This window comes from Emys orbicularis, chromosome 9 (genome assembly GCF_028017835.1).
Source record: "Emys orbicularis isolate rEmyOrb1 chromosome 9, rEmyOrb1.hap1, whole genome shotgun sequence".
NCBI lineage: Eukaryota > Metazoa > Chordata > Testudines > Emydidae > Emys > Emys orbicularis.
The window spans coordinates 24,233,769-24,522,126 of NC_088691.1; the positions used below are offsets into that span (position 1 = coordinate 24,233,769).

The following is a 288,358-nucleotide window of genomic DNA, read 5'->3' on the forward strand; positions in this document are numbered from 1 at the left end:
TCCCTGACAATCGCGGGTGTCACCCGGAATCTGGTGGTCGGTGTAGCTCCCCACCTCACATACCCCGTGATCCTGGGTCGGGACTGGCCAGCCTTCGAGGAAGTCCTCTGTCCCACGCCGGCCCTGGAGGCCGACCGGCTAGGGTCCTCACCCGAGACCACCGAGCAGGTCACGGCGACCGAGGTAGACGGCACGAACGAGGCGGGGCAGCAGCCGGAGCCCGCCCTTCAACCCCGCTTCGACACCGACTTCTGTTGGGACCAGCGAGCAGACCCGACCCTCAGCCGCTTCTACGAGCAGCTCGCAGCAGTGGACGGGAGTATCACGGACCCCCAGCAAGCCACCCAATGGCCCCACTTCGAGCTGCGCCGAGACCGGCTCTACCGCGTGGACCGCGACTCCCGCACCTGGGAACCACAGACCCAACTGTTGGTGCCTCTGTGCCACCGGCGGGCCGTAATGAAACTAGCCCATGATGTGCCGGCCGCCGGGCACCTGGGGCAGGAGAAGACCCTCACCCGGATCCTGGCACGCTTCTTCAGGCCGGGAGTCTACCAGGAGGTGAAGAAGTATTGCGCCTCCTGCCCAGACTGTTAGTTGGTCGCTCCGCCCGGGATACCCAAGGCGCCCCTGGTCCCCATGCCTTTGATGGAGACGCCCTTCGAACGGGTCGCCATGGACCTCGTGGGCCCGCTCCCGAAAAGCGCTGCGGGTTTTCAATACATTTTGGTTCTGGTGGACTATGCCTCCCGATTTCCGGAGGCCATCCCTTTGCGGAGTATTACCGCCCGGACTATCGCGGGGGAGCTGGTGAAGATCTTCGCACGGGTAGGGCTGCCTAGGGAGATCCTAACCGACCAGGGGACGAACTTTACTTCCCGACTGTTACGGCAGGTCTGTGCCCTCTTAGGCGTCAAACAACTCCGCACTTCAGTTTACCACCCGCAGACGGACGGGTTAGTGGAGTGGTTCAACCGCACTCTGAAGGGAATGTTGCGGAAATTCCCAGCAGAGGACCTCCGCCACTGGGACCAGTTCCTTCCGCCCTTGCTGTTAGCCGTCCGAGAGGTTCCGCAAACCTCGACGAAATTTTCCCCGTTCAAACTGCTATAGGGGCGCAGACCGCGGGGCCTCTTGGATCTGATGCGAGAAACCTGGGAATAGTCAGCCTCCCCCGCCCAGGGCCTCTTAAAATACGTCCTCCAGTTGCAGGAGTACCTTACCCAGGCCGGGGCCCTGGCACGCGAGAATTTGAGAACGGCGCAGGAGCGACAGGAGCGGACTTATAACCAGGGGGCCCAAGTCCGGGAGTTTCAACCCGGGGACCGAGTCCTACTCCTCCTACCGTCCAGTGAATCAAAACTGTTAGCCCGAAGGCGAGGCCGCACCAGAACCCCTCCGCCCCTGCTGTTACCCGGAGGAGCTGCCCGAGTGCAATTGGCCGGATTTCCCCACGGAGCTGCCGGACCTGCCACCAAGCCCCGGCCGAGAGGAGCCCATGCTGGTGGACTGGACCGGGCCCGGTGCCACGGACGAGGTAGGCCCTGAGGGGGATCCTGGAAGTAGCCCGGGGGTAGCCGACCCCGGTCAGGCTGCAGACGCATGTGAGCCAATGTCAGTGTGTTTCGGTCAGGATACCCCACTGACCGGCAGTAACCGCTGCTAGGGCCCCGGGCTGGAACGCAGTGGAGTGGGTGGGCCTGCGTTCCCCCCTGCCACCCCCGCTCACGGGTGGCAGGCTTCCCCCTCACCCAACGCTCTGGTGTCGGAGCCAGGGCTTACCCCAACTGAGTGTTGCTCAGCCCCCGCACAAGGGGGCCTGAGCTCCCTAACTGTGTATTGCTCAGCCCCTGCACCGGAGGTCCTGAGCTACCTTACCTGAGCTGTGACTGTTTGTGCCCCGCCCTGATCCAGGGCCTGGGCCTTCCTTACCTGGTTGTTGCTCAGCCCCTGCTCCAGAGGGCCTGGGCTCCTCAACTGCTTGTCTGCCCAGCCCCTGCACCAGAGGGCCTGGGCTCCTCAACTGCTTGTCTGCCCAGCCCCTGCACCAGAGGGCCTGAGCCCTGAACTAACTGGTTGTTTGTTCCACCATGTAGTGAGTCGGCGTGGCTCCCCTCCGCCTCCGGCAGGGTGGAGCAGCTTCCATCCCCAGCGTGGGCGGAGCTACCGGGTCCGGGGCCCGCCCCTCCGAGGTCACGGCCCCGACCCGGAAGTATAAAAGCCCGCCACCAAAGCTCAGTAGCAGCCAGCCCGCCAGAGCGAGCAGACGTCCTGGGCCGAGCTCCCGGTTGGGAGACACCGGCAGACCGCGAACCGCCTGCTAACGCCCCGCGCCGGTCGAGCCTCCCTCTTGCCAGATATCCCGAGGAGGACTGGCCCAGCCTGCCCCGGACCTGCTACACCGAGGAGGAGCCAAGGCTGCCCCCTGTCAGCTGTCCTGGGGAGGAAGAGTCGAACCAGCCCCCCAGCCCCACCACCGAGGAGCCGATGCTGGTGGACTGGCCTGAACCCAGCCCTGCCACAGAGGTAAGCCCCGAGGGGGGAGAAGGAAGTAGCCCGGGGGTAGCCGACCCCGGTCTGTCTGCAGAGGCCTGTGAGCCGATGTCAGTGTGTTTCGGTCAGGATACCCCACTGACCGGCAGCGACAATAATCGCTGCTAGGGCCCCGGGCTGGGACGCAGTGGAGTGGGTGGGCCTGCGTCCCCCCCTGCAACCCACACTCACGGGTGGCAGGCTTCTCCCTCACCCAAGGTTCAGGTAGGAACCTGAGCCCCTTACCTACTTGTTGCTCAACCCCTGCCACAAAGGGCTTGAGCCGTGAGTGCTTGCTGCCCCGCCCTGACCTAGGGCCTGGGCTGCCACTACTGGTGTGCTCACTCCCTGCCTAAGGGCCTGAGCCTTTGAACTATTGTTGTTAGTGCTCAGCTCCTGCTGTAAGGACCTGAGCCCCCCCTGCACTGTTTGCCTGCCCGGCCCCTGCTCCAGAGGGCCTGGGCTCCTGCACTGTTTGCCTGCCCGGCCCCTGCTCCAGAGGGCCTGGGCTCCTGCACTGTTTGCCTGCCCGGCCCCTGCTCCAGAGGGCCTGGGCTCCTGCACTGTTTGCCTGCCCGGCCCCTGCTCCAGAGGGCCTGGGCTCCTGCACTGTTTGCCTGCCCGGCCCCTGCTCCAGAGGGCCTGGGCTCCTGCACTGTTGTTTTTCCTCAGCCCCACCCCAGAGGGCCTGAGTCCTGAGCTAACCGGCTGTAGATTTGGTCTGCAGTGAGTCGGCGTGGCTCCCCTCCGCCTCCGGCAGGGTAGAGCCCCGACACACACTACTACACACCAGTAGTGAGTCGGTGTGGCTCCCCTCCTGCCCAGGAGGATCGAGCCCCGGCACGAACCTTTTACACGTGGTACCAGAAGTGGGGACAATGAGTCCCTGCCCCTGTGAGAAGGGGCTAGAAGGGGAGTGGCCGTTGCCCCCCCCACCCCACCCCGTTTCAGTGAGGAATGGATATGGAGCGTTTGTTCCAGCTACTTACGGAGAGTCAGGAGCGGCAGCAGACGGCCCAATGGCAGCAGCAGCAGCAACAGCAGGCCGCTCAACTCGCGCAGCAGCAGCAGCAAGATGCCGCCCATCTCCAGCTACAACAGGAGCAGCACACGGCCCAGCTTGAGCAACAGCAGCAGTTGGTGCAGCAGTTGGGGAACCAGCTGCAGCAGCTGCTGGTTACGCTCCCTCGCCCCGCGGCGGTGCCAGCAGGGGAGACTGCGGGGATGCCGCGTCTAGCTGCTCCCCTTTGTCTGACCAAGATGGGCCGGGACGATGACCCCGAGGCCTTCCTGGTCACCTTCGAGCGGGTAGCCATCATCGCCGGGTGGACCAGGGACCAGTGGGCTACCCTCTTAGCCCCCTATCTGACGGGGGCGGCCCAGGTGGCCTACCGCGGATTGGCGGCAGAGGAAGCCCGGGACTATGACCGAGTGAAGGCCGCGATACTGGACGCTCTCGATGTCAGTCCCGAGACCTTCCGACAACGGTTCCGGAGCCAGACTTACCCTCCCGGGGCCCGACCTCGGTTGGTGGCCCAGACCCTAAAAGAGGCCTGCCGGCGGTGGTTGCAACCCGACACCCGGACGGCGGAGGAAGTGACCGAACAGGTTATCCTAGAACAGTTCATTCACACTCTACCCTCCCGAGGGCGGGCCTGGGTGCTCCGCCACCGGCCGGCGACGCTGGCCATGGCGGTGTCGCTGATGGAGGATTTCCTCGCTGCCGAAAATGCAGTGGGTCCCACCTTCCGACGCCCCAACGCCGGGTCCGAACCAGCCCGTGGCGAAAGGAAGGGGAACCCCCCGAGCGAGCCACGGCACCCCGAACCCAGACCCGACTCCCGCCGCGAGCTCCGGGTCTGGCACACGGAATCGGCCCCTCGGACAGGGCCAACGGCCCCGGGCCAGGGGCCCCCAAGGGCTTGGCGGAGCCCCCCCCCGGAGCCCGAGCCAAGTGGGCCCCCGGAGCAGGCGGCCTGAACTCGGTCCCTGTTTCGGCTGTGGGAAGATGGGGCACCCCCAGCGAGACTGTCCAGAGATGGATTGTAGTTATGGACAAGTGTGGGCGGGCCACAATCGAGCCCAGCCAGCCCTGAATCCCAAGCTGACAGTCCCGGCAGCCGTTGGGGGGCGGACTACCCAGGCTTTGATCGACTCTGGCTGTGGCCAGATGTTGGTCCGTAAGGAGCTGGTACCGCAGAGCGATACCCGCCTGGGGTGGATCCATTTACAGTGTATTCACGGGGACGTCCGACCCTACCCCAGTGCCCGGGTTTCCCTGACAATCGCGGGTGTCACCCGGAATCTGGTGGTCGGTGTAGCTCCCCACCTCACATACCCCGTGATCCTGGGTCGGGACTGGCCAGCCTTCGAGGAAGTCCTCTGTCCCACGCCGGCCCTGGAGGCCGACCGGCTAGGGTCCTCACCCGAGACCACCGAGCAGGTCACGGCGACCGAGGTAGACGGCACGAACGAGGCGGGGCAGCAGCCGGAGCCCGCCCTTCAACCCCGCTTCGACACCGACTTCTGTTGGGACCAGCGAGCAGACCCGACCCTCAGCCGCTTCTACGAGCAGCTCGCAGCAGTGGACGGGAGTATCACGGACCCCCAGCAAGCCACCCAATGGCCCCACTTCGAGCTGCGCCGAGACCGGCTCTACCGCGTGGACCGCGACTCCCGCACCTGGGAACCACAGACCCAACTGTTGGTGCCTCTGTGCCACCGGCGGGCCGTAATGAAACTAGCCCATGATGTGCCGGCCGCCGGGCACCTGGGGCAGGAGAAGACCCTCACCCGGATCCTGGCACGCTTCTTCAGGCCGGGAGTCTACCAGGAGGTGAAGAAGTATTGCGCCTCCTGCCCAGACTGTTAGTTGGTCGCTCCGCCCGGGATACCCAAGGCGCCCCTGGTCCCCATGCCTTTGATGGAGACGCCCTTCGAACGGGTCGCCATGGACCTCGTGGGCCCGCTCCCGAAAAGCGCTGCGGGTTTTCAATACATTTTGGTTCTGGTGGACTATGCCTCCCGATTTCCGGAGGCCATCCCTTTGCGGAGTATTACCGCCCGGACTATCGCGGGGGAGCTGGTGAAGATCTTCGCACGGGTAGGGCTGCCTAGGGAGATCCTAACCGACCAGGGGACGAACTTTACTTCCCGACTGTTACGGCAGGTCTGTGCCCTCTTAGGCGTCAAACAACTCCGCACTTCAGTTTACCACCCGCAGACGGACGGGTTAGTGGAGTGGTTCAACCGCACTCTGAAGGGAATGTTGCGGAAATTCCCAGCAGAGGACCTCCGCCACTGGGACCAGTTCCTTCCGCCCTTGCTGTTAGCCGTCCGAGAGGTTCCGCAAACCTCGACGAAATTTTCCCCGTTCAAACTGCTATAGGGGCGCAGACCGCGGGGCCTCTTGGATCTGATGTGAGAAACCTGGGAATAGTCAGCCTCCCCCGCCCAGGGCCTCTTAAAATACGTCCTCCAGTTGCAGGAGTACCTTACCCAGGCCGGGGCCCTGGCACGCGAGAATTTGAGAACGGCACAGGAGCGACAGGAGCGGACTTATAACCAGGGGGCCCAAGTCCGGGAGTTTCAACCCGGGGACCGAGTCCTACTCCTCCTACCGTCCAGTGAATCAAAACTGTTAGCCCGAAGGCGAGGCCGCACCAGAACCCCTCCGCCCCTGCTGTTACCCGGAGGAGCTGCCCGAGTGCAATTGGCCGGATTTCCCCACGGAGCTGCCGGACCTGCCACCAAGCCCCGGCCGAGAGGAGCCCATGCTGGTGGACTGGACCGGGCCCGGTGCCACGGACGAGGTAGGCCCTGAGGGGGATCCTGGAAGTAGCCCAGGGGTAGCCGACCCCGGTCAGGCTGCAGACGCATGTGAGCCAATGTCAGTGTGTTTCGGTCAGGATACCCCACTGACCAGCAGCGGCAGTAACCGCTGCTAGGGCCCCGGGCTGGAACGCAGTGGAGTGGGTGGGCCTGCGTTCCCCCCTGCCACCCCCGCTCACGGGTGGCAGGCTTCCCCCTCACCCAACGCTCTGGTGTCGGAGCCAGGGCTTACCCCTACTGAGTGTTGCTCAGCCCCCGCACAAGGGGGCCTGAGCTCCCTAACTGTGTATTGCTCAGCCCCTGCACCGGAGGGCCTGAGCTACCTTACCTGAGCTGTGACTGTTTGTGCCCCGCCCTGATCCAGGGCCTGGGCCTTCCTTACCTGGTTGTTGCTCGGCCCCGGCACCAAAGGGCCTGGGCCCCTTAACTGCTTGTCTGCCCAGCCCCTGCACCAGAGGGCCTGGGCTCCTGGACTGCTTGTTTGCTCAGCCCCTGCACCAGAGGGCCTGGGATCCTCAACTGCTTGTTTGCTCAGCTCCTGCACCAGAGGGCCTGAGCCCTGAACTAACTGTTGGTTGCTCAGCCCCTGCACCAGAGGACCTGATCCCTGAACTATCTGTTGGTTGCTCAGCCCCTGCACCAGAGGACCTGAGCCCTGAACTAACTGTTGGTTGCTCAGCCCCTGCACCAGAGGACCTGAGCCCTGAACTAACTGGTTGTTTGTTCCACCAGTAGTGAGTCGGTGTGGCTCCCCTCCTGCCCAGGAGGGTCGAGCCCCGGCACGAACCTTTTACAGGGGGCAACAGTCCCCTTACATTTGTATCCTTCCATGCATGGTTATATTGCAAAGCCAGGATTTGTTCTTTGTAAAAAGGTTCCTGTGTGATTCCAGAACTACTGCCTTATAAAATCCTGTCCTTTTTTATTTGAGTAGGGGGCAGATGTCTCCAAACACTGTCCCATTTTCTGTTCAGAAGCTTTAAACAGAAAATGATTACACCAAATCAAGTTCAAAAATAATTCCCCCAAAAAACAACAACAGCAGAACCGATAGGATGCAATTACTGCATATTTGGCAGGCACAATCTCCCATATTAATCATTACAAGATTGTCCAGCTCCCCGCTCTTACGATGAATATGGAACGCAGGGACTCTGGATCAAGGCTGTAGGTCCCAAATTTGGCCTACCTTTTATTTTTCCTGTATGGGTTTGAAAAAGCCATGCAATTGTTTATAGGTTTCTCTTTTTTGGTTTTGTATTTTTAAATCGAAGCCAGGAGGCTCAGTTTTGATCAAACCTACAATGACAAACCAATGTGTAGCTTGATACTCACAAGCAACCCAACAATAACAAGTGGCTTTGTTTGTTAAATTCACACAAGCATTTTTCCTGTCAGGGGAGGAATGGAGAAGGTTTAATATGTGATATATGCCATCCACATCACTTAATGCATCTCTGAAAGTGCTCAAATACTAGGGTAATGGGGATACAGTCTAAGCGCTCGCAGGCATCCCTTGAATAACAAACCAATATGTATGTGTACGGTGATTCTGAAACAATGTTAAGTTTTATCTTTCGCAGAAGTGACTGTAAAAAATAAATCTAGAAGAAGAAATACTATGACACAGACTCCTTTTAAAATATAAAAACTTGGAAGGGTAGTAATGTAGTTTCAGAAAGACAGCTTGCCTGCTTTTTGCTCTCTAAAGTTCGCTACAAGATACATTTCCCAATTCTCACTACAATTTACAAGCCACACAGTCTGTGTTTTAAACCTAATGGAAGGAGCCAAAATCAACATTGAAAACAATCAGCCAAGTACTAAGGAGCAGAAGGTTATACTCCCTCAAACCACAGTATGCTGCCTGGACCTTGTTTGAAAAAGGACAGCAACCTCCTGGAGCTTGCAGTTCCGTCCTATCTTGACAAAGGGTGCGTGAAATCTCTGCCTTTCTTCTAGCTCTCCTCAGACTTCAAGGTGTTGTTTTTAGCCAACTCCAAGATGTTCCATGTCAGCACAACAAGAGAACCGAAGAACAAATCTGTGCATAATCTCTGTTATTATTGGTCCTCTGGGGACTATGGGTTACTTTTGTTTGAAGTCTCTGTCATGACTGCTGTGGTCCTGCTGTCCATGCAAGTTGGAAACAATCAGATGTCAGATTCTCCGGGGTTCAGGAGAGCCAAAACAAATGCTGAGAAATATCTTCAGAGGCCACTGTGAGCAACACAGGGATAGAGATCGCTGCAGAATCAAAAAGCAGTTTTCAGAGGGAGAACGTTTCAAGTCGATTGGGCCCAAATCTGAGCATTCTGTAGATAGTTTCCAGACTTTGCTCCTCATATCTGCTAATTATTAGAGAAAAACAAGTCTCCTAATTATTAGCACAGCAACCTATGTTAGCCCTGAGCTTCCACCCCCCTCTGCCTGCCTTCTGATCTTTGATCCTGCCATGAATTTGTGGTTTCTGTAAGCAGTTCCATGGCAGCTGACTGCACTGTCATAAATGGGATCAGAGGCTCAGAGCAGTATCCTGCTGAAGGATAGGCTACACTGGGTAGGAATGAAGCTCTCAAGTAAGGTCTGCCCTCTGCAGAGGGAAGTGAGACCCATTAAAGCCAAGTGCCTTGTTTTTTGCAAATGTTATTGTCTTCACGTTTGCCCTGGAGGGAAATCCCACTTTGTGCAAAACAGGACCCAGATGATATAGAAATAAGCAAAAATTGTTTGAGCAACAGCAATTTCACATCACCAATCTGTATATTTTCCTATTCCATTCCGCTGTGTATTGTGGAGCAAATTCATCTCTGTAACTCTGTGGAGGGCAGTGGAGACGTGGGAAGATCGACCTTGGCAGATCAGACCCATGGCTGATCTGTTCTTGTATTCAGTGTCCAACTGAGACCAATATTACTAGCTACTTCAGTAGAATTTACACAAAAAATATATCCATGATGGACAATTATGCACAAAGTACTTTACAGAAACCAGCAAGCTAAGTGAAGTGTCGCCTGACCTAGACAGTAGGAAATGCTGAGGCAGCCCCAATAAGGTGGGCCCCACCCCTTATGCAACTAGGCACCTGACTGCACAGGTAGGCACCTCCCTCTGCTTGGCATTCTCAACAGTTGCCCTCTCCTGGAGTTTGCAGCCTAAGACAGGCCAGCCTTCATGACAAACCAGATAGTGGGAAATCCGCCCACCCCTAGTAGGCAACAGCCCAGTGCTAGGGCACTTTCCTGGACTGTGGCAGAGCTGGGTTCAAGTACCACCTCCAAACTAGACAGAGCAGGGATTCAGAGATGGGTCTCCCCAATTCCAGGGGAGCAGCTTAGGGCCTGAAGGTTGATAGCACTTTATAAAGGTTTATCCCCATTAGAACAGCAGAGCAGCCTTTTAAAAAAAAATCCTTAAGACTGGCTAATGAGGCCACTCTGGGAATTGAGCCCTGAACTCCCTCCTTGAGCCAACAGACACCACAGACTGTGTGTGTGTCTGGGGGTGGGGGATGGTTCTAGTCCCCTGAAAATGCAAGGCCAGGAGTAGTTATCTCCAATACAATGTGGACTATAAAGGGAAGAGTCAGACTTGTGCCTTCTCTGGGAACTCCACACACCACCTCAGTCAGCCCCAGTTTGGCTCAGAGCTTCAAAGTCACTTGCCAATATTTGTCTTCAAAGCAGCCTGCCCGAGGCTCATAAACCAGAAAATCTTTGCAGCTCCTAAAATGATAATGACTAACTAATGTACAGTTCACTAGTACTTTTCCTGCAACGCTTCCAGGTGCTGCACACATTCACAGAGACAGCTGCTTAGTACAAATTCGAGCTTTATCCAGATTTTGGATTCTAATAATCACCTCAAAGTGTATCATGCACAATCAGATGGCATCAGAAATATCCCAGGTGAGAAATAGCCCACAGTCCCTGCACCCTCTGTAGATTCAGCCCATGCACATGGCTTCAGTCCAGCAGTATAACTACAGTCCATTCAGGCTGCTCAAAGAACTCCAATGTGAGACTGATCAGGGATCATCCCAGGGGAAAAGCATCCACTTCTGAAGTGTCCCCAGATAAATGAGGCGAACTGAGGGATCCCCCTCCCTGTCAGATACGAGCATGGATTCAGTCAGTGAGCTCTGCAGTCCTGGGAAATTCCTACCCCACATAAGACAAGCCCGCTACCCCCTCTCCTCCAAATAGGCACTAGCTTCTCTGGTCAGCAAATGTTTCTAAAATGGGACAGTTACAGGCACATCTGCAACTGACGTTTCTGTTTTGAGGAGTAAGTGGATTCGAGGTGCCCCCTTGTCTGACAGGTGCAGGTCACTTTGGCTAAGTAGCCAATGTATCTTGCTGTGTCCCTGATAGACAGGAAAAGTATTTACAAGCATAGCAGTGGTTTCCAGATAGTATTTCACATACGCACACTTGGACATGCACAAATAAAATTTAAGTGTCACCAAATCTTTGTGCAAGTAAAGTTTTGTTGCTTTGGATGCTCCAGGAGCATGGATATTGGCCTGTAGTTAACATTAATTTACTCACAAAACTAAATTTGTTCTGAGTGGCAGCAGAAATAGTTTATAAAGGTTAGGTCATCCAGTCAAGGAATAGAAAGCCCATGTGACTGAGGTGACCAACCTATCAGGCAGCTTGAATGTCAAACCTATCACACAGCTCAACATGTGACTATTGAATACTCAAAGGGAAGAGTCACAGTGAATAGTTTGGAACCTCCCAGGGACTGGAAGGTGATTGCACAAATATGTGTGTCAAACAATTTCCAGTAGTGAACAGATTGATAAGAACTTGTGACCAGGAAAATGAGTTAAATTCCCCCAAATAAATTGCCTGTTGCAAACTGTCCACTCAGGTTCAGTTCAGAAGTTCCTCCAGTTTGCTGAAGGAAGTGGTCAGAGTTCCTTTCAAGACAAACTGAAGTCATTCCAATACAACCTCTGGAAATCTGGACCCAACCCTGGGAAGGTGTTGTGTACCTACAAGTCCAGTTGACTTCTTTTACAGTGCATGGTGTGTCTTCAGCATTTTCCAAGATTAGACCCCTTATGACGCAATGCTCAAAATGTGCTGATGGGTGCCAAGATAATGTTCTACTTAGAATCCTACTTCTACATCATAGATTTTCAGCAAGTTAAGTTAAGTTTTCAGCAGCTATATTAGCCAGAGGAAATTAAACAATTTAAACCTAAGACTTTGATCCTTTTAAAGTTCTTGCCACACACACCTCAAGACTCCTGGCTGGCTCGCCAACTGTTGACCTGAATTTATGGACTAGTTTATTATGGCTCGCCACTGATCTGATCAGAAGATATTTTAGGTTCTTGTCCCAATTCAGGCTAAAGAGATAGAGAACACAGAGTTCAATATCATGACAGGACTCTCGGGGTGTATGGCAAGGACATTGTACTGAGAACAATACCAACTTGTTAAGAACTTTATTAAAATGAATGAAAGAAGAATAAATGTTACAAAACACAGAGTGGATATATGGAAACAGGTTCCATATTACTTTCCACCTCTCAGGGTGGAGGCAGGATATCATAATGATCTACCTCCTGATATCTCTCTACCATAGGCATTATGAATACATATTCACCAGCCTCGATGTCTGTTGGCTGTACGGGCAATTGCTCTTTTTTCTTTAACTTCTTCCCAGGCAGCATCTATTGCCTGATCTCCCCCATCTAATAGTTGGACAATACCTTGTTTAGCCTTATGCATATAATTCGTAATTTGAATAAGGTGGGTTTCCTTTTGAATTAATAATTGTTTTCATTGTAGTCCCAGAGCAGGAATATATACCAAAAACGTTGGAGTGTTTTGGACAGTCAAGTCCTGATAAAAGGGATCAGATAAAATAACAGTAGTATTTTCAAAGGCAGGAATAGGGGAAATCACTTGGTTTCCAATTGAAGTAAACTACTTTGGAGTAAAACAGAAATTTGGATCTGTAACCTTACCTGACACTCTAAGGAACCATATAGGAACCTTTCCTGGTTAGTCACTATGCAAAATCAGCCATTTCCAGCATAGGTCACCCTCTCCATAGGAGTCCTCCATCTGGTCAGTTGGACCATGCACACTGATGATCGATTCCGGAGCTCTCCCTGCAGTCCACACAAGACAGTATCTGCCTCAAACACATTGCACCTACAGATATACTGAGGCCCCTTTACAGAGCAACAGGCCATCTGCGGAACTTTCCAAGTTTGGGTTGGAGTGTGATAGACTACCACGGAAGGCACGTTCACACATTCCTTATAGAGGCCATCTTTGAGATGACCTATGGACTGGACTGCAGCCAATTGCTTATACACAACCTTGTCTGAGTCAAACACAGGTAAAGAGACCATGAATGAAACATACAAGAATTGTGTTACCACACAACTTTTAGAAAAAGAACAACTGTCTCGCTTGGGATATGGTGTCATAGACCCCTTTTTTCTCATAGTTCCTACGGATACATGCGCACATGTGGATTGCTCCCTTTCAGGCCTTTGAAAACATTTTGGACAGTACTGATTTAATAATTGCTCATCTTTTATTAGATTTGGGATTCTTCCCAATTTTAAGAATTGCAACGCTTCAGTAATAGTATTGATGACATATTCTCCATACATGGATCAGATAATTTCCATTCCCAAAGATAGGTCTTTCTGCTCATCATTATTTCGGGCAATTAGCTGATTAATTTTCAATTGAGTATCATTAAACGATCGGGCTATGTCATGCATGTTATAGATAGTAAAACGTTCTTCCTGTTACTTGATTAGCTTCCTCCTGCGACACATAATTTATGTGTTTGCGGATTTTTCAAACATCTACGTGGTTCCAAATTGACATACCTGAGCCAAATAGTCCTGATAAGGATCTTAGAATCCCAAGGGGATTCAAGCTACGTTTTTACCTGGGGGTAAATAATTTTGTTTTATTATCTACTCCTAACATTGAAAGATCTCGTACTTGTTGTTGATAAGTTGCGATTTTATCCATAAGGAGTACCAAGAAGAAGGAAGCTACTTTGGTGTGTTTGCAGTAACTGAACTCTCCCAGGTGCCAGTTAGACAAGTTTAATGCCACAGGAATATGCATACATCAAGCTTGGTTAATTAATACACCTGACACGGTTGTGTTGTGGTGAGACCACTGGCTGGTCCCAGGTCTGTTACTGGACAAGTCACTACATGACTATTGGAATTTTTGTAGTCATATTCAATTATTGGGTCATGAACCTTAAGCTCAAAAGTCACATTCACTATATACCTCTTATTTCCTAATTTAGTCTGAAAGGTAGCTATAATACATACTTCATACAGCCCTTCATCCTCATATTCCACCTTGTGTAATGTTAAACTACCTCCAGTTATGAAGTTGTCACAATTGGCCTTATTTCTCCAATCCCTATAAGGGATTCTGTATATGAGGGGCGTGGAATGGTTGGCGAGGAGACATAAGTTTTACATCCTCCCCCCTTTGAATTTTCATCCAAGGGCTTAATCCTTTTCCAGCCACTTGATGGCAGTGATATCACCCCTGCCAGTTAGTATTTAAAGGTGACCTCCTCCTCTCTAATTCCCTTAACATATTGGATTGGATGGTGGATGAACTCAGGATTAGGACCTAAATTTACAATTTCTAAGAGATCGTCTGTGTTCAATGGTCAACAATTAACCTAATATATTTCCACCAGATACAATTATCAGGGAATTGACGGGAGGCTGTACATACCCCTGCTCTATACCTGCCAGTTATATGTGGGGGTATATCATGTATTCTCAGTGTTGTTTCATTAGTCCAGGCGGTTAGTTTGGTCCACCATTTTACTGTTCTTACCAATTTTCCCTATTTCGGTATATATCTCCAACTCATAATTACCTCATACCCTTCTAACCTTGGATCAAGTGAAGGTGAAGGTTTGGCTCTTGCCTCTTCTTTCCAACCCCAAACAATATTCACCATCACATTAACACTTAAGGTATTTACAAGATATGGAAATGAGTCCACAGAACCATTTGCCAATGAATTGGCATATAGTGCTAAAGTGAGTTCATTGCCTTGATTGGTGATGATGGTTTGCTCCGATCCTTTTGAAGGTGCATTGCATTTGAAATGTTCGAACACCTGATCCTGTGCAGCTTGGTGTATCCTTTGCAAAATTTGAGTCCAAATTCTTGAGCAGCAAAGATGAGGGAATAGTAGATCAGCAATCTCAATGTCCATTTCATGGTTTTGATCCGCTGGACTCCAATTTTAGCGATTCACCTACTTCCTGGGAAGCAAGCTGCTCCTGGGACCTGGATGATCGATATAGCTTTGACTGATTAGTGAGGTAGATTTTCTCTCTATTTCGCTTGACTCCTGTTACTCTAATCTTGTACACTGCCGAACTGAGTTTATCGATGATTCGGAGGGGTCCAATCCATCGATTACAAAACCCATGCTCTGGCACTTTGACAAAAACCAAAGAGAGAATATTTGGGAGGTTGGAGAGCAAGTGATGTTGTTATCTTACAAAGTAGGCCTTAGCCTCATGCCGGGATTTCCCCAATTTCGCGGCTACCTGCAGATGGACCTGATTTAAATGTTCTTGAAGATTTTGCAGGTAGGTATCCATTTTGATTCCCTCCAATTGAGTGTCACTGGTGTGCCAGATCAGGTGTTCTGGAAATCTCATATTTCTGCTTGTCATAACCTCAAAGGGTGTTTTATCACTGGACGCAGCAGGAGTTGCCCTTAATGCCATAAGAATCAGAGGCATGAGGGAATCCCAATTGCATCAACCGGTTTCCTCAACATCACCTTTATGGTCCAATTAGCTTGTTCACCATCCCAGATGACTGTGGTCTATATGGGATGTGTAGTCTTTGCGGGACTCCCATCAATTTAAGACAGTTTTTGAAGAACTGTCCTGTAAAATGTGATCCCAGGTCTGATTCCACTTTCGCAGGGATCCCCCAATGAGAGAAGACTTGTTCTACCAGAACCTAGGCTGTGGCTTTTGCAGTATTGGCTTTCAGGGGAAAGGCCTTCATCCATTTTGAGAAAGGATCGACAATCACCAAGAGGTATTGGTTGCCTTTTTGGACCTTGGTAAAGGGGCCTATGAAATCAATCTGCAAAGCCATCCATGGTCCTTCATACACCTGAAATTGCAATGGTGCATTCCTTTTGGATGGAGTTGGGTTGGCTTCGGCACAAGCCAAACAATTGTCACAGTACTGTTGTACATCCAATCTAAGGAGCGGCCACCATCCCACAGTTAAGAGACATTGGACCGTTTTGTTCACCCCCTGATATCTTCCTGTTGGAGTATCATGGACCATATATATCATTTCCCTTCTCAAGAGAATTGGAACCACCCACACAGGAAAAGGACCTCCTGCGTACATGAGGGTTCCATCCACCAACTTAGATACTGTCTATATCTCCCACATAAAGGGTTTAATGCGGGTGGTCATTTTCCTTCTGCTTTAGAAAGTTCTTGGGTTATGTCCACTATATCCTTGTCTAATGTTGGCATCTCCTTTACATCAGGAATGTCAGTTCCTACCACTTTGGTGGCAGCAACGGGGCACTTTGGACCAAGGGTTATGAGAGAATGTGCTAGGACCTTCTCCCTCCGGAACTCCCCTCATCAGGCTCCCTCTTGGGCTAATCTATCAGCCTTTCCATCCTCAATAGCATAGGGTTCTGATTTCAATTGGGACTTGACCTTTTTCACTGTAACTGGCCATCCTGGGGCAGTGATTTTTAATGCCAGGTCATGGATGTACCTCTACCGTGATGCATATTTGATTGGCGACTGTAGCGGGATGGTCACCCGCTCCAGCCTTAAAGGGCTTAAAACAGCCCAGGAGAGGGTTATAGCTGGGAGCAAGCAGTTCCCAGGCTGATTGGGGAAGCAGACTCAGCTGTGGCCACACCCCAATCAGGGCTCAGCTGGCCCTTATAAGAGGGCAGTGGGCCAGGAGCAGAGTCAGTCTCTCTCTGTCTCTAGAGGGAGAAGGGCTTGGCTGCTGGGAAGCTGAACGGGGTACCTGAGTGGGGCAGGGCTGGGGAATAGGGCAAGGGAGCTGGGGAGCTCCTGCCCAGAAAAGTCCCAGGCTGCGGCCTTGTCAAAGGCCAGAAAGGTACTAGGGTGCAAGGGTGCAGCCGATGGTAGGCAGAGGAAGCCCGTCCAAATCCCTCCCTTGCCTATGATGAGTGGCTTTTACACTGCAGTCTGCCCCATGAGCGGGACCTAGATGGTGACTGGCAGTAGCCCAAGACTGAGGTGAGGTGGGGATAGTGGGTGGGAGTTCCCCTGGGTGGGGAGACCCAGAGAGTGGGTGTACGGCCAGGGGGCAGCACCCGAGGACGAGGGGCACCGGGTCCGGGAGAGACATGGGGGCCAGCGACAGTGAGGCACCAGCCTGCAGAGGGCGCTCCGGGTCAAAAGAGCTAATTCCCAGGACAACCAACAGGAGACGCTGCAGGGGTGAGTCTCACCCGTTACAGCGACCCATCAGAGGATGTAAACCCATTGGTTTCCCAACAGGGTAGGAACTTTGTGAGAGAATTGCACACCCATGCTGAGTCTGAAAACAGATCGATGTTTTGGTATGAGGTCTTGATGGAGGCCTGGACACAGTACTCCAATACATAAGCCACCACTGCTAATTCAGCATATTGGGCCAAATGTGGGGTGCATGAGTATGTTTTCTCCCAAGATTTTCCTCTTCCTTCAAGAGGAGTGACATAGATTCTGAACCCTATATATGGTTTCCCCTGATCAAAATAACTAGACACATCCATAAAGAAGTGGTATCCTTTGAAGGAATCTTTCTCCTGAATCAAATGTAGGAAAAACTTCCTCTCTACCACCCCCCTTGGACTCTGTTCGTCCATGTCGGGACAAACATGGGGTTCTCCTTGAAACAATAGGGCAGTTGGTAGCAGATATGGTGTCCTAATAGGTTTCACTGCAATATCCTTCCCTTGTAACAACAAAGCCCAATGGGCCAGGCCGGCATTGGAGACCTGCCCATCTTTGACCTGAATGGATAGTACGAACTGAAGGGATGTGTGTGATGAGTGCAATATGATTGGGCTGAGGCCAATTAGAAAAGCAAAATGTTGTATGACCCAACTAGTGGCCAATAAGTATTTTTCACAGTTGTCATATTTGAGCTCCACTAGAGACATTAAACGTGAGGCATAGGCCACGGGTCTGATTTTTCCATGCCTCTCTTGAGAGGCGACAGCCACTAACACATTGACACTCACTGCCACCTCCAGGATGATAGGGTATCTCAGGATTTGGATTGTTCAACACTGGAGCCTTGACAATGGCCTGTTTCAGCTGGGACATTGTTTCCATGTATTGCTCAGTCCATTCCCATTGAACACTCTTCTTTAGCAGTTGATACAAAGGACCTGCAATGGAAGCAAAATTGGGAATGCAATCCTTGTGGAATCCAGTAAAACCCAAAAAGGATCTTAGCGCAGCTGGGTCCTCTGGTAACGGCAACTTTTGGATTGCCTCCACCTTTTGCTGCAATGGGATTTGACACAATTTTGTCAAGGTGAGACCCAAGAAAGAGACATGGGTGCACATTAGCCGTGCCTTCACAGGATTACACTTTAAGCCTTCTTCTTTAAGAATTTGCAGGAGCTCGTCCAGCTTCTCCAAATGTTCTTCTTTGGTGCGAGTTGCTAGACAAAGATTATCTACATACTAGAACAAATCAAATGGTTTAGAAAATTGTGCCAGTACTTGCCACATCTGGAACAATGCGGGACTGTTTTTGTAGCCCTGGGGCAATTGAACCCAGGAGTATTGGACCCCCTGGAACTAAATACAAATCTGTATTGTGAATTCTGGGCCACTGGTACAGTCCAAAAGCTGTTACAGATGTCTAGAACTGTGAACCACGCAGCGTCCACATCAGAAGACTTAATAAGGTCTGGCATCCTTGCCACCCTGGGGCACAAGTAGTTGTAACTTGATTTAGACGTCTGTAATCAATTGTGAGATGCCAAGAACCATCTGGCTTCTTAACAGGTCAAATTGAGGAATTGGATATGGAAGTACATTTACGTAGGACTCCCTGTGCCAGTAAAGACTTAATAGTCTTGGCTATGTAAAGCATAGCCTGATCTGGATAAGAGTACTGTTTTTGGGCTGGCACATCTCCTCCTTCCATAACAGTGACTGCCATACACCCACAGTCATGTTTATGTTTGGCAAAGACATCAGCATGTTTGCGGATTATGACTTGTAACTCTAAACAATGTGTATGTTCTGCTAGCAGTTTGTCTAGGTTGTATTCATCTGGTTCTGGCCCCTCCACTGGGGAGACCATATCGCATTCAGGCATGATCACCAATGGGGAATCCATTTCCTGTCCCGTAGCAAAACACAACAACTGATTAACCAAATCAATAACACATCCCTGTCTGCACAGGAAATCAGATCCCAACAAGTTATTCTTTGGGTCTGACAATTTCAGTAATGCAAAAGTATGGGTCTTTCGCAGGTGACTGATTTGTACATCAATGGGTTTAGAAAGCATGGCCATAACTTGGTTGTTCGCAAAAGTTGATAGCATCTTTGTACACCCTGATGACAAAGAAGAGGATCTAGAATACTTAACATGGATAATACTGATTGCTGCACCCATATCTATAATAAAATTCCTGTGCGGCTCCCTACCACTATGAATACTGTGGGTCTTCCGCTTGCGTCTCTATCTAGTGGGGTTATGACACTTCTCGGGGCCTGTTGGCCTCATGCAGGGTAATCTGTAGGATATATGGATGGGTAGTCCTTGGGCTCCTCCCCCTCCAACTCCTCGGAGCCAGCCAACCCCTCAGGAGAGTAAGCTGCCCAATTGGGAGAAGGGGTCAAGTCCACAGAGGCCACCAGTCGCTCCGAAGGTGTTGTGTGTTGATCTCCCAACACCAATTCATTCAAGCATGTCAGTAGCTCCTGGATATCCTGGCGTTGGGTCTCCAAGGTTTGTTGTACTGTCTTGAACAGTGCCACCACAGAGTGGTCCTCATCTTGGCGAGGCGGGGGTGATCTGGACTCCTGAGCATACCCTTGTCGATTATTACGTGAGTTAAAATTATTGGGCCAGCACTGGGGCTGAGGGAACCTAGGGGTGTTCCAGTTTTGCCCTTGAGGCATCCCTGTAGGGACCTCAGTCCTCACCATGGGATTAGGCTGTGGCTCCTGAAGGGGATCCACACCGACCTGTTTTAAGGCTTCCCTGGGAATGGGCTTTGGCTAGAAGAGCTAGTGCCTCATTCAGGGACGTCCCATCATGCATATGCATGTTAACCTTTTCCTGCAAATGGGGGAGAAAATTATTAACCAGCAAGCTAACATACTGAGTTCCATCTGTGTCATCTTTCATGTGACTGTGCCAGGCTTCACTTAACCGCAGATTAAATTGGTGTGGAGACGCAGTTGGCTTTTGCTTCAGATTAGACAGGATAGCCACTGCAGCCTGCCCCGGGTGCTGATTACTCTAGCAATGCTACTGTCTCTGGGAAAGACTTTCCACCCATCCTAAACTCCAGGGGCAAGGTGCTCCATAACACTCAATTCACTGTGAGTTGTAAGATTTTAACCCTGTCATCATCTGGCAAACCAAATCTCTTTGCTGTTTCCTGAACACACTGTGCATGCACTGCAACAGAGGAATCCTCCATCATTCCTACTTGTTTGGCCACCAAGTCCAGGGTTCTAATATCTGTGACCACTGCCACGGGCAATTGGAATCTAAATCTGGGGAGTCTGAGCTGCTTCCATTGGAATCAGTGTCTGAAGTCTCTCCTTCTCCTACCCAACTCAGCACTTCCTTCATCAGAACTATCAGATGCTTCCCCGGGTGGAAGCTAGGATATAAATGATTAGTGTAGCATTCCTCAAAGTTCCCATGCCGCCTGTTAAAGGCACTCTCATACTGGAATGAAACATCACTCATACCATGGAAAGGTGTGAGTGGGAGTTCCACTGGCACGTGGGATGACACTAACACATACCAAGGGGCTATAGGAAGTCCCCAAAATTCAAGGGATCTAGGCTGTGCTGGCAATCAACCTGATTGCCATGGTTGCTGGCGACCCTGAAGAGGCTGCACCTCCTGAATTGGATGGTACTACCACATTAGGTGGGGGTGCTGGAATAGCATCTCTGGGTTGCGCTCGCTCTCTCTCCTGAATCCTAGTGATGATTGCATCTGTGACATTCTGTACCTTGGGGGAGCACCCTATAACCCCCATATTCCTCATTAATATATTATTGTGATCTTGCATATAAAGCATGCCTTGTAAGGTATCAGGGGAAAGGTTATGATCTGCTGAAAATCATTTCTCTATCCATATATGTATATCATTAATGCACATGAGAGTTATGAGAATTATGTTGTATGGTTGTCACTAAAACATACTTTAAATTGGGGATTCAGCCAGATATTAGCTCCCCAGAGGCAACAGCAAGGAAAGTAACCAACTCCTGGGCAGGGTGTGAAACAGCCCATCAACAGCCATTGTCCAGCAAGGGAGCTACAATTCAATGACTCACCTGCATGAGGACACACCAGGGGAATTGCTCAACCTTGCCTGGAGACTCAGCAATGCCCACCCAGATGCCTGGACTTGTGCTCCCCAAGAGCACATGGGACTGAGGTTATAAAACAGAACACAATGGCCACATGCTGGGCCTTTCTCCTTCACCCACCTATGCTGCAAGCAACAAGGACACTCTGAAGAGTCCAACTGAGGGGACTGGCCCAGATTTCAAGGGTGAAATCTGTGTACTATGAACTCCAATATCCAGTGGGGTGAGAAAAACTGCTTTATCGAGAAGTTGCCCAGTCTAATAGGGTTGAGAGTTTAGACTGCGTGCTTATATTTTATTTCTTTTGGTAACTAACTCTGACTTTTTGCCTATCACTTCATATCACTTAAAATTTATCTTTTATAGTCAGTACATTTGTTTTACTGTTTATCTTTACCAGTGAGTTTGTATGAAGTGTGTGGCAAATCTGCTTAGGTTTTGCAAAGGCTGGTGTATATCCACTTTCCATTGATGAAGTGGTGAACCAATTAATAAATCTACATTGCTCATCTTGAGCAGTGCAAGACGGTATATTCCTGAGGTACAGTGCTGGGAGCTGGGGGGATTTGGCTCTGGTGCCTTTCTCTGTGTGATTTATGAGTGGCTCTGGGAGCATTCATGCAACCTAGCTGGGTGTTGGATCTCCACATGCGGTTGTGCTGAGTGATAACAGCACCTGGAGGGGTTTGCTGCTGGTCACTAGCAAGAAATTGTGAGAGACAGCCCAGGCTGGAGAGAATTAAGGGGGCACAGTGGTCCCACAGTCCCAGGCTACATCCTGGGGATCCCGTCACAGTATCACAAGCATTAGATGCCCGTACTACTTCCAAAACAGCACACTCCATTTCCCAAGCAATTTGAACCTCCAAAGGCACTCGCCTCCAGCTCCATTGATAGCAGAGGCTGACGGAGAAGGGAGGGGTATCATCACTTCCTCATAATCTCCCTTACACTTTTCCTCTGCATCATTAGATTCCTCCCCTAGGATGACAGTATCAGGCTCACTCAACTCGTCCTCCTTTGGCACCACCACAGTAGGACTTCCTCTTTCTGCTGGCAGACTGGCTGCCGCTGCTCCACTGCCAACTTCTTTTTCTGACTCAACAGGTTATTCCTGAGTCTCTGCCTCTGCATGGACCATATCTGTATGGACTAACCCTCTCATTCTACTTCTAGTAACTGGCCCCACAGGTTGATCAGTTTCTGTTGGTTCCACCAGCCCGACGGGAATGGGGACCAATGCTAACTCATCTCCTATTTCTCCTATCTCTTTTGCAATAATCTGTGGAGTCACCTCTTCATCTGCTCTCTCCATCGGGACCAAGGAGCTCGCCATTACAGGTACTCCTGTGGTATCTCCCCTACATTCCAATACTGTGAGCCTCGCCTTATCTCTCTCTAATAAATCACAACTGCCTTCTAACTCTTTGAGCCAATCCAGCAACCGACTATGGTCTAATTTATAGCAGTCCAGCAATTTTAAGCTAGCAGTTGCTCATTTCTGCCATCTATAAGCTTCCTCACATGCCTGCTGGGCCCGATACTGGCTCCGTTCTAACTTCTTTTCCAAATCCTTTCCCTTATGGAAAAACACTATCCACTCCTCCGAGGCGGTGTCTAACAGATCTTTTAACTCCTTAATTTCCTTTTCCTTTTCCTCCACAGCCTTCTGTGTTTTCCTAAGCAACTCCACTCTTGCATTCAACTTCCGCCCTAGAACGCTACATGCCATTAACAGACACTCCATAGCAATCCCTTTCACCTCTCTAGCCTTTCTTTTCTTCCTCTCTGCTTCGATCTCAAACATCTGTCTCACACAACCCCATGGGTTACAATGCTCAGAGAGAGCCTCTCTGTTTTTCAATTGCTCTAAACCTCCTCCATGTTCCTTAATATACTTCTTGGCAAAGTTCTCTAATGCCATCCTGCAGGCAGCCTCTACAGGCTCTGCCGCCTCTATCTCACTCATTTTTACACTGAATAAAATTACGTAACCTCTAAAATAGAAAAAAGGTAATCCTTAACACTATAACAACAAACTATTTCTTAACTCTAAATCTGAAGGTATCCCTTCATTACAAAATAATACTACCCCAGACTGGTCTCAACAATACTTCAAACAAGTCCCCAAAACAGAGGGGTGGGGGCAAGATCCCTCTCTTTCCTCGATGACTAATGTACATTAGTTGATTGGTAGGTCCCGACAGGGTTTTGCCTCTCTAACAGCGGGGCACTACTGATGATAGACAGATCAGGGCGCAGCCTGGAGGAGCCGAGGGGACAAAAGGGTAACTCAAACCGTATAAGTTCTGAGCTACTATGGCCTCTCAGGGCAAATAAATCAACTCTGCTGCCACCATTTCACGTGGGTCATTGGGCCCAATGCTGCTGCTTTGTCAATAATCAACCCAAAAAGCCCCTTACTGCGTGTATAACCACTAAAATCACTTCTTATCTTGCAAGATTACACTCCCAATATCTGGCCACTAAAACAGACATTTAACAGTTAAACACACACTCAAGCTGCAAGAGAAGAAAAGGAGGAAGCATCACCAGGACTGCTGCCAAGAAACATTCAGTCAAGAGAGAACTAGCATGCTGTGCCCTTTGACTCAGTCACACAGAGTCTTTGCTCTGTGACTTTTATTACTTCAGGTGAGCTTTTTTTAAAGTTCTTGCCACACACACCTCAAGACTCCTGGCTGGCTCGCCAACTGTTGACCTGAATTTACGGGCTAGTTTATTATGGCTTGCCACTGATCTGATCAGAAGACATTTTAGGTTCTTGCCCTAATTCAGGCTACAGGGATAGAGAACACAGACAGTTCAATATCGTGAGAGGACTCTCGGGGTGTATGGCAAGGACATTGTACTGAGGACAATATCAACTTGTTAAGATCTTTATTAAAATGAATGAAAGAAGCATAAACGTTACAAAACACAGAGTGGAGGTGTGGAAACAGGTTCCATATTACTTTCCACCTCTCAGGGTGGAGGCAGGATATAATAATGATCTTCCTCCTGATATCTCTCTACCATAGGCTTTATGGATGCATATTCACCAGCCTCGATGTCTGTTGGCTGTACGGGCAATTGCTCTTTTTTCTTTAACTTCTTCCCAGGCAGCATCTATGACCCCCTGGTGGTAACATTTCTATTCTAAAAGACTACTTAAGATAGCATATTCACACCCTTCCCTGAAGACCTGGTAGTAGAAGACAGAGGACCAGCCTCGTCTCTAGCATGCCCGATGAATTCGATGGTCCAGGCTTCCCAAGTTGATAGGTATTAGGTTTGAGTGTTGAGCAGCCAAGCTGTCTTGCAAAGCTGAGCTGATAGCTTGATAGAAGATAGGAAAAAGCGACCCTCCTGTATGGTTGTTTGCCTTCTTATAAGGTCCCAGTACTGCCCACTGCCAGAATCTAGGCCCAACCTCCCACGCACAAGTCTTATTTCCTCACCCACATAAAGCTTCAGGTACACTTACTCTATAAGTTAACGTATTATGACATACTCATACGTATTAGTATCGATTATCTCATTCCTGAAACCGTTACCCTTGGCCTAACGCATGACTTCCATGTCCTGCAGTGTGCCCTGCAGTTACCGGTCCGCTCCAGACGTAAGATAAACAGATTCAGTTCTTTGTTCAGTTCCCCATTCAGTTCCCCAAAGTAAAGGGGGGTGACCGGTAAGCCATTTACCTATGCCAAAGGTTGCAAACACTCATACTAACTTGCTCTAGCTAATCATACTAGATACAGGCCTGTAGATTACTTGCATTTACAGCCAACTATTATGGATAACTTTTATGAATACCATAAACTGGCATTCAACAAAACCTAAGAAAATACTATGATTCACTAATAATAAGGTATGATAACAAAATAACATGAATCGAACCAAAAGAAAACATATTGTGCAATATAGCAAGCTAGCAAACTGGCCTTATGCGCTACATCCTGCAATGAACTCCGTGTGGATACACCTAATAAACATTCTCTAAACTTAGGCCAATAACTACTGCCTCCCTCCCCAAATACACACACACACACACACACACGCTCACACAGAAAGAAAAAACACAAACAACCCCTACAAGAGTACAAATAATTCAGACAGAAATCTAGCAGCAGAGTGGGGGCTATCCAGTTTATTGCACTGAATGCAACATATCTGATTATCTGGTTTGTAGGCAGGTGGCATATGTGCATTCAGTGCAAGTACCTCCTGGCTCTCAGAGACCGAGAACAAGCTCTTGAGACCAGAGTGGCTGAACTCGAGCAGCTAAGGGAGACAGAGGGGTACACAGATGAGACTTTCCGGGACACAGCAGAGACACTTGCATCTGAAGAAGTGAGGTTCTTACCCACGAAAGCTTATGCTCCCAATACTTCTGTTAGTCTAAAAGGTGCCACAGGACCCTCTGTTGCTTTTAGCAGAGCAGTCCCACTCCCAGTCTGACAGCCTCTGTGCTGTTGAGGAGGATGAAAGTCTCGGGGAAGGAGAACATCTAGCTGGAATGGAGGGAAACACTCCCATACTTGGGACCATCCTTCCAGATGATGTCATGGTATCCTCTGCACTGAAGCCACCTCCCCAGGGATGGGGAACCCTGTTATTAGGAAGAGACAGGTAATAGTAATTATAGAATCAGAGAAGTGTAGGACTGGAAGGGACCTTGAGAGGTATTCTAGTCCAGTCCCCTGCACTCATGGCAGAACTAAGTATTATCTAGACTAGTGGTTCCCAAACTTGTTCCACCACTTGTGCAGGGAAAGCCCCTGGAGGGCCGGGCAGTTTGTTTACCTGCCGCATCCGCAGGTTCGGCCGATCGCGGTTCCCAGTGGCCGCGGTTCGCTGCTCCAGGCCAAAAACATCCCGATGTGTAGAAAGAATAGTAAATATGGCAGGCGACCAGCTTGGCTAAACAGTGAAATCCTTGCTGAACTTAAACGCAAAAAAGAAGCTTACAAGAAGTGGAAGATTGGACAAATGACCAGGGAGGAGTATAAAACTATTGCTCAGGCATGCAGGAATGAAATCAGGAAGGCCAAATCACACTTGGAGTTGCAGCTAGCAAGAGATGTTAAAAGTAACAAGAAAGGTTTCTTCGGGTATGTTAGCAACAAGAAGAAAGTCAAGGAAAGTGTGGGCCCCTTACTGAATGTGGGAGGCAACCTAGTGACCGAGGATGTGGAAAAAGCTAATGTACTCAATGATTTTTTTGCCTCTGTCTTCACAAACAAGGTCAGCTCCCAGACTGCTGCACTGGGCAGCACAATATGGGGAGAAGGTGACCAGCCCTATGTGGAGAAAGCAGTGGTTCGGGACTATTTAGAAAAACTGGATGTGCACAAGTCCATGGGGCCGGATGCGCTGCATCCGAGGGTGCTAAAGGAGTTGGCGGATGAGATTGCAGAGCCATTAGCCATTATTTTTGAAAACTCATGGCGATCGGGGGAGGTCCCGGATGACTGGAAAAAGGCTAATGTAGTGCCCATCTTTAAAAAAGGGAAGAAGGAGGATCCGGGGAACTACAGGCCAGTCAGCCTCACCTCAGTCCCTGGAAAAATCATGGAACAGGTCCTCAAGGAATCAATTATGAAACACTTAGAGGAGAGGAAAGTGATCAGGAACAGTCAGCATGGATTCACCAAAGGGAAGTCGTGCCTGACTAACCTAATTGCCTTCTATGATGAGATAACTGGCTCTGTGGATGAGGGGAAAGCAGTGGATGTGTTATTCCTTGACTTTAGCAAAGCTTTTGACACAGTCTCCCACAGTATTCTTGCCGCCAAGTTAAAGAAATATGGGCTGGATGAATGGACTGTAAGGTGGATAGAAAGCTGGCTAGATCGTCGGGCTCAACGGGTAGTGATCAATGGCTCCATGTCTAGTTGGCAGCCGGTTTCAAGCGGAGTGCCCCAAGGGTCGGTCCTGGGGCCGGTTTTGTTTAATATCTTTATTAATGATCTGGAGGATGGTGTGGACTGCACTCTCAGCAAGTTTGCAGATGACACTAAACTAGGAGGCGTGGTAGATACACTAGAGGGTAGGGATCGGATACAGAGGGACCTAGACAAATTAGAGGATTGGGCCAAAAAAAACCTGATGAGGTTCAACAAGGATAAGTGCAGAGTCCTGCACTTAGGACGGAAGAATCCCATGCACTGCTACAGACTAGGGACCGAATGGCTAGGTAGCAGTTCTGCAGAAAAGGACCTAGGGGTCACAGTGGACGAGAAGCTGGATATGAGTCAACAGTGTGCTCTTGTTGCCAAGAAGGCTAACGGCATTTTGGGCTGTATAAGTAGGGGCATTGCCAGCAGATCGAGGAACGTGATCGTTCCCCTTTATTCGACATTGGTGAGGCCTCATCTGGAATACTGTGTCCAATTTTGGGCCCCACACTACAAGAAGGATGTGGAAAAATTGGAAAGAGTCCAGCAGAGGGCAACAAAAATGATTAGGGGTCTGGAGCACATGACTTATGAGGAGAGGCTGAGGGAACTGGGATTGTTTAGTCTCCAGAAGAGAAGAATGAGGGGGGATTTGATAGCAGCCTTCAACTACCTGAAGGGAGGTTCCAAAGAGGATGGAGTTCGGCTGTTCTCAGTGGTGGCAGATGACAGAACAAGGAGCAATGGTCTCAAGTTGCAGTGGGGGAGGTCCAGGTTGGATATTAGGAAACACTATTTCACTAGGAGGGTGGTGAAGCACTGGAATGCGTTACCTAGGGAGGTGGTGGAGTCTCCTTCCTTGGAGGTTTTTAAGGCCCGGCTTGACAAAGCCCTGGCTGGGATGATTTAGTTGGGAATTGGTCCTGCTTTGAGCAGGGGGTTGGACTAGATGACCTCTTGAGGTCCCTTCCAACCCTGATATTCTATGATTCTATGAATGGGAGCTGCTGGAAGTGGCGCGGGCTGAGGGACGTACTGGCCACCACTTCCAGCAGCTCCCATTGGTCTGGAGCAGCGAACCACGGCCACTAGGAGCCACGATCGGCCAAACCTGCAGATGTGGCAGGTAAACAAACTGGCCCAGCCCGCCAGGGGCTTTCCCTGCACAAGTGGCGGAACAAGTTTGGGAACCACTGATCTAGATCATCCCTGACAGGTGTTTGACTAACCTGTTCTGAAACATTTCCAATGATGGGGATTCCACAACCTCCCTAGGCAATTTATTCCAGTGCTTAACCACCCTGACAGTTTTCTTAATGTCCAACTTAAACCTTCCTTGCTGCAATTTAAGCCCATTGCTTCTTGTTCTATCCTCAGAGGTTAACAAAAACAATGTTTTCCCCTCCTCCTTGTAACAACCTTTTATGTGCTTGAAAACGGTTATCATGTCCCCTATCAGTCTTCTCTTCTTCATACTAAACAATCCAAATTTTTTCAATCTTCCCTCATAGGTCATCTTTTCTAAGCCTTTAATCATTTTTATTGCTCTTCTGTGGACTTTCTCCAATTTGTCCACATCTTTCCTGAAATGTGGCACCCAGAACTGGACACAATACTCCAGATGAGGCCTAATCAGCTCAGAGTAGAGCAGAAGAATTACTTCTCACGTCTTGCTTACAACACTCCTGCTAATACATCCCAGAATGATGTTCGCTTTTTTAGCAACAATGTTGCACTGTTGACTCATATTTAGCTTGTGATCCGCTATGACTCCCAGATCCCTTTCCGCAGTACTCCTTTCTAGGCAGTTATTTCCCATTTTGTATGTGTGCAACTGATTGTTCCTTCCTAAGTGGAGTACTTTGCATTTGTCCTTATTGACTTTCATGGGGATTTGATTATTAGAAATATAGATAGCTGGGTTTGTGATGATCGAAAGAACCGCATGGTGAATTGCCTGCTGGCTGTAAAGATTGCAGACCTCTTGAGACATCTAGACAGGCTTATGTGCAGAGTTGGAAAGGAGCCGGTGGTCATGGTACATGTGGGTACTAATGACTTAGGCAAAGGTAGGAGAGAGGTCCTGGAGGCCAAATTTAGGCTGCTAGGTAAATGATTAAAGTCCAGGACCGCCATGGTAGCATTCTCTGAAATGCTTCCAGTTCCACATGCAGGGTCAGTTAGACAGGCACAACTACAGAGTCTTAATGTGTGGATGAGACAGTGGTGTTGGAAAGAGGGTGTTAGGTTTATTAGGAATAGGGGAGCCTTTGGGGAAAGCAGGAGCCTATACAGGAAGGATGGGCTCCATCCAAACCGAAACAGAACCAGATTGCTAGCATGTAAAGTTTAAAAGGTTATTGAGGAGTTTTTAAACTAAGATCTGGTGGAAAGCCAACAGGTGCAGAACAGGACACTGTCTGGACAGACAAATCCCTTAGGGGATGATTTATTAAAGGAGATCCTCTATATCCTAGTAGAAAGGAGAGGATAGAAGTTGATAAAATACAACTAGGAATTCAAGAGAAACAGTCAAACAAAAAAGAGTTCCATTCAATTACCTCACATGAAGGCAGGCAGCTAAATATTGAAAAATTTTACGTGCTTGTATACAAATGAAAGAAGACTAAATACTAAGGTGGGTGAACTTTAATGCCTGGTATTAAATGAGGCCATTGCTATAATAGGCATCACAGAAACTTGGTGGAGCAACAATAATCAGTGGGATACAGTAACACCAGGGTACAAAATACACAGGAATGACCGAGTCGGGTTGCATTGGTAGGGAAGTGGCACTACAGATGAAAGAAAGCATGGAATTAAATATAGTAAAAATCTTAACTGAATCAAGCAGTTCCATAGAGGCTCTATGGATAGAAGTTCCATGCTCGAATAATAAGAGTATAGGGGTGGGAATATACTACCAGCCACCTGCCCAGGATGCTGATGGTGATTGTGAAATGCTCAGGGAGATTACAAAGGCTATAAAAACAGAAAACACAATAATATGGGGGATTTCAACTATCCCCATACTGACTGGGAACATGTCACCTCAGGGCGTGATGCAGAGATAAAATTTTTATACATTAATTACTTTTTCTTGGAGAAGCTAGCCCTGGAACCCACAAGAAGAGAAGGAATTCTTGATTTAGTCCTAAGCGGCGCACAGGATCTGGTCCAAGAGGTGAATATAGCTGAACTGCTTGGTAATAGCAACTACCATGTAATTAAATTTAACATCCTTGTAGGGGGGAAATACCAAAGAAACCCTCTACAGTAGCATTTAACTTCAAAAAGGGGAACTACACAAAAATGAGGAGGCTAGTTAAACGGAAATTAAAAGGAACAGTCTCTAGTGAAATCCCTGCAAGTTGCATGTAAACTTTTTAAAAACACCATAATAGAGGTCAAACTAAATGTGTACCCCAAATAAAAAAAAAAGAAGTAAGAGGACCAAATAAATGCCACCATGGCTAAACAGCAGAGTAAAGGAAGCAGTTAGATACAAAAAGACATCTTTTAAAAATTGGATGTCAAATCCTGATGAGGAAAATAGAAAGGAGCATACACTCTGGCAAGGCAAGTGTAAAAGTATAAGAAGACAGGCCAAAAAAGACTTTGAAGAACATCTAACAAAAGACACAAAAAGTAACATCAATTTTTTAAGTATATCAGAAGCCACTGGATGATCAAAATGCTAAAGGAGCACTCAAGGAAGACAGGGCCATTGCCGAGAAGCTAAATTAATTCTTTGCATCAGTCTTCACTGCAAATGATGTGAAGGAGATTCCCACACCTGAGCCATTCGTTTTAGGTGACAAATCTGAGGAACTGTCCGAGGCTGAGGTGTCAGTAAGAGGAGGTTTTGGAATAAATTGATAAATTTAACAGTAATAAGTTGCCAGAACCTGATGATATTCAACCAAGTGTTCTTAAGGAACTCAAATATGAAATTGCTGAACTACTACTAACTGTGGGATGTAACCTATTGCTTAAATCAGCCTTTGTACCAGATGACTGGAGGATAGCTAACATGACACCAATTTTTAAAAAAGGCTCCAGAGGTGATCCTGGCAATTACAGGCCAGTAAGTCTAAAATGATACCAGGCAAATTGGTTGAAACTAGGGCTGTCAAGAGATTAAAAAAATTAATTGCGATTAATCGCGTGATTAGTCACACTATTAAAACAATAATAGAATAACATTCATTTAAATATTTTGGATGTTTTCTACATTTTCAAATATATTGATTGCAATTACAATACAGAATACGAAGTGTACAGTGCTCACTTTATATTTATTTTGATTACAAGTATTTGCACTGTAAAAAACCCAAAAGAAATAGCATTTTTCAATTCACCTAATACAAATACTGTAATGCAATCTCTTTCTCATGAAAGTTGATTTTACAAATGTAGAATTATGTACAAAAAAAACCCCTCCATTCAAAATAATGTAAAATTTTAGAGCCTGCAAGTCCACTCTGTCCTACTTCTTGTTCAGCCAATTGCTCAGACAAACAAGTTTGTTTACATTTGCAGGAGATAATGCTGCCCGCTTCTTGTTTACAATGTAACCTGAAAGTGAGAACAGGTGTTCATATGGCACTGTTGTAGCCGGCGTTGCAAGATATGTATGTGTCAGATGCACTAAAGATTCATATGTCCCTTCATGCTTCAACCACCATTCCAGGGGACATGCGTCCATGATGATCAAAGGTTCTGATCAATAACAATCCAAAACAGTGTGGACCAATGCATGTTCATTTGCATAATCTGAGTCAGATGCCACCAGCAGAAGGTTGAATTTTTTTTTGGTGGTCTGGGTTCTGTAGTTTCCGCATCGGAGTGTTGCTTTTTTAAGACTTCTGAAAGCATGCTCCACTCCTTGTCCCTCTCAGATTTTGGAAGGAACTTCAGATTCTTAAACCTTGGGTCCAGTGCTGTAGCTATCTTTAGAAATCTCACATTGGTACCTTCTTTGTGTTTTGTCAAATCTGCAGTGAAAGTGCTCTTAAAAGGAACAACATGTGCTGGGTCATCATCCAAGACTGCTATAACATGAAATATATGGCAGAATGGGGGTAAAACAGAGCAGGGGACATACAATTCTCCCCCAAGGAGTTCAGTCACAAATTTAATTAATGCATTATCTTTTTAATGAGTGTCATCAGCATGGAAGCATGTCCTCTTGAATGGTGGCCAACGTATAAAGGGGCATATGACTGTTTAGCACATCTAGTACATAAATACCTTGCAATGCCGGCTACAAAAGTGCCATGCAAATGCCTGTTCTCACTTTCAGTTGACACTGTAAATAAGAAGCGGGCAGCATTATCTCCTGTAAATGTAAACAAACTTGTTTGTCTTAGTGATTGGGTGAACAAGAAGTAGGACTGAGTGGACTTGTAGGCTCTGAAGTTTTACATTGTTTTGTTTTTGAGTGCAGTTATATAACAAAAAATTTTTACATTTGTAAGTTGCACTTTTACGATAAAGAGATTGCACTACAATACTTGTATGAGGTGAATTGAAAAATACTATTTCTTTTGTTTATCATTTTTACAGTGCAAATATTTATAATCAAAACTAATATACACTTTGATTTCAATTACAACCCAGAATACAATATATATGAAAATGTAGAAAAACATCCAAAATATTTAATAAATTTCAATTGGTATTCTATTGTTTAACAGTGTGATTAAAACTGTGATTAATCGCAATTAATTTTTTTATTGCAGTTAATGTTTTTCAGTTAATCACGTGAGTTAACTGATTAAACGACAGCCCTAGTTGAAACTATAGTAAAGAACAGAATTATCAGACACATAGATGAATATAGTTTGTTGGGGAAGAATCAATGTGGTTTTTGTAAAGGGAAATCATGTCTCACCAATATAATAGAATTCTTTGAGGGGGTCAACAAACATGTGCTTGGACTTTCAGAGAACTTGTAAGTAGGTCCCTCACCAAAGGCTTTTAAGCAAAGTAGACAGTTCTGGAATAAGAAGGCAGATCCTCTCACGGATCAGTAACTGGTTAAAAGATAGGAAACAAAGGGTAGGAATAAATGGTCAGTTTTCCAAATCCAGATAGGTTAATAGTGGTGTCTCCCAAGGGTATGTACTGGAACCAGTACTGTTCAACATATTCATAAATTATCTGGAAAAAAGGGGTAAACAGTGAGGCAGCAAAGTTTGCAGATAATACACAATTACTCAAGATAGTGAAGTCCAAAGCTGACTGTGAAGAGTTACAAAGGCATCTCATTAAACTGGGTGACTGGGTGACAAAATGGGAGATGAAATTCAGTGTTGATAAATGCAAAGTAATGCACACTAGAAAACATAATCCCAACTATACATACAAAATCATGGGGTCTAAATTAGCTATTACCGCTCAAGAAAGAGATTTTGGAGTCATTGTGGATAGTTCTCTGAAAACATCTGCTCAATGTGCAGCAGCAGTTAAAAAAGCCAACAGAACGTTAGGAACCATTAGGAAAGGGATAATAAAACAGAAAATATCACAATGCCACTACATAATCCGTGATATGCCCACATCTTGAATACTGTGTGCAGTTCTGGTCACCCTATCTCAAAAAAAGATATATTAGAATTGGAAAAGGGACAGAGAAGGGCAACAAAAAATGATTAGGGATATGGAACAGCTTACATATGAGGAGATATTTTAAAAGATTTGGATTGTTCCATTTAGAAAAGAGATGGATAAAGGGGGATATGATGGAGGTCTATACAATCATGAATGGTGTGGAGAAAGTGAATAAGGACGTGTTATTTACAACTTCACATAACACAAGAACTAGGTATCACCCAATGAAATTGATAGGTGGCAGGTTAAAAACAAACATAAGGAAGTATTTCTTTACACAACGCACTGTCAACCTGTAGAACTCATTGCCAGGGGATGCTGTGAAGGCCAAAAGTATAACAGAGTTCAAAAAAGGATTAGATAAATTCATGGAGGATAGATCTATCAATGGCTACTAGCCAAGATGGTCAGAGATACAACCCCATGCTCTGGGTGTCCCTATACCACTGACTGCTAGAAGCTGGGAGTGGACGCCAGGGATGGATCATTTGATAAATTGCCCTGTTCTGTTCATTCTCTCTGAAGCATCTGGCATTAGCCAAGGTTAGAAGACAGGGCTAGATGGACCATTGGTCTGACCCAGCATGGCCATTCTGATGTTATGTTCTTATGTTGGTGGATTCTTGTGCCAGTCTTAAACACTGTTGCAGCACATATGTAAACCCCATTTTTAATTATTTATACAGTTATCTTTTTAAATGTCCCTTTGCCTACTCCTGGCTCACTCACTGGATATGCCTCTCTGAGGCCTAGTCACGTGTGAAGCACAAACTTTAAACATTTATCTTTTTAATGAGTTATCTGTGTGTAAATACATAAATAAAATCTCCTTTGTAGTCTGCAAAGCACTTTGCCTACTTGGACACCCAAAAAACAGCTGAACACATTTACCTCAAACTTTTACAAAACAAATACATTCCCCATTGTTTGAGATCCCAGCACTATTGCTAATTATGTACAATGCTGTAGGTGCTACATGGTATGGCTCAGTAGGGAGGCTAGAGGAAAGAAAAAAGTAGGTTTCCTTCCCTGAAACATTTGTGGTCTCAGGGCATAAATGGAAAAATCCCAGCCCAAAAAGAGATTTTTTCAGAACATTATGAACAAGGGAAAATAGAAGGTTAGAATGAAAGCCTTCCTGCATCTTAATGAAAGGCTTTTCTACTTTGGAACCAATAATGCATGTGGCTCATAAAAAGATTATTTTCACATTTTCCACAGATACAAAGGGCTCATAAAAAGTGAAAATGTAAGAACGCTAATGACTGTGAGGCAGGTCTCAGGCTAGTGAAAGTAAAGCAGCTGATTTGTGTCATTCTAAATGCTCCCTCTGCTTGCTGGGAAGTTATGTCTGTCTCTATGTGTACGTGTGTGTGTCTGCATGTTGGTGATAATGCCGCAGAGCCTAGCTGCATTACATCCCCACGTAAACCTAACAGGGTGTGGCTTTGTTTTTCCTGGGGTATTTTTTTGGGTTTTTTTTGTTCAAGAACTTTCATTAGTTCGGAATTCAAACTATTTCTGCTTTACAGACTTCCAGCTGAATCACAAGATGAAATTCACTGCCAAGCTCCAATGTGCAGCCATGGCAGCTGTGGTTACAAATGGCTCGTTTTGTAAAACAAAGATGGTCAAATAGAACGTGATGGGAAACTCAGAGAAATATATCAAGAGCCATTTTAGCTTCTTATCTCACCAGGGAAATTTCATCTGGATAAGTGGCAACATCTGCTCTCTCACTCCTGCACTCTAGGTCAGGCCTGACCACCAGCATTCTCCTGCTGCCTATAGGTTTTTGCCAAAGCACCTTTCTCCTGACCTGCAACATCCCCTTTAAATTCCAGTCCCTAAGTTCCCAGCTGCAATTCCATCTAATCCTGACTGCAGTACCCCTGCTATTGCAGCCCTGGTGACCAGTTTACTCCATCCCCAAACAAACTATTGCCTATAAACCTTCATCTTGAGCTTCAATACTCCCTGTTATTACGGTCCAAAATAGTTCCACCAATGCATTTCAATGATGCCCTGCAGCACCCACTGCTCGTTTAGCCCTAGGCTACTCCATAGCAAATAATGCTAATCTCAACCAGACTGGTAGCATGCCCATTATTTATTTGACTAAGACCGCTTATGACCTAACCAAAGATTTGAACCCTGCGTTCAAAGGGAAGGTTTAGTGCATTGACTAACTGTCTGCTCCATATACACCTTCAGTTATAATCAATGACTCAGTCATTGATTATGGGAGTAGTTTTCTACAATAGTCCCCATAGGGTGTCATTTGCAGCATTTGTTTGTGGCAGGGTACAGTGCACTACTGCATCACGTTACTAAGCCAGGCTGTCTCGACTGGAAAGCAGAAAACCATTTCATTTGAAATGTGTCACGAGCAAAGCAAAGGAAACATTGAACATTACGTGCTGATAGCTGAATACAAGAATTCAGGGATATCAAAGTTATACTATTTGTACGTGCCTACAGGCCATTGCCACATGAAGGAGTTCAGTTGGGAAAAGACCGATGCTTCAGTGCAGACTCAGTAGCTGCACAATCATTTTCCTCTTGTAATAACTCTCTGAGAGGCTGTCACGAGGAGCGCCACAGTAAATCCTACTACTGGCGGAAAAGGCCCAGGCAGACATATTTGAATCATATTTGCGGTCTTGGATGTTGCAGGCTCTTTAAAGGGACCATAGAATTCTGTGGCCATAGGAAAATAGTTGGTGGTTTGTTATATAATAGGGTACAGGAAATATAAAATAGACAGACGCAGACATGCCACTTGAGGCATGAAAAAGAAGCACAGACACATAGTCTGGGGTGGAAAAATGCTCAAACAAGGCATATGTCTTGAACCATCCTTTAGTCCAGGGGTCGGAAACGTTTGGCACGCGGCTCACCAGGGTAAGCACCCTAGCGAGCCGGGCCAGTTTATTTACCTGCTGACGTGGCAGGTTTGGCCGATCGCGGCCCCCACTTGCCGCGGTTCGCCATCCCAGGCCAATGGGGGCGGCGGGAAGCCGCGGCCAGCACATCCCTCGCCCGCGCCGCTTCCCGCCGCCCCCATTGGCTCGGGACGGCGAACCGCGGCCAAATGACATCTGCCTCCAGTCCCTGGTTAGGTGGAAGATCCAAGGGAACATTTCAGAAGAATGTTAGGGATAACTTTGATATCCCAGCCAACAATCCCTACCACAATAAGCAGGTTATAATGTCCCAGGCTGCATGTGAGCTAATGCAGGATGGAGAATAGCTACTATCACCCCAACCACATCTTCACTTGCTGCACTCAACTGTTGTGTAATGTTCCTGCACGCTGTTAAAAAAGACACTGTGTTCTGCCCTAGAAATGGCTGCACTTCAGTGGTGGCTGCATGTATAGCTACACAAAACTTATGAACCATTTGGGGCTCCGTCAAGCTGTCAGGCACAATGGAAATGCCAGATACTATTACAGGAACAAGAGGCAGTGATTTAGAAAGACTGCAAGGAGCTCTGACCAAGCTAATTCTCTGCAGCTGCATGGGGCGCTAAGTCTCATGAAACATGTTTTGGCGAAGCCTTCCCCAGGATGCCGTTTGAAGTTTTCCTGCCGCCGTCTCATTGTGCCCTTTCTGTACACACAGATGAAAGAGGCAGATGGAAATTATTTATAGATTTCCCTAGATAAAAATCAGAGAACTGATTGAACACCCGGGGGCTGTCGGAGACCCGAGCCCCTCCTTTCACACTGGCCTCATATGTATGCTTCCTAATAAGGATGATTAAGAAAGAACATGAATTCGCAAGCCTGAGACAAGTTTGGCCAGAATCTGGCCCTGCTGTCTAACCAGAGGGCATGAGTAAAACTTGCCAATAGGATAGACAGGGCTGGCTGAGCCTTGTTTGTGCCCTGAAGGAGGTCTGCCAGCATGGGAAGGATTCAGATTCAGTGGAGTAACCCTCCTGGCATGTAACACCAAGGTGAGCAGCAAAGGACACCTCCCCAGCATCAACCCCTTGGAGCATGGGCTGAACCTTTCAAAGGAATGACTGCTCCATTCGGCTCCTTGCCAATCACACAGGGGGCTTGTTTTATTAGCTATTTCTACCTCCGTTCTTACCTTCCCAGCACTGAGCCTTCCCAAGCCATCGATAGTGCAGGCTCCATATACTGTTGGGTAAAAGCCTTCACAATCAATGGCCTGTGGGTTTGGGAGACTTTACAGAACCTTAAAGCCAAATGACATTAACAGCAGAGTCAGGAGGCAGAAACAGTTCTAGGCGTTAGTGTTCATGCTAGCTGTAGGATCGAACAGCTCTTGCTGCTCTGTCCATTCTTTCATAAAAGTCCCTCTTCCAGAGACACGCTTCGCCCACTGTCACCTGAGCTTCCTCATTTTAGTAGCTGTTGCGCCCCATCCCTTATTCTCACAACCATTAGGATGGTCTCCTGGCCTTTCAGGCTGCCATCTGCTTTTTCTGCTCCTCAGTCATGGCTCTACAGCCGGTGTCGGGCCTCTCTTTGAACGTGGAGAGGTGCTTTGTCTTCAGGAGGGGCCATTCTAGCAAAATAAACCAAAATTCCCGGAACTGGGGAAAAAAATGTTTGTAATAGTGCAAAATTAGCATCAATCCAAACAGGACAACAGACATGAGAGAAAAGAATTGAACAACAGTTGCAGGCCAGAGGGAAAAAGGAGCTAGAACAAGAATCAGTGGTCTGAGGTTAAACAAGGCAAACTTAGTTTAAATACTAGACAACATAAAGGCTGTCACTCAGTAATACTCCTCCACAAGAGGGTGTGGCTTCACCAGCCCATAGGTACTTGCCTTGAGTGTGCTGGACGCTGGCATTAAGAACCCCAGTGCACGCATGTACTCGCTAACAACTGCACAGACCCAGCTAGACAAATGAGCTCACTGTAAAAATTAACAACTATGGAAGATTTAAGTATTAAAAGGTGAAATCCAGTGAAATCACACAGCTGTGACCAAGAGCAAAATTAGGCTCCAGATATGTATTCAATTGTCATCCAACAAAGGAAATAGTTCTGTTTTCCCTTATTACTAGAGCCACAACTAAAAATTAAAATACTATAAAAACCCAGTCTCCAGAAGTCTTCTTTCTTCTTAGTGTAACAGTGTTGGATCTTATTTAATTTTATTTAATCATTATGTTGGCAAGTACTGGCTGTGGGTCAAATGATGATGATGATAGAGGTTTTATAGCTCTCTATATTTTCAGCTATTGGCCCATTATCACACAACTTTTAAATGCATCCCATGAATCCTGTGGCACTTCCTGCAAATGATGCACCCTTGGGTGGTTACCCCCACTCTTAGCCTTTGCACCAAAAAGGAGAGAGGTTTGGAGATGGGTATTTGGCTGTGGCCCATTTTCTCAGTCTTCCATCTTCCTTCATACAAGTCAGCTTCTTAGAGTCTGCCCACAACTTCCCTGCCTGAGGCATGTGAAGCAATGGTTTCTGGCGATTCTGAGTGAATAAATAAAGGAGAAACGTGCTATAAGTCAGCCCAATGTGGAGCAGTGGGTGGAAACTAGCTCCTCATTGCAATTGGCTAATTCTAATGCCCTAGTGGTTTTCCTTAGCAAGATGAAGCATCACTTGGTGTATCCCCTTGCAGGGCTCAATGGGGCAAATTATGTCTGAAGGACACCACGGCCGACTGCGGCTGCCCACTGTAACCGAAGAAAAAGGAAAACCGAGCACAGCATAAGAAAAAAGCTGCAAGCAGAGAGCAGCGTGCGGCTCCCAGTTAAAAGCAGGATCCAAAGTTCATACACAAGCAGATCTGCGGTTTTTGGTTCAGGACCATCTCTAGTTATAAACTTTCCGGATGAAATGAAAAGCCCTTTGCTAAGGAAAACCTGCCCCTTGCAGTGGATGTTCCACTGGGTGTTAGCTGTGGGAGGGGAGCAGTTTCATACACACACAAAAATCACCCTTGTGTCTTTGCTCCTCTGTTTCCGGAGCTCTTTGAACCTAATGCCCCCTTACCAGTTCACAGCTATTAAAAGGCCTATGGTAGAGCAGAGATTCATTTTTCTGTTTTAGCTTTCGCTGCATGGAGAGTGGCACTGGAATTTGGTCATCTTACAAAATTAACAGTCAATGTTGATCTTGGCTGGGTTCTAGGTGAGTGCTAACACCACTACTCTCTCCTCTCACACACTGTGGTGACCTGTACACCTTCACCTCCCCCCCCCCCGCCCCCCCGGCTTGGTCTGCATGTGAAATGGGAGCACAGAATTCACTAGTGGCTTCTGCCACATTCAGTTAAAGGTCAAACCATTCGGTTGTTTTCATCCAGTTGTATTCTACCCACCCTAGGAGGAAGAGGAATTATTTATAGCTTGATTTAGGAATTATGTCCAATGAAATTAAGGAAAGAATTCATAGGAAATAACAGGGAAAAACCAAACCAAACCCTTCTGAAATGTAGAACGTTTTCCTATTGGACTGGGGAAAAATCAGCATTTGGGACTTCTCTACTAGACTGGACACTGCATTAGCAAAGGGACAAATAGGGACCAACACGGTAGGAAGATGGACTAGATGGGGCTTGTTAGGTCTGCTCCATTTCCACTTTCTGTGATCCACGTCAGAATGTGCAAAGACATTAGGTGTCTGACGGGGCCTGGCTCACATACCATCTGGAGGGCTAACAATGTTTAAATACATTTCATGTAATTAAAAAAAGGGAGAGCACCGACACTTTGAAGGACATGTGTCCTGGGTTTTTACTTCATGGAAACTTGAACATCAGAGCTAATCTAACCTTTTTTACAAGACAAAATAGATCAGATGGTTGATGACACATGGCACCTTAAAATTCAGAACAGCAGTGCTGAATCCCCAGCTTTCTTCCAGTTGCTTTGCTCATGGTCACAGACATGAGGAAATGTCCCTTAAACCCTCATCTACAGGACCTTATATATTAAAGCCACGTCACACTCATCTCAGCATCAACTGTGCTTATGGAGAAAAAGAGCACAGGACAGAGAGAAGTGCGGTTCATTCACTGCTACCCACCATTGTTTAGCATTAAATAGAAATTTGAAAAACAAACCTCTTCTGCTGGGTCGCGTTCTTTTTCCCATTAACAAATAGCAATTCGTCCCCCCAAACCATACCACAGATATCTTCTGCAAGACAATGAATCTGGCTCTGTTTCTTTATTTCCTTCTGCATACAGAAGATTTATCAGTACAGTTGCAGTGCTGGGAAGAATGATTAATAGTACATTTTCAAAAGGGCCTCAGATTCTGGGTGGCTCTGGTTTTGAGTGACTAATATTTAGATACTTGGGGGCTGGGTTTTAATGCTGCTGAGCATTTGCAGCTCTGTTTGACTCCAGGAATTCTGGCCCCCGGTATCTCAAAACTGGGCACCCAAAATTAGAGGGCATGTTTGGAAATATTGTCTGATATCTCATACACACACACACACACTCTCTCTCTCTTTTGAGAGTTGTGGCCAAAATGGTGGCTAAATTCTTGGTGGCAGAATGGTGGTTTTGTGTCCTCCATCCTTGGAGAGAGAGTCCGGGTCAAATTCACACCTGGATTAAAAAGGTGCAGCTCCACTGATACCAGATGAAATTGGTCCATAGACTCAGGAGAAGAATCCCCACAAGATTAGTATAATTCTGATACAGGTGAAAGCACTGTACCACTAGCTCTCAGTTTCCATTATGCACACTTGCAGTTGGGCCATCTTATCTTTGTGCATTTTTAACAACTGCACCTAAAGAGACTGTTACTTTTTTTAATGTTGATAGTTGTTTTCTTCTAATCACAAAAGTGTGTCATGGAGGAACTGGACTGGCTGATCACACACTCTGAAAGCCCAGAGACACTGATGTGCATGATGTAATATCGATGTTTACATCACTTTTTTAAAAGCCACCTTTATCTGCCACTGCTACAATCACACCTCCGGGATTGCCAGCTGTGAGCACAGGACTGCAGTCTAAGGGAACAGGCACACCATTCACACACCACTGTCATTTCCCGCAAAAACCAGAAGTACATTCATTAATAAAGCAGGATTTCACATTAGCTGCACAGAGACAGGCGACGAAGACAGCTCTGAAAGCATCAGCGAATTGCACGCTCTGCAGTGGTCCTTTGGCAAGTCAGTATTTGTGCACTAGGCCCAGCTGGAATACACGGCGTGGAGGTTTGCTTTGGTTTCACACCCACTAACTTTACAGAAGGGTGTTTGTAATACCATGTAACCTCTTCTTCCAAGCAATGGGAAATCAGGGAGCAGCTCCACAAAGGCACCTGACTAACAGCACACTGGCTCCTGGGAATGGCTTGGGGACATTTGCAGCATGCAAGGAAGATCAGAAATGGGCAAGGTGCTGCCTTAGGTCTGTGGGGGAAGGTAGGAAGACTGAACATTGCACAGCTATATGTATGCTGGGCTGAACACTGGCCTGCAGTGGAACCAGGACATGGACCCCTATGGTTAACAGAGTTTTCTTGTAATGCACACTGATGCCTTAACCACTGAAACAACACAATATGGTTTCCTTAGCACTCAAAAACAGTTTTTTTAAAACAACATGTCAATGGCAAGAAGTTTCCAACAGCAAAAGGGTCTGATTCGGATGTCAGCTCGTCACACCCAGGTACCCAAGCTCTGGGTATTGGTCACTTGCATTTTGACTGCACATCCATCCAAGCTCAATGTCTTTCCAGAGTGGAATTTCCAAAGGGTTGGAGGGCAGATTGCTTTCAGTGCTCTTTCCTATTCCTTCCCTGGCCTGCCCTCCGCTCAGTTCTGTAGCTTAGGTCTGCTCTCACCACTCTGTCAGACTCACGGTTTATCACTCTCCTTAGATATGACAAGCGTCCTTTACATGCTGCCCAAGGCAGAAGCTAGGGGAGCTGTGGCAAAATGGCCCAAAACAAACATTTAATTTAACAGGGACATAGCCTGGGTCTTCCTCCTATTTCATCCCCTTCTCTTTTAACCGCACGAACTATTCACAATGGTATGCTCCACAGTCAGTGTCCAACAGGATAGCTGCACTCCAGGATCACATCACACAGATTGAAACAGTCTGGGGAGCAGGGGAGTCCATTTCAGAAGCAGGGAAAATCTCCTGGAGCCAGCCAGGGTTAGCTGGATAAAAGCCTGAAAGAAGAAAACAATCAGGTGAACAGTGTGAGACAGTTAGTGGTGGCAAATGCACATTGATCATTTAACCCTTAGAAACAGGCCTGAACCAAGCACGCCCTATTTCTGGGGTTGTTTGCACCTGGCCATGAACTTTGTGGGTGGCCCCTCACAATAAGGACTCAAACTCACACTTATTTACCTTAAAGCCCAGTAGGACAAAGTAGTAGTGACCATAGCCAGGGTTCACCGAGAACAGGCAGCTGCTGCCAGTGGAATCCATACCATGGAATAACATGGATTACATGGCAACCGTGGAACACTGGTCTACCTTGCCCTGCTACACTGCAACAGGAGAGAGAAAATGGGCCACTTCTGACGACCTCTCCTCCCCAGTCTTCTGCTGGAGAAGGCGAGAGGAGGCCGAAATCAGTCTCTCCTTACAAATTCCCAGCTACCTCCAGTGGCCTCCCTTCCACCCTGTCAGCTGAAGCCAGGTTAAAATTATGCAGCTGGTTGCTTTCTGTGACAGACACGTACCTTTAGCCTCAGCTCTCATCACTCGGGAGTCTGCCTTGCGGTGATGAGGAGCTATGAGTGAGGGGATAGGGGAAGGGAGAGAAAGAAAATCAATTTAATAAACAAGTCTAAAATCAGGGCCATGAATCTACAAGGAGGAATGGGATGGCAGGCAAGGTTAATGTATATTGCTCAGTACACTAGGCAAGGAAATTGTAAGCATCGCTAAGAGAGACCCCCCCCCCCCAGCCCCCATCTGTCATTCTCTCAAAGATCTACACACAGCCATGATTGTGTTTTTGGTACATGCCAAAAAAACAAACAGTGGTGCTGGTGATCTATGAGAATGGGGAGATGAAGCCTGCATGTACAGGTACTGCTCAGAACTAAATTTACAGCAGCAAGAAAGAGTGAACTGCATCTAATTCAAAACACTGCCACCCCATCCTGCCCGGAGGATCTGACGCTGACTTCAAGGCCATCATATTCATTAACAGTGGAGTTCCAACTGAAAACCGATTATGTGTAGTGTCAGTTTAATGTTTAATCTTGTATAAGAAGCAACAGAGGGTCCTGTGGCACCTTTAAGACTAACAGATGTATTGGAGCATAAGCTTTCATAGGTGAACGCCCACTTCGTCAGACGCAAGACGCATGTCACAGGACCCTCTGTTGCTTTTTACAGATCCAGACTAACACGGCTACCCCTCTAATACTTGTATAAGAAGGTTATACTCTGCATTTCCAAGGGGACAGATTCAAGGAAGCAATCAGTCTAATCTTTTTCATGATCCTAAGCTTTTCAGGTACTGGGTATTGTGAAATACAACACAACATCCAATACACTGGCCTAGAGCTGAACTCACATCAACACAGTGATCCAAAGAAATATTTATTACCTAGCAGATGTGAGCTCAAATTACAAAATTCAGATCCAGATCTAGATTGTTATTCAGATCTAGACTGTGAAGGCCCCGAAATCTGGTTTGCTTAGATGCAGTGTTCTGGTTGGAAACCATCTCTGTTACCCAGGATTACTGAAGTCTAGGAAAGAACCAGATGGGGGCCTCCTGCCTGCGCTGCCCACTTGTGATTAGAAGGTCACTTCTGTGCTGAGGTGCAGGCTTGTGTGTGTGTGTGTGTGTGTGTGTGTGTGTGTGTGTGTGTGTGTGTGTGTGTGTGTGTGTTTTTGTGTGAAAGCACCCTAGTTCCTGGCATCTCTTACCTGCTTGTCCTCCGGGAAGCTGTCTCGAAGAACTTTGCTCTGGAGGCCACTCTGCAAACAAAACCAGCAAGGTTCTTTAAGTTCTTCCATGATAAGGCAGTTATTTGATGAGAAACTATTTGTGTCAAAGAGCAATTATTTGGTGAGGGGAGGGAGGCAGGCTGCCATTGGAAAGCACTGAGGATGGTCAACAATAGCCTCCTACCAATATCCTTCTCTGATCTGATCAGAGATGCTACTCCTGCTTTCACACCTCTTGTTTTGCTCTTGCCTGACACAGTTCTGACCGCTTGCTGCTAGAGATGATGTCTTACTGCCTGCAGCCTGGCGGCCTAAACCCCTCCGCACTGGCTTGAGAACCTTTAACCCCTGTATTCTTAATTTTATGACCTATGATCTCCATCAGACTTATCACAGATCTGACTTCAAATTGTAATTGTAACTAAAAAGGAATCACAGCAAACCATTAACAGTAACAGGCCAACGTTTGCTCATCCTTCCTCAGGCATGAGGCCCACTGAAACCAATAGGAGTTTGACCTGAGTAAGGAGTGCAAATTGCAGGATTTGGATCAACTACATAATACTGCTTAACTGAAAGTTATTCACCAAATCAAGCAGGGCTATACCAGAGACACTACATGTCGGGAGCACAACGCACAGGGAACTCAGACTCTGCTCCTCTTCAAAGGACACTGCATTCCCCATGCTGTGCCGTAACAATTGGGTATCGCACCTCTTGTTCCACGGAGGGCATGACACTTCATTGGCTTTTGGGTACTTAAATGGATTAATGTGGTCACAAAGGATGTTTCATCACAGCAAGTCACCTGCAATGGGGTATGTGAGGGCTTGGCGCAGGGAACGGGTAGAAATCTTAACCCTATGACTTTGTGATCTATAGGAGAGTGGGAAGAAATGCCAGCATAGAGGTCCATGATAAAGTATCAGGCACCCAGTGTCAGTGTCAGACCCAGACAAGATGGCAGAGAAATGAAAAATGTAAGCTCGGTTATGGTATTACAGCGCTAGCAGCACAGAGTGAATTCTTTGCTGATAACACTTAGAAGCCCTTCTTCAAGCCAAACGCCCATTGAAGTCAGTGGTGAAATCTTTAGTCATTCTTTACATAAGAACACTCCCATTGACTCAATGGGATTGGTGTCCAGCTATGACTTAAGTGAAATTGGAGTGCAGAGCTCAGTTTAATTAGTGGTCAGCTTCCCCCTCATTTTGCTTAGAACAAATCCAAGCAGCCTCAACTCTTTCTTGGAAAGTTTGTTCTTTTGTGTGGCTTGTTCATCAGGAAGTGATTAGAAGTTTCTCACACCATTGTTACTGGACACAACAGAGAGTCCTGAGGACGAAATGGAGTCCCCATGACTATCCTACAAAAGGCTCATGGTTTCATTAGACTAGTGCCATTGTATGGCTTTTATCACCTCCCCTTTTCCTTCTGCACATTTTGCACATCCCTTGCCTGCTAGGAATTGCCTCCTGTTGGGCTTTTAAGTCAGGGCACACAGCCCTGATAGGGATTGGGGATTTCCTACTTACACAGATGAAGGCATTTCCTCCACTCCTCTTGCTATCGGCTCAGGCTTCTGCTCCAGCTTCTGGGACGCAGGAGCTCTGCACGGAGGGTCTGGAGGTCTCACTGGGGGCCGTGTTATCACTGGCTTATCTCCAGGGGATCGGGCTTTAGCGAAGGTGTCGTATTCACCTGAAAGGTTGAAGATAACAAACACTGTCAACAATCCTTATTGCGGTCACCAGCTGAGCGGCGAACAGCAGAGGCTAACAGAGGGAGTTTGCCTGGGAGCTGTCCGAGAGGAGGTACGCTAAGTGCTGCATTAGGGGGGCTGTGTTGGTGAGTATCTGAGTGTCTGTTGCTGGGACAGTTTGTCAGTTTGACCGTGTGCTTGATTGCTTGCTTGTTTGTTTGAAAAGTGTGAATTGGGAGTGCTTTGTTCCAGGTGGGCCTTGAGTGGGCCTGACTGGTATATAAGGGCAGTCAGCAGCGAACCAGCTGAGCAGCGAACCGCAGAGGCTAACAGAGGGAGTTTGCCTGGGAGTTCGCCTGGGGAGAGCGCACTGAGGCTTTCATCTGTGGGTTTCTCTGACTAGTTACTGGAACAGCTGAGTAAGCTCTTAAGAGGAAGGTGATATGGAAGGTGAGCGTGTGACAGCGTACCCCATAAGGCTTTATGGGGGGGTGTTTATAAATGTATGTATGATATAACTGAAATATGTTTTGTGCTGCCTGTGCCATGTAACATATCTCCGTAAAGGTTATGGTCTACTATATCTATTCATCCTATTTGTACATATATATCATTTTCTACTTGAGGTTAAGAATATGGGCTGTATGCTTGCTTGATTTCTAAGTAAGCTTTGTGAGGCATTTGGTCAGCTTCTTTAGGAAGGAATTCGCCAGGTTAAGTACCTGATCAGGAAACACTTGGGGAACAATGAATCTTGGAATGCTCCAATCCACATGAGAAGTCTTCCTGGAGACATGCAAGATACCATGTCGACAATGGCGTCGGCCTGTAAAGACTGAGTCATGCAGGGGCATGTGACTTGCCCAGGTGACTCCAAAACTCCATCTTGGAGCTGGACTTTGCATAGGAGGGAGGTCTCCACCCACAAGAGAGAGAGTCTATTTAAACCTGTGGGAGACCCCTCCATAGGGGTCTTCAGCTGGCTAAAGAAGGAGCCTCTCCACCCCCCCAGGATACTTGGAGGAAACTGAAACAAAGGACAGTAACTACAGGGGTTGTGAGAGATTGCTGGACCCATGCTAAAAGGAGATTAGCCTGTAAAAGGGAGCATTCTGGAACTGGTGAGGAACTTATCTGTATTTAGTTTGATTAGACATAGATTTGCGCATTTTATTTTATTTTACTGGGTGACTTACTTTGTTCTGTCTGTTACTATTTTGAACTACTTAAATCCTACTGTCTGTATTTAATAAAATCACTTTTTATTTAGTAATTTACTCAGAGTATGTATTAATACCTGGGGGAGCAAACAACTGTGCATATCTCTCTATCAGTGTTATAGAGGGCGAACAATTTATGAGTTTGCCCTGCATAAGCTTTATGCAGGGTAAAACGGATTTATCTGGGTTTAGACCCCATTGGGAGTTGGGCATCTGAGTGCTAAAGACAAGCACACTTCTATGAGCTGTTTTCAGATAAACTTGCAGCTTTGGGACAAGTGATTCAGACCCTGGGTCTGTGCTGAAGTGGACTGGAGTGTCTAATTCAGCAAGACAGGGTGCTGGAGTCCTGAGCTGGCAGGGAAAACAGAAGCAGGAGTAGTCTTGGTACATTGGGTGGCAGCTCCCAAGGGGGTTTCTGTGATCCAACCCGTCACAGTGGCGTAGTCGGCAGGATCTGTGCACAGCTGATTGCTTTGAGATACTGGTAGTGATTTTAAGTGAGTTTAAGTGTGGTGGCTGGAGAACAGACAAAGTGGTTACTGGTTTGTTATTTTCTGTTTGCTTATTTCAGGCAAGGGAAGTAGGGACAGAAAAGGAAGCAAAATAAGTAAGACGGAAGATCAGAAGAAACTAAAACTGCACAGGGTACAAATTGCCCAGAAAAGCTGAACGCTGGGCACTGTGAAAGTCTTTGTTAACTAAGAATCCCCTGAGCTGAATGCATCTCAGTTTCAGTGAACTGCAGAGGGGTTGTGGCCCAGCACAAGAAAGCAGGAAAATGAGTACTAGTGATCTCAGTTTCAGTGAACTGCAGAGAGGTTGTAGCCCAGCACAAGAAAGCAGGACAATGAGTACTAGTGACGCTGCTAATAAACTAAAGCTGGCCAGGCTGGTAGCAAGAGAGAAAGAAAATGAACATAAGAGACAGCTGGAACTAAGACAATTAGAAATTAGTGCCATGGAGGCAGAACATGCAAGGGAAGAGGCTGCCAACAAGAGAGCTATGGAGGTGGAGGCAGCGAGGGAGCAGGCAGAGGCAGCTGCCCACAAGAGGGCTATGGAGGCCCAGAGGGAGGCCCGGAAACATGAACTGACTGTTATGGAGTCGAGGAGACAAAACCCTCCCCCTGCTGGCTCCACTTCCCCAAAAATCCACAAATGGGAGCGACTATGTCCACCGTATGACGAGTCCAGCGATATCGCCAAATATTTCATCACCTTTGAGAGACTGTGCACCCTCCATGCCATCCCTGAAGATCAGAAGATGACCACATTGATAGCAAAATTGACTGGCAGAGCTCTGGACATATTCAATAAGATGCCTATTGAGGATGCTTCAAACTATGGTAAATTTAAGGAACTGGTTTTGAAACAGTTTCAGGTTACACCTGAAACCTACAGGGTTAAATTCAGGAGCCTTAAGAGGGGATCTGGATTAAGTAATGTGGCTTATGCCAATGAAATGAGAGATTTGGTAGATAAGTGGGTGCAGGGGAGAGGCATTACCAGCTTTGAAGGGATGTGTGATCTGGTTACTCAGGAACACTTCCTGAATATGTACAGTGATGAGGTAAAACAGTATTTGTGGGACAAAAAGGTAAATGCAGTGGGTGAATTAGCTGAGTATGCTGACTCTTATGAACAAGCACAAGCTGCGATCAAACATAAACCACTGGCGGAGGGGTATAAGGTTGGGGGGAAGCAGAATCACCGTTTTACCCCTGGGTCTGGGAAAAAGGAGGCTGGGCAGTCACCCCCCCATTCTCCGGTTACTCGTCCCAAATTTCCTGCAGAAGCAGGGGATCCCAGAAGGTGCTTTTACTGCAATTCCCCAGGGCACCTGAGGAGTAGCTGTCCCAAATTGAAGGAGAATAAGCCTCCCTTGTCCCATGTTAGCTCTGTTGCCTTCAGCCCTGGGGCCCCAGAGGGCACCCCCACCTCTTATCACACCAGCTTGGTGGACTTGGGGCCCAGTGAAGTGGACAGGGAACACATCAAGGTTGTCAAGATTGATGGCATGGAGTGTCTGGGATGGAGGGATACGGCGGCTCAGTTCTCTCTGGTTCGACCGAGTGTGGTCCCGGATGCTAGTGTTCTGACGGGGCAGACGACCCACATTAAGGGGGTGGGGCCGCAGAGGTTCCCTGTGCCCCTGGCTAAGGTTCATGTGGAATGGGAAGGTATGGAAAGGGATTTACTGGTGGGGATGCTCGAGGACATCCCTGCGGACATGTTGCTGGGAAATGATTTTTTCAGCAGAACTAGGACTGTTAGTGTGGTAACTCGCAGCATGAAGAAAGGCTGTGAGGGGGAGGCTGTTCCGGCTGATGACTGTAGGTCTGATGCAGCTGAACAGCCAACCTCTCCTGCCCCAGGGAACATGGTGGTGAGTGACTCAGAGGGAGTCCCCAGGGATGGGGCGGGGACCTTGGAACCCATAGAGGAGTTGGGGGAGGGTCTCATTGACAGGACAGTGCAGGGAGGCGGGGTACTTCCAAATATGGGAGAGGCAGAGCCAGGCCTCTGTCTGGCTGAGGACAACAGGCTCCCAGGGGTGGGGGCAGGGGAGATGCAGTCAGTGCCCAGGGATGGGGACGCTATCTCAAGGGTTGTCTGTCAGGAATTTGCAGCTAGACAAAGGGCGGACCCCTCCCTTGAAAGTATAAGAAAGTGTATCTCGGAGGGAACTCCAGGAAGGGAGGGGGGGGAGACGTTTTTTGAAGAGGACGGGAAACTGTACAGGCAGGCCCCTGTAGGGAAAAACCAGGGTCCCGGTCAACCCTATAAGCAGTTTGTTATACCCAGCCAACACCGGGGGGAATTAGTGCTGGTAACGCATGACAGTCCCTTTGCTGGTCACTTGGGGGTACAGAGGACATATGACAGGCTGAGGAGGAATTTCTACTGGCCAGGGATACAGAATGATGTGAGGGATTATTGTAGGACTTGTGCGGTGTGTCAGGAGAGGAAGAAGCCGGGGGGACCCCAGAAGGCTCCGCTGCGTCCCTTGCCCATCATCCAGGAGGCATTCCAAAGAGTGGCAATAGACATAGTGGGTCCTATGCCACGCCCCAACCGGAGAGGGAACAAGTATATCTTGGTGGTAGTAGACTTCGCCACTCGGTACCCTGAGGCAATTGCACTGTCTAACATAGAAGCCGAGACAGTGGCAAGAGCTCTGCTCACCATATTCAGCAGAGTGGGCTTCCCTAAGGAGATTTTGTCTGATCGGGGGGCAAACTTTATGTCGCAGTTGTTCAATGAGCTATGGAAGGTGTGTGGAGTGAAACAGCTTAAGACGGCCCCCTACCACCCCCAGGCCAATGGGCTGGTGGAAAGATTCAATGGGACCCTAAAATCCATGCTGGGGATGTATGCCAAAAAAAGGGGCCAAAGTTGGGATGAACTATTACCGTTCCTGCTGTATGCCTACAGGGAGGTACCCCAAGAGTCCACAGGCTTTTCTCCATTTGACCTTCTGTATGGGAGGAAAGTGAGGGGACCCCTCGATCTCATTAGGGATACCTGGGAAGGATGCAACACGGTAAGGGAGGAACCCGTGACTGAGTATGTCCAGAGGTTCAGGAGGGAGTTGAAAGACATGATGGAGATTGTACAGAACAACCTCCAGAGCAGTCAGGCCAAGCAAAAGGCGTGGTATGATAAAAATACTTGTAAACGCACTTTTGATGTAGGAGATTTGGTCATGGTACTTGGCCCTGCCAAAAAGTTCAAGATGCAAAACTCCTGGGAGGGGCCCTTTGAAGTGGTGGAAGTGGCGAATGAGGACACTTATAAAGTTAAAAAGCCCCTGGATGGTGCGGTACCCCAACTGGTACATGTAAACAGACTCAAGGCCTATCACAGCAGAGTGGCCGAGGTAAACATGATCTGTTGTGTCGAAGGGGAAACTGAGGCACACCCACTCACTGATCTGATGGCTGAATGCCAAGACGGGTCATCCCTTGAAAGTATAGAAATCTGTAGTGAGCTGACACCACTCGAAAGGAGGGAAGCGTTGTCAACACTGCAGAAGTACAGTGAGGTATTTTCCAACAAACCAGGGAGGACGCACTTGCTGTCCCATAGGATCCTCACGAAAGGGGCTCAACCTCCTCCTTCCAGGCCTTATAGGGCCACCGGCAAGGTGAAGGAGCAAATTCAGGCTGAGATACAAAGCATGTTGGACTTGGGGGTGATTAAGGATTCTGACAGTGCATGGGCTTCCCCTGTGGTCTTGGTCCCCAAAAGGGATGGCACCGTTAGATTTTGTGTAGACTATAGAAAACTCAATGCTGTCACTGTAACAGATGCATACCCCATGCCAAGAATTGATGACATGCTGGATGTGCTGAGCCAAGCCAAGTACCTTAGTACCTTTGATCTGACCAAAGGTTACTGGCAGATCCCTCTGGAGGGAGAGGCACAACAAAAATCAGCTTTTATCACGGACATAGGGCTCTATGAATTCACAGTGTTACCTTTTGGTCTGGTAAATGCGGGTGCCACCTTCCAGAGACTGGTCAACAGAGTGTTAAATGGCTTGCAGCATTATGCTAGGGCATATATAGATGACACTGCTGTATTCAGCAACACCTGGGGTGACCACAAAGAGCACCTGGAAGTCGTGCTATCAAAGTTCAAAGAGGCTGGGCTAACTGCGAAGCCCTCCAAGTGCAAGATAGGGGCAGCCAAAGTCCCTTATCTGGGGCACTGGGTAGGGGGGGGTAAAATATCCCCCGACCCTCTTAAGGTGGAAGCCATCGTGAAATGGCCTGTACCCCAGACTAAAAGGCAAGTCCAATCCTTCATAGGCTTGGCAAACTATTACAGGAGGTTTGTGGTGGGGTTCAGTGACGTTGTGTCCCCAATCACGGACTTATGTAAAAAGCATCAACCTAATAAGGTCATTTGGTCAGAGGCATGCCAAAAAGGCTTCAACAAGGTAAAAGCACTCCTGTCTGTGAAGCCTGTGCTGGCCAGCCCTGACTTCGAAAAGCCTTTTGAGTTGTGCACTGACGCGTCAGACACAGGGTTGGGTGCTGTGCTGATGCAGATAGGGGAAGACAGTAAGAAGCACCCCATTGCCTTCCTGAGCAAAAAACTGTCCCCGGCCGAACAGAATTACTCTGTCATAGAGAAGGAATGCTATGCCATTGTGTGGGCCGTCAAACAATTAAGACCTTACCTTTTTAATAGGAGGTTCAGAATTCTAACTGACCATTCACCTTTAGTATGGCTTCACCGAACTAAGGGCACCAACTCCAAACTGCTACGCTGGAGCCTGGTCCTACAGGAGTTTGACATGGAGATTACTCATATTAAAGGAAAGGAGAACTGGGTAGCAGATGTCCTGTCCAGAAAAGAGGAACTTTAGGTATACTGCCTCCGCCATGGACAGTGTCCAAGTCTCTGGCAGTAAGTTCAGGGGGAGGGTGTGACAGCGTACCCCATAAGGCTTTATGGGGGGGTGTTTATAAATGTATGTATGATATAACTGAAATATGTTTTGTGCTGCCTGTGCCATGTAACATATCTCCGTAAAGGTTATGGTCTACTATATCTATTCATCCTATTTGTACATATATATCATTTTCTACTTGAGGTTAAGAATATGGGCTGTATGCTTGCTTGATTTCTAAGTAAGCTTTGTGAGGCATTTGGTCAGCTTCTTTAGGAAGGAATTCGCCAGGTTAAGTACCTGATCAGGAAACACTTGGAGAACAATGCATCTTGGAATGCTCCAATCCACATGAGAAGTCTTCCTGGAGTCATGCAAGATACCATGTGGACAATGGTGTCGGCCTGTAAAGACTGAGTCATGCAGGGGCATGTGACTTGCCCAGGTGACTCCAAAACTCCATCTTGGAGCTGGACTTTGCATAGGAGGGAGGTCTCCACCCACAAGAGAGAGAGTCTATTTAAACCTGTGGGAGACCCCTCCATAGGGGTCTTCAGCTGGCTAAAGAAGGAGCCTCTCCACCCCCCCAGGATACTTGGAGGAAACTGAAACAAAGGACAGTAACTACAGGGGTTGTGAGAGATTGCTGGACCCATGCTAAAAGGAGATTAGCCTGTAAAAGGGAGCATTCTGGAACTGGTGAGGAACTTATCTGTATTTAGTTTGATTAGACATAGATTTGCGCATTTTATTTTATTTTACTGGGTGACTTACTTTGTTCTGTCTGTTACTATTTTGAACTACTTAAATCCTACTGTCTGTATTTAATAAAATCACTTTTTATTTAGTAATTTACTCAGAGTATGTATTAATACCTGGGGGAGCAAACAACTGTGCATATCTCTCTATCAGTGTTATAGAGGGCGAACAATTTATGAGTTTGCCCTGCATAAGCTTTATGCAGGGTAAAACGGATTTATCTGGGTTTAGACCCCATTGGGAGTTGGGCATCTGAGTGCTAAAGACAAGCACACTTCTATGAGCTGTTTTCAGATAAACTTGCAGCTTTGGGACAATTGATTCAGACCCTGGGTCTGTGTTGAAGTGGACTGGAGTGTCTAATTCAGCAAGACAGGGTGCTGGAGTCTTGAGCTGGCAGGGGAAACAGAAGCAGGAGTAGTCTTGGTACATTGGGTGGCAGCTCCCAAGGGGGTTTCTGTGATCCAACCCGTCACAGAGCGATCAGCTGTTGTAACCTGCACAGGTTGTGCCATGTTTGTCTTTCTTCCACAGGACAGAAGCGACTTTGTCTGTACAAAGTGCAAGCTGGTCTCCATATTGGAAGAGAAGGTTCGAGGTCTGGAGAAACGAGTATCGACTCTGCGTTGCATAAGGGAAAATGAAGATTTCCTGGACAGACGTCAGGAGATGCTTCTACAGCCACAATGTTCTGAAGATTCAGAGCAGGCGCAGCAGGGACAGACGGATGATGAAGAAGTTTGGCAGCATGTGACCTCCAGAAGGAGAAAGAGGAGCATCCATGTACCAGCAATGGAGATACAGGTGAGCAATCGTTTCCATGTTCTCTCTACAGGTACTAATGCGGAGAGTGGAGTAGATGACCCATCTGAGGGAAGGGAGCAGAAGGAGACTCCACTGATTGGAAGGCAAAAGATGCACTGTCCTAGGGATGGGGGTTCCACGTCCACCACTCCCAAGAGGAGGAGGAGGGTGGTGGTGGTCGGGGACTCCCTCCTCAGGGGGACTGAGTCATCTATCTGCCGCCCCGACCGGGAAAACCGAGAGGTCTGCTGCTTGCCAGGAGCTAGGATACACGATGTGACGGAGAGACTGCCGAGACTCATCAAGCCCTCGGATCGCTACCCCTTTCTGCTTCTCCACGTGGGCACCAATGATACTGCCAAGAATGACCTTGAGCGGATCACTGCAGACTACGTGGCTCTGGGAAGAAGGATAAAGGAGTTTGAGGCGCAAGTGGTGTTCTCGTTCATCCTCCCTGTGCAAGGAAAAGGCCTGGGTAGAGACCGTCGAATCGTGGAAGTCAACGAATGGCTACGCAGGTGGTGTCGGAGAGAAGGCTTTGGATTCTTCGACCATGGGATGGTGTTCCAAGAAAGAGGAGTGCTGGGCAGGGACGGGCTCCACCTAACGAAGAGAGGGAAGAGCATCTTCGCCAGCAGGCTGGCTAACCTAGTGAGGAGGGCTTTAAACTAGGTTCACCGGGAGAAGGAGACCAAAGCCCTGAGGTAAGTGGGGAAATGGGATCCTGGGAGGAAGCACAAGCAGGAGAGCGCAAGAGGAGAGGACTCCTGTCTCATACTGAAAAAGAGGGACGATCAATGAGTTATCTTAAGTGCCTATACACAAATGCAAGAAGCCTGGGAAACAAGCAGGGAGAACTGGAAGTCCTGGCACAGTCAGGGAACTATGATGCGATTGGAATAACAGAGACTTGGTGGGATAACTCACATGACTGGAGTACTATCATGGATGGATATAAACTGTTCAGGAAAGACAGGCAGGGCAGAAAAGGTGGGGGAGTTGCATTGTATGTAAGAGAGGAGTATGACTGCTCAGAGCTCCGGTAGGAAACTGCAGAAAAACCTGAGTGTCTCTGGATAAAGTTGAGAAGTGTGAGCAACAAGGGTGATGTCGTGGTCGGAGTCTGCTATAGACCACCAGACCAGGGGGATGAGGTGGACGAGGCTTTCTTCTGGCAACTAGCAGAAGTTGCTAGATCGCAGGCCCTGGTTCTCATGGGAGACTTTAATCACCCTGATATCTGCTGGGAGAGCAATACAGCGGTGCACAGACAATCCAGGAAGTTTTTGGAAAGTGTAGGGGACAATTTCCTGGTGCAAGTGCTGGAGGAACCAACTAGGGGCAGAGCTTTTCTTGACCTGCTGCTCACAAACAGGGAAGAATTAGTAGGGGAAGCAAAAGTGGATGGGAACCTGGGAGGCAGTGACCATGAGATGGTCGAGTTCAGGATCCTGACACAAGGAAGAAAGGAGAGCAGCAGAATACGGACCCTGGACTTCAGAAAAGCAGACTTTGACTCCCTCAAGGAACAGATGGGCAGGATCCCCTGGGAGAATAACATGAAGGGCAAAGGGGTGCAGGAGAGCTGGCTGTATTTTAAAGAATCCTTATTGCGGTTGCAGGAACAAACCATCCCGATGTGTAGAAAGAATAGTAAATATGGCAGGCGACCAGCTTGGCTAAACAGTGAAATCCTTGCTGATCTTAAATGCAAAAAAGAAGCTTACAAGAAGTGGAAGATTGGACAAATGACCAGGGAGGAGTATAAAAATATTGCTCAGGCATGCAGGAGTGAAATCAGGAAGGCCAAATCACACTTGGAGTTGCAGCTAGCAAGAGATGTTAAGAGTAACAAGAAGGGTTTCTTCAGGTATGTTAGCAACAAGAAGAAAGTCAAGGAAAGTGTGGGCCCCTTACTGAATGAGGGAGGCAACCTAGTGACCGAGGATGTGGAAAAAGCTAATGTACTCAATGATTTTTTTGCCTCTGTCTTCACAAACAAGGTCAGCTCCCAGACTGCTGCACTGGGCAGCACAATATGGGGAGAAGGTGACCAGCCCTCTGTGGAGAAAGAAGTGGTTCGGGACTATTTAGAAAAACTGGACATGCACAAGTCCATGGGGCCGGATGCGCTGCATCCGAGGGTGCTAAAGGAGTTGGCAGATGAGATTGCAGAGCCATTAGCCATTATTTTTGAAAACTCATGGCGATCGGGGGAGGTCCCGGATGACTGGAAAAAGGCTAATGTAGTGCCCATCTTTAAAAAAGGGAAGAAGGAGGATCCTGGGAACTACAGGCCATTCAGCCTCACCTCAGTCCCTGGAAAAATCATGGAGCAGGTCCTCAAGGAATCAATTATGAAACACTTAGAGGAGAGGAAAGTGGTGGAAAGAATCCAGTCAGCATGGATTCACCAAGGGGAAGTCGTGCCTGACTAACCTAATTGCCTTCTATGATGAGATAACTGGCTCTGTGGATGAGGGGAAAGCAGTGGATGTGTTATTCCTTGACTTTAGCAAAGCTTTTGATACGGTCTCCCACAGTATTCTTGCTGCCAAGTTAAAGAAGTATGGGCTGGATGAATGGACTGTAAGGTGGATAGAAAGCTGGCTAGATCGTCGGGCTCAACGGGTAGTGATCAATGGCTCCATGTCTAGTTGGCAGCCAGTTTCAAGCAGAGTGCCCCAAGGGTCGGTCCTGGGGCCGGTTTTGTTTAATATCTTTATTAATGATCTGGAGGATGGAGTGGACTGCACTCTCAGCAAGTTTGCCGATGACACTAAACTAGGAGGCGTGGTAGATACACTAGAGGGTAGGGATCGGATACAGAGGGACCTAGACAAATTAGAGGATTGGGCCAAAAGAAACCTGATGAGGTTCAACAAGGACAAGTGCAGAGTCCTGCACTTAGGACGGAAGAATCCCATGCACTGCTACAGACTAGGGACCGAATGGCTAGGTAGCAGTTCTGCAGAAAAGGACCTAGGGGTCACAGTGGACGAGAAGCTGGATATGAGTCAACAGTGTGCTCTTGTTGCCAAGAAGGCTAACGGCATTTTGGGCTGTATAAGTAGGGGCATTGCCAGCAGATCGAGGGACGTGATCGTTCCCCTTTATTCGACATTGGTGAGGCCTCATCTGGAGTACTGTGTCCAGTTTTGGGCCCCACACTACAAGAAGGATGTGGAAAAATTGGAAAGAGTCCAGCGGAGGGCAACAAAAATGATTAGGGGTCTGGAGCGCATGACTTATGAGGAGAGGCTGAGGGAACTGGGATTGTTTAGTCTCCAGAAGAGAAGAATGAGGGGGGATTTGATAGCAGCCTTCAACTACCTGAAGGAGGGTTCCAAAGAGGATGGAACTCGGCTGTTCTCAATGGTGGCAGATGACAGAACAGGGAGCAATGGTCTCAAGTTGCAGTGGGGGAGGTCTAGGTTGGATATTAGGAAACACTATTTCACTAGGAGGGTGGTGAAGTACTGGAATGCTTTACCTAGGGAGGTGGTGGAGTCTCCTTCCTTGGAGGTTTTTAAGGCCCGGCTTGACAAAGCCCTGGCTGGGATGATTTAGTTGGGAATTGGTCCTGCTTTGAGCAGGAGGTTGGACTAGATGACCTCCTGAGGTCCCTTCCAACCCTGATATTCTATGATTCTATGATTCTATGATTCTAGGGAGAGCAAAAGATTGTGAAGAGGCAGGCTGGTTGGAGAGGGGGGCAGTATGGGAATCTAACCGCACAAACAGAGGCAGACATTACTGTTTCATGGCAAACTGAGCCTGTTCAATGTCTCTGCGGCTATTATTGCATTATTTGAGATAAAAAACTAACCACAAGCTTTTCCAATGGAAAACATGTTCAGTGCTTCTCTACAGAATCAGGGAGAGATTGATTAAATTCTAATGCTGAGTCATAGCTGAGATTACTGCAGTTCCCTCTTAGGACCTTCCCGAGCCTCTGCTTCACCAAACTTCACACTAGGCCTTTATTCCAGGAAGCTGGACTATATTTACCCTGCCCCATGCATCTTCCTTCCCCTTCCCTGGCTTCCTATCCATTCCCTTCACCAGCTTCCTATCCCTCCGACCCTGAGTTCCTTGGCCTGGCTTCCTATCCATCTCAGAATCCAACCGAACATTGCAATCATACTTCTCCATGGCCCCGCTCCATCCAAACTCTCTGACCTGTTATCGACCTAGGCCCTGCTCAGTCACTGCACTCCACCTACTTTGGCATCCTGCGACCTTTACCTTGTCTTGCCACCACTGGCAGAAGGTTGTGGGGAAAGATGCTCTTTCATTTGTGCCACTCCATCTCTCCAAATCCTTTCTCCCTTCTTCCTCTGAGACACTAAATCATTCTTTCTCTTCCCATCTCACCTTCCCAGCCACTACCCAACTTCTTTAGGAAGCATTTTGACTGATTCATCGATAATGAAACCAGAAGAAACACTGTGATCATCTAGTCTGACCTCCTGCATAACCCAGGCCATAGATTAATTCCTGTTAGAACTTGACTGTATCTATATCTCTTTTAAATCAAAATTGGATTTTTTTCTAAAAGTTTCCAGTGATGGAGAATGCACCACAAACCTTGGTAAGATATTACAATGGTTCATTACCCTCATTGTTAAAAATCGGTGACTTATTTCTAATCTGAATTTCTCTAGTTTCAACTTCCAGCCACTCAATCTTGTTATACCTTTGTATGGTAGACTGAGGAGTCCTCTTTTATCCAATTTCTGTTCTCCATGTAGATACTTATAGATTGTGATCATGTTACCCCACAACCTTCTCTTTGATAAGCTAAGTAGATTGAGCTCCGTGAGTTTCTCATCATAAGGCATATTTTCCAATCCTTTAATCATTCTTGTGAATTTCTTTGAACCCTCTCCAATTTTTCAACACCTTTCTTGAATTATGGACACCAAAACTGGACACAGTATTCCAATAGTGATTGCATCAGTACCAAATACAGATGTCATATAAACTCCCTACTCCTACTTGAGATTCACTGTTTATACATCCCAAAATTGCATTAGCCTATTTTGTCAATGTGAGTACTTCGGACACACTATAGAGATGCAATGTGTTACCTTATAACAACATCATAACTTCAAATGCTAAATAGCAGTTAATGTTCACCCACTTCCATCTGTAAAAACCATCCTATTATACCAAAAGCAGATTTCTGTCTAATACTCATAGGTCAGATTTATAGGAGATCAGTAGTATTATTCAAATTAACTTTATGGTTGTGCTACCAAGCCAAACCTTGTTATTCTTTTTTTTTATTATACCCAGGAGTCAATGTTAAGTGTGCAGCCTACTGTTTCCTTTGTAAATGCGAGACTGTGAAGGCTATTAGGTTATGAAAGCATCTAGCAAGAGGTGAAATGAACACAGGAAGAGCTGTCAATGCACAAAACAATCATCTTTCTTTTTTATAAACAACCTACATCTGTGTCATTGGACTGATCTGTACATCTTGGCAAAGTTCCACACCTTCCTTTACCTATTTTAAATGGGAAATGCCAAGTTAAATTTGGTCCCAAATTGATTCTTTTAAATTACCAAAAGAAAACACGTTTTTTTTATCACATTTGTGCTAAATAGAAATGCTTCTTTGATTTTTTAAAATTCCAGTGGAAACAGATGAAATAAACCTTTCCCTGCCAGTGTGTGCAATCCAGACATTGCAGCATCAAGAACCTAAAAGGGAAACTGACTATAAGCAAAAGTGAAAGTGACTTCATTGATTTTCTTTGTCTGCACTGAGAGAAATACAAAATGCAAGCGCACTGCCTAAATAGCTAAAAGCATTCTGTATTTTTCAAATTACTCACGTTTTCAATATCTAAAGCACTCATCTTAGATCAGACATGGGCAAACTATAGCCCGCAGGCCACATCCGGCCCACGGGACCGTCCTGCCCGGCCCCTGAGCTCCTGGCCGGGATGCCTAGTCCCCGGCCCCTCCCCCGCTGTTTTCCCTCCCCCGCAGCCATGCCACCACGCGGGCCGCGCTCTGGCCCGCCGCTCCCGCTGGGCAGCGTGAGGAGCGCAGCTGGCTCTGGCTTGGTCTCGCGGCTGCCACCTCCTCTGCTGGTAAGGGGGCGGGGAGCGGGGGGGTTGGGTAAGGGAGCGGTGGGTCCTGGGGGGGCAGTCAGGGAGGATGGGGTGGTTGGATGGGGCGGAGGTTCTGGGGGGGTGGTCAGGGGATGGGGAGCAGGGAGGGTTGGGAGTGAGAGTCCCAAGGAGCCTGTTGGGGGGCCTGTCAGGGGGCGGGGATGTGGATGGGGTCAGGAGGGCAGTCAGGGGACAGGTAGAAGGGGGGGTTGGATAAAGGGGCGGGATCCCGGGGGGCAGTTAGGGGCGGGGAGTCCTGGGAGAGGGTCAGGGGACTAGGAGCAGAGGGCGGTTGGATAGGGGGTGGGAATCCCATGGGGGCGGGGGTGTGGATAGGGGGCGAGGCAGTCAGGGGACAGGGAGTAGGGGGGTTGGATAGGGGGCGGGGGTCCCGGGAGGGGGCGGTCAGGGGACAAGGAGCAGGGGGGGTTGGATGGGTTGGAGGTTCTGAGGGGGGTAGTAAGGGGGCGGATAGGGGGTGGGGGCTAGGCTGTTTGGGGAGGCACAGCCTTCTCTATCTGGCCCTCCATACAGTTGCGCAACCCCAATGTGGCCCTCGGGCCAAAAAATTTGTCCACCCCGTCTTAGATGATTCTGAATAATTTCTATTCAGATTTGAATTCTGATTTTACAGAGTCCATTGGGCCACTATGTGATCTCTGAATCTAAAGGCCGAACCCTTGCATTAGTTCCCACCATGTCTTGTGCCCATGCCAACTCTAATGCTTCAGAGGACTAGTCTACCATATCAGCATTGCTACATAAGGCTCTGAAATAGCACAGGCCAATGTATGTCCTTTCCTCCATCAGTAAGCAACAGGCTGAGCTTACAAACCCGTCTGTACTAAAAATGGGCTGAACGCATGATGATTGGATCTGGATCAGAACATCCTCAGAAGGAGGAGGGTCCAGCTCCAGTGGTCCATGTGAGGGTTTTGATCTCAGGTCCCCTATTGTTGAACTGCATGAAAAGAGACACAAGTTGCAAAAATAGCACTTCTCTCTGCAAACCCTCTACCTCTCCAGTCTGGCAAAATGCAAAACATTTGGGGTGCTTGTCACAAAGTTTGTTGTGATTTCTGCAGTGCAACAAGATGGGCGAGAGTTCCATCCATCCAAGGTCAGCTGAGACCTCCCAAAGCAGAAAACTTACCCTCCTTGCTGTATATCATGGGCCTCAGAGTAGGCCTCTTAGCCTGGAGAATGGAGGTCTTTAGAGCAGTGGTGCCAGTCACCACTCCGTTTGCGGCCTTGTTGGCGAGCTTAGCTCCCCCATCCTGCAGCTTGGACACCAGCTTTCCCACAACCACTTCAGAGGACTGTTCATGTTTGCTCTCTGAGCCAGGCCTTCCAGCATCAGCCTCCCCTGCTCTCTGTGTAGGCAGTCTGCTGCGATGTAGCGGCTTGGGGGCTTCTGTGCTATTAAAGATGACGGTGCCATTAGGAGTCTGGTCATGGCTGTCACCTGTGAACCAAAGGAAAAGGGAATAAATACACGTACCAGGTGAAACCCTGAGATGCACAGGGCCTGATTTTCACAAGTGCTAACTCAGCACTCACTGCTCTCAACAACTTTGAAAAATCAGGCTCAGAGTGTCTGTGATAGTAACTAGAAATAAGCAAAACTGCCTGGTCTGCTTTCATGGTCCACATTGAGTGCAGTGCAAAAGGGAAATAGCTTGCACTGGTGGTGAGAAATAAGTGATAGTGAAACGTTATTTCAGTTTCACTAATCTAAGGTGAGAAAAGGAAATCTACTGATGTACTTTTAAAATTATGATTTTAGAGGGACAATGTTGACTTCGATTTCCTAGTCAATTTAAAAAAAATAAAAATAAAAGTAGTTTCTGGTAATACACTTGCCCGTGAATCCCCCTGACAGTTTTTATGGTTTTACTACTATGTTTTCATAGTTTTGCAACTCCCCTCTCCCGCCCCCCTTTGCTGTGTGAAAGATCCACACAGGGAGCACCATAGCGAAACTGACTGCACTACAGCCTCAGGCCTGCCAGGTGCTGAACACCCTGGTCCTCATTCAGCAAACATTTAAGCACAAGTTTAACCTTAAGAACCTGAGTTGGTCCACGAACTTTAAGGGACTACTCTAATGCTTAAAGTTAAGCATGTGCTTAAGTGAATTGGTAGGTTGGGCCAAATGTTCAAACTTGCAAGTTCAAGTCCAAAAGCACAAAGTAAATAAACTGAAAACAAAACAGAGAACTATTTTTTCCTAATCTCTTTCAGCGACAGGAGTAACAAGTAATGATCTTAGGAGTAACTTGCAACCACAACTGGTAAAACATCTGCAGACAGAAACATGATTAGAAGTTGACTGTGCCCCTTCAACATGACAGCAGTGTGCCTTTGTATTAGTAAATACTTACCAACAAAAGTAATTGAACCGGAGAGTTTGGGCAGGGAAACGCTTTAATCAGAGCTTGTTAAGCAATGACTCAATTCCTTGCTCTTATTTTTCTTGCGGTGCCTCACTTGATTCACCCTAAATTGCCAGTGGCTCAGGCTCATCAAGAGCTCCCTCAATATCGAGCTTTGTTCAGTACAAGGTAAGTCAATCCTAGGGCTTAAAGGAAGCACTGATCTGCTTAGCTTGACTGCGCTCAGTGGCTCAGCACTGCTGGGATCTACGCTAGCTCTGCATCTCATATGGTGTGTTAGAGAAGATACTTTTATTTTTCAAATCTATAACATTACTCTGCACTTTTATCTGTGGAACTGTGAGGCCCTTTCCAATGGAAGAGCACTGTGTTTAATTTAGATCTCTGAAGTATCAAGCTATGAGAAAACCCTGCTCCAAAGTAGTTTAGGGGCTGTTAGATCAGAAGCAGCCTAAATGCAGATATTTACTCTCCTTCCACTTTCTACAATGGGAAACAAAACCCTCAAACAACCCCTCTTCCCACCTCACACGTTAATGCCCTTGGAAATGTGATGCTGCTGCTGCTGCAGTTTCAAATCCATCCCTCCCCCAGTGAGTGGGAAGCTGGGATCCAACGTACAGTGCCGACAAGAGAAATGTAAAACCTGGAGACTGAGGCGGTATCAGTGAACAGCTAAACTGACCTTGATTTTCTTCCAGGGAACCACCATAAAAGACAGGTCTTTCCCTCAGCGGGCGCTTGGAAATTGTGATGGGTTTGTGCCTTCGGGCAGCTACCCTGGGAGGAGGCACTGGGGGGGCAGCACTGTCCTCAGGTGGGCTGGAGTAGATCTGTAGGGAAGAGGGATTTAGAAGGACATGATTTCAGTTGATCCTCTGCTCTACTGTTATTTGACACTCACTATACTGGGCCAATCAGGCCAGACTCCTGGGGTTTCCCCTGAGCCCCTTAGTCAAATAGATTTTTAAATAGAAGACATCCTCAAATGGGCTACATTTGACATCAAAGCTCTGAACAGGAAGGAAGAATGGTCTTGGATTAAAAGCACAGATCTAGGAGCCAAGACACTAGGGTTTTATTCTTGACTCTGACCCCGACATGCATCTGTGATGCTGGGAAATTCAGTTGGCTTCTGTGCCTCAGTTTCCCCCTGTAAAATTGGGATTATGTTATTTCCCTCCCTCATGGGGGTATTGTGAGGATCTATTTATTACTATTTGTAAAGGACTGGAAGGTGTTATAGAAGAACAACCTTTTATTACTGTTATCATTGGCTAGGCAATGTTAATCATTTAAATCCAAAAAGAGTCGACTTTGGATTTTTTGCAAAGCTCCTGCTATTTTTTTAAGCTTTGCTGCTCACGATTCATGCATTCCCTTTCCAAAGGGTAGACTCCCACCCCAAAGCCATGTGACTCAAGAGCCCGGTAATAAGGGAAATGCAGCTCACTGAGATAAAGTACACACCTAGAGATCAGTCCTAAACTATGTCCAATAAGCGCTGGGTGCAGCTGACCTGGGGAGCTGCAAAGGAGCCAGGTGCAGCTCAGCAATCCTGGAGTTAAGTTTACCCTTCCCCCAGCTTAGTTTAGCGCTGGTTTAAGGTTGCTCTAAACTATGGTGGCTGAATACTTCTCTCCCCTGTCCCCATGGGGCTGGTAGGAGAGCCGGGGATCACTAGAGTGCAGCAATGCTCTTTCTCCCCAGCACCTGCCAACATCCTCTCTACACCAAGGCTAGGGTGAGGAGATAGCATTAGGACTGCCAACTTGTTAATATTTAAAAACCGGACACTGCAGCAGGAGTGCTGGAACCTCCCCTGCCTCACCTCTTCCCCCTGAGGCCCCACCTGTGCCCTGCTTCTTCCTCCCCGAGGCCCCACCTGTGCCCTGCCTCTTCCCCCCAAAACCCTGCCCCTGCCCCGCCTCTTTCCCCGAGGCCCTGCCCGCCCCTTCCTCTCAAGGCCCCGCACCCATCCACTCCTCTTCCTTGTTGCTTGTTGCTTTTCCCCACCCACCCCACTCCCCCGTCCGGGTCAAGAGAGACTCGCCTGCAGAACCGGGGCTGGGAGCTGCAGTCACCCGACACAGGTAGAAGGCAGCCCCAGCTGAGTAGGGGCTGATGAGGGTGATGACCTGCCACCTCCCCTCCTCCCTTGCCTGCAATAACCAGACTTTGGGTGTCTGGTCAGTAGATCTGACTGGACACTGTCAGGTCCCCTTTTTGACTGGACTTTTCGGTCAAAAACCAGGCACCTGGCCACCCGGCCACCCTAGATAGCATATGAGCTGGCTCTGGACAGTCCTACAGCACCTAGGAATTCTCCTATGCTGGACAAATCCCCAGCTGCCTGCTTGTACCAGCTTTTTGGTCTGTTTGCACCATCAAAGCAGCACAAAGGTGGTGGAGCAGGGCTGAGGATCTGCCAGATGCTGTACTTACGTTCAGTACAACCACTGAGCTTTGGGGAAAGCTGTGCATTACTAACTGTGTTCACTAGGCTGCTACGTCTTTTGGTGTGGGCTTTTTTCTAGACAGATTTCCTGTTATGCAGCTTTGCACGCACCCACTTCAAAAACTGAAATGCTAAACTAGACAATGCTATAAAAAAACACCTAATAAAACATGCCTTTGCACATGATGGCAGGGCATATTAACCAGGCCTCAAAGCAGACAGTTCATGAGAAATGACTAGTTTTGCTGAGAAGAGCAAATTTAATCTTCTGCAGAAATCATTCAAACAACCCCCGCATTAGCATCAAAAGAAACCATCAGATCCATGGCTGCTCAGTAACTAATTTGTCTTAAAAACAATCATTGATTAATAAATCTGGTTCCCCTTACTTCTGACATGGGCTGGTTTTCATTTAGTTGCTCTCATTTATTCAGGTGCTTTCTTCACAGTTGAAGAAGCATCGATTAACCTTTGGACAGGCTTCTGAAAACATAAAATACTACATGAAGGCTACAGAGAGTCCTGTGGCACCTTTAAGACTAACAGATGTATTGGAGCATAAGCTTTCGTGGGTGAATACCCACTTCGTCAGATGCATGCCTCTGACGAAGTGGGCATTCACCCACGAAAGCTTATGATCCAATACATCTGTTAGTCTTAAAGGTGCCACAGGACTCTCTGTTGCTTTTTACAGATCCAGACTAACACGGCTACCCCTCTGATACTTGACTACATGAAGGCTGCAATCCAACTGCTATTGAATTCTTTCCACTGACATTACAGGGGATTAGATTGGGCCTAAATGCTCAGTTATTGTATAGGCCAGGAATGGATGGCCCAGGGAAACTGGAAGGGGATACACAGATGTTCCCTTTTAGATCACTGATCTAAACTTGGCCTGAGTTGATAGAGACCAAAACTCATTACAAGCTGATAATTAGGTGGCCTGTGTGGAATGTATTGCTAGTCACGGACAAGAATCCCAATTGTAAAAAAATTCATAACTGACTCTTTTGCTAGCAGCATTGGCAGAAAGAACAGAAAATGAATGAAGCCTGGAGACTGAACCACGTTGTCACTGGAGAGGGGACTCTCACTGCGTGGGGAAGCATGCTGCCAGTTCTGCACCTGTTTTTGGTTCAGGGATTTTTTGGGGGGGTCATTCATGCATGTTTTAGACGGAATAATCACTTTTTCCCCTGTATAAAACCTTTTCCCCCTGCTCCACCACCTTTATGCTGCTCTGATGGTGCAAACAGACCAAAAAGCTGGTACAAGCAGGCAGCTGGGGATTTGTTAGAAAACTGATTTCCTTCCTCTTTCAAACCAAGAGAAATTCTGTGAGGTCAAGCAAGTGGGATGAGACAGTGTAACACTCTCCAGCTTCTTTTTCCTGAATCTTCTTGGGTCATGAAGACCTGGCAGAATGTATAAAAGTGATGACGGGTCCCAGACATCTCGGCAATCAGACTCCCAAAGGTCTAACTTACAATACCAGCATGTGAGCAGTAGGGAGCATGATCTCTCTCTACTGACCAAGCAAGTAAAGGGATGTAATATTTTCAGTGGCATTAACCATTTCTCAAACTCGCAGTCAGTTTGGTACAAATGCTGTTTTTTAGGATTGGGCGTGTGCCCCTGCTTTTTTCCATCTCTCTTTGTATTCAGCATGAGCGCTATTCCATGCCCTGCAGCTGTATGCACACAGCTGCCTCTCTGAATTCAGGGCAAGAATTCAGGAATCTCTTCCAAACTCCAATCTCTTGGTTTTGGATCTTTTGCCTTCAAGATCCTGTGACATAAAGCAGCTGTTGACGTTTAACAGACTCTGATTCCAGCGGTTCTGTTCTTTGCAGATGGCGATACTTTTTCTCCATCCTAGAATACGAAGGTCCAGAGTGTTCCCTTTGCCTTGATGCCAAGGAGGTTTCTTTGGCAATACTAGCTGCTGAAATATGCACCCGTCCAAAGCTTTCCAAGATGCTGACACAAGCCCTGCTTGCTTTGTGTATTTTGAAATGAAAATCAAATTTAAATAATTCAGAAATATAATGCTATTGACCCAATCTCAGCATTAGACACTAAAGTTCATACAGCAATAGGAGTTATTTCCAGAGGAATCACATTTTTAATTTAGCTGTGGTATGGAAAGTTAAGCTGTTGAAACAATAATTACCCAAACTGACTTAGTGAATTTCCTTGTCCTTAGAGTCTTCATAATGCACTGTATAAATAATATATCTATTCTACTTCAAACTCATTTGAAGTATTTGCTTATATATCAGTTGAAGTTATTTTAGACACTGAAGTTGTGTTTATAAGCTCAGTCTAATAAAACATTACTAGCTTGCCTTATTGCAGAAATTAAAGGCAAGGAAGTGGAGGTCTGTCTTAATTAACATTTCATTCTAGAGCTTGGAGATGGCAGAGTAATCATACATTTTCCCTGGCTCCCCTCTGCAGGCCATTATCTGCGCTGCAGGCTCTATAACACAGAAGAGAGAGAGAGAGAGAGAGGTCATACTGTAGTGCAGAATCTGAGCATTTAACTTATAATCAACTAGCTGTTCAGCTGAAAGAGCTTGCTAGGAAATGGTTTCAATGAACTGTAGCGAGACCAAGGTGTGTTATTTTCACTGGCTTCTTGTCAATTTCTAAATCCAACTAAAATTGTCCTGCGGGTACTCAAATCTCCATGGATTCGTCCATCCTACCCCAACCCCCAGCACCACCATCTACTACTCACTCTTCTCTTCTGATCTCTGCTCTACCTCTGACCATACACCCACCTGCTCAACTACTGTGCTCCTTCACATGTGACCTACTCTCCTCTCCCCAGAAGTGTGTGTGTGGGGGTCACTTTTCACTTGTGCTGATCTGTCTCATGGGAACTCTCTCTCCATCCTCCTCAAAGGCAGGTAACTACCTCTCCTTAAAGCATGCTTCACAGCTTTCCTCTTCTCGTATGGCGGACTTTCTCTGTGAAGTATTCTGTGATCAAGGGTGCTAAGTAAAGATAAAGGGCCAAATTCATCCATAGTAAGTTGTGCTGTTATTCAGGAATGAATCTGACCCTAATACTTTGTACTGCATGCTGCAGCTGATCAGTTTTCACATTTTATTATAAAACACAATTATACTCTTCCAAACCACCCCCCAAAAATACCAAGTGATTAAATTTATACCAGATATTATTAGTGACAAATCACTAACACATTAGGTAGCAGAGTCCTCTACATTCCATCACAAGGGAGAAAGCCATGATCAACATCAGCTTGCTGGTGTGTGTGTGTGTGTGTGTGTGTGTGTGTGTGTGTGTGTGTGTGTGTGTGTGTGTGTGTGTGTGTGTGTGTGTGTGTGTGTGTGTGTAAACACATGTTTTTGTGCAGCACCAGGCATAACGAGGCTCCAGTCCTGATTGAGGCTTCTGACCACTACTGTAATACAAATATTAAATAAAGGTCCCATGAAAATGAAAACCTTGGTGCAACTTTAAATATGGAGCTGCTATCAACACCTCCATAATTAAATAATAATAGTGTGAACTCTTTCGAAACTCTGTATCAGCAGCTGATCCTTTCCGCCAGTTCCACTGTCTAGAGCTTTATGGGCAAAGTATTACTCTATACAGAACTCAAAAATGCCAGGTGTATGCTGAAACTTGCACTAAAGACCCCCCTCCCCTCCAATTGGCAGCTCCTCTCTCAAGAGGTCACTTTGAAGTGCCACCACATGTGGCTTTCTTCAATTTTTAGTTAAAAAGATCCCTATCTAACAGGCTTGTTTTTGTTGATCCTTTAGGAAGTCACTTAAAAGAGACTTCACTTAAGAGTAGTTCTACAGTGACCTAATTTGGACCATGTCAGGTGAGACCTATTGTCCATACAGTTTGGTTTTCTGTCCCCAGTCAACACCAGTTGCTTCAGAGGAAGATGTAGAACTCCCATACCGTACAGTTATATAGCTAGTTTCCCAGTGGGGAGTTTCTTCTGTTAAAGCAGTGACTGCAGCCCCTTAAGAAAACCAAGACTTTATGAAGTAACCAAAGGAAATTGTGAAGAACATGTAATGGTTACAGCTTTTGCTTCCACTTCGTGCATCTCTGAATAGTACAATTAAAACCATAAGGGGAATCCAGCAAAACAAGCGAGTGCTCCAGACCACACAGCGCGATGATCCACAAGAACTTGATAGAGCACTAGTGAGCTTCCGAGGCAAGCTCTTGAGGGCTGGTCCCATACCTTGTCAAAGTGCTCAATGAGGATCTCAACCACAATGTTTTGGAACTTGATATTCATCATGGCAGCGACCGTGTCCTCCTGCGCCCGCATAAGAGTTGGGCCGAATATAACCCCCATGTTGGATGGGGACATCAGATTCTCCCTGCTGTGCTCACACACGCTGTAAGCATGGAAAGAGGAAGATAAAATAAAAAGATGAGATTAGAAGACAATGTGAAAGGCCATTTAAAAATTGCAAGATTAATTAATTCAATTTCCTCCATATTGCTAAAGCAGAACTAGTTTTCCAGTGCCCATGGAGCTGGTCATAAAACATGTATCTGGCTATGACAAGCACATTCTTAGTCTGTGCAGAAAGACTGAGATTGTGATGTACTGGCATTGTGATTTGATCCCTTAGAATGTCTGGCTCCTCTTTTAGAAGGATCATTACCCCAGGAATCATTAGCTGTCCGTGCTACATGCATGTTAAATGAACCATTTATTTTGGAATGATTTATTTAGCCAAGACATGCATTGGGATTTTTTTCCCAAAGAAGAAGAACTGCGTATAAGGATGGAATCTCTGGAAGATTTCAGAGAGATCTCTACGGTATCATTTTTCTGAAAGTGTCATGGCTTTCAAGAAACAGAGTGCTATTTATGTAGCTGTGTTTAGATTTCGGTGCCATACGCAGCCCCACTGAATAGCACCAACTGTGGAATGATTTATAGGCTAATCTAGGAAGAGACCACACCGAATTCAGGTATAGAATTGGAGTCTGAACTTCAAGGGCTGGGAGCAGAGATATTCTGATGCAGAGCTCTGAGTTTTACTTCTGCCACCTACCTTCTATTGGCATTTATAAGATTTTTGCCAGCATAAACAAGGTGGGGAATAGGGCCCTCAATGCAAAACTCTGTGTAGGCAACAACAGAGCTACTATTAATAATGGGTCAGTCTGACTGCAAATCTTGCCCCTTCTGCAGAGAAGTTATTTAAAAAGATCATGTCTGCCAAAGGCTAGCGACAACTCCATGTACCATGACCATGTATCCAGCCTTCTTACCCCTGAAATAGATGGGTTAAGACCAAATAGCACCAAGATCTAAATCCCCCTTTGGAGCTGCAAAATAAATCCCTGCCCAGTGTGGTTTTACCAACCCAAACCAGCCCTGTAAATGTCCCGTTTTGGAAGTGGCTCTTCCAGTTTGGCCAAAGCGCATCCTTTCAATCTGGAGGCCAGTCCCTCCCCAAACCATGTCTGTTACTGAGCAGAACTCCAGCATCGTTCCCTCCCCTAGAGCTTCAGCATGGCTGGCACAATGAACACCGCCAAGAGCTGACGCTCTCTCTGACTCCCATGTGAGATGAGGATACCAGGTTCTGCACCTTGCAGCCTCACATTCACTGTGAAAGGAGGGGAAGAAAACAGCAGCTCCAGTGCCTTCACCATCAATGAACCGATCTTCATTGGTGCTGAGTGCTCATGACAGCAGCTGACGTCAAACAGAGCCACAGCTGCCCAGCACCTCAGAAAAATCAGCTCCTAACTGGACATTAGGGAGGGCTTGAAAGCTAATGTGCCTAGCACCAATGCTGCTCAAAGGACAAAGAACATTGAATCCATAGTACAAGAAGTGCATCCAGTATGTGCTTAATCTCCAGTCCCAGGGAACAGGGGTCTTAAAACTGCTCCAGAATTCCAGACATAATGTTGTTGCTAATTGGGCTGGCCAGACACTAGGTTTACAGCTCTGGTCTGTTAGACCATATTATCATATAAAAATTATTCTCTACCTGGTGCTTCTCATAAAGCAGCCACTGAACGGAAGTGGCAGGTGGACAGGGGAATATCAAATACAGGGATAGCCACACAATTTGGGCAGTATATTCCCAGCTGTACAATAGTTGTCAAGGCTTAATTAATTTGCCAGAGAAACAGGCTGGCTTCTCTGACTCCCTTTTTTTATCTCTCTGGTTTAACAGGAATATTTACTGGATTCTGCTTACTTGACCAGGTGTCGTATGAGAAGTTCCAACATCTCTCTATTCTTCTCAGGTAGTTTATAAACCAAAGAGTGAATGGCTCCCAGCCTGTAATCCAGGTTCTCAGACTCTGGAAAGAAACAAGAGAGAAGTTTTTGCCTACTGCTTAAAAAAAAAAAAAAAACGGTGTTATTCTCTGAGGTATGGGGCCAGCCTGCCAAGAGCAAATGAGAGCAACCTGGAAGGAGTCAGATTACACAGTAGCAAGGTTATCATAATGAAAAATGAAGTGATGTGGAAAGAGGTGAAATCAAACTTAAAAGGGGCTCAGAGTAGGGTTTTTCAACTGAATTTAGTGCTGGTGAAATGTGCTGCATGAACAGAACCAATACAGCATGAGCAGCCGCTTCCCTCGCACACTGACCCTAGGTACCTCAACCCAGATCTAGCAAAAGCAGTTCTAGGGCCAAGCGAGCAATTCAGGCCCCTCTGCTGAGACTGTTATCAGCACTGGTACTTAGTACTGTACATGGGGGTAAAATGCACAGGGTTAATAAGCATCCAGTCAAGAGGCACAAACCAACCTGGAACAATAAAATACACAATGCACGCAGTATAGAGTGTGATCTTTATAGCTGGAAAACTTCATGGAGAAGGTGAGGTTTCTGAAGGAGGGCAAGGGAGGGGGTTAATATTTCCATCTACCCAGCTATAATTGGTATAATAAGATAGAAATCTAGTAACTCTTGGGTTTGAGTACAGTCATCTGGAGGAGGAGAATTTTTCTTTAGCAGAACGAGAAGCAACATTATTAATTTTCTAAGGGCCAAGGAGGTGCCAAGCTGCAGTTCCATGGAGCTGCAGGTGCTCACCACCTCAGGTTTGAGCCCAATGTGTTTTCCCCAGATACAGGACATTTTAAAACACCATCATCTCTTTTATTAAGAAAGTTGCTTAAGTAACTGCATGCCCAGGCTCTCTATCTCTGCACTTCTGCTCTAGCTAGATGTAATTATTAGGGTGCAGTTACTTTAAAATTATGAAAGATAATTTGCAAAGAGACATTTTAGCAGGATTGATGCAGACCCTGGTTTTAAATGAGTCTTAGATATGGCCTGTTAACATACTCATGCTACTTGCCTGACCTTTGTCAGTTTGGTCTGTTACTTAGCACTAAATGCACCACCAGAAAAATGCATTTTGCATACTTGAAGGTACTACGGGGTCAGCATTCCAGGACAAATCTCTGTGACAAAGAGGGACATCTGAGACACTGCATGGCCATTGGGGCCTGTCACTTTATGTCTCTATTTACAATTTAAAAAACATAAATCTGTCAGGAAATGCTCCTGCTAGCACAACTGGTCTAGTTCGCTTTTTATACATCTGATATAGACACACACACACATATTTTAAAAGATCCCCTTACTCCACGCCCCACTGGGAGTGTCTCTGAAGGGATCCAAACCCAGGCACATAGAAGTACACTGTAATGTAAAGGACGATGGGGACGAAATGGAGTCATCCTTTTAGAATGATCCCTTCAAACAAACTAAGAAACCGGAAGCAGGAGTGAGGTTCTATTATAAGTACAATGGGCCAGCTCCTCAGCTAGTAAACATCCGCATAGCTCTATTGAAGCTTTGCCAATTTACTCCCACTGAGTATATGGCCCAAATGGGTAAGGGACATGATCCTGCAAATGCTGAGTACCCTCAAATCTCACGGCAGTACTGAACTCTAGGATGCCATTCAGTGATGCACAGAGACTCTCTTATGATTTAGCATCCCAGCGAGTGAATCATCTGATTTTCCTTCCCTACCAGGTTCCAGATGGATGTGGCTGGCTGCAATGACAGCAGCCCCTGTTGGATCCCATACACTGCAAGGCCTAGATGTTCGTCACCTGGCTACAACATGTCTCACTTGAGCTGGAACTCCACACGTGACACATACTCAGCGTTGTGTTGAGCTAGTGGAGCAATGCCATTCTTACGCAGGAGAGGGGTATGGGGCCTATCAGTAGTGAAGCTGTTGGGACTTACTCGCAGCCGAGACCAGCTCTTTATGGAGTCTGTACGTCATGACAGGTTCAGCTAGATTCCTGAAACAAACAGAAACAACACTGAATTCCTCAAAGAGCAGAGGAGCGGTTACAACTCTGTTCTCAGTTACGTTGGAAGATGAACGGAAAGGAAAGTCATATTTTCCACTCCAATTCCCATGGATTCTTGAGGCTGCCCAATTGGCACTCAATCCTAATTTCTTTTATTTACATAGCTTTCTAAGTGCATGTGAGATTTTTACAACAGACACGTTTTTTCAAACAAGACACCATCTTCGCCCAAAGAGTTCCAGCCCTACCTGGGAGAGTCAAAAATAAGACAATGAGCGGTGAAGTTACCTGAGGTAGAATTTCAATGAGCTGGTAACTGTCTTGATGTCCCAGTCGCTGTTTTGGAGATCTACATCCCCTGGACATTTTGGATCTGGAAAAGGAAAAAAAAAAAAGGCAAATAATACAAAATAAAGTAGCTTTCAAACAAAGCCTGATTTTTTAAAACAAATAACAAAATTTATGCTGGCAGGATATGCCCTACTGGCAGAGGAAGATACAGCAGTGTGTAAGGGACACTGGTGATTCCTCTTGGACAGGTAAAGCATAGTGACAATGCCAACACTGAGGCTTTATCTTCACTGACACAGAGGTGTGCTTGTTTGGTTTTTTACACTGAGACAGCTAACTTGCAATGTTTATTGCACTGTAGAGTCCTAAGTGAAGCACTGACAGTGTTTCCAGAGAAGTAGCAAGGTATGGCCCAGCCCTATACCTCCCACCCATGGTGAACTCGCCTAGTTTACCTTGTAGTAAAACTCAGGGTGGATTTGATTTAAATCAAAATGATTTAAATCATGATTTAAATCACTAGTCAGGTAGACTCGATTTAATCATGGATTTCTATATAAAAGTGCATTCTTGTTGATTGTTATAACCTTAATACATATTCTTCACAACTCAGAGATAGATGTCGGTTTCATTTTTAAAAAGTACACACTATACATTTTTAAAGTGATTTATTTTGAAAACTTTTCAGATGAGTTTTACAGCTATATCAGAAAAGGAATGATTGTTTGGTTATTTCATTTACCAAAGGTAAATGAAGCAGATATTTATGCTTCGAAGGTGAACTATCTCCAATTCAACAGATTAATCATTAATATTTGGAGGATTTTCTTGCCAGGCTGTATTAGGAGGAGAACATCACCAGACAGACATTTAAATTGTTTTAATTAACTAAAACAACAACGTTATGTATTCTGGATTTTTTTCTTCAACGGCAAACATATAATATTTTAACAAAACAAGCATATGAATTTTTGAATTTAGTTAAACATTCAAGTTATTTAAAATCAGGTTTGTTTTTGTTAAAATTGTTTTTAACTAAAATAGTTAAATGAAATATTAAAAAAAAAAAAAAAAACAGCAAAAATTAAATTGACTCTGTCAGCCAGTTCATGAGAAATTTAAAATATTGGCTTCTGCAGCTAACTCAGTCATCTTCGCCTTCATTTTCCTGTTTGTTCATAATCTGGAAAAGAAAAACAAGCTTTCCTGCTTTTTCAGTTCCCAAACGATTTCTCAATTTGGAATGAATTAGTCCAAAGGAAGAAAATATTCTTTCTACACCGGCAGAAGAAGCTACTGCTGTTAAAAGTGAGATTATCACATTAACAGTCTCTGAATACAAGTGCTTAAGTGACTTCCACCAGTTAACTGGTGTGACTTTCTTTAAAACATCATCAGCAAACATATATTTCTTGAATGGTTCACCCTTAGCTCTGAAGTTTATTATAGTTGGCATTATGGAGGGATGATTGCTGGATGTCCACATCATAGCCAACTCCTCTTCTTCTTCAGCAGTTAAGGTTTGACCCTGGTACCGAGTATTGAGAATATTTGCAAGAAAATGAGCTGGAGATAGTGCTTGTCCCATTCGTTTTTTTAAAGCTTCTAATTTAACTCTGTCATTGCATATTTCTCTTTTTAAGATCTCACTCAGTTCCTTCCAAATTTCAACAGCATCAGCAATAGAACAGCTATTTCCCTGCATTTTGTTCAAGGCTACAGAAATAGGCTTCAAGATACTCAGCGAGTGTTCAACATTTCTCTTAAGCCCAATGTTGAGAACTTTGGCTGTGACACTGCCATCTGTTTTTTCACGATTTTGTTCACAAACTATCAACAGATTAGGCTAGTTCTTGATATATTGCTCAAAGCAGTCCACTACTGAGTTCCATCACACGTCTTGTGGGAGAGTTAGCTTGGTTCCTCCCACTTGTTTCAGAGCAGCTGCTGCAAAGTGGTTGTTACGGAAATATTTTGTAATTTCAACAACATTAGCTTTTATTTCTGGAACACTGAAGTCTTTGGCTAGGAAGTGTATCAAATGAGCACTGCAACCATATGTTATTAGCTTGGGACTCTCTTCACTCTCTTCTAAATAATTTCTTCTTGTCTTTGGATACATTTGCAGCATTGTCTGTGACCAAGCTACGTACTAGACATTTGAATTTTTTTTCACAGTTTGTTATATCTTTTACTGCTACTTCTTGTAAGTATTCTGCCGTGTTAGCATTTCCTGATGTATCAGTTGTTTCTGTAAGGAAGACATTCCCTTCTTCTGTTGTCACACAAGCACATACAACAGGATCATTGTGGACATTGCTCCACCCATCAAGACTCAGGTTAACAATTTCACCCTGCACACTGCTCAATTTCTCTTTCATACACTTTATCCAGCAATTTGCCTGCGAAATCTGCTCTGTTGGGTGGATTGTATCCTGGTCTTAATGACTGAACCATGTTAATGAAGTGTGGGTTCTCAATCATTCGGAAAGGAGAGTTTGTTGCATAAACAAACTGGGCAATTTTTTCATCAATTACCTCTTTTTGTAATCTGCTGGTTCTTATCAAAAACTTATCTATGCTTGTTTCTGGATGATGGAGATTTTTTTTCTTTTTGCTACAGGTGATATACTGTGGCTATGTGACATACATGATGTGACTGAAACATTATCATTGGCAGATAACTCTGAAGCTATAGAAAATGATGGTGATCTTAAAGGTGGATAGTCTTCGGAATCCTGTATGTTGAGGATGGATTCTCCTAAACAAAACAAGTCAATGAAGTTATTTAATTATTATCACCATACTGCTCATTTAGTATTACTCATTGCATTCACTGACACTCATTACTACTTTAAAGTTGAAATTGTAAAAGGAAGATCTGCCTATTTCAGCTATTTATTTTTTATCACAACTGCATCTAAAATGATAGTACCATAGAGTAATAACTATATTTTTTGCTTAAGTATGAGAATTCAAGAATAGTCCAGAAGGAAGACAGCAGCCCTTAAGAAAGAAGTATGAAATAAAAAAAGTTTACCAACCTGAAGATCTTGCATGTTCAGACATGTTCCTTTCATCATCTTCAATGCAGCTTCCTCCTGAGAAACAACACTTCTCATGATGTTGTTTCATTCGGGCAACCAGGCCTCGCATTTCTTTGTTGCACTGTTTGCATTTTGTATGCATGCCTGTCTTACCCACAGGTAGAGGAACTTCATTAAAATATTCCCAAACTGGGTCTCTTTTATGGCCTGCTGCCATTATAGGTTTTCCCTTCTAGTGAGAGAATGGTATGGTAGATCTCAAATCAATGAAGGTTACACTCAGAAAGACCTCAAGACTTCTGGAATATGCTGCTCAAACAGTTTCACTTTTGTTTCTATTGCCTGTCCCTCTCTTCTCACATTTATTTCCAGACTTCTTCTCCTTGTGCAGATCTATTCCGCCACCAACAATCTTCTGTTCATTGAGCTTTTTGAAACTTTGCACTTTTAGAGAGAGGTAAGGGATTGACTCTGTGTACAGAAATTTGCAGAGGGACAATAGGGTTGAGGTCTGTTATTTCTCACCTCTATATATTATTTATTTATTTATTTAAAATCATTTTTGCTGTTAACAAGCATGTTATTTCTGGAAACACAAATCCAGTTTGAGAACTGCAAAACTAAGAATCTCTGATGGTATCTTCTAGACTGAGTCCCATTGGGTAGATAGAAAGATTAACCTAAATAATCTATACAGAAGCCCCTGGAGCCCCATAAGATTGGGTCCCAAATCCATGAACTATTGGAACTCATTTACAAAACTTTTCTTAAACATTACATGAATATATTGTCTCATACTATAGAGTTAGAATTTATAATCCCTATTTACATGATGAGATATCTTTGAGCTATAATGTATCTTAATAAAACTATCCTTAGATAGGCTTTTTCCCTCAAAAAGCATTTTATCAAAAAAATCTGATTTAAATAAAAAAATCCGATTTAAATTTTTAAAAAATCGGATTTATTTTATTTTATTTTTTTTAAATCATTGATTTTTATCCACCCTGGTAAAACTACAATGGGATCGCTAATACGCATTAGTTATCTCGTTTCTTGAGTTAAGCAGGAGGATAGTGTACTTAAAATTAGAGGGAGAGGAAGAGGAAGGATAAGAATGTGGTGTTAGAATGGTCAAAACGATCATGCAACTAACAAAGAGAATCACTTCTACTAGGAGACTCCAAGATCAAAGGTGGAAAAGCCTTAACTATTGCATCCTAGGTCCATTCCCCTGGCCAATGAAGGTTTATTCTCTACTGTGTGTTCTCCACAGCTTTGTGGTCTATCCTTTAAAGCAGGGGTTCTCAAACTGGGGGTCAGGACTCCTCAGGGGGTCAGGAGGTTACTACATGGGGGGTCGCGAGCTATCAGCCCACCTCAAACCTCGCTTTGCCTTCAGCATTTATAATGGTGTTAAATATATTTAAAAAGTGTTTTTAATGTATGGGGGGGGGGGAGGGGTTTGCACTCAGACGCTTGCTTTGCGAAAGAGGTCACCAGTACAAAAGTTTGAGAAACACTGCTTTAAAGCAGTGGTGGGCAACCTGCGGCCTGTCAGGGTAATCCGCTGGCAGGCCGCTAGAGCGCTTGTTTACATTTGCATGGCGAGGGCCTGATGCAGGCCACAGGTTGCCCACTACTGCTCTAAAGGGAAGTGGTGGAAGCCCTACTGCTTAAGTCCTCTAAAACTAAACATTCTATCAAACCTCAGTGTTAGGATAAATTTCCTCGCGTTCCACTTAAAATTTCATTTGCTCAGTTTCACCCCATAACTTCTAGTTACTTCCCCTTTAGGCTTCCCTGAAAAATTCCTCTGCGTGGAATCTACATGTAGGCAGAAACATGGAGGGTAATGAAGAGCAGAAAGGACTAAAGTACACTTTGCTCATGTCCAGGTTAACTGGACGCTCACAAAATTTCTATGGCACCATAGGATTACGTATTTGGTTTTGGGGAAGGCAGGGTAGGAGATACAAGTTACATGATTTATGTTAAACAAGAAACAGGGTTGGGTGAGAAATCCAAATGGCTCACCACTATTAGTTATTATTATTTATTGCTGCTGGATTTTCCACTCTGACCAAAATGAGGCTTTCGGTACAAGGAGTGAGGACACCAATCCATTGTAAATTTACAAAGGAGAAACCACCACCAGGGTGTGGAATGGAAAAACACGGAACTATTTATTGGGATGCTGGAAAATACGAGATATTTAAGCTTCCTCCTACTTAATAAATTATCAGGAAAGTGTGACTAGATGTATCTGATGTTCCAACTGTATGGAAATCCAGTACAACCATGTGAGGATATAACAAACAGTCCATTGTTTTAATAAAAATAAATAACAACAACAATCAAAATAATAGCAGCCTTTGAATAGTGCATTTATACTAGGTACCTACTCAGAGGGCAGCGGTCAGAGGCTTACATGCTGGTCAGGTGGATATTCACCAGGAACACTCCTCTTGTCCTGTGTTCCAGCTTTCTGTTGTCTTTCCCGCCAAACAAGCCATCCAGAATGGTTTGGATCTTGGCTATCTTAGCTCCACCTCTGTCCTACAATGCTTGAACTGACTGTCCACCAGTTTGTACATCAGGGTGTGGGACCAGGACATTCCCAGAGCAGAGCCTTTGACTCTGGAGTGCATTCCCCATTTCCGGCCAAACACAGCCCCGTGTTGTTGACTTTCACGGCATGCTGCGAGGATTCTCTGTTTACTCAGATTTGTCTGAGGATGTGGAGGATGTTTTGGGGGTGGAGTTCTGGGGGAGGGGCAGTTATTTTGTTTATGCTAACAATGGTTAGTGGATGCATTTGGTGGCTCTTTTACTGTAAATGCACCTAGAAGTTGACAATTTGTGCCTCTTATAAATGAAAATAACACTGTGCAGTGCTTTGTAAACAGCAAGACCTAGAGAAGCAGAAAAAATTCTTATCACACTTAGGGCCAAATTCTGCCCTCACACTGCTGTAGATTGGGAGCAACTCCAGTGGATTACACAAGTATAAAACTGATGTAAACAGGGGCAGAATCAGCTCTTTGATCTCATTCTCATTTCCTCTAAAGCCCATTTACACTGCCAGAGAGGAATAAAGGAACCTTCATGTAAATGAGAATCAGGACCTATCATCTATGGGGGAAGAGAGTCTGTTTGGCAATTAGCAATGGTCTCTCTGTTTTGGGATCTATTTGCACTCTACAGGGTCATCACATGGGGGGAGGGACAGCTCAGTGGTTTGAGCATTGGCCTGCTAAACCCAGGGTTGTGAGTTCAATCCTTGAGGGGGCCACTTGGGGATCTGGGGCAAAATCAGTACTTGGTCCTGCTAGTGAAGGTAGGGGGCTGGACTCAATGACCTTTCAAGGTCCTTTCCAGTTCTAGGAGATGGGATATCTCCATTAATTTCAATTTCAATTTCATGCTGCACAAGCTACTCCACTTCCACGTTACTGTTACCTCGGTACCCTTTGCTTCTTAGTTTGAAAATGCAGGTAAAATTGGCAACATTTTAGCTTAAAGGGAGAGACAAGAGACTAGGTGGAGAAGAAGTCAGAAAAGAAGGGAAAGAACACATCAGAAAGACTGGTGGAGAAGACCAGCAGCCTGGAAAGAAGGGCAAGAGCGGAGGGAGGTTATACTTAGGTGACCAGACAGCAAGTGTGAAAAATCGGGACAGGGGGTGGGGGGTAATAGGACCCTATATAAGAAAAAGACCCAAAAATTGGGACTGTCCCTATAAAATCGGGACATCTGGTCACCCTATTAACCTGACAGTGTGTAGGGGTTCATTTCACTGTGGAATCCAGTCCTCCTTGTCTTGCCTTACAGTACTAAAAAATTACAGTCCAGTCATCCAAGAACTGGTTATTCTTACCAAAGAAGGCATTCAGCAACTTCTGCACCTGGATATTGCTGCCAACGGTTCGGTACACTCCCTCAGTAGTGATCCCTGCGCAGAAGAACGAAGGAAAGAATTAATCTAGTATCCTTTCATGGTTGTAGATGTTAAACAGCGCCACCTAGTGTAGTAAACACATCACAGGCTGTCCCCAGGCCTGCAATAGATTGACAGCACTTAAGTGAAGAGCCGAGTGGATAATGCAGACAAAATCATTTTTAAAAAATTGCCCATCAATACCTCATGTTAACCTGGACTCTGTTAGGCAAAATGATTCACCAAATAATTTCGGCACACAGTTCTTGTTCAGTAGCTAATAACTGAACAATTGGTTGCAAATATTCAGTATTCGAAATCGGAGCTGTTCTGACTGGACTTAAAAATCACACAGTATATTTCTGTTCTTTGACTAGATCAGTGCCACTGTGAGAATTAGATTTCAGGGATGATTACTCTCAATCACAAATCTGAAATTCTCTTTTAGAAAGTTCTGCAATATTTGCTTAAAATCTGCTATTACTGGAAACATTAAGGACATAAGAACAGCCATACTGAGTCAGGCCAATGGTCCATCTAGCCCAGTATCCTGACTTCCAAAAGTGGCTGGTGCCAGATGCTTCAGAGGGAATGAACAGAACAGGGCAACTTATTGAATGATCCATCCCCTGTTGTCCGGTCCAAGCTTCTGGCAGCCAGAGGTTTAGGGATAACCAAAGCATAGGCTCGCATCCCTTATCATCTTGGCTAACAGCCACTGATGGATCTATCCTCCATGAATTTATCTAACTCTTTTTCTTTAACTCAGTTAGGCTTTTGGCAAAGGAGCTCCTTGCCACATCCCCTGGCAAGGAGCTCCACAAGTTGACTATGTGTTTTATAAAGTATTACTTCCTTATGTTTGTTTTTAACCTGCTGCCTATTAATTTCATTGGGTGACCTTTGGTTCTTGTGTATGTGAAGGTGTAAATAACACCTCCTTATTCACTTTCTCCACACCACTCATGATTTTATAGAGCTCTATCATATTCCTCCCATCTCTTTCCTAAATTGAACAATCCCATTCTTTTTAATCTCTCCTCATATGGAAGCTGTTCCTAATCATTTTTGTGGCCCTTCTCTGTGCTTTTGCCAATTCTAATATATCTTTTTTGAGATGAGGTGACCAGAACTGCACACAGTATTCAAGATGTGGGAATATCACAGATTTATATAACAGCATTATGCTATTATCTGCCATATTATCTAACCCTTTCCTAATAGTTCCTAACATTGTTAGCTTTTTTGACTGCTGCTGCACATTGAGCAGATGTTTTCAGAGAACTACTCATGATGTCTCCAAGATCTCTTTCATGAGTGGTAACAGATAAATTAGACTCCATCATTTTGTATGTACAGTTGGGATTATGTTTTCCAATGTGCATTACTTTACATTTATCAACACTGAATTGCATCTGCCATTTTGTTGCCCAGTCACCCAGTTTTGTGAGATCCCTTTGGAACTCATCTCAGTCAGCTTTGGACTTAACTATCTTGAGTAGTTTTGTATCATCTGCAAACTTTGCCACCTCACTGCTTACCTCTTTTTCCAGATCATTTATGAGTATGTTGAACAGCACCGGTTCCAGTTCAGATCTTAGGGGACCCTGCTATTTACCCCTCAACATTTTTTATCAGTAAACTAGTTTTCTAGAAAAGTCACAGAAAGTGACTACAGTCAAAGCAAGTTCTTTTAAAGTCTGGACTAATATTTGGAAGTGTGTTTATATTATTTGCACAGCTCTACTTACGCTTTTAAGGAAGTTGGTGGTTATTCAGCATGGTTGGAATTTTCAGAGCAGCGTGGAAGATCTATCACACTACTCTCATTCATTTTAGAGGGAGTTGTGTGGTTAAAATCCTGCAGAAAGCTTTGAAAATCTCACCCCACATAGTATGTTTTTCACAAAACAAATCTGAATAATTCTTTAAGATATTCCCCAAACACAAAATTGCCTGAAATATTTTGTAACCTATTCACCTTTGGCCTACTAGCAAGCATGTGATGTTTCAGCCCCAAAGGAAAATTTCTGAGAAATTCACAAGTGAGTGAAAACAAAATGAAAGTGAGGACTCAACCTTAACTAGAGTTTGCTCCTGCAAATGTTGTAATGGGGGGTAAGGTTTCTACTGTTTTGTAGGCACATTCCTTATCCAGTGTCAGGAGTCTTTGATAAAAGGTTTAAAAAATATGACCTATGAGGAAAGGTTAAAAAAACTAGGCATGTTTAGTTTTGAGAAAAGAAGACTGAGGAGGAACTTGATAACAGTCTTCAAATATGTTAGGGGCTGTTACAAAAAGGACTGTGATCAATTGTTCTCCATATCTGCCGAAGGTAGGACAAGAAAAAATGGGCTTTATATGCAGCAAGGGAGATAGAGATTGGATATTAGGAAAAACTTTCTAACTATAAATGTAGTTAAGCTGTGGAATAGGCTTCCAAAGTAGGTTGTGGAATCCCATTCACGGAGGTTTGTAAGAACAGATTGGACAAACATCTGTCAGGGATGGTCTTGCCTCAGCACAGGGGGCTGGACTTGATGACTTTTCAAGGTCTCTTCCAGCCCTACATTTCTATGATTCTCTGATTTTTAGATCCCGTTGCTATATATTAGCGAAATCACAGTGCAATCAAATGCCATTCAAGAAATTAAATATCAAAAAAGCAAATAGTTTCCAGATGCAGTACTGAGATCTTACCTTTGGTCTCTACTGCATTGATGCATTTCCTCACAAACTTGAAGCCAACCTCATTCAACTCCACTATTTCAAAAAAAGGGAAGCAAAGTTAGGTGCCTGAACGTCAACATGTAATTACTGGTGGAAAACCCAAAGAGGTGTCAAGTTACTGCAGGCATTACACCTTGCAACAAGTTTGCTACATTTTAGGGACATTTAAATCCACATATGCACAAGTGCACAGGCACAATTTAGTATGCAAACACCCTGCTGTGTGGGTGCAAGTCAGGGTCTGTGCATGCATGCAGCCCATCTGGTGCACCTACATTAAGGGATTTGCATGCATATGTTGTGAGGGGGCTTGTGCAAAAGCACACCCAGATTTTTAAGAATCTGGCCTGGAATTGTTCATTTCCACTTGTTCTCCTTCCCCCCCCCCCCTCTTGAAATTGCTTTAACAGTTGGCTTTTGAATTTTTTAATAAAACTGTAATTTGGAGAGTTCAACCACACATGAATTTCTGCCTGGCAAGAGCTGATCTGTGGCTTCCGGAGTATAGCAAAATCTGCAGTCCAACCTCTGCCAAATCAAAAGAACACATAAACTTCCACACATTCTTTATCTACTTTGTTAGATTGCAGAAAATGACAGGATTCTACTTAGATACCATATAGGTTAAGGAGAAGGCAGGTTTTTCTCCCCACTGATTAACCAATAGGTTATCACAGTCTTCCTTGGAGGCTTCAAACAGTGGACAGGTGGAAAAGTAGTTTGCTTTGGGCTAATCCAAACCCCATTGAAGTGAACCAGACTCTTTCCATTTACTTCAGTGGGCACTGAATCAGGCCCCTTAGTTCCTTACAGGAGCTAGTCCTGCAACTTTACTCAGATGGATGACCTTTACTCACTAATTCTTCCACTGACTTCAGAAGGATTACTTGTGTAATAAGGGTCACAGGATAAGGCCGCGTACGTGTTTATGTGAGTGATCAATGGCTTCTAACACTGAAACAGCTTTCTGTCTGTTGCAAACAGATATTCTGAACTTCTCTCAAATGTTAGTGTTTAATGTGTTTTTATTAGGCAGAGGGATGGGGCTCTGCATATCACACTTCAGATCAGAAGCAAAATTTGTCCTGAGGAATTCAAATCATGGCTAGAGCTAGTCAGGAAACCAACATTTTTCTGGCAAGAAATACTAATAAAAATAAAATCTGCATTCAATTATTTTTAAAGCTGCAGGAGTTTTTGAACCAAATTCTAACTACAAATTTTGGTTTTGACTCAACACTTAGAAATTAAACAAAAAAATTTGTTTCAACTTAAAAGCAAACATTTGAAATCAAAATGAATACTCTTGTTTCAAATGTTCATGCAGGAAAACCAAACTGTTTCATGAGAAGTGACATTTTGATGTGAAGAAAATTGGTTTTTGACAAATTTGTGTTGTTCTCTGGGAAAAATTTCTACACCCAAAATTTGAACCAGCTCTAATCCTGGCACAAACTCTCTAGGGAGAACTTGGGTGAATCAGTTAACTGCAGACACCCCACGCCTGCCAGCAGGTCAGTTATAAGGAGCCTCCCTGCTCAGAGCATTCTTACTGGAAACTTCAGATAGACCAGCTTCCAGGTAGGGCCAAAACAAATGTTAGCAGAGATTCAGTGCTTAGATTGCAGTGAGCTGTGTAGTATCAATTGATAATATCTCTGATTCCAAATTATTAAAACATAGGGTTTATCTGACTGCATTTGTATTACAGACCTAGAAGGAACGTGCCTCAGCATTGCCCAATGATAACTGATCGGTTTGAAGGAGATTCTTCAATCCTAACTGCACACTAATTAAGATAAAGTAGTGCTCCCCAGCTCAGAGTAAGTGACTGGTCAAGTCAGCCACAACAGGCAGAATGCAGATTTTTCAGTACTCATTGAGGGTACCTGAGTAATAAATCCACATAGCTTTCCAGTCCAATGTACTGAGATATTGGAGGCAGTATGGTTGCAAGGACTTGACATTACTAAGTGAATATGAAATGAAGGGGGAAAAGGTAAGAGGGATAACATTTTAGCAAGATAGAGACAGCTGTCGTGAGCTGTGGGCATGTGCAGATTCAACTTATTAAACATGTGCAGTGTCAGAGACAGCACTCACAACCTAGCTCTGATAAGGAGAGATGGGAGAACCTAATGGGGTGTGGCGTTTCAAGAAACCCCTAAAACTTTTTATTCTTTTGTTTTACATTTATAACACTTTTTCATGTTTTATGAAACTCTTTTCTCTAGTTAACTGAAACCATATTTTAAGTTGAAAATTTAATGTTAATGCTGTGTAGTTTTCACTAAATGGATGCCTGTGCTTTGCAAACAAATATTCTTGTTTGAAAGCTGTTCTTGTCTGACTTCAATCGCAACTAAGGGGATAAAATTAAAGAAGTCGCACAGCAGCCCAGAACTCATGTTTTGGTGACAACCCAACTAGAACTTGAACCTCAAAGATTCAGAGCTCCGTTCTAAATTTGGAACCTGCATTTTTCTAGATAGGTTGAAATTTACTGCAAATTCTTCCTCCACTTAGGGAGCTAAGGGCCTTATCTTGCAAGGTGCTGATCACCCTCAACTCTCACTGAGACCTGAGGGTACTCATCACCCCTCCCCCCGGAGCAGACCCAAGAGATCTTAGGTCCACTTGTTCACTGAGTCGAGGGAACCAAGGAACATGTGAGCGGGTGTGAGATACAGTCCATCCAGCATACAGCAGTGATGTCCACAGTTGCAAACTAATATATCATACAACATCAGTACAAATCAGATCTTTAATATTTCAGCGGAATAGAACCATGAATTACTCACTTTCTTCCTGTTTTGTGATGGGACTGTGGTAGATCTAAAGAAGAGGAGAGGGAAACAAAAGCAAAAGCAGGCACGAGTTGAGAATAACTGTCCAAGGAGAATACAGCCAGGGAAAGCAAGTCACAGACATACAGTTTTGTTTAATACTTTGCTCTCAAAAACAAAGTACTAAACTAAACAATATACCACCCTATATTCAAGAAAGGTGTTGTAGGTGTCCATTAGTTTCACTGGGGCACCTGTTTCTCTTGGACACACCCTCCCACACTAAACACAAAGATCCTTTGTTTGTCTCTTAGTAAAAATTAGGTCTGCAAGCTATGCAGCTTGGCAAAATTATATTTACACAGAATATCAATAAATTGCTTTCTTTACCATTATACTAATAACATGATTTATATACTTTAATAACAATATCATGCACTTCTGTAGCACCTTCCCTCACATAAGACCAAAACCCCTTTACGTACAATAACAAATTACACTGCAGTGGTTGAATACTGGACATTGTTTGAATTCTGAACAGCTGTCCAATATGACCATGGTCATACTCCTTATTATTCAATATTTGCATATATTCACACAAACTGCTTTCTCTTTGTCCACAGGAAAGGTAAAGGAATCGCTATTCTTCACATGGACACCCTGTGACAAGGTGTACTGGGCCCTTTGGGGCCTGACAGTCCTACCACACACACCCCAGAAAAGGAGCAGTAAAGGTGGGTCCTCCAGGCCTGCCTAAAAAGGCTGCAGGGAAGCAGCCAATTAGAGCTCAACAGGCTCAGATAAAAGGAGCTGCAGGGCCTGAGCAGATCAGTTCCTGACAGGGACCAGAGGAGCAAGGAAGGTGCTCTTCGCTGGAGTTCAAGGAAGACCCAGAAGATGGGTTCTGTTGACATTGATATTCCATGAGGAAGAACTTCAGCCCTGAGGTAAGGCTACATGGGAAGTGGCCCAGGAAAAAGCAGCAGCAACTATTACAGGAAGCAGCACGTGGCTGCTATTTATAGGGTCCCTGGGTCGGGATTTGAAGTAATGGGTTGGCCTGGGTCCCCCCACTGGCCACTGGCAGGGTTGCCTAAGCCCCAAGGAGGGGATAAGACTTGATTAGAGGACCAAGTGAAGGGCAGGACTTAAAGAGTCTCCAGGGAGAAAGCCCTGGGGGCACTGCTCTATACCAAAGCAGACGGGGACTTAAAGCTAGCCCACAAGGGGCTGAGGACTGAGCCCAGAGACAGGGCTAAAGAGACTGTCAAAAGGCACAGGGACAGGTCCTCTTGGACCTTTTGCCCTGGAAGGGGTTTGTTTGCTCACAGGTTGACAGCCTGTGCCAGTGGATGAGCCACTGAAGACCCGCCTGACAAGGGCATCAGCCGACGGGGGCACCGCGCAAAGAGAGAGAGTGCAGATTCACACCCATCTGACAGGGGGCGCTCACGAGAGGTGAGTGCACACAGTCACACACCCATATTCACACAGGAAACACAAGCTTTTGCTGCTCACTACTTGTTTCACATTACTTATTATTTGTTATTCTCCTGTTTCAGAAAATTTCAGTCAGCCAGTCATGTAGCACAGTGGTTCTCAACCAGGGTTACGCATACCCTGGGGTATGTAGAGATCTTTCAGGGGGTACGTCAACTCATCTAGATATTTGCCTAGTTTTACAACAGGCTACATAAAAAGCACTAGCGAAGTCAGTACTAAAATTTCATACAGACAATAACTTGTTCATACTGCTCTATATACTATACACTGAAATGTAAGTACAATATTTATATTTCAATTGATTTATTTTATAATTATATATTAAAAATGAGAAAGTGAGCAATTTTTCAGTAATAGTGTGCTGTAGCACTTTCGTGTTTTTATGTCTGATTGTGTGAGCAAGTAGTTTTTAAGTGAGGTGAAATTTGGGCTGCGCAAGACAAATCGGATTCCTGAAAGGGGTACAGTAGTCTGGAAAGGATGAGAACCACTGATGTAGTAGAACCAATATCATGTGACATAGGCGATCAACCACACAGCACAAATAGTTGATGAGACTAGTTTGCAAATAAACAATTGTGTAGATTAAAACTTGTTCATATGAATTATTTTGGGAATAACAACTAAATTCACAAAAATCGGGATTGGTTCATGAGTGATCTATGATCCAGAAAATGTATAAATTCAGAGGATAATTAACGAACAATTAATTATTCAACCACCTCTAGAATTAGGCCTCACAACGTTGCTGGGAGGCAGGTGGGGTGGTATCATCCAGGGCCGGCTCCAGGGTTTCCTGCCAAGCGGCGGGAAAAAAAAAAGGAACAAAAAAAGCCACGATCGCGATTGGCGGCAGCTCTACCATCACTGCTTCATTCTTCGGCGGCAATTCGGTGGCAGGTCCTTCCCTCCGAGAGGGACCGAGGGACCCGTTGCCGAATTGCCGCCGAAGAGCCCGACGTGCCGCCCCTTCCCCTTGGCCGCTCCAAGCACCTGCTTGCTGAGCTGGTGCCTGGAGCCGGCCCTAGTATCATCCCATAGTTTAGAGATGAAAAACAGAAGCACAGAGGAGTAAAGTGACTTGCCCAAATAGTTAATGGCAGAGTCAGGAAGAACCACTTTCTTTCAGCTTCCAGTCGGGTGCTTTAACAATAAGACTAGTCATTTGTTCAGAAGGATGGAAAGAGGCAATGGGCTTTAGAACAGTGCAGGTCTGGGACTCTGGATTATTTTTTAACAAAGCCCTTGATATAACCAGAGATGCTCCTGAATTTGCCAGGACAAAAAGTTCTAATTATTACTGCTAGCTTGTCATTCCTTTGGTTATGTATTTCCAGCCTATGCAATTCAATGTGTGGGATCCGGACAAATGTCATTACAGGCATTTCACATCAAACGCCCACATGCATCACTTCTTTACAGCAGTGAGCAGGTTCTGTAAGGAGCACCTAGCAGCCTATCTGATATGCTCCAATCCCCGCACACTCAGCCCCATCAAGACAGCTCTGAGTTACTTTGTCCAACACAAGGTCTCTGAGCACAGAGTTAGGTGCCAGTCTTTTTACAGAGATATTGGATAACTCCAGGCTGCTTAGGGAAAAGGAGCAGTCAATGGGCATGGGGAAACGGCAAGAAATGTATTTTGCTATATTGCACATAGCATTCTCTGTTTACAGGAAATTCTGTTTAACAGAAACGTTTATACTGGGCTTGGATTAAAGTAAGGAAACCAATGAAGGAACACAAAGTATCGGAAAATCTCTGGTGTGTGTGTCTCACTCTCTCTCTCACACACGCATGGGTTGCCACAACTTCAGACAAGAGATTTACAAGCAGGAATATTATGCAGGCAAAACCAAAATTACTTCAGACAGATCTGAGAGCTATTTGTTTGAGCAACAGAAACACTGGAAGATTCAGCTCTACTTCTCTATGCCTGCAAGTCACATTTTTATGGGGTCCAACTGATGCCAATCTAAACAGCTGAACTGAAACATCAAATATCAAAGGATACAAGTGGACAGGGCAATATGGTAACAGTCCCTGGAATGACCCTGTGAAATCTATTTGTATATACCTACTTGCTAAATTGATACCTGTTATGGACCACACAATAATAGTGATGTTGATCATTACATACCCAATCTCATGAGAACACCCTAAAAGATGAGCTCTCCAAAACCGACTATCAATACACTCTTCATCTGTGTGAAATTACACCACTAAAAAGCACATCTATAAATCAGACAATAATTCTTTGAATACTCACTGGCTCCTTTCCATCCATGGCCTCCATCCATAGCCGTCTATTAGCTTCTGAAAGTGCTTGCAATGTGATAGTCCCGGCCCTGTCCAGAGAATTAAAGCAAAGGATTTTTTTTAAAAAGACACAAAGGAATTTCATCCAAGATTTACAGAGTTTTATGTTTCTGTAGACCACTTAAATACTCAGCAAGAGTGAGTGCAGGTGGCACTTTAAGGAAGTCAGTACACACACATCATTCCAATTATCTATCTATCCATAGTATTTCTAAAGCATATGTCTATCATAAAAAATGGAAGTTACACACGTGCTGATCACACTGGCAAAGCAGGTCCCTAAATCATCTAATTCACACTGTGTCTTTGTACATTTATCTGCAGTGACTTAATCATGCAGCCTAAGGTGTCCCATCTGGTTTTCATAGCTACTAGCCTAGCACATTTTCTGATGTCTTTTCTGATGTTAACACTGTAAAGTCATGTGGTTTCTGAAAAATCATTTCAGTCTGAGTCAGGCTAACTGTTCCTCTCCCCTTATCCAAGCACTTAAGAGAGATCCCTCTCGGCTTCAGGTGAGAAACTCCTATGTCCTTATTCACCACTCATTAGCACCATAATGCAGAAAAAGACACAAGGAAAATGGGCAGGGGAGAGATAGGTACCGGGGGCCTCTGGCACTGTTAGTATGACTGAACATGCTATAGATATAGAGGTCCCTGTGCAGCGTTCACCCAAGTGAAAAATCCAGTGAGCCAAATGGTAAAAGACTTTGGTGCATGACACAGTGGGTCAAATTCTGCCCGGCTACACCCTAGTAGCCCACTGGAGTCAGTGTAACGGAGGGTAGATTTTGGTCCATGTGTTCGTATCTAATTGCCATCTTATTTGTAGAATTCTTAGGCAGGAGACAAATGATTCTAACATGATGAGATGTTACCTGTTTCCTAATAGATCAGCTTCCTAAGAAAAATCCGAGTGTGCAACTTTATTTCATGTCATACTATACTGTCAAATGCAGCACTGCACTGTACAGTCTATCCATTAACATACAGGGCTGGCTCAGTGTCCTGTGCTGGGGGAGACCTCCCCAACACATCTCTCATCACTGTGGTAAGGAACTGGCCAGAGGTTCAAGAAGTGTGGCCGCTACAAACTGCTGAGGATATGACACAGTCTCTAATCATGTCTCTACGTTAACCCTTGGTGCTGTCATTAAATCAAACTATGTATTATTATTAGTGGGCTAAACTCCTTCAGTCTTCCTCCACCTTTATGCAGGTTAGACGCCCTGCCATACCGAGTAAGGACTGAAAGGCTTGGCACGTTGCTATACCCACTGCATAGTTTTACACCCTGCATTCTTCCAATATGCACAAACTATGGAAACACCGGGCTTGCCAAAACCTCCGAAACTCACAATCCCTAAAATTTACTTGAGTCAGTCTCACCCTACTCATGTCACTTCTTTTCAAAGGTCAAGATAATTTGCAACCTACTGCTCCAAATGCCTAAATTAATAACACTCAGCGTTAGTGCAGGCACAAGAGAATTGATTCAGGAAAGGGAGAAATCAGTCTGAATTTTGGAATTAAGTGGGAATGTCAAAGGCTGAAAGAGTGACAAATGTTTGCCTTTTGTTTTATATTTTTGAGCAGGGTGTCCTTCTCTGGTAAAATAGGATCTGATAAAGTAATCTGCAGTTTAGCGCTTTCTCCTTTGTTGTGGCTTAAGCAGAGACCAAGGCTTCCACAGCACATGTGTGACATCCCAGAATTCATTTGTCTATGGGCTGATTCTGCTCCCATGGTAATTAATTAGCACCCCCAGAGAGTTCAGTGCGAACAGGATCAGACTCCCAGTGAGTAAAGTGAAAAATAACCCATGGAGAGAATCTCCAGCTCTACGACTGGCAATATATATATCGGGGGGAAAGATACATGGGAAAATATGAGGGTCTCATGCTGGTTGAAGACAATGGGAGTCCAGGGCCCTCAAGTTCTCAGAGAAGGTGCTCATCCTTTCACAGTATTAGAAGGCCCCATAAAAAGCCCACTGAATTTAACAGAAAGATGTCCATTGATTTCAATGGGCTTCAGATCAGGCATGAAGATTGTAGCAAGGAAGAACAGCACTGCCCCCGGTGCATAATCTTCCTGCCCATACAAAACAGATTTTAGGCTATTCAGAACAAACACACCCTCACCGAACGCCAAGAAAGTGGCATATTATTTTCAAAACGGCAATAACAGAGGAAGTAGCAATCCCTCTGGCTCACCTTTCATTCGTCTCAATATCAAAACAAAACCTCTTGTCTATAGAATCAGTCTTTCTCCTTACGCAGTACTTCAGTGTCAAGTCTGAGGTGCCCTAGAAAGAGAGAGACATTTAAAGCCAAAATTTTAAAAATGCATATAATAGGGATGAGACTTCTCGGGTTCCTTGGATGGAAGGCAATGCCACACGGTCTGTTGAAACATCAGGAGTGACTGTGTAATCCCAATGTCAGCCTTGCTAATCAGATGGCACTTGTAGCATGATAGCAGATGGTTCCTCTCAACATTCCACAAAGCAGATAGATAGCAAGATAGAGATCAACAGCTTCCTAAAACAGGCTTCCTTCATACAATATCAATTAAATTATGGGGTTCATGGGATTACAGTGTGAATTGGTGCTAAAAATCCTAGCAACTATTCTTTCAGTATGCCTTATGGCAGAAAGGTTGCTTAAAATAGACACTCTTAGGGTATGTCTTCACTACCCGCCGGATTGGCAGGTAGTGATCGATCTATTGGGGATCGATTTATTGCATCTAGTGTAGACGCGATAAATCAATCCCCAATTGCTCTGCCGTCGACTCCGGAATTCCATCGCGGCGAGAAGCGGAAACGGAGTCGACGGGGGAGCGGCGGCCGTCGATCCCACGCCGTGAGGACAGGAGGTAAGTCGAACTAAGACACGTCGACTTCAGCTACACTATTCTCATAGCTGAAGTTGCATATCTTAGGTCGATCCCCCCGCCAGTGTAGACCAGGTCTTAGAGGAGGACTGCTGTAGCCATGTTGGTCCCAGGATAGTAGAGAGACAAGGTGGATGAAGTAATATCTTTTATTGGACCAACTTCTGTTGGTGAGAGAGACAAACACAGGGCTCTTCTTCATCACCTGATTGGGGTTCATGGGTGCTACCATCACATAAAGTATCAAATTACTAACAGCAGCAATAATGGCCCAGATAGCTTTTTGAAACACCTTTGAAAACAATTTAAGTGGATAAAACTTCATGGGCAAATTTCACACTCATTTACAGCAATTGTGTTGTAGGGGGCAGGCCTTTTAATTACCAGCTGGCAAAAGTAAATTGCAGCCCGTTTATAGCCCCATTCCGGGGTCTTTATGACTTTACAGAAACCATGAAGTCAAGCTTCAGTAACTTTTGCAAACCCATGAGAAGCTAGCCACTGGTGCACAAACCTGGAATGAATTCTCCATCAACAGTTGGCATCTGTATTAGACAGGCTGGATAAACAGTGAAAAGAACCAAAGCACTATTGATAACCTTCCACAGCCTTTTCCTTCTCCCTGGTTATCACTATGTGTCTACTGTAAGCCTTTTGGTGGGTTTTTAAGAGCGCTCACTATGTGGTTCCCTTTGAAGCTGTCTGTTATGCCAGGGGTTACCAAGGGATACCTGAGAACACGTTACTGACACAATGGGCTGTACAAGTTTGAAAGGGATATTAATTTGTATTATTGCAAGCCCCTACATGCTTTAACATTATTTTGCCGCATATCTTTACATAGGGTATGTCAACAGTTCCATCTAGTCAATGTGTTTGGATGACTTCACTCTCCTAGGGGTTTCCAGAAAAGATTTTATTTTACTGCTGCAACAGGCAATCAGTTGCCAAAGAGCAGGAATTATGAAGTCTCAAACTGGAGAATTTCATGCTATGATTTGAAGTCTCCATGGGCTGCAACCCCATGCAAAGATGAGGATGGATGGGAGCTGTATTGTGGAAGAATTCCATAGATTTTGTTGGACTCATTGGCTGCATTTTGGCCAGCCATTGTCTATCAAGCCTTGCATCCTACACCCTCTATTTCACAGTGAGCAACAGTAGAAGACTGACAGACAGCAGCTGAAGCACCTTCTGAAAAATCTGTGAGAAGGATGAAAAAAGATCCCAAAATTGTTGTTTTATAGCGTGGTGTAAAGATGCTAAACCCCAACCACTGACTGCTCCCACCCACTGTACATCTTCAATTTACTTAGTAACTAATTCCTGAAGAGAGGAATCCATAACCATGAACCAAAGGGTCCTTTAACAGGAGCAGACAGAGAGGGGGCATTATGGAGCCATTCAAATAACCTTGCTAATTCAAGTACTGTCAACCATCATCAGAGGCATCAGTGCAAGTCAGGTTGTCTCTTCAAAAGAAAATGTCACGTGTTCACAACTGGTTTGCCAGAGAAAACATGCAAGCCTGCCTGTGCTGCAAAGCCCGAGGAACTCTAGGTATGACGCACGCACTGCCCAAATTCATAGGTGAGGAACAAAGTGGCTTAAGTTCTATGACCGATCAACATGTAAATTACATGCAGAAGGGAATAGCTAGTAGGATGTGTCGGAAGGTGAGCAATGAATGAGAAAGGCTTGAGACTGGAGCATCAGATCCCTTCTTGATGGGCAGATGTAGTGGCTTTATTAAGTGAACCACCACTGGAATTCATTGGCACTGATGCTGGTGATCTCAGCAGAGGAGCCATGTCCGATCCAGGCCATGGAAAGTGAACTACTTTTCCCTGGCAGGGGTGCTTCCTGCAGATCAGCAGTACTCAAGGAATTGTGTGTGTGTGTGGCTGGGGGAATGTCCGTGGTATATCTGTTCTGTGGCTACAAAGAGGCCTTCCATCTCCAGGGGTGTCAATCCAGCACTTAAATTAACTAGCAATACTTTTTAAGAACTGGAATTGTGTACATCACTGCTTCATACAACGGGGATGGAATGTACCTGTTCTATAGATATTTATACTTGTACTTCCTCATAGAAGAAACAAGTCAGAATAGAAGGAAATGAGGCAGAACCTGCTCACTGTCAATGGTTGCAGAGATATCTCTTATAGGGAATCCACTCACTTGCTTAGCTCCAGACTTCTGCTCCACTGGAGTCATTCTTAGCATCTTTGACTCCTTCTCATACTGGCAATAATATTTCACCCAAGATATGCCCAGTGCCCCTACAAAAACACAAAGATAGTCAAGAGTCAATAGAGAGCATGCATTAGTTTGATTGCCAACTCTTTGGGGTAGGAATTATGTTTTCCTGTGTGTTTATACAGCACCTGGCACAACAGGGCTCTGATCCTGATTGGGGCTCACAGGCATTACCTCAATATAAATAATGAACAGTAATAATAATGGTCAAGTGCATCGTTATATCCTGCAGCCTGATATAGTGATGCACTTGGCCATTATTATTACTGTTTATTATTTATATTGAGGTAATGCCTGTGAGCCCCAATCAGGAACAGAGCCCTGTTGTGCCGGGTGCTGTATAGACACACAGGAAAACATGGAGCTCTATTTGCAGCATTGCCAGTGACAGAAGCAGCAGTAACTAGGGAGGAAAGTAAGCACTGGGTAAAAGTTAGCACCAGCCTCCTCAGAAGGAAAAGCTGATGAAAGGGCATTTGTGTGACTCTGACGTGGCAAACCAAACAGGACTGGGAAATCTAGGCCAAGAAGTACACAGGCAACATCCTGGGGGATGAGGGGTGGGCTTGGGGGGGGGGGGCAGAGGGGGAAGTTAATATGTTTGTTTTTAAATGGACACTACTATTTTTTCCTTACTGACAACTTTTTGACAGAATAAACACAATAGCACATTAAATATCATCTTACATCTACATTTATGTTACCCCACAATTTATTTTCCACTCTTCTTCCATTGTCTTAATTGAAGCACTCTGTTCCTGATGTGCCTCAACTTCCCCCCCCCCAAAAGAACAAAAGAACCAATTGAACTATTTCAAATATCTTGTTTTTTCTTTAACCAATTCATAAGAAACGAATTTAAAGGCAATAAATATAGTTCATTATCATGCAGGAATGTACAAAGTTTCCTTGTGGTCTAAAATGACTGTGTATGCGTATGTGTGGTTTTTTTAAACACAAGACTAGTTGATAGTCTTCTATGAGCAGCCAATATTTGCCCTGTTTACATAAATATATCAAATGAGCCATTTACCGAATTGGCAGCCCCAACCCAATATCCTGCATAGTGGCTACCTTGTAGGAATCTGACCTGAGATTGCAGAGTTGTCAATGTTTGTGCTTATATAACTAACCCACTGCCACATGCACATACAAACAGTGATTATCAGCAGGGGATTGAACCCCAGCCTTCAACACTGGCCCCTGCCAACTACTAGCGGTCAGTAAGTAATAGGTTTTTATCCTAGCAACTAGAGACCAGCTCATATGCAATAGGTGGGAGTATTACAACTCATGCAACAAGTGGAATCACTATATGACCTGTCCAGAAGAAAGGTACGTGAGATGGAAGAGGCCAGAAAAATGTGACACTCGCATTATAAATATTGGTGCATTACTTACATACTTGGAGGCTGTGAATATGAACATCTATAAGAACAAAGGAATGGAATGTGCTTTGGCCAACATGCTATATGTAACAGCTCTTCTGTCTTTCAGAGTACAAGAACTACTATGTTTCAGACACATGAAGTGCCATGTTTCCACAGGAGCAGTGGCTAAATAAAATAACAGCTTATCTGTCTCAGTTATGTCTGGAATTGAATTGTCATTCTCTTTCTCACAATCCCAAAGGCAGAAGATACACCTAGGCCTTTTCATCTGCCCCGGACATCTGCTCTTGCAACCCTTTTAATATATCAGATTGTTAGTATTTGGACTTGTCCAAATAAACACTCACTCAAACCCTCGACACTGCCAAAAGTGGGGTGAAAGAATATCTGGAGGAAATGGGAGGGGTTCAACACCCACAGTGTCTCTACCAAATTAACGTCAGGAGCTTGATACGGGCTTTCTCTGCAAAATATAATTTACAGCCTCAACTGAACTATTAGTGGACGTAGTATAATCTTGATAGAAAAGGAAAGAATAGAATAGATTTGGACTCCAGCACTTCAGACTCAAGCTTTAGACTCCAGCCACTGGATGAAGCAGCAAGTTAGAGACAGGGAGTGGTAGTGCAGCCATTCTGTAGCTCACACTGAGATAGATAGGCACTGAAACCTTTCTTATTAAGCAAGAGAACATTGATCAGGATACCAAGTTTATTCTGGTAAAGAATGGCTAAATCTCAGTCCTCCGAGCCACAGTCTCGTAAAATGGATTATTAAATCTCACCCAGACAGTCACCAGAGAAAAGGCAATTAGCATCTTGAAAACATGTCTCAGACCAAAAATGGAATCTGTAACAGTGCCTGCCACACCCACACCAAGACTGCACTGCATTTACAGCTAGCTCTGGATCCTGATCGGGTATGTAAGGCAGTAGGTACAAGGTGGATGGGAGATATGAACCCACTTGCTTCTGGCTCAGTGACTAGCATACCCAACAGCTAAGGCATACCCATACAAACATCCCCCTGGCTATAACAGCTACACAAATAGACTCTTGGCTGCAAGCTGAACGAAGCTTAGAGTTGGATGCATAACTAGGCAAGCAGTACAACCTACAGCTGGACCCTACACTTGTTTAATGTATACAGATGTGCACACAGGCCATTACATTTCTCCTGAGTGTACAGATAACCCTCTATGGTTGGCTTCCCGGGTAGCTTGCAGGTCAGAGGAGCTTCTTTCATCCTTTTCTTCAGGTCTTCCAACTCCTCTCGCGTGCTGGAAAAGTGATTCCTCGTCTGGTGAGAGAACAAAAGAATGATGCTTGAACATGGGCAAACAAATCTGGTAGCTGGCCCCCAAGTTTCCAATGGGCACTCAAAAATGCATTGTCAGCATGCACAAAATGCCACACACCCACTTTTGTGGGAATGATCAGTGGCACATTGAAAAGACGGCATCAAAAAACCCCAAGCCCTGAAGCTAGCAGAAAAGTTAGCCCATAATGGTGAGTGGCCAGGGTTGAACATCATATGCATGGAGCTGGCGACATGGTGGCTGAGGAACATAATGTGTCACGATCGAGGGTAGCTTTTTGTTCTTTAATATGAAGAGCTGACAACAGAACATTTTAATGCCAGAAGGATGAGGCACCTGAACTCCTGCTTTGAGTTATCATTACAGAGTGAATGTTGGCCATGTAAGGGTACAAATCTTTTTACAGTGTAATTAACCATTGTCACAGCTTACAAGGGCTGTGGTGGATTCTCTGTCACAGGAAATCTTTAAAATCAGGATTGGATACCTTTCTAAAAGATATACCCTACCGCAACCACAAGTCAATGGGTTTGATACAGAAATTACTGAGTGAAATTCTATGGGCTGTGTTATGCAGATGGTCAGAGTACATGATCACAGTAGTCCCTTCTGGCCTTAAATCTATGAAATATGCTGTAGTAGCACCTGTAGGCTGTTCTTGCTAGGAAGAAAGGAATTTATGGACAGAAGGCATTTTTATGAAGGAAAGAGCATTTTTGTGCTCCTCCCAGAAAGCAAACAAGGGTTGTCCATCCTGCATGGGAAAGGTTTTTATGCCAGAGGCATTTAGATGCATGGCAGGACAGAGAGCGTGCATATGAGAGTGTGTGTGCAGCTGGACAGGAACTTACATTCTGTAGGCTGAGCTGAAGCTGCTGTTTATAAGGGAGGAAGTCCTGCGTGAGTTCGACTGTCAGGTTGTTGTATGTAAAGAGGCTGTGAAGAAAGGCCAACACCTGTGCAGGAAGGAAAGATGATGGATTAGCCTTTGCGTTAAAGACAATAGTATTAAATCAGGCAAAAGGTGGTGAGAGAACAGTTTTAATTAAATCAAACCTGTTGTGATCTTTACAGTCAAACAGAATTATTAACAGCCATAAAATAAAATATACATTCAGGTGAGAGGAACCCAATGCAGATTGGATTTGTACCCAGTGCTCTGACAGTGAAAGTATTAGCAATTGCTCAGGTAGTGATTTTTTTAAAAAGTATAATCTATACATATGCCTCATAGTATCACCTGATCATACTATGCTCATATTAGCTCAGACACAGGCCATATCCACATGTCCTACCCAGTTATGCTGTAAGCAGGATCGCAGAAAGAGGGGCATTGGTGGTGTTACACATTTTCATTCTCCCACAGTCCTGGGGGCAGATGGGGACATAGTTCACTGGCCACTACAGCCCCCAGAGCCATGAGAAGTCTGTGCCACCACAAATGACAGCTATGATCCTATGGATGTTGTAGCAAACCCAGGACAAACAGCTACAAAGGGGGGGGGGAGAGGAATCAGTCCCAGGGGGTTAAAAAGGCCTCTCCCAAGCCACTGAGGAGAGAGAACCATGGGGAAATAAGGTTCAGCTGGACAAGGGGTTACCAGGGAACTAATTAGGTTCAGCTGGCTCCAACTGCTTGGGACCTTTTTAAACCCTCCCCGGCGTGGAAGGGGAGGGGAGAGAGAGGGAGAGAACCAGGGAAGCTGCTAGTAAGTTAGGAGCAGCAAGGCTCTGAACCCTTCCTGCAAGGAAGGCTGCACTCTGTCCCCAGAAGGGAAGATAAACAAGCACAAGGGGCTGACTGAGAAAAGGAATAGCCAAACCCTGTGCTACCTGCAAGGTTTTGCCTTGCCCAAGCCTGTGTCTCCAAGGCTAAAAAGGACTGAGCCTGCTGAGGAGAAGAAGGTACTTTGCCACAATGTGTATTGCCTATCTCAGTAAAACACTACCAGTAATGAAAGACTGCACTGGAAGAACAATGAATACACCATCGGCTCTATGGAGAGTCCCTCCTTATGTACACTTACCCAGAGGAGGTCCTGCTCCAGGGTACAGTTATTCATTCAACCAGCACAGTGAACTGTGAACTACAGGCTCCCTGTTAAAGTGACGAGCCTGCACCAGACTGGTCTGTACCACAGCAGGCAGCTGGGCCAGCAGGCATCTCTCCCTTTAGTGTCACTCTTCAAGGGCTACTACTTCTCACCACATGCAAGGTGAATGGGGCAATCCTTAGCAAAATCTGTAGCAATCTCCAGAGTCTGGCTCGTTAGGCACATTTCACTTTTAGGGCTAAAAGAAGACCTCACTGTTCTTTATCTTTGTGAAGCAGCAGCAGAGGTAGCGAAACAACAGATTGCTAACTCTGTACGTTTGGCTTTGCCTCATTATAGGGACCTACGTAGAATCGTTAATAGGACAGGATCCAATTTGACTATTTCCCACCCCTCCTTGCTCACATGGGCAAGTCAATAAATGTGAGAGTGTGATGATAAAAAGGAGGCACTTACTGGCTCCACAATACTGAACTTCTTGCTCTCCTGCACTTCCTGGATCTGGTACACGTACTCCAGGGACGACTCAAAGAAATTGTGTCTTTCTTTATTAACCTGTAAGTCAGCCTGCGTGAGAGGGGGATGGAAAAAAATCACATAAAAGAATAATAATTCTTTAGTGGTGTCTGTATATTTGCCTGCAAGTGATAGCTATTACTTCTCAAGCCATGAAATAATCCAACCCAGGTTTTGAATGCTTTATGGGGACCATATCTGACTGGAACATAGGTCACATTTCCCATTAGAATTTCTCCTAGCTGCATCCCATACGCTCATATGAATTCAGAGCTTAGTGCCACTCTGCAAGGAATAAGGCTTTTTTTTTAAAGTGCATTAGTTTTTGTGAAAGGTGCCAGACTGCAGTTCCATATCTAACCACAGAACCAATACAGCACAGGCACAGACAATGCAAGTGTAAGAGTGTCCCTTGCTCACACACCTGTGGACAGGGCCGGCTCTAACATTTTTGCCGCCCCAGGCAAAAAAGAAGAGCGCTGCCGAAATCCCGGCCCCCCAGCACCACGCCCCCCGAAGCCCCGCCCCCTCCAAGCGCCGCCCGAAGCCCCTGCCTCCCTCCGAGCGCCGCACCGCGCCAGCCCCCGCCCCCCCAAGACCCCGCCCCCCCAAGCACCACGCCGCCCGAAGCCAGAGAGACATCTAGCCACTAGAGCAGGGGCGGGCAAACTTTTTGGCCTGAGGGCCCCATTAGGTTTCGGAAATTGTATAGAGGGCCGGTTAGGGGAGGCTGCGCCTCCCCAAACAGCCAGGCGTGGCCCGGCCCCCACCCCCTGTCCCCTCCTCCTTTTCGCCCCGACGGCTCCCACCCCGGGACTCCTGCCCCATCCAACCCCCCTGTTCACTGACAGCCCCCCCCCGGGACCCCTGCCCCATCCACCCCCCCTGCTCCCTTTCCCCTGACCGCCCCTGGAACCCCCGCCCCTGACTGCCCCCCATCACCCCATTCCAACCCGGGCTCTGTAGCTGCGCTGCCCCAGGAGCTTGCAGCCCCGCCGCCCAGAGCGTTGCGCCAGTGGCGGGGCGAGCTGAGGCTGCGGGGGAGGGGGAACAGCAGGGGAGGGGCCGCGGGCGAGTCTCCCAGGGCAGGAGCTCAGGGGCCGGGCAGGAGGGTCCTGCGGGCCGGATGTGGCCCGCGGTCCATAGTTTGCCCACCTCTGCATTAGAAGGCCAGAGAGACATCTGTGTGAGCATGGATTACACCAGCTTCCCTAGATTGCCTTGTCAATGTGCTTCAAACTTGATCTGAAATGACTACCCCCTGGAATGAGAGAGAAGTTGAGTCTCGATGGACCATTCCCATCAAAAGGAACGTTACGCAGATTTAATCTTTCATTATTGAAAGAGACGTGTATTGGACAGGAGTCCAATGTACCTGCTATTACTTCTTCTAGACTCCAAGAAACAGAAACTTTTAAGGAAAATTTCACACTTGCCTCCTGTAACTGGGACTCTTTCTTCTTAGACGATAAATGCAAATGGCGGTCCAGCATGGAATAAAACTTCTCGCCGTCCTTCTCAAACTTTTTCTTCCTTTCCTAGAGATTGAAGAGTTGACACAGAACTGGATGGTGAGAATTAGTTTGGCCTCTTTAGGTAGGAACAATGCAACAGTGTCAAAATTCATTGTACAATATAATACTACAATGAAAAAAAATGATGGGCCCATCAAAGTCGGGGGCCACCTTATATTTTCCATGTCTATTTCTTCTTTCTCCAGCCAGTTCCATACACTGCTCTCAAATACACACAGTAACCGCTCTGGCAATACTTCACAGTACAGACACATTCAATATTTTCTATTATCATCAGCACAGCATAAGGCAGCCCTGCTGGAGAGGTTTCTTTCAATGAGCTTCCAACTTGTCGACTTCTTTGCTTTTAACTTGAAACTTATTAATGAGAGAAAATAAATATACACTGTTTGCTGATATTTTACTCATCTACAGATCAAACAAAAACTGGCTAAATGCTTTAATACCAAAGACACACCCAGAACAATTAAAGATTTATTAGGATTTCAGTGTTTTCCAGGTTTTGAAGCTTTTTGTAAGTATTTGCATTCTAAGCTGTATCAAAGCTGAAGCAAAAGATTAAATAAAGTTTGGAAAGGGCTAACGCAGGCCTTTGATTTCACTGTATATTTACTGTCTTTGTTGGAATCAGAGATTGTCAGCCTTGCCTTTAATAGCATATGTTAGTTACACTGTCTGAGTAGACCAGTTCAGAAGAGTGTTACAGCAACAACAACAACAACAACAACAAAAAAAATGACATCCATGTTGTCATGGTTATTGTGGGATCCTCAAAATCCTACTGGGAGTTTCATATACGTTGCCCATATCTTCTTATTGATCACTATTATATATTAAACACACACATATTGGTCAAGAAGAAAGAAAGAAAGAAAGAAAGAAAGAAAGAAAGAAAGAAACCTTGACTGTGCATGAACTTAACAAATTTCAGAGTGGTAGCCGTGTTAGTCAGTATCAGCAAAAAAAAAAACAAGTACTTGTGGCACCTTAGAGACTAACAAATTTATTTGGGCATAAGCTTTCGTGGGCTAAAACCCACTTCATTGGATGCATGCAGTGGAAAATACAGTAGGAAGATATATATACACAGAGAACATGAAAAAATGGGTATTGCCATACCAATTAAGGTGGGATAATAGCCCACCTTAATTGATTAGTCTTGTTACAGTTGGTATGGCAACACCCATTTTTTCATGTTCTCTGTGTATATATATCTTCCTACTGTATTTTCCACTGCATGCATCCAAACTTAACAAAGTTACTAATAATTTGACTGGTGCCACCATAGAAAAAAGATCCAGATGAGGCCAGAAAAAAGATACTAGTATCAGGAGGGTGAATGCAGTAACACTCAGAGAGAAGTTCAGCTGAGAAGCTGTGCCTCCACCACACAATGGTTGTGAAATCATTGAAGAGAGTGGTTTCCCCAAGATGCTAGTCTTTTGATTGTCAAACAGGCAAACATTCACTCCAAACTGGAAAATGAACCATTCTGTGGCTGGTGACTGTTGGTAGACCTCATTAGTAAAAATCAATCAAGACAGTAGCCTCAATTATAGCTCCAAGCAGACAAGAGGAGGCTTACGCATATCAAAGGACAGGTCCTCGAATGCCAAAAAAACCTTCTCTCTCTCCCTGTCAAACTGCTTGGTCTATTTGTCAATTCAGGTATTTGAAAACCTAGGCAGGAAAGCAGGGCTGGAAAATCCAAAACCCAGGAGGACTTACTGATCCCCCTACACACATCCACACAAAGCCTTGCCATTCTCAATCTCCTGCTCCTGGTACGCCCAGTCCAAATGCCTGTCCCTCTACTTGTTTTAAAAGATCATATTACACTAGGCCAAGCTTGACAAAAGGGACCATTTATAGAAACAACACAACCCATTGCTGGGCTCCCTTAGCTGCCATTTCAGATATCAGTATCTGGATGAGGGCGTTATCTCTTACAACCCAGCTTCTCCTACTGCTTGATCGTGCAATGAGGTCATAATCCTGCATTGGCGGCAGAATAATATGCTGCTCTGGGAATTACTGGGAGGGCACTAATTCAACATTCTGACTTCGCTATGGGATCACATGATTCTGGGGCTGGGGCTGGGGCTGGTGCTGGCAATGGAAAACTGGGGAGGAGATATCCCTCTTTCTCACAAAAATATTGTGAATGATCAGTAAAAGTAAGAAGGCTGCGGCTATGCCTCCCATAACAAGGAAGAAATGGAAAGGAGATTCTGTTGGTATCCGGCTATGTTCCTCTGACATCACTACTTTAATGCTGCTGGGACTTCTATGATGTAAGGGCACCTAGACACTTGATTGAGCATCTTTTTATATGATTAAATCTGAATAAATAAAAGTAGCAGGGATCTGATAAGCTATCAATGCTTCCGAAACCTCACCGATGCACAGGAACTTCAAAGAGGCCTCAACCTGGCCTCTAATTTTGTGCCCTCTTTCACCTGTGGGCACAAATGAGCAGGCAGCGTCACAGGTGCAATCAGCTAGACATCAACATTCATTGCTTTTCTCCTGAAATTTAATGCCATCTGCAGTTGATCAAAAACACGAACACAAAATTAGAGGTCTCTTTTGAAAATCTGGTCCTCTTTTCCTCCTTTAGTGAGTCCTTGTTCTATGAGGTTCCCCTCCCCATTCTACTTTCACAGGCTGTAAGTCTGTATAGCAGGGCATACTACTACCCATCCGGGACCTTGGGCCTTGGATTGACATGGGCGGCCCCAGCCCAACCTTCTGATTTCCTATTCACTCTGAGAAGCAGAAACAGACAGGGAAGGAATAAGGGATGTGGACCACAGACAGCTAGTCCCAATAATTTATCAGGCCTAGACTTGCCAACTTTCTAATCGCACAAAACTGAACACCCCCGCCCCGCTTGTTCTATCCCCCCTCCCTCCGTCGCTCGCTTTCTCTTACCCTCACTCACTTTCACTGGACTGGGGAAGGGGTTTGGGGTGCGGAAGGGGGGTAAGGTCTCCAGCTGGAGGTGCGGGTTCTGCGGTGGGGCAAGGGATGAAGGGTTTGGGGTGTGGGAGAGGGCTCCGGGCTGGGGGTTGGGGTGTGCGGGCTGTGGGAGGGAGTTTGGGTGCAGGAGGGGACTCTGGGCTGGGGCACAGGGTTTGGGTGCGGGAGAGGGTTCAGGGTCCTCGCAGCGCTTACCACGGCTCCCAGGAAGCGGCCACCAGGTGCCTGCAGCTCCTAGATGCATGGGTGGCCAAGAAGGCTCTGTGCACTGCCCTTGTGCCTTCAGGCGCCACTCCTGCAGCTCCTATTGGTTGCTGTTCCTGGCCAATGGGAGCTGCGGAGCCAGCACTAGGCGCAGGGGCAGAGTGCGAAGCCTCCCTAGCTGCCCATGTGCCTAGGGGCTGCAAGGACCTGGTTGTCACTTCTGGGATCCGTGTGGACCTAGGGCAGGCAGGGAGCCTGCCTTAGCACCGGGCCCCCTCTGCGCCGCCGACCGGAGCAGCCGGGGTCCCTTTTTGACCGGGTGTTCCGGTCAAAAACCGGACACCTGGCAACCCTAATCAGGCCCAGCTGCTGAGTACAAAAGCAGAAGTAAGTAAGTGATGAGACTCTGTTAGGGGAGAGACCAGGCCCAAGAGAAGAGCAAATGGTGCACTCCTGCTTGAGTCCGAGAAGGGAACAGATTTTCTTTTTAATAATCCTGGGAAGAGAAGCACATTTATGGGGACTATTATTGGACTGCTACTGAATCCTGGAAAAAGAAAGGCCATGTTGTGTTAGACAGACAGAAAGACCTGGAGTCTGTTTATTTGCTCAGATGCAGACCGTTCACATTCCTGAGGACAGACAGCCCACACCACTACAGTCTGTTACCAACCTCAGTGCCCATCTCAATCAAGCAAAAGTTAAAAATATAAATTAAACTACCACAGCAGCTACTCTGCCTCCCACTGTAAAAGGCCGTGAATATTCAAGTCTATGTCACAGGGAGCAGAGATAGTACTGGCTACCATTCTGAGAAAAATACTTCTGGCCCCCTACAAGGTTCCATTTCCCACATCTTCTTCCACCACTGTTGTCAACGCAATAACTATGAGAAAATGATGCCATCCTTGTGGAGGCACCAACTGTTGCAATCTTTGAGCTTGGCGACTGTGATAGGCTCTCACCTGCAAAGGTATCTGAATAGACATATAGTTACTGCAGCACAGGGACCCACTGAAGCCAAAAGATCTCTATACTGTACTTCCAAATGTCACCAGTTGCAAGGTCAGGACATAATAATTTGAAGTCAGCAAATTCATGCCTCAAAATAAAGAAAAGCTCAATCGTCAAGTCTAGTGAATGAGAGGAAGAGGAAGATACTAGTAATAGTGAAATCTGAATAGAAAAGCACTTCTGCTGAAGAACTGGCACAAAATACTGGCAAAACAAAAGCAAACCCCGGCTGCTAAAACTCAATCCAAAACCACACAGACTCAGAGATGTTAATCTCAATTATTATTTAAACAAACACGCTCCCAAACCATCCATTCATACCCCGAGGCACCACACCAACAAAGCTAGGAGCCTAAGTGGTATTTTATTTTTAAAACAATGATCCACAAAAATGTGCTAGGCTTTTTGCACCATTTTTCATAGAAGTGTTTTAAAATAAAGCTACATGGAAGTCTGATTACTGCTGAACCACTGGTATTGGATTACAGCTTCCATGCTTCCCTTCTATTTACTATATCAGGCATTAGGGCTTGGCAAAGATATTTTGGTACATGTACAGTACAGTACAAATATGAGGTCATGTACAAACTTACAGTCCACATACAAGCTTTAAAGCAGTTTGGCAAATACCTTTCTCCAAAAACACTGTGCAATACTGAAAATGTGTAAAGAATGGAAAGAAATATCTGTGGGACATTGCTTGTTCTTTCCAGGCTAGAGAACTCCTGCCCTATTTCTAAGAAGTAATAAAAATAAATAGCTGAAAAAAATCAATTTAACCTGTTGATTCCAGCTTGAGTTCTATGCTCAAGAGGCAGTTCCTGGAACATTCACGCCTGTCTATTCTGGCGAGAGTCATATGTAAGAACAACAAATACTCTCTGCTCCACCCACTTGCAATGAAACTGCCAGTTTACTCAGTATTTTTCATGGGTCACTAGGGAGCTAAGAAGTATTAGTAGTGGTCAGAATCAGATTTAACTATGTTTTATGCTTGAAATAAGTAAAAGAAAAAAAATCACAGTCAATATAAAAAAAATGAAGGCACACTACTGTGGTGACACAATACAACTTAAATGCTGCCGACAGACTTCAGTCAATGGAATCTTTGAAGAGGAAGAACATGGGTTGATATGTAAATGGAAGATGTGACAACCAAAGCAGGTCCAGTTTTGCATGACAGGATAGAATGTTCTGGAATACCATGTCCTCCTTTTCCATGACTCCCAGCAAGAAACAGAAGCAGTACATGTTTCTGGATTATTGTAGTGTGCGCAGAGTCAAGTGATACTGTAGCAGATGAGTGAACTCACCAGTCAGTGAAAAACCATTACTATGTATACGCACAATTGAGTTAAGGATTCTCATGACTTGTGGCATTAGCTCAGATTGGGCAGTTCTCTCCAGGCAAATGCAATCTGCCTTTATGGTGGTGGAAGATTACTTCCATATAAAAGCCTGCAGGAGTGAGAGAAGGACCTTTTGTATATCAGGAATGGAAATGCCATTGCCAGCTATAGTCAGTCAATTCTTTCAGAAACTGCTCTTTTCTTCCATAGTTTACCTGCCATCCAGTATAGTGGACACTCCACACCACGACATGCACAGGGAAACAAAACGAGCGGAGGTTTTCCTCATGATTTGAGATTGAGCTGACGCACACAGTGAGTTAAGATCTCTTGTAGAAAGCAATTGCTGCCATGTGAAAACATGAATAGCACAAAACTGAATTTTTGGCAAATAGACAGAGGATGCCAATCATTTTGCACTCAGGCTACTTAACATGGAATTAAAAACCAGGAGGACACACTAAAAACCCCACCCTAATTTGGAGCCAAGGCTTCCAGGAGCTAGCCTGCTTACTCCATTCAGCAGCCAAGAAAAATTATTGAAGCCCAATCTGCAAACACAAGCACAAATTAGTTGCTCATGAATATTCAGTGAGAGGCAGCATTACCTTCCTATTAGTATGTGCCAATATTCAGAGCCAAGGACAACACAAGTTCCATGTACTCGCTTACCAACAGAAAATACTTATTGTAATTGAATGCAAGACAGAGTAGCACAGTCAGCATACAAGTTAACAAAGGAAACTGCTCTTCGAAAGCGCTTTGAAAGCCCAGCTCTCTAAGCTTCAGAGGATGCGTGTTTAATCAGAAACTAATGAGAGTCCTAGAAATAGTATGAGATGCTGGGCTAAGCGGCCTGCCCAACAGCAGCTAGGGATAATGGTACAACGGATGGGTTACAATTCCTTTAGCATTCTCTCTCATATCATCTGCTGCTGATAAACTGTGGCACAAAGGCCTATGCCTCCTGGAAACTGGCTTAGTTCCAAGCTTGAATTGAGGAATAGAGCAGTCAAGGGGAAAAATAAAAAGCCTGACTTGCAAAACTTTCCCTTAACCATTTCAGTGCTAATTAGGATCCTCTGAAACTGCCATCCAGCAGGAGGCAGGGGGAATTTTTGTGTATTATTCTGATTATTTCAGCTCACTGTAAGGACAAAATCTTGCTTGTCTGCAAGGATCACTTTCACCCCCTAAAGCACTTGCATGGGACCCAGCAGAATGCCAGCAGTGTGTGCTATGGATGGGAGGCTAGCACACTTGACAGCACTGCGTGACAAAGTCTGTGTGGCCAGCCAGGTTAGGGTGAGGCCAGAGGCCCTCCTCCCTGCGAGCATCTGTCAGCAGGCTCTGGAGGCAGGGGGGAGACACAGAGCAAGATTCACTAGCAGGTGTAAGGAAAGCTGCTCCGCACATTCCCTGTTGTGGATTTCCTGAAGCCTCCTGCCTGCCCTTATCTTGTACCTCAACTTGGTCACTTCAGGTTTCATCCCCACAGCCTCAGAGGAGCAAGGCCACAACGTAGCTCTAAATAGATTTGGGGAAATACTGCAGAAATAGCCGTGAATATTCACTTGGATTTTTAAATTAACCAGCTTTTGCTGAGTTTATCTCCTAATGTGGCTGGCCTCTTTTGGTGAACATGCAAGTCATGTTTACTGGCCGGCTGGTTTGCAGAGAGTGAATTTCAAACTCAAACTGCAGGTACATGCACATTTATCCAGTCGGGAATCAAAAACAGTGTTATGTGACTTACCTCATTAAACTTAGCTTGACAACACAACTCAAGATATTGTATATCAAATACATCCACTGAATTTTTTAGGCTCAATGAAGAATAAAGATGTGTTGAATAAATTCAGACAATGAATCAACGTGAGGAAATCACAATCCATTGGCAGATAATCTGATAGCAGGACAGGCACTAAATTCACAAGATGAATTCTTTGCAAATTATATATGTGCGCTAGCCCTAGCTATTAATCCTCTGTCTCATTTTCATGTTAACAAAAAGGTTGAGGGAGGAGGAATCAAAGGAAAATAACAAGAAAACTCTGATGCAGAAAAAAAATGTTTAATGGCTGTGTTTTCAAGTGATTTTTATGGTACCATATATCATGAGTTACTTAAAATAAAAGTTGTGTGAAACATAAAAATGTCCAAGCAGTTGAAAGATGCTGTGTGAGCATTTCTGTAAAAATATTCTAGCATAGTTCAGGTTTTTTCCCCCCACTTAGTTCCCCAAAATTCTCCTGATTTGCCTCAAACTGAGATCTAAGAACAAGAAAACTTCTCTTCTTCCTCTTTTTTTTGTTTGTTAATAATCATTTCAGAACTACATGCTAAGTACTGATACCAGCAAGTATGACTGCTGGTCTGGTGCACATTTGAACACTGAAAAAGTGTGTCTGAAGATGACAAACTGTAGGCCAATCCTGCTAACATTTCCTATGGCTTCCGTGGAACAGCTCACAGTAATAGGCAATATACCCACTACTAGGTGTTTGCAGGATTGGGTCCTACGACTTCATAACACACATACACTTCCTACTGGATCTACAGGACTACAGACCATTAAGTGCCCTTTGAATATACACTATCAACCATTTTTTAAATTTCCATGTATAGCATGCACAGAATCCCACGCAGTAGTAAATATTCCTCAGGCTAACCAGAATTATCCAAAATAGATTTTCAAAAAAGTCTGACAAAGAAAACAAAAAATCCCCAGAATTGTGTCTATCCAGTAAACCAGCAATTCTGAGTGGATTTCAAACTCTCATAAGCTGAATGAATTCAGCGAGGCTGTTAACAAAGGTGTCCTGCACCCAACATACAGCTTGTCCACTGCTTATACACCTCTACCTCGATATAACGCTGTCCTCGGGAGCCAAAAAATCTTACCGCGTTATAGGTGAAACCGTGTTATATCGAACTTGCTTTGATCCACCGGAGTGCGCAGCCCCGCCCCGCCGGAGCACTGCTTTACAGCGTTATATCCGAATTCATGTTATATCGGGTCACGTTATATTGGGGTAGAGGCGTATTTAGAAATGACAAAGAGGTTAGCTGGATGGACATGAGAGCAGGGGGAGGGGAAGGGAACAGACAAATTCTTTTAGTGTGAAAAAGCTTTCAGCTTTCCTGTGTCACTAGTGCAGCATCAATCTTTAGAAACGTTCTGAAGTGATTTCTGCTGCTCCAGGAAGATCAGAAGCTTTTCTTCACCCTGGTATAAAGTGGTTTCTGCTACACTGTGCATGTGTTCCTCTGAAGAAAAGACTTGTAGATCAGGAGTAACTTAAGACTTCTAAACAGCATCTTCTCACTTGGCCTGGTTACTGGATGCCATACCCAAATGTTCACTTCCCTTCTTTCAAATCCCATTTGGTATTTGACACCTCCCTCTCTCTCCCCAAAACACTAGTGACTTCCCCAGTCTTCTTCCTTTTCCTTTTAGAAGGCTACTACATTCCAGAAATACCAGGATTTATGGCACAATCTCACTAATTTTCAAATGCCATGGTCATCATATCCAGACACCATGCTTCACCAAGGCATATTCTAAACATAAATGACATGGGGATTGCTCCAAAATCCAGTGAAGTCTGTGGCAATATGCTTAACTCCACTGGGCTTTGGATCAAGCCCATGACCTGACCAGAGTGAGTTTGGTCAGCTATAGACTTAAAAATAAATAAACCATCATGCTTGTTTCTCTCATAGATGGAGTTGATACGGGATTAGAGCTCTGGGTTTTCTCCTCCTAGATCTCACCTGAACCCATCCAATGATCCTCAGCAAGTTCTTTTTGCTTTCTCACTTGAAACTCCAACAAATCAACAACCCAACATCTATAGCTGATCTTTCACTAACTATCTCATTTTAGAGTGGATGATGCTTCCAGGCCAGGGTTGAGAGACCAAAGTCAGCTCAAGAATCCCACTGGGATCCTCTGCCATGGTATGAGCTTGTAGAGAAACACAATGCAGGTGTTCCTTGTATTGCCACTCTCCCAGCATTCACACAAACAAACATTTATCTATAATTCATGAAAATAGCAATAATCCCAGGCCTTGCTGCTGGTGAAGGAGGGTAATTGAAGAAAGACCCCCTGTGCTGTATCCCAGTGAAACCCTGCAGAGGCATCTGTGTCGGAATACACCATTTAACAGAGAGACTCCATTCATCCCCCAGGAAAAGCGGGTTAGTGCAGACTCAGATGTCTTAGACTATCTGGCCGTTTTCCAACCACAGCCGTCACAAAGGCCCAATTCAAATGCCCTTCCTATCTGGCATCAGTGTCCTTGAAAGAGAACGGAAAACATCTTACAGAAGGCGACTGACAAACACAGAAAACAGTAATCAAAGGGTACGAATTATCTCTGCCGTGCCTCTGCTCAGCATGACTAAAGACCTCGTCCTGATCTCACTCACGCTGGTGCAAGACAAGAGGAACTCTACTGAAGTCAATGGAGTTACAGGAGCGAGGGCAGGAATCAGGCCTTTATATCCCTTCATCTTTTAAGGTAGCCCAGTGCTGCGATTTCCAATGGAAAACTCTAATAACCGCGTTGACCCTCATCTGTACTTCACTCTGTCTAATACCAGGGGCACAGACGTTGTGGGGCAATTCTATAAGTAGCACAAAGGATAGACGTTTGTGCTGAGTTAGTGTAGATGGAGCCTCAAAGCACTCTGAGCTAGGGTGTGATTCCAAGGTCACATATGCATACTCATCGAGCTAGCGTGCTAAACACAGCAGTGTAGCCACGGCAACACGGGCTAGCTGCCCCAAGTACAAACCCGCCTGATGCCCTTGGGTATATATTTGGGGTGGCTAGCCCAGGCAGCTACTGCCTGCGCTACCACAGCGACACTACTATTGTTAGCGTACTAGCTGAGATCAGAACTGGCATGAGTATATGCATGCCAGCTGGGAATCAGTCACTCGAAGTGTAGATGTAACCAGAGTTAATGCTCAGAGAACTCTCCCCTGTTTGGTAGTGCTTTGGAGGTGGTGTGATTTCAGGCTCTGATAGGCTCATCTCCACAGGCATGGGGAGAGGGTCTGGAAACTGGGGCAAGGATGGAGAAGGGGACTCATCCATTACCTTCATTTGAGGTCTCCATTTCTTCCTCCACCCGCATGCACTGTGGCACCCAATGGCACCCCACATGGACATCTATCCCCTTCGGAAACTCAGATCCATTGTGCCCTTCCCCACTTCAGGGCATCGCAACAACATTCAGGATAAAGTGAGTCACATTGAACATGTAATTTCCCAGCTTATGTTGATGGTGTGAGGTGCATGAAATACCCTCCTCATCCCAGGTCACCAGGCCACAATGCTTTTCTTCTTCTAGTAGCTCCTAAAGACTATTAGACTGTTCGTTGTGTGGTGCAGTGTAACAGATTGGCAGTGTCTGTCTGAAACACCTTATCCCGACTGCAGGTGTTGATCTTGCTGGGAAAGGGTTAGGTGGGTTTTGTGAACTCCATGAGACAGATGGCTCGTTATCACCCAAATAAAGGAGGTGGGAGTGGTTCTCTGGGAAGAAAGGATCTAGTGTGGGGGCTGAGCAGTCCTGAGGGGACAAGCCCTAGGAAGCAGGACTGGAGTAAACTTTGTTACCTTATTATTATTATTTATTTGTATGGTGGTAGAGCTTAGGCCCCCGTCGTGCTAGGTGCTGTACAAACACAGAATAAAAAGATGTAAGCTCTTTGGGGAGGTACCAATCTAAATAGGAGTTGACTTCCTTGTTAATAAAAACAAACCCCTGAAAGGGGTGAGTTTTATCTCTACACAGCATGTGTGGACTGTTTGTACAGCAGATGTTTGCTCACAGGCAAGGACGCTTTCATTTTGTCTGATATGGAGCCATGCACATTGTCAGTGTCCAGCACATGTAAATCACCGTTGTATGTGTTTGGTTATTTTTGGTGTTTGTTTTTTGGGGGGAGTGTCGCGGGGGGGTTAAGTATCATTTTCTCCAATGTATTATTTATTAAATGTCAAAGGCTCAGATGGGTCGGGCTGAATCCAAGCTCTAAGCATGTCTCCATTTTGGAGCTGGTTCAGCCCCAGCCTCATTTCAAACTGCTGCTGAATAACGTGGAACCTGAGTCCCTGATGGCTGACAAGGAAGAAATAATCTTTTCTGCTCCACATGTGCAGGACTCACTTTTCGTGATGCGTTGCTTTAAAAACTTGGTCCATATGAAAGAGCCATTAGAAGCCTTATTTAAATATTTCTTAAACTGAGTCCTATGGCCACATTCAAGTCCTGATTACTGGTCTCTCTAGTTTTTTTCTCTTTGATCTATTTTGAGGGGGGAAGGAGGGAGGGTTATTTTATTCTACTGAATTTAGAATAAAATCAGGTCCAACATGGACCTTGCAAACAAGGGGGAGGGCAAGTAGTAAGGCAAAAGAGGACTTTCATGATCTCTGGTGAAAGAGGCTGCAACTTTCTCAGGAAGGTCTGTGTTGGGATTATGCCAGAGCTGAGCCCCATGAGTTCAGGAAGTACCCTTGGTACTGCTCATGATAGGAAGTCAGACTAAAGCCTGGGTGTACTTTCTCGTTCAGCATGCCGGCACTGGGGAGGAGAAATGTCTTTAATGCTCCTGCTGCACTTGAACAGTACGCATGAAATCTCTGTCTTTAATCTCTCCAGTACCATACTACTTCTTTAAAAAAAACAACTAATGCATAAACACATGTATAAAACCTACCTTGGTGAAGCCTATTTGTTCCTTACGAAAATTTTCCAGTGGTTTGATCAACAAATCACTAGCATTTTGGACCTGCAGAACAGAGAAGGAAACAACAGCTTAGTTACAGGGCACATATTTGTGTTACACTAAAGAGAGACAGGGGTAGGGGGGCAGACTGAAATGCCCAAATTGTAATCCCAGTTCTAATATTGACTCGCTGAATGTGCTCAGACCACGTCATTTAACCCAGGTGTCTTCTTGGCCCTCTACACAATGTAGGTCAATATTATTCCCATCTCATGGAGCTGTGAAGAAGCTATGACAACAGTAGAGTGTTCAGTATTATTATTAGACTTCCACAGGCCCCAAATCTACTAATATCACAGGAGGGCGAGTTTGCACTCTGCCTCAAGCTATCTGTTACTACCCTCCAGGGTAAATTTCTAACCATTTCTAGTGTGACACTTTCTATTGGATTACAGGAATCAAAGGGGCAGACTTTTGAAAGTAAGAGGATTGGGAGATTATTCTATTGGATCTTTGGTGCAGGGAACCTTGTTATAATTGTCCTATTGTTGCAATCAGGAATATGTAATATGTTTAATATGAGGGGAAGATTTGCTCCAGCACATCTTCTGGATCTTTCTAGCCCAAGTACCAGATAACCCCCATAACAACCTATAACAAAAACAGGACTTTGCAATGAATAGGATCTGAATTGATGTCCAACTACTATAATTCACACTCAGGAGTTGGCACTCAGTCTATAGAAGGGAGAACTCCATCTTTAAAAAGGGGAACAAAGACGACCCGAGGAATTACAGACCGGTCAGCCTAACTCCAATACCTGGAAAGACACTGGAACAAATTATTAAACGATGAATTTGAAAGAACCTGGAGGATAATCGGATAATTAGTAATAGCCAACATGGATTTATCAAGAACAAAATCACACCAAACCAACCTAATTTCCTTTGTTGACTGGGCTATTGGCCTAGTGGATAGGGAGAAAGCAATAGACATGTTATCTTGATTTTAGTAAGGGTTTTGACACAGTCCCACGACAGTCTTATAAGTGAACTAGGGAAATTACTATAAGGTGGGTCCACAACTGGTTGAAAGACTGTACTCAAAGAGTATGTTTAGGTTAGATATTAGAAAAAAATTCTAATGATAAGGATAGTTATGATCTGGAATAGGCTTCCAAAGGAGGTTGTGGAATCCCCATCACTGGAGGTTTTTAAGAACAGGTTGGACAAACACTGGTCAGGGATGGTCTAGGTATACTTGATCCTACCTCAGTGCAGGGGGCTGGACTTGATGACTTCTAATGGTCCCTCCCAGCCCTACATTTCAATGATTCTTTGTTTCCCCTAAACAACCCCTCTCTGATCATTGCTCTGCTAGACACCCAGGCTCCTTGGCTGGAAGGAGAATCCCCTCAATTCAGGGTAGGGTGTCCAGATGTCCTGATATTATTGGGACCATCCCAATATTAGGGGCTTTGTCTTACATACACAACTATCCCCATGCCACTCCCAAAAAAAGTGTCCTGATTTTTCACACTTGCTATCTGGTCACCCTAATTCAGGGTCTTTGAAAAAGTATGGGGCACCTCAAAAAATAATGACATGCCCTCTTGCATATGGCACTAGCTGCTGACCACAACTCACGCAGGATGGGCTGACAGGAATGCCCGCTGCTCTGCAAACACAAACTAGAAACACCCTGAAGAAGGCAAGGCTGTTTGTTTACTTTTCTCAGGGAAATGAAAACACCAAAAGCAGGAAACAGATTATATGTATTTTAAACATGGTGCATGAATCATCCATGCTGGTGTCTGCAACCTCCTTTTAACTCAGATTGCTCACTGTCTGCAGAGTCAGGACAGCTTGGCTCCATCTTTGGAATTATACAATTATATTGTTTCCTGCCCAATCTAATGGAGAAACAGGGTAGAAGAAGCACCTCTCTCTGCAGCGGCTTATCCCCGGCCTCTGCTCTTGGCCAATCTGTTTGGTACCAAGTGAAACCTCTGTCATCCTCACTGCAACACCACTCAGCAAAGCTGTGGCTCCAGCTCTCCTTTTCCATTACAGCATCTATCCCTTTTGCAGTGGAACCATTGAATGATGATCCCTGAATCTGATGGACATGTAAACAGGTGAATACAATCCCTGAGACAAGAACATGGCCTGTTGCCAACATTTCTAAGTGAACAGGAAAGTTGGTGAATGCATTCCTAGGGAGTAACTGCATCAGACCTGAAATGAGCCGTTTTTCAAACCTAGCCACCCACAGCAACTTGTGCCCAAGATCTCACCCCAGGAAGGCCCACATATGTGAGAATTGCTCCCCGCAGACACAGCATTAGCCAGGAGCTCAAAATAATGTGTAGAAAGGGCAGTGGGAAGAGCAGAAGGCTAATGTCATAACCGTGGCATAACAGTTAGTTTCCAGATCCAGCATTTCTGATCGCAAAAAGCACATGTGGGGAGAAGAGCAGATTTAAAATGTGGCTCTCAAAGAAATAAATTAGGGACATTCCTTTTGATGAGGCATAATCCAAAGAAGCATGAAAGCAGGTGACTGTGTAGCAAGGCTACTACCAGTGTCTATCCCAAAGGAATCTGTAACAAAAGGCACGATGATTCTCAAACTTTCCAATCCATTATGTTCATGGAAGGCTGTCTTCTTCAGGCATGCTCTGCCAAAGTGGAACCAGACTGCTGGCACTAAACATTAAAAAGGTTGTAGAGCAGTTTTTAAACTAGGAGATGGGGGAAAGCCGACTGCTGCAGAGGAGCATGTGGATAGGACAGAGACTTCTCTTAGGGGAGAGTCTGATGATAGAGAATCTCCAGGTTATAGTCAGGAGCAGAGGATGGAAGAGGATAAAGTAGGGGCCAGATCAGATGATAAACATTCATATAAAAAAGAATCTGATACATCAGAAAAGGGCAGACAAATAAACAGTGACAAGTTTTTAAAGTGATTGTACACAAATGCTAGAAGCCTAAATAATAAGATGGATGAACTAGAGTGCCTTGTGATAAAGGAGGATATTGATATAATAGGCATCACAGAAACCTGGTGGAGTGAGGACAATCAATGGGACACAATCATTCCGGGGTACAAAATATATCGGAAGGACAGAACAGGTCGTGCAGGGGGTGGGGGGCGGGGGGGGAGTGGCACTATATGTGAAAGAAAATGTACAATCAAATGAAGTAAAAATCTTAAGCAAATCCGCATGTTCCATAGAATCTCTATGGATAGAAAATTCATGCTCTAATAAGAATATAACTTTAGGGATCTATTATCGACCACCTGACCAGGACGGTGATAGTGATGATGAAATGCTAAGGGAAATTAGAGGGGCTATCAAAATTAAGAACTCAATAATAGTGGGGGATTTCAATTATCCCCATATTGACTGGGAACATTTCACTTCAGGACGAAATGCAGAGATAAAATTTCTCGATACTTTAAATGACTGCTTCATGGAGCAGCTGGTACGGGAACCCACAAGGGGAGAGGCAACTCTAGATTTAGTCCTGAGTGGAGCGCAGGAGCTGGTCCAAGAGGTAACTATAGCAGGACCGCTTGGAAATAGTGACCATAATACAATAGCATTCAACATCCCTGTGGTGGGAAGAACATCTCAACAGCCCAACACTGTGGCATTTAATTTCAAAAGGGGGAACTATGCAAAAATGAGGGGGTTAGTTAAACAGAAGTTAAAAGGTACAGTGACTAAAGTGAAATCCCTGCAAGCTGCATGGGCGCTTTTTAAAGACACCATAATAGAGGCCCAACTTCAATGTATACCCCAAATTAAGAAACACAGTAAAAGAACTAAAAAAGAGCCACTGTGGCTTAACAACCATGTAAAAGAAGCAGTGAGAGATAAAAAGACTTCCTTTAAAAAGTGGAAGTCAAATCCTAGTGAGGCAAATAGAAAGGAGCATAAACACTGCCAAATTAAGTGCAAGAATGTAATAAGAAAAGCCAAAGAGGAGTTTGAAGAACGGCTAGCCAAAAACTCCAAAGGTAATAACAAAATGTTTTTTAAGTACATCAGAAGCAGGAAGCCTGCTAAACAACCAGTGGGGCCCCTTGATGATCGAGATACAAAAGGAGCGCTTAAAGACGATAAAGTCATTGCGGAGAAACTAAATGGATTCTTTGCTTCAGTCTTCACGGCTGAGGATGTTAGGGAGATTCCCAAACCTGAGCTGGCTTTTGTAGGTGACAAATCTGAGGAACTGTCACGGATTGAAGTGTCACGAGAGGAGGTTTTGGAATTAATTGATAAACTTAACATTAACAAGTCACCGGGACCAGATGGCATTCACCCAAGAGTTCTGAAAGAACTCAAAAGTGAAGTTGTGGAACTGTTAACTAAGGTTTGTAACCTGTCCTTTAAATCGGCTTCTGTACCCAATGACTGGAAGTTAGCTAATGTAACGCCAATATTTAAAAAGGGCTCTAGAGGTGATCCCGGCAATTACAGACCGGTAAGTCTAACGTCTGTACCGGGCAAATTAGTCGAAACAATAGTTAAGAATAAAATTGTCCGACACATAGAAAAACATAAACTGTTGAGCAACAGTCAACATGGTTTCTGTAAAGGGAAATCGTGTCTTACTAATCTATTAGAATTCTTTGAAGGGGTCAACAAACATGTGGACAAGGGGGATCCAGTGGACATAGTGTACTTAGATTTCCAGAAAGCCTTTGACAAAGTCCCTCACCAAAGGCTCTTATGTAAATTAAGCTGCCATGGGATAAAAGGGAAGGTCCTTTCATGGATTTAGAACTGGTTAAAAGACAGGGAACAAAGGGTAGGAATTAATGGTAAATTCTCAGAATGGAGAGGGGTAAATAGTGGTGTTCCCCAAGGGTCAGTCCTCGGACCGATCCTATTCAACTTATTCATAAATGATCTGGAGAAAGGGGTAAACAGTGAGGTGGCAAAGTTTGCAGATGATACTAAACTGCTAAAGATAGTAAAGTCCAAAGCAGACTGTGAAGAACTTCAAAAAGATCTCACAAAACTAAGTGATTGGGCAACAAAATGGCAAATGAAATTTAATGTGGATAAATGTAAAGTAATGCACATTGGAAAAAATAACCCCAACTATACATACAATATGATGGGGGCTAATTTAGCTACAACAAGTCAGGAAAAAGATCTTGGAGTCATCGTGGATAGTTCTCTGAAAATGTCCACGCAGTGTGCAGAGGTGGTCAAAAAAGCAAACAGGATGTTAGGAATCATTAAAAAGGGGATAGAGAATAAGACTGAGAATATATTATTGCCCTTATATAAATCGATGGTACGCCCTCATCTCGAATACTGCGTACAGATGTGGTCTCCTCATCTCAAAAAAGATATACTGGCACTAGAAAAGGTTCAGAAAAGGGCAACTAAAATGATTAAGGGTTTGGAACGGGTCCCATATGAGGAGAGATTGAAGAGGCTAGGACTCTTCAGCTTGGAAAAGAGGAGACTAAGGGGGGATATGATAGAGGTATATAAAATCGTGAGTGATGTGGAGAAAGTGGATAAGGAAAAGTTATTTACTTATTCCCATAATACAAGAACTAGGGGTCATCAAATGAAATTAATAGGCAGCAGGTTTAAAACAAATAAAAGAAAGTTCTTCTTCACGCAGCGCACAGTCAACTTGTGGAACTCCTTACCTGAGGAGGTTGTGAAGACTAGGACTATAACAGAGTTTAAAAGAGAACTGGATAAATTCATGGTGGTTAAGTCCATTAATGGCTATTAGCCAGGACGGGTAAGGAATGATGTCCCTAGCCTCTGTCTGTCAGAGGGTGGAGATGGATGGCAGGAGAGAGATCACTTGATCATTGCCTGTTAGGTTCACTCCCTCTGGGGCACCTGGCATTGGCCACTGTCGGTAGACAGGATACTGGGCTAGATGGACCTTTGGTCTGACCCGGTACGGCCTTTCTTATGTTCTTATGTTCTTATGCTCTGTGACTCTTCTCTAGCAGTTTTGGAGGGGGAATTATATTCTACCATGTGTCACGGTCCCCAGCTCAATCTAACCATTGAGGGGTACCTCTGTCCCCTGCTGTCAAAGGTGGGAGAGGCAGGGAGGCAGGGAGACACACTCAGAACTGTTAAAGCTTTGCCAGGACACCAGTTAGTTGATAACTGAGAGCACAGAATACAGTATGAGAGGGCAGTGACCTATATAGTTTATAGATTTAAAGTAAATGGGATATTGTAAAAAGGCTGGCCCTAATAAATAATGCACCAAGGGTAGAAAAAGATCAAGAAACCTTCTCAGATGGCATCCCTAAGCCTCTGAAAACCCTCAAGTTAATGGGGTCTTGGCAGTTCTCAGGATCCCACCCCTTCATCCTCCCACATAAGTTAAGGTGGCTGCCATACCTGGGATGCAATGCAAAACATTCTTGTTGCCTTCTTTCAGTCTATTGCTGGTTCTTTCTCATCTGTTACCCAGACCCTTGCCAACCTCTAGAGCCACAGAAAACAGAGTCCTGGCATCCCTTGAGGTATAGCTGTCCCTAACCCTCTAGTTCAGCCAGATGGCATAGGAGGAGTTTTTTCAGCTTTGTATTGGGGCACGGGGGAGCAGAGCCAAACAGTGAATTCCTGGCATGCTGTGAAAGGCTTCCACTGATTCTAAAATTCATGTTTTTCCTGGAATAAGTGTGAAGTAGGTTGCCAACTTTCAATAAATGATCGAGGAGTTCTGGAGACAAAGGGGCACAATGTAATGAAGGAAAGAAAGGAGTGAATCACACTTCTGGAGCTGCATGCCAGGAGAGGCAGGAGCGCAGGGGGACAACTGCTCCCTTACAAAAAAATAGAAATGCATGTTACTTCATATTTTACAACCTATTTGACTAAGTGGAGCGTGAAACAGTTTGTTCCTGGACATGGCCTAGCTGGCCCCATCAGAACTTAACTGCCTTCTGAGTGAAGAGGGAACCCTTCACCAGGGCTGGCTCTGGCTTTTTTGCCGCCCCAGGCAAAAAAGCCTCCCCCTCCTCCCCCCCCGGAGTGCGGCAGGGGAGGGCGCCGAGCCCGGCCGCGGGCCGCTCTCCCCGACCGGCCGGAGCGCCGGGGGGAGGGCGGCAAGCCCGCCGCGGCTCCGCTGGCGGCCGGAGCCCCGGGAGGAGGGCGGAGAGCCTGGCCGGGGCTCCGCTCTCCCCGGCGGCCAGAGCGCCGGGGGGAGGGCGGCGAGCCCGCCGCGGCTCCGTTCTCCCCGGCGGCCAGAGCGCCGGGGGGAGGGCGGCAAGCCCGGCCGCGGCTCCGTTCTCCCCGGCGGCCAGAGCGCCGGGGGGAGGGCGGCGAGCCCGCCGCGGCTCCATTCTCCCCGGCGGCCGGAGCCAGAGCACCGCGACGCCCCCCTCCAGGTGCCGCCCCAAGCACAAGCTTGGTGGGCTGGTGCCTGGAGCCGGCCCTGCCCTTCACAGACCCTTAGGGTTCCTTCAATATGCCCTTGGCTGCTCAATGTCCAAATCTTGCTGGTGGAAGGCTTGCCTGGCACCTGGGTCAGGTGCTGGCAAACTGAAGGGGAACCGTCTCCCTCCCCCCAAACTCTTTTATATTGTAGAAATAGAAAAGTCTCTCCTTCTCCCTCACCCCTGGGTTGGCTTTGGAGCATTCAGAGGGGAAGGTCAATACTCAAGTACGGCTGGTTAAAAGATAGTCCTTGAGGAAGGATATTCCACATCCCTTGTAAGCCCTACAGGGCCTCCAGTTTCCTTTGTCTTTCAAGGCCCAGCCCAGTAGCAATGGTGGAGACTATGGCATCCCACTCAGAGGCCATTGCCTCTCTTTTACAGATCAGAAGATGTCAGGTACCATCCTTTCAGCACTCCCAGCCCATAGCCTCGAGACAATAGGAATCTTAGTATATATGGTCACTTGCTATTTTTCTTGTAGAGTTTGGCAGTTACACATTGTAACTAGACCCACAACTGAGCTAGCTGAGACTAGGCTGTGAAATCAGAAGAAGACTGAGTCACGTGATCACAGAACCTAAAACAGGGAAACCTTCACCTGATACTATACTGCAGGACAGGCAGGATAAACCGGAGACGCATTTAGCACTATTCTGCACTATGCAGTATTGGGGTGCTGTTCCTATCTCTGGTGGAGTTACACTGCCAGAAAAGTGGTGTCATGCAGTGCAGAGTCAGAGCCCAAGAGTGGTAGATTTCTGTCCACAGATTGCAAAAGAGAAGCATCCATGAGATAAGCTTATTATTCCATCAGCCCTCTGGAGCCCTTAGTACGTGCAACAATTGACAATCAAAATCTTTCCAGCCCTGCTTTACTATCAAACGCCAGTGAGGGGCATTTGAGATAGGTAGACTGTCAGGCTAGGTCTGACACACAGTCATGTAAAAGCAAAAGCAGGTCATAGACCCTTCATGTCTGGAATTGTGTGATGACAGCTTTGTCATATCTATACCCTATACAATGTAATGAACCAGCTTGTGTGCACGGATATATAAGATGTACACATTACTCTTTACTGAATGGAATAATAGAGCAGCTGTGTCATAGGCCCTATACTTCAAACAGCTAAGAGAGATCCCCCTTGAGCTCAAGGGTGAAAGGCGGTGCTTTTTTGGAACAGGACGATACAAGTTCTATTCCTCACTACTACCATGAATTTCTGCATGGCCCCAATGTGCAGCATTATGACAATAATGTGGTCCTCCCGGGCCACTGATTTGCTACAGTAATTTCCATCCTTTTGTGTAATACACTTATGCCTAGGGTACAAATAGGCATAATCAGTGTCATACTCCAGGGCCTGAGGAGGGATTTGTTAACAAAATCAAGTTTTGCAGTTAAACAGAGAATACCAAAGAAGCCAAGTGTTTGCTATGAGCAGCTTTGTGACTTCTAGCCCACAGCAGATGTTCGGGGGAGGTCACCTTACCATCATTGATCTCTCAAGTTCTACCTCCTGGAGCAACTCTGCAAATTCCTTAAAGGATTCAGCTATAAAGAGAGAGAGAAATGAAACAATTAATTAGTGCAGATCCTGGTCAGATTAGTGTTGAATTTTAGCCTCCTGATTGCCACATTAAGTACAACACTCCAAGCAGGGCCAGAGAAACAGCTGGGGTTTATTGGTTGACACTCCATCTAGGCAGGCTGTTTACATAACACAGGCTTTCCTTTTCTCTCACAACTGTCCACACCAAAGCCATGCCCAAAATCTGCCTCTTAGGCTTAAGTAGCAGGTTGAAAGCTTTACACTTCAACTTTAATGAAGGCCTTTGAACAAGCTCAAAAATCTTACTGCATCTTTGTCACTTTGAAGGCTCTCCACCCATTCTCTCAGCATTGCCCAATTGTTTAATTACTCATTGTAGGAGAGTGTGATCACAACTGACATAAATGCTGCTCCATGGGTTGGCTGGAAGAGCGGAACAAGTGATGTCCTTTGGCTGACATGCTGCCTGAGGCAGAAAGCACCGACTCCATCAGCCACAGAGGACGCAACAGGACACTGTTCCCTGTTGTCAGACTCTGGTCCATTATGGCAGAAACAACATGGAGGTTTGTCCTTCATGGAGCTGTTTATTTAACCAAAAGGAAGAAAATTCAGTCCAAGAAAGCTCTCTTCCCCTCCCCCTCCCCAATCTTGAGCCTTGAGGAAGAGGAGGTGAAATCTCCCATCATTTCTTGTGGCTAACACTAATGAGGCCACATCCTCATATTGCAGAGAGATCTGATCATTTTAACGTCTGCATTCTGGGGCAAAGACCCGGTGTTTATTCCCTCTACGTGAGAAGTCACGAAGGTGACATAACAGAAGTAATCGGAGCATATTAGCTCTGTCTCAGAGGAACTGGAAAAACTGCTGCTGCAGGTTAGATTTGGTTCATTATAGAATAACGAGGAAACTAAAGAGTGAACAGGGAAATCAAGCAGAAATATTTCATGCCCAGTTGCAGCTGAACATATGGAATAAGTTACCAAGCAAGGCCAGCAAGACAAATAATGCAAGGGAGGGAAAGGGGTGGGAAAAGTGACAGAAAAGTTCAAATGTCCATTTCTACTCTTGAGGGGAGTGGCAGATAGAAGGCAGCCATACTCCACTCCACCAGTTCCTAAGCCTACGCAGCATAACACCCCTGCCTCCCCCCCCGCAGTATGAACACTGCACAGTCAGGACCCAGGACATTTTGGGGAGGGGGATACAGCCAGGTGGAGAGGTTGGAGATCAGCTCCAGAGATGCCAAGCTTCCTCCTTCAACTACTGCAATTGCTTGTAGAAATGACTTTGGAACGTCTGCTCCATGCCTTCTCCCCAAGTCTTTGTCAAAAACCTGGCACTTCTGGAGAGGGGAAGCATCGCAGGAGACCACATGAAGCGCTTTGGCAGCAAAGCTAAGGAGCAAGCCATGCTACTGGGGAAGATTATGACGGTGATTAAAGTAAAGGAATCGGCACTGTGTGCCAATGCCTTGAAATCCCGGTGGTTTGGTCTTATCTGCCCTGCAGCTGGATTCCTTTGTCTAGGGTGCTAGAGCAACACAGTGGAAAGATTTGAGAAAAATCTTACATGCAGACACTGCCTGCAGGAAATAGTCAAGCGCACCATGATAGGTGTGGAGCACTTCACAGAGCCCTGTGGAGCGGACTTCTCCATAAACTCTGCAGGAATTCCTACCGCCCTCTATTTACACTCACCCCTGGTTTGTTTACAGTCCAAGCCCTTTAATTCCAGAAGAGTATATATGTAGCCAATTAGCCCTAGCAGAGGAGACTGGAAAATTAACTCACTAAAGAAATTTTTAGAAAAACTTTGGCTTTTAACAAAACAAAAAGGCAGAGCTCCTAGAAGGGAGAGCTTCAAGGGCAATAGCTCTAAAAACTGATCTATGTTAACAGTGGCTTAGAACATCCTCAGCAATGTGCCAAATAATGAAGAATGGAAGCATCCAGGTGTACAGGGCGACTTGTACACCAGTATCTTGTTTTGCAGGTAATTTGTGCAGAATCCAGTCCTTGCCTTAGCTGCAGGCTAAGTGCTCTACCCAGCATTCAGATGGACATAGATATCTTAGTGGTAGCTCAGGAAGTCTGTCCGGTCTTTTGTTTAAAAAAAACCTAGCTGTAGCAACTACTGCACAGCAAATGAATGGTTGTTAGGTATTGTAGGGGGATTTACTGTTCCCTTGCTGAGACGGGCAAAAAAAGAAAAACCACCAACTTGTGATATGATAATTCCACTGTCGTCATCAAAATAGCACCTTCTCATTATTAGTCAGTGATTCCGAGTTTCCCCCACAAAAGAGAGAACTTTAAATTCCCAAACACCTAGCTTCAAGCTGGCCGTGATGGTCATCGTATTCTACTACTAGCCCACGAGCTGAGGCATGCTAACGTTCAGCATGGTTGCCAATGGCTATATGAAATCTGAAGTATCAACAGGTTCCAAGAGGTTAGGTTCGGGGAAAACGAGCACCAGGGCCAGGGCCAGGGCCAGAGCAGTCATCACTGCAGAAAAATTCCATAAATCCCTAAAGTGGTGGGCACAACAAGAGGGTCTAAAAACCTCAAGGAGTTGTTCTTCCCTTGCTCCACAGGGAGGATTTATGCATACATCTCCTGAGGCAATAACTGGAGTTACCCATATTATTTACTCATGTGTCAGCGGAAGACGAGGCCCACTTAAACTGTTGAAAAGCAACTTGTAAATGATTTTTTAAAACAGATTTGTGCCCTTTTTGCTGCTTTATGGCACGTAAAGAAGGCTTGAAAAGTTTTGTTGGGTTTTTTTTATTGATTTGTTTGCCATTTTCCCTCCCCCTTAAGTTATTTAAGAATTTCAAGTCAGGTCCTCCCCAGTTTTGCTGGAGAACTTCTTGAGGGTTCCAGTGATGTCTCTGTATGAGCTCTCATTCCCTAGCTAAAAGGGCAGAGTGAAGGGTTTCTGAATCTTCAGCAAAGACATCCTTTCTCCCAAATGTTCATTAGGTAGTGCAGTTAATAGGGTTTTTGTTAACTCCTTCTAAGTGATGCCAGTTCTCCTGATTTTATCTTCAGTCTCATAATATGTGATATTTTGACGCTCCAGTTCCTAGAGGCACATGAATGCATGAGAATCTCAGCTTTCATTTTAAAAAAAGTAAATTTTCAGCTCTTAGATTTGGGAGAAAAACTGGAAAACATGAACCCTAAAAAGGTCAAAACAAAACAAAATAGAAGGCAAATAAAAACTCCCAACATGTGTTACTTCAAAAATCTCATGATTTTTAATCCACTCATGATTTTGGGGGGCCTGACTCATGATTTTTGAACACATGTGGCTGGCTAGGCTCCAGTCTCAAAACAGCCTCACTAAAAATTAATCATATTTCAGTGTCTTGTAAAGCTGTACTTTCATTACTTCCCCAATCACCTTGGAGTTTCCCAGAGTTGACAAGACCTAAATGTCTAATGAGGAATAAAAAGAAGCAGGGACGAGAAAAAACAACCCTTCCAATACCTCCGTCCCCCGGTGCCTGGTTCAATGGGACCCCCAATTCATGACTGGGATCTCTACATGCTGCTGGAATATAAATAAAATAAAAAGTGGGGAAACAAAAGGTACAAGCCTAATTTGTTTTTTTTGCAGTTAACCTTTAAGTGACAATAACTCTTGAAAGTTTCCCATGCTCGTTTAGACACAGCAAAACCTGCACATCTGACCAAAGGACCAACCACAATCTGCTATTTAAACAGATGTGGGCCTTCCAATAAGGGTGGGGTCCATTTGTGCTCAATTCATGCGGGGCACTCTCTTAAGATGGGAGGCTGACAATTAAGGGTTGTGTCTTGAGAAAATTCCACACCTACGGTGGTGTTTTCAGCAACAGAGCTGCTTACACTGCTGGGGGGTTTCCAGTGAACTACGCCTATTGCCTCGACTACAGATGTATGTGAAAACCTGGCTCTATATTGCTGAAGCTGTTCAGTAACACAATCATGTAAGTCATACAAAGCTATGTAATAAAGATATGTCAAAAGCAATTAAGTCACCTCGGGGGAAAGCTCCATCTACAAGAGACAACACCAGTGAGGCGTCTTCCTCCTGAGTCACATCTGAAGCATTCAACTTCATTATTTTATAACAATGCGTTTTAGCTTTGTCCAAATCTGCTTGAGTTTGTAAAGAGTACAGGCCTTGCCGTTTGCCTCCATAACAAGTGCAACACTGTTCCCGTTTACAGATCAAACCCACTCCCCTAGAGTTTGATTAAAAAATGTTCTATGGATTTGTATGCTCCACCCCTCGTTCTGCGCAGCACACCTCTGAGCTATCAGCTCCTATGCCCGGGGAGAATCTTGACACTGATTACAAACCACCATCTCATAAGAATTTTAAAAGTAGAATAATTAAAGCCACTTGTGGGATGTCAATGATATGTTCCCATTTTCAGACAAAGGGGAGATTTTCAAGAAGGCTTTTTTGTCTCACCCGTCAGGGAGAGACTGCAGGAACTGGTGTGGAAGAAGAAATACAAACCACATTTCTTCATGCTGAGTGATCAGAGAGGATCGCCTTAAAAGGTAACTTCCTTGGTTCACAACCGAAGAACTATTTGGTGTCGTTTAAGTTTGCGTGGCCCAAGATCTGACCCTGTTATCTTCCTTCTTAGATCTGTTTGCAAACACCTTATACTGAGTCTGTAATGCTTGATAGTCCTCCTCACCCTCCCAAACCACCCAGAACAAATGCTTTACTGTTACAGGGCACCTAATGCTGGGGAGAGGTGCCAGCCTGACAGCTCTGGAGACTGAAGCGCTCTTTATCCACGGAACAGGTGCTCCGTTGAGCAGATGCAGCGGCAGTGCAAACATCCCCAAGCTAACTGATGAAGAGGCTCTATTTTCTTTCCCCCATAGCCACTCCAGAGTGGTGGGCAGACAGGCTACACATTCAGACTGGGCTGATGAACTGGAAATTTCTTTTGGATTAACAGGAAAGAGACACTTGCTTCTTGGATTGCTCTTTGCCTCAGATCCTTCCGTTCCCATCAGGGCTGATTTATATGCACTGTTTTCCTCTCCATTATCCAGCATCACATGAGTTTGGAAATTCAATACCTCTTTTTCCATTATAGTTGGACTCTGACTCTTTTTCAGCAGATTTCACCTATGAGCTTTATGCTGAAGGAAATCAGATTCTGAAGGGCAAATCACAATCTGCTCCAAAGTGCTTACAAAAAGCCAGCCTTTGCTTTCCTTCCTTCCTTCCCCCTCTGATGCAGGCTCATAGAGTCTCTCTCAACATGGACACTGTCACACTTCCAGGCACAGTTAAACAATAATGTGAATCTGGCTTGAATCTGCACTAGTAGGCTATCTATTTTTCTCTCTATGCACCCAACCCTGCAAGTGCTGAACACTCTCAACTGCCCTTGACACCACTGGGAGTGGAGGCTCTCAGTATTTTGCAGGATCAGGCTCTATGACAACGGTGGGCAAACTTTTTGGCCTGAGCGCCGCATCGGGTTTTGTAAATTGTATGGAGGGCCGGTTAGGGGAGGGGGTCGTGGCCCGGCCCCCACCTCCTATCTGCCCCCCCCCCCCCGGGACTCCTGCCCCATCCAACCCGCCCGTTCCCTGACGGCCCCACCGGGACCCCTGCCCCATCCACACCCCCCCGCTCCCTGTCCTCTGACCACCCCCGGATCCCTGCCGCCCCATCCAACCCCTCCTCTCATTCCTGACGCCCCCCCCTCCCCGGGACCCTGCCCCATCCAACCACCCCTTCTCCCTGTCCCCTGACTGCCCCCGGAATCCCTGCCCCTGACTGCCCCCTGCTCCCCCATCCAACCCCCCCTCTGCTCCCATTCAATCCCCTGTTCCCTCCCCCTGACCGCCGCGACCCCTATCCACACCCCCGCCCACCACCCCGAACTCCCCTGCCCTCTATCCAATCCCCCCTGCTCCCTTACCGCACTGCCTGGAGCACCGGTGGCTGACGGCACTACAGCCACGCCACCCGGCTGGAGCCGGGCCACGACGCCGCTGCCACTGCCACTGCCACCACGCAGCACAGAGACCGGGTCAGGCCGGGCTCTGCAGCTGCGCTGCCCCAGGAGCTCACAGCCCCGCTGCCCAGAGCATTGCGCCGGCGGCAGAGCGAGCGAGCTGAGTCTGCAGGGGAGGGGAACAGCGGGAGAGGGGCTGGGGGCTAGCCTCCTGGGCCAGGAGCTCAGGGGCCGGGCAGAACGGTCCCACGGGCCATAGTTTGCCCACCTCTGCTCTATGACATTTCCATGGGATCAGAAACAGTTCTCCTGTATGACTCATGCACATTAGGCACTGATGGTCTATTTCTTGTAGTTTGCTGAGTTTTCCAGCCCAGCTAAGGAATTCCTACACATTTTACGGAGCCCTCACGTATCGATGTCACCACAACAACAGTTCCCAGACTTCAAAACTGCTAGTTCAACAGTGATGGTTAATCCCAGGGCAGATGAATTCTAAAAATGCCTTTTTTAGGAAGTTTAGTCCATTACTTTTAGCTCCCTGGATGCAGCAGATAAATGTTTAACCAACAAAGAATTCACTGGGTTGGCAGGAAAGTAGTAAAATACATGGAAACCAAACCAGAAACGGAGGCGTTGAGCTCAGGGAAGCTTTGCATGCTGCTGGCTGTCCACAACGAAGCTGCAGCTTCAGAGGCACATTGGGCGTCTTTTTCAATGTAATGGAGCATGTTAATTTTCTTCCCGAGGGGTCACAGGCCGGTGCTGATTCTACGTCACCATGGGGATTGCATATAGCATTTCAAACCACAGCAAGTTTAGATCGAGGAATACTGTTAGCCTGGTTCAGAACACACAGCCAAGTGCTCTGAGTAACACTATCTGGCCCAGGTAAAGAGCAGGGTGCTGGGGTAAGACAACATGCAATAACACTCCGAAGAGGTCACCTACAGGGTACTTACTGCAATGGAGAGCCTCACTCTGGATTACTGCAATTCATTTCCAATCTTTGGCAATAAGGAGGAGGATTAGAGCTGTAAAAGCTATCAGGTCAAAATTAACCTACAGCACTGTGAGTCAGATTCTAAACATTAATGCTTGAAGACTTATTAGATGTGCTATAAACTACATTTGTGACTGCAACTATAAGAGACCCATGCACTATGAACCAAATGGCATCTTAGAAACGTGGCTCCTGGTTCTGTGTAAGGACCAGAACACAGTTATCAGTGCTGTAGTCTACTATGCAGTCTCACAGTAAAAAGAAGATAAACTTTTCTAAGTAGCTGCAAATCTACATTGAAAGGAAAAGCACTTACCAATATTAATCTCGTCATCGGTTAGTGTGTCCCCAATAAAGTCAAACTGAAAGGACTGTAGAGTCTGAGAGAATTTCTGCACGGCAGAAGAGTAACCTGGAAAAGGAAGAATTGAAGGTTGAATGTTTATGTAATTGATACATAGGGGTGGTGAGTAAAGTTTTAGGAAATAAATGTTGGAAGAGGAGATTTACAGTGGAGGGTTAAAAAAACCCAGAACAGATCTCTGTGCACTCCATGGATTTCAAGCTCTCTTGAAAAATAAAAAAGGTAAATGTGTATTTTATGTGCTGATATTAGGGAATACATTTTCAAAGGGTCTCTGAAAGTACACCTGCAATATTGGCAGATGCAACAAATTCCACAAGCAATTGATCATATGTGTCTATATATCCTGGTGATGAGTGTAGGAATAGTTTTCATCTGCAGAAACGTGCAATCTCAAATATACTATTCACCATTTTGGAATACAGTCAGAGAATTTGACACTATGAATATTGTTTATGGGGACCAAGAGAGGTTAGCCATTTGTGGATGGCATGTTGGACCTTTTCTCTCCATCCCCTGCAAATAAATAAAACATAAGTTGAGCATTACAGGTCAGATCTTCAGCTAGTGTAGATCAGTGTAGCTCTGTTCAAATCAGTGGAGTTATTCTGATTTACATCAGCTGAGGATTTGCCCATACTAGGAGCCAAATTTGTCATCCAGGGCGTACCTCAAAATAAGCCTCAAGTTTGCTCAAGACATGCTATCAAACACCGAAGCACTACCCATCCTGACGTTTTAAACCAAGACTTTCAAAAATATAACTTAGGATACTTATATAGCTGTGTTATTTTCCAAAGTACTGAGTACCCAACAGCTCCCACTGGAGCGAACAGATACTCAGCACTTTTCAAAATCAGGTAACTTAGGCCATGTCTACTCTACCACTTATGTCGGCAAAACGTATGTTGCTCAGGGGCGAAAAAAACACCCTCGAGCGACATACGTTTCACCAGTATAAGTAGTAGTGTACACAGTGCTGTATCGCCAGGAGAGCTGCTACCACCATTCTCTGGGGATGGTTTAATTATGTTAACAGGAGAGCTCGCTCCCATCAGCATGGAGCGGCTACATGAGAGATCTTACAGCGGCGCAGCTGCATTGGTACAGCTCTGCCGCTGTAAGGTATCTAGTGTAGACATCATGTAGACAAACCCTTAAGCTTGACTAAGGCAAACATTTAGTTTGCAGCAAGCTGGAGAGTGAATCTACTCCACACTAGCCCCATGAATCCTGCTGATATGTATTAACAGTTCATTAATGTACTTTGATCCTAACTACTTGTTAATGAAGATCAGCAGGTGCACACGGACAGTTAGTTCATGACAGGCTAGTGCAGAATAGATTCATACCCCAGTTTGCCATAAACTAACTGTTTGTGTAGACAAGCCCTAAGTTTAGGCTCCTATATGTGAAAATTGTTGCCATATACTTAAGATAGTATTTGCATGTTTTGTATTTGATGAGAAGAAGAAAATGAATAGAACAAATGCTTTGGGGCAGATGGATGCATTATTGTGAGGACATATATATTGCCATTTGGGGCAGTATTTCCACAAGTTTGCCCACTTGGAAAATAAAATAGAAAATCACCTTTCAAAATGATAGCTGCTTTCTCAGGGCAACACAAACACATAAACAAACAGTTCTATAAACAAGCAAGGTAGTGAAACAGCTGGGCTTGATAAGGCAGGGGTTCTCTTGTGCTCTGCAGAGCACTTCCAGGTAGTCCTTGGATCTGTTTCTGTCCCAGTGATGAAGAAACTGCTAGTCTTTAAGCAAAGATGCTTCCTGATGGCAGTTGGTAGCCTGGTCCAGAACTATTTTTAGGCTTTCCAGAGAGGTTTCTGCCCAAGAGAATCCTTTCTCTTTATCTCGTGTGGCTGCTTTGTGTCTTTGTCAGCTACACCGTTGCTTTAAACTCAACTGATCACATCTGCAGAGGAACTCGTGGGGCGGGAACAAACACTCAGAGGAACAAATCCAAACTGCAAAGTTACCTGGCAAGATTAGAGCAGTGGAGGCCACAGGTACCATTCAGTCTAAAGAAATAGCAAGTCCTGCACCCTGGAAGAATCAGTAACACAGATATGGAGGTGGCGGGAGTAACCAAGCAGTTGCATAGTCAAGTGACTTTATTTTTACCTAGTCTCAATATTGTCCTAAAATGAGTCCATGTAGTGAAGACACAGAGAAGGCATGGGATCAGGATTGGAAGGAGGGGAAGGGACTTGGTCCATAAGAGGATCTTAAAAGTGTTTCACAGTATAAAAGAGTTTGAAACCAATGTGATGAACCAAATCAAGCCAATATTCATGTGTACAGCAGCATGTGTTGTTTATGTTTTGTGGTCCCCCTGTAAGAACAAGCACATGGGATAACAGAATGAAAGGGTCCGAGCTTGCGTGTGCCACAAGGGATGTGACATAGACAGCAAAGCAGAACTGAGCCCAAACGACAAAGTTTGCTTCTTGATTTACATCAGAATTTTCCTGAAATTCAGGGAGAGGCTATAGTCAGAGTTCCAGGCTGGAACCATTATAGGTTCTGAGTTCTGAGGCACAGAGTTCAAATCTGTATTAGAACCTTATCCAAAGGCTAATGATTGTGTGAGCACAAGGGCAGGACATAAGGTTCCAGTTCATGCCCTACTGTATAATACGAGAAGGGATTCTTCTTATAAGATGGCCAACCGTCTGGGTACAGGTAGGGCCAGATTTTCAATCCAACCTTAATTAGGCCTCCATTTTTGTGAGTGCAATTTTCCTCTCCAAGTTTAGGCCACTTAGGGTATGTCTACACTGCAACATAAACCCAAGCTTGAGCCCGGGCTCAAGCCTAACCCCTCCTTGCGTCTACACTGCAATTTCACTAACAAAGGGCTTGGAACCAGGGCCCCAGGACCGTGCAGGGCTGGAGGGTCTGAGATAGAGTTAAGCCGAGACACAAGGTCTGAGCCCTATTGCTTTGCAGTGTAGATGCAGCCCCGCTTGACTCGGGTCCCAGGAGTCAGCCGGAAGTATCCCACAATTCCGTGGGACAACTTCCTTAGTTCTTTCTATCCCAACAATCTGCAATCCTCTCTATTGAAAACGGAAGCCACCGACCCCTTTTGTGAATGGCAGCAGATCAGGTCAGCGTTAAACCATTTTCTTCTGATCACCGATCTGCAAGCACACTATCAGAGAGCCTCCGGGGTTTGCAAGGCAGTGGAAACTGATCAAGTCTTTTGCAAAGTGAGCTGCTTCAAACTTCCTATAATGGGCAGGGCAGGCAGTAAAGTTTCCCCACAGTCCACCACAGTTGTAGGGCTAGAGTGGCCACATTTTGCGGGGTGATGCTAGGGATTCTGGGATATGGTTACTTTGACTCGGGTCTGCACACTGCAATGTGGACACCAGAGCCCGAGGTTCAAGCATGGGTTGGAAAAGTCTGAATGTAGGGTTAAAATACAATGTAGATGCTCAAGCTCAGGGTTCCCTAACACGGCTCTGCTGACTCGAGTAGCACTAACCCTGGGCTTACATTGCACGTAGACATACCCTTAGGGCTTGTCTATGCGGGGACACTTAAGAAAAGTAATCCAAATTAACTAAAGGTGTGAATTTAAAATTGATTAGTTAAACTGTATAAAACCCCTGTGCAGACAGACACTCGCATTCAGAATTAAAGTGAAGTGGCCGAACAAAGGCCACTTTAATTCTGAATAGAGTATCCACACAGGGGTTTAATGCAGTTTAACTAATCCACTTTAAAGCCCCACCTTTAGTCAACTTGGATTAATTTTCCTGAGAGTGTCCACATGTAGACAAGCCCTCAGATGCTTAGGGCCACAATTTCAAAAGCACCCTCTGTTTTGGGATCTCTCCATTGGCCCCTGCAGCAAAATCTCCTGCTGACACCTTAGCTTCCTATGATGGGCTTTCAAAAACTGAGGAACCCAACACTGGAGGCCACTTTTTAAAATCTGGGCTGTCATCCCCATAAGAAAGTGCGGCCACAAATGAGGGACTTTCATATTAAAGTGGCCTAAACTGCATTAAAACAACCCCCCACACACACCTACCTGCAAAAATACAGGTTATTGTTTGTAACTGTTGCTTTTAGGGTTCCTTTTTCCTATATATTTTCTTTGCATAAACAGCAGCGGTTCTAGATGCATTCTTTAGTTTTGATGGAATGTCGGCTTTGGTGAAATTACTACTTTTGGTTGGTGTTTGGGACACCTTAACAGAAAAATCTAAGGTGTTTGCCAGGTGCCTATCATCTTAGTATTTAAGCACTGACAGTGTCATTTTACATCTGTAGTGCATTTAGAAAGTACAGTCCAAAGATCAAATCCTTATTCTCTCAAGACCTCAAGATTGATGGGCAAAATCTTTCCCTCCACTTGAGATGGGTTAGAGTGAGATCAGAGCTCGACTACTAATAGATCAGTCAAGAACACTCTTAAAACCAGGTTTGTATGTGTGTTCTAAAAGGAAGAAAAGGAACAACTTGGTGGTTTGTGGTTCCCTGGCTCCATGCTATGAAATTCATTTCCCTCCCTTACTTCAAGCAGCCTTGTGCCTTCGTGATACAGAAAGTGACTTTAAATCTTGACCTTGATCCAGATGACCACAAACAGTTTTGAAAAAATCTTTTACAACAGCAGCAGGGGGTGAAAAAAAACGCAGCTCATGCTGTCCCACTCAGCTTCAGCAAAGAGTAACGCTTCTCCAGACACATTTCCCTCTCCAAACTGGAGACAAAAATTGGACAGAGATTTGCACACACTCTTTCTCGCTACTTTCCACCTGTGCGTCATCAGAAAGCAGAAGGCAAAAACACTGGTTGTAGGGGGGGGTGGGCGGAATGTTATCTATAAATTTCCATTGGCCTGGGCCTCTCTGGGCTTTACTAGCCAATAGCTGACCTAATCAAGAGGAAACAAGGGAAGAATGGAAAGGAGGGCCAGAGTTCCGTCAGATGCCCTCTGTTCCACTTCAGGCTGCTCCACCCTTGCTCATTTTCTGAAAACTCTGTAAGAGGAGGGGTGTAGTAATTAAAGCAGAGTCCAGCTCCTCCTCTGTCTCATGCTGAGCTGGACTGTTAACACAGTGATGTCACGCACAGCCTAAGTCCTAGTTGTCAGGGATCCAAGTCAACATAATCAACTTTCCATCTCCAAAGGCCCCATGGACATCTGGCCCTGTATGCCGCTGGAAGAGATGGGATCATTCGTGTTCTACTCGCTTGACAGCAACTAGGAAATGGGGCAAGCTGCATCTCAGCTGTGCAGGGATTTCAGCTGGGGGTTGGACAGTACTTGCCAAGTCTTTCCCTCTGTGCCATCCTACAAAGCAGCTAACCATCTGGTGACTTGCTCTTGGTTCGGTTGTTTTTCCTGCTGCTGCTCCTGTTTTGCTAATGCAAAATTCTAGACCAAAAGCAAGCAATTCCTCTTTAATACACACTACCTCAGAGGTTTTTAGTGCAGCCATCACTGGAATAAGTTGGTCCCCACTGCCTACAGCGCAGCCTTGTAGTCAAGGTCCTTCGCTATCATGACAGGAAGGTTGCTCTCCTGCACCCAGCATGGCCTGTGTTCTTTTCAACACCAGAAAGCACACAAAGACACTGTGCTTCCTGGCTACGCTCACCGACTTCAACAATCGGGACTGCAATATTATTAGCTGAAATCCTGATCTTACTGGAACGAGCTGGTGACTACAGTGGGACAGCTGGGTGCTAGTTCCAGCTCTGTCGCAGACTTGCGGAAGTCAGATAACCCCTCTATGCCTCAGTTTCCCCACCTGTAAAATGGAGAGGACAACCCAGACCTATTTCAGAGCAAAGATGTAAGGCCTGGTTTGTCAACGCTGGGGGAAAATGATTCCGGGGCCGAGGTGACTGGTGTTAAAGAAGAGCAGGGTATTATTGAGAGTTCTGGGAAGGGGAAAAGGTTCCAAGGACAGCCTCCCCAATAGCTTCCCATTTCCCATTCAGCCTCTCAAAGCCTGGGAACAAGACCAAACATTCTGCTGCTAGCGGAGGAGAGAACGGCGTGGTTTCCTCTGGGATCAGTTCAAAACCCTTCCTTGGGCAGTCACTCAGGCTTCCCCTCTCCAGCCTAGAGGATAGGCATGGGGCCTCTGCAATGGTCTGATCCTGTTGTTCTGAAGCACATTTGGCAACAGTACATGGTTATCAACCAATGGAGAACTGACAGCTCTGTCACTTTTAGAGGGCCCTAGCCATTTTCATATGCAGGACATCTTGGTAAGTCACCCAGTTACATTTCTGAATTCTCCTTCCTACTGTTACGCTGGTGGCATAAGAATTAATCACCATGGCTGCAAATGGAACATGACAGACATGGGATTATCCAAAAGAACACAGCTGCTTATAAAGGTCAGAGAAAAAAAAAAACTCTGAATTACATGGAGTTTGGATGAAAATACTGTTGAAACCGGCCTTTGCAAAAAACTCAGAGGACTAATTGGGGAAGCTAGCCAGCGCTCTCTTCACTGCATTCTAGTCTTTGCAGTACAGCTCCCCCACACAGTGCAGTTGCCCTTAAAGAAACTGGACAGTGTTTGCTCCACGTAAGCAGGTTGGCTTTGAGGAAGCTGGTCAGCAGCTCTTCACTGTTGTTGTTATGTTTCCGTACATAGAGTAAACCATGCCCTTTAAACCCGAACCAACTTATTTCAGAGTGACAAAAAAACAACAAAAAGAAAGAACAAAAGTAAAGTCTCCACGACAGAGCTCAGTGTGTTTCTCTCTTTAATAGCCGGCAGTAATGGATGCTCTCTTTGCAGACAGGCAGAGTTCTTAGACATGTAAGCGTGCATCAGACAAAACAAAGATATTGCAGTTTCGAGTTGCATACATCACAGCTGCACTCTGGGCTTGGGGAACCTCAAGCACTACACAGGGTATATAGGTAAACACTATGTTAGTCATGGTGTCACAAGGCGGCTGGCCCAGGAAATGAAGTAGGTCCAACTCCCTGTGCCAGGATAAGTGTGCCTATTTGGCCAATTAAAGTGGGTAGGGCAGCACATGAGGGTTATAAAGGATCAGAGGGAGACCCAGTAAGAGAAAGAGAGACCTGGTGAATCCAAACCAGTCAGAAAAGGGCAGGTGAGAGCTGCCTGGAACGGAGGCAGAGCGGAGGTAAGAGCTGTCAGCGCCTGTATTTTGGGACCTGGGAGAAGGCTGAAGACAAGGAGAACAGCAAGAGGTGTTTTCTGGACTGGCATCCCTAAGCCAGAGAGCCAAAACGAGAGGGCTAAAGGCAGGCGATGCATCAGAGAGAGGTGACTGCTGGCTCCAAGCCAGAGAGCAAGAACCAAGGGCTGGAGAGGGCTGAAGGCAGGGGAGCAGTGGAGAAGCCTAACCACTGATGTCTCCAGGGCTGTAGAGTAGGACCCAGAGAAACCATGAGAAGGCCAGGGGGAAATGAGGGATACTCACCTGATAAGGTGGCGCCCCAGCAGAGAGCAATGGGGGTTCCCGCTGGGCAGAGCAGGATTACACTCCAGTTGGAAGGGCTAAGGTAGCTGTCCTGGTACAGGGACGGGGAGGACTGACAGAGTCCAGGCATGGTCAAAGGCACTGAGCTGTGATATGTGGGGCATTATGGGACAAGACATTGGGTGAGCTTAATGACTGTTTGCATTGGGGTGAGAAACGGATGAAATGTTTGGGACTTTTATTAGGGATTGTTTTGAACTATGTTCAAGGATAAGCTTGCATGGAGTTACTGGGGTCTCTGAAAGGGGAAACTGAGGCAGATGTCCCTGCCATGCTGTGGCCTGCAACAAGAAGGTGCTCCAGCAAGGGCAGCCTTATCACACGTGGGTTTTGGTTAATTCAAATTAAGTTGCAGTGAAAGCGATTTTACTGTATGAAATTAGGGGATAAAAAATTGAGCACTACAGGGAAAAAAGTTAATATAGCTGCATGTGCAGTTGCCAATGGCGCAGAACTCAGATGCTCTCGGTACTTTAACGTGGTTCTCATGAGCCTTCTAGATGCTTAGGGTCTTTAAACGGGTTACTTAATTGTTCTCCTTCTTCTTGACTTCTAGCTAGAGCCCCTCGGGCTACCAGAGGCTCTTGGATAATAACAGCACAAGAACTTGTACTTCATTGGAAAACTCCCACCCTTTCAAATCAAAACAAGAGGGCAAAGGGCCAGTGAATTAACCATTTCCAAAAGGGCGTTGCTGCTGTAACAGCCTCTCAGGGTTTGTTAAGTGTTGGAAGTTACGAAAGGAGAAAATGACCCGACTGGATTCTCTAGCATTCCTGACAGGATTCTGAGTATGCCTACGTTTCACCAATCCCCAGGCTACACAAGCCATGGCACCACGCCGAGCTGCTCTAGAAACCTGTGCGCAATCAGCAGACCTTGGGGACAATAGCAAAAATCCCGTCCCAGGCCATGAGAAGAAAGGCTTCTTCATACGCACAAGAGAGAGCCCTAAGACACAAGAGGGATGGAAACTAAAAAAGCATAAAACCCCTTCCTTCCAATCAAAAGCCTTGTTCAGCAGTTTCCACCAAGGGGCCAACCCTTAGGTCTTGAATGGAGAGATTCAAAGCCTGAATGTAGCTATTTAATGACCAGCTGCTAGGAATGCCTTGAGAGAGATATGAACTGGTGAACTCTAGCACAAAGTGATGTCATTGACTCAATGGAAAGTCTGGGCAACTAACTCAATTTCAGCCCTTAGGAAATCAGTTTTTTCGCATACTTTAGGCCAAATCTGAGAGGGCCTTATTCAGTTTTTTACTCAGGCAACCAACCCCTTTTTCTCCCCCACACCAACTTCTCTTCTCTGCCTTTAAATTTAACTGACATTTAGATGCAGATATCCAATTTTTCATCTCTCTCAATACCTTTAGTCACTCTCCCTGTAATCCTCTTTTCCTGCCTTGGATCAAGTTAACTTGGGGCTGTGTTCCAGCCAAATATCTCAAGCACCGGTATTTTTTTCTTAACCAACAAGTGTATCCTTGACTAACTCCATCTGGAAACCAATAGGCAGCCAGTACAGATCCTGCAATACTGACACCATCTGCTCCCAGAGAGCAAACTACCACACCAAGCAAGGCACCCCACTCTGTTGCAGTTTCTTGACACATTTGAAGATGTAGCTTCAAGGACGGTGTATTGCAGCCACCAAAACCTGAGGTGACAGTGCCAAAGGTGACAGCAGTTCAGCTCACACCTGAATGAAACAGTTGCATTCACCTGGCCAGACAGAGGTAGAAAAACTCTCCTGGCCTTCACAGCTTCTTGCTCATCTACTAGCATGTGGGAAATTCAACAGACGTCTAGATTGCAAACTCAAACAACCAAAGGCGGGCATATACCCTTAATACAAGAAGCAACTTATCCTCACCATGTCTTCCCAAAAATCAAACAGATGTCCTCAGTCCTATCCAGATTGAGTCTCAACCAGCTAGTTCTCATTTATATGTATTATGAAATGAACTACAGTGCAGGGTACCAAGACCCAAAACTCCTCTATGTCTCCAACCGCCTGAACTAAAAGAAGCGGGGATGTTGTCTTGGCTACCCACATTCCAAAGAATCCTGTTGATGCAGAGCAGAATTTGACACAGCTGGCCAGCTCAGTGGTTTGTGGGCCAGCCCACCCTCTTTTATAAGAAAGCAACACCCTTCCAGTTCTGGCATGTGTCCTGGCACATGAGCCGCGTACATCTTCCAGCACATTCATGGGAGCCATGGAGGAATCTGGCTGGCCACTCGAGACAGCTTGGCAAGGATTGAAAGCCGACTGTTGCACCCTTCTTCCAACTCATGTGCCAGTGCAGGATTGAACCCTAAAGATCATTTGAAAAATTGCTGCTGCACTTGCCATTTTTAGGTAGACAGTTGGGGCAGAGGGGACTTGAAAATCCAAAACCAATAATTTAATTGAAAAGCACAGTATAACTGGTTTAAATTACATTTTCCTTTTGTAAAAATTGGCCTGTGCTGAAACCTTATTTGCCAAGTTTCAAGCTGAAGTAAATACAAGTGGACATGTAATAAACCACCTCAGAAATGAGCTTAAAGAGAATAAAAAGATAATAGTCCTTTAAATACAGCACCACTGGTTGAAAGCTGTTTTGCTTGGTGCAGGAAAAGAGGAAAGACACATATCCTTCTCTCTACGGAGATGCATTTCCATCATTAACTTTAACAGAGTCTGTGCCTGTGATGGCTTTAACAGTGATTGGCTTAAGTGAGTATGCACTGCCACCATCCCGCCTTGCAACTACAGTCTGCTTTTGTCATTTGAACAAGTTCTGTGCCTATTCTCTCAAGTAAGACAGACAGAGTCCCCTTCCTCCTTAGTTTGCAGTGCCCCCCCCCCCCCCCAGACTATATCCATGGCAGCGAAAGCAATGAAGATTTCACAGGACAGCAGTTCCTCTTTCAGAAGTGAAAAACTGGACAAAAGAAAAATGATGGCAAAGGTTAAGAAAAAGCTGTAGTAAAAGTAACCGTCAGTTCCAAACCACAGTAACTCTCTAGAAGAGCTCCCTGACAGTCCTCCATCCTAGGCACGTCACAATGGACTATGCCAGGTTTCCATCTTGGCAGACTCATTCTTGAGCCTCCCTGAAACATAATGGAGCAGGAACTTTGTCTTCCATCTCCTGAATCATTTCGACTGAACAATTAAAGTTATGGCAACGTAGCATTGCTACATTCCAATGATCCATTCTGAAACGCTGAAAGCTGGCAACCCTGCATAATCTTCATACAGGTCACCTCCTCATCAGCCTTACAGCAGTCTGGATTTCCCAATGTTCTGAAGCCATCTTTTGTTTGCTGAGTGTTAGAACACTGGCCTGGAAAAGAAGTTAGTTCTCCTCCTTGTGGAACAGTGTGGGTGCTACCAGAAGACAAACACAACAACATAATAGGACAGATTTTAAAGGGGCCTCGGCCTAGTTTCAATTTTGTGAATACATATAATAGCATGTATGTGTAAAGCCACCTACAATGTGAATGCAGTCAGAATTCTAGATGTCTAATGCTAACATTTGCCCCTAGAGTTAGTTGTGATGGCATATTGTTGAGGGTTGTATGGATAGCATCTTATGCGCTAGGTAGTTGTGGTAGTAAGGATAGCATCTTATGCACTACAGGCCTGACGCAAAGCTCACTGAAGTCAAATGGGAGGCTTTGGATTAGACCCTATGTTTGTGTCATAGCCACATAGCCTGCCAGGTCTCCCTCACACCCCACTCACAAGTTAATGTGCTTCAAGGAAGTAATGATGACATTAATTTAAATTGATGCACAAAGTTCCCCCAACAGGCATTTTCATTCTGTAACTGAATGCATTTCACTGAATATATACTAGGGATGAAGGTGACTCCTGGAATGTTGATGGCACCTGAACTGAAACTTCTAGTGACACTGCAGATTTTTTTTCATAATAGGAGCTCCAGCATATTCTGATGGATTTAGGGACACCTGGGAGCCTCACCTACTTGGCAGTGTCTCTTAAAACCAGATGGAAAAGACAATTACAAAATTGCGTCGTTTGGAACGAACAGTGCCAGGGGAGAGTTTACACTGCCTTAAAAATGTACATTATGTTGCTAGTATACAGAAAGGTCTCACACATGCCTGAGCTACAGATACACACACACAGAGTGACGGAGAAGAGTGATGAGTATTTTAAATCAAGGGGCTTCATGTCTGAAACAGAGTCTGCTGGTTATTTCCTCATTAAGCCCAAATCTCAGAGTGATAAACCGTGTATTTGAATCTTACACAGCAACTCAGGGGAAATTATTTACTAAAATGAGAATATCGCTAGCAGTCACCGTTTCAAGACAAAAATGACAGGTTTAGAGGACTGATAATCAATTTTCTTCTACTGAAAAACATATTCTCCATTTTTTACAAGGTAGTGTGGCCTAGAGGACAGAGCACTGGACTGGGACTCAATAGACTTGGGTTCTACTCCCAGCTCTACCGCTAGCCTGGTGAGTGATGGTAGGCAAGTCACTTTACTGCCCTGTGCCTCAGTTTTACCATTTGTAAGACGGGGATAATGATAATCCTCTGTAAATGCTTTGAGATCTAACAGTGAAAAGTGCTGAGCTAGGTACTGCCATTTATACAACACCCAAAAGCCTAGTAGATGATTTATGCACATATAAAGACAGGCCGCTGCCCCAGAGTACTCATAATCTAAATAGACAATAGGAAGTAATATGGGGCATTTGAATTATGTTCCACTGGCAGTTCCATGGTCAAAGGAGAGTGAAAAACTGGAGAGAATCCCCCCATCCCCTACTCCCCTACCCCGAAATATGGCAACAAACAGTACTAAAGTTTGGGAAAAATATGACTTAATAAGGAGAGGTTAAGAGAACCAAAAGGCAGAGCTGAGAGAACAGCTCCTTGAAGAGGGGAAATAGTTGTCTATACAAAAGGAGAGTGGATGGTTTCTGTGATTATGACTCTGATTTTGCCATGAGCTCCACACAGTTAAAAAGAGATAGTATGTAGAATCTAATGTTTTAAAACTAGATCCCCGGTAACAAACAATTATATAAGAAATAGATTTAGAAAAGAAATAAGCCAAGCTGGGAAAAAAAAAAAACCTGTTGTTAATGTCTGTAATGTCTCTTGAAGATAGAGATCATTTAATGGAAACCAGATTCCTAGCAGACCAACGTTATTGGACTCCACGTGAACAGAACCTTGGCTGAGCACACATTTCTGACATATTATACATGCACAGAAAGAACAGTATTGGGTATATTACTGTGAGGTAAATGTTTAATGACAAATAAACAAGGAATGATTTTGGCAGCTTATTCTGCTATAGAAATGATAGCTCGTTAAAGTCAGTACAAACAAGAGAATAAAAAGACATTTATCTGAGACAGGCCAGAACCTTGAGGGAACTTTGCAGTCCAAGCCCATATCTGTGGATTATACAACAACTTTCATGCAGCCCAAATTCTTTTCAGAGGGGCTCAATGGTAAGATGAAGAGGGAATGAAAGGTTATAAGGAGAGATGCAAATTTGGTGGCTCCTAAACAGAGGTGAGATTACACAAGTGAGAGAGTGACCCCACTGTGGGGAGTGAATGGCAAGTAGGTGGAGGGAGGGAAGGGATGAGGCTGAAACTGAGGGCACAAAGTGAACAAGTTGAGGAACAGGTGGCTCAACTCAACAGAGAGGCAGGAAGGGGCAAGTCAATGGAAAGCTTTAACGCAAGTTAGGGCCATTCTCAATTGGGTTTGGAGCCAGCTAAGAGTGTAGAGATGCAGGAGGGTGGGACTGCACAGAAAATGACAGTGCATTTTCCTTCTTTTAAATGGAAAGTCACTAGTTTTTCTTTGACGCAAATTTATTATTGCTAGGTTTATTGCTCTTTATTGTCCTCCATTTCACGCTCAGACAGTGAGGCTAAATAAAAATGATAGAGGCTGGAATGGAGATTCCAGCATCTCTTCTATTCTCACATGATCCCATATAATATGTGGAAAGCCTAAGATGGAAGAATTTTCTGTTTTCAAGCCAAGGATATTGCCTCAAAAAGCATACAAAATTTAATTACTATTCTAATGCAGGATATGTACTTTCTGTCTTTGTTTCAGTCTTAAAGGGCTCCAATTAATCCTGGCACAACTCCACTGGTTTCAATTGAGTTATACTGTACCAAAGATCAGTTTGGTCAGAAACTCTTTAGGCCTATTTTTCCTTACAGTGTGTGGTGAATCATGAGATTTGTTTCACAATTTGCAGTCATAATATTTTTTTTTCTTTTTTCAGTAGGAGGTCTAACCTCTGTGCTTTAAAAAACTGCCATATGATAACATCAGTTACATACCATCACAGAGAAATGGGGATTCGGTAATGAATGTCAGACAGTTACAAAAAGAATGTGATTGATTTGAAATGCAACAGAGAGCAAAAGCTGCAAACACACTAAAAATCTTCATAAGGCACTATCATGAACTTGCATGTGTTTAAATAGTCCACCACCCTCTACTGGATGCAATTGGAATTACACAAATGTGCATTATAGGCCCTATATTTCACTCTAACCATTAATGAAGATTCTTTTTAAAATCAAGTGGTAGTGACCTGGGCTTTTGAATAAGGAGAACTGGAGTTCTCTGCTGGAACCATGAGTTTCTGAGAAGGCACAGAGTTTAACTTAGTGACAACCAAGAAGCTCTAACACGGTCATAGATTTTTCATACCAATAATTAGAAATCGCATTAAACCACAAAATTCTAATGCAGATTTCAACATCTCCCCTATTAAAATTTGAGGGTGCTTAGATCTGGGAGTGTGATTAGGGTCAAACTCTACTGATAAACTCCACATCAGAATAAAACAGATTAGTGGACATGTTGATTATACCAATGCAGCTTTTAAAGTCCAGACAATTGTAGTGGAGTCTTGTGAAATAAAATGCTTATTAATACAAATTACTTTAAGAAAGCTTTAATTGACTGGTGAACAGGATGAAGTAAGTGAATACAAATTAGAATCACAGAAAAAAGCTGCTATCACAGACGACTAAAGTGTCATCCATAAAACAAGGGGGCAGAGTTTAATTTTCATATTTCCTGGCTATTGAGTGCTTTATTATGCAACCTTAATGTTCTCTTAGCATCATATTTGTATGGAATATATATTATATGTGGCAGGGCATAAATATTAAAACAACTAAACAATCATGCAAAATGTGTGCAATGTAACCAATTTTCTGTAACTTTATGTTTTCCTGACTTTTTGGGCATCTAAACCCTCATTCATAATGGACTTCATTTCTTGAAGGATCATTGCCAGATCCTTCAGAGAGAATGAACAGAACAGGGCAATTTCAAGGCAAATCCCCTGTCATCCAGTCTCAGCTTCTGGCAGTTGGAGCAAAGAACTCATGACCAAGCAGTTCCCCAGACTGCATCTTGCATTGTGGGAAGAATCACTGGGCAGGCTCCAGGGGAACCTCAGCTGCTTTTAGAACAAAATGTCTTCCTATTTCTGGAAGGATGCAAGCTAGAAGCTTTCAGATCCACTTTGGGTCAGATCAACATTCTTCTGGCAGACTCAAATCGGAAATCCTCTTGTAATCCTAAGGGTGCAGCACCACAGAGAGATTCCTCAATTGCAAGTGATGCTTGAGATTCAACAGCTGCTGCTTTTAATTTAATTTGCCATTCCTCAAAGGGGACACTTGGTAAGTTTCTTTCTAAGTACTTATATGGTCCTCAATTACTACAGTATTCCAGCAACTCCCATGTATGTAAAAATAGAAATAATAATGATAACCTGCTAGTTAAAGCTAGGAATCATTAGTAGCTTTTTATCAATTAACTGGGAAACAGAGGCCCATGTTTGATCTGCCTCATTTAATATGGTATAGAGATATAGATAGACAGAAACATTATATTTGAGACATAATTTTAAGAAGTCCAGTGTGCAAAATAATCATTGCAAAGCATATGCTTCAAACCTGTTGAGAACTGACTGTCTGTACAATCATCTAGCTTTAATAATGCCTATATATTCAAAGGAGATCAAACCACTTTACATGATTTAGCCTCACAGTATCCCTGAAAGATCATGGTTATCATTATTATCTCCATTTTACAAACTGGGAGATGGAAGTACAGAGAGCTGCCCACATTCCAACCGCAACTCAGTAGCAGACATGGCAATAAAATCCAGGAATCCTAATTGCCAGTCCCCTGTTCTAACCACTGATCTATACTCTTTCCAATACACTAGAATTTCAGCCACTGCATGAAAAATCATACACAGGGTGAGTGACAGTCAATGGCAGATGCCACTTGCATGTGCAAAGCAGTAAAGCCTGAATGCACACAAGGAGTGAGGTGCCTAGGTCTTTGTTTAGGGGCTAGTTTTGGAACCACTGCAATGCACAGAACTCCTGCTGAACCCCGTAGATGATTAAACTCCTAAGTTTTTGCACTAAAAGTTCCCCAGGCATCTATGTTTCTGCCTGTGGGCATATTCTATGCATTCAGGTGCCTGTCTCCCGTCTATGCCCCAGAGCAATTCTCAAATGAGGGGAAGATAGGCGTTCATCCACCTTACTCACATGAGGGTCCCAATCCCAGAGGCATGCTCAGAGGGCACCTATTTCATACAAAGCAGCTCATAACCATTAGCCCAGTATTTAGGGTACTCACCTGGGATGTAGGGGGACTGGATGCTGGGTCTCCCAACTCCCAGGTCAGTGCTCTAACCAACATGCTACAGCTTGTGCTCTCGCACTTAAAGAGTCATTTTGGATTGGCTCACACAATGACTCTATAGATTAGAGTACTCACCTGGAAGATGACAGATCCTTATTCAGATCCCGTCTTCCCACTCAGGTAGAGGGGGGCTTGAACTCGGGGGGGGGGGTCCCCCACCCCAGGTGAGTACCCTAACCATCAGATTAAAAGTTACAAGGGGAGTCCCTCCTCCTCTCCCCACCTCAGCTCCTTGCCAAGAGAAGGGGTGCAGCTGAGAATTACAAGCAGAGATAGGTCTCTAAGTCCAGGCAGGTGCCTATCTCCAAGACAGGGGCAGGCCTTAGCACATACCCCTCTAGTTGGCATTTCCCACTGGCTAGCTTAAGCAGCTCCCTGCCTAGTGTTCTGGCTTTTGTGAATCAGTCTAAAAGTGCCTCTCTCTCCCCATTCAGTAGACAGGAGCATAGGCTCCTAACTCAGACTTTGCAAACGGCATTGATTTTCTAGGGGCCTACCTCCTTTTGTGCTTCCAGGCCTACAGTACTTATCGTAAATTCAATCAAGTGCAAAGTCAGTATGAAAAGACAAGAATAATACCCTAAAAATATAACTTATTCAGAAAACAGCCTCACTAATTTAGCAAGCTTGAAGAAAGTCAGCAGTTGTAGACACAAATCAAATATGATCTGAAGAAAAGTCCATTTCTGCCCAAACTGACATCACATATGAGCTAAAAGCCCATAGCTCTCTTAGTTAACACCAACTTTTAAAAAGTGGGGGGAAAAGTTTTAAATACCACTTTGCTGCCTTCCGACAGGAGCAATAAACATGGTCTGTGGAGCAAAACAGGCAGTTTCCTGATCCAGCTCACCCACATCTCTCCTTCAACAGTTTTCCTTTTAGACAGAGTTATAAATGTTCAACAAAAAGAGAAATTGGAGGTGGGGAAGAGAGAGACCTGGAACATTTCTTCCTTTACACCAATAGAAAGGAAGACTAAACAGATGGGGACAATGTGTCATGACTTTGGGAAAACATTTCTCTTTAAACACCGCAGGATAAAATAAAAAGGTTGTTAGAGTTGGTAAGGGCTGAGTATACACTGCATGTAAGTAACCCAAATGGCATTAAAGGGGCTTGCAATCATTGAGCCATATATACTGTACCCTTTCAATCCAATGAGGACTAAGGCTGGCTTGGACTCCATTTAAGAGGAAGGCACTGATCTACTGCAGTAGTTTTCAAACTTTTTCTAGACCAGACTGCATTTTATTTCAGGGCCTGTGAAGCAGACAACTGCTCTCCCAGTCTTGATTCCCTGTGGTATCTACAACAGTTGCTTATATGATAAAGTAACGTTAGAAGAGTATTTATGTGTTTCTGTGTTAGTTTATAATGTAATTTAGCAGCTGGAAATGAGGATGAGCCAGCACTATATGACTAGCCAGCTCTGTGGGCAACCGGGCCTGATTTACATCTTATGCACCCCTAGGCACAGCATCTTCTGGGTCCCCACTGCCTTTGTGTTTTTTGTAAAAAATGAAACTTTTAACCCACTTTTAACTTTTAGGTGCCCCTAGAACGCCGGCCAGCACCCCTAGGCTCATGCCTACTGTACCTAATTGGAAATCCGGCCTTGTGGGCAACCTGTGGTCACTGGTCCACAACTGGGAACTTCTGGTCTAGTGAATTAGGCACAGGTTGAGCTCTCAAGAGAACATGGATTCTAATTCCACTAATTTTCTGTGTGATCTAAAACAACCTGCTTAACTTCATGCCTCAGTTTCAGCACCTGTAAAGCTTGCCCACCTTTCTAAACACTCTGAGATCTACAGAAGAAAATCTGTTATGTCATACATGTTATTACTCCAAAGCTAGTTACAAGATATGACCAATACAAGCAGCATGTGATGTACTGGAGAGTTACTGCATACATCCAATTACTGTTCTTATTAAATAGTGAGCAAACATTATAACGTTAACCTGCCTAACAAGTTGGTGCACTTGTCACAAGGCTGCCTAAGAGGGAGGAGGGAAAAATATGTGGCTGGAAACTTAGTTTCAGGAAAGTGCGTGGAAACTAGACAATGTAGCACATGGTGGTAGAGTCAGGTGTGTGAAATAGAACCCCAGCACCTAAGCCTGTGAAGCATATCCTGGTTCTGTAGCTATTTAAAACTGTACTGGGGTAACTGGAAGAGCTGCAGAGCTGTGGTTCTCCAAATGGCATGGACAAATCTTTGATCCTGGGGGAGATACAATTTTGTGGTGGACAGAAGCACTGGGTGAAACTAACCTAATGAGATGGGGTATGGAGGGCACCAGACTTCAGGAAAGATGTGGACAACATGGAAAAAGTCCGGAGGAGAGCAACAAAAATGATTAAAGGTCTAGAAAACATGACCTATGAGGAAAGATTGAAAAACTGGGTTTGTTTAGTCTGGAGAAGAGAAGACTGAGGGGGGACATGATAACAGCCTTCAAGTACGTAAAAGGTTGTTATAAAGAGGAGGAGATAAATAGTTCTCCTTAACCACTGAGGACAGGACAAAAAGTAATGGGCTTAAATTTCTGAAGGGAGATTTAGGTTAGACATTAGGAAAAATTTCTAACTGTAATAGCCGTTAAGCACTGGAACAAATTACCAAAGGAGGTTGTGGAATCTCCGTCATTGGAGGTTTTTAAGAACATGTTAGACAAACACCTGTCAGGCCGGGTCTAGATAATAATTAGTCCTGCCTCAATGCAGGGAACTAGACTAGATGACCTATCCAAGTCCCTTCCAGTCCTACAATTCCATGAATACATATATAATTTTACTTCATTTAAAAAAAAATAGAAACAATTTTTGAAAAATAGTTAAAAAAACCCACATTATCATAGCAGAAGTGGCTTTTTTATGGAATATTCCTGAAATTATATTTTTGCATCTCCAGAATGTGCATTATTAGGTATAAATGACTTTGTAAGGCATTAACTTGTCCATTCACAACCATGTAACCAGGTGTTAATGCAAAATAACATATACTGTGTTGTTTATTGTTGCTTGGGGAAGGGTGGGTGCACAGGGATAGCTCAGTGGTTTGAGCATTGGCCTGCTAAACCCAGGGTTATGAGCTCAATCTTTGAGGGGGCCACTTAGAGATCTGGGGCAAAATTGGTCCTGCTAGTGAAGGCAGGGGGCTGGACTCGATGACCTTTCAGGGTCCCTTCCAGCTCTATGAGATAGGTATATCTCCATATATTATTAATTACCACATGACATATAGCACTGATCTGTAGAGCCACAGAAGTGCCTTTTTTATTACCATATGCTGTTATAGACCTGGAATTACCTATAAAGTTAATCCAAAGATTTTCTTTTCCTCATCTAAAAGGACCAACATGTTTTTGTCTTTAGCAGCTGTAAACTAATTAGTACTTTATTCTACGAGTCAGGCTCTATTGCTTGCTTTCTTGATGACTCATGTAAATTCAGAGTAACTCCATTGATTTCAGAGCTGAGGCATTTTGGTGGGACAGTGTTTAGGGACTTCAGTGGAGTCACTGTATTTACACCAATGCAATTCATGGCAGAATCTCTGGCCAACAGTAATTCTTCCTTCAATTGACACCAATAAAGCTTCACTGCAACGACCATAGAATCCTACCGAAACCATTAGTTTTGGATGGATGTAGGGCCAAATTCGCCCATGGATAGGAACCATTTGTAAATCAGTCCCTTTCACAATACATCTCATTGTAAAATTCTTGAGTGGGAGTCACTAACAACAAATACATTCTTCTACAATTGAGGGTTGCACCCATTCCATGTTGGAGAGAAACACTATTTCTCATGTTCTGTATATCCCATTGCACAGCAATCTACAAGCAAGTAGAAACAGAGTGGATTCTTTGAAAGCAAATAAGCCAGGCTTCATAAGTAGCAGGAAAGACAGCTGCTCCCACAACACTGCTGTAGATCAGGGTCTCATAACATTTCTATTAGAAACCAGGATTTCCGGAGCTCAGCTCTTAGCTATAAAAATGTTCCCTCTGGCTAAAACCTGTGCTGCATGGAGAATAAGTCTCAGCAGAGAAGCCTCAGTTTTGTAGCTTTTCCACAAGCTGCCCTACAGTGGCTCAAGAGCATGTTGCCAACCTCAGGGAAGACTATTAGGAAATAATGCACGAATCCCAAACTGGTTGTGAGTTCTATACTTAGATTTCACCAACCAGTTATCAAGTATAAACTCCTCAGGCACTATAATAGCCTCAATATGGAGTCACAGAGAGTCCCATGGGATACTCTGATCTGTCTTGCCACCCAGGTAAGCTTACCTTTGTGATAAATAGTCCCTTATACCAATGATCACAGCAATATTCAGGTTATTCCCAGTCCCAAAGGACCAGTCACTTACCCAAAGTCAATTACACTTTAAGTCTCACACCCGAGACAATGCTTGTCGCCAATCCTATAATAAACTCATCTAAAGATTTATTATATAGGAAAAGGAAACAAGAGAGTTATTTACAAGATGAAAGCAGGTATATATATATATATATATATATAGCAGGTGTGTATATACACACACACACACACACACACACACACACTTTTTGAAATTTAAGATTGGAACTCGTGTGTAATAGAAGCTCTTATGAGCAGCAAGCTCTAAATGTCCTTTAGGGCTAACCGAGGCTAAGCGTTGGGGATCTTTTGCTTATGCTTAGTAATCCTTGCCCCTCAGCGTCCAAGCAACATAAAGATACAGTTCCTCTTTGTCCGTGGTTTTTATCCCTCCCCCGACCTTCTGCTTCGACTTGCAAACTCAGCTGATGGGAGGAATTCATGTCTCCTTCGCTGGGGGAGGGAGAGCAATCAGCTCAGTGTTTTATCTTCTTTGATGTTGCACAACAGTTCATCTGGTGCTGATGGGCCTTCCTTGTGGGGCAGGACATAACACCTTCTGTTAGAAGCCTTTCACACTAATGAATGTCTCTTCTGTCTGGTGATTCATTTACAGAGGCGTACAATTCAAATGATCAAATATTACCTTACAATATGGGATACAGATGTTATAAGTGAGATTAATGCACGCAGCTACTTATAAGCATTCATTAAGAAGTCTAAACACTAAGCTCATTTTTATAACTCTAATACCTATTTTAACAATATTACTACACAGGTGCGCCAGACTGATTCCAGCTATGAATTTGTCAGGGTTCAAGTGAGGCATGGGGTCCCTGGCATGAGCTGGCACCTGGTTTGCCGGGGTCATATCTCCGTTTTGTAACTTTTGCAAATGGAAATCCATTTGGTTCTTTTTAAGTTAGCAGAGAGCAAAACAAACAAAAACAAACCCACATACCCACTTGAAATCCTTACATATTGCAGAATTTAGTTGCTTTTTAGTACCTCAAAATTGCCTTTTTGTTTTGAAATGATATTTTGCAGGCTATAAATCTTAATATGGGTGGAGTTCTTCTAGTGGTTTGTTTTAACTGCTTCGGTGCTGATTAATATGCTGGTTCATTGGACAAAATGCACCTCAGTAGTCACCTGGGAATCTGATATGGCCTTATTAAGTCCCCGCTGTTCTTTGCAAAGATTAGGTGTATTACCAGAACATTGGGAGGACCCAGCACTGGAATGGCAAAGGGTGCTACAGTTCAGGATGGAGAACTCTTAACGGAACTGCATGGGGATCTTGGACAGCATCTGTCTGCACTATTCTTGGCGTTGGACAGAAACTGCCCACTTTATTGCTGCCTCCAACCAGCACCTGCCCACCATGCTCTGCCTCTTTCCAGCACTCTCAGTCCCTCACTTCCAGGAACACAATATGCATTCACAAATTTAAATACATTCTCTATAAAATAACCCAAGGGGAGAGGGAAGAGAATGTCAGTCAAGTGTTAGGGTATGTTCTCAGCACGGACGGCGTTTATGTACAGTGAAGGTATGGCCAGGTCAGACCATCTGAAAACAAATTACGTTACTGGATTTCCCCGCAAACACCCAGATAACCATTTCCTTTTTCTTCCTGTTTTCAGGCCAAAGGCCCACCCAGCTAGACTTGTACTCTTCACAGAGCGTGAGGCCAGCAGCAGCTGCCTGAAAAAGCTGTAGCTGCCACAAAGAGCAGCAGTTTCAAGAGGCCATGGGAAGGGAAAAGAGTGCACTTGTGCCCTTACCTCCTATAACTAATGGTGGAGGATTCTGGAGAAGAACAGCCCCACCCCAAGAGAGGCAGGGCTAGTGGGGACTGAACAGGAGAACCTGTGCCACCCTGCTCCCCAGGAAACTGGAGGAGTAGGGGAATGGTGGAGAAACGTCCTCTCCCTCCCTAATCAAGTACCCAAGAATAGAAGAGACAGATAGGAGGGATCTGGGAAGGAGCACCTGATCCGCTCTAAGGGGAGAGAGGGAGGTTACTGACCCTGAGCTTCCCACTTCTGCTGCAGGACTGTCAGTGCCTCCATTGGGCTCCCTTCCTGCTACTGGAAGAGAAGACAAGGCCTGCAAGCACCTCCCATGCCTAAGACCCTTTTCTCTAGGCTCGGTGAATGCATCCACTCTGAAAAAGCACCTAGGAGTGGTTACAGAGGCAGCCATAATTGCTCCCTGCTTGACCATGCCTCACTCCACCCTAATCTCTCTCTCCCAAGCTCCCATTCTTTGGAAGGCAGATTCCTCCCCTCCCCTCCCCCCATCCCCCACCCTCTAACTGCTCCAAGTTCAGGCCAAGTGCCTCACATTTCAACACAGCCTCATTATTGTTTAGGCCAGATTCTACATAAAAACTTGGGAGTGCTAGAGATACACCAAGGTACATGTCCGTTTCCCGCAAAGATAACAGAATTGTTGGCACCAATGCACAGCTTTGTGCTTTTCATGAGAAACAGGAAGTAATTCTGAATTTGAAACTATATGCAACATTGAAACCCACCAAAACCAAAATAACCTGCCGAAACAAACATGTTAAGAAGTGGTTATTATGGGAATAATATTTATTCCAGTTGTATTGTCATGACATATTTATCTATTAGCCAAAGAGGAAGGGGCTTGGTTTTCTAGATGAATTTTAGGCCTATCTTTACTTGAAACAAATTTTATTTAAGAAAGCAGCATGTGGCCCACTAGCATTTGAATCTGGGCCCATCTGTGGAAGGACTCCCATGACAAGACTCTGCTTTCAAGTTTCATTTCAAAACCAAAACTTGTTGCTGGCCTGTGCTGTAGTTTTGGGTGGAAATCAGGCAAAGCTTGGCAACTTGGGAGATGTGTTTATTTTTTACCACAAGTTAAATTAGGGTGGTGTGAACCAAAACGAGGCTGGCACAAACCCCTGAGGACAAACCTGTCCCCTCTTTCTCCTCAACTTTCTCTGCCAAAGGAGCAAGGCTGTAGGGAACAAGAGATGGGAAGAGGCTGTACCTTGTGCTGCATCTGACTCGAGTGACTAACTAATCCACCAGGGGCCCCAACAAGTTCTCAAGGGAGCCATATTCACTGGGAATTGAGTGAAGAGATGGGCTGGTTCCTTTGGTGGAGGAGGAAATGAAAACTGGGGGGTTGGACTCCAGAAGACTCCATTCCCTTAAACGAGAAAGTATCATGACTTACAACAGCAGCAGAGTTTTTTCACTCTTGATCAGAGACGTTGAGACTTTCCAGACAGACTCTATCCTCCCTGAGACCCAAACATTATACAAAGGAGGTGCAAGAGGAGAGTTAACCCTTTGGCTATACTGGTATTTTGCCCAGAATCACAGGCAGCTTTTAGTTTTGCTTCTGTTTGCATCTTATACTTGGTTGAACTAGATAAAAAGTAGGCGTCGAATTTCCCTATTTAATCAGATTACTTGGCCTGAAATGAGAAAGGAACAGAATTTGTGTCCCTACCTCTCAGCCCAATTTCATTTAGTTCATCAAATCCCTCACAGGTCTGATCTCCCTTAGAGTAATGCAATGATTAGTTACATTTCTGTATCACTATATTATATATTGTATGTGTGTATGTACACACACGTTATTATGACCATCTATTTATATTGATGTGCATGGCGCTTTACAGAAAAAATAAGATACTGTCCCTGCTTTTTTATCATTTAAATTATAATTTCCCTACTGTATTTATGCAATGGCCCCTACTACCAAGGGCAGAGCTCCCATATTGCACATTTCTGCATTATTAATGTAGCCAACAAGCAATGATATTTCCACTTTCAGGCCACATCTGTTGGCTGGCTCCAACAGCCACTCCCTCCTAATGTGCAGAAATATCAGACAGTTAGAAATGTGCTGCTAAGTGCTATTGTGAGTTAAAAGTTTACCACACAAGAGGTATCAGTACTTGAATCAGGGGACTAGCAGACCACAGCACTGTTCTGTTGAGAATGAATAAAGAGAACATGACCTTTTTAAGGCTCTCCCCATTTCTCCTCCACCCCATTCCTGATTCTCATTCCAAGAAGTCCCAATACTGAGGTCTTCTCGCCTGGAATTTGCCTCGCTCCAGCTGAATTCAGCACTTAAAGGCAACCAAAAAGGTGATACAGCACATTTCTTGGCACGCTATTCGGCACAAGTCTAGTGACCATGTAGTGCATCAAATGGTGCAATGGGCCTCATGATATGTAGCCATATTATTTATATATATATATATATATATATAATCCACATAGCACACCTGGAATTTTAGATTAAGAATTATTGATTCAAAAGGACATTATGCTATTCTGAGGGAGCACAGTCCATTGGTGCCAGACTCAGGATTTGATTCCTGACTCAGCCACTGACTCACTGAACAAGCTTGTGCAAGGCTCAGGTAAATGTCCCTCTACTAGAGTTTAACCCTCTTTCAAATTATAAAATAATATTACTCAGTTCACAGAGGTGCTGCAAAGCCTAACTAATATTTGTAGAGTATTTCAAGATACTCAAGTGAAAGGAATACTCCACAGTATTATTAATCTGCGAGTGTGTGCATGTGAGATGAAGATAGGGGCCAGCACCCTTGCTCTAAGACTGTCTCTGAATTCCAGGCATATTTAGCGGGGGTTCCTAGAATGGCTGCATACCTACAGCAACAGTTGGATTCCCTTGTTTCGTTCAGCCTTACAATCAAAGGATTCCATTCGGTCCATTCTTGTGGCAGCTTATAACAACACTGCAAAAAAAAATAATCGGTATGCCAGGTCAGCAATTTCCACTGCAGGAAAATACTGGCTTTGGTGACCTATGTTCTAATTAAAACAAGCAACCCGACAGAGGCGATTAGGGTAGGTTGGCATGTGGATGAGTCTGGCATGCCTTGGAGTATCATGCTGAGGACACGCCTATTCTCTAGCAGGAAGCATAAAATCATAGAATATTAGGGTTGGAAGAGACCTCAGGAGATCATCTAGTCCAACCCCCTGCTCAAAGCAGGACCAATACCAACTAAATCATCCCCGCCAGGGCTTTGTCAAGCCGGGCCTTAAAAACCGCTAAGGATGGAGATTCCACCACCTCCCTAGGTAACCTATTCCAGTGCTTCACTACCCTCCTAGTGAAATAGTGTTTCCTAATATCCAACATAGACCTCCCCCACTGCAACTTGAGACCATTGCTTCTTGTTCTGTCATCTGCCACCACTGAGAACAGCCGAGCTCCATCCTCTTTGGAACCCCCCTTCATGTAGTTGAGGGATGCTATCAAATCCCCCCTCACTCTTCTCTTCTGCAAACTAAATAAGCCCAGTTGCCTCAGCCTCTCCTCGTAAGTCATGTGCCCCAGCCCCCTAATCATTTTCGTTGCCCTCCGCTGGACTCTCTCCAATTTGTCCACATCCCTTCTGTAGTGGGGGGACCAAAACTGGATGCAGTACTCCAGGTGTGGCCTCACCCGTGCCGAATAGAGGGGAATAATCACTCCCCTCGATCTGCTGGCAATGCTCCTACTAATACAGCCCAATATGCCATTGGCCTTCTTGGCAACAAGGGCACACTGCTGACTCATATCCAGCTTCTCGTCCACTGTAATCCCCAGGTCCTTTTCTGCAGAACTGCTGCTCAGCCAGTCGGTCCCCAGCCTGTAGCGGTGCATGAGATTCTTCCTTCCTAAGTGCAGGACTCTGCACTTGTCCTTGTTGAACTTCATCGGATTTCTTTTGGCCCAATCCTCCAGTTTGTCTAGGTCACTCTTGACCCTATCCCTACCCTCCAGCATATCTACCTCTTTCGCCAGCTTAGTGTCATCTGCAAACTTGCTGAGGGTGCAATTAATCCCATCATCCAGATCATTAATAAAGATGTTGAACAACACTGGCCCCAGGACCGACCCCTGGGGCACTCCGCTTGATACCGGCTGCCAACTAGACATCGAGCCATTGATCACTACCCGTTGAGCCTGACAATGTAGCCAGCTTTCTATCCACTTTATAATCCATTCATCCAATCCATACTTCTTTAACTTGCCGGCAAGAATACCGTGAGAGACCGTATCAAACGCTTTGCTAAAGTCAAGGAATAACACATCCACTGCTTTCCCCTCATCCACAGAGCCAGTTATCTCATCATAGAAGGCAATCAGGTTGGTCAGGCATGACTTGCCCCTCGTGAATCCATGTTGACCTGATCACCTTCCTCTTCTCAAAGTGCTTCAAAATGGATTCCTTGAGGACCTGCTCCATGATTTTGCTGGAGACTGAAGTGAGGCTGACCGGTCTGTAGTTCCCCGGGTTGTCTTTCTTCCCTTTTTTAAATATAGGCACTATATTTGCCTTTTCCAATCATCTGGGACCTCCCCGATCACCATGAATTTTCAAAGTTAATGGCCAATGGCTCTGCAATCACATCAACCAACTCCTTCAGAACCCTTGGATGCATTAGATCTGGACCCATAGACTTATGCATGTCCAGCTTTTCTAAATAGTCCTTAACCTGTTCTTTCACCACTGAGGGCTGCTCACCTCCTCCCCATACTGCGTTGTCGAGTGCAGCAGTCTGGGAGCTGACCTTGTATGTGAAGACCAAGGCAAAAAAAGCATTGAATACTTCAGCTTTTTCCACATCATCTGTTACTATGTTGCCTCTCCCATTCAGTAAGGGTCCCACACTTTCCCTGACCTTCTTCTTGTTGCTAACATACCTGTAGAAACCCTTCTTGTTACCCTTCACATCCCTTGCTAGCTACAACTCCAATTGTGCCTTGACCTTCCTGATTACACCCCTGCATGCTCTAGCAATATTTTTATATTCCTCCCTAGGCATCTGTCCAAATTTCCACTTCTTATAAGCTTTCTTTTTGAGTTTAAGCTCACCGAAGATTTCACTGTTAAGCCAAGCTGGTCGCCTGCCATATTTGCTATTCTTTCTGCACATCGGGATGGTTTGTTCCTGCGCCCTGAATAAGGCTTCTTTAAAATACTGCCAGGTCTCCTGGACTCCTTGCCCCCTCATATTAGTCTCCCAGGGGATCCTGCCCATCAGTTCCCTAAGGGAGTCAAAGTCTGCTTTTCTGAAGTCTAGGGTCCCTATTTTGCTACTCTCCTTTCTTGCTTTTGTCAGGATCCTGAACTCAACCATCTCATAGTCACTGATGCCTAGGTTGCCACCCACTTCTACTTCCCCTACCAATTCTTCCCTGTTTGTAAGCAGCAGGTCAAGAGGAGCACGGCCCCTAGTCGGGTTCCTCCAGCTCTTGCACCAGGAAGTTGTCCCCAACACTCTCCAAAAACTTCCTGGATTATCTGTGCATTGCTGTATTGCTCTCCCTGCAGATGTCAGGGTGATTGAAGCCCCCATAAGAACCAGGGCCTGTGATCTGGAAACTTCAGTTAGTTGTCTGAAGAAAGCAGTCTTCACTCATCCCAAAGGCAGAATTTGTGTGTGCTTTGGAAGTGGAGCATCTCCTACTTGGAGAACTGATGCCACCATGGAAATTATCTGAATCAGAGGTTCTCACAAACCTATATTATGTACCCACGCACTGGTGTGTGCTGTTCAGTGTTCCTTGGCAGCTGATCCATGGACTATTACTATTGCCAACCCACGTAGGAGGGTGTAAAGGTGATACGTGTGTGAGGAGCTGATCAGCTTATCCTGTTGGGCACAGAAAGGGTCTGCCATGAAATGAGGAGTGGGGATGAGAAGGAACCTTCAGGCCCAGAACGACAGAGTCACAAAGTCTTACATCCCACTTCAGACCAGCCGCAGATTTTCCGTCTTTAGGGGAGGGAAGAAAGCTTTTGATATTATTGATTTGGAGTAAGTGGTTACAGGGAGGGTGCGTTTCAAGGACTGGAACTCCCTGCTACACAAACAACATTAATAATACAGCGGAAAACAAATGGAAAACAGACTCCTATCCAGAGCAGAGCATCAGCAATCCCTGCAGAGGGCTCTGATGGATGTGCAGAAAGGCACATCTCTTTTCAGCATGTAATGAGTCAAATAAATCACCTAAGGCAAAGATGACACCTGGGACGTCCAAGGGCATTTTGCAGAGCAGCTGCACCTTTGCCTCCCAAGCATAAGCAGAGAGAGTAACACTGATTCCTCCTTGTGGCTGCCTGACATGCAGTGATTTCAGAATTTCCTTTCGATAGCACCACAGAGAAGCCCAGGCAGGAAGCCAGATTAGTCACACATGATACTAGGGGAAAACTTACAAGCAATTTGTGAGCGATCCAAAGCGGCTCAGCATTGGAAAGGAACACAGCCAAGTCTTGTATCTTTTCTGCAAGAAAAAAACAATCTGCAGAGCAGGAGCCAGGTTTTAGAACTCACGCAATTGCTGGCCTCAGCACAGTCAGAACCTCAGCTGGCCCCTGGTCGCGTCTCAATGGAATTAATCATAAGGGAGCATCCATCTGTGCCCCTTCCCAGGGGTCAAGTATTAACTCCATGTCATCCTCTCATTTTTGCGCTCATGGTGCTGCTAAACGAGCATCGTGAAGCAACAGGCCAATCAGCAAACCAAGTCATTTCCCAAAAATAATGGGACATGTTTGAAAATGAATCCCCTAACTGATTAGTCCAAGGCTAAACAAGTGAGTCAGTGATGGAACCATAATTAGAACCCAGGAGCTCCCAAATCCATGTCTGACATTATATATTTAATCCATTGAACAAGTCAGCCTCTCTTTACCCAAGAGGATTGAGAATTAAGACTGAGGCTAATGACAGAGACTATCTTCTTCTCCATTTAGACAGCAAACCCATGACAGAACGCAACAGAAGCCACTACACACCACTGACATCAGAAAATGGTTGCTAAGCACCCTAATGACCACAGCTCAGCGTGACAGCATCTAAGGCTAGGTCCACACTACCCGCCCGATTCGGCGGGTAGAGATCGATCTTCTGGGATCGATTTATCGCGTCTCATCTGGACGCGATAAATCGATCCCAGAAGCGCTCCCCTGTCGACTGCGGAACTCCTGCTCGCCGAGAGGAGGAAGCGCTGTCGACGGGGGAGCTTGCCTGCGCCGCGTGGACCCGCAGTAAGTAAACTTAGTTCGATCTAGGAAACGTCGACTTCAGCTACGCTATTCTCGTAGCTGAAGTTGCGTTTCCTAGATCGATCCCCCGCCCCAGTGTGGACTAGCCCTAAGACTACATCTATGCTTAAACTGCTACAGTGGCACAGCTGTGACAGGAGGAGTTCTCCCGCTGCTGTAGTTAATCCTCCCCAAGAAGCAGTAGCTAGGTCGACAGAAGAATACTTCCATCATCTAGCCTTGTCTACACTGGGGCTTAACTACGTCACTCAGGGGCATGGATTTTTCAGAGTGACGTAGCTGGGTCAACTTCACTTTACGTTTTTAGCATAGACCAGGTCTAAGTTTGGCAACAGATCTTGCAGTGGAGACATTACACGAAAGAGGAATTAGAGGCTGTGGCCAGATGTTCCCCAACAGCAGTTCGTTTATAAGTGCTAATTCCACAGCGATAGTTGCATTAGAAAGCGTGGATGAGGGAGTTAGAAAACAAAGGTTAAAACCGAGATCATAGGAGCGAAAGCTGCTTACTCTGGAGGTCTCATTTCTGTTCCGTATAGGATCATGGCTATTCAACACTTTTTAAGCCCCCCAATTATTTTAGGTAGGGAAGGGGAGGAAGAGCCTGCATATAAACCACCACCACCACAATTATGAGTTTAACAAAACATCAAAGGCTGCACAGCAGAGGCAGACAGCCGCCAAAAGATTTAAATCCAGACTCCAAGTCTTTGTAGAACAGGATTTGAGAGGAATGAGAGCCTAGTTTATTTCTAAAAGCCAAATTAAGACAGCTCTACCCATATGTATATTAATAACCCTTTGGCTATAGTTTATTACCCGGTTATAAAGAAAAGCAAGTTTCCTTTCAGGAGGGTATTTCAATGGCACTTGAGAATTTCTTGAAAGTGTCAACAGTGGTCTCCATTTTTGAAGATCTCCAGGCATTTACGCTATACCTCGTACTCTGGATCAGAATACTGGTTATGCTTATTGATTCAGTACTAGTACCCACATTGGCAACAGCCAATACTTTCATCATTGTTAGTTTTCACAGCTGCAAAATTCATTAAGCAATAAAATTATCGACTTTTTTTTTTAAATTAAGCCTCAACATTTGATAATCTATCTTGCCTGCTGAAACAGTAACTTGCTTTGAAAAAGTAACACTGTCTACAAAGCCTAGTTTGATTAATGATCTGACTTCTATTTTTACATGAAAACATCTGATCCTTAACTCAGATTTACCTCCAGGAGGATTCGGTGACTCAAAAGACACTTCACAATTACAAAGAAGATCTTGGGCATATCAAGAAAGCAAAATCAGCACTCTATGGAGAATTATAGTTTACCTAACAAGGGTACAATCTGATAAAGAATTGAGGACTGTACAAGATACTCAAAGTCAGAAACACCCACCATCACCAAAATTAAGCTCTGAATTTTCAGAAAGCTCTTGCTACTCGATAAGTTTGAACATCTTATCAATGCCCAGTGAGCAAAAATAATTTTAACTGGAACTGGTTGAAAAATGGAAAATTAATTTCATAAAGAAATTCAAAGGTTTTGAAACTGATCTTTTCAATTTTTTTCTAGAAATGTTATCAACTGTTTTCCTGTAATGGTCAAAATGTTGTCTAAATGGTTATAGAAATTTTTAGTTTGTCAAAACTAAAGTTTGCAGATTTTTGGTAAATGAAAAATGTCAGTAATGTTTTCCATTGGATTCTGAAACAGATAGTATTATGGTTCAGGGATGAGCTGTATCTTTGCCTTCTCCCTCTGTCTCTCTGAGAGCACCCTTTCCAAGTGACAGGTCTACACTGGCATGTCTCTCAGAACAAAATCCTGGGATTAAGCCCACTTTTAGACTTGACTGACTAGGCTACAGCATCCCTTTTACCAACCCCATTACCTCGGCAGGCCCAAATGGATTTAGACCCTGTTACAGACTTCCCTCCATTCCCTCCAGGAATTGTGACCAGTATGAAATTGTAGTGACTCAGGACAGCTTCTTCAAAATAGTATTATTTGTCCAAAGGAACAGAACAAACAGAGAACAAAGGGTTAAAACAACAAACCTACAGGCAGAGTCTTACCTAACTTAGCCTTTCTTTGCCAGTTTAAGTGGGTCCCACTTGACCTAAGCACCTCTCCATATTTGGGATGTGTGAAACAGGCTGTACCCTAAAGCTTCTGCCTCTCTGATAATCTGACCACCCAGTCTGTTCTGAGTATAGAGTACAGGAGCTCTCTATGGCCCATAGCACTTTTGGTTCCTGCAGTCCTAACCTAGCTCTGATGGATTTAACTCCCTAGTTACCCATTAGCCAGCAACACAATAACTACCAAGTCCACAGAGATACAGATAACTCTGCATGGATGGGATGCCAGTAAAGGTGGCAGAAGATGGGAAAGGAAGGAGTGTCTTGTGGTTAAGGCACAGGACAGAGAGTCAGAAGGTGTGAATTCTACTCCTGAGTCTGCCAAGAATTTCCTGCGTGACTTTGGGCAAACGATGTAGGGCCCCTGTCCTGCAGGATGCGGAGTTCCCACAACTCATATTGACTTTCATAGGATATGAGTTTGCCATCTCTTAGTCACTCTTTGCCTCAGTTTCCTCTTCTATAAAATGGGTATAATATTACTATCCTACCTCATGGCAATGTTTGTAAAGTGTGTTCAGTTCCTTGGATGGAAGGCACTACATAAGTGCAAAGTATTACTATTACATCTCTACCCCGATATAACGCTGTCCTCGGGAGCCAAAAAATCTTACTGCGTTATAGGTGAAACCGCGTTATATCGAACTTGCTTTGATCCGCCGGAGTGCACAGCCCCGCCCCCCTGGAGCGCTGCTTTACCGCGTTATATCTGAATTCATGTTATATCGGGTCGCGTTATATCAGGATAAAGGTGTATATTGACTTCTGCTGTCATGGACATCAGAGATGCCTGCAGAGGAGTATCGTGAAACACACCAAACATAATTTAAAACACCTGACCTGGATCTTTGTGATGAGATGGGAAAACAAGTTTTCAGAGCTTTCTTCATATTAAGGGGTGCCAAGGGGTGTTTGTACAGGTTGTGGAGACAGCAAGGATGTGAGCTACAGCACAATGTATTGAGTAAAACCAACAGCTCCCTAGAAGGAGGCTACAATTCCAACTGGTTGGGGTAACCACTAAATAGTGGACAATTCCTGAGGCTTCCTTGAATGTAAGCAAGCGGGGGAGGGGGGCACAAATGCTTCAGCATTTCCGAAGTCAGGAGACTCTAGTAGGATGTAATTTATGCAGGAATCCATGACCTCAGACACTTGCCTTGGAAGCTGACCTACTACTTGCCTGAACAATAATAAGCCTTTAACTCTAGCCACAAGGCAGGTCAAGCACTACAGTGACTAGGTGCTGAAGGAGTGAATCTTATCTGGTGAGAAGCTCAGTCTAACAAGCATGTATTAGAGAGAAGTACAGCCTTAAAACTGGAATATAAAATATTGTGTCTGCATTTTATGACTGTTTCCAGTCCCTCTTGTCTAGATCTGAACACCACACTTCTTTTGAGGCACATCTGTTTCAGATCTGCAACAACCTGGGGCCTCGGAGTCTCTGTATCTGCATCAAAGAGCTATTGTGCCCAACAGCTTTTGAAAACAAACTTGCCCGCCCACTGCCTGAGGCACTCACTGGCTCAAAGCTGGTTGGTTGCTTCCTCTTACGTGTCCTGAATATGATCCACTAAAACTCAAACTCCCAATAAGGAGAACAGAGCTAATTGGCGCCTTACCTGAAAATCCACACATTCAAACACAGTATTTGTTTTCTGAAACTCAAATACTGCTTCAAAGCTTTGGGATGTTGAATCTGAATTCCAGACTTCTCTTGGAAAAGCACAAGAAACCATACGGGAAACCACAGCACCTTACTAAAACAAAAGAAATGTGGGAATACCTTATACAAATATAGTACAGCAATGGCCCCAGACAATGCAGAATCACTACTGTATGTTTAGGGTTTGGCACCATTACTATAGAATACTGCAGTATTTTTATAGGATTAGTCCATTGTCACAAGGCCATGAGTTAGCATCCCAGGGCAGTGGAAGCTACTCTTGTTACAAAGTAAATAATAAGTAGGTGCCACAAACCACAAGCCTTATCCCTGAAGAGCAGTATCAGAGCCCCACAGGCCTCTGCAAGTCTTTAACAAGCAGTCTGCAGCCTATTTCTGAGGGCTTCTTTCTCCTTCTTGAAAAGGACCGGTTCCTAACTGAATCAGCATATGGTGCATTGCATCCTGAATGTTAGGATTGTGGTTCTGTAGCTGTAGAGGTGGTCTGAGCAACAATGCCTTTCTAAATAGCTAATGTTAACTTGTAGCCAAAGAATTAAGGAAAAATGGCTGCCATTCGTGCCTTTGAAAATGTCCCCCATAAACTTTGGGGGAGGGTTCCAGAGCAGTGTATGTACATCAGAGAAGAGTATGTAAATTGATATGTGCTCCTTACCAGCATTAAAACCTAATTTGGTTAGGGTGGGGTGGGGGTCAGTAGGAGAACAGGAAGTAAGTGACAGATGCAAGGTTGTGATCTTGCCAAACACCTTGGTGAACTGTTTGCCCTCCCCTAAAGGCAAGACAATGTTTTGTTTGTGGCCAGTCTAATACCCAAAGCAAATTATGCTGGTAGTTGAGATAGGAAGGAGGTTTTTTCCATGTAGCAGTGAATCAGCACTTTTTTGAGAGATGCTGCTGGAGAGGTCATTTCAATGTTATATGCAGCAGGTTTTAGAGTCAGACAGGAGAATCAGGAGGGTTTTTAGTAATGCTTAAGAAAATAAACAGAAGAGAGGGAAGGGAAAAGAAAGAGAGAGAAAAAGGATAAAATAAAGTGAAGGAGGAGTCATGTTTTGCTTCTCCTTATAAACCTGTCCAGGAGTCCTGTAAGTGAAAAGCTTAATGAAGAGATAGAGGTGCTAGATTCACCATGTACAAAGATGATGAACTGACGTCTTACAACACCTCTTATGGGCAGGATTGTTCAAACTGTCTCTTTCTTCTGGATTTATACCCTAATTATGGCTCCTAATGCTACAGTAATAATAATATTTTGAAAAAAGTAACAAACAATAGTTTATTTTAGTCTGATGCATGCAAATTTCACAGCGGGACTGTCACCCACTGATATAATGAGAAATTCAGAGTCTTCAGACACACTCTGGACAGGAAAGGCAGGATTACCAAGGAAAACAAGGCAGGCAGACCTAGAACGTAAATCAGATTATATCTAACCAGTTATTAATCATTTGCTTTAACAGCTGTTTTATTAGTCAGGGGCCTGATCCTGTGCCCATTAAAGCCAATGAGAGTTTTGTTATTGTCTTAAATGAAGGCAGGGTGGGGCTCCAAGTCATTCACTGACACCAGCTGAGACACATGACTGATAAAGTGCAGAGATTACGGCATATACAGAGGCAGAGAAGGAAACAGAAAGAAAACGAATGTTTTTTAAAAAAGCCAGATTGATATAATAGCAGCCGTATTACAGACGCTGGATGCAAAGTTAGTCCTTTCACACTTGTTTGGACTGGGGATATCAGAGGAGCTGTGTATTTTTCAGGATTCCTTTTCAGTGTACTGGGAAATTAAATGAGTGGCTTTTCAGGAGACAGAATGCTTCTATGTATCTGCAGGGAGGATTTCCATAAACTTCTTCATTAATGTATCATATGCTGGCTCTGAACTGTAGTTCTCTTTGTAGGATGGGATAACTTAATGCAAGTGACTCAATGCCAAGTTTCTTATGTGTGCAGAGCTCATATCTGTGGGTAGATTTTACTGCAGTGGCAGGGAGAGGATTCATGTGATAGAAGACACCCCTTCCCATCTTCATAATAATGTTATGTTCTGTTTAAATGCTACATGCATTGCTGCAAAAATACTATGTGGCCTATGCACTCAGTAACAGTCACAAATCCCTTAGAGAGATACAACTTAATGCTATAGGCCAAGTCTGCTTCCCTACATGCCAAGCCTCTGTAAAATGGCTTGGCACATGGGGCTTCTGCAGTAGTTAGAGAGAACAGAATCTTCCCCTCAGGCCGCTCCATGACTGCTACTGCTGCTTCAGTGAAGTAACAGCCCATGGCTGCTATGCCTTCAGCACTGCAGGCCATTGCATCCCCATTGTACCAGATCCGCCAGTCCCAAAACCATCTTCTGGGACAGTAAGATAGGATAGCTCATGGAGAGTATGATACACAGGCCCTGCAGATCAATAGGATCCTCAGCATCCACTCCCGCGTACTTCCATGCACCAGCACCACACCAGTTCCATTCTCTATTGTGAGTTCTACACCCAGGTCAGGGTGGACACACAGGATCTGCCCTGTAAACATGTGCATTATAGGCAGAGAAGAGGCCTGAATATTCTGCTAAGAGGAACTGCTGACAAAAGGAATCAGGGATGCATGATACATTGCTACCTGCCAAGTCAAGCACAGGATCAGCAGGTCTCTTTCACTACAGGACCTCCTGATCTTTGAGAGGATAGTACCTCCAAGGGCCCCCATCACAGATGCTAAACCTGCTCTCCCCAAAATGAGCAGTTTGGCTCATTGCATTTTTCTCATCACTAGTCCCCTCCCCCGCCCTAGCATTTTACACCTTGTGCTCCAGAGAGAATTTGAGAGTAAACAGGTTGTTGTGTAGGCAAATTCAGAAATAAAAAAGTGATGTACAAAATTACATAAAAAACTCCATTCAAGAGTAAGGTTTAGCATGCACGCAAACTCTCGGCCAGAATGTTACATTACCCTCTACACCAAACATCATCCAACCAACTAATGGGACAGATTCCAAACCAATACAATTAATGACATGGAGGGCAAAAACAATACAAAGTCAGTGCTAAAGATACACCTGTTCTTATAGCGCCAGATCCACAAAGGGACCTAGGTGTTGCTATGCCTAACTTTTAGGCGCCTTGCCACCCAGTGGAATCTGCAGCCCCAAATTAGGTTGGTAGGCTCCCTATAAAATGCAGGGGGAGAGTCAGGTGCTTAAGAATGGGATCCACAAAAGCCAGCATGCTGAGCAAGGAGCCACCTAGGCTAGCCAATAGGGAATGCCAAGGAGAGGGCTGTGGCCTAAATCCTGCCCCTCTAAGGGAGTTAGGCACCTAAAGTTCGGCCCAGAAGGTGGCCCCAATCTCTGCCTGGGATTCTCAGCCATGAACCTGGCCCTGGAGTTGAGTGCCTACACTGTATTTTGCAAGAAACATGTATGTCTGTGTCAGGGGCAGAGGTATTCTGGATTACCTAGGGATATTCTGTTGTGGGAATCTCAAGATCTCCTGTTGAAGTTATTTGACTGTGTACAAAGAATTAAATATACCTTGGGCCAGAGAGAGAGAGAGAGAGAGAGAGAATGTCCAGTGGTACTCACCCGAGAGGTGGGAAACTCATGTTCAAATCCCTGCTCCATATCAGGCAGAGGCAGGGAATTAAACCCAGGTCTCCAGGTGAGTGCCCTAGTCCCTGGGCTAAAGGTTATAAGGGAGGCCTCCTCCTGCTCCCCTGCCCTGGCCGTTTTGTGTGGGTTTAGGCATGTTCTGAAAACATCTACCAAAACAGGTCCCACAGTTCGGATAGATGTGGGAACACCTAGTCTGAGGATCCTGCTGGGATTTCGGTGTGAGATAGGTGCCCAGGCACCTAGACAGAGGTGGCTGTGCATATGCTCACTTGCAGGAACTCAGACGCCTAAGGATTTTAGGCACCTCCAGGGCTAGGCGGCATCTGAGCCAGGATTTTGAAGATCCCAGTAGCATCCAAATGTTGGACTTAGACACCTAAAAGTGGCCATTAGGTACCTAAGTCCATTTCTGGATCCAGCCAATATACTACTGCCCATCTGACTTCCTGACATGCTGCATCAAAATATATTACCTATTTCAAACCTGGCAAGGCTCTTATGTGCATCCTCAGACCTTAAGTGTTAAGACATGTTTGATGTACCACATCACCCAATTTCATGAGTCATCCTGATGTCTCCTACCATTGCATATAGTTAGGGCCCTACCAAATTCATGCTCCATTTTGGTCAATTTCATGGTCGTAAATGTCATTTCAGCTATTTAAATCTGAAATTTCATGGTGTTTTAATTGTAGGGATCCAGACCCAAAAGGAGTTGTGTGTGTGTGGGGGGGGGGGTCACAAGGTTATTGTAGGGGGGGTTGCGGTACTGCTACCATTACTTCTGCGCTGCTGCTAGCAGTGGTGCTGCCTGCAGAGTTGGGCAGCTGGAGAGTGGTGGCTGCTGGCTGGAAGCCCAGCTCTGAAGGCAGTGCCGCCTCCAGCAGCAGCACCGTAGAAGTAAGGATGGCATGGTATAGTATTGCCACCCTTTTGTGCTGCTGCTGGTGGGGCGCTGCCTTCACAGCTGGGCACCTGGCCAACAGCTGCCGCTCTCCAGTCCCCCAGCTCTGAAGGCAGTGCAGAAGTAAGGGTGGCAATACTGCAACCCCCCTATAATAACCTTGCCACCCCCCTGCAACTCCCTTTTGGATCAGGACCCCCAATTTGAGAAACGCTGATCTTCCTCATGAAATCTTTATAGTATAGGGTAAAAGCACACAAAAGACCAAATTTCATGGGGGGAGACCAGATTTCACGGTCTGATGCGTTTTTCATGGCTGTGAATTTGGTAGGGCCCTACACATACTGCTGTACCCAGGTCACCCCAGAAGCATATGAATCTTAGTGATGTATGTACACTGGTCCAGATTCTCTGCTGCTGCAAACTGGTGAAGCTCCATCAAAGTCAATGGGACTACAATGACTTACGACAAATGCGTCAGAGCCTCAGCTGATGTAAGTCAGGAAGGTGCTGGTAAGACCACCCAGCCTGCATTGAGAAAAACCTGATGCTGGGGCATCGGAGCAAGCTGAAGAATTCAGAAAGTAATAGCTAAATGCTAGAAAATTTTATCTATCACAGGAATTGGTGCTATCTTTTGGTAACAGCAAAGATAGATAAACTAATGTCGTGCTGCTGTACAGCAGGTGAGCTGAGACAAGAGACCATCACAACCCTGTCCTGAAGAGCTTACAGTAAAGTCACAAGTGGGAGCAATACAAAACAAGGTCCTTATATTTATTATTGCTTGAATGTTTCATGGACAGGCAGGTTTGGAGACTTTTCTGCAGGAGGAAATTTAGCACACATTAACCAGCATGCTTTTCCAACAAAAAGGTATTGAAAGTGACAAAGGGAGGGGCCAGAGACACCTAGATGCAGGCACACAGGATGTAGGAGAAGAAGAGCACAGGACAACAGCTGTGTTGAACCTTAAGCAGAAAATTAACATTTAGTGTATGGATGGATTTGAATAATACAGTATTTTTGTGTGTGTGCTAATCATAACAAAAAATGATGACTCTACCCTATGAGCCAGGTTTTCCCCGACCTCTCAATTTTTACCTGTTCTAAAGGCATGAATGATATGCTTGATCTACAGGCACAGTTAGGCAGTTAGATGTCTAAATTCAGAAATTAGTGTCCTGAGTTGATTTGTGTTGGCCCCACTGTTCCTGCAATTGATTGCAAGCATAACATGAGGCTGTTTTTTTTTTTTTTAATTAGCCCAGTGTGTTCATTCTTTCAAGTCAGCATGATATTTAAATGGAGTTTTAAAAGTTAAGAGAGTAAGTAACAAGAATGGGGCGGGGGAAGAGTGTACATATCTAGCAGTGGGTGGGGAGAGAAGGAGAATGAGGAAGACAATATGAGGGTTAGTGAAAGTGTGGCTTGGTGACCTGGCAAACTAGGATTGGCAGGGCATTTCACGTGCAGGGGGCAGTGTCGTAAGATGCACGGCGATGGAATTGCAAATAGGAAGTGAACGGAATAACAAGACCTGCATCACTGCTTAAATGGAAGGGCTGGAGGTGGACTTGCGAAGAAGCCATTTCAAGATGTGGACTTTGGCAGAGTCCCTGTCACATCCTGAAGATGAAGGATGGGAAGTTTACCCTGTCTGGAAAACATCTACAAATACTCCCCCGCTAGAGTAGTGCTGTAACAGCAGGAAGTTCTAGTGTTGGGAGAATTTGTATCAAGGAGCAACACTACATTACAGTAATTGTTTTTTTCACCTACCTGCTCTGAGCATTTAGCCATGGCTGTGATCAGCTCTCTGTTAATTACCACAGGAGAGTTCAATCAATGGATACATATTATTTTAATCATATGTCCGGGCTTTTCCTCTGAATGATTTACTCCACAGTGAGACTTTGAAGCACAGAAATTGTCCATTTATTTCCTGAAAGCCTTAATCTAAAACCTCTTGCTAAGAGAGTTCTCCAGCTTTCTGAGCTCCCCTTGTCGCTTTTTTGTCATTTATGAAAAATGTCTTCGTTGTTTGCTTTAGTGCAGGATTCCTGTGAATAGAACTGGCTGCCACAGCTTAGTTTGTTCATGCAAAGTCCCATGCTGCCATAGAAAGAGTCTCCATCTTGTGAGGTGCAAGCAAGAACGATGCCCACCATAATAATAATAAGAGCAGGAATGTCAGCAAGTTCCCCAATGATTTTGTAGCTCTCTCTGTACTCTCACAGAAGAGGAGGAGGGCAGGTACATATAAAAAAAGAGAAAAAGTCGAGCTCTGGAGCATTTCTGCTCTAAAGGGAGAAAGGACAATTGCACAGGAAATGATAATGCTAGCCATATGGCTCTGTAGCACCGCTGGTAGAACATCTAAGCCATGGTCTTGGAGGGAAGAGGACAGGGGTTCAGAAGAGGAAAGGAAATTTAACCTAAGTTACTTCTTCTCTCGCTGATCAATAGTATTGCGTGTATGTTGTACCGTGAATGATACTGACATCACTAAAACACATACCGGGCTAAAAAAAATAAATCTGATGCGTCCAGTGGTGCTGATAGCTCTCAGCTCTGATTAAAGAGGGATACAGCCAACAACAACAAACATTATTGAGACAAAAACGTGTTCTCTACTCTAGTTGCACTTTACACCTGAGATTATTATAACTGAACCAGATTAGAGAAAAACCATCTTTTTCTCTGTTTTCAGTTAGTTTAGAGTTAACATATGACAGCACTTTGGGTCTAGTCAGTTTCACAGTGAACCCTGTATATCAATTTGTGTGGGTTTTTCACCCAGCAGCAGAAGAGAGAAAAATAATAGACAAAGAGAGCAAAATGTGGTTGTAAAACTACAAAAACTTTTAGCAGGACTCAGGAGCAAGTGTAGTATCCAACACTGTTTTTAGCATTTTTTCCTGTTTTAAACTGACACGATTTGATGATCACGGGTCTTTGTAACAGTTAATGGGAGTTGAATGCATTCTGCATCCCATAAGATCAGTCCCATGTATTACTTTGCATCCAAAGACCTCATAGTGCTTTAAATAAAAAAAAAAAAAAGAAGTGGTGAAGCATTATCTGTGTTTTACAGATGAAGGAGCTGAGTCATAGAGTGATCTTCTCAAGACTGCAGAGGAAGTCCCTGTCAGCTTTTCCTTCTGTAGCACAGAAAAGGGACCAACATTTATTTTTCAATACAAATTAATATATAACATCAATGTTTTTTTTTAATTTTTTTCAAGTTGAGATATTTGGAACAACTGAGAAATAACTCTTTCTAATGCCCCAGCAATCCAGCTCTGCAGAGAGGTCACAGCCACACTATCAGTAACAGCCTCTTTTATTATCATTCACTTCATAACTAGTAACATTAGCTACAAAGTCATCAAAGCAAATGTGCAATTTACATGGGAGTCTCTTCTCACTCTACCTCCTTTTCTTTAACTAGGGAAATACTCCATTGGATCAGCATTCCCACATTCAAATTTAGCAAGAGACTGCCAATGCCTTGCCTATGCAGAGGTCTGTAGTGCTGGCCAAAACTCAACAGTGCTGGATTTTAAATTCTCTTCTGCATCCCCCTGAAAGGGGTGTGAAGCAAGGGAGGAGCTTTGATAGCCTGGAAAAGCGTTTGTTATTCCAGACTCTCTTAAGTTTGCAGAATCTCCCTTGAGGGGTAGACTGGAGAAACAGATGCACAGAGAGAAGGGAAAGGGAGCTCTGCTTTTCATTACAAAAATTAAGGAAGTTGAAACCTACATTCATATCCCTGCTTTGTTACTCTCAGGTCTGACATAGAGAGCCCACCCTAGACAGCTTTTTATGACCTACCTATCTCTGAACAAATACTCCAGACCAGATCTGACCCCCATGGATCCACACATGGAAGGAAATCTTGGAGTGAGGAGTTTCCTCTGTCCAAGTGTCACCTCCATGGCACCGTTCCCTAACCTGCTGTTCTGATCAGATGCTCCTTCACTGTGGCTCCAAGGGGATGGAGTTCTGCAACCTGCAGGACAAAGCAAGCCCAAAGCGATGGGCACAACGTCTTTCTTCTTTTCCCCTCCACCATCCTATCACCATCACAGCATCCCCCCCACCCCAAAATCCAATGAACAATCAGTACAAAAATTAATACAATCTGAAGTTGTCTGAACTTTTCTGCCAAAGGCCTCCACTCTGTGGATTCCCCCACACCCTCACCCTTTCGGCAGGCAGTTCAGGAACAGCAGTCAGAAGAAGTACTGTTAGCTCAGCTCAGTCCAAGCTGAACTGATGGGAGTGGGCAAGGGTGATGCTACCGAGCTAGTATCAATATACCAAACATGCAAGGGGATACCTCTAACCTCTGGCAGATCTCCCAAGTCTGGTCATTTTGGGGTGGGGAGGGAGGACCCGGTCTCTCCTCCCCACTCCTTGCAAGCCATCTGAGGGACACTGTGAGTGGAATCTTACTTAGATTTCCTCCCTCCTGATCCTCTCCTTTTTTCTCAGGGAAAATCCAGGGTGCATGCGCATGCACACACAAAGAATTAATTTAAAGAAATAGATTCAGTTGAAATTTACACAGACTTTAGAGATTCTAACAGGAAAGAGTATAATGTGGTCTGGAAATTGAGACTACTCTATCACGGGTGCGGGGGAAAGATTCACGTGAACATATGGAAAATAATTAACAAGGCCGCTTTGAGAAAACAGTACATTCATTAGAGCAAGTTACACTAAGGTAAAACAAATTAATATTATTGACAATGAAGCACTGCCAATCTGATGACATAAGAGTTCCTTTCAGGCCCCTCAGAGTTTAGTGCTTGACTCTCAGCTGACTTGGGGACTAGGCTTATAGATGGGATGAAAAAAGTGCATTTTTTCCCACTAAAGAAGCCAGCAACCCACTCAACCTCAGAGAAATATCCACCTCCTGAAACTACATTACAGCATTTAATACAGGCAACCTACAATGTGATACATTTCAATAATTTTTAAAAAGGTGCACTAAAATGTATCCGCTAAATTGCCTCAGACATGCAGCTTAGCAATGGATAGTAGTACATCAGAATGTATTGGTCCATAATTCTTAAATATTTTAGCCTCTTCATCTGCATTCCTCATAAAAGTGTCTACAAACCACTTACAAAGGGCACCTAACCATATGAGGGCAGATTTTCAAAGGTACAAATTAGTGCTGTCGATTAATCGCAGTTAATTCACGCGATTAACTCAAAAAATGTATCGCGATTAATTGCAGTTTTAATCGCACTGTTAAACAATAGAATGCCAATTGAAATTTATTACATATTTTTGGATGTTTTTCTACATTTTCAAATAGATTGATTTCAATTACAACGCAGAATACAGAGTGTACAGCGCTCACTTTATATTATTTTGATTACAAATATTTGAACTGTAAAAATGATAAAATAAACAGTATTTTTCAGTTCACCTCATACAAGTACTGTAGTGCAATCTCTATTGTGAACGTGCAACTTACAAATGTTGATTTTGTTGTTGTTAAATAACTGCACTCAAAAACAAAACAATGTAAAACTTTAGAGCCTACAAATCCACTCAGTCCTACTTCTTGTTCAGCCAATTGCTAAGACAAACAAGTTTGTTTACATTTACGGGAGCTAATGCTGCTTGCTTCTTATTTATAATTTCACCTGAAAGTGAGAACAGGCATTCGCATGGCACTGTTGTAGCCAGCATTGCGAGGTATTTACATGCCAGATATGCTAAACATTCATATGCCCTTTCATGCTTCGGCCACCGTTCCAGAGGACATGCTTCCATGCTGATGACGCTAGTTAAAAAAATTATGTGTTAATTACATTTGTGATTGAACTCCTTGGGGGAGAATTGTATGTCTCCTGCTCTGTTTTACCCGCATTCTGCCATATATTTTATGTTATAGCAGTCTCGGATGATGACCCAGCACATGTTTGTTTTAAGAACACTTTCACTGCAGATTTGACAAAACGCAAAGAAGGTACCAATGTGAGATTTCTAAAGATAGTTACTGCACTTGACCCAAGGTTCAAGAATCTGAGAGGGATGAGATGTGGGCATGCTTTCAGAAGGCTTAAAAGAACAACACTCCGATGTGGAAACTACAGAACCCGAACCACCAAAAAAAGAAAATCAATCTTCTGCTGGTGGCATCTGACTCAGATGATGAAAATGAACATGTCGGTCTGCATTGCTTTGGATCATTATCGAGCAGAACTTGTCATCAGCATGGACGCATGTCTTCTGGAATGGTGGTTGAAGCATGAAGGGACGTATGAATCTTTAGCACATCTAGCACGTAAATATCTTGTGACACAGGCTACAACAGTGCCATGTGAATGCCTGTTCTCACTTTTAGGTGCCATTGTAAACAAGAAATGGGCAGCATTATCTTCTGTAAATGTAAACAAACTTGTTTGTCTGAGCGATTGGCTGAACAAAAAGTAGGACTGAGTGGACTTCTGGTTCTAAAGTTTTACATTGTTTTATTTTTGAATGCAGTTATTTTTGTACATAATTCTACATTTGTAAGTTGAACTTTCATGATAAAGAGATTTCACTACAGTATTTGTATTAGGTGAACTGAAAAATATTATTTCTTTTTTTTTTACAGTGCAAATATTTATCAAAAATATTAAGTGAGCACTTTATACTTTGTCTTCTGTGTTGTAATTGAAATCAATATATTTGAAAATGTAGAAAACATCCAAAAATATTTAAATAAATGGAATTCTATTATTGTTTAACAGTGCGATTAATCGTGCGATTAATCACAACTAATTTTTTTAATCGCTTGACAGCCGTGGTACAAATGGGATTCATTCAAATAACTTTCAATAGATATGAGGCACCTAACTGCCCTTTGTGCCTTTTCTTTTTTTTCCCCTTTGGCTTTTATTTAATGTATCACCAAATATTAGAGGCTGGTTGGTTGGTCTGAAAAACCTCTAGAGATTCTGCTAGAATTTTCTGCAGATTTTATTAGCTAATTCTCATTCTTTGACAACCTTAACTTGCTAGACAACGTAATAAGTTTTTAAATATTTTCTTACTTTAGATCTTGCAATAACATCTGGCATTTAAAAAACATCCTCGAGACAAGTAGATAAACAAAACAAAAGACAAAAAAAAACCCTGCATACATCTGGCAGATCTTGCATAGAATTCAGAAGATATTCCCCATTACAGAATTCAGAGGGAAATCCTCCATGCATGTCAACTGTCTAAGCACATGAGTTTTGATTCCTGTAATACTTACAGAAATTCTGGAGAAGTGAAACCCCACTCCCCTTTCACACTAATGTAATTTAAGAAATGCTCCACTGACATCTTTAGAGTTACATGAACATACGTGAGAGGAGAATCAAGCGTCAGTCTTATTTTATGGTAGATCTTGAGAGCAGCTTGATATTGTTCTGCACACACACAAGCTGGAAGTTATGCATATTAAAAGTAATTTCAAATTTTGAGTCTTAATCTGGGATCTATTTTACGTCTTTGTCATAAATCTTAGCAGATCCTATTTCCCAATAATAAGAGAACTGTAAATTTTCCTTGGAAGCTTTGAGTTTGCACACTTTAAGAGGTTGTGTGTAGTTATATATAGACGCACAATGCTGCATCCAGCCTTCTAGACTGCAGTCTCTAGTCACTCTAGCAGGCTGCACAGCCTGTTATTTTGAGACAGCAGGTGTTTGGTATTTTGGAGGCCTGTCGGCAGACAAAGAATTTAATGAATATGCTTTAAACCTTACATTTCCATTTTTACACTAATTATTTACAGCACCACAATATGAAGCCAATACATAAATAAATCAAACGTTAAAATTGATGCAGTACTGTACTTAATTAAAGAAATTAATGACCTGGAGCATTTTACCAAACCAAAGTATTAGACACAAGGTTGATCAACACAGTACCAGGATGTCTACCTATACATTTCTAATATCCTCATTACTGTAGTAAATAGGCTTCAACATCTATCTGCTAAACACACAATTCCCACTCACTTTTAGAGCCAAATTCTCTTTTCAGCATAGAGCCCAAGTAGCCAGGCAAGCATCTAAATATCACTGCAATGGATGCATTAGAAACAGAGGGATGGAAGGGCACTGCTCTCAGGGCCGGCTCCAGGCACCAGGCACCAGGCAACCAAGCACATGATTGGGGCGGCACCTGGTAAGGGGCGGCCAATCTTGGGGTGGCGGGGGGCAGCGCAGCGCGGCATTCCGCGGGGGGGGCGCGCTCCAGCGGCGCTTGGCGGGGGGGGGGGGCGGGCTCCGGCGGCGCGGCGCTCGGCGGGGGGGGCGGGCTCCGGCGGCGCGGTGCTCGGTGGGGGGGGTCGGCTCCGGCGGCGCGGCGCTCGGCGGCGGGCTCGGCTCCGGCGGCGCGGCGCTCGGCGGGGGGAGGCGCGGCGCTCAGAAGGGGGTTCCAGCAGCGCGGCGCTCGGCGGGGGGGGCGGCGCGGCGCTGGGGGGGGGGGGGTTCCGGCGGCGCGGCGCTTGGGCGGGGGGCGGCGCTATTTTTGCTGCTTGGGGCAGCAAAAAAGTTAGAGCCGGCCCTGACTGCTCTTACATTTTTATCTATTCTTAGGTCAGGTTAGTAATACATATTGTCCTGTCTGTATCCAATAGGGTGACCAGATGTCCCGATTTTATAGGGACAGTCCTGATATTTGGGGCTTTTTCTTACATAGGCTCCTATTACCTCCCACCCCCTGTCCCGATTTTTCACACTTGCTATCTGGTCACTCTAATATCCAATGAGTCTTCCCTCCAAGCCCTTCCTGGGTACCAAACTCCCATTTATTTCAATGGGAGTTCAACATGCCAAAGATTTGGGAGAATAAATCCCAACTTTGGTAAAATTGTAAGGATGCAGGCTCTAATTCTCCACTGCCTTGCACCTTCTGCCATCGTTTATACCTGCACAAAGTGGTGTAAAATGCTACCTCATCAGAAGCAACATTTTACAATCACTTTGCATAGGTTTAAATGATGACACAAAATGCAAGGCAGAGGAGAATGGAGTCCTTGGAGATTCAGGCCACAATATTTACAGAACTGCATCATTAAGCTAATGCTGGGTAACTCTTGATTTCCAAAAATTACATTAGTCAAAGTCCAGTTTATGAACAAATAATTGCAGCAAACCAAAGTTTTCCATCTCTTTGTCCCTTGAATGAATTACATCTTGCACTGGGCTTTCCTGTTGAAATCTTGCATTTCTTTCCTCTCCCAATTAAATAAATTGGGCAAATTGCAGAACATATAGAGTCAGATTCACAACTGCACCCAGTGGGTTCGATTCGCTGACTGTACTCCAGTTTTATACCTGCAAAAGTCCATTCATGTAACGAAGTAATGTGGCAGTAAATCATTCCAATATCCACTGCATGCAACTAGAATGAGGGGGGCACAACGGGGACAGTTGTGGCTCCAAGATTTTGGTCCCAATTCTATGCTGGCTCCAGGTAGACCAGCCTCAAGATCTGCTCAAAACTACTCTGCTAGTTATGGCCTTAAGAGGTCAATACACCAGCAGAGAATAAGCAGAGCACACTAGCACTCTGGATATTACCCTTACCATTCCTGACAGGGAGTTGCAGGGAGGGTCACAGATGCTAGCTAGGCAGATTGTATGCCAGCTTGGGATTGTCCTGAAGATGAAGACTCCCTCACACCAGGGAATTCCCAGCTGAGGGGATCTGATGGTTTTCCAATCCCTTTGTGCCAACAGAGCGGCACAAAGGGGCTGAATCGCAGAAGAGTATCTAGCCCCTCCACCTCTCTCCTTCTCATCCTTACAACAGGCTATCGAGCTGCTTAAATAAATATCCATTTATTGACACTGTATGAACTAACTGAAGCCTTTCACTTTCCAGATAAGAAAACCAATGGCCTAGTAGCTACTGAGTTGGTTGACCTCAACTGTAGCAGGCAAAACCAAAGAAAGAAAAGGAAAAGGAAAAGTGATAGATACAAGAACTTCCTGTACTACAATCACAACAACTGATAACCCAATTGTTTTATAGCCAAGGATTGAAACCCTTCTATTTTAGGTACTTATCAGGCCCCAACACTGTAGCATCTGAACACCTATTAATCTTTGATGTATATATCCTCACAATACCCCCATCAGGTAGGGAAGTACTATTATTCCTGTGTTATACAGATGGGGAACTGAGGTACAGAGAGACTAAGGGTGGGATTCACAAAGGCATTTAGGCACCTACCTCCCACTGAAGTCATTGAAGATGATTTAAATAGATTCCCTCTGCTCTAGACTTATTCCACCAAGGAACATTTCAATATGGTGGGAAAGGCTGCTTTCAGTGGTATTATTTTAACTATTGTTCTTGGTCTTCTCCCTTTGATTCAAAGCGCTAATCTCCTCTGCAGGGATTCTGGCCTCTATAACCATCAATGGAGGCAAAGTACAATATGTGCATTGATCTTTGTTCTAGTCTCAGGTCCTACATTACAGAAATCAGAATAGAAGGTTGCATTTAACCTTACTGTATTTGAACTGTTCTTCATTACATGGGGTAATAATTATATTGGAAAATTGTGGTACTTCCTGTTAGGAAAACAAACAAACAAACACACTTCATCATGTTGTGTCTGTACGTACACTGTATCACACTTACCTGCATTATACCATAAATAAGCAAGCTCATAAAACTGTTGCTCATCAACAAAAATTATTGTCTGTTTCAATGAAGAACATTAACTTGTCACTGGGGTATACTATGCACTTCTACTGACAATATACACATAACATACCCCGGTGCACTCACCCTACAACATCTGTTCAAAGGGCCATTAATAAAAACAGAGTAACATTCAGAATAAACTGCATGAAGGGAAAAGAGCTCTGCACACTAACTACAGAAAGTGTCATTTTAAATAGAGAATTTTGTACTGACAGATATGTAAAATATCTCACATACTGCAGAGACAAGGTGGGTGAAGTAATATCTTTTATTGTAAGAGAGGCAATATTTGGAGTTTCCTTACATACTGCAGTCAGAAAATTGTCCAAATGCACAATAGGAAATTATGATTATTGTATATTTGTTGCATCTATTATTAAAAAGACAAGAGTTTGGTTATGAACAGATATATTTAAGTATCCTTACATAATAGCACGCAAAGAGTGTATAATATGGTAATAATGCACAGATATTATTAGCATTGTTGGAAAGCTGTGGGCAATATATGTATTGCGCAGGTATAAATGAATGTTTAAACAAAGCCATATCGTGTTACTTACTTTTTATAGCACTGATAAGTGCATTCCCATCTTTAATCACATCCTTTATGAATTTGTTGGTTCTCTCCAGCTCCTGCTCATAACATTTCAGCCTGTCTCGAAAATCTGGACTGTCCAGGTAGCAGTCGCTGAACTCTAACGCAGGGTGCCCCATGTTCCTTGGAGAAAAAATTAAAATGAAAAAAGAATTCTCCAATTTAAAAAAAATCAAAATTATTGAAAGCAAATAATCTCTTAGTACCCAACTCACTTCTAAAACGACAGAGATCCTTGTCGTCGTCTGCTGAGGATACCAGCTTTGATTTGTATATCACAGAAGAAAGGGGCAGGCTGCCTGCTTGTACTCTACTGAAAACATAAGACAAATTTATACGACCTCTGTAGCATTCTAGTTATGACTTGGTACTAGATCCTATTCACTATTGTCCTCTTCTTACTCCTCAGCAAAATTACGGTGTTCTTTCCATTCCTTACTGAAAATCCACCCAGACAGCAGCACTAGGGGTCCCTGCTCTGTTACTTCTCTGATCTGCAAACGTTAGCTCGACTCAAATCTCTCCACATCTACAAACACATCTGGCTGCTCTGAATGAACGCAGGGGCTGGGGCGGCGGGGAAACGTCCATCCAGCTCCGCTCTACAGAACGTCCCCACCCCCTACCGCTCCGCTTTGTGCGAGGATTTCCTTCCTTGTATTCCTCAAGCACCAAGTGACTCACAGCCTCCAAAGGTTGGCACCTCCCCTTTTCGCCTGCGCTCTTAAAGAAACAGGAGGGAAAGCTGGTTGTTCCCTCAAGGAAACCGGACCTCTGTGTCTGTGGCAATAGTACTTTCCGCCCCGATCCGCATGAAAAGCGACACATAACCCTGAGCATTACATTTAAAACAGACTTCCTCGGGGACAATGTCCTATTTCAGCTCCTACGGAGCCCCTTCTGTTTCTTGCTCACACGTTAGCAGCAGCAGCTCCCCTTTCCCCAAATCTCCCTGCAGTCGCTATTCAGACAGGATTGTCTGGGGACCTGTTCATGAGCACCACACGCTTCTCCTACGCAACCGTGTTGATCTCAGGTGGGATATTTCCCAGGGAATGCCTTGGTGCTGCTGAAGGATCTCTCTTCCGTTTCATGAGCTAGCATCTCTTGCGGATTCTTCCTCGCTCTAGCTGTCTGCACTTGGCTGAGGCCTCAAGGGTTAACATGTTGTTGTTAATGTAGCCTCACACTCTACAGGCAGCATCCAGAGAGGCAGGAGGGAGGAGACACAATAGAGGCATGGCAGCTGCTGCAAACACGTCCCTGCGGAAACTGAACCGGGATGAATCCCTCTGGAGCACCACTCCCTCCTCCGGATAGCGCATGCACGGCTGCCTGGGAGGTGTAGTTTTTCTTTCCGCAGGATCTGTATTGTGTATGTGAGTGAGTGAGAGGACCCCGCCCTTGTTCCAAGCGCCCACCCTCTAGCTCCGAGGGGCTGTTCTTCCAGAGAATCCGGCACTAAAGGGACAAAGTAGTGGACAAAGTAGCATGGACTGAGCAAAAACTCATGAGTAATCAGTGTTGTCTGCTCTGATTTACCTTGGCCCCTAGTAATATACCCTAAAGTGGGGCTGTGTGACCAGGGCCGACGAGAGGGGGGGAAGCCGGTACAAATTACCGGGGCCCAGCGGTCTGGAAGGGAGCCTGGGGCCCGGCTTCCCCCCCCCCCTCTCATCAGCCGTGTTTAGCCAGTCCGCCCTTGCTGGGGGGCCCCAAAAATTTTTTTCACCGGGGCCCGAACCCGCTCTCGGCAGCCCTGTGTGTGACTGCTAAGCCACTCTGGAGACCCTCACAAAAAGACCATCTTGTGAAGATTTATGCATATGCTAAGCATAAACTTTATGTTCTGTAAGTGATCTCAATGAAGTTAGGCACATGCACAAAGTTAAGCATGTGAGTTAAATCTTTGCAGGATTGGAGCCACAAACTCTATTTTGAGTCACAGCTTTTTCTTTTATTATTGGCTTGAGCATTTAAGTTTAAAAAATCATGTCACTTTAAATCAGCAAGCTAGCAGGGCTAAAACCTTTGTCCTAAATTCCTGTAATCTGTACACTTTTATTAGCAACTGTAGATAGGTACAGATGTTAGGGGTGATGTTTTTGCTCATATAATCTGCAAGTCATTTTATACATGATTTTCTGTTTAGAAAAATTAACAATATAATCCTCATTGTTTCATTCAAATGTCTTGTTTAGAATAAGATAAAACATGAGAACTTTTATTTTATACTGATAAAATCTCCATACTATATCTACTGTGCACACTTGTTCTTGAGGACCAAGAGGGATACAATATGTTTCCAATTTATTAAAGTATGTGATTATGTGTCTTCTTCGTTCCTCCTTCTTGTTTTCTATTAATGCAGAACACATTTATCCCCTTAAAAAGTCAGGGAAACTTATTAATTAGTAAAACTAAATCTTCCTTCTTTTCCACCAACATGCTCTGAACAGAACAGAATAATAAAATCATATTAGAGTCTGATTGTACTTAAATACTATTAAAGCTGCTTAATAAAATCTCACTTATTCTTTCATGTTGATCTGCACAGTTCTTTAATATTTTGCAGGTTATATTAACAAGAGAAGATGATCTATGAGCACATTGGCCCTAGAGACTTACCTCAAGGTCAAAATGTTGATGTTTTCATCTTCTTTTTGTCAATGTAGCCTGGAACTTAAAACAAACACTCTTTACAGTAATGTGGAAAAATGCTTGTTTACATGTTAATCAATAAGGTTCCTTTTCTAACTGTTGTACTATTACTAAAATAGGAAGGAAACCATGTCATTTAAAAACTGTGACTGAATTTATTGCTGCTGACACTGAGGGACTGATAACATGGATTTTAGCCAAGGACAACACATATGGACTTCTTTTACACTCTGCTGATGCAAATTCAGTCCTGACCTGCCACTTTGCTATTCCAGTCATAGGCCCCCACATGCAGCTCTTCCAAGGCACCTCTGTCCGGACATGCAGATTTCCTGATGTTCTTGTGCCAGTCTTGCACTTCACAGAGACCATTAATCAAGACAAATTCTGTTTTAGTAATATGCATGAATTGGGACTAGACAAATGACACATCTTCACATGTAGCCTACTAGCCAAAATTTGAGCACAAATCTCCAAACCCACTCTTTGAGCATGATGATTTGATTATAGAGGATAAAGCAACGTGGACACTGATTTTTATTGACAGGGTTTGTCCATTTATTTACATATTTTCAAACATCCAAACAACTTTATAATCTCTGTAATTATTTTGATTGGTCTGAGTCCAAATCCTAGGGAACAGGTGTCCACATCACACAAACAACCACCACCATAACTGGCACTAATTGATCCCACTGAGGGATGACACAGAACAGAGGTCAAGGTCAAAGGATCATGGAACCTGAATGTCTCTTATCCCTAGAGACGGAGGTCTTCCAGATCAGCTTTGGAGAAAAAAACACCATCAGGGAATTCTCTATAACCAATATAAAGATTTAGGAAGCCAGAGACACTTACGAGGGTCGGACAAAATCACTTATGAGGGTAGGATGCTGCGGTGAAGGGCACTCGAGATAGCTAGGTGGATAATACAAGGTATGACTCTTTCCACTATGTCCTTCTCAACCCCAGCTCTCACTGATGCATGGGTCATTTCATCCTGACACACCTCATCCAGCACAGGGCATCGCTGTAGGGTGCCAGGCTGCCTGCCCCGATTCCAGGGCCGGCTCCAGCTTTTTTGCCGCCCCAAGCAGCGAAGTGGAAAAAAAAAAAAAAGATAAAGCCGGGATCGGCAGCACTTCGGCAGCAGCTCTGCCGCGACGCTTCATTCTTCGGCAGTAATTCGGTGGCAGGTCCTTCGCTCCGAGAGGGACTCACCGCTGAAGACCTGGACGTGCCACCCCTTTCCATTCACCGCCCCAAGCACCTGCTTCCTTGTCTGGTGCATGGAGCCGGCCCTGCCCGATTCCAAGGCCCCCCCACTTTCTCTGCTCTCCCCTGGGGGCCACTCGGACCCCAGGTAGATTGCAGGCCCCTCACTGCTGTATCCCAAGTGGGAAGAGTGTGCATGGGGAGGAGTGAACTGCCTTCCCCTCTTGGGCAGGCAGGAGCATCCAGCTGGCTTGTGAGCAGCAAATGGCCCTATAGAGGTAGGGCCCTGAGTATCCTGGATTAGAGTGTGGGACCCAAGGGTACCTTGCATTGCATGTGCCTATAGACAGCTTCCCTGCAGACCCTCCATGCGGGGATCGTGCCCCTGAATGTGTGTGTGTGGGGAAAGGGGCTTAATGCCAGAGACTGAGAACTCTCCTTTGTGAGGGTGCGTGTGGCCCTTTAAGAGGCGAGGCTCTGCGCTGTGTCCCCTTCCCCACCTCGAGTCGGCTGCGTCTGTCCCTTTAAATCTCGGCTGTTATACCTGCGGCCCCTCAGATGGCTGGGTCCGGCGTTGCCATGGATACTCGGGCGAATGACGCAATCTTCACGCGCGCTGCGCGGGCCGATGAGGCGGTGAATCTGTCTCCACGTCGCATCAGCCGCAGCCGGGGTAGCGGGGCCAAGATGGCGGAGGCAGAAGAGAGCAGGGCTGGGGGAGCCGCGAAACCGCTGGTGAGAAAGGGGCGGCGGCCCGGGCCCGCCCCGGGGTGTATGGGGGAGACCCAGCACCGGAGCTGGAAAGGGGGCGCGCCCGGACTCCTGGGTTCTGTTCCTGGCTGGGGTGTGGGGTTCAGCTCAGCGGCTGAGCTGAGGGGAGGGTCTAGAGGTTGTGGGTGGCTCATGGAGTCCTGGGCTTGGGGAAAAGAGGAGCCTAGTGGTTCGAATGGGGCAGGTTTATTTCCTATCTATGCCACTGACTTTCTGTGAGACCTTGGGAAAGCCACTTCGCTTTTCTGTGCTTCAGTTTCTTCACCTGTAACTTGGAGACAGTTGCATTAACTCAGGGGGATGAGGAGGAAGGCTTAAATAATTGCCACTCCCCCCTCCCCTGGTAGATGTTAGAGTCAAGCACAACAATAGTATTATTCTAGAAACTTTCCTCTGTCCCTTTGTAGGCCCTCCTGAACAGGGTTCCCTTCAGCGCAGACCAGGCTACTCTTTATTTGCTTGCATCACTCAGCAACAAAAATCCTGTTACAGCTGTTGGTGGTGGAGAAATAAATGTATTATTCACTACATACACTTCATTTGGTGCTTCATCTATGTAGTTTATACTGGGGATATGGATATGTGTATATTCACTTTAGAGTGGTCCTTGCTTTCATGCTGTGCTTAAATGTATTGCTATCATTATTATAAAATTATGTAGCATCATCAATGTACACAGCTCTTTACAGGACATAGACAAGTCTTGTAGCCTGACCTAGAGAGCTTACAATGTAAATAAGGACAAACACAAGTCATAAGGTAGCAGGGGAGGGAGTACCTGTGGTTTATTGACAAGGAGAAGAAAATAACCTTTGCTTGTATTTATGGTCCCTCCTGCTCACACATTGTGGCTTGCCTCTTAGTTGTGAATTGTTTGAAATAGGGAGGCTGCTACTAGAATACAAATTTCTTTACAAAGAGAATATTTAAATGTTAGATTGCTCATTACTCTCTTTATACTCTGCAGAAAAAGTCCTAGGCAAACATCAGCTATTTTCTGTATTAAAAAAAAAAAAAAAACTTCAAAAAAATGATTAGTTTGCAGGTCTCTCAGATGTGTCAATATCAGAAGATATTCCAGTGGAAGGGGAGATCACAGTTCCTGTTGGATCTCACTCTCCTGATGACGACTACTCCACATTGGATGAACCAGTTAAGGATACTATTGTGAGTTTATATCCCTTACTTACTGCAGTGGTTTTCAGCCTGTGGTCTGTGGACCCGTGTGGGTCCTCAGCCTATGTCTAAAATTCCCAAAGGGATCTGCACTTCCATTTGAAATTTTTTGGGGTCTGCAAATGAAAAAAGGCTGAAAACAACTGCTTTACTGTATCTGTGATAACACATGAAGTTTTTCTGATCTCTTGGGCCAAATACAACAAGAAATGTTGGTTTTCTTGCTTTGTAATTGGTTGTAAATTTTAAAATTCAAAATTTTACAAAACAAAAACTCCTTTGGGCAAGGAATCTGAATTACAAACATCAAAATCCTCAAATTTGTTCTGTGACCCACTAAATTTCTGTAGTTGCCAGGGCATCAAGCAGGGGTGGGGAATTAGCCAGACAACGAAATCTCCTCTTCTTGGAGCAGCAAACAAATAAATAACATTATTAGCTGGATGTTATGAAAAGAGGAATCTAGCTGATTTCATGCACTGGGTCTCATTATGCTGTGAATCTAATTTTTATACTATTATAATGCATGCTATAAAAAGCATCTGACCCAAATATCTCTTGATTTAATATCAGTGATATGTTATGATTTGTAGCTTGCAAAAGTATTTCCCCCTTCATTTTGTTAACACTTTAATACCCGTGAAATGGTGTACTAGAGATGTCACTTGTGTGTTTCAGATGCGAGATCTAAAGGCAGTTGGAAAGAAATTTGTGCATGTCATGTATCCCAAAAAGAGCAGCGCGCTCCTCAGAGACTGTACGTATCAGATTTTCTAAATCTTGGGAAGACCAACATTACAAGACAAATATTCCTAAAAGCCACTGCATGGGTTGAACAAAGTCTTTGCTTTAATGAAATATCTGGAAAATAGAATAGCCATATGTTGTTTCTCTGCAAGATACAGAATAACAAAAGCAAATGAGGCAGTTGTGTGAAGAGGCAGAACAACAGACATTTCTTTAAAGTGAACTATTTATCAGAATGAGTCCAGACGTTCTTAATTTGAATGCATCTTTATATACAGTATATGACCCCAGATGTTAGCTATGACAATTATGGGATTGGAAACTGGAAAAGGGATACACTGGGCTGTTTTAATACTCTTTTTTTTTTTTGCTAGAGAGATACTGTTCTGAACATCAGTATCTGATGTCATTCTGTTTCTTTCTCTACAGGGGATCTTTGGGGTCCTTTGGTGCTGTGTGTGTCACTTGCACTGTAAGTATCTGTTCTTTCTATGTGCGAATGGAGGGGGGAATTTCTGACATGTCATGGTCAGGTTACTCTAGTACTTAGGCTGGTATGCTACAGATATTAATGGTGAAACTTATATGAGCAATTGACTCTCTAAAACCCTAAACTTATTAAGGGCATCTCTTTTTATTTGGGATTTTAGGGTAAATGTAGGTAATAAATTATTCCTGTCTAGCCCTGCTATCTTGGGGATAAGTTGTATCGAAAACTACAGAGGTCCTGGTAATTCTTGATTTTTAGTGTGTACAGTAAGTATTCTTTGGGCTAAATGTTCCGCATTTCATATGCGTTATCCAGAAAGAAAAATGCAAGCTTTGTTGCTCATCCATAGTGAGACACTCGTGATATGAAAACTCTGGGCTTATTGTTTTTTGTTGCCCATTTGTCATTTCAAAATACAACTGAGGGCAGCTTCCAAAGCAAACTTACGCTACTGAAAGTCTGCTAAATTATTATTTTGCTGCATAATTGTAAAGCACGAAAGCCTTAATCTCTTCTTTTGACTGTTAAAATGCTGTTAGCATGGTTGGATCAGGAGGCAATATCCCATAGGGCAAGTTTATATATTAGAATAAGTTTCTATTTGCACTTTGCACAACATGGTTGAGTTATAGATCCCACAGGCAGTCTGTTTTGAATCTGTATGGGGATATGAAAAGACAAACAAGAGCAAGGCTTTGATTCTACTGGTTAAAATAACACCATCCTTAACTTTTGCAGCAATGAGTTGATGGTCCATAAGGCATAACTGTTAAGATACTATTCTAAAAAAACCTAGTTACTATATCACTTTTCCTTTTACATATACAGCTGCAGTACTAAGTCATCCATGAGTTGTACTAATGGTCTGGAAGCTATAGCTATCGACTGTTCCCCTTTTCACCTGACCAATGTTGTGTGTTGAAAAAAACAAACAAACCCACCACGGGGATAATTGACTTTTTATCTATGGTAAAATAAATGTGCATGTACATAAAAATTGTATATAGTTGACTGTCTTCCTCCATCCATTTAACTTGTCATCTTGGCTGTAATTTTTTCAGGGCATGGACTATGTATGTGTTAGGCATACAACACAATGTGGCCCCAATCTGTATTAGGCCCTCTGGGTTCTACTGCAGAATACATGTTTAATATAGCAATACTCTAAGGGTATGTCTACTCTACCCGCTGGATGGGCGGGCAGCGATCCATCCAGCGGGAGTCGATTTGTCTAGTCTAGACGTGTTAAATCGACCCCCGAGCGCTCTCCCGTCGACTCCTGTACTCCACCGCCGCGAGAGGCGCAAGCAGAGTCGATGGGGGAGCGGCAGCAGTTGACTCACTGCGGTGAAGACACCACGGTAAGTTGATCTAAGACGCTGACTTCAGCTACGTTATTCATGTAGCTGAAGTTGCGTAACTTAGATCGATTTCTCCCCCCTGCCCTTCCCCGTAGACCAGGGCTAAGAATACATCACTTAGCATTTCATATTTGCAAAGTATTGTGAACACTAATTACTACTTTCCTCATTCCAATGAGGTAGGAATTCAATTAATACCCCCAAAAGTAAGTTATTTTAAATGATCTGAAGGCATATGGAACTAAAAGATGTGTACCAGATGTTATCTTCAGTATATTCCCCACCAGATTATAACTATGTTGAAAGAGCATCATCAACTTGACATCTAGTAATATTGAAAGTAGTTTTGACGTTACTATTTATATTGCAGTGGCACCTAGAAGCCTCAACCAGATTGGGACCCCCTTGTGATAGGCACTGTACAACATAGTAAAAGGCACTGTTCAGAACGAGGCCCTACAAATTTTTCAGAAGTCCCTGGTTCAATACCTGGTGACAGCCAAAATGGTGGTGGTTACCTGTCTTCCATCTCTGACCTCTCCTTTTTATCTTTAGATCCAGGTTCAATTCCTTGCTTTGCTTGTGTGACCTTGGGCATGTCACTTAGTTTCTGTATCTCATTTCCCCACCTTAAGATAGTTAATAGTATTTCACTACTTTGCAGGAACGTTGTGAGGATAAATACATTAAAGATTGTAAGGTGCTTGGATACTAAAGTAATAGGGGCCATATATGTACTTTAGATTCTCATTTACACTAAGGCATCCTTACGCTGCCAGAACAGTGTAATAAGACCTTTGTGAGTCTCATTCCCATTACACTAGTTACACCTGCTCCTGAGTCTCCCTGGCCAATTTTTTTTTTTTTTTTTTTTTAAGTGGTCATGTGAATGATCTACATCAACAAAACTGAGAAATTGATTAGATATAAAGTACTGTCAACTGCACAAAGTAAAGAAACTGTGGAGCAAATTAACTAACTAATTTTTCTCATCTTTCAGTTGTAGTAATTTTGGATATTACATGTAACAGTTGTAGATAAAATCTTTTAGAGAAGTGATTTTTTTAAAATGGCATACCTTTCAATTAGGTCACATTTGTTTCATCTGTCCAAGCCTCACTTTTAGTCCCTCATATTGTGGTTCAGTGGATAGAGCTCAGGACTCCAAATCAGGAGACTTGAGTTCTGTTGCTTGTAACGCTACTGACTCATTGTTTCTCCTTGGGTAAGTCACTTGTAAAATGGGAATAAAGCCTGCCTTTGAAAAGTGCTTGTTGATCTATGGGACAAAGTCCATTACTACCTCTTTCTTACCTTCTTCTATGCTGCCCTTCTGACTTTCCTTAGCTTTGTGCATCAGTCCTGTCTCATTCAAAACCTTTCTTAATGTATGTGTTGATAATCTCTCAAAGTAATCAGTGCATCCAAATCTGTTTAAAAATAAACAAACCCTCCATGCCACTTTAAGATATGACCTTCCTTTGACCATCCACTGTTGTATGGCCTCCATCATTGTATTATTGAAGTACCTTTTTTCTCTCTAACTTGCACTATAAACTCCATGGGGCAGGAGTTGTCTTCTTCTCTTTTGTACAGAACTGATCATGCTATCTACTCAAATAATAAACAAAGAGAAATTTGACTCCAACCTACCTGAGAATCATCATCTCTTAGGCTTAATACAGATGTTAGAAATAAAAAATGAAATATAGTTACTGCCGTGTGTTCATCTAGTATTTTGCTCTATTCTCTGCCTCAGGATGCTTCAGGGAGGGTCAGCAGACAGTAAAGAAGATGGAGGTCCCCAGTTTGCTGAGGTCTTTGTTATCATCTGGTTTGGAGCAGTTGTCATTACACTAAACTCAAAACTGCTTGGAGGAACCATGTGAGTATACATGTGAACAATAGCAATGAAAATGCTCCAATGTGTGGAATAACATTTTTGTTACTCAGACACAACTTCCTTGTCTTTCTTCCTCCATCTCCCTTTGCCCCCTTCTAGATCTTTTTTTCAGAGCCTTTGTGTCCTGGGTTACTGTGTCCTGCCTCTGACAGTGGCTATGCTCGTGTGCAGGCTGGTACTACTAGCAAGCTCAGGGACTGTCAGCTTCATTGTGCGACTTGTTGTAGTGATGGCTATGTTTGGCTGGTCAACCCTAGGTAAGGAAGTTTTAGCAACAAAACTGTATCATGGATGCAAAAGAATGAAGAGTTTAGTGATTTTGCTGTTAAGAAAGGTGGGTCTGCCAGGCAGTCTGCTGGTAGCATGGGTCAAGAAGAGATCATGGTTTGGGTTCTCCAAGTTGGTGAGGTTTTGTGGAAGCAGCACTCTCAGCCCTTGGGGTGAAAGAGAGTCTGCCCTTCCCCATGCCCCAGCTGATGCTCCTGGTCATAGCCATGTTGACAGACTCACATTTGCTCTGCAGTTAGCATTTCTTGCCTGGAGGAAGGGTTGCTATAATATGTTGCTTTTGAAGAAGAGAAAAACAGTATATTACACCAACATAGGAGTATTGGGAACTTTATTTCCTGGCCTATGTTAAATACCACTGGAAAACACTTATGTAATGTAAACATTTTTGCACTATTTCTGCTAGTCTTATTTTGAAAATATGTCGCTTGGCATATAACATCCTCCAAATGTTTCCTTTCCAGCTGATAAAGGAAGACATACAAGTAGTGAGGGGGAGAAATGTCTTTAGCACAAAATGTGGGAGTCTTTACTTTATTATAGCTTTTCCTTTCACCTTTAAATGTACAGGAGACCCTAATTTAGAAGGATTTACTGGTTTCTGATTCGGTTTGAAAATCTTTTAGCTTTGTGCACATTTCAAGTGTGTGTTCTCTCTTTGTCACCAGCATCCACAGCCTTTCTGGCAGACAGCCAGCCTCCAAATCGCAAAGCTCTTGTTGTTTACCCCATCTTCCTCTTCTACTTTGTTATCAGCTGGATGATTCTGACCTTCACACCTCAGTGATCAGGGATCAACAGAGACTGCACAACACAGAACTGGAAGTTTCCATAAGTGCTGCTGTTAATTTGTGGGCTTTATCTCCAATTTATAGATATTGCATACTGTAAAAAAAAAGCAGGCTATGGGATAAAGCCAGAGAGCTGAAGCATTCATCATTTCTAAGAATGAGATATACAAGGAGCCAGTTGCTCGAAAGATACAGAAATCCAGCTACTGAATTTTATTTAATCCTGCTGTTTAGTAAAAATAAAAAATGCCCAGTCTGAGAAGAGACTCATTCATCTGAGGAATGCAGACGAGGAAAGGAAGTTTGTGAGAATGGAGAGGCTACAATCCTATCTTGGAACTTCAAGAAGATTGATAACTGAAGACTAGGTAATAACTATCTGACTTAGCAGAATTCCAGTTCATGCTTCGAGTTCTCTTTAAAATTGAATATTGCCCTATGACTAATAGAACACATTTTCTGACCCATACTGGGTAGGGAAGAAGTGTATCTAAATCCTGTCTCTCTCCTAGATGTGCAAAGAGGTGAAATCTATACAAGGTGCATTGCAGGGGCAATAATTTTTCCTTTTCAGATCAAATTTCAGGTCTCGGCAAAAATATGCATGTTTGCTCCATGCTTTTCTTCATCAGAGCATGTCTGAAGGGAGCTGTTTCTGTTCAGACTGATGCAAACTGCTCTTGTGCATTTACGCACTTCAGTCATTTCATGTGTGTTGGGAACAGTTCACAAGCTAAATGTCTCAAATACTAGTGTGACACTAACTGATCCATACAATTTCTTGAGGAGATGGTGTTTGCACTGGACACTTACAAATTCCCCTTTGGTAACCCAAGATCAGAATGTCAAAGTCCAGAGGAAGGCTTCAGATTCTATACTTTGAAGGTGATGGCACTGATTGCCCAGCTATCACTCTGCAACTTTTGAACAGAGAATCTGGCAGCTGGAGAGCAGTGTACCATTGCTGCAATGAATTCCTACTGAGTGAACTGAACTTTTGGTACTTGAGACGTTTGCCCATTAGCATACAAAACAAGGACTCAAACCTGTTATAATATTTAGGACAGAGGAATGAATTAAATGGTCCATAAGTGAAGGTGTTGGCCGTTCTGAACTAGTATGGGGATCTGGCGCTTAATTGCTTAGAGTGACTTATATTTGGTTGTTTAGAGGGGTGGCACTTCCACGTAAATGTTAGCATTTGTACATATGGCTCCTGCTTTTGGTAGGGGGAAATACGAAACTTCTGTAGATTTAGACTGAATATTTATAAACGGGGATGGAATCTTCCTTCAAATATGTGCTATGTGTACATGCCTGTTCTGCAGAAGCTGATACAGATACACAAATGTGCCAGTCCATCTCTGACACAAAGATAACATCCTGCATAGGTACTCTTTGAGGTTATTTGTGTTATATAGTAAGCAACACACAAGAAGAGCTGCAGAACATCAAAACTTGGGCTTGGGGGTAAGGGGGAGAAAGTTGCTGTTCAAATATATAGTTAATTCTAAAGATGAACATAATTTCATGCTTTCTCATGTACTAGTAGATTGAAAATAATCCTGAAATTGACTAGTCAGATCCTATTGAGATGTAAATATACTTAGTTTTATCTTTAAATATGAAGTGCAGATCTTTTTCTAAACACTCATATAGACACACGTTTAGGATCCCAAATCACTGACTGTAGATTGTAAGAAATTAATTCACGTTTGGCAGGCACAAAGGGTGGGGAGAAAACTGATTTAGTTACTCCCTGCGAAGACCTGAATTTAGGCTCCTGCTTCTTCCTGTCTGCAATAGTTGACATCCGTGAGTTTGCGGAGCAGACAGCTTCATTTACTGCCTTTCTTATGCTATATTCATTTACTCTGAGGGAGGTGTAAGTATTCAGATACTTAATTGTAAAATGCAATGGTGCATTTTTAAATTCATACTCAAATTGTTACTGATATGGGATGTGAAATGGCTTTGTATATTTGTTTTTAAAGCTGTGCAGTTCAACTTTTCAGTCCAGTTAAATCAAGTGCACTTTATAAGATGTTAAAAACAAATATCTTAGGCAAGTGAAAAAGATAGAAAATCTGTTAGACCATTAAAATTAGACTCTTTGGGCCCAGTTCTTCATTCCCTACTCAAATGAGTACTCTCATTGAGATCAAGGGAATTGTTCATAGGAGTAAGAATTACATAATCAAAACCTAGATGTGCACACTTTCCAGAAAGTCAATCTTTTCTGAAAGATTTGATCTCTTCCCCCCCCCCCCCCCCCAAGTGTCTCTGATGATTTAAACTGTCAGGTATGTGAATTTCTTTAAAATAAATAACATTAGAATTTATCAATATCTCCTTGAGAGGAGACAGTTGTCAGAAAAGAAGAATTTTTAATTTAAACTACAAATGTTGTGAGAAGCATGATTTAAAACCCTCCATTCATGCTTTATTTTGTTTACTTCTGAGCTTCAACGTGGCTTGTTCTATGAGAATTAATATATTGCTCTTAGGTTGTGAATGGCAGAGGAAGATTATTTTTGTTGATTTAATCATTTAAAAGTAGCCATTATCGGGTTTTTAGTCTACAGAGTTTTTAATGTGAAAAGGAGTAGGGGAAAATGTTCTGGTTATACAGTGAAGGTGTAATTTGTGGCTTGTAGCAGTAATGCCTTTAAGCGTGGAAACTGCCCCCTTTCAAAGCAATAAAGTCTACAAATGCAGATACACATGCTTAGAAAGCATAACTCCCTAAAGTCTTCAGCAGTGTACAACAGGATGCAGGTGAGGAACTGTATATATTCTGAAGTTTCATGCTTTCAGTTGAATAAAGCTACTTTTTTTTTTTTTTTCTTTTAAACCATCACTGCTTCTAGTTGCTACAGTTCATTGTCACAGTAAATCCACCCAACTGCACTTACACTGGTATCAACAGGGGAATTTATTTCAAGAATGCAATAAACCCCTTTAAAAATAAATCTCTATACAGCATTATCATCTGTTCTGAAGAAACTTGTCTGCATATCTGTCTTGGCCTATTAGCTGAAGGAGGAAGGGAAATGTTTGCATTTTTGAAAGTCTAACCCTTTTTGTAAACAAAGCCTTATCTTAGCAAAAAATATGCTGAGAAGGCAAGCAGCCCTGTATATGGGCATCAAGTTGTATGGCTTCACAGTTGCTCCTTTCTGTTAATTTGATTTCAGTTCATAAAAGCTAGAAGCTAAAATTAAGTCTAATTTTCTATGATGCTTGTGAACAGGAAGTTGACTATAGAGCAAAGATATTACTATAGCCTGAGGACTCTCCATCTTAAGAGTTTGATTGTGATGTCCGAAATGTATGTGTTCTGGAGTGACTTATCCAAGATGCACACATTGCTCGTGTTTGCTGTAGTTAATACATCTAAAATAGTTATGGGTAACCTGAAGTACCTATTGATAAGTTTCCATACTAATATGTGGACCGGTAAAGAACCAGTCTACGGATGTTCATCTGTCAGATGGAGAGAGAAGATTTGCACTCTTCGTGTATTATTCACAACATGGTATGATTGAAATTTTGTGTGTGCAGCAAATCTTCCCTTTGTGAGGTTTGGGGACGCACTTAAAGGGGTACCAGCAACTGAAAAAAATCACACTTCTGTCTGAAGCCTTAACAGCAGGTACAAAGATGGCTGTAGCTGAATAAAATTTGACAGCATTTTGTGTACAGTTAGCTTACTGCTGTTTAAGTTGATTTGTTCCCACAGCATTTGGGTGGAGGTAAAAGATTCAAAAATAGGAAAATGTAACTGTAGAATCACAAACATGGGCAGGTGTAACACCTGCACCTCCTTCTAATTTATCTTTAGAAACTGACTAATTACAATTGACTGTTCCTTCAAAATTGCAGCATTTTCTGAAGTCCAGGGGTAACATATAATGAGTGGTTCTAAATCTACTCTCAACATGCTGATCTGATTGTAAATCATATACTCATTGCATCTGGCTTATATCTTTGTATTCCTCCAAAAGAATGTGTACAGTTAATCCATATAAGCACAATATTTATTTAAGTTTATGATTTGAGGATGCATATGGTCACTTACTGTCTTACTTACCAAGGGGAAAAGTGTCTCTTTCCATTTTAAAGCAGGTGGTGGGGAGAGGGGAAGGTCAGGGCATGGGGAGTAGAGTAGACTTTTTGCCTTAATGAAATGTATAATTTTTCTGTAGCAAAAGCAGATGCTCTTCTGATGCATAAACTGGTATTTTTTCCCACTCAAACTTTGATACTGTCACTTGTATGTTCTGAAAACCCCTTTGAATCTGAATTAAGTTTGATCTTCTTCCCTTATACATACCAGACCTGTGAAAAAGAGAACATGTAAATTATTTGTTAAATTTTAAAGTAATAAATTAAAATACTGAAAGAGACATAGAGCGTGTGTGATTTGAAAGTAGTGTATGCACTGTACTATTGACTGCACTCTAGGATCTATGTTAGCTGGCAGTTCTTCATAATGTTAATATTTTTTAAAATGCCAATTTGGACAATCTTTATTGTAAGCATTATGCAACCTGAGCTACCAGGACCTGGGAACACCGCAGCTACCTATGGGGCCGTGAGCATTCTTGTGAAAGGCTCTAAGGAAATCCTATCCAGCCTTTGTCCAAAGGACCATGAGTTTTATGTGGTCTTCAGGGAAGATGGTCTGAATTGAGGAAGGATGGGGAAAGAAGCAGTTCTTCTTTTTCCTTTGGCTTGGGTTTTGTGCTTGTAAAATGCTCCTATGGGTATAAGTAAGTGGTGAATTCTGACATGGTAGTATTTTGCACCCAGTTTTCACATGTGTACACACCAAGGTGTAAAGCAGGGGCAAAAGTCCTCGTAGGACTTATCCTATTCACTGTACTAAAAACCTCTGTCTTAGGGGAGGAACACAGCTCCCATTAGGGCACTCTGTTGTTAACACTTCTGTGGGTTTGTTCAATAATTGTACTCTGTCTGATCCTGATCCATACTGGTTCTGTTCCTGCTTAATCTGTGCCGCTCTCACACCTGTCCACTCATACAGGCTTCTTCAGGTGAAAGGGTTACTAAACTTTCAATGTCCCCGAATGCAGCTGGTCATAGTCCCCACCAATACGAACATCAGGAAGCAAAGAACCTAATTTCAGTTATCTAGCAGGAGTAGTTTGCTGTTGTCACTGATTCACTGAAAACATGCCACCACTAATGTGTAGTCTCTCAAGACCTGGTCAATGAGGGAGCTTTTCCACGTATAACTTTTTATCATAACATGACCCAGTTTCGTACTGTAGAACTCCTGCTTTTTAGTACAGCTTACTAACTGAGCTGCTATTTGGAGTTACCCATATTTCCAATGAAAGACTTGGGAATGAATTCATCCATATCTGGTTTTAAAAGATTAATGATCTCTTAGATGCACATTTCTATTAGTGATAGTTCTCATGGCATGATTGTACAGCCAGGCCATGTTACAAGGCATAGGTAACCCACTCTTCATGCTGAATCTGCTTACTGCACTGATTAGCCCTGTAGTAACGTCCCTTCCAAGCAGATAAAATTGTGTATGGAACTAAATTCCCTTTTTAAGAGCTGTGTTCCTGCAGCCAATGAACTACTTACTTCAGGAGGGGCTAACTGTTATTAATGGTCATGCAACACGCAAAAAACATGCATATATGTCTAATCACTACTGTGTTTGAATCCGGTACTGAAGTAGGAGGAAGTAACAATAACAGGTAATAATAGCAATCGGATGAGGACTTTCAGCTACTACAGACTGGCTTGGATTTGAGCCAGCTACGTAAAGGTGTACTTATACTCCTGTTTATCCTCAGGTTACAAAGTGCAAATGCTATTCTAAGTACCAGTCACACTTGGTGGGGAGCATCTAGGACTAGGGAAACAACACAGTCACATTTTTCACTCTCTAAACATATTACTTCTTGATGTGCTTCCTACTTGCTCTGCTGCCATGCCTATATGTGGATTATCAGTGTTAAATAAGCAGTGGTTAGCTACTTGCCCTCCTAAATGGTGTGTGTACCAAGCTGTTAATGTCAAATCTGATTTACTTGAAAAATATTCTTGCCCAAATGGCCACAGGAGGGCACCATTACCTTTGAAAAGAAACTGCTATTTAATTGCCTCAATAAAGAACAGAAATGAATATTTGCATCTATGTGCTTCAAAGTCCCCCTTCACACACCCCCAAGGAAGATTTAAGAAACATGTGTCAGCCTGTTCTTTCATTCCAAGTCTATTTTGTGAGCATAATCTCTGCTGTGAAATGCAGTTCAGAGTTCTGCAATGACCAGCTTGCTCGATTCTGTCATTTGAATGAGTTTGAGTTTCATTGTATGGATTCCATCAATTTTGCCTCTTCTGTAACTTCATTTATTGTATTTTGAGGGGGGAGTGGAGAGATTTTATTTTAAAAGGAACGGGGTATTTTAAAACAAAATGCTAAGTCACTGGAGGATGATTAAACATGAGTTGTTTTTTTGTTTGTTTTTAAAATAACAAACATAAGAGATATACAACATCAGATAAAATTGCTTGCAGAAAATCATAGAGATGGAAGAGACTTCTTCCAGTCTTCTCTTCAGTCCTTTAAAGTTCTTAAACACAACAGTTTGCCTTGCTTTTGCAATTTTTGCAGTAATTGCTCACTACTAATGTAATTTTACTCTTGGCAAGTTCTGGTTTGTTGAAAAATTGAGCAAATACTTGAGTTAAAATTATCACCTAAATGCAGTAATTATAAGACACTTTTAGGCTCACAGCATCTTCTGATCAGTATTACATTAGAGTAATTGTGCAGTTGTAGTAAACTGCCCACCTGTCAGCTTTTGCTTAAACAGATTTAAAGATAGGACCACGATTATAGAGTGTTTGGTATTTAGTAGCAAGGTGCTATGTTTTTTTACATATTAGTAAAAGGAATGTTAGCAAGATTAGTCTGTCAAAAGCTTTTTGCTAATGCCTGTATTTGAAATCCATCTTTTTGTGGTTTTCGGAGAGGACAGGGACAGGAAGGGGTAGAGGGAAAAATCCTTGTCTCTAAGCTGAGAAAACTATATTGAGGGTATCTGGATCACAGAGGAATAGATAAATTAGGCACTAAATCTAACAAAGAATATGTTGGGGGGATTTGATGCCCCCAGGAATTAGGAATAGAATACAGAACCTATTTTCCTAAGAACATAAGAATGGCCATACTGGATCATACCAATGGTCCATCTAGTCCAATATCCACAATGATTCCAAGATCTCTTTCTTGAGTGGTAACAGCTAATTTAGACTCCATCATTTTGTATGTACAGTTGGGAATATGTTTTCCAATGTGAATTACTTTGGTTTTATCAACATTGAATTTCATCTGCCATTTTGCTGCCCAATCACCCAGTTTTGTGAGATCCCTTTGGAACGCTTTGCAGTCAGGTTTGGACTTAACTATTTTGCGTAGTTTTGTATCATCTGCAAATTTTGCCACCTCACTGCTTAGCCCTTTTTCCAAACCATTTGAGTATGTTGAACAGCACTGGTCCCAGTTCAGATCCTTGGGGGACCCTGCTATTTACCTCTCTCAATATTTTTTTAATCAGTAAACTAGTTTGCTAGAAAAGTCACAGAAAGTGACTAAAGTCAATGCAAATTCTTTTAAAGTCTGGCCTAATACTTGGAAATGTATTTACAATATTTGCCCAACTCTAGATCTAGTTTTAAGGACGGTGGTGGCTATTCAGCATGGTTGGAATTTTCAGAGCAGCGTGGAAGATCTATCACTCTACACTCATCCATTTTAGAGGGAGTTGTGTGGTTAAAATCCTGCAGAAAGCTTTGAAAATCTCACCCCACATAGTATGTTTTCCCAGAACAAATCTGAATAATTCTAAGATATTCCCCAAACTGAAAATTGCCTGAAATATTTTCTAACCCCTTTACTGTTGGCCTGCTACCAAGCATGTGATGTTTCAGCCCCAAAGGAAAATTTCTGAGAAATTCACAAGTGAGTGAAAACAAAATTAAAGTGAAAATTTAACCTTGAAAATTCTGAACAGTTTGCACCTACTGTTGTTACAAGTGACACCTGGTATCACCAGAATGGAAAGATCCCAGAACAGCATCATTCTCTCATTTTCAGTTTTCTGCTTTTTGAACTTGTTAGCAGTTTGGGTATTGGCAGCCTCACTAGTTTCTATCTGTAGTGAGTTAGCTTGTCATTTTTGCCCCATACTACCAGTTGTTTGTGTGGGTCTCTCCCACTGCTGCAGTACAGGGGGAAAAGCATTTTAAAAAATAGGAAAATGTGACTGTCAAACCCGCAAAGGTTGGGAGAGGCATAAGGGCATTGATAGACCTGAAACTACTTCAAGCTAGAGCTGGCCAAAAACCAGAACATATTTTCAGCACTCCCTCTCCACCCCCAATTGCCCTTTTGCTCAAAGGTGTAGCCTATAGGATTAACTTGCTTGCATGTATATATATATATATATATAGTTTAAGTATTTGGTTTATTGTAATAGGTTTATAGATTTATATTAAAGTAAGTTTGGCCGTAATGCAAGGGACCTACAGGCCATACCCTGTATGTTAAGCTAAGGCAAAGTTAGCATATCTATATTAAGACCTTTCATCTAGATAGCATCCATGCATATGTCTAAGACCTTTTACCTAGGCAGATAGATAATGGAAAAATGGTATAGGGGGTTTCCAAGTTTGTACCCACGCCTTAACAGGTACACCACAAGGAAAGAACTGAAATGACTAAAGAACATAAATAACATAGGTGCGTATGTATATGTAATCAATACGCACAAACATACTAGCCTATGGAGTAAGCATACCCTCACATTTTTGTGGGTGAGGAATGAAATTTGGGCATAGAAGGAAGGACTTCCGGCACTTGAGCCCTATAAAAGAGGTGACCCACCTCGCTAGAGTATTCTATTCTATTCTATCTACGACGACTACTAACTATTAGTAGGCTGTACTCGTTTCTTTTCAAACTTTAAGTTCCAAGGGGACTAGGCTAAGCTTGGTTTCCCTAAGCTTCTGTTCTTAGAATTTACTTAACTAACAAACTTAAAATTAAAACCTAATAAACAAAACTAAGATAGCTCTAGCTTCTTCTAAACTTTGCACCTCTCACTCAAGAATTGAAGAACCTGAACCGCCAGAGGCGAGGCTGGTCCTGTGTCTCTTACCACCAGGTTATCAAGGAAGAGTGTAAGTATATTAACCAAAGCTTTATAGCATATAATACCATAATACTGTATGTATCTTTTGAATAGAAGTAATACAATTGTAACCTTGTATCTTTGATTATTTTACCATTTAATTACTACTTCATTTATTTTAATAAGTCTTTAAGGCTATATCTGTCTCAGTGTAAGCTTCCTGTCATACCCCCGAGGGTCCTTTGTAAATTCTGTGGAGCCTGATTCGGGACAAGAACTTTTATCTTCTGATCAAACAAATTGGCGAGCCTAAAACCCATACTATCCAAATTAATATTAACACCCTAAATCAGGCAACAAAGATAGAGCGGTCAAAAATTAACCCCTTTTAGAGTCTGACTCTACTTTAAGGTGACTGTATCCCTTTAAGGTGGATTTCAATTAGTAGAAAGAAAGTGATGAGAGTGAGTAAAGGAAAATTTAGGTCACAATGAGGTCAGTTGGACCAGAACCAAGGAACACAGTTCTCATTGATGGAGTTATTCATACTTGGACCAGACACAACCCTTAGGAATATACTGCATAGGGCAGCTTTGCATTGACAAGGGCTGGATGCTCCAATTGGACTTTTCTGTCTCAATTCTAATGGGAGATAACACGAAGGGTGTGGAGTGTGCATGTGTGTTCCACCTTTTAAACAAACTCTTCTACTAGCAGCTTGTGGGTCAGCCAAGTGCCCTAGCGGTTGTGCTTTGCATTGTCATGTGGGAGAACCCAGGTCCTCAGCCTTGGGACCTAAGGTTCTGCTGTCCTAAGGCGTAATGTATGCTGCTCTGACAACATAATGGGATCTAAAATAGCAGAGTTTCCTCCTGGAATACTCTCTTGCGGGCTGTGGACAGTTTCAGTGTAAATTAGAGCAGTCCAGAGGCTGCTCTAATTTACATTGGGCTCTGACTCCACCCCAGAACATAGGAGGTGCAAAGGTGGCTTAAAGCTGAGAATCTGGCCCTGGAGCTAAAGGTAGCACAGTCCTCTGCTATAGAGAACACTGTTTGCATTTTGGATCTAAGTAGTCTCTTGCTCTCCAAAGCAGCAGAAGATGGGTAAGTCAATCCCTGAAGCCAAATCTAAGTGCAGTGCTGGATCCTGTTCCCTCACTCTGGGGTGCAGGACTTGGGAGTGTTCTGCAGGTCCACCAGGTGAATCCCAATGGGGCTTTTCCCCTGGCAGACTTGCTGGCCTGGTAAGAATTCTGCCCCTTGTGCCCGGAGGCATCTTGTGATAAGATGGGAAGACATCAGGCATGGTTTGGGCAGCAGGTAGCACTGGCCAGGAGGAAAGCTACACCTAGATTTTCCCCACAGCCACATTCCACCCCTTCCAGCAGCTGGGGCTGGGATTTAGGACCAACATATCCACCTGGCACAATAAGGGCTAATCCAGACCCCTGAGGGCTATGAGCTGCCCGGCTGAAGCGCTCTGAGCTTTTTGTACTAGGAAGTGGATCGCCTCCATGAGAGCCAGGGGGCAGCAAGGCCCAGTCCTGCTCCGAGGCTGTCCCTTCAGCGCGCTGCATGGCAGCAGCAGTCCCCTTTTACAGACGGGGAAGCTGAGGCTGAAGGCGGTTGCGCCACTTGCCCAAAGTCCCCGAGCGAGTCAGTGGCAACACTGGGCCGTTGCGTGCCCAGCTCCACAGTCCGCCAGCCCTGCGCCTGGCCGGCCCCAGCAGCCCTCCTCCCCGGCCGGGGCAGGAAAGGGTTAAGCCTCCCTCCTCCCCCCGGTGTACGGCTTTCCCCAGGTAGGCGTGTGGCAGCCGGGAAAGGTGATGTCATGGCAGGGCGGGGGGGACCCCAGCCCGTCCGAGGCTGCTCCAGCGGCTGGCAGCTGAGCGGGGGAAGCCCCTGCCTGGGAGCGGCGCGGGGCGCAGATGCAGCCAGGCGCCGGAGGCCAATGGCCGGGGCGGGGGGTGTGAGAAGGGGCCGCGTGGCCGAGCATCCCGCAGTGGCTACCTGCCAGCTCCAGCCTCCGCTCCGGGCAGCAGCGCAGGGGGCTGGTGGTAAGTGTCCAGGGCCGGCTCTGCCGGGAGTCCCGGGCAGGGGGCGGGAGAAACCCGGCTGCGGCAGCCGATATCCGTTGCTCTTGCAAAGGCGCAAAGTTGGCTCCTCTGGGGACTCTGAGCCGAAGGGGAGAGGCCCCAGGGGCAGGGGCTTGCCCTCCTCTCTGAATCCAGCTAGGGTGACCAGACAGCAGGTGTGAAAAATCGGGACAGGGAGTGGGGGGTAATAGGCGCCTATATAAGACAAAGCCCCAAATATCAGGATTGTCCCTATAAAATTGGGACATCTGGTCACCCTAGAATCCAGCTGCCTGCGGCTGGGAAGCTTCACCCGCTGCATGTTGTATTTCGGGGAGCCCCTGGGGCGCTTTGGTTGTTAGCATCTGCTTGGAGAACTTATTGGTGTTGGGGGGGGGGGGGGGGAGAGAGGGTAGATGAACAAGAAAAGGCTGGAAGTCTCTAGCTCATCCCTTGAGATAATGCCCCCTCTTGGCTGCCGAGGAAGGGGGTTGAAGGGTTCACATTTTCCTGGAGGGTGTGGTGGGGTTCTCCTCGCCAAACACAGTGAGGGCAATTCAGAGCCAGCTCAGACCTGGGGGAATGCAGGCTTCTTGTCTGAGCCCCTTATAGGGGATGGGGCCTGGGCATGAAATTGTGAACTCTCCAGACCTGGCAGGCAGACCCGGGTTTCTAGTTCAGCAGCGTCTCTCTTACCTACGTTTCTGTGTTCCAAAGCAGTTTCCACTGCCAAACTGGGTGGCAGCCCAGTTACCGGACAGGCAAGGGTGAGACTCATTTTGCCCTCAGCAGGCTGCATGCAGCCATGAATGTCAGAGGGAATGTTGCAACCTGGATACTGGGGTTATCCCCTGGGCTCTTTTTGGGAAGTGCAGTGGGAGCGTTGTTTAAAAGGAAACTTTTCTTCTTCAAAGGATGAAATTCCTGGATGCAGCTCTGGCGTTAATCACTAGCCTCTTTCCAGTTAATGCCTGATTTCAGATTCCCCTTTTTCTCAGAAGCCCTTCTCTTCAGGCTGGGTCTCTCGCCAAGGGACTGGTATGTCCCTGGCAGGGGAGCCAAAAATTGATAATGAAAAAACACCTGCCCAGAAGACTCAAAATCCCCATCTGGGGGAATTCTGGGAGGAAGGAGGTTGTGATAAGTCTGCAGATAAAGCTGAATTAAAACTGCAGACTCTCATCCACTTTTGCCTTTCTTCATAGGTGACTGAGGAAATGGCAGCAACAGCAGGAGGTTGAAGTCAAGCCTGGGACTGCTAAATCCTTATGCTGTCTGTATTCTCCTTGGGACAAAGGCTCTGCTCCCTCCTGCCGGGTGTGATGCTGTGTCCCTGGTCTCTCTCAGCTGGGGTGCTCACTTTAGGAAGCATTATCCTGCTGGAGGATGGCTACGGGTGGAGTTGTTCCACTGGACCGATAAGGTGAGTAGGAACTGGTAAGCTGGGTTCAGCAGAATACGGGCCACATGCAGTCCTGTCATCAGGCAGCATGTGTCTGAGCAAAGCATGGAGCAGTCTGAGATTTAGGGTGACCAGACTGGAAATGTGAAAAATCAGGACAGGGAGTGGGGGGTAATAGGAGCCTATATAAGAAAAAGACCCAAAAATTGGGACTGTCCTTATAAAATCGGGACATCTGGTCACCCTACTGCGAGTTGAAGCACAGGAGGAGGTATGATGTGGTGGGGAGCTAGTAAGTGCATGATTTCACTCCACAAAGGTAAAACAGACAATGCCCCCTAGCAATTCTCTCTGGCTAGTCCAGCAGCAGCACTGACAGGGTCTAGAGAGAGCTGTGTTCAACCTTACTTCGCTGGAGTGTGTGTGAACATGACATGGGGCATTCGAGGGTTAGAAATAAAGGGAAAACTGACAAAATCCCGGAGAGAATAAAAATCTTTTAAAAAATGCATATACCCATATGGAAAGTATAGTTTCATTATTACAAACTCAGCCAATTTCCCTGAGCTTTGAGACAGCGTGTGTAGTAGTAGATAGATAGATAAATATAACTTGATAGTTCTTGAGTCATGCAGCAAAATAAATAGTAGGAGGTTGTTAAATCGTTGGTACTTCTGGCACTGCTACACACCCATGGAATTCCCAGGCCTTCTGTTTTGGCTCAATCTGATGTTTGTGTGGGATTGTATTTTGGAGCGGTGGAAGGGAGCTCTATGTGGATAAAAGCCCTGGAGACTGAAATCCTCTGTCTGCAAGAGAGATGCAAGATGGGCAATAGCTGTGCAAGTTTCCTCCACGTGGTGCTTCATATTTGACACAGGACCCCGCTGGAGATGGAGTTTGGTCTCTGTGACTCACTCAAACCCCTAGGTTTCTCTGCTAACACTGCAAGCTAGGGAGGCAATTAGTACCTATTTTAGGTTAACTTGCCTCTTGCATGTGTGTGTTACAGACCTGAGATACCATATTCTGGGTTGTGTGTGTGTTTGTCTGTGTGTCTGATGGAATGAAAGAAAACTTTCGACAGCATTCAGGTGGAACATGCCTCAACCGGACCACTCCAACACCCTTTTACTCCCCGAGCTTCCTCACCTTGCTAATGCACAGAACATGCTTTGAAATGCTGGCTTCCTCTAAGAGGTGGGAGGAATTCTGTATTGTAAGTAAGACATGTACAATGTTAAACCCAAGTAGAGGGGAACTTGTGCATTGTGACCATAAAGAAATGACCTTTATCTCATCTATAGGAGACAATCTCAAATTGATAGGAAATAATGTAGAGAGACGTTATACAATCCTATTTATTACTACTCATTTTTTGTTTCAATACATACAGGTGCACCTTTCTTAAAGCACTAGAGCTCCCCACCTTGGAAAGCGAGGCCAACTGTGCTTTACATAGTAAATCTAAAACTGCAACAGAACCAAAAACCACCATTCACAGAATTCTTAAATTAAAAAAAGAAGCAATAAACTTGAATTTGATTGGTTGGTGACTTGTGTACTTTGCAGCGGAGGGAATGGTGAAATAGGTTGTTGCTGCTTTGTTTCTCTATTTAAGAATTCTTATGAGCTGTGTTTTTGTTTTCATATTTTAAATACTCTGAAGCACCTACTGCTTGATTTTCAAGAGGCAAAGTGTATTTGCAGGCACATGTCCTTACTTTGTAACTAATTTTCTATTCTAGAAAGAGAGCAAGGGTTACTCCTGTGAGTAAAGTTACTTATGTGCAAAAGTGTTTCTGGAATTGGGGCTTATGTCGGCAGACTTGCAGCTGGATCTGTACAGGTGAACACTTATGCCTGTGTGGAGTTCTACTGAAGTCAATGGGGCTCTGCACAGACCCCAGGGACAGCCCCTCAGCACTTACTTATAGGATTGGGGCCTAATTGCCCAAGCAAGGGACTCTGCAAGGTTTGAAAGTAATAAGGATGTGAGAACTTCCATAAAAGTGACTCTTACCAACTATTTTAGGTTTTGTGGGTTTGGCTGTTTTGATACTGATGATGTATTTTTCATGCTTTTTAAAAAAATATAAGTGAAAAGAGACTTGTTCTGGATTTAAACCTTCCCCCGCAGTGTTTACAGTACAAGCACCAGGAGCACTGAGAAAACCAGAAGGTAAAGCGAACTGAACAGCCAGGCGACAGGAAGGAAGGTCCAGTGATTAGGTGCTAGTCTTGGACTTGGGTTCAAGTTCCTGTTCCTTTCCAGAGTTCCTGAGTGGCCTTAACCTGTCTGTGCCTTAGTTCCCCAGTTGTAAAATGAGGATAATGGGACTGCCCTACCTCACAGGGTGTTTAATAAATATATTATATGTTGTGAGGTGCTCTGCTAGTACAATAAGGGGAGCATATAATACCTACCTCTATAGCACTTTCCATCTGTAGGGCTCACGGCCCTTTGCAAAGGACATCAGTACCGTTGTCCCTATTTTACAGATGGGGGAAACTGAGGCACAGAGCAGTGAAGTGACTTGCTTATGGTCACTCAGCAGCTCAGTGGTGGAGCCAGGAATAGAACTCTGAGTCTCAGTTGAGTGGATCGCACTCCACAGTACCTAGATAATGTAGTGTCCCTGTCCAAGCTGAGTGAAATGGAAATAAGGAGCAAGCAGCACAGTAAAGCAAACAGATCTAAAGAAGCATTGCCAGGTGTTTTTCAGTAACACAGAGAAGAATGATTGCTAAATATCTGTTTTTCATCTTGCTAGTGCCCCTTTAATCAAGTGGTAATCTCCATTCATGGGACATGGATCCGAAGAATGCTAAGCACAGGATGAAGCTGCCTTTTACCCCAGGCCAGAATGATAAGGTCCCAAGTTTTGAACCTGTAGTTCGAGATGAAGAAGGTCTCTCTGGCATTTTCTGCACGAGGTGCAATGCGTCTAATCCCGAAGAAGAGCTCGACTATGCATTAATAGCAGATGAGTGTCCACCCTCCTCAGAAGAACTTTTCCTTGAACGGACAATAAAAATCAAACCCATGAGAGTCTTGAAGCATCGTCCGAGTGCTATCATCTTCACTGAGGATTGCGTCTGGTGCAGAGGGAGCATTGTTATTGGGAATGGACTTCCCAGCAATGCTAACATATTCATCTTTAATGGCCCTGCTCAACTGAAATGCAGACCTGGAGGTGAATGGGAGAGAAGAGATGATCCAGCCTGCCAGGTTGAACACCACAGACCAGAACTGAAGAGAGACCAATGCATTCTGCCCCGTGAGAGCAATGGAGCCGGAAAGTGCACATATTCTCGTAACCACCCAGACCCCAATGAAGTGGAGACATGGCCCTGCTGTATGGTGAGTTCATCTTGACTTGTTGCCATCTTTGGGGCATATTCTCAAACAGGGCCAAGACATTCAAAAGTGACTGGTGATTTAGGGTGCCTCCATCATGGGTGCCCACCTTGAGATGCCTGAAAGGGCGCCTGGTTTTCAGAGAGCAAGTGTTCAGCACTTTCTGAAACTCAGGCCCCTCCAACATGTCTCAGGAGGGGCACCCAAAATCACTAGCCACTTTTGAATATCTTTGTCTATTCTGGGTTTCTTAGTTTCAGGCCTATGAAGCTGCACAGCTCAACCTCTGCATATGGAGTTGAGACTTTATACCAGGGATCAGCAAACTTTGGCACGCGGCCCGCCAGGGTAAGCACCCTGGTAGGCCGGGCCGGTTTGTTTACCTGCCGTGTCCGCAGGTTCGGCCGACCGCGGCTCCCACTGGCTGTGGTTAGCCACTCCAGGCCAACGGGGGCTGCGGGAAGCGGCGGCCAGTAAATCCCTCAGCTCGCACTGCTTCCCGCAGCCCCCATTGGCCTGGAGCAGCAAACCGCAGCCAGTGGGAGCTGCGATTGGCCGAACCTGCGGACGTGGCAGGTAAACAAACCGGCCCGGCCTACCAGGGTGCTTACCCTGGCGGGCCGCGTGCCAAAGGTTGCCGATCCCTGCTTTATACTCTTGACTATTCTTGTATTGCTATACAGAGGCCCTACAGCATGCAGGGAATTAACTCCCTGCTTAGACCTCACAGAGGTGGAATAATGAGGCAGATCTGGGGACTGAAGGCCCAGTCAGGCTCTTGGAGGATTTGCAGGAAACACTATTAAAAAACAACTCCTAAATAATGGGAAGGGAGCCCCGTGCCCAGCTGTTACATGGTTGGGCTATACCCCGGCCTGGTGTTTTCTGGGAATGTAAAACCACTTTTTTGTTTTATCATAACTAAAACCCTGTGGAACGGAACTTGATGCTGAATTTAGGTCTGTTCTTTCACTGCTGAGCCAGCTGCTCTACTACCATTCTCCCCTTTATTCTAACCCTGTGCTTACAGTTGTTCCACTTTGGGAGTTGCTGTGGGGAAGAGGCATGTTCTGCTGCAGCATGGGTATGTAATAGCATAATAAAACTCGGTGCCGAGTCAGTCAATGGTAAGGGTCTTAGAATGACCATTGTTCCCTTTGCCTAAACTTTTCCCTGTTTATTACTCTAAGTTAATGATCATTTGAGTTGAATGATCCGCTATATTCCTGTGCTCTAGAGAACTATCTGTCTCTACTACTTTCTGCCTTTCCCGTGCCCATCTCTGTGGAATCTGAGCACCTAGTGATCAGAGAGGCCCTATTTTTTTTTTTTCTATTTACAAAAGATGCGGTAGACTCTGTGTAAGCCAGAGTTGGATTGGCTGGGAAACCTGAAGAAAACGGATACCACAAACCAAACTGAGTTCTGTTTGACACCTGCCACCACTTACGCCATACAATAATTTGGATTGAGCTCAGGCAGAACAAGTGGTTACCAGGGGGCTGCAACGTGAGGCCTACTTAGGGTGACCAGATAGAAAGTGTGAAAAATGGAGAGAGGGTGAGGGTTAATAGGAGACTACATGAAACAAAGCCCCAAATAGTGCGACTGTCCCTATAAAATCGGGACATCTGGTCACCCTATGTGTGCAGGATAGAGCAAGAGGCTAGAAGCTGGCAGATCTAGGTTCTAGTCCCAGTGTGTAAAGCTCCCTGGCTCTTGTTGCTTATTACTGTGGTAGTTTGTTTAGATGAGCTAACTGGAGGGGGTAATTTACTGTGTCTGATATGGCTGGGAAAGGCTGATAAGAAGCCAGGAGCTTCTTGATCTGATTCACCTGCAGGATAGCCAGCCCCTATTGCTCTGCTCCATGAAGCATGTCCTGTGGCAGGTGTTTGTGGGCTCTTTGAAGCCCTGTTATGCCTCTGAGCAGAGAGTCTGGAATGAGAAGGCTGGGTCTCCCGGGACAAGCATTTTCTTGTTGTTGTGATGTACGTGTTTCACAGTCTCAGGAACAGGAGCCAACTTCTCCACATGTGGGGATTTCTCAGCACTCTTGAATGCTCTGCTGCTCTGTGCACTTGCACAACTGCTGAGCTTTCATCTATGTGGTGCAAAGGGTTGGTGTCAGCTGATGGCCAAAGGAATCCGTAGGCTGAAGAAATGTGTTGGCTGTGGATTAAGCACCATCTCCAAGGAACAGCATTAGACTCGCATGTGAGCCTCCAACTTGTAGTGGTTGGATTCACCATTTTTTCACATGCAGGTCACCATTGTTTGTGGCCTTAATGGCATGTGAGGCCCTTTGCAGACACTCTGATGATAAGGGCTCTGCCTCAAAGGGCTTACAGTTTGACAGTGTGTAAATAGGGGGGAGGAGCAGAACAGGGGGAGGAAACAGCAGAGAGTGTGGTAAGGGTGAGTGGGAAGAAAATGTGAAAGAGGCAGTTAACCATGCAGCATGGGTGGAGTGAAAGCAAAAAAAGTCCCGTTAATGTATTACATATCCCTCGTCACTGTGCACATTGCTTCCAGCTGGTCTCTAGTTAAATGTTTCCCTCTCTGCATTTACCTAGAGCAAATGGCTTCAACCGATATTTTCAGCTCCCTTAAACAGCCCCAAGTTGCGACCTTTTATGATTTATATTGTAGTTGTGCCCCATTGTGCTAGGTGCTGTACAAACATATAATAAGTGTCAGTCCCTGCCCTAGAGAGCTTATGACTCTACTGCCTGCTGCCACCAGGGATGAGAGCAGGGGAGGGCAGCAGCAGGTAGGAAAGTGGAGGGCATTCAGACCCTCACTGTCTTACTGCTTTTTGTCTCCCTCCTTCATGTGAACTGGAAAGCACTTTATTTGCTCAGTCCTGAGTCTGAAATTCTGTTTCTCCTGTGGTAACTGATGCTACCACTCCCACCTAAGGCTGAGCAGGGGACTGTGTTGATGCCATCAACTTCTGCAAGAGGCATGCAGAAACTGAAGTTCAGATCTCAGCAGGAACTGCTGAATTTCCCTTATATTGTAGTTACTGGTTCCTTTCAAGCCTGGAACCTTCATATTGTGTTACTGTCTGGGGATCATAAACAGATGGTGCAGTCATTTATACAGCACGCTTATTTAAAACCTCCCTCTCCCCACAATTCAGACCCTCTTTAAGGAAACAAACAAAGGCAGCCAAGAAAGCTGGGATGTGGTTGCTGCATATTTTCTTTCTCAGGGCTTCTGAATTCTTTGCAGTAACGGAGACAGAAGCCCTAAACAATGCAGGCTTGCAATCAGCAAAGTAACCAATGTGGCCTGGCATCCCGCCCTCTCTGTGGGAGATTCCTGGGGAAGAGGCACCCTGTGAGGAATAGGAACCAGGCAAGCAGAAGTTCTCTCATTCATGGCAGCTGGGCTTTCACTTACCAGCCTGGGGGCGCTTTTATTATTTAAAAGTGGGAAAGGATTTTTTTTTTTTTGTCAAGAGCTTTATAACTTGATTTTGAACATTTGGTTTTGGATGAAACTTTGCTGGTGAATTTGAAACCCAGAAACGAGGTGTTTTTTAATCTAATTTTCATTAGAATCATTTTGAGTGCTTGGAGGAAGGCAAGGCAAAGCAAATAAAGACCCCACATAACCCATCATTGTTCTGGGTTTGGAGCAACATTGCTGTTTCAGTCTCAAAAAAATCAGAGTAAAGGTTCCTCTCTCAAAAAATAAAATGTAATTTTGTGGGGTCCATTTACCTTTCCTCTAACTTTAGTTCTTGATTTACTTTAGACTAGGGAGGTTGCATGGACAAAGCCAGCCTAGCCCTTTCCCAAGGTATCTGGGAGTCATTGCATTTCTAAATACAGCCACCGAGTGGCAGCATGTTCCCATCAGATAGTGCCCAGTGGCCTTCCTGCGAGCATACCCTCTAGTAACGGAATACTCCCGTGTCATGTGGAAAGGACCTGATTTTGGGGGGCGGGAGATGGCTAAAGAATTTTCTGTAAATCTACAGAAATCAGATTCTTTTCAGCTCCTGCAGATTTTTCTTCCATTTCCAGAGAGTGTGAGCAGCAATGCAAATGGCCCAAATTCAGCTCTGGTGTAACTATTGACATCAGTGGAGTTGGGTCCACTTACTCCAGAGCTGGATTCTGCCTGACGTGTTCCTGCAGGCTTCCGCTCACCTAGAAGCTTGCATCATTCTTATAAACATCTGTGGCAATGACTGGATTTCTCATGAATAGGCCAGGCTGCTGAGGGAAGCTATGAATTATGTGGGCTCATTTCAGATGCCTTTTGGGATGCCCCTGAAAACAAGAGGCTGCAAGCAATGATGGCAAGAAAAGCAGAGTGGTGAGCAGGCGCCATAAAAGCTTCATGTCTCTACTGCTAGGATGCTACACCTCGGTCCTGACCTGCAGGCCCCTGCTATGTCCTGGACCTGGCACTTCACGCAACTTTGCTGGTGCACCTCACTCGTGACCTGCAGTCCTCTGCTACCCCAGTCCTGTGTTGCTCTTGCTAAATTATTTATTAATTAATATTCTATCCTATATGACCAAAAGCTCCTCAAGTTTTCAAGCATTGAGATAGGATAGTGATTATGTAGTTTATTGTTTGTGTGGGTATTCATGATGCACAGATTAAACTCCCAAAGTCCTGGCCTAGCCTGTAGTGAGCTCAGAAGATCTGACATGGATTCTCCAGATCCAGACTGCTCTCTGTTAGTTAATTTAAAATCCTGCTCAGGGACATGGCTGGGATCTTCCCAGGACATTAGAACTAGGTGTTAAAATGTACAAGTAGATTGATAATGTTTATTCCATGTCTTTTGCTCATGAAAGCTGGAAAGTCAAATGTCTCTCTGCTCCCTGTGTATTTTGTAGCGGATGAGAATGCTTTGGCCATCAGAGGCATGTGGCCAAGCGCTAGCAGGGACGAGCCATCTTGTAGTCAGCTAACAGGATTCTGTGTAGTATGTGGGTGTTTCCTGTGTTTATGGCCCTTTATGACACTTTAACCCTTCCTGCATCATTCTCCGCCAGCCCTGCCAGATGTCCACGTTTTGCTGGCGTGATTTGAGTTTCCCAGCAATCTCCTGTTTTTTCTGCTTGGTCAAAGCTCTGGAGAAGCAGCTGGAGCTGCAGAGCTATGCAGGAGAAGATCCAATAGCAAATTGGAATGGGCACAAAGGGAGTTTGTACCTTTATTAAGTGTGCTCCCTGGGGCTGAGCTTTTATTTAAAGCCTTGGTGTTTGGGACGGTCATTCTAGAGGTGCAGATTGCAGGACAGAGTTAAGCTATGCCCTAGGATTGGGTCTGTCATTGGGCTGTAAATAGCGCAGGACTTTCTCTATATGTTTGCCATGTGAGACATGCGGCTATTGCTAATAATAAAAGATTCTAATAATTCTTTGCCCTTCTATGGCGCTGCTCTGCTAAGGATTTCTTAGCACCTGATAAATATTAACTAAGCCTCTCAACACACTCCTGTGCAAGTTATATTATCCCTGTTTTTAAGGCAAGCAGGTGAAAAAAAATTATCCTGTTTTGCTGCTTTCTGCTGCATAAACTGTGTGTGTTCTATATTTGTTTTTCAATTTTTTTTAAAGTGCTGGCTTATTAATTTTTAGCATGTTCAGTTTTGTCTTCCTGGTTTTGCTGAAGGTCTCGTTTGCATGGGGACAGGGAGTTGCCAGGTCTCTACTGATAGGTGTGGGCATTGAATCTTTAACAAAGAGAGCTTTTCTTCCAACTGTTTGTCAGGTGTTCTAGTTAAAGAGGTTTCAAGAAAACAAACACACCAAAGTGTGTTAAGCAGTCTCAACAGAAGTAAAATCCACCTGCCTTCTCTATCCATTAGGATTCACATCCTTGTTATCTGGTATTACAAACCTACCTAGTTTTTTAGTCATCCATAGAGTCCTTCAGAAAAAGATTGGTCAACAAAAACTGAATTTTATAATGCTTAAAAAAACCAACAGTCTAAACCAAAATCCAAGCTACTTTGAGATCTGTCCTCCGTCATGAAGGAACGTAAATGTCAAGTCACTTTCAAATGTGGACAAACAGGCACATGCAGAGGTCAAGTGACTTGATCAAGGTCACATAGTGAATCAGTGGTAGAGCTGGGAGTAGAACTCAAGAGTCCTGAATTCAGGTGTCCTCCTTTAATTACTTGGTAATGCTGCCTGCCTATTACCTGGCAGGGGAGATACCATGATCCTGAAGGTGATTTTCCCAGGGTCAGGCTCATCCATTGTACTGCGAGTTTGCTGACCCCTGCGATTTCCCCAAATGCGTGCAACTCGAAAAGTGGAATTGGACTGAGAGGAAGGAGGTACAGTTGCCCAACATAAACTCCTCTATGATTGTTTCAGTTTGGTTTTTTGGTCACTGCCTTGCCTGTCTTTCTGTCCAGACTTGGGTCTTCAACAAGTCATTTGGGGAAGACTAAAAGAGCTGTGAGGGGCACATAAGAAGCTGTAACTCAGTTGGGCTGAGAATACAAAGTTGCTCTGACATGAAAAGAAACCAGGGCAGGTTGCTGGGTTAACAGTTATTAAGCACCCACAAAAGCCTTTATTTATATATTTTTAGTTAGAAACTTTAAAAAAATGAAGTTCTCTTCTGTCCCATAGGAAAGCCCATTATCACAAGGTGTGTGACTGTCAGGGTTATGGAATGAGCTGATTGGATTCTGAACATTCTTATGGGCTATAAATACCAAAAAAGCATTCATTTTGAGCAGGGCATTGCCCAGGTATTAGAGATGGGGCTGGGAGTCAGGAGACCTCAGCTCGAGTCTCAACTCTGCCATTGACAGGTTTAAATGATCATATTTCCAAGATCAAAAGTGGGGAAATTCTTGTGGCAAAAATTTTTGGGGTCAGAAAATAGTCATTCAAAATACAAAGTACACTTTTTTCTATAATGTGTGTGGGTGTCATTGCTGCCAGCTTCTGACTCGACGGTGACACATGCATATTTCTCAGAGTGGAGGATTTTTTTCCCAGTAACTTAGTATTTTCAGTGAGCTTATCATAAAATGCTGAACAAGTTGGCATTAACGTTCACGCTGAGCAAAAGAACAGCTGTGGGAGTGTCTTTGCTCACTTGACACTGTCCATCACCCTTCAGGCTTATTTCACTAGACTGTTTGTCCTTGCTAAACACAGAGCTAATTCTATATGGTATAGCAATGTGTCTGGAACAAACATTTGGTAGTTACTTTAAACAAAAAGTTTTGATTGATGAAATGAAAATCTGAGACTTTCAGCTATCCTGAAAGACATTCCTGGGACACCAGGACATCATTTGAAAATCCAGGCTTCTCCTAGACGTGGGACATATGATCACTTTACTTATGTGCAACTTTGACCACTGCTAAATCTTCCAAATTTCCTCTTGATTTTGCATCTCTCTGTAAATCAGGCCTTGGATGTCTTAAATTGGGCAATCAAAAATAGGGCATCATAATTAGTGGGTGTTTGTGAAGACTGAGATTTTTAATTTCCCTTCCTCAGTTTCCCCATCTTTAAATGGAATAAAACATTCCCCTACCACATAGGGGTGAGGACTGTGAAGCTTCAGTTCGCTGATGTTTGCAGAGCACTTTGAGATCCTAGCTGAAAGGGGCAAGTTGCAATAGAAAAACAAGTTGTTAATACTGGTGGCTGTTTTGTATGGATCCTTTGGTATGTATGGCATGTACTCTTGGGGCTGTCTAAGCCATGTGAGCCAGGGACTTACCAAAACAAAGGAAGAATAAATAGAGACCTGTAAAAAAGATATGGTTCTTGCCCCTCTGTCAGAGAGCAATATGCCACTGAATACACACTGATGTGCCCACCCCTGCTCGCTGATGGTGTCTGTCTTCTGTCTCCATCCCTTTCTCCTGCCTTGCAGCCCTGTGCTGATCTGGTTGAAGGCGGAGATTGCTTGCAAGCGAGAGTGATCCCTGAGCCCCTGCTACACCTGCTGCTGTCCTGTAAGGATTGAGTCACTGTAACTTAAAGGCGGCTTGTGTAAAGGTTAGTGCAGGAAGGTTCGGGGACCTTGTCTCCATGCTGGGGGAGGCTGGGGTCTGATTACCCATAAATTAGATGAATATTTTTGCTGCCGTGCTCCACTGATAGGGAGCTGCGTTTGTGGCATGATGGGCAAGCGAAAGGTCTATCCGAGGTTCTCGCTGGCTCAGATGCCATTCTTGTGGGTTGTCTGCTGGTTGGACGTGCACCAAGTGCTGGCTGGACATGTCGTGTTGGACAAAGTATTAATTAAAATCAAAAGTAATCGCCTCCCCCCCCCCCCCGCCCTGTGTGTACAAAGTGGTTATTGCAGTCAATTGAAATATTGGGGGGGGGAATTATTTGGGGGGGAGGGAAGTCTGGGGCATCAGCAAATGAGATTCTGAGGGTGGTGACTGTATGGGGGGAGGGGGAACAAAGCAATTGTTCTGTGCCTGACGCTAGCTCAGACGCTGAGAGGAGGGTGCAAAAGTTATTGCTAACTCTTCCAGTAACTGCCCTCAGATCTACAGCTTCTCTAATGACTGTCCAGATCACTGGTCAGCGGGAGCTTAGTTTAATGTCTCACCTGGCCAGAGCTGTTACACTTTCCACCCCTTCATATGACTGTCTTGTGGCTGCATGGAAGATGTTAGCATAGATGATATAAATAAAGACTGGACCTTCCTTTGACCCTTGGGGGTGGCCGCTGGCCAAAAGCCAGGCCATTGATATGTACTGTATTCAGTCTATTTTCTACACCTCCCTGATGATTCAGTGAAGCTGTTTTCACCCCTCACGTCACTGTCCCTGTATGCTGTACAGTGGAAGCAGAAATTGGTGAGCCACGTCTCTGCAGAAGGCCTGCAGTGAGAGCCATGTGGCGTCTATGCCACCCCTCAGAAAATCCAGGACAGTGGAATTAATACAGCACAATACATATGAAAATTGTGACCTTAGTGGAAGTTTTCTGTATTTACTTGCCTTATTTTTTTCTGCAAGGGCAGGGGAAGAAAAGGCGTTTCAAACTAAGGGGACTTTATTTTCAGAATCAAAAATCTGGATTTTTTTTTTGGTTACTTTGTTTTTTTTAGAGTTGCAAAATACTCCTAAAAGGAGAGCAAAATAAACTTTTAATTGCTGGACATTTTGATTACTCATTTAAATGCATAACAACTCTATTGATATCACGTTGTCTTACTACATGCCACACAGTGAAAACTGTGGTCTTTTAAGCCTGAATCTGTAGTCCTTACTAATGCAAAACTCCTGTTGTTGAACTCTATGGGTTTCCTGACTATTGGCTATGGGATAGTGTCTTTCAGAACTCAGTGAAATAGAGCAAGAATGAACCTATATAGTTGCATGAGTATTATTTATTTCATAGCCTCATAAATAGTATCTTTACTCTAAACTTGACAGATTTCTTTATAACTCCAATAGTCAGTTTCTTGATGGATTTTAGCCAGCTGACCAGCACCCCAGGCCTCAATGAGGACTAGTCACTTGGCAAGTTTTGGCTTGAGAAAATTCAGGCTTTTTTTCCCTTTTAGTTATTTGTGCTAATTAAAGAAAATCTGTGTTTTTCACGAGAAAATACTCTTATTTTTTTCTGCTTTAAAAAAGTTTGTTTTGGGGTTGGGTATTTTTTTCACAGCTTTGAATACTTCAGACGGGGGAATAGACTTTGCTCAATCTTTCCAAACGAGTTCTCTTTTTGGTTGAGCTCTAGAGTGGGAAATTTCAGTGTAAAGGGAGAATGTTTTCGGCATTTGAAACTGGAGATATCATGGGAATTGCCAGTGCTATAAACAAATAGTGAGAGAGAGCATAGTGCTGTGCTCTTCGTTTAGCTCCATCTGTGTGAGCCTTAAAAAAATGGGGTTACTTGGTTATAATTGGGGGCAAAGTCCCCTGGACTTTTCCTATTCAGTTCTTCTGATTGTGAAGGATTCTCAATATTAAATCCTCTGTCCCAGAGGCTTGTATCTAAAGTGAACTAGCCTGAGACAGAAAAGTAATTCTCTTTACCACAGGAGCTGACATGTGGAGGTTAAGTAATTGTCTATTTATTTGTACCTTTCCCAGTAAGAGATGCTTTTCTTTGTAGAATTTGGTTTCCACTTGCAGAAATAGTGGTGCCCTGAGGCACACACGTGTCTCCAACAACCCCCTTGTGCTGAACAGCACATGAGAAAGCACGCTGCAGAGAGCCGCCTGGCTTCATAAACAGCACCTGACTCAAGCAAGTCAGAATCTGTATGGGAGAAACAGAAAGTTTTGGGTTATTGACAGCAATTACATAATGCTCTTGGCTCCTGATGCTACAGAGCAACCTGATGGCAGTAATACTTTGTTTTCTTATTTGAAATATAAAACAACCCCTGGGTGACCAGTGCTCAGGATGGATTGGATTTAGTACCAGATGTGTGGAGAGGCGGTGCTGGGGAGCTGTTCTAATGCATGCTAATCTCTCTGCTATTCCAGAGCGCCTCTGCTAGTGCACCTCAGTCTGATCTTCAGCACCCACTGCTGTTCCAGTCATGGGCTCTGCCCCCTTAGCTTGCAAGCACACCTTGCAGCTTGCCTTAGTCCTGACATCCAGCGCCCTCTGCTCTTCCAGAACGTGAGTTTACATAGTGGTAGTTTTTGAAACAAGTCCCTTTTTGAACATCGTATTTCTTTCACCCTGCTGCCATTTCCAGCAGTCCAGCACAAAGGGCCGTTTTGTGGAATGGTGGCAGAATAAAGAACTGGATTATTTGCTGGATGAATTAAATGTGACCTATTGACAGAGCCAGAATATTTTCCCTTGTTTTGGTCATAGTATGAGTTCATTTGGCATGTTAATAGACTGCCCATCATCCTTCAAAGCAGGAATGGAAACTATCCTATTGGAAATATCTCCCTTTGCCACTTAATAGCCTTTTTCATTGTCCTCCTGTGTCAAATTCAGCTGTTTTGGCTTAGGCCCTCGTATAAGCAATTGTTGTTGTATTGAGCAAGCCAGGGCTGTTTCTTTATCGATTATCATCTTATGGTGTCTGTTTCAGTGTCTCCTCTTTTCCTCAAGGAATTACCTGGTAGTGATGGCCTAGTGTAGCCAGTCACTTCCTGAGGTACTGGGCTACCAACCCTCCTGAAAGGAAAGTACTAGAAGTGTCGTTTAGGCTGAGGGACAAATGATGTTGGTAGCAGCTCCTGCTAGCTCTGCAGCAGAAGCCTAGAGCCCCTTTCTAGAGTATGAGGTACAAATTACATGTTTATTAGCGAGAAATGGTTGTTGTTATAAGCAAAAGCTGCCAGTTAAGCTCAGTAGCCATTTGTAAAGTCTTGGTGTCAATGGTTTACTTGCATTGCTGTAATGCAGTGGTTTTCAACCCTTTTTCATTCGCGGACCCCTAGAACATTTTGAATGGAGGCGTGGACTCCTTTGTAAATTCAACTTGTGGTCTGCGGACCCCTTCCATAGATGTCTAAGGCTGAAAACTGACCGAACAGAATTCAGCTATAAATGTGGCAGGTGCTTGGCACAGTATTTGTTGCAGTGTGAGAAAGGGCGCTACACTGTGGGCTTCTGTGGTAATGACAACACTTCCGGTTTTGACCTGTAGGTGGGGATATTCACATACTTTTGATTGATCAGAAAATCGGAATGCCCTTTCTGGGGTCTGAAACTTAATTTTCATAGTCACCTTTTGCGGACCCATAGACAGACATAGTCTGCGGCCCCCCCTGGGATTTGCAGACCCCAGGCTGAAAACCACTGCTGCAATGCAATACTGGAGGCTGCCAGGAAATGGTGGTGGTGTGTCTGTGAGGTTTATTTTAAGGAAGGACTCTGTAGGAGAGAAGCGTTAGAAAGCAAAGTGGAGGAACCCGGGAACTATAAAGCGTGTTGGACCCAGGTTTGATAAATATTGCATCTCCTTGTGAAATCTAAAATTCACCTTCTTAAACCTCTATGTTGTATGAAAATGGCCTGATACAAAGCTAGGGCATGACGGGACCTTTCCAAAGCGAGAGGGGTTTGTGCTGATTTACTGATGAAAAGGAAAATGGAAGGAGGAGTTGGGTGAAAGTCAGCCATGGAGTGTGTGGAGGGTCTGCTCTTTCCGTGTGTCTGGGGTGGGAAGAAACCTCACCCCTCTGGCTGTTTGACCCCTCACCCTTAGAAGATGGCTAGGCATCTCCTCCAAAGGTCTGAACAAGCAGAGCTGGGCTGGGAGGAAACCTGGCATGTTTTGACTCCATCCTGTTGGCAGTTTCACAGATCTCTGCCAGGAACAATTGGGCGTGTTAGACTCACTGGCTAAATCTGCTTGGCATTGGGAAAAAAAAAACATGGGGAAAATGAGAATAAAAAGTAACCAGAGTGACCATGATATGGGGGGAAAATTGGGGGGAGATTGAAGAATTCTGCGCCCAAATTCAAGACAATTTTCTCCACTGTTTCTTTCCTTCAGCAAGGCAAAGCCCAAGCATTTCATATAACCCTGAGTGAATCTGGCTTGAGTGCGTGCTTAATGGAGATACCAGGCTGAGTTGTGACCCCTTGAAGGCACAGCGCACCCAGTTGTGTTCCTGCTGGAGGGCTTGTTAGTATGCAGTGCGGCTCCGCACTTCTCACTGAGGCTCTAATGATGCGTGGGTATGAAACCTCACCCATGTTGTGGATCTGCAGGGGAGGGAGGCATTCAGATAAATGCTTAAAGATGCCAAGGATGCGTTCTGTGGTTCAGTTCCTCTCTCGCACTGGCTCTCAAAGGAGCTGCGGTTTCTGTGTTGCTGTACTTAACTCTTTGGCCAGCCACCATTCTTTCTGCAGAAATGCTCCCAAATTATATTGCACCCCACAGAACGCCCTGGCTATCCAAGCCTATGGGAATGGAGAATATACTCTGTTCCACTCTCCATCCAAGGCTCTTGGACGATCTGCTACTGGGTGAGGGAAGTTGATTCTGAGACGCCAATTAGAAAATCTTTTGTTGGTGGCTTTGTCTCGGTGCTCTGAATTTCATGGGGCAGCACAGCACATGCGCCCATCATGCTCCTGTGTAGGCAGTGGCAGCGAGGAAGTAGGCTGTTGGCTGGCTTATCAGATTGTGGTGGACCAGATGATCCAAGAACATTTGTGGCAAGCACAGTCTGAGCATGCTGAGACACCCGCAATCACATAACTGCACAGTGCAGGGTGGTTTTGCCCAAGATGGCTGGAAGCAGATGCTGAAACAGGAAGAATTTAAGTTTTCTCATGTCCCAGTGGGTTTTACATGGATCATCCACCCCCACGCCGCTTGCTCCCGTCAAGGAAGACGGGAGCCTACCTAGGTTTGGACAGCATTGTCGATCTCCAGTCTGGAAGGTCATGGAAACTGACAACCCCTGATCTGCTCATTATTCTGTGACTTGCTATTGCTGAGAGCAGCATTTCTGAGATGTTGAAATCCCTCCTGGAAATGCTAGTTTCAGGGAATGCCATTCACGCTGTCAGCTCATGGCCCTGACTCGCTGGTAGATCCTGGGGGCATGGATAGGGCGGCAGGGAGAGGAAACTCCGTGTTGGCAGGGACTGGCTCTCTTTGCTATCCAGCCCTCTCAGCTCTGAGAGGCTTTTTGTCATTATACAGCTGACCTCGTGCAAAATGAGTTTGGTGGCTCAGTCTACGTCCCAGTGCACAGGTGCCCCCTTGGAGAGGGGAAGAGGGAGTAGACCATGGAAGCTGAACTGCCCTTTTGCCCCTAAAGTTGTTTCCTACAGGGCAAGGATGTAGGGGAAACTGGAGTTGCTGCTGCCTATGCCAGACCTGATTAAACAGAGGTCATTGGCCTTCAGGGCTGGCAATCCAGCACCTTCCAGTCCACACTTAAATACACACTGAAATTGTCAACCGCAGCTAAAAACCAACTGCACCCCATTTCATTTGCTGCTGCCTGTCCTAGCAGCACGTGGCCCACTCTTTCCAGTTTATCAGGCATGTTCAAAGAGCACCTCCTGCTGTTTCCCAGAGAGGATCTGGCACAGAGGGAAGACACAGTGATCCAGTGCAGAAGGAGTTAAATGCTGTCACTGGAGAGGCATTTTCTCTAGAAACGGGTGGCATTTCTTGTGGGCAGCAGGTTTCATGCTCCTTCTTTCCCCCCACTGCCTTGTGCCCTCTGTTGCTCTGCTTCCAGTGCTGCGGCACCAGCATATCAATTCAGCCCTATTAAAATAAAAGGGTTACTGTTCCCTCTATGCTAATGGGCTGAGTGCCTGCTCCACAAGTAGCCACTCTCTGCCTGACCTCTGGGAAATGTCTGTGTGCAGCAGAAAGTGGAAAATCACTGCATGTTAATCACTTGCTGGAGGTGCTACGGAGGAACACTGAGCCCAATGTTCACACTCCTTCAGCCTCTCCATGTTCACCAACAGCACTGGGGCCGGTCCTCAGGAGAAGCCTCAGCAGCAGCAGCTGTCAGCCTTGACAGCCATGGACTGCGGCTGGAAGGCTGCCCTGCCTGAACACTATGGAGCAATGGCAGTGATAATAATAGCCCATCAATAGGACAGGAATAGCTTGCTGGCGGCAGGCCTGCTTGGAGGCTACATCAGATCTTACGGCTGCTGAGCAGTTGCAAGAATATGCTGTACCTGTCAACAAAAAAATAGTACTCAACAGCCTGAGCAGGGCAGAAAGGGGTGATATGTTTACTTGCAGTATATGATACAGCCACTAGGTGTCTCTTTGTGCTGTATAGAGTTCTAGACAGGGTGCGGTCCCTGGTAAATGTGGGGACAATGCTGGAACTAGAGCTGTGTGGGAACATGTGAATTTGAGTCCACAGTTTGTAGTTTTCTTTAAGGCTTCCCATGTAAGATGGACTCTGATTCCATCTGAGCCTTAAGGTGCTACTGGAATACAAATATTAGTATTCTTCACCACCACCAGTAGATACCATGGTAACAGGGAGTGCAATAGAAATACCATTGATAGTTAGATGGGTGAGGTAAGGAGGTCTTCATGTGCTGGCATCATTTATTGGGAAGTACCCACCAGTGGAGGTGGTACTTACAGACTTCAGCCAATCATCTGCTTCTGTTGCCATGTTTTCAACAGACCGAACGTTTGGGCCCCACAGTATCTGAGCGTGTCATTATCATTTGCTGAGAATCCCCCAATTTGAAAGATTGGGGGATTCCCCCAGCTGGACAGGATTTGACTGTCCCAAATTCAGCCTGGGACTTGCAGGGGTCTCCTGCTGTCTGAATGCTTTGGGGGCGACGTACGTTTTCCAGATACAAAGTTGCCTCGATGTCCAGGTGGGTAATTGCCTCTGACTTCTGTCTTCCTGCTGCTGTGCACTGAGAATGAGGGCTTTGGGATGGGAGCAGGAAAATGACTTAAACCCACCTATGAAACTAGCTAAAAGGTTGGATCTCGCCTCTTCTTTTGAAGTGTACGCTGGGGGAGGGACCTGTACCCTTCCTCTTAAAGCTGCATGTCTCTCCCCCTTCCATGAAGGAGTTTTTTGCCCTCCATGGGGAGAGAGGCAGTGTCACTTGATCACTGTTAATTTGCAGCTGCAGTTTTGCTTTCCAGTTGACATTTCGCATATGTTAACCACCATTAATAAACATCTTAGTGGCACTTTGTCATCTAAGTGTAGTGCAGCCATTAACTCCAATTAAAAGAGGGACAAGGCCAAGAGAGAAACAGGGTAGGAGCCAGCACAGAATTGTCCCTGCTCTCAGGGAAGTGTTGTCCCCGTGGAAAGCTAGCTCAGCCCTGGCAATCTGAGAGCCACAGGTGCTCATGGCAATGGGATTCAGGCCTTGGAAATGGATTTGCCCAGCAGTCAAGTCCACCACAGTGCCTTGTCCTGCAAAGGATCTGAGTTCCCCTTCTGGGGTTGGTGCCAGCTCCTCTCCCCTCCAGGTTAATGGCCATGGGAGGGTAGTGGCGGCAGCATGCTCAGACACTGATGGACTGGGGCCTCACATTGCATTTGAACAACCATGTGGCTGATACTCAGGGACTGCTGGGCTCCAGCCTCCCTCAGCTGATTAACACCATGTGGGGCCATTGAGGGGCTGTAATAAGAGGTCCTGGAAGAGTCTCCCCTCTCCGCCCCCAATAAAAAATAAATGCAAACACCTACTTTATTCAGAAGAGTAAGGGATGAGGAAGCCTGGAAAATAGACTGCAGGGAGCATGATGGTGCTACACTCCCCCTACCTCAGGATGGACTCTGGGACTTAACAGGGCTTTTCCGCCTCTCACATGTAGTGTTGCGACTGGTGCGCGGATGCAGAGATGAGCTCCCATGCACCTCGGCATGTCCCTGTGTTTCAGTCTCTGTGGCCCATTCAGACTGTGATCTCTGCTGCTTCTGCTGACAAGGGCCAATTAGTGCAGAGCGGGAGGGTGGGTTTTGTTAGTTTCTTTGCTACTTTTCTTGGCGCTGCTCTTGTTCTTGTTCCCCAGCATGAGCGATGATTTCAGGGTTGTCATGGTGCCCAGGGCAGCAGCAGACTCAGTGCCACTTGCCCAGACAAAGCAAAAGGAGTCTGAAGGGAGTCAGCGAGGAGAAAGCAGCTGGCTGAAGCGCTTTACAGCCAATTTCCCATCAAATCCCTACCAGCTGCAGGGCTAGGACAGGGGTAATCTGCCTTAGATTACTTACGCATTTCGGATGTGCCCACCTTTGCTATCTGGTCCCCTAGTAATCAACAGCACTCTTGGGCATTTGGCAGAGGTTTCAGATGCTGCATGCAGCTTCCACTGGGGGTTTTAAACGTAGAAGGAATCTTGTTCACACAGAGAGCTGGGCAAACTGCTCACAGCAAACAGCCTGGGTCCTAATCCCACTATGAGTTCCATGTGGGCACAGGGGTCTGTGCATGTGGCGCTCATTGCAGAACTGGGGCCTCTGTTGGCAAATTCGTCCCCATTTCTGCTTGGGAATCATTTGTCAATAGACTTTTTATTTTTTAACGATTGGTCCGTTGTTTGTTGAAATATGCCTTGGCCAATGGGTGGCTCCCAACCTATTCACCAAGACCATTGCTTCACGGGTTTGCTGTTCAGAGTTTTTGCTGTGATTGGGCATGTACGTCACAAGATGGTGTTTCTTCTCCCATGTTCGCAAGGAGGCTTGTAGTGCAAATGCCTATTTGCACAGTTATGTGAAAGCAGTCTGGAGTTTTCATTGGAATCCAGCCTCGCTGTTTGTAGTGAGGGCCAGGACCTGGTCGCAGCAACTTCTGAGCAGTCGAAACCCAGCTTGCTCCTTGGGTAGGCTGGAGTCCAGAGTGGGACTGATTTGGTTCGGAATCACGCGCTCCATCACCGTGTAAGTGGTGCTCAAGAGGGATATTGGCCTATAACTAGAAGGGTGCTCTGCAGGTTTTCCAGGCTTTAGGAGTGCAATGACCTTGGCCTTTCTCCACACATGGGGGATTTCGCCAGTCTCCAGGATGTTGGTGAAAAGTTCTATCATCCATTTCCATGCCTGTGGACCCAGGTTATATGGGAATTCAGGACAGATACCATCTTTTCCCACTGCTTTTCCCAGTTCTGCCTCAACCTCCTTATTTGTGAATGGTGCAGACCATTGCGATACTGGAGCGCATGGCACTGGTACTGCTTTTATCGATTTGGCAGCAGCATATGACATGGTCTGGAAGGACGCTCTGCTACTGAAACTAGCCAAAGTGATCCCCTGTGTGTGGCTTCTCAGGCTGTTGAACACCATGCTTAGTGGCCGAAGGATGCGCGTATATCTCAGGGGTCTAACCAGCAAGCCATGCACTTTGAATAATGGGCTATTACCACGGGCTCTGTACTTGCTCCAACACCCTTCAATGTATACACGAGTGATATGCCTGAAATGATAGTGCAGAAGTTTGCATATGCTGATGATTTGGCACTTGCAACTCAGGCCTATAGCTTTAAAAAACTTGCAGTAACCCTTACATCTGACCTGAAGATCATGGAGGGGTACTTTCAAAAGTGGCAGCTGAGAGTCCAAAGCTGAGCAAATTTGTAGTCTGTACTTCCCACCTGGACAACAGAAACGCACAAAACACTCTGTCCAAGTTTTGTGGTGGAAACCATGTGTTATGACCCAAAGCCAACATATCTCAGTGTTATTCTTGAGCGCACACAGATCTTTCGTGACCACCTCAAGAAAGTAGCCTCTAAAGCGAAGACTTGCATCAACATTATTCAAAAGTTAGCAGGAAGAAGCTGGGGATCAACTGGCCTGGTGCTAAGACCCTGGTTCACTCAGCTGCAGAGTACTGTGGACAAGAAGCTGTGGCTAGGCAGCTGAATCAGATTTTGTGAATCATCGCAGGAACATTAAAATAAACACCTCTGCCGTGGCTTTCTGTGTTCGCAAACACCGAACCTCCAGCTGTCTGCTGAGATATAGCCACAGCATGAGAACCTCAAGGTGCTGAAAGCTGCCCAGACCTTCCCATCCGTCAGGTTATGGATAACAAACCTCAACAGTGCTTGAAATCGCAAAAACCACTATGGGCCACACGAGACCACTTCATGTCTCTGGATCCGACCAAGGAAGTGCAAAGCATCTGGGCCTCATCTACCATTCCAAACAATCGCATTATCGCTGACCCAACAAGCAACCCCTCCCAGTTTTGACCTGCCATGCAGATTTGGACCACACTGAACTGCATCTGAACAACCCGTGGAAGATGCGGCTACTTGATGCACATGTAGAAAGTCAAAGATTCCCCTTTGTGTGACTGTGGTGGGAACATCCAAGCCATCAAACACATCATAACGCGGTGCCCCACATATGGTATGGATTCAAAGGTGAATTGGACGATATCCACAGTGTCACAGGCGAGGCCTTGAAATGGCTTATGGACCTATAATTGCATCTATAGACTGTTGCTCTGCAGATGCCATACATGTGAGAGAGACAAATACGTGCAAGAGTGTTTATGGCAGTCTTTCAGTGAACTTCCTTGTGAACAAATGGCTGCTCACACAAACATCTGCAGAAAGTGAATAAGGAGCTGTGAATACTGTCCAAGCAAGTTCTTGGATTGCATTTGTTTTTTCCTACAATATTCACCCAGCTCTGGTAACAATCACAAGCTTGCTTTGCTGCTGCCAAACGTACTGCTGAGCAACTGAATTCCTCCTTGTGCTATGGAGCCTTCGCTGCAATTGGCAATCCTGAGTTTAGAGACGGCGTGGGGTGATGGTAAAGGAGATCAATGATGGAAAGGTTAACCTAGGGTGCTGTTTACCCCATTTCTGGGGGAAATATTGAAAGCCTTTGTGGGGGGCTGATGAGCTAAGAAAGGAGGGTGAGGGTTGGATTGAAAATCTAAACCTTGTGGGGTTTGGATTTCCAATGCCCTGTGTGTGTCTTTGACACTGAAGGTCTCATTTCTTATGCTTTGTAGTTCCCTCTTTCTCTTCCCTTGCTCTCTCTGGCTGCCTGGGGACGGGAATGTGGAATGCTGAATGGTGCATTAAAGAGACAGGAAGGAAAGCCCATGTCTTTTTAAAACTCATAATGTCCAGGGAATTTCAATCGGCATCCAAGCCTATTTCTAGCCAACAGAATAACGGTGCAGGGTTTGAATCTTCCGGCCCGCCTCCCTGGGCACTGCTTCCTCCTTCTGTCCCTCCCTCTCTCCCTGTGCAGCAGCTTCTCTCCTGGCTGAATCTCTCTGCCCAGCAGCTCTGTGCTTCGAGGAGCCACTTATGGATCTGACGGGAAGGGTTCTCCCCAGGGCTGGGGGCACTCCATGTTATAGCTGAATGTGCAAGGGGGCTGGCCCACAGACTTCCCCTGCCCTGCCCATCATGCCATTATTGGATTTTTTCTGGGCTTGCTTCAAAAAAGCAAAGGTAAGAAACTGTCCATTTAAATCTTGTCCAGGCTTTCAGACTCCCTGTCGCTGCCAGGAAAGAGGTCTGAAGGGATGGGTGGGGGGTGTTTGGCAGTGCCTGAGTTTGGGTATTAGTGGGCTCCCAGGGCATCTGTACGCATGTACACACACATACACTATATGATTAAATGCAGCTACAGTACATACAGATGCATATGTGTGTGCTGTACGGAGAGACACATGCACTATAGCCAAATTTTCAAAAGTGCTTAGCACTCAACAGCTTCCACAGAGAAGAATGAGAGGTGCTGGGTGCTGACTGTGTGTGGATAGATGCAGATATTCTACACACAGCCATATGCACTTTATGGATTGCATGCATGTGTGGGTACTCTATGCAGGCATGCACCCACTGTATGGATAGATTCAGGCATTTGTACAGACACACTCACATTCAGTAATTGATTTGCATGACAAGTCATACATAGAGATCTCTGTCATAGACAGGTGCAATCTGCCTACGACTTGGCTTTATTCCCCCATGTCCATTCCTGATTTGGTATCAGATGCTCTGAAGCGTGATCCCACTTCTGCGGTCTTCTTTCTCCCCGGATTAGGCAAACTTTTTCCTCAGTTTTCTTTAATGGAAAAACCTTGGCTAATTTCTGATAGTTGGAGGAGATCTCTTCCTTGCCCATCCTCTGATTTTGGATATTACTGTAGAAAATTACTCAGTCTCTCTCTCTCCTGTGTCACATTGGTTGCAGTCACTCACATTCCCTCCACCCCCCCCCCCCGGGAGATCCCAGATAAACACACTCTTTATGGACAGAGTCAGAGCCACACATACACTCTCTAACGGTGCAAACATCTGTGAATCATTTACGGATGCAAACCCTAAGTTGCCCCCTTGGAACAGGTGAAGACACACTAAATGTTTGTGCGCTCAGCTCCCTCTTCAGAGAACCTGTGACTTTGAATTCCCCTATGTCTTGTTTATACTGTGCAATATTCTGTAGTTTTGTTTTCTTCCTCTAAGTCCTGTCTGAGCAGCACCTTAAGTTTTCAGTGAACAGCTGGGTGGAAGGCACAGAAGGAAGTTTAGGGGCATGGCCCCATGCCATGTGTGCCCCAACAGTTAGGGCCAGAATCTGATTTGCAACACAAAGATATAAATCTGGTATAACTCAGTGACTATAATTAGAATTACGCTGGAGTAGCTGATGCCACAATCTGGCCCTTAGTTTTTAATTTCCTGTGGCAACATTTCTTCTGGCGGGTGGCAGTTTTGGTTTGGGTTTAGTCCTTCATCTGTCTCTTTAACACAGCTTTGTCTCTCCAAGGGTGGCCATTGTGGTGTTAGATACGCTGTCCTGCTGCAATAGGACGACAGGTCTGTGTGAAAGGTGATGGGGATACTGTTGGCGCAGGTTACAGTGGTTTCCAACTGCTTGTGGGACACACTAAAATCCTTTCCAGCCAGTATCTTATAGCAGGTAGTGCCTATGTCAAGATAAAATGCACACGCTACACATACTACCTCCAAGGTAGTTAGCAGAGTTGAAGGTAACAATGATCTTTGTAGAATTTGTTAATGATACTTTACAATTTCTTAGTCCTCTAAAGGGCTCTACAGACACTCATTAATCCTGTAGAGTTAAGTAGTAGTATCCCATTTTACAGATGGAGAAACTGAGGCTCAATGAAGCAAAGTGATTTATCCTATGACCACACAGTGGGCTTGTGCCAGAGCTGGTTGTTCTTGGGCTCTCGGCTTGCACTCGGTGCAATAGAAACATGTTTCTCCTAGATGTCAAACCAGAAATAATATAAACAGCCTTAGCAGAAGCCTTCCCATGCCAGCAACCTATGGGAATGTTCTTCTGTCTTCCTTGGAGGAATAAGATGCCATATCACTTCATCCTTTTATTGCAGAGTTCAGCTGCAATAGCACATCAAAGGCCCAATCCTGTACAATGTTGAGCTACTTATGAGTAGGTTACTTGTACTGTCTGGTCACCAGAGTCGCAGGTATTGTTTTTGCTTTGATTGGAGGAATCCTGACCTCACATCGCGCTTTCATGATGGCCGAACCCTTCTGGTGTGCCTGTTTGTGCAAATATTCGCACAAGTATTTGCATCACGATCTCTTTCTGTAGACATTTGTGCAAACCACACTTCACTTGCCTGAGTGTTGGCAGCAGTTGAGTTAGAGGGGCCACGATTACCACCAAGTGAATTTGCTTTATCTAAAGAGTGTTCTCAGATTCTCTCTTTCTGCCTTCTCACAGATCTAGGGAGTGGTTGATATTTTAAATATAAACCAACCCAGGCTCTTGGGGACCACCCGATGTGGTCTAATCACTAATTTATATGGGTCTGTTTCATTACTGTGCTGATCTCTTGCTGGCTTCGGAAACTTCATTACCTGTCAGGAACCTGAGTGTAGGCACTTGCCCTGGCTTCACGGGAGGCAGAGCAGGACTCTGGGGAACTTGTGACCTAGGAATTTCTTTAGATAAAACCATTAGGTCAGGGGTGGCTAACCTGAGCCTGAGAAGGAGCCAGAATTTACCAATGTACATTGCCAAAGAGCCACAGTAATAAGTCAGCAGCCCCCCATCAGCTCCCCCACCCCGGTCCCAGCACCTCCCACCCACCGGCAGCCCCACCGATCAGCACCTCCCCCTCCCTCCCAGCACCTCCCGATCAGCTGTTTCGTGGCATGCAGGAGGCTCGAGGGGGGAGGAGCGAGGGCATGGCAGGCTCAGGGGAGGGGGCGGGAAGGGGTGGAGTAGGGGCAGGGCCTGTGGCAGAGCCAGGGGTTGAACAGTGAGCACCCCTCAGCACATTGGAAAGTTGGCGCCTGTAGCTCCAGCCCCGGAGTCGGTGCCTATACAAGGAGCCGCATATTAACTTCTGAAGAGCCGCATGTGGCTCCGGAGCCACAGGTTGGCCAACCCTGCCCTAATAGGTGTAAGTAGAACCCCTTCCACTGCCTCTGCAGGGTGTACATTGGGAGGTGGAACAGAATTTCCCAATTAGGGAATTTGTCCAGGACCCTGGGGCCAACACACCACTGCTTAGCTCCGGCCTTCAGTTTGCTGTCGTGATGATAAATGAGCCCCTCTGACTGAGGGTGATGGGTTTGGATGCTTCCTTGCTAGTTCAGCCCTTGAGGTTTGCGTTGAACCTGGAGTGGCACAAAGCCTGTCAACAAAGAGGCTAGGATTTTTGAAGGGATCAGTATTCGACACTGCAAGTGCCTACTCCCAAACTCAGCGCCTGTACATCCCCTTTGGACGTGTTTTTCTGTCCTCGGGTGCTATCTAAACTTCCTTTCACCCCTTGCAGGGGATAATCTTGGAGGAGGGGGGGCAGTTTTTCTCTTTTCTTTCCCCTACCTCCATCTTTGCCCTTCTTGGGTTCACAGCTGCCCAAGCCCTCTTCTCTCCCCTGCCCCCATTTTAATCACCTCCCCACCCCACAACAATAAGTCAGACTTGATTTGCTACAAGCTTCAATCTAAAAATACTGAGCAACCTCCTTAAAATTTAGTAGCCTGGCGGTTCCCAGGAGATGGTAGCAGGGTAAGTGCTGCTCCTGGGCCGTGCCATTGCTGAGGGCTCCTTACAGGGCAGGAGAAGGGGAGGCCAGTTCTGGGAACAGCTGTGCTTTCAGAAAGCAGAAGGGAAAGAGGACACCACCTCTTTCTCAGTATTTCCAACAAGAAACGCTGAGGGTCTGGGACAGGCAGTAGGGCTGAGGCTCTCTTGGTTTCATCTCGTTCTCCCTGATCCCAGGAGTCATTTGTGCTGTGTTTTTCCTAACAAGTAACCAAGCAACAGAAGAATCTCTAGAAATCCACTGACATGGAAAAAATGCACTGGGTTCCAAGGATAAAATTGTAACCCCCTTTGTGTTGAGAGATGGAGCAGGAGCTGGTTGCAAGATTGCGGGAGAAAGGGGCAGGAGACGCCAGGGAACATTTGGAAGAGGGATCCTCCCAAGGTTGGAATAGCTTCATGCTTATTAGATCCTAAGGGACTGCTCTTCCCTTTTCATTGCTGTACACTGTTCAGCCAACTACCGTGCCATGCCCAGAGCTGGCTGCATTTCGGGCGGGGGGGGGGGGGGGGGGCTAAGTGATTAGAGTGTGTGTTTGGCTGGCTGAAGCTTGTAAAGCTTGTGGGATCCTTTGAGATGAAAGAAGCTATAGATGCCCCGGTGCTTAACTAACCATCCAAACCTTTTCAGCTTTGACTATCATTAATTCCTCTGGACTGCTACAGCAACGGTGCTGCTTCTGCATGGGCTTTCCCTGGCCACGCAGGATTGGATAGAGGTTAACACGCTAGCGACAGCAAAACTTGTCCCATTTCTCACCAGGGAGGGAAGGATTCAGAAATCCCCAATAAATCCAAGAACCCCTGTAACCCAGCTGTGCCCACGCACACACGGGCACAGCCCTTTTCTAGAAACCCAGCGATAACCCCACGCTCACTGCCTCCACGTCACTGTGCTCCTTCTTGAATTTGCTGAGCCCAGCTCTTGCTGCGAGCAACACAGCAGAAGCAAAGGGGTTAAGCACCTCTTCCTGTGTGCTATCCCCAAACTCCAGTGCCCCAGACAGGAAGAAGGGTCCCTGCTGGTTTGTGGGAAAGTCAGACTCACCAGAATGTAACATTCCTAACATTATCCCCAAGGCCCTGCAAGCACATCTGGTGTGATTTGGCCTGGGCCTCCTACTGTGATGAAGGGGGGGGGGGGCATGTGAGAATATGTGGGGATCCTAAAGGGACTGGGCATGGGTGGGCTTTGGTGCCTCCTGGCTCGAGCCTTCCAACCCAGTGGAAGGAATGGTCATTGGGATTTCTATCTCTCATACCTTAGGGCAGTGGCATGGGTTCCCCCACCCCCAATATGTATGCTACCAATTGAACTTGCAGTACCATGGGCAGTGCCATGGGTTCCCCTCCCCCCCCCCGTACCTGCAGCACCCCCCATTGGTCCCCCCACTTGCTCTGTGCCTGGGGTATCTCAGGCAGAACCATGCCATTTTGGGTCATCTCCTTTGTTCCGATGAGATTTAGTTACATTTATTTATGCCTGCAGAAAGCCTCCAGCAATGAAAGGGGAGCAAGTTTTGGGCTCTTTGTGCCAGTGCCAGGGGCATCCGCCCAGCAGCTCTGGGGGATGTGAGAAAGCAGCATGCTGCACTCACTCACTGTGGGCCCCTTCATCATCAAAGAGGCTGCTGCATTTCTAACAAAGCTGAGAGAACGGAATGCAGGCAAAGCCTCTCCAAGAACTGAGCCCAGCAAAGGAGCCTGGGCTGTTTTCCTTTCTTTTCTATTATTTTTTTTATCCCTGGCTTTTTATGCTTGGAGACTCCATTCTGCCCGCCACTTCCAGAGCCTGCTAATGTGATTAAAATGTGGGCATCCCCTGCTCACCAACTCCTGCTTGCACAGTTGCCTGGGCATCACGAGATATGCCCTGTGAGAGGCCTAACTTTTCTTCTGTGGCAGTAGGGGCCAGTCTACACTGGGGACATTTTATAACCACTCTGAAAGCCAGTTGGAGCCCTAGTGTAGACCTGGTTGAAGGTGGCCTGACCACTTTTTACTGAAATGGTTTCAAAACCATCTAAAAGATCTGGTGAGAGTCAGGTGTGTGTATGCCAGGAGGACGTGGGGGGAAGAGACCCAAAATCCCCAGGGGAGATTTTGTACACTGTGCCAAGTGAACCACAGACACTCATGAAGACAAGGCCCCTTCCCCAAAGAGCTGGCATCCCAAATAAATCAGAATATGGGAAGAGAGTGGTATGCTAAGGACTTTCTCCCCGTCCCGGCTCGGCTTCCTCATCCGCTGGCCTCTGCAGCAAATCCTCATCCTGTGCTGGTGACCTTGGCCTGGAAACAAATCAGCTTTGGTTTGGGTGTGTGTGAACTTTTGAAGTGCTCATAAAAGCTGCCAAGTGAGGGTCTCGGAGGCTGATGTTCTGTGCTCAGCCCCAGGACAGGAAGAGTATGAACAGTGGCTGGGCAAGCACCTCTTGCCATGACACTCCTCAGCCGGACTCTGAGGGCTGGAAGTGACCACAATGATCTGGGCTGAGGCCCAACAAACTTTTTTCAGACAGTCCCTCAAACTGCCATCAGATAGCAATAAATATTACAACATTTAGTTCTTCACTGTGGGATCCATGAGAGGGAAGGTGGGCTGGGGGAGAGTGAGAGTGGGGACTTGGTTAGTTCTTTTTGAGGGCCCCAGGTTTGACGCCGGTGGTGTTAGTCCAGAGGTGAGTGTTTTGAGTCAGGGATTAATTGAGTCCCAAGGCTCTACCTGTGTTGAAATTTCCTTACGAGGAAAACTGGAAGGGAAAAGGGCTCCTTAAATAGTTCAGTCCAAGAGTGCAAGGCTTGGTGGCTCAGTAGCCAAATACCCAGGATCGTTCTTCATTCCATTCCAGGTGTTTCTTACTCATTTAGCACAGAGGGGTTTGGCATGGACATTGCACCCTTTTCCCATGTGGGGTGACTCTGATTTTGCTGCCAGGGAAGAGATGTAATGCAGTGGCTCCCAGGCACTGCTTTCCGCCCAGCACCAGTATTTCAGGCGTTGGGACTGCTACTCTAGCAGGCTACCATTCTTCCCAAGTTTGTCCCATGGGACTAACTTGTGCTTCATGCAGTGTGCTGACGTTCTGACCCAAAGCCAGGGTGGTGTATTGGAACAGGACATGATTTTTCATGGGCTGTAAAAGTGGCCTAGGGATTAATGAATGTCCTGCAAGCCCTGCTCTGTGGGACACAGGATCTCCTGAGAAATTTTGTGGCGTGTGGCATCTTATACTCTTGGCTTCCACTTTCCATATCTGCATCACCACTGCTTGCCTTCTACCCATCTGTGTGCTCTTGCCTACAGTGCAGCATGAGCTTCCTGCAACAGAGAGCTGGGATTTGGAGCAGCCCAACTTCTGTTGTGGGTTAGAGCAGGTACAATTGAGTGGGATGCGATGGGCACTGGCTGGAGTAGGTGAGGTCTTAGTCTGGTAAACTGAGAGCTTTGAGCAAAAAGTTTAGTAACCACTAGGGTGATGCACTCTGGAGCGGGTGGGTGGGACTGTGGGTGCATGTGTTTCCTATGGCCCTTTAGTGGCTGGGCTAAGCCAGGTACTTATAAGTTTATGATGATCTTACCCTTCGGTGGTGGGAAGCCAGAAAAGAGCGTATGAGCTATTCCAGCTGCCATGTGGCTGCTACCTGGGAAAGACTGGAGGCCTGTGTTGACAGAGGGGAGAGAGATGTATCATATTCGAAGTGCTGCGTCCATGTGGTTAGCTGGTGACTGGTATCTCAGCCTGTGGCCATGGATTATTACAGTTGGTGTGTGTCTCTTTATTAACAGATCCCTGCCTACCAGCACATCACAGAGCCAATCTGCGAGCGTGCCCTGGAGTGAGAGCTCCTCCTGTCAGGAGGTGACTAAAATGCTGTGGAATGAGGGACCAGGGTGGGGGAGTCACTTGAGGATCCGGCTCTGGGTTTGGAGTACAGAGAATGGGCTTTTCGACACAGCCTGTGTGAGTGCAGTGTCCACTCGGGTCCTCCTGGGCACCAAAGGCCCTGGCTGGAGGAGCAGGAAAAAACAGGCAGTGTCTCTGGTTGGATAGTCACATTTTCAGGGAGCAGGCGGAGGTTGCAAAGGCAGCATGCAGGAGAGAAGCTGCCTGCAGCAGCTCTGGTGAGGATGGGAGATTTGCAGAACCCTGCAAGCTGCAGCAAGAGCACAGCTGCATACAGTGTGGCTCACAAGCGGCACCCAGAGGCCGGAGAGACTCAGAGCAGGTGCTCTTAGTTCAGAGCAATAAACCACATCCTTCCTCTTTTGTTTCACTCCCTGGCTCCCAATCTAATGGTCTCTGTCTGTTTGTCTTTCCATCTTAGGGCTAGCCTGTGTCAGAAAGGCTTTGCCGGGGGCTGTAGCCCCCTAGTGGAGACTCTGCTTGTATTGGCCAAAGGAGTTCTTTTGCTGGTACAGTTAAGCTGGCATAGCTATGCTGGAAAAACTTGGTAGCATACACCTGGCCGTAGAATCGTAGTGGGGTTGGAAAGAACCTCTAATACAAGGGTCCACTTCCCAAATCGTCTCCCCCCTGCTGCTCCCCTCTGTTTTGCAAGTCTCTTCACTTGCTTTCTCTGTGTGGCTCATTCATCGCTAAGTCCAGCTCCAGGCCCCCTGCTGCTGCTTTTCCACAGTGGGGGGGTTTCCATGATGTGATGGAAACACTCTTGGTGGAAGTTTTGCAGGCAAATCCCATCATAATTTTCAGACCTGAAATTGAACGTAATGTTTCTAAAGTCCCAAATCAGGTGTGTTCCATTCTCTATAGTTTTCCCAATGTATCGTGCCCTCTTTATTCTTGACTAATGTACTAGAGTCAGTGGAATTACCCATCATTGTGAAATATCTGTCCTGTCCCTCATATTGTTCTCATTGGCTTGAGAAGGAAAATGGTGCTTCCATCCCCAGTGTTTCTCCCCTTTAATGGTGAATGTGTTGAGCATCTCCCGTGTGCTTGACTCCACGACTCCTGGAGGGGAGGTAGTCATTGGCCCGGGGCCCCATATCTCCTCCTGCCCTTCTGAAATTCAGTTCCTTTTGCATTTGCCTGCTGAAATGATTCTGCTCTCTATGGAATGTTGCCTTCTGCAATTTGTTTTCCTTCATGTGCTGGCATCTCCTGTCTGCGCTCAGATCTTGTGGGCGTTTGTTACTTGCTGTAGCAAAAGCCAGTTAATGAAACCCTGCTTCTATTACAGCACCTCCTTGGGGATCCTTTCCTTAGCTTACTTCCCCCCAACACCACTTCATTCCATCATGTAGACTCAGTTGATAATCTGATCCAGGATCCAAGCTGCCATCGTCTGGGAGAGCTTTAGGTGGGTTTGCATGATGAAGACACAGAAATTTTAGGGGTCGTGACCAGGAATATAAGAGATTGTAAAATGATTTATTTTCTTTTTCTTTTGTTTTTACAGTGTTTCACATTACTAGAGGATAAAAGGGACACAGGTAAGTGAAGATGGCATGTTCTGTTTTTATCAGCAAGAATATATTCATTGTCACCTCTAGATCTGTGTTTTGGTGACGGGGCTACCAAGATATATGCAGAGGCGTATAATCATGGGTGTCCTTCCCTTTCCAATGCAGTGACTTGGGGTATTAAGCTAGTGTTATTGCTGGGTTTTTAGTCTCCCTGCAAGTCTCTGGTTTCCCTTTCAAGCTCTTTCCTCCGCTCCCTTTGTCTGTTTCTCCACTCGCCTCTGTGCCTTAGGTTAGTGGACCAGATTTGAAGGTTCTGTTATAAAGGTGACGTGTCATCTCAAGCACAAAGCACTATGGGGGTGCTAAAGAACCTGTGTGCATCAGCATCCCTTCTTGTTATCCCAAACTGTGCCCGTCCCCTCCCACCCGCCTAGGCCCTGTACCCCATGCCCTCCCTAAGATAAAAGATTGGTTTGCCTATAAATTTGCTTTAATTGTCAGCAAAATGGGTGTAATCCCTTCCATTTTGTGCAAGGGGAAATCCTGATTTTAGAAGCAGGAATGGAGAAGTGGCCCCTCTCTTATTTGAACTGCTGTATCTGCAGAAACACAGAACTATTTTAAAGTGTTAACTCTGCCTTGGTCAGCAAATGTGTGCTGCTCTTTCTTTCCCTTCTCGCTGTTCTACACTGGTTCTGTTTTTATTGGAGATATGCTGGGTGAACATACTCCCTCAGCTTACAGTGTGCAGCATCAGTGAAAACTTCCTCACTGTGGCATTGGAGTGAGTGCGTTTGGCAAACTGCGTGGGGTGGTGACCAGGGGTCAGAAGCTGTGAACCTGAAGCCAGGACCCTTAAATTCTATTTGTGGCTCTGCCACTGATTCACTGTGTGACCTAGGACAAGTCACTTTGCTTTGAGCTTCAAGTTCCCCATCTGATTAATGAGTTTGGCAAGGATGAACTTGTTATAATGTGTTTTGAGGCCCTTGGATGGATGGCACTAGAGAAGGGCCAAATATTCAGTGTTAGTGTATTGTATTGTCATTCACGGGGTCCTGATGTGAGGAAGACACTGACAAACCAGAGGGGATTCTGAAATTGGTAACAAATGATGATTAAGGACTTAGAGTTAGCAACCTACTGTATAAGGGAAGGTTAAAAAGACAAAGGAGACGTGTTCATTTGGGGATTTTCCTGTTTGGGCTGGGTGAAGAGGGGGTGATTGAACCAGTGTCACTGGGAACCTTTGGAGTGGCCAGTTTAAAACCTTGGCTTAGTGGAACCCTGAGTTCTCATAATGAGGCCTAGATTGGGCTATCCGAGAGAAAGGGGGCGAGTCACAGATTCTAGGTTGTCTTTGCTTTGGGGGGACTTAGAAAGGCATCTTAAGAGGCATCAGCTCCTCTCTGCTGCTTCTGTTGCCTTTGCCAAAGCAGTGGCCAGGAAGCAGCTGTTATCAGTGTGAGTTTACAATCGGTCTTTGCTTCCATTTGCACCAGTGGGCAGCACGGCTATCTCTGGTACGAATAATGCATTGCTTCCCAGGTAATGGGAGACACGTGCCTCTTCTCATAGTTAGGGCTTTAAATGACACTGACTTTGTTTACAGGAGCTTTGCCTTGCCCAAGTGCTGCACAGATACTAGTGAATATTTGTTCAGTGACTGATAGATTAGGCTTAGTGAGGGGCCCCAGTGCATTGCCACTGTCCACCCCCCATTCTGCTGTGTGCACCTTAACCCGCCATGGGGCTTGGACTGTGCATGAGCAGAAGCAGCCTGCAGAGCTGCAAGGCAGCTAGAGCATGCCAGCCGAGACTCTTGAGGAGTTAGGGCCTGATCCTGCCAGATACTGAGCACCATCACCTCCTTTGACTTAAATGGGAGTTGGCAATGCCCAGCACCTCGTGGGAAGTCCGCAGCACCTTAAAGGCTGAGGGCCTCACCCTAGTAAACTAATACTGCTGCCCAGAAATATTGAGAACCATCATTCAAGGCCCAATCCTGCGTTCCTTGCACACCCAAAATTCCTTCTGGAGTCACTGGGCTCTTTGGCTGTGCCAGGAGTTAGCAGCTCAGGCTAAAGGCGTGTAACACTCCGTGCTGATGGATAGCAGGCATGAGGAAATGCACTGTGATCACACTCTGCATTGATTTTAAAGTCCACTGATGCAGAGGAACAGCCCAGCTGTCAGTAGCTCTATGGCTGAGATGTACATTGATTTGTTTTGTTATCATACCAGCTTCTTTTACCTTGCCCGGTTTGCGATTTAAAAAAAATCTCTCTTTTGTGACATGAGGCTGTTTGGCTGCATTTGCCCTGGGGATAGTTGGACCTGTAATTCTCCACTGATGCAGCTGGGAGCAAGGTTGAGTGCAGACAAAGCGTGGGAGTTTTAACATCAAGCCCTCCAAACCAGCTAGGGTGAAAACACCTGCCCCTTATCTGCAGCTTCCACCTTTGCTCCCACCTATGGAACTGTGCTGAGGGAAAATGACAGTTCAGGGATTTTTCTGGGAGTAGATGTAGCTGTTGGCTCTGGCTGCATGGTGTGTTGTAAGCCCCCTGCAGCATGGGAATTCTGAGAACAAGGCTGGCGCGCGCCCCCCATCTTGCCTTGTGGTTTCCTCAGACGAGGTCAGTTTTAGCAGCCCTGGAAATAGTTACAGGGGCCCTGAAGCATCCTGAAGCCACATTCTCTCCTCTCCTCTTTACACAGAAAAGGTCAAGAGAAATCCCTTTAAATAATTATCCATGGGCAGCAACAGAAAAAGGGAGGGGGAGGAAGGACTGGAGTCTGTTCCATAGTGAAACAGGAAACACATTACTGTTGCTAGCTCATGGCATATATGTGGGGATCTCCAAGGTAGTTTTCATAACTGGAGGGCAATGACCTTGCTCGTTTTTCAGCCACTAAAAGATTAGATTTAGTTCTGAGCCCTAGCCGGTGGAAAGCTTCTGGTAACAAGGGGTGCTTTGTGAATGGGACTGGAGCGTAATCCTGGGTGGTCTCTCTTCACCCTTTCACTGGGGAGATTAACAACATGAATCTTGAGAGCTTGTTAACGAAGGTTAAAGAGCCATGTGTGCAAGTGAAAGGGCCAGCAAGATATTTTGCCCCAGCAAACAAATCACATCCACAATTAAGACGTTTGGGGGAGGGGAAGGATGATACTGGTATTTCTTGGTTAAAGACGTCTATAGAATCAGGGCTTCCTGGCAAATATGTAGTTAAACTAGAAAAGCACTATCTTTAATTTCACAGTCCTCCAGCTCTGCACCTTCCCTGCCATCTCTACGCGTGCCAGGCCTGGTCAGTTCCAGGCTACAGCCTGGGGCTGGCCACTAGAGGGACACTAATGAGGGGCTGCACAAAGTCTTTGGATCAGAACACAGGATTAATAAAATCTCTTTCTTAGCTAAGCGGCTCTTTATTTTTGTATTAGAGAATTTGCATGTGTGTTGTTTGCAATTATATGGACTGACCAAAGTCATGGTTGGCTATTTCTGTATCATTCACTCTCCACATCTTGTCTGCAGACTGGTATCAAATACCAAGGGGCAAGGTTAATGAAAGAAACATTGAAATCTGGCCTGTTAAAATGTAGGCTTGTGGCTTTATGTCCTATATATTTACCAGAACGATACAGGCACCACCGCTGCTATTTCCGGGGAGAAGAGTCGGAGTGGAGAAGCCCAGGCCTCAACCCCACGGGTTTAAGAAGACCCTGTCAATAGTAGTTCAGTCAATGTGGCAGCCACAGTTACAAGGGAAGTTCTCTCCTCTGAAGAGCTTATAATCTAATTAGAGATCCTGCCTGAACATTGGGAGAGATGGGATCTACATCCAAACTTTGCAGCTCAGGCCCATCTGTAAATCTTAGTAGGCGCTTATAGATAGGAGAGCAGTTCAGAGCAAGAGGTTATGAAGGCTTTGTGGGTGAGCACAGTGTCAGAGACCTCATGAAAGAGGTAGGATTTCAAGAGGTGAGAGGCTGCTTGCTGGAGGGGGGAGGTTGTTCCATGTTTATGCCTTGTAGCAGAGTAGGAAAGTGCCTGTCCTAGTCCTTCCATCCTCTGCAAAGCATGGTCACAATACGCTCTTCTCCATAATCCTGTCGATTGTCCCCTGGGAAACTACCTGGATTGACTTTCTGGGCCATTTCCTGTTCCACAACAAAAACAGTCCTCAAATTCCTTTTAAAACCCTACCTATTAACGTGCAGGATCTGAGATCAGCTGGTCATGCTGCAGTGACCCCCTAACTGACCTCCTGTTCTGTGGATTTCCCATTGTTGTTGTTTCACAGAATAGCTGGATATGACGTGATCAAAGCCCTCTGTCAGTAATGAAAATCTGTATTTTTTCCCATCTCTTTGAGGAGGGGAGGAGTTCAAGTGTCTGTGGCTCATTCAATCTGGGGCCACTCTGCCAAGACTGTCCCTGATGGCAATCAATGCTTATTGTGATGGTGTTTTTTGTCCATTCAGAACTGGACTGAAACTCCCACTAAATTTCACACAGGCCACCTAACAGCCATTGCTACTAACCTGCCTGTATAAGATCCAAAGAGATGAAACATTCCAGATATCAGTGCTAATCCCCTGAGCTCTCCATCCCCCAGACAACTGGCATAATTTTATCCTGAGACTGAAATAGCTAGAACCATTCACTAACTTCCAGGATATTAGCTAAACAGAAGGGAAACCTTACTTGTTCTGCTATGGACCCTCCCATCCTCAGACGCTATTAACTAAGCCTACTGCCTCTTTGCCCCATCCCATCGGCTCCCATCTTTCCCAGTGGAGAGTTCTCCCTCTCTCCCTTCCCTTTTGCTGTGTTCCCATCTTACACAGTAGCTCTGCCCTGTTTCTTGCACACAAAACGTGAGGACTCCCTGGCACCAAGCCTATCCTTTCAGGCAGATTCTGTTCAAGGGCTGAGGCTGCATAGGTCTCCTACCCCTTCACTTCCTTAATGACATTAACCAAACTTTCCATCTATTGTTCTGGGCAAAACAAGAAGGAAAGAATTACACACAGGCCACACTCTAAATACAAATACATCTATATAATGTTCATCCAAGAAACGAGGCTTGAGAGCATTCGCTACAGGGAGGGTAATTCCTACCTGCCCTCTGCAAATAGCAATAAATAGCAACCCCAGTGTAGCTTGCTGAGCAGCTGATGACAAGGTGAGGTCTAACAATCATGTCTTTTAAACAAAAAAATGATATCAAGCACCAGTAATTCTCCAAAGTGGGCTACCTCAGCAGAGCTCTCTGAGATAACACACCTGGGGAATAGGTCAGTATGCAGTGTTTGGCGTTCCAAAATAACCAAATGAAAATGTTAGCTATATATCATCACTGCTGGGTTACGCTCACTTTATATTTATACATGAGCTTTCTGGAGTCTTCTTCTGTAAGTCTAGCCTTCTGGCTCAGGTATATGGACTTTCTATTTTTGTCCTTGACCAAGTCTTCATTCACTCCCAGGCTGTGGCATTGTGCATTTGTTTAATTGTGTTACTGGTTTGAGTTGTCCGAAGAGAATGGTTGGGATTTGGTCTGAGTCACTGGTTGAACAGGAAGCTCCGAATAGATTGTGGTTGGGTGTTGGTTTCAAGTAACTGGGAAAAGAGAGCAGTTTTTCTCTCTCTCTCTCTCTCTCTCTCTCTCTCTCTCTCTCTCTCTCTCTCTCTCTCCAAATTCGTATTTTTAGTGTTCCCACTGCTATTGACCTACACACAGACTGGATGCAACTGGGTTATGGTTGAAGTGGGCCATCATGGGTTGTGATTGGGTATTAGTCTAGCTGGTGAAAAGAATGGAATTTGTGTATCGAGACATACTGAAAGGGCCACAGCAAAAGATCATGGTGGCAGCAAGGTTTGCATGTGGCTGTAATGAGATGTTAAGTAATTCCACACAAAAAAGGGTTAAATCTCATTCTGACTTTCTGAGTGCCTTTGACCACAAAGCCAAGGCAATAACTGAACGGAAATGTCGCAAAAGGCAAGGTCAACTGGAAAGAGCCAACAAACTCATTACACGTGGGGATGAGAAACATTTGAAATGATGACCAGTTTCCATTTGGACTTTTGAAATTTTTTTTTTAAAAAGGTGCTTGTTACATAGTGGAAAATACAGTCATCAGTCCGGGTTCCCATTGCAGAGGTAGGGAAAAAATGAGCTGAATGTGATTATTAGTGGTTTTGATGCTGCTGTTTGACTTGACATGTGATGAAAGGGAATCTCAATTCTCCTTCCTCTTCTCTCTCTCTCAGTCTGTGTGGTCAGCCTTGTGCTCAGCTGATGAGTCATTCTGAAGGTCTGGTACCTTTTGTTAAAAAAGAAACTTCCAGATCCCTCTGTTGTGTCTCAGGCAGATTTGAAACAAGACCCTCCTGGTAAGACTGTTTGCTTCCCCAGTGTCTTGGGCACTTTCTAGCTGAAGATCTTTGAGTCTTTCTGGCTGTGTGACTGGGGGGGAAGTCACTGCTTTTGCTCTCCTGTCCCACTACAATGCCCTGCATGGAACTCCATCAGCAGAGGCTATGATCAAACAGCTGGAAACAGGAGTGATTAGTTCGAATGCCTTAAGGAGGTAAATCCTTACTTTCTAAGTAAGAATATATGCATTAAAAATTGCTGTGCCACGATAGGGTGACTAGATGTCCTGTTTTTATAGGTACAGTCCTGATATTTGGGGCTTTGTCTTATATAAGCTCCTATTACTTCCCCCTCCCCCCGTCACGATTTTTCACACTTGCTATCTGGTCACCCTATGCCAAGGCAACTTGAGAGCAAACAGGTGGCCTTTGCTCTCTTTCCTTAGATTCATTCTGGATCTGGAGACAGACTCCCCTCAATGTTAGGATCTTTGGAAATCCCTCTTTCTGCCCTAAAAGGAGCCTCTGCAATTGTTTCTGAACTTCTAAGCACTTTCTGTTTGGTTCAGTTTATCCATGATCATTTAATCCCCCCACCCCACCCCTTTGTGCATGGTGGTTTGGTGCTGGAGACTCTGCAGTTGAGCCATTCGGTCCAGTTCACGATTTATAAACTCTGATAGTTTATGCCTGTCTTCCAGGGATGTTTTTATCGATGCGGGCTTTATATGTTGCTCAACTAAAATACAATTTCAAAGCTGCTCTTGGAAACACTCATTTCCACGCTGCAGTTTCCATCTGAATGGTCACCCAGAGGCAGATATCATTGTACTGCCACTTCTCAGCAGGAGCTGCCATCTCATGATCCTGAGTGGGACTCAGGGAATGTAGCTCCCATATGAAGGCATGGGGGATTTTCCAAGGCAGTTATAAGGGGAGGGGTTAAAGAAAAGTGTTACTTTACTACAATTTTGAACATCTCCTGTTTGTCCCCTGGCCCCTTTTAGGCCCTTAGGAGAAAGCCACAGCACATGCAAACATCTCTGAATAAAACAATCCTCGTATCCATCCACCCTTTCCAGACTAGTCCAAAGGGCAGCTTTCTGCATTCACATGGCCCTGATGCCACAGTGACTAACTCCCGTGAAACGAACCAAAACTAAATCATACAAAATGTTTCTTAAAGCAATTTGGCCACAAACTTCAACTTTCCCCATAGATGTTCACTTGGAAACTAACTCTCAGAAGCAAGAAGCATTTCTAGCTTGTTATGAAATGCCAAACTGTTTCTTGTGTAGTCTTTTCTTTCCTATTTCTCTTCCTACCATAAACCTTCTCTGCAGTAGAGTTACTGGATTGTGGAGTTGAACTGCAGTTCAAATTCCCTGTTTTGGTTCCCATGTCCTTCTGGGGTTTTAACTTCAGACTTGGAAGTTCTTCTGTGTCCTGCAGCTGACAATATGCTGATCCCACTTTTAACACCTGATCCTATCAAACACCCTGGGATATTCTTTGAGAGACAATTGGAAGAATCCTCACCAGGGAATGGGATTTTTCCTTGCATTGGCCAGAATACAAATTGTTTACAAGAAGTGAGTGTGGGAAATAATTAGCGGCAACAAGGCCCCAATTGTCTGATACCAAAGGAACTGCTTCTTTATGTTCAACACATGGGGGGAAAATTTTTTCCAAGGCAGCAAAGGAGTGACTCAAAGAAACAGAAAAGAAATTGCAAGCTAGAAAGTACACTAGTATGTACATCCTCTGGACAGCTTGTGGGAGACCAAAAGGACCATAAGGCAAATGTGAGTGCATTTCTTTACTTGCATGAAATGAGAAGTAAAGGAATCCACTGAAAGGCAAAGAAATTGAGCTGTGCCTATGTTTTTCTATGGTAAGAGCCTCTACAAATAATCTGCATAAAAATGCAAAAGAAACATAATGCCTCATCTTTGGACACTGTTACTGGATCCATTCCTACTTCTGCCTGGGGAGACCTCTACTATATTGGCCTGCAGGTATGCAAGAGGCCGGTGGGTACTTTGTAATACTGTAGTAGTGCATGTGTCTAGAGCAGTGCTTTTCAGCCTGTGGTCTGCGGACCCCTGGGGGTCTACAGACTATGTCTAAGATTTCCAAAACGGTCCACACCTCCATTTGAAATTTTTTAGGCATCCGCAAATGAAAAAAGGTTGAAACCCCCTGATCTAGAGTTATTCAGAATATTCCAATAAAATCAAAGAAAAGCAGACATTGTTAAAGTCTGGTCCCACCAGGTCTACTCCACCTGCTTGTCAACAAAGGTATTCTTCAGTCCAGTCTTAAATGTCCTAAGTGCTGGGGCTCCCACTCCTTCCCTTGGGAGATTGTTCAGTGGCCTAAGAGGGCTAAGAGTTTCCTGATATTCAGAGCGATATATTAGTGTATGTCTTCACTGGAAAATAGGTGGGATTTTAATTTGGGTTCGCTAACTCAGATTAAAATAGTAGTGAAAACACGTCAACTTGTCTTTTAATTTGGTTTAGCAGCTCGAGTTCAAACTGATAGTGGAGACAAGTTGAGCTTAAGTTGCTAAGCTGAGTTCAAAGCCAAGTTACTGTGTCTTAACGGTTGTGTTAATCTCAGTTACCTAACTGAGGCAAGATAACCCAAGTTAAAAACACACTTTTTTTCCCTTTCAGTGGAGATGTACGACCCAGAGAAGCTAAGATGCTGTTGAATACACTTTGAGATAGATGGGATAATAAGAGAAATAACGTGTAAGTCGCACAGTTCTGGTGGCCCCATGATGTATGCTCTTCTAGGCTGTTGTTTGGGAAATTTGTATTTGACTCCTGATCTTGCTTAGCACACTGACCTGGCAGGAGCTGAGATGATGCAGAAGCAGCGTACTTGGCCCATGGGCTCTGACCCCATTTCATTGTTCCGTGAGCCCCTCGCCCATGTAAGGACCTATGTTGAAAGGCTGTGAACGTTTTTCTTGGCTGCAGCAGGCACATGACTGCAATGTGGGAGCATGAGGCCTTGGGGAAGCACAGCAGAGAACACTGCGGGATGTGACTAGGCAGTGGAAGGCTCCTCCCCATCAAAAACCCCGGTCATTGGTAAGATCTGTAATGGAGAAGCAGCACCATCAACAATGAGCTTAGCCTACAGGGAAAAAGCAACTGATTGCATCTTAGAAGCGATGAAGGAGCTGGAGAGGGACCCAGTGATGGGAAGGAAAATTAAAAGGACTTGGGCCTTGGAGTGCAGCTCTGAGTGTGTGTGATAGAGGCTGGGCAGAATTTGTTTATAATTTTGACTCCTAACATCAGTATTTGTAAGCATTTTTTTTCCAATTTAAAGGTTCTCCGGTGTGGGAAATGATGGGAGGCCAAGACCGTAATTGTTTAATGACAGTCCAGGTTGAGATTCCAAATGAAAGCTTTAGAACTGTTAAAACACCAGTTGTTGACATCATATGTCAAAATCTGCAAAGTGCCCTTAAAATCCCACTCCAATCAGTTTTCAAGCAGCCTGTTTCTGGCTTTGCCTATGCCTGACTTTTGAGTGGGATTGATGGAAATATGTTTGTGTGTCTGTGGTTGGTGAAATGACATTTACCCTTATTTACTGATAAAAATGTAGGTCTAGGGGCGGGCTGGGAGCCCGGGCTCAGTCCCCAGATCCCTGGGCGCTGCAGAGCCCGGTGGGTACCTGCTGTTGCTCTCCAGTGCTATGCCCTGGGCTTAGTCTCCCTGAAGCCGGCACAGCCACGTGAGACCCCGCCCGGCCCAGCGGGGCGCTGGGGGGCAGTGCAGGGGATGGAGGATACCCCGGAAGGAGCTTTGGCTGTAGAGCCGAGGGATGCTGGAGCCCCTTGGCCGTGGGAAGGGCGAGGCGCCGCGAGGATGGGCTGGCAGAAGGCGGCGGCTGCCCTGGGGCTGGGGAGATCCTGCGCCCGCTGCACCCGGCCATGCCCCAGCCGCCGGGCGGGTCCTGGGGGTGAGACCCTGCCGCGGGGCGGGGGCTGTAGGCGGCGAAGCCGGGGCAGAGCGTGGGCAGGAGCAGGGGAAGGGCCGGCTCGCCCTGCCCGCGCCGCACTCGGCCCGCGGCGCCGATGGGGAGTCCGAGCCGGCTGCGGGCTAAGCCCGGGCGCCCCCAGCGCTGGAGCAAACGGTCCGTCAAGCTCCGCTTCCAGAGAGCCGCGGCCGCGGCGCCCTGCACGTGGAGGCGGTGGGGCCGGAGAGGGGGCGGCCGAGAGCCGGGGCCAGGTGAGCAGAAGAGCTCCGCTCGCCCCTCTGTCCGTCCGTCCGTCCCTCTGTCTGTCTCTCGGGCAGTGCTTGGCCTGCCGCTGCCCCATCTGACTTCCCCTGTCGGTCTGTCTGTCCTGCCCCCTGCCCCAGGATCTGCCTTCCCCTGTCTGTCTCTGTCTGTCTGTCTGTCCTTCCCTCTGCCTCAGGATCTGCCTTCCCCTGTCTGTCTGTCCTTCCCCCCTGCCCCAGGATCTGCCTTCCCTTGTCTGTCTGTCCTGCCCTCTGCCCCAGGATCTGCCTTCCCCTGTCTGTCTCTGTCTGTCTGTCCTTCCCTCTGCCTCAGGATCTGCCTTCCCCTGTCTGTCTGTCCTCCTCCCTGCCCCAGGATCTGCCTTCCCCTGTCTGTCTGTCCTCCTCCCTGCCCCAGGATCTGCCTTCCCCTGTCTGTCTGTCTGTCCTGCCCCCTGCCCCAGGATCTGCCTTCCCCTGTCTGTCTCTGTCTGTCTGTCTGTCCTTCCCTCTGCCCCAGGATCTGCCTTCCCCTGTCTGTCTGTCTGTCTTCACCCCTGCCCCAGGATCTGCCTTCCCTTGTCTGTCTGTCCTTCCCCCTGCCCCAGGATCTGCCTTCCCTGCCTCACTGCCTTCCCTTGCCTGTCTGTCTGTCCTTCCCTCTGCCCCATGACCTGCCTGATCCTGTCTGTCCTTCCGCCTGCCCCAGAATCTGTCTTCCCCAGTCTGTCTGTCCTTCCTCCACCCCAGGATCTGCTTGACCCTCCCTCACTGCCTTCCCTTGTCCGTCTGTCCATCTCCCTACCCCAGGATCTGTCTTCCCCTGTCTGTCTATCCTTCCCCCTGCCCCCGTGCCTGTCCCCATATGTCTCAGTCAATGTCTGTCCTTCCTTCTGTCCTAAGAGGTATTTTGTCCGTCTGTCGCTTTCCCTGTATCTGTCTGTCCTTTCAGCGTCTGTTCATCCCTCTGTCTCTCACTCAGCATCTGTCCTTCCTTCTTCTCTCCCAGGATCTCTGTCTGTCCCCCTTTCACTCTTTCTGCCTTATCCATGTCTGCCCTTTTCTCTGTCCCTGGATTATTTGAGCTGTTCCCTTCTCTCAGTGCCACGTGTCTGATCTGGGCACTTTCCACGTTTCCATATGTTTTAGATCTGAAGAGAGTGGGAGGCAGCAGGGGGAGGAAAATCAAAAGAAAAGTCCCAGACTTTCCAGGGATTGGGGGTGGGGGGATGCATGTGGACACTGACCTGTGGTTTGGTTTTAAATCCCTCTTGGGGGCTGATGTTGCTAAAGCAATCCCTGTCCTACAAACAGCCTGTGACCTGGGAGCTGTTCTGTGTTGGGAAGTGACAGATTTTACCTTGTGCTGAGGTGGAGGGATTTCAGACCATTGTTCATTTTAAAATACATTTAGAAGGAGCCTCCAGCAACTAACCGTCAGGCTGACAAATCCATTGCAATGTAGTATGAGTCTAAGCTATAAAGTATTATGGAGTGATGGCAGCTGCTCCGGAATGAAGGTTGAATGGTGTGTTTATAATAAGTTGGGCTTTTGGCACCCTGGGCCCCCATTCTAAAATCCCCTCCTTCCCCCTGCGAAAGAAATCATATGAGCCTCAACGTTCATATGTTACATCTGGGCCGAATGTAGGGGCTTTCTCGCAAGCTTGAAGTGACTCAGGTGAATGGTTTCTGAATTATGGCTCCATAAAAATCAAGGTGTCAGTTCTAAAGTCTTCTAACATCTCTGTTACTACTGTGTATCAAAACAGAGGAAAGAAGAGAGACAGACTTCAGCAGAGATCATAAGTCCAGGACCAACATTTAATTGATTAATGGCAAATTATCAAACTTACTAACATTCCCGTTAGGAACTTTGGCTCCAGTAGGCTCACAAATGGGTGGTTGGAATCAACACTCGTTAGAATAGCCTGGATATTGTGGGCAAATTTAGGGGTGGAGTTAGAGTGGGAGGCATTGTGCATATGTTACACAGCATCCTCCCAGTGGGAACCTGATGATCTGGGGAGAAGGCTTGGGGGCGACTCAGATGTGCAGATCTCTGGAGGGTGGTATATGGGGGGAAAAGGGCATGCAAACATGGCAGGTGGATGTGTAGCTCAGAGGAGGCTGCAAGAGGTCTAGGGCTTAGGAGCCGTTTTAATGGCGCTGGGTTGAAAAAACAGGCTGATCTATAAAAGAGAGAGGGCAGCTTATGGCAGGGTGTCTCTGAGACTTTGGTCTGAAATAGCTCAAATTTGGTGACTTTCTGGGCACACTGCATAACACAGGGTCTCTGGAGAAGGCTGAGGTTGTGTTTCCAGGATGGTGAAGGGGGTGGGTGGTTGGCAGTCTGAGTTCCTGTGGAAATGATTTTAATGCTGCTGAGGTTTAATTTAATTGTATTTATTATGTGATTAATTACATCAGGGCACCTAGGTGTCTTTATTATTTGAAACCCAAATAAAATAAAAATACTAGCCCTGCTTAGCTTGTTAGGTTTTTGGGGCAGGGCCAGAATTTTTGTTATGTGTTATCCTCCCTTCTCTACACAACATACCACACATGGATCATCAGGGGAAAATTCCTGCAAAACATTTTGATTTTGTCAAATCAATGTTTTCTAACAGAAAACTGTTCAGCTGGAAAATTTTTGACCTGCTCTAGTTATAACTATCCACTGTACCCCTACTGAGTTTGCTGTCTTGGTACCCTTCATATAAGCATTGTACTTTGGTCTAGCTTTTCACCTAGTGAAACACATTCTTGTAGAATACTTGATTCCTGTCCCACCACCATATATCCTGTTAGTGTATTTGTAGATGACTACGTCTCCCCTTAGTCTCTCTTGTCTAGACTGGATGCATTGTGAGATACATCATTTAGCTACCAGGATTTTCACTTTTGACAGGGACTGTAATCAATGAATTTAGTTCACAAATTTTTACATGTAAAGTTTTTTTAATAAAAAAAAAAAAATGTAAGCAAAACTTTTCATGAACAATTGTCAACATTGTCAATATTTTCTGTATTTTGTGAAATGTTCTTTGATATTTTTTATCTAGCTTTTGTCAACCTTTAAAAATAATTTTTAACTTTGTGTTAGAACCCCATTTTTTAGTCAAACCCATAGTTTTGGAAAACAAATTTTGATAATGATTTTGAAAATTATTTGAATAAAAGTGTTGATAAAAATATATAGATGAAAAACACAAGGGAATTTTTTGCAAAAACCAGACAGGAATATTGATCCATGTTGATTCCTGTGCAATGGGAAAACTTTGAATTTTTTCTCAACATCATTTTCCCCCTGTTTCTCAACCACTCTAGTGCTTAGTGAAGAGTCTGTCTAGAACCTGCCCCACAGCCCTGAGGGAGAGTGAGTGACTTGTACTGCTATCAAATTGACCCCTCAGGAATGGCATAGACATGTTCTGGAGGAAATTGACTACAACTCTCCTTACCTGGAAGGAAATGTTAGGTTGCCAGGGGAAAGGAGAAACAAAGGAAGGACAATAAGAGGATCCTAAAGAAACTTGCCATTGAAATAACCAACTCTGTAAAACCTGTGTGTGTGATGTTCCTGGACCCTGAAAGGATGTTTCCATTAATCCCTTGTGTGTCACTGTCCTAACCCTCCCCTTGTCTAGGCCCAGAGGTGTGTCAAACACCCAGAATGAAGGACACAGCTATGGTCAGCAGAGGATTCAGCATGACATGTTGTGGGCTAGGTTTCTTTAACAGGCCTTGAAGTTTCCTGCAACTTCCAGACTTGGCATTTCAGATCTCAGTCATTGTTTAGTGCTAAGACTTCATCTCAATGTGCTGGATGATGACACTGTGGAGGTAGGGCCAGCCTTGCTGGTGAAGAGAGAGAGCTCAGAGGGGCAGGAGCGTACTCTGGAATGACCTGGCACTGGTACTCCAGGGCTCAGTATGTCCATCCTTATTGAGGATATGGTATTCAGAAGCCATCGCTGCTCCCAAGCCAGACAGACCCCGTCCAAGGATTTTTGTGGGATTAGCGAACATCTTGTTTGCTTTGTGGCTGTGCCTTTTCATTTATCTTGGTAAACATGGACTCTGCTTCCTGACCATAGCCCAGGTTTGAAAAGCACTGCCTTAGACTTACAAGCCACCCCCCACTATCTTGGGAACAATACACCAGTCTCAGCTTCCCTTCCTCCCAATGTTCCCCCTTTTTACCATGCCCCAGGTGGGCTTCTTTTGTGGTCACCTGATTGCAAAGCACAATAACCACTTCCCACACCAGGCTATTTTGACTGGTCAGCTGCAGTCCGGTTGATACTGCAGGGCCCAGAGAGGTCCGAGATGCTTACTTCTTCATCATCCCCTTGCCTCTGGTGGTCCCTTTAGGCTACTATTGGCGTGCAATTTCAGAGCCAGCTCGCATTGAATTCAGCAGCAACCTCCTTCCCCCCTTGATTTGAACAGGAGCAGGATCAAGCACTCAGGCTTTTGAAACAGATGAGTTTGGGGTGACTGAGCTGGTTGCTTCCTCTCTCTTTGCTCAGTAACTTGTCCCCCTTGCAGTGACTGGAGATGTTTTACTCTGGTTTAGCAGTGGCTGCATAATCCAGATTCCTTGGCTGAATTCCTGCTGTTTCGCTGAGATCTGTGACTGATGTTTCAATCGCCCTGTGCACTAGGAAAGACACAGGACCCTTGTTACATGAAATCAAATCCTATGAATGTTGCTGTTGTATGTCTGTCTCTCCCCCCCCCCCCCCCCCGCCCACTCCTTTGGAAACTGGGGAATTGATTCTTGACTAATTCCTGATAGAAGCAAATGTATGGGATCAAAATGCAAGTGCTGGGATTTCCAACATATTAAGACATGGCAGTGAGAGCCATGAAATGAAATACCCATCATCTGATGCCATCAAAATACCCTTGGCTTGGTAAGAGGGTAACTAGGCCTGCCTGGTGTATTTCCGCAGTTGTCAGTACTGCTGAAGAATGAAACTGGTGCCTATTGAATTGAGGTAGAATGGACCAAATTTATGCCTGGTCCCTGGAATCCACTGGGATAGATTTGGCCCAACACTTTTGAAGAAACAGCAGTAAATATTCCTTTCTTCTCCTGTTATTTGCTTTAGGGTCTGTGTTTGTGTCTTTGCTGTTTGGACAGCTTGTGAGGATCCTAGTAGCAATAAATCCATGCCCAGCATGTGAGATCCGTGTGGTCACAAAGTCTAATTCTTGCCCTTCTTTCCTTTGCTTTTGGGGGAAGGAAATGTTGCATCATTATTCTACAAAGCCAATGTGTATTGCAAAAACAAATCACTCTTGTATGCTCTGAAAGCCACCTGTATCTGAAGGGTGTAAACCTCAAGGAGAAAGAGCAATCATAAGGGGTGCCCAAGGGGTATGGCTACATTAGAAATGCTACAGCTGCAACTGCGCCACTGTAGCTCTGTAGTGTAGACACATACGACAGCAGTGGAAGGGGTTCTTCCGTTGCTGTAATAAATCCACCCCTCCAAGAGGCAGTATCTAGAGGTGTCTACACTGGTGCTTAGGTTGGTTTCATTACATCGCACAGGGTATAAACGGTTTCACTGCCCTGAGCAATGTAGTTAAGCTGACCTAACTTAGTAGTGTAGACCAGCCCTAAGGAAAAGGAAATGTAGGCCTTTCCCAACATTGAGATTTCTTAGGCCTGGTCTCTGCTACAGAGCTACGTCGACCTAACTGTAAGCGTCTACATTAAAACATAGCTTCCACCCATGTAACTCGCCCACTAAACCAACCTAATACCTCCATCTCCACGAGAGACGTAGGGCTTAAGTCGCTGAAGTTAGGACGACGTGTGTCAGTGTAGACAGCGCGTTGCTTATGTCGACTGTTGCTGCTTTTCAGAAACCGTCCCACATTGCCCCATGCTGGCAGTTAAATCGGTGCAAGTGCTCCTGGTGAGGACGTGCACCGCCGACACAAGGAGTGTAGTGTGGATGTGTAAAACCGGTTCAATTACTGTGATGGCTGTAGGTTGACATAACTTAGGTCGGCTTAATTTTGAAGTGTAGACTTGCCCTAAATCGTGGAATAGTTTCTCAAGGGAAGCAAGGAAGCTCCAACATGTGAGCCATATAAAAGCTAGAGAGGAAGCATGGTCTGGTGTAATAGGGCAGGTTTCTCAACCTGTGGGTTGCAACCAAAACTGAGTTGCTAGAATGTGTCAAAGTATCATGTGGGAGTCCTGGCAGGAGAGGCTGGGGAAGGAGGTCAGGTCCTGCCCCCAGGGTGTGTGAGGACTTGGGGTGTGGGTTCAGAGCCTGCCCTGGACTCTGCTCACAGCAGTGGCTTCTGTGGCTCTGGTCCCACAGGGCTGGTTGGGCTTAGCATCCTGCTCCAGGTAATGGAACCAGGTGAATGGGGTCACATCACCACTCTGGTTTTCCCAGCTGCCCCTTTGTCATGATGCTGTGGGCTGGCCGGGCCAAATTTGAGTGAGTGGTGTGGAGTGGGGACAGGAGCTGCCATTATGATACACACAGTGTACCCCGCCCCCCCGGCAATGTCTACCAGCACAGCACAGACCTGAGAGTCTGATGAGAGAGGGGAGCAGGGGGCTTACTTATGTAGGGGAAGAACTTCCATGTGTATTCATGTGCCTGCTAGATATGGACAAGATTAGGATTGTGGCCATCAGTTCATTTCACATTAAAAGATCAGGATCCCATTACCAAGCCCCTGGATCCAAATATCCCCTCTGTAGTGGACTGTACTTTTAAGAGCCCCAGTTACTTTGTGTATGATACCAAACCAGGCTCATTACGCTCTTCACTTATGAACAGTAACCCCGCTACCTGACTATCTGGCTGCTTACATTTATCTGTGTGTCCCTTGCAATGCAGACACATCCCTCTTGCTGTAACAAATTTCCCAGCCGTACTGCCATTGGCAGGTGCGGAGTGACGCATGTACATGATGCTCACCTATATTCCAGGTCCAGGGGTACTTGCAGCTGTGTTCAGGTGTCTTTGGCTTTATTGGAGACGTGCAAAAGTCCAAAGAATCCCCACAATAAAAATTGGCATAGAGGATTTTTGTAAATAAAAGCCAGCTTCAGAAATGCTTATGACTGGGACCATGGTGTGCGGTGGGGAGGGAGAAGGGTGAGATGTATGTTTGTGGCTGCAAATTAAGCAAGTTCCTAACAACTGCTCAGCAGTCAGATGCCTGAGGGGAAAGAAACAAATAGGGCACTTATTTGGGGGGTGAAGGGAGGGGGGTGCAGCCTTAACAAGCATTTGAGCCCAGATGCAGCTGTGCTTCCCTAGTGCTTGTGTTGACAACAGGGATTGTCTTGAAAACCTCTTTGTTCTGTGTTGGTAGCAAAATGTGAATGATAAACAATAACAGTTGCATTACTTACCTAGTAAGCTAAGGCCAAACATACATAGGTATATAGAACAGCTTAGCCCAGAACACCCACTTCTGGTTTTCTCATCCCCCCGGCCAAGTTGTATATATACACCTGACTGAACATTTTGTAGTGTGTTTTGGTTTTGTCCCCATAATTGCAGGAGGAAACGAGCCAGATAGTGACAGTTCCAGACCGGTGGGTGGTTTGTTTGTCGCAGACACATTGGTTTTGGTTTTGTTTATAAGGGTGGGTGGCCAGATGGAGTGAAGATATGTTTCCCAGGAATCTTCAGTTGTTTGTTTTGTTGATTTGTTTGTTTTGACTTTTGTGTTTGGCAACCGTTTTATTTAGTGTGGACTAATGTGTGTCTTGGCCAGAAGAGGGCACCTTTTCATGATCCGTTTCTAAGTGTGTTGTCAACTGGAAGGGAGACGGCACAGTGAGGTTAAAGGTGCAGGAGATGACAGTGTCCTCCTTTGAATACAGCTTGTCCTTAATTATATTGAAGCTGAAGGGCAATCATCAGTAGAAACTGTACTGAAACCCAGCAGCAGACTTTCTGCAATGTTCAGATGATTTTGACCGTGGTTAGAACACAGGAGCGGGAGTCAGAACGCCTTAGTTCTACTCCTGTCTCTGCTGCTACTGACTTACTGTGTGGCTTTGGGTAAATCACTTGCCCCCTCTCTGTCCCTCAGTTTCCCCATCTGTAAAGTGGAGATAACAATACTGATCTACCTCCCAGAGACGCGGGCAGCCTCAAGTAATAACGTTTGTAAAGTGCTGTGAGATCCTTAGTTGGAAAGCATTTGTTTTGAAAACATTTTCTTTATTTCTCCAGGCATCTGATTCTCTCCCTAGTCCTGCATGTATGAGTTCTAAACACCTAGCTAGGACAGAGGACATACCCTGCTAATGTTAATCATCCAGGATCGTGATTTGCACATAGAGAGATCACCCCACGCTGCAAGAGGGATCAGGAGGATGTGGCCTTCCTACTCATTATACTTTACGTAGCTGACAGGCTGCTGCTGATTGATCGTGTAAATGCCTTTGGCCTCCCTCAGTGGAGTAGCTCTTTGGCAGTGGCTGCAGATCCATTTCTGACCTGAGCAGGCTGTTGTTGCACAATGATAGGGTCCCTGGGGGGATCTTGGATTTCCTATGAGAACATCAGCTGTTCTGTAACCTTTCATTAGGAATCTGGAGATTTCTCAGAGCCTAGTGCCCACCCCCACCTGATCATCCCATTTTATTAGTAACAGAGACGGGCTCAAGCCACAGGATTAATTCTTAGATTCAGATTTGGAAGCCCCCCTCTCACCTCAGAGCTCAGGGGCGTTTGAGGCTGGGGCTTTAGTCTGGCCAGCTGTATAATTCCGATCCCGATCTGGGTTTGGATTGTGAGCCAGCCCAAAGTTTAGGGGTGCTTGGACCCAGGGTTCTGATCCAAGCCTGTCTTTAATAATTACTGATGCTTTGTATTTCACAAGTGCCGGTCTCCAAAGGATCTCAAAATGCTTTTAAAATATTACCTAAGGCTCCCAGCCCCCTTGGAAGTAGGTCAGTGTGTCTGTCCCCATTTTATAGGTGGGAAGCTGAGGCACAGGAAATAGAGGTGACTTATCCAAGGCCACACAAATAGTCAGTGGCAGATTTGGGGATCGGTCATTAGTGTCTGATTCCCAGTCCCCTGCTCTTACCACTACATCAGAACTATGACAGTTGAGCGGAAGGCAACCCTCTTTAAACCCCACCATTTACACCTTGTCTCTGCATAACCTGCCCATGGTAATGAGATATTGCTAACCACTGATGCAGCCTCCTCAGTGCGAGGTCTGTAAAACCCAGCTGTGCTCTCATCCTCCCAGATGGACCGGCTGCAGGGTATGGGAGGTTAGCTGGTGTTGGTTGGTGATGAGGCAGAAGGCAAAATAGAATCCAGCCTGCTGTGCTGCAGTATGGAAAGCAGGAGCTAGTTCCCCTGAAATGATTTTACCCTCAGGCCTTTGCCATGCGGTGTGCTGTGTACGCACTGATCTTTGCAAATGGACTCAGGATTTCACCAGGTCTGGCTGTACCTGTACAGCTGCCTGCATTCAGTCTGTGGTGTGTCTCTCAGTCCCACAAGCCTTTAGGAGAATCAGAGACTTCAGTGACTGGCAGGCTCTGTTAGGTCCCATCTAGTCCATCTTCTCTGAGGCCGGAGCAAGATTACTCCTTAGACCTTGTCTAAACTACAGGTGACTTTGGTATAACTTACATCGCTCGGGGGTGTGAATAATCCACACCCCTGATGTAGGTTAAGCTGACCTATGCGCTGGTGTGGACAGCGCCATGTTGGCGGGAGAGCTTCTCCTGACAACATAGCTACCGCCTCTTGCAGAGGCAGGAGTTATTAAGCCGATAGGAGAGCTCTCTCCCGTCGGCTTAGCGCGTCTCCACCACAAGAGCTGCAGCGGTGCACCTGCGCCACTGTAGGTGCTGTAGTGGAGATGTAGCCTTAGACTCTGTTTGCTAGAGCTTGGTCCTGTCTAGCTTTGTCCCAAGCAATGAGGTTCCCACCCCTCCCCCTGGGAGACGATTCCACAGTCTTGTGGTCCCTCCGTGACATTTTGCCTGGTATTCAGCCTAAAACGTGCTTTGTTCAATGTCACCTATCGCTTCTAGAGAGGGCCCGTGGGCCACTCTAAACAGTTGCTCTCCCTCCTTGCTACTTACACCCTTCAAATTCACATCGATCTTTATTGTACTCAGCCCCACTCCTTTGCTGCTGCTGACCCAAGTTTGCTCTTTCTTTTCTTTTTCTCTCGTCCCCACCACTCCACCCCTTCTCTTCCTCCCTGCCAGTCTGTCCACCACGTCTGTGCCCAACACAGCACTTCCCTCTTCTGGGGGGCTGAAGGAATTCCAGCTATGTGCATTGTTGAGCCCCCATGTGTGCACACGCACACTGGCCTCCTTGTCTGAGCAGCACTGCTGGCCAAGGCAGGGCCCTGGGGCTTGCCGCCGCTCCTCAGTAATGTGTTATGAACTATTAATATCTCCCTCTGCGTGAGGCTTCTCAATGCTGCCCATTCATCAGCCGGGCTGGGGGGAGAGTGTGGTGCACACTTTTTTCCCCCTCTTTCCCCTCCAAGCATCTTGCCTCAGTAGCATCCCAGAGGCCGGCCTTTCAGTGCAAACAGGAGTGGGTGTGTGTTAAACTGGCTGGTTTGGCACCTCCCTCCTTACTTCCTTTTTATAGTTCGGTGTCTCAGAGATATTTCCTGCCTCTTTTTGAATGAGAACATGAGTGGAAAATGTTTGAAATCCTCCTCCGTGCTGAGCATTTTTCCATTGGAGTCTGGAGCCGTTGGGCTCCTTGTGCTATTTGGATAGGAGACTCCCAGCTTCCCCCGCTGTCCCAGAGGGAGGGGCGTGTGATGGTTGTTTCCAGAGCAACGTCTGTTGGGCAACTAAAGTCACTTGGCCTTTGGGGTTGGCAGGCCCCGGAGCTGATGGGAACAGGTGCCCATTTCAGCACTCTTGTAGCTGGAGCTCATCAGGGCTTGGTAAACGAACTCAAAAGGGCAGCCTGTCATGGGGGATGGTGTGTGTAAACTCTGCCCCTGGTGAGTGTTGTTCTTTATCTGTGGAGACGCACATGGGGCACAAGAGGAGGGAATTGGGGGTCTCCTGGCAGGAATACAGTCTGGGAGCCTGCAGGAGATTTCCTGCCCAGCAGATTGACTGCTGTTGAATGACACTGAGTTCCTGTAATTAAAGACTCTACCTTCCTGCAGGGCAGGTGGGAGTTTAAGGCTCCAGGCGTATACTTCGGTTGAGGAGGTTTGGGGCAAAGGGTGGGAGTCCAGCTGTCTTTATGTGGATGCTGGGTGCTCCCCACAGCTCTGCTGGGCCGAGCCCAGTGGATGAATCCTAACAATGTGCCGAGAGGACAGAAAGCACAGGGAGCTCACCTAGGCAGCTGTCCCTCATTTGAGCTGTGGTGAGGTTTTAACTCTCCTTGCTTGACCTCACTGAGGGCTTGTCTACACTGGCACTTTACAGTGCTGCAACTGTCTCGCTCGGGAGTGTGAAACCCCTCCCCCCGAGCGCTGCAAGTTTCAGCACGGTAAAGTGCCAGTGTAGACAGTGCACCAGTGCTGGGCGCCGCGCTCCCAACCCTGGTAGCTATTCCCCTCGTGGAGGTGGTTTTTTATAGCGCCGGGAGAGCTCTCTCCCAGCACTGTGCTGAGACTACACAGCCACGTTAAAGCGCTGTCGCGGCAGTGTTTTAACGTTGCTAGCGAAGTCATGCCCGAGTCCACCTATGCTAGGTTCCTGTCTCCACCACCTTCCCAGTGGGGCTTGCTCCTGCTTGCCTGGACCTCTGAAACAAGGGTTTCTGTCCCTATTGTGGTGACAACCCAGCCAGACTTGGAGCAGATCTTCCCTCTCCTCCATCTTGCCTATGGAGCCCTCTTACCCATCTCCGAGCATGAATAGCCTTTCCAGGGCACTCCGACTCCTTGCAGGCTATAGTACAGGGAGACTGAGTACAGGAGTTAGATGCTGGTCAGCCATCCCCTAGTCAGGGCAGGCACCAGCTTGTCAAGCAGGTGCTTGGGGCGGCCGCTCCGGAGAGTCCAGATATTCGGCGGCAATTCGGCGGACGGTCCCTCACTCCGCTTCGGAGCGAAGGACCTCCCGCCAAATTGCCGTCGCAGATCGTGATCGCGGCTTTTTGTTTTGTTTTGTTTTGGCTGCTTGGGGCGGCCCAAACCCTGGAGCCAGCCCTGCCCCTAGTCCATCTCTGACATTGCACTGTCCTGTGACTTGGGATGCTGCATGTGATGGGGCTCTGAACACTGAGTGGCAGCGAGGAATGCTTGAGTTCTAGACCTGGCTCTGGTCCTCTTACTCATATTGCAGGGGAAAAGCAAATCTCTTAATATTCAGAGAGGGAGGATGATCTTGTGGTTAAAGCGCAGGGCTGGGAGCCAGGAGATCTGTGCTCTAATCCCAGCTCTGCTGCTAATTAGTTGTGTGACTTTTGACAAGTCACTTTGCCTCAGTTTCCTATCTGTAAAATGAGAATAGCAGTTACCCTCCAAAGGGTCTGTGAGGATGAACCCATTAGGGTTTGTATGTCAATGTGAGGTGTTCTCATATTTTAATAATGACCTTTAACCCTTTCCTGTGTGGTCTCTCTTCTGTGTCAGAGGTGTTGGAAAAGTGGGACGGGATCTACAAATCTTTGATTTATTCCAAGACTTTCTAAAGGTACCACACCTGGAAGTCTGTCTTTACCTAGTCATCTGAGCTGGGGGATGGATTCCCTGTGGTTTTGCCACTGTCCAGGCACCTGTTTCTGCAGCATGTCACTGTGTGGAATTGCTGTGTCTGTCAGTGACTCTAGAAATGTAACAGCTGGTCTCAGCTATTTGTGCAGGCTCTGCTCACAAACCTTGCACCAACTTGCTGTGCTGAGCTGGGTGGCTGGGCATCTTGTTAGGGCCTCTTGGAGATTTGTTAGCAGGAGCATGCTGTAGAGTTTGGGTAAATAAGAATCTTGTTTTTTGAGCAGGAAAAGGCCTTTGTGGAAGAACTTTATAAAGGGCTCACTGCTGACCTTGGATATGGGGACAGAGCCAGTGCCCTGTATTGCCTGCTGACATGTCTGATTAGCTCAGGTTTGTAGTGATGACCACACTGAAGGCATTGTAAGCACTGGGTGTGTCACTTCAGATAAAGGGACATGTCAGCAAGGCCTGAGATGAGTTGAATGACTGTAACAGGGTGTGGCCCTCAGCGGAATTGCTGCCCTGTAATTCAGGCCCTGGCTACACTCGAAACTTCAAAGCGCTCCCGCAGCAGCGCTTTGAAGTGCGAGTATGGTCACGCGCCAGCGCTGGGAGAGAGCTGCAGGTATTCCACCTCCACGAGGGGATTAGCTTACAGCGCTGGGAGCATGGATCCTAGTGCTGGGGCACTGTTTACAATGGTGCTTTACAGCGCTGCAACTTGCTGTGCTCAGGGGGGTGTTTTTTCACACCTCTGAGCGAGAAAGTTGCAGCGCTGTAAAGCGCCAGTGTAGCCATAGCCTAAGTGCCTTGTATTCATTCAGTCTTTCTGTTTTCAGTTCAGAGGCAGATTTGTTGACACCTGGCTAGCCAGGGGGCTCACAAAATGGAGGACTGGGAAGCCCTTTGCAGATGTGTATTATTGTCAGTCCCAGGTCACTCTGCTTGAGGGAATAGTAACTCCAGTAATACATAGCATGTTTCAGTCTTCACACGTTCTGCACATACTATCAGCGCTTCCGGCCATGCCTGTTGTGTTATGCTCAGGGCCTACAGAACAGAGAGCTGACGCTCTATGAAAGGCTTGGAGCATTCACATGTATAGAGGAGCAGGTGGGTGTGTGGTGGGGGTACATCATGGTGTTTAGTTTTAATGGGTCCTGCTGCTCTGCTGGCCCAGGTGCCGGCACCGGGAGGCTTTTCTGAAGAAGCGCATTTTGGGGAGGGATTTGAACAGGAGGCGGGCTCGTGCCCATCCTCCCAAGCTGTGGAACAGTGCAGATCTTTGCAGGCCTGTCCCTGCCCACGGCACCCTGAGGAGGTGGGGCAGCAGCACTTTAGAGATGGAGAAAATGAGGCAGAGTGAGAGCCATCGCCAAGGGCCAATGTGAGACCGGGATCAGAACTCAGGGGTTCTTGTATTCAGGCCACATCTCTTTCTGCTGATGCCCCTGCAGGATGCTTTGGTGCTCAGAGTCTCCTTCAGATAACCCTTATTTTCTTTATATTCCAATAATTTCCTCCCACCCCCACAGCTAAATACCCCCTTCCCTGCAGAGACAGCCCCTTTGTGCTGAGAGGCTGCAGCAGTGACTGATTATCCTCCTGGAGCCCACAGTGGTCCACCAACAGGAACCACAGCTCCTCCTTCCCACCTCCATACCCATGGTCTGTGGCCAGTAAGGGGATCCATCGCCCAAAACTATAAAAACACTTTAGTGTCAACAACAGCTCAGCAAGCCCCCTTACCACTGTGAGACAAGATCTGCGTGAATACAGGCTTCCCCTGGACTGGGTGGGTGAGGTGAGGCAGGTTATGAAAGCAGTTTTAGAGAGCGTGGGGACTTTCCACTTCCTCTGACCTGGAAAGGCGCAGAGCAGGCTGGGGTCTCGGGAAGAGGCTGGGGTGGTTGACGGGAAGCTTGGGGTTGGGGACGAGGCTGTGGTTGGGGGAGGCTGGAGAGTTTAGCAAAGCCAGCTGAAACTGGGTGGCTAAAACTCTGGGCACTTTGGGGCACTTAGGTAACCCTCAGTGTCCCTGTCAATAATTCCAGGGGAGGAGGTGGTTTGTGGTTTCTTGACCTGAACCTTTCCTTGTTGTTCTGACCAGGGTACTCCTCTCTGCAGAATCCCTTCACTGTCTGTCTGTCTCTCCCTGCTTTGAGTCTGTGCTCCTCATCTTCACCGTCAAGGCTCGCTGTAATGCTGCCCCTGTTCCATTTCTGCTGTCATCTCCTCCACCCCTCACACTCTACACTCCAGCACCTTCTACCATCCTGCCCCTGGCATCTAGCCCAGCTTCTTGCTTGCCATGGGAGAAGGCCCCTCCCCCACCCACATCCCTCCTTAAATGCCATTTCTTCTTCAGAGCCTCCTGCATGGCTCCCCAGCACCAACTGCTCACACTTTACATTTTGCATTGTATTTGAATTGGAGTTGGGAGCCTCTCTTCTTGCAAGACCCCGGCCGGGATTCAGGGAGACCTTGTGCTCTTGCACTTGGCTGCACAGCTAGTCTGGAATCTAAAATAAATAAAAATAATAAATTAATGGAGATCTCCCATCTCCTAGAACTGGAAGGGACCTTGAAAGGTCATCGAGTCCAGCCCCCTGCCTTCACTAGCAGGACCAAGTACTGATTTTGCCCCAGATCCCTAAGTGGCCCCCTCAAGGATTGAACTCACAACCCTGGGTTTAGCAGATCAATGCTCAAACCACTGAGCTATCCCTCCCCCCAAATCTGGAGAGCCAGAGAGAATCAGGGTCTGTCTGTTCCCAGCACAGGGTCACCCTAGGCTTCTTTATGCCCTGAGAAGTCTGAGGGCTCCTCTCCCTCATGGAGGGCACACAGCACAAGAACAAATACCAAGCCAGGAATGTTCATCTGTGACCAGAGTGTTGCAGAGAATAAAAAAAAACCCACACAACTTGAGTGCAGCTTTCTTGGCTCTGTCTTGCCTCTCTGGAATCCCTTTCCAGGGCACCTGTTAGGGTTGATGGGAAGGGGGAGTTAGGGACCAGTCTGTCTTCAGTCCAAGGAATATCCAGGAGCACCGTTTTGGGAGGGAAAAGGGAGTGAGCCACATTTATGTATCGATCAGGCAGAAGCCATTGGGAGGTTTCAGCTGTCCCGTTCCTGCTGCTAATTTTCCTAAAGCTATGGAGTTCTCCTAGCCTCTCTCATGTTTCCAGGTGTCCATTTCCACCAAGTAGGGAAGGGATCCAGAAGCAAACCTTGGCATGGGGCAGGAGGGGGTCTACAGTTGTTGCTGCCATTTTTCAGATGGCTAGGGGGAAGGAGGGTCATTGAATGAACACTTGTTTGAGAATACAAAACCAGAACCTGCACAGTATTAAGTAGCAGTGCGGGAAGCTGACAGTCTCTCTGGGATATAATAATGACACAAATCGGTGTTTTCACACCTGCCTTGGGTAGCTCCCATTCTACATTACAAAGCTACCTGTGGCCTTGCTGGCTAAAGGGATTAAGAGGCTTGTCAGGATGCTTGGTGTTGCTTGTTGGCATATCAGATACCCAGAACTCACGGTTACAGCAGCACTGGGTCTGGTTTCTGGGGCACACCAGACAGTTTGGGGAGCTGCTCGTGCATTTGCACTGAGCTTGTTTTACTCATGCTTGGCGAGAGAGATTGGAGGCTCTCCCCTCTTTGAACCTCCTTCCCACTCCGTGTGGCTAATTAAAACTTAGCGTTAGAGACGGGTCAAGCTGCAAAGTTGGGGGTTGGATTGAAACTGTTCCAAGTTTTGGATCCGGTACATTGGTTTGGCTCAATTGTAATGACATCTAAGTATCTCACTGAGCTCATGCTCTTGCTTTCTACCTCTGGAGACCTGTATTTGTCTTAGACCTCAGGTGTAAAAAGACTGACAGTCTCACAGCACTGCTCCTAATGGACGTGTTCACGTGACAGCCCTGTCATGGAGTCTGGTAGTGTTCGAGACCATTAGCAGCCTCTGCTGGGAACAAAGCCTTGGACTTGAGTACCTGGGTGTGCTGCTGCTCAGGTCTGAGGTGCATCAGCAGTTTCAGCCTATTGTGTGAGCCCCAGTGCTAGAATAATGAGGGAGACGGGTTGTGGGGTAGAAGTGAGGGGCATTGTCAGAGCTGTGTGAAGGGAGCCCAGTGCTGGAGTAATAGGGGGTTCTTTAGGCCATAAGTGAGAGGCATTGGCAGAGTTGTGGGGGGAAGCTTCTGCAGTACTTGCCTTCGTTATGCCTGCTTACAGCCAGTGCCTGCATTCTGTGTGAGCTATTTGGATGATCTGTTTTACTGCCAATGGAGTGTGAATAGCTGGCAGTATGTTTCCTTTCTCATCTGCTGTAATTAATCTTTAGTTTAGAGTAAACAGATATGCTGGGCACTCCTCTGGTGCTAGAAGTACTTGGAAGATGACTTTTTGAAGTTCATTCTCTCTTCTGTGCCTGTGGGATCATCTGAAAGCAAACGCTGTGAAAGAAAGGGGCTGCTTTATGATTGGCTTAATGGGAGGGGGAAAAAAAGCCTCGTGAAAAAAACTTTCCAGAGGGCCCAGCTGGTTTTACTTTTCAGTGATTGGCCAAGGCTGTGGAGGGCGGACACAGCTGCTGCTCAAGGACCTACGGTCTGGCCACCTGAGCGTGAAACTTATTTATGCTGACAATAGCCAAGGCGCAGCAGCGCCTTCGCTAGCAAAAAATCCTTGTGTGTGTTTAAATCTATAACTTATTCAAACTTCATTTTGTCATCTTCCTGCTGCAATAAAGAAAGTGATTGAACAGTTAAAGGATTCTCACCATCTAGCTGCTTGCTTGTCAGTTTTTCTGTTAGCTGATATTAGGCAGCTGTTCCCTACCGAGTGTGTTTGAGCTGAGGAAGACACGACACAACCTCAAGGTAAATCAAATACATGGATTTCAGCAATTGCTTGGTGCACTGTCTTGGTGCTGCTCTCTATGCCTCTGTGTGTGTGAGATGTGAATTATTTTGTAAGGCAGCATGTGTCAATCATCTGTTACATGTAATAGAGGATATTGCTCTTTACGGAACAATGCCAAGTGAATTTGCCTCCAGGAATAGCGAGGGGCTGTCAGGTTGAGTATTTGTTTTTCCATGACTGATATTTAAGGGACATTCACGTCCAAATAACTTGACTGACGGTGTTAGTATTAGGCTGTTGTTGCACAGGGGAAGGAAAGAGAATCTCTGAGCTGGTGCAGAGGTTTCCTGCCATACTCAACCGTTACTGAATTTTGGATTTCCCAGGCTGAGTCCTGGCAAGGCGTGTGGGGCTAGAGTGTACATTTTCATTCTCGCCGCTACAGCATGTGTTTAACTTGGAGTTTGCAGGTTCTGTGTGTGAGAGGCTTTTTGACTTGTTATGTAATTGATCTTTTCAGTCACAGCAAACCAATCCCTAAAATAAGAAATCCCAGCGTGAAGTGGATGTGCTGGTTGCCTGTTGGGGGCTACATGGATTTTTCTCTGGGTACTGCCTCACCCCTCCTTTGACTGGGACCGGCACAGCTGTTTTGGTTTGGATTCGATTGTTGACTAAAAATGCACAGATTTAGGCTCTGATCAAAAGTCCAGTGAAGTTAATGGAAAGATTCTGTTGCCTTCACTGGGCTTTGGATCAGGCCCTTAGACTGAAGTGAAGGAGAAAAAAGCTAAGCTCTACATCCTGACTTCCAAACCGACATGCTTTTAAATTCGTTGCCCTGTGTTGGAGACCGCTGTGTGCTGGGTAGAGGCTGATCTCTGTGTCACCATTCTATTGTAGTCTATAATGTAATGATGATAAACGTCGCTCTCAAAGCACTTTACAAAGGAGGTTTCTGTTGTGGGGTTTCCGGGGCTGATTAATGCACACACTTCTTGGAATGTCCCCATTCCATCCCATGCTAATGTTCCGTGTTTGGTTTTGTAATTTATTTTTCTACAGTGGCCTTTAAAATAGCCTACAGGCTATTCTTATACCCGGGTGTAAATTGTTACATTTTAATTCACGTATGACTAATTTATATTGAAATATTGCTGGAAAACACAGAAAATGTCTTCATTCCTCTGTGCCCACATATGTCAGCAGTGACTGCCCTGGTTTAAGGTGGGGTGTACAAAGAATATGGGCCCAATTGAATTCTGGTTAAAATCCATGGAAGTTTTTCCATTGACTTCAGCAGGAGTTGGATTAGATAGACCTCTATACCTAAATGAACTACTTGTTTGTTTTTTTTAATGAGACAGACATCAGATACAAATACAAAGCAGATACAAAACCCAGATAAAATACATATATATTTAATGTGCCTTCACTTCCTTGAATAAACTCTTTCAGTATAAATTAAAAATGCTTACTGCATATGATTTTATTAACTATTCTCCCTCCACTTTGTCCTGAATAACCAAACCTGAGCACATATGTAGGGCAGAACCAGTATGTGGTTTAGTTTTATAAATGATCAAAAGTGACTGTGGTTAAATGAAAAGGGTGCTGAGAACCTTTCAGTGTTTCCCTTTGATTGTTGCACCATTTGAAGACAACACTGAGATTCTGAAAATGGATTTTAAGAAGAGAAAATGCTGAAGGAAGGGTGAAGCCAGGGTGCCTTTTGCCTGAGAGGAGACTGCTGTGTGGCCTACTGGTGAAAGGACAGGGCTAAAAGGCTAATCTGGACTGAGCTACTGCCTGGAGATATTAGGGGGCAGGTCACTTGACCTCTTTGTTCCTAAGGCTATATCTATAGGTCGACTTACAGCCACCGCATTAATTACTGCAGTGGCTGATGTCCACACCAGCCTCCTTCTGTCAGTGGGGTGTGTCCTCACCAGGAGCGTTTCCACCAACTGAAGAGGGGCAGTGTGGGAAACTGAGAGCCAGGGCTCTCAGCTTCATGCAGCTCCCCACTGGCAGCCTAGCTGCCCCTTTGGGCTTCTTGCTTCCGTCAGGACCGGGAGGGGGAGCCGCCTGGAGCTTCTTGCCTGTGGTGGGGAGATCTGCATCGCAGGTCCAGTCGGTTGCCATGCTCCTGGTGAGGAGCAGGGAGCCGGGACCCCGGGGGGCAGCAGGGCTCCCAGAGCAGAGCATGTAGCCAGGGTGGCAGCCGAAGCCGGGAGCCTGGGTGGCAGCCTGGCTTGGAGCGGAGAACAGGCAGCAGCCAGGGAGCCGGCTTTCTTGTTAATATCACGGCTCCAGCAGAGCCTTGAAATTGACAAGAATGACCGCTAACAACATGTAAGGAACGCAGTGTCTACACAGACACTGTGTCACCCTAACTACACAGACATAAGCCCTGTGCCTCTCGTTGAGGCGGTTTTATTATGTCGGCATAGCATGTTAATTACATCAGCAGGAAGAGCATTTCAGTGTGTATGCCTCCACTGTTTTGTCAACAAAACTGTGTAGAGTAGACAAGGCCTTAGTGAACCCAGATGGGAAAATAGGTAAAAAGGAGAAACTTTGCTGAAAGCCATTTATCTATCCTGTGGGGAGCAATAAACTACCCCTTACCCAGACAGGGAGGAGACTGTTCCTCTCTCTCCACATAAACCATTTATTTCCACAAGAGCGTGGCGGAGCTCGCTAGTAGACAGAGAGAGGAATAATTGCATGTGCAGTTTGTGTGGATGGGTGTATGTTGGGATAACTTATCCATCTGAAGGTAGGCAGTGGCTGTTGACCATGGCATTGGTAAGGCAGTAAATGCCATCAACACCAAGTATGCAGTGTAGTTGTAGCTGTGATGCTCCCAAGGTATTGGACAAGGTTGGTGAGGTAATATCTTTTAATGGATAAACAAAATATATTACCTCCCCCACTTCATCAATACCGAGGTCAGTTACTGTGTCTGGATGGTGCTCCATTGATGTTACCAGGAGTTTATAGGTGCCTTCTGTGTATGGGAGCATGTGTGTTTTGCTCCAGGGATTGTATCCCCACTGTCTTCAATAATTCATTTGCTAGCAGAGGGGTTCTCTCTTCAGTCCCCCTGAATTGATAAATAAAGGCCCAGTGGTCTACCTCTCTTGCCTGCAGGATCATGGGTGAAACATGCCACCCTCCAGGTGTGAAAGTAGTGCTCAGATTAGTGCAGCGCTAAGAACCATGGGACATGCCCTCAGAAGTCTTGGTGTCACACACGAGTGAGCGCAGTGGCAGTGTGGACACAGCCGCTTGAGAGTTATTTCATAGCATGGCTGCACTCACTTGAGCTTGGCTAACTTGCTAGCACCGGGGTCGGCAACCTTCGGCATGCAGACCATCAGGGTAATCCGAAGGCGGGCTGTGAGACATTTTGTTTACATTGACCGTCCGCAGGCACGGCCCCCCTCAGCTCCAAGTGGCCCGAAACGGCAAACCAATTTGGATTTAGCAGTGATGTAAGAGACATGCTGGAGTGTGGAAGGAGCCTTCCCAGAGGTCTAATGGCTGGGGGTTAATGCTAGAGCTGAGAAGGCATTAATTAACCTTTGTGTCCAGCTCCAGCACATTCTCTCATGACGAATGTTGGCAGCAGAGTGAGGCCACATTCCGATAAAGCCAGGGTCCCCCGACTCAGTTAATGATTGAGTCACAATAACCCTCCTTGTGCTGAGTCTCTCTGAAAGTCACCTCCAGATAATTATATTAACTCTTCTAGGCTGCAGGAGCTGGGTGCAGAGATTTAAAGAGACAGGGTCTTTTTCTTTCTATGCACTTTCAAAATGAAACTCTGTCATATGTATGAGGTAGTAAATACAGAGCCAGGGTCTGATTTTTTTCTTAATTTTGTATTCATTTACCACAATTGTGCATGTGGAAATTGGTGGATTGTATTTGCATTTTACAATCTACAACTACCAGACTTGCATGGAAAACTGAGGTTACTGCAGGCGCAAATCAGCATTTACTTGTGTTTACACTTTTTCATGCACCTTTTTAAAACTTAGGCCTTACCAGGCTAGTTGCCTGCTTTCCTGTGCAGGTCTCCATTTCCACAGCTCTGTTGCATCCTGTAAGAGTAGCTTGTGGATATTTTAAAGCAGGGATCGGCAACCTTTGACACGCAGCCCATCAAGGAAATCCGCTGGCGGGCCGGGATGGTTTGTTTACCTGCAGCGTCCGCGGGTTCGGCCGATCACAGCTCCCACTGGCTGCGGTTCGCCGTTCCAGGCCAATGGGGGCTGTGGGAAGCGGCAGCCAGCACATCCCTCGGCCCCGTGCTGCTTCCCGCAGCCCTTATTGGCCTGGAACAGCGAACCGTAGCCAATGGGAGCTGCGATCGGCCAAACCTGCAGACGCGGCAGGTAAACAAACTGCCCCGGCCCACCAACGGATTTTCCTGACGGGCCGCGTGCCAAAGGTTGCCGATCCCTGCTTTAAAGTGTCCTGGGTTTCCAACAGGACTCTTTAGTGGTGTAGAATCTTGAGTTGCAATGTCAATGTCACGGCGACACAGGTGCTGCAATGTACTGGTCTGCAGGTAGAAAGCCAGAGCTCTTACTTGGGCTTCCACCCTCCTCCTGTTCATTCTCAGATATTCTCCCTGATCCCCCCCATATTCCTGCTCTGTCTACTCTTGGTTTGCTAGCAAAACGGCAAAGACAGTGACTTCATTGACATACAGTTTGGATCCACTCATTTGTTTTTCTTAGGGTGAAGATTTTTCCAATCATGGCTGCTCTGATGTAAGCCCACAACCAATCTATGCAAGTCAGTGGAGTGCCTTTGATTTTGCACCAGAGTAACCAGACTCTGGCCCTGTACCGATGGGGTTCTAAACATTGTGTTCTTTACTGGTCTCTGCACATATGTCAGGCATGCGTCTCTTCACCTCTGATTCTGCCCCTCTTCCCATTGCAAGGTGAATGCTGCCAGTTAATAAGTGACATATTATCTTGCTAGCGTGTGCCATGAACATTTATAGAACGTACAGCAACGGCACTGTTTAACTAGCCATTTTAAAGATTCCTTATCAGAAAAGGGTGCTTGCCATCCGGTGCCGGTAACAAGCTGAATAAATGGAGGGAAATATTAACGGACAGATCTGGAAAGGGCCTTGTTGAACAAAACAGTTTGTGTGACCTTTCATAATCTGGCGGATAAGGCTCCAAAGAGCCAGGTGGCTTCACACCACGCCACTCCTAGGCTTGTTGCCAGTTTAAGGTTCTTACCTCTTAATAAAAGCACCCATGTTTAGGGACCCCATTCCCTCGCTTCCCCTCGGTTGTCTCATGGATCTGAGAACTCTTTGTCCACGTTACAAAACCAGCATACGTTTGCTGGTGCCAATTCAAGGGCAGTTCAGGAATGAAAGTTCATGTGGTGCAGGCACATTGGCTAAGCTGTGTGTAGGACCTGGGAGCTGAACCTCCGGGAATGCTGCAGGTCAGGCTGGAGGTGTGGTGCTAGACCAGTCTGGGGCCGGTGTCTGTAATAGCAGGGCTCAAAGGGATCTTTGGCAAGGCTGTGCAAGGCCGTCCGATTCTGGCACTGCAGGGGAATGGTGTAGGGAAGTATTGAAGTGCTGGTGTGTGTGGTGGGAGGTGCGGGCAGGGGGCAGCTGCAGGTCAGGATTGAGGTGCATTGGCAGAGTTGCATGAGGAGCCTTGCTCAACCTCTGCCCGTGCTTTGCTTGGTCTAGAGCCAGTGCTATCTGGTTTCCACGAACTCTGATAAAACAAATGCCGTTTCTCCTAGGATGTTGATCCCCTGTAGAACTGGGGATGACTCTGAGAACACACCCCTAGGAAGCCAGAAGTGTAAGGTTGCTGTTCCAGTCTCGTTCCTGCAAAACATTGAAAGGAGGGGTCGTTAGCTGGGCATTTCCCTCCATTCCTTCCCATTTTGTCTTCTCAGCTTCAAAGTGGGGTGATCTAGTTAAATGGGATGTCCTGAGGCGGTGAGTAAAGGGGAGGAAGTCACAAAGCCCAGGCACTCAATTCCTAAACAGTGCACATGAATGTTACATTTCAGTGGGCGCCTACAGCTGCCGCTGCTGGAGCTGTCTGCAGGATTTTGAACATCTGGACATCTTTTCCAAGGACCCTATACAAGGATGCGAGCCATACTCTGCTTAATTGGGACCAGAAACTCAGCAGCTTCTTCCAGGATGCTGTGAGGATAGATCTGCTGGCGCCCAGCACACTGTCTGAGTGAAGGGTGGGGCTGGAGATTTCCTGCCATTTATCTCAACAAGTGAAAAGCATTTGACTGCAAAATGTGTGCAAGGTTAACAAACAGCTTTCTCTGTCTGCTTTAGCCATAGTCTTACTGCATCCCTCTGGAGCAGGCACTGATAAATACATTCATGGCTTTCTAGGATGGAAGCTTTAAGCGGTGTTTAAAGGAAAATGCATATTCTCTCAATAGTATGTTCAGCCCCCAGTGTCTGTGAATTACTTCCTGATATGCTAATGGGAATAGTGTATGCACATCTGCAGTGTTTGTGTGTCTGTGGGGGGAGATTCTGCAGATCAATGAAATTGCATATATTTTGCATGCAAATATAGACATTTTTCGCATAAAATTTGCAAGAATTCATTGATTCTGGTTGAGGGTGAAATGGTCACACTACAGCTTTGGAATGTGCAGTTCAAAGTGGTCAGATTCCCTCTTCACTTCCTCTCAGAACAGCAACAAAGTATTGCTCCCTCTCTCCTTTTCGCTTTGGGGTGAATGTCATTGCTCATTTTTATGGAAAGCAACACCAACTCCAAAGCAGTAGTTTTGCAGCGCTGAGGGGCGATGTCCCAGAGCTGCATGTGTCTGATGCAGCCTGGGGATTGTGAAAGGATGGAGCAGAAGGAGTGTAAGTAACACCTCTACCCCGATATAACGCTATCCTCGGGAGCCAAAAAATCTTACCGTGTTATAGGTGAAACCACATTATATTGAACTTGCTTTGATCCACCGGAGTGCACAGCCCCACCCCCCCAGAGCACTGCTTTACCGCGTTATATCCGAATTCGTGTTATATCGGGTTGCGTTATATCGGGGTAGAGGTGTGATTCTCTTTCACTCACAGGAGAGCAGCTTCTCTGTAAGGATCAGGATCTCGTCTCACATAATGACAAGACTGTGTCATTAATGCACAGGAAGCATTGAGCTTCCCTGAGGAAGAGACCATTGCAGGAAATAACTCCTGATAACGTCCTAGTGTCTCACCTGGAGAATCATTCCTGAGACACCGGTTTGATCAGGCAGGAGGGATGGAGTGTGTGGGGAGTGCAGAGAGAGAGAGAGAATATTGAAGGGAAGAAACATACTGAAGAAAATGAGGCTTTGTTTCAGCGTTTTTGTTTAGAAAGAGTTTTGGGAGGGGGGGCTCAGTCAGTCTAGGTGGAGCAAGAAGATAAAATGCTCTCTAGGGCTATTGTGTGGTGATACCGCCGCCTAGGTGGGCCAGTGCCTCCGTGCTGTGTGGTACCTCTATGTAATGGGACTGCATGTGCTGGGAGGTGGCAGTTCTTGGTTTGTTTGGAAGCCAGGTGTGAAGAAAGCAGCTGGGGTTCATTCTTTCCCTGTATTGCACCCTCAGTGACCTCAATGGCGGTGGGCGGTGTGGGGCGGAATGACTCACATAACCTTGCCTTGGAAGGCAAAACATTGGAGGGGAGTGGGAGGTAGAAGGGTCACAAGGCCAGGCGTAAACACTGATGCATTGTGGTGAGTGGTGACTCAAAGTTCACTTGACCCTCTTGGTGCCTGTCTTACTTCATCTGTGCAACTGGGTGAAAGCAGAACCTCTGGGTAACCAGATCCTGCATCTGCGTTTAATTTTCCTAGGTAAATAATAACCCTCCCCTCAAAGCCTGTCTTTGAGAGTCTCCTTAATGTTCCCTTTGTCCCCATCTCCTGCTATCAACTCCATGCGGTTCATCAGGCTGCCCGCTCATCTTGGAGCAGCCTCCCTCAGATCTGCCTGTCAAAGCCACTCCTGCTTGGCTTTCCAGCCCTGAGCATGGTGCCAGTGGTGTCTTTTTCTCACAGGGACAATTGTCTGTTAGCCACTGGATTGAGAACCACCAGTTCTCGTCTCACAGCACATAGAGCAGACATCATATAAGCATAATTCCTACTGACCCAAGATGGATGTGAACTCTGTGACCTAGAGATTAAAGGCTCTCTGTAGCCTAATCCAGGGGCCTTGAGCTACGTGCGTGGGTCTGGGGTACTTCACATGGAATGAAATCCTGAGGTTTTTATTTTACTGCCTCTTTCAACTAGAGGAGAAGGGGGGAGCTGAAAACAGCCACCTCTGCAAAGTGATATTTAAAACATACAGGAAACCCTGCAAGATGCCTAGTCATGATGTCTAGCAAAACACTACAGTGAGATCCTACAGTGGCTAAGGGCTTATCTACACTTCCAGCACTGCACCGGGGCAGCTGCGTCACTGGGGCACTTAGTGAAGGAGCTACCTGCGCCAGCGGGAGAGCTTCTCCTGTCAGCGCAGGTAATCCACCTCTCCGAGAGGCGGTAGCTATGTCCATTGCAGAAGCTCTCCTATCCACATAGGGGATTCAGCGACGTCGTTATACCAACATAAGTTTGTAGTGTAGACCAGGGCTAAGCAAATGCAAGGTCTGTGGCTTTCTGAGCGGGAGCAATGAAAGGGAGGAATTGAATTTTAGCAGCATCAGGATCTCAGGAATGCTTGGGAAGGAGCAGATTTCCTACCCCATTAAAAATATAGGGCTTTAAAAAAAAAAAGAAGCCCTACGTCGGTCCATATGGGAACGTTTGTCGATTGTCCTTAACTCTTTGGGTGCTGGAATTCCTTTCATTAACCTGCTCCTCCTCCTGACCTCCCTATCCCAAAAAGCATTCCTCTGTCTGTTTATAGGAATGAACTTTGAATTCAGAGATATGGGCCGCAGTGGGTCCTCTCTCAGCGCTTTTTTTGTTTCATTCGGCGTTGTTGTTTGTGTCCATCTCTTAGAAACAGTGAGCAACAAAATATCGGCTTACAACTTCCTAAGGAAGTGAGCTTTGCTTACAAGTTTGTACATGATTGTGTCTTTAGTCAGTTGCACATGTCTCTGAACTTTCATTGCCAGTTTGGAGCAGACACTGTCTTTGGATAGTTGAACCCAGTTACCAGTTTCTATATATATTGGAGTGGATGTCTGTCTTGTACACAGGTGTACCATGGTAATGACTACCGTATCAGTGCCTAGAGAAAGAGAACTGTACATCTGTCATGCTTTCCATCCCAGAATCTCAGTCCTTTACAAACACTAATGAATTCTGTCATGCCACAGCTGTGAGGTAGCTGATCTTATTACACCCAATTTGCAGAAGATTAAACTGAGGCCCAAATGATTTAAGTAACTTTCCTAAGGTCACATTGAACCCACCTTTCCCAGGCCTGAAGAAGAGCTCTGTGTAATCTTGAAAGTTTGTCTTGTTCACGGTCCAATAAAAGATATTACCTCACCCACCTTGTCCCTCTAATAACCCGGAACCAACATGGCTACAACAACACTGCAAACAACAATGGAAGATATCCCATTTCCCTGACGTTCCCGTGCCCTCCATCACCCTGATAGATAGGTTTTTCAGGTATGTCTGAACTTGGTCTCTCGGGGGCTGTGATGAGAAGTAAGTATTGATCAGATTGCTGTGTTCTGTGTATGCAGAAGTTCTGAGGGCTGAGCTGGGGATTAGGAGAATTTGAAGAACTTTGGTCTGCGGTTTCTGACCCAACTAAAGCAGCCTCGGATCTCTGGGGTTTTCTCTCCCTTGAGATGTTAACTGAGGCATTTCTACAAGCCCTTGGTCAGATTTAAGTGCAATTATACATTAAGAGATCTTACTTGTCAGAATTGATTGTTGTGGACTGCAAACACCTTGCTACTCTTCTCTTTTTGAGGCTTTTCTTGCAGTTCAGTTGGTGAACAATTATTTCCAGCTGACCAGGCCTCTGTTGTGGTGTTTGCACAGCTACATTGCAAACACAGCAAACTCCAGCTCCAGTGAGTCCTGACGATCTTCTGCTGCCGTCATCAGGCAGTAACTTTATTGGAGAATGTGTTTGCATCTTTTTGTTTTCTCTTCCACCACATAATTGTCACCATTAGTGTCCCAACTCAGGGATCTCAACTGCCAGGGAAGCCCAGCTATTAAACTATGCAAGTTTAGCTAGAAAAAAGATATCCTCTGAATTCCTGGATCTGCTGTTAAGTACAGCACATTGCTCTTCTCGAACACCTTCCACTGGAATACTTCAACGGGCTTGAGAAATATTAATGGTTAAATTCATAACACCTTTGTGAGGTAGAGAAGTAATATTGCTATTTTATAGCTAGGGGAACTGAGGCACACAACTTGTGTAACGTGCTGTGGGTCTCTCAGTTTGTTTGTGGCAAAGCCAGGAATAGAATTTAGGTCTTCTGAGTCCCAGGTGGATGCTTGAATTACTAGACCATCCTGCTCTTACAATATTCTCCAAGACATTTGCTGCCATTATCCAAAATAATATGCAGATACTATGCAGGCTCTCGTACTACAGTGTTGAGGGCCATATAACCTAAGTACCTGGATAGAAAATGTGAATGGTGTATAATGGAACAGAAGTTTTGTCCTTTCTTGTTTGGAGAAGGGGATTATCTCTCTCTAAGCCTCAACATCCTCCTCCTGGCTCAGAAAGGCCAGATATTGTTTCTTTTGGAGCCCATAAGATTGCTGTAAGATCAGATGGTGAGGCAATACAATTCTTCCCCCTGCTCCCCCACCCCTCCCTTGTGGCTCTGTGCACCTCTGCTGTGCAACCTTCCCAGTCCCTGCTGGTAACCGAAACAAAAAACGCACTGGGCACTTCGCAGCACAAGCTGAATCGTATGGGACTGCCTTGTGCATTTGAAATTTAACCAGAGACCCCAGTGTACATTTTAATGGGGCACTTTTAGGGAGGCAGTGCAGTCCAGTGAACAGAACTGTAGATTTGGGAGTACAGAGACCCTGGCTCTGCCACTGGCCTGCTCTGTGGCCTTGGGCAAGTCTTTGACTCAGTTTCCCCATCTGTAAAATGGAGATAACTAATACTGTCTCACCTTTGTAAAGCACGTTGACATCCGTGAATGGAAAGCACTATGGAAGTGCTAAGTATTGTTACTGAGTAACTATTACATCACCTGCCTTTTTGAGCCTCATAACTTATTGCCGTTGCTTTGGGCGTGGGAGTGCGCCATAGTTCTAACCAAACCACTGATATTAGTGAGCTGGCGTCAGAGTGAACTTGCCTCCTTTCTACGTGTCCCCAAGGGTTGAAAGCTGACATTCAAAAGGCTTCATGTAAGGGGCCTCCTGGCTTAGAGAGGGTTACCTCCCCTTCCCTTCAGTGGGTGGTAGCCAGGAAGGGGAGTCGACCTTTCCTCACGCTGAGCTGCTTTCTTTAGAACCTCCTGCAAAACCTTGGATGAGCTCTATTTAGAGACAGTTTCCTCGCTGTAGCCTGGATTTCCGGGATTTCTTTTACCTTTTCTTTCTTCTTTCATTTTTTTAAAGTAAGGACATTGGCGTGAAAAGAGGATGTATGTTTCCTAGGATTCCATCTGCTGCTTATTCCCCAACCCAGCTGGAGTAAATGAAGCAGCTTGGAGCAAACAGGTGCTGGGAGCTGCTGAGTTTTGATCCTGGCGTTACCATCAATTTGCTGTGGGGTTTGGCCAAGTCACTTCACCTCTCTGGTCCTCTGTTTCTATCTTTTTTATGTTTTATGCGGCAGCCCATCACCTTAGTATCCGAACATATCTGAAATAACATCTCTGTTTGTAAAATGGGGATGGAACTGATTCAGCTCACAAGGGGGTCTTGGGCTGTAGGGATTAGTTAAGGTTCATAAAGCACTTTGGAAATGGAAAGTTCTTGTTAGGTGCCAAATATCAAGTCTGAATTCTCTGGGACATCACAATGGTTTGCTGTGGACTGCCATTCATAGGAAAGTTCTGCCTTTAGCAGGGGAATGGGCAGCAGCAGCTGGACCCAGATTCTGTTTTCATGCAGCTGTCTCTGCAAATGGGAACAGTTCCTGAATGGGGGAGATATGTGTTTCAGGACAGGCCATTTAAACACAAATGCTCTCGGGGAGGAAAAAGGAAAACACAGATGCAACCCCGGGTTCCCATCTGTGCCCTCTGGAGATGTTCTATGCAAGGGCCGTGTTTGTGTCTGTGTGTGGTCGGACAGTGCCCAGGTGCTCTGGCGTTGGAGGCCAGATACATCTAAAATTAGAGCTGGGCCTGGACCGCGATACCGGCATGAGGATCTGAGTGTTCCTGACAGGAGGGTTCGGATCGGGGATTTTGGTTTGGGACTGTTTCCCTTCCCCTCACAACCTGCCTCTAGTAGAAATAATCTGGAATTTTACCTTGAGCTGTTGGGGGCGGGAGGGGTGGTCACCTTGGATTTCCCTCCCTCACTTAATTGGGATGTTTTTAGGCCCCCCCGGGTGCGGGAGGCGCTGAGTGCTGGCAGCTGGCACAGAAGGGGTTAAGTCCATTTTGCAGTGTGATTGAAAAAAGCCGTTTCCTTCATGTCCTGAGACAGTTTATTTTTTGGGCATTCTTCAGGATCCAGGGAGGTGCCGCTTTCTTTAAAGGCATTTCCTGAAAGCGAGTTTATATTTGGATTGGTGAGGGGGGGGTCAAGAGACAGGAGTGGAAGAATCTAATCTTTGGCCCCTTTTCCTAAATTGTTAAAATCAGCGGCAGCAGCAACAGTAATTTTGGAAACTAGCCTCCTTTGTCTGAGCGGGACCCCTTGGAACGGAGGCACCCGGTTGCAGAATCCCCCAGTCCTTTATTCCAGCCATTCTGAAGTCTGTTGTGGATTTGCATGAACAATAGTTCACGCCGGAGTGTTACAGATCCAAAGTACACATTTGCACAGATGGATCAGACCAAACACACAGTGAAAGAGACTGTGAAAATGGCTACAACACTGATTACATGTAAACCCTCGGTGTTTAAAAATAGGAACAAAAAATCCATCAGCAATTTATGACATCTTAATGTTTTTCTCTCTGTCTCCTTTGACGTTTTAAATTGAATGTATCTTCTCTGTTGTGCACGCACACATTTTTCTTATATGTTATTGCTATTATTGTATGGCACATGGATTTGTTATTGTAGAGTTGCTCATGAGTTCTGTGCTATGTGCACTGGTTTGTTGTAGGGTCACTAGTTCCATGCACTCACTGATTTCTTGTAGATTGCTCACAAGCAGCTGACAGTGCACACTTGTTTATTGTTGGAGTGCTAGAGAACTATAGACAGGTAGATAGTATTGATTACTCCCCCCTCTCCCCAGTAAAAGAGTATAGGTGCATTTTATTTTTTGTAGAAAAATGTAAGTAATTAATCCATTTTAAAAAGCGAAATACATCTTAGGTTAGGCTAGATGATCACAATGGTCCCTTCTGGTTTTTTTTATAATCCTATCAAGGTGTGTGTGTGTGTTTGTGTGTCTCTGACTCACAAACAAACACACACACACACTCTCTCTCTCTCTCTCTCAAGGTCACAGTTTGATCAATACTATTTGATTTGGAATAATATAAGGTTAAAATAAACTCTTATACTTCATGCTGATGCAGTGATGGGAGTTCATGTCATGCTTCCACTAGGCCTAAGATGATAGAAAGCAGCTGTCTCTGTTGCTTAGTTGTGCACTGTGCTAGCAGTTGTCAAATAGTCTCTCTCTCTCTCCCCCACCCCCCATTAGCATCTATTTATCAAGTAACCTACTTAGGTTTTCCTACAGGTTTTCCTTAGTATCTATAAGGGCTTTTAGGCGAGGATCATCTCATTTTATGTATAAATACAGAGAACAGAAGGACCAAAGACTCCCGAAATAGCAAAGAGTAGCTGTGTAAGCTTCCTTCACCCTAACAGGTGATCCATGCTGGCAGAAGCTGACCTGCCCTCCTTTCCCCCAAAGCTCCTACCCAGCACATCTGAGGCGAAGAAGGTAAAGGGCATTCTGGCCTGAAATGAGAGAGGCAGTTCCATCCTGTCTGTCTGAGCAATAATCATCCTCACTGAGCTTCACTTTGATCCCAAGTCAATACTTGTTTCTGCGAAACTGCCCATTTTTAAAGGGCCACCTACGATGTAATGAGCGAGGCCACAGAGAGACCAACAAATTTGCTTCGCGGGTATGGTGGAAACATAACTAATTCCCCCTTGATGCTCGATGAGGCCCTTATTCTCACACAACCCCACTGAAGTCCATGGGTGACTGAGAGTAGCTCATGTGGGTGTGGGTCAACAGGGAAGGGCAGTCTCTGAGTCTTTCACTCTCTCTCAGGTGCTTGTCCCGCTGTCCCACACGCTAGTACTGTTCTCCCCATGTTGTTTTCTTTGTATTACTGTGATTTCCTAACCTCGGAAGAGGCGAGTTATGAAACTGGAGTTATCCAAACACGTCTTGTCTGAAGATAGTGTTTCATCCAGCAGATGCCGTTTCCTGCCCTGTCAATGGCTTTCATTGTTTTGTTCTGGCTCCCAGCCCCGTGTCTTGTAGGGCTGATGGTAGCACAGCTGAACTCTGGGGTCCAGCGCCATGAAAATACCGCCAGGGATGAGTGGTAAAATGGGAACTTGTGATATTTTCTAGGTGTCTTTTGAAAACATTTTTGAGGCTCAGTGGAGATGCTCCCATTGTGTGGATTTAAAAGGCTGGTGTGGTTTATTGTGGGCCAGTAGGCCACTAACTACTGTTTGACTATTTCTTAGATTAGTGGCTGTCAACCTTTTCCAGCGTTTCTACCAGTTCATCAGATAAGACATTGTCTGTAATAGCTGGTGTCAGCTGCCTCCCCTCAAATTGTGTGCACTCTAACCCACAGTGCTCCAAATACTAGTCTTGCACATACTGCATTGCAATTGAGACCACATGCATTTGAGTGGAAGGTAGGCACTAGGGCCCAGCACAGAGACTTGCTATTAAGGTAAGTGTATCATAGGGACAGAGGGAACATGGATACCAATCACAGAAGCCTGTATTATTTGTATTATGATAGCACCTTGGAGCCTCATTCATAGACCAGCACCCCATTGTGCTAGGTGATGAACAAACACAACGTAAAAAGATGTCAGATGGATACTGACAGATGGAGGACTATAAGGAAACAATGAGACAATATTGGTCATCATCATAGGCTGCAGTCTCAGCACATCATGGGAAAGGAGAGTTTTAAGGAGAGTTTTGAAGGTCTCAGGGCTGCACAGTGTCTGGGAACCACTTTCCTAGATTCTATCACTGTGCAATTGTTTTGTTAGACTGTGAGCAGGGGAATTTCAGTTAGTTGCAACCACAGAAGTGTCTCTTAATGGGTTGGGATACTTCTGCAAACTATTCACAATGACATGCAAAACTTCAGAATTTCATTTGGTGGAATTTTGCAGTTTTTCCCATCTCAGTTTTGTGTCAGAGTTAGGGCCATTTCCCCTCAGAAATGCTCCTCTTTTTGAGCAAAGATCTTTAAATGTGGAATTCCATTAAATTAAAAATTTGTTTGCATTGATATCTTGTAGTTTGACCCATTACTATGTGAAAACTGCCTTTTCATAAAAGTTTAAAAGAAAGCAAATTTTGGGGCCCATCAAGTGTCCTGAAATAAATTAGAGAGCGAAGGTCGGTGAGGTAATGTCTTTTATTGGACAACTTCTGTTGGTGAGAGAGACAAGTTTTTCAGCTACACAGAGCTCTTCTTAGGCCAACACAGCTATAGCAATACCACATATGTGAAATAAACTAGTCTTTTGCTGAAAGTTCACAAATTAGGGATGTGCAAAACTCCCCATTTTAGTTCTGCGCTCTTCTCCATGTCAAACACACATGCACACCTCTTGCTCATCATAGCCACTTCTCACTGTGCTTCAGAGGAGATGTTAGAACAAGGTCCATTTCTTCATGCTGTACAGGGAGAAGACTGGTCCAACGTGGAACTTCTAGAAAAAAGGAGAGCATATCCAAGGGGTGGGTGGGTGAGAGAGAGAGAGAGAGAGAGAAAGAAAGCTATTGCTCATCAAAGGGTGGTTGTTCCTAGAAGAGAGCTCACTCCAATTAGAGGGACTTTTCCTGAGTTTTCCTGGAGAAGTCCTGCTTGGTCTAGTGGAGATTAGTATTTTTCTTGACACTCAGTGGAAGGCCTTCTTGGTTCAGCTGGACTAGAAGCTTCTCCTGCATATGGAAAACCTGCATGGGGAAGTGAGTATCCAAGTAGCTGTACATCCTTCTGTGTCCTTAAACAGGGAGCAGTTATCTCTGATCATTTATAGTTTTATCCCACTTTCCCAGGGCTGGAGACCGGAGGCCAGATTGACTGGAAGGGTGTGGAGCCAGGGAATGAAATTACTTATCGTAAAAATGGAGGGGAAGAATAAACGAGTTGGCAGGTGCATTGTTGCACAATGCTCATTACATGCATATTACTCATCAGATTTCTTTTAGAGCATGGCAAATAATGAAACAATAAACGTTCCATGTTTCAATTTCAAAGTGACTTTGCGTTGGCCATGTTCGTGCCCCCCTTTTCTCCCTTCGCTTTCTGCATCAATCAGGTTTTTCTGGCCAAAATGTTTGTAGAACTTGTGCTATTGTTCTTGCACACCAAATTTTAAGTTTGCATACACAGGGATTTACAGCAAAAGTATTGTGCACTCATCCAATCAGGAAACAGGAAAATACCATGTGACTTAATCTGAGCAGTCACAGCTAAGCAGCACAGTTCAAGTTTGGAATATTTGCAATCAATCTGTACAGCAAAAAAATATGAAAAGATTTTCCTGCAATACATTTGAATAACGAATATATCTGAGAAAATTGTGATCTGCTCCTGGCATAGCTGCTAGCCAAAGGAGAGGCTGAATTCAGTTATCAAGTTAATTCATTGTGAATTATTATTTGCTCATCTATAGTTCTTTTTCTGTGCAGATGACCTCCTCCCAGTGGATTTCTCAGGTGCAAATGCTTGCATTTAAAAGACCATTTGCTTACTTGTTAATAAAGCTATTGTGATTATGAAGTGGCAAGGTCTTATTCTATCATATTAAAGCGTTCTTTCCAGAAGCATCAAAGCACAGTCCCATTTTTAAATGCGACCTGCAACTGCTAAATACAAAATCCCAGTAACGTTACGAGGATATGGTGGAGGGCTCCAAAACCTTGGCCTGGGCCCCTCACATTATTCCCTAATAAGAAATGAGGCAAGTAAAGTCCTTGTCTGGCTAGTAAGAAGCTGAAAGTTCCGCTTAGCTTGGCTGTTGGAGGCAATCAGCACATATTGGTAAAGCTGCAGGAATTTGGTACTTAACCTTTGAAGGTCACCTCTAAAGTAATGACTTTGAGCCCAGGCTCATGGAAAAAAGAAAAGGGGGATTAAAAACTTTCTCTAAAGCCAACTGCTGGCCTGCATGTCATTGAAGTCAAGACAGTAAAGGTGCAAACGTAAAGGGTGGTGGTCTGGCTTATATCATCTACAAATGCTATCACCTTCTCCCAAAGGGGTTGCTGGATGTCTGTTGCCTTCTCTGCTCAGGGCTTGCTCTGTGGGCTTTGGGCTTTATAAAGAAGCAAATAAAGCCGGTGAGTGCTTACTTTGCTGCTGATTGGGAATGTCCAGTTCTTGGCGTGGAAATGAGCTGGTATGCTTATGGAGATGTGAATTTGCTAGGGCAGAAATACTCACAGCCATCAAAGGGTTGACAAGGGTCTTGTAAAACAAACAAAACACAGAGGGGAAGTTACTATTGTACATGCAACGTTGCCAGTGCTCCTGATTTTAGTGTGAGTTTCATGATGTTTGGTGTTCTTCGGATAGCCCCAGCTTCTGGAGACATGGATAAATGAGAATCTCCACTTTTTTTTTTTTTTTTTTTTTTTTTTAAATAAAAGAGGTTTTTGACCTCGAGGTTGCAGAGAAAAGCTGGGAAATTCTAAAGGCCAAAATATTAGAAGGGAAATAAAAAGCACCCAAACAAAATGCATCTCTTTGGCTTCAGAATCACATCTCATGATTTTTGAGAGTTTTTGGGGTGGGCTACGTTGCCATGGTTCTTCACTCGGAGGACTTCATCTTGTCCTGGACGTGTCCCCTCCACAAGTATGGCGAGATTCTGGAGGTGGGCCTGAGAGTAACGCCAGGAGTGATACTGCATGGAGACAGTAAACTGACGCTTAGGTTGTTACCATTTGGATGGCTGCTGGGGGGGATCTTACTGCAACCACAAGGGAATCATAGTGGAAGAGGGTTTATCCAAACATGGTCTAAAGAACAAGCCTGCTGGCCAGCAGTTGTCTGATTAGGCGAATTTCAGCAGGTTGCATTTCTCTTCCGTTAAGCTTGTGGCAGCTGTGTTTAAAAGTAACTGGGCGTGGCTTCGGAGGCTTCTTGACATGATGAACAGCTCTGTGCTGGAAGAACTGATAGGTGATGGTGCTGGACCCTGTGATCTGGGTGCATCTTCTGCCTCCTTCCAGCTGCTGAGTGCTGTGGTTTGGTGTTTTTCCTTCCTGGCCCCCTCTTGGGCAATACAGACCATGAACTTGTGTCCTGGCACTACCAGCTTTCGTGACTGCTAGGGTCTGGGCCACTCAGCTTGAGATGGAATACTGCATCTTGGGACCTGTAGTTTCCGTGGGCATCACCTGCTTACTAAAGATGAAGGCAGCAATACAGAACTCTTTAGGGCTGCACTTTGGCTACCCTTGTGCCTTTGCTTACACACCCAACCAGTTCATTCGGTGAAAGCAGGTACTTTCTAATCTTCTTATCTGTCACTTCTTGAACAGAGGCCATATTTGTAAATGGCTCTTGGCAGTGTGGCATACATAGATAAGCAGATAGATATAAGGGGATGTTGTGTAATTATATGTTCTGAAGAACTTTTTGTTTCTTTGCCAGGCTCTTAAGCTGATGTGGACTCTGAATGTTACAATAGCGGCTTTGTCACTTTTTTTGTTTTGTTTTCTAATATAAGTCGTTCCAGTTTTGTCTGTTCTGCATTTTGCTCTGGAGATGGGTAGTTATGAAACACATGGTCAGCTGAAGCAGGAGGTAATCGCACAGAATTTTTTGAGAGTCCAGATATAACTGTTCTGAAACTCCCTTCCACTAGCCAGATGAAAAGCATTTAGAGAGGTTGAATCCTGCCTTGAGGGTTGGGCGAGAGCAACTAGGAAGTGGTAGGTAGGTCCTGCCCACACAGCTGTGTGTGACAAGCCTCCTTTTACACTGGGAGGGTGGAGGGTAACTCTGGAAGGCTGCGGCTGAAGTTTAGATTGGTTCAGTAACTTGGAGGGTCTTTTAAGTGTGTTGCTGGGGAGCAGAGAGACAAATGTCTCCGGTAATGCTTGGTCTCCATTTTTTTTATCTGTCTGACTCACCAGTTGGCATTTGTTTGAATATACTGAATGTCTTGCCATCAGGGCCGGCTCCAGGGTTTTTGCCGCCCCAAGCAGCAAAAAAAAAAAAAAAAAAAGCCGCAATCGCGATCTGCTCTACCGCCGCCACTTCAGTCTTCGGCGGCAATTCGGCCGAAGAGGTGGACGTGCCGCCCCTCTCCGTTGGCCGCCCCAAGCACCTGCTTGCTGGGCTGGTGCCTGGAGCTGGCCCTGCTTGCCATAATGCAGTAACTTCTCCCCATCCATAAGGGGGGGGGGAAGATTAACATTAGAAACAGCTTCAAGTGTCTGTCTGTCTGATACAGCAAATAAGATATACACAGGTAAGGCAAGCAGAGGTAAGTTTCCGTTAGGTCTGCCTAAGGAGTAAATAAACCACTGGGAGTGTAGTTTATTGGCAAGAAAAGACAGTGCTACTTCTGTCATGCTGGTCTTGTAATAGTACTCTGACTAGATGTGGACACATGGCTGTGTAGGGACCTGAAGCAGTTACAGGTTCATCATTCTGGAATGTTTGGATGAATACTTTACATCTGCATGCAATGCACCTTAGCACTTCCTGAGCTAAAGTAGAGCAAAACAACGTCCATGCAAAGAAAAGCAATAACTAGTCTGGAGGAAAAGGCAGAATCAGTGGCACATTCCCTCCTGATCCCCCAAATAGCCTTCAGCTACTCCCCAGGCACAAACCTGACTGAGTTTAATAAGTTACTTGTTAAGTTCCAGTTTATTCCAAGCTTCGCATAGAAATACTAATTCTGCTCAACTCCACCAGCTTGGCTGAAAGTAGGACTGGGACAGAGGTCAGCGATTTTGGAATACTTAAAAATGGAATGGTTTTTCGTTGTGTGTCGAATTCATTGAACATCTGTGAAATTTCACAAATATTCCTCCACAACAGCCCCTCATTTTGAATGGAAATGGACCCTTATCACTCCCAACTAAGCAGCCTCTTTGTTTCAATTTCAAAATTCAGAATTCAAACTCTGCAATTTAAGCTGGATAAAGATCAGTGTGTGTGATGAAATGTGGAAATGTGGGTGTTGCTTATTTCAATTTTTGTTGATAAGTTTGCAGAAAGTGATATTCCTAAGAAGTGGCTGGGAACGAAACTGCAAATATTTCTTCTCCAAATTCCATGCAGATTTTTCCTTCCTTTTCTCCCATCTCCAGATGAAAGGCCATCTCACTTCGTCATTACCCTCTGCATATTACCTCCGCAAATTCTTCATGCATGTCTCACTCCTTAAATTCAACTATGGAGATCCATGAGGGACCTGGCTTTAAGTCCTATTCACTGTTATCTCCATAAATTATCATCTCTTCAGATACTCTATGCATGTGCTTGGGTGGGGGTGGCTAAACCTACCGTAAATCTCCTAGTTCTGGTCTCTCCAATAGCCTCAAACAGAGCTACACATTTACTTTTATAATAATCGTTATTTAGGTTAAATATTTCAGCCAGGTGCCTCATAATCATCTTCTCTTGAATTTAAATAATCCCAGTTCCCTCAAGGTCCAGAGGTATTGCCCTAATTTGTTATGGGAGCTGGCTAGCGGACAGCACCCGTCCCTTCCCCATAGTGACACTGACCATTTTTCACTGCTGCCGGAGAGTGCAGAGTGATGAAAAAGAGACCAAATGTGATGGGTTTACTCAGTCTGCCTCCCAGACACAGCCCTCTGGATTCACCTGGGGAAACAAAATTACTTTGCTCTTTCATGTCAACCTTACTGAGTTAGACACAGAGTATCTCGTGAGACTGATGTTCAGTTTTACAAGTGGGTTGCTGGCAAACAGCATCAAAACATCCAGCAGATGTCTAGCAGGAACGACAGAGCCCTTCAGGCTACGTCTCCACTGCCCGTTGTAGCGAGCCTCCCAGCACAGGTCAAGGGATGGGCTAGTGGGGTTCATGCTAGCACTGTACAAAGAGCTGTGCCAACAGCACTTTGAAGCTGCAGCTCGGGCTGGACCTCAGGTTCTGAAGCCCACCCCCTCCCTAGGCTTCAGAGCCCACACCTGAGCCACACTATAGTGTGAACAGCACCAGCATGAGCCCCGCTATCCCAAGTCTCTCAACCTGGGCTGGGAGGCTTGCTGCAGCAGGCTGTCCACAGGCAATGTAGACGTACCTTCAGTGTTCACTGATGCGTGCAGCTGCTAGTGGCTTAGTTAGGACCAAAGCTTAACTCGCATCTTTCAAGCTGCAGGGAGATGCAAACTCTGCTGGGCTGTATTAGAGAGCAGGCGGCTGTGCCATTTTCAAGCAGACACGTTCATTAATAACATACTGTAGAGGGAGGTCCGGACTCACCCCTGCGGCGCCGCCTGCTGGTTGTCCAGGGAATTAGCTCACCAGCCTCTGGAGCACCCTCTGCAGGGCGGTGATCCACCTTGTCCTCTGCACTGGCCCCGTGTCCCTCCCAGGACCCCGGTGCCCTTTGCTCTGGGTGCTGCCCCCTGGCAATACCCACACACACGCTAGGTCTCCCCTCCCAGGGGAACCCCCACCCACTAACCCCACCTCGCCTCAGGATAAGGCCACTGCCAGTCACCATCTAGCCCCCACTCTCTGGGGCATACTGCAGTATAGGCCACTCATCATTGGCAAGGTTGGGTTTGGACCTGCTGCCTTGGCCTAGCCCTGGGCTGCCCTCTGCAACCCCCAGTACCCCTTGGCGTATTACCAGGCCGCAGCCTGGGGCTATCCAGGCTGGAGCTCCCCAGCTCCTCAGCCTTTCCCCAGCCCTGCTCCACCACAGGTACCCTGTCTAGCTCCCTGCAGCCAGGCCCTTCTCTCTCTGAAGGCAGAGAGAGACTGTTGGGCTCTTGGCTCCCAGCCTCATTATACCGGCCATCTGGGCTCTGATTAGGGTGTGGCCCAGCTGCAGCAACTTCCCCCAATCAGCCAGGGTTTTACCTTGCCCTGCCCCAGCCCTCTGCAGGGCTTTTCCAACCCCTCAGGGCAGGAGCGGGTGTCCATCCCGCTACACATACATAGCCGAGTGTTTGAGGGGTCAGCACTTCTCACCCTAGCAAGACTCAAAGGCAGGGGCATTTTGTGAGACAGTGGGGCCAGATTTTCACAAATGCGCAGCATTTCGCAGCTTCCACTTTGACACTTTTATGGACAGATTTTTTTAAAAATTGCTCAGCAATCTGTATTCTGAGCACTTCTGACAATCTGGCTCCCATTGTGGGTGCTCAGCTTGTTCTGAAAATTCCAGCCAGTGACTCAAAATTAGTGACCTATCAAAGTAAACACAGAGCTCATTTAAAGTGAAGCAGGGCTGATTTCTTGAGTACGAATTACATTTTGAGTCAGCATTCAATTCCACATTCCTGAGATGAAGAGTTCCTTACAGTAATGTCAGAGAGCAAACCCATTAGCACTGACTGCTCTGAAAAATAAACCGTGCCATAGAAGAGAAGGTGCCTTTAAAATACTGTCCTAACAAGTGTAAAAATGGCCATGGTGTAAGATCAGATATGGTTGTGTGACGTGCTTCAGTGCAAACTCTTTAAAAGCAAGGAGGAAGCAGCACTGTTAGGTTCCAAGCTGAGAGTGCTGCTCTCTGCAATGTTGCAAAACACGTTGGGTATTATTATTTAGCTCCGTTATCATACAGCACAAAGCACAATATATACAGGAGGATATGATCCCTGCCTCCAGGAGTTACAATGTAAATGCCTTTTCCAGCCCACCCTGAAGTCAATGGGAACTAGATTAGACCCAAAATTACCATCTCTTCCTCTGGTTTCCTCCTCTTCAGGTAATGTGCTGCTGCTCCTGCCAGCGCTCCAGCAGGTAGGAACTCAAAACCGCATACTGTGCTGGGTACCAACTGTCCTGATCTGCAATTACTGCCAAGTTGCAGTGTGGAAGAGACCCGCTCTCTAATCATCACAGCCTGTTTGGCAGCCCCATTTGGCTAGAAAGGCTAGACTTGTATACCAAGCGCTCTTGATCCAACGGTCTTTATTGGGCTCTGTGCCTCATTGTTACCTCGGAGCAGGGTGGGCTAGAG

At 45.4% G+C, this 288,358-nt stretch overlaps 2 protein-coding genes across 2 annotated transcripts; one reads left to right on the plus strand and one right to left on the minus strand.

The window, feature by feature from the left end:
- Nucleotides 1-43,197: 43,197 nt before the first annotated feature.
- OPHN1 (oligophrenin 1) lies at nucleotides 43,198-180,900 on the minus strand. Its single transcript, XM_065411323.1, has 25 exons — nucleotides 180,688-180,900; nucleotides 180,501-180,598; nucleotides 180,251-180,408; nucleotides 130,809-130,904; nucleotides 123,435-123,496; nucleotides 114,490-114,561; nucleotides 102,100-102,201; nucleotides 100,604-100,714; nucleotides 98,945-99,049; nucleotides 97,945-98,074; nucleotides 95,307-95,407; nucleotides 92,444-92,535; nucleotides 90,176-90,254; nucleotides 86,419-86,452; nucleotides 83,588-83,650; nucleotides 80,827-80,901; nucleotides 73,897-73,981; nucleotides 73,538-73,596; nucleotides 71,517-71,622; nucleotides 69,524-69,683; nucleotides 63,510-63,657; nucleotides 61,582-61,893; nucleotides 45,950-46,115; nucleotides 44,394-44,444; nucleotides 43,198-43,240 (listed from the first exon to the last, which is right to left on the minus strand). Exons 3-25 carry the CDS (start codon nucleotides 180,402-180,404, stop codon nucleotides 43,198-43,200), a joined length of 2,406 nt encoding a protein of 801 aa, XP_065267395.1. The 5' UTR covers nucleotides 180,405-180,408; nucleotides 180,501-180,598; nucleotides 180,688-180,900.
- A 3,840-nt stretch (nucleotides 180,901-184,740) lies between these two features.
- Nucleotides 184,741-192,027, plus strand: YIPF6 (Yip1 domain family member 6). Its single transcript, XM_065411103.1, has 7 exons — nucleotides 184,741-184,896; nucleotides 185,971-186,099; nucleotides 186,787-186,865; nucleotides 187,285-187,327; nucleotides 190,466-190,591; nucleotides 190,709-190,866; nucleotides 191,566-192,027. The coding sequence occupies exons 1-7, from the start codon at nucleotides 184,741-184,743 to the stop codon at nucleotides 191,682-191,684; spliced, it is 810 nt and encodes a 269-aa protein (XP_065267175.1). The 3' UTR covers nucleotides 191,685-192,027.
- The last annotated feature ends 96,331 nt before the right edge of the window (nucleotides 192,028-288,358 follow it).

Coding starts and splice junctions, on each gene's coding strand:
- OPHN1 (XM_065411323.1), bottom strand. CDS start 180,404: ATGGGGCACCCTGCGTTAGAGTTCAGCGACTGCTACCTGGACAGTCCA. Junction 95,408..97,944: donor TCTGTACACTCAGGAGAAAT/GTAATGGCCTGT, acceptor GTGTTTTTGTAG/GGGCACTGGGCATATCTTGG. Junction 73,982..80,826: donor GTTGCTGAATGCCTTCTTTG/GTAAGAATAACC, acceptor TTCCTTTTCCAG/ATCCAAAATGTCCAGGGGAT.
- YIPF6 (XM_065411103.1), top strand. CDS start 184,741: ATGGATACTCGGGCGAATGACGCAATCTTCACGCGCGCTGCGCGGGCC. Junction 187,328..190,465: donor CTGTGTGTGTCACTTGCACT/GTAAGTATCTGT, acceptor TCTCTGCCTCAG/GATGCTTCAGGGAGGGTCAG. Junction 190,592..190,708: donor AAACTGCTTGGAGGAACCAT/GTGAGTATACAT, acceptor GCCCCCTTCTAG/ATCTTTTTTTCAGAGCCTTT.